The sequence below is a fragment of the Oryzias latipes genome, chromosome 19, assembly GCF_053564925.1.
Source record: "Oryzias latipes strain Hd-rR chromosome 19, Olatipes_Hd-rR_3.1".
Classification (NCBI taxonomy): Eukaryota; Metazoa; Chordata; class Actinopteri; order Beloniformes; family Adrianichthyidae; genus Oryzias; species Oryzias latipes.
In genome coordinates this window covers 20,221,810-20,462,810 of record NC_136255.1, presented here as the reverse complement: position 1 = coordinate 20,462,810, position 241,001 = coordinate 20,221,810, and the positions used below count along the sequence as shown (strand labels likewise).

At 40.3% G+C, this 241,001-nt stretch overlaps 14 protein-coding genes and 7 long non-coding RNA genes across 33 annotated transcripts; 9 read left to right on the top strand and 12 right to left on the bottom strand.

Moving 5' to 3' along the window:
- Positions 1–10,732: 10,732 nt before the first annotated feature.
- Positions 10,733–12,628, top strand: LOC144987847 (serine protease HTRA1A-like). Of its 3 annotated transcripts, XM_078937447.1 has the most exons (6): positions 10,733–10,908; positions 11,020–11,134; positions 11,228–11,317; positions 11,632–11,799; positions 11,874–11,905; positions 12,505–12,628. In XM_078937447.1, coding segments are annotated over exons 1-6 (447 nt in total). In that variant the 5' UTR covers positions 10,733–10,867; the 3' UTR covers positions 12,506–12,628. The 3 variants fall into 3 exon arrangements, 2 of the variants coding, with proteins under 2 accessions (XP_078793573.1, XP_078793572.1); XR_013651517.1 differs by having other exon boundaries at positions 11,632–11,905; XM_078937446.1 differs by lacking the exon at positions 12,505–12,628 and having other exon boundaries at positions 11,874–12,243.
- An 834-nt stretch (positions 12,629–13,462) lies between these two features.
- LOC105356541 (uncharacterized) lies at positions 13,463–18,211 on the top strand. The gene is made up of 11 exons (XM_078937444.1): positions 13,463–13,677; positions 13,752–13,783; positions 14,387–14,557; positions 14,643–14,675; positions 14,817–14,935; positions 15,458–15,569; positions 15,662–15,748; positions 16,495–16,527; positions 16,638–16,745; positions 16,926–17,096; positions 17,208–18,211. The coding sequence occupies exons 2-11, from the start codon at positions 13,781–13,783 to the stop codon at positions 17,268–17,270; spliced, it is 900 nt and encodes a 299-aa protein (XP_078793570.1). The 5' UTR covers positions 13,463–13,677; positions 13,752–13,780; the 3' UTR covers positions 17,271–18,211.
- Positions 18,212–18,435: 224 nt separating this feature from the next.
- LOC111946378 (uncharacterized) lies at positions 18,436–21,745 on the top strand. The gene is made up of 11 exons (XM_078937440.1): positions 18,436–18,510; positions 18,694–18,864; positions 18,950–18,982; positions 19,124–19,242; positions 19,765–19,876; positions 19,969–20,055; positions 20,802–20,834; positions 20,945–21,052; positions 21,233–21,403; positions 21,515–21,629; positions 21,723–21,745. The coding sequence occupies exons 1-10, from the start codon at positions 18,493–18,495 to the stop codon at positions 21,575–21,577; spliced, it is 915 nt and encodes a 304-aa protein (XP_078793566.1). The 5' UTR covers positions 18,436–18,492; the 3' UTR covers positions 21,578–21,629; positions 21,723–21,745.
- LOC144987853 (uncharacterized) lies at positions 19,049–19,864 on the bottom strand. The gene is made up of 2 exons (XR_013651525.1): positions 19,749–19,864; positions 19,049–19,319 (listed from the first exon to the last, which is right to left on the bottom strand). It is a non-coding gene; the product is annotated as an uncharacterized LOC144987853 (long non-coding RNA).
- Positions 21,746–22,374: 629 nt separating the features above from the next.
- LOC144981312 (uncharacterized) lies at positions 22,375–27,433 on the top strand. Of its 2 annotated transcripts, XR_013651516.1 has the most exons (11): positions 22,375–22,400; positions 23,002–23,172; positions 23,258–23,290; positions 23,432–23,550; positions 24,073–24,184; positions 24,277–24,363; positions 25,110–25,142; positions 25,253–25,360; positions 25,541–25,711; positions 25,823–26,708; positions 27,310–27,433. XR_013651516.1 is itself a non-coding variant. In XM_078937439.1 (10 exons), the coding sequence occupies exons 1-10, from the start codon at positions 22,801–22,803 to the stop codon at positions 25,883–25,885; spliced, it is 915 nt and encodes a 304-aa protein (XP_078793565.1). In that variant the 5' UTR covers positions 22,629–22,800; the 3' UTR covers positions 25,886–26,841. The 2 variants fall into 2 exon arrangements, 1 of the variants encoding a protein (XP_078793565.1); XM_078937439.1 differs by lacking the exons at positions 22,375–22,400; positions 27,310–27,433 and adding an exon at positions 22,629–22,818 and having other exon boundaries at positions 25,823–26,841.
- On the bottom strand, positions 23,357–57,547 carry LOC101156623 (uncharacterized). Of its 3 annotated transcripts, XM_078937443.1 has the most exons (11): positions 56,576–57,547; positions 54,099–54,317; positions 53,301–53,512; positions 50,435–51,178; positions 48,773–48,849; positions 46,815–46,948; positions 46,680–46,740; positions 46,450–46,573; positions 46,243–46,365; positions 45,918–46,140; positions 23,357–23,627 (listed from the first exon to the last, which is right to left on the bottom strand). In XM_078937443.1, exons 4-9 carry the CDS (start codon positions 50,577–50,579, stop codon positions 46,286–46,288), a joined length of 621 nt encoding a protein of 206 aa, XP_078793569.1. In that variant the 5' UTR covers positions 50,580–51,178; positions 53,301–53,512; positions 54,099–54,317; positions 56,576–57,547; the 3' UTR covers positions 23,357–23,627; positions 45,918–46,140; positions 46,243–46,285. The 3 variants fall into 3 exon arrangements, with proteins under 3 accessions (XP_078793569.1, XP_078793567.1, XP_078793568.1); XM_078937441.1 differs by lacking the exons at positions 53,301–53,512; positions 54,099–54,317; positions 56,576–57,547 and having other exon boundaries at positions 46,243–46,377; positions 50,435–51,147; XM_078937442.1 differs by lacking the exons at positions 23,357–23,627; positions 53,301–53,512; positions 54,099–54,317; positions 56,576–57,547 and adding an exon at positions 30,830–31,101 and having other exon boundaries at positions 46,243–46,377; positions 50,435–51,147.
- LOC144987848 (serine protease HTRA3-like) lies at positions 29,555–95,303 on the top strand. 3 transcript variants are annotated; one of them, XR_013651519.1, is made up of 7 exons: positions 29,555–29,772; positions 29,847–29,878; positions 30,476–30,646; positions 30,732–30,764; positions 30,906–31,024; positions 31,367–31,543; positions 45,188–45,565. XR_013651519.1 is itself a non-coding variant. In XM_078937448.1 (5 exons), the coding sequence occupies exons 1-5, from the start codon at positions 30,275–30,277 to the stop codon at positions 94,523–94,525; spliced, it is 393 nt and encodes a 130-aa protein (XP_078793574.1). In that variant the 5' UTR covers positions 30,171–30,274; the 3' UTR covers positions 94,526–95,303. The 3 variants fall into 3 exon arrangements, 1 of the variants encoding a protein (XP_078793574.1); XR_013651518.1 differs by lacking the exons at positions 29,555–29,772; positions 29,847–29,878 and adding an exon at positions 30,171–30,292; XM_078937448.1 differs by lacking the exons at positions 29,555–29,772; positions 29,847–29,878; positions 31,367–31,543; positions 45,188–45,565 and adding exons at positions 30,171–30,292; positions 94,474–95,303.
- On the bottom strand, positions 57,678–66,390 carry LOC110013779 (uncharacterized). The gene is made up of 12 exons (XR_013651782.1): positions 66,307–66,390; positions 63,850–64,125; positions 63,589–63,670; positions 62,208–62,286; positions 61,874–61,987; positions 61,240–61,351; positions 61,061–61,147; positions 60,308–60,340; positions 60,077–60,197; positions 59,771–59,936; positions 59,262–59,685; positions 57,678–58,941 (listed from the first exon to the last, which is right to left on the bottom strand). It is a non-coding gene; the product is annotated as an uncharacterized LOC110013779 (long non-coding RNA).
- LOC111946379 (uncharacterized) lies at positions 65,081–78,401 on the bottom strand. Its single transcript, XM_078937449.1, has 10 exons — positions 78,306–78,401; positions 76,904–76,980; positions 76,654–76,787; positions 76,526–76,579; positions 76,175–76,392; positions 66,590–66,740; positions 66,194–66,439; positions 65,952–66,111; positions 65,778–65,880; positions 65,081–65,695 (listed from the first exon to the last, which is right to left on the bottom strand). Exons 3-6 carry the CDS (start codon positions 76,722–76,724, stop codon positions 66,718–66,720), a joined length of 366 nt encoding a protein of 121 aa, XP_078793575.1. The 5' UTR covers positions 76,725–76,787; positions 76,904–76,980; positions 78,306–78,401; the 3' UTR covers positions 65,081–65,695; positions 65,778–65,880; positions 65,952–66,111; positions 66,194–66,439; positions 66,590–66,717.
- Positions 88,742–105,716, bottom strand: LOC105358267 (alpha-tectorin-like). Of its 3 annotated transcripts, XM_078937433.1 has the most exons (16): positions 105,648–105,716; positions 104,435–105,191; positions 104,075–104,153; positions 102,118–102,194; positions 101,882–102,001; positions 101,529–101,808; positions 101,196–101,426; positions 92,321–92,541; positions 91,964–92,235; positions 91,777–91,896; positions 90,792–90,976; positions 90,549–90,709; positions 90,120–90,371; positions 89,869–90,028; positions 89,695–89,797; positions 88,742–89,627 (listed from the first exon to the last, which is right to left on the bottom strand). In XM_078937433.1, exons 8-16 carry the CDS (start codon positions 92,467–92,469, stop codon positions 89,596–89,598), a joined length of 1,434 nt encoding a protein of 477 aa, XP_078793559.1. In that variant the 5' UTR covers positions 92,470–92,541; positions 101,196–101,426; positions 101,529–101,808; positions 101,882–102,001; positions 102,118–102,194; positions 104,075–104,153; positions 104,435–105,191; positions 105,648–105,716; the 3' UTR covers positions 88,742–89,595. The 3 variants fall into 3 exon arrangements, with proteins under 3 accessions (XP_078793559.1, XP_078793560.1, XP_023804981.1); XM_078937434.1 differs by lacking the exon at positions 104,075–104,153 and having other exon boundaries at positions 101,882–102,015; XM_023949213.2 differs by lacking the exon at positions 104,075–104,153.
- A 6,039-nt stretch (positions 105,717–111,755) lies between these two features.
- Positions 111,756–112,798, top strand: LOC144987850 (uncharacterized). Of its 2 annotated transcripts, none has more exons than XR_013651522.1 (4): positions 111,756–111,971; positions 112,088–112,207; positions 112,281–112,570; positions 112,655–112,798. It is a non-coding gene; the product is annotated as an uncharacterized LOC144987850 (long non-coding RNA). The 2 variants fall into 2 exon arrangements; XR_013651521.1 differs by having other exon boundaries at positions 111,762–111,971; positions 112,643–112,797.
- A 369-nt stretch (positions 112,799–113,167) lies between these two features.
- On the bottom strand, positions 113,168–119,975 carry LOC144987851 (uncharacterized). The gene is made up of 5 exons (XR_013651523.1): positions 119,863–119,975; positions 116,266–116,363; positions 114,991–115,682; positions 114,836–114,922; positions 113,168–113,602 (listed from the first exon to the last, which is right to left on the bottom strand). It is a non-coding gene; the product is annotated as an uncharacterized LOC144987851 (long non-coding RNA).
- Positions 119,976–124,844: 4,869 nt separating this feature from the next.
- On the top strand, positions 124,845–126,204 carry LOC144987852 (uncharacterized). Its single transcript, XR_013651524.1, has 2 exons — positions 124,845–125,363; positions 125,668–126,204. It is a non-coding gene; the product is annotated as an uncharacterized LOC144987852 (long non-coding RNA).
- Positions 126,193–128,838, bottom strand: LOC144987849 (uncharacterized). The gene is made up of 4 exons (XR_013651520.1): positions 127,588–128,838; positions 126,858–127,035; positions 126,634–126,728; positions 126,193–126,476 (listed from the first exon to the last, which is right to left on the bottom strand). It is a non-coding gene; the product is annotated as an uncharacterized LOC144987849 (long non-coding RNA).
- A 3,669-nt stretch (positions 128,839–132,507) lies between these two features.
- Positions 132,508–149,565, bottom strand: LOC105358102 (pancreatic secretory granule membrane major glycoprotein GP2-like). The gene is made up of 12 exons (XM_078937432.1): positions 149,473–149,565; positions 148,068–148,144; positions 147,818–147,951; positions 147,690–147,737; positions 147,339–147,556; positions 137,689–137,808; positions 134,533–134,717; positions 134,290–134,450; positions 133,861–134,112; positions 133,609–133,768; positions 133,435–133,537; positions 132,508–133,367 (listed from the first exon to the last, which is right to left on the bottom strand). The coding sequence occupies exons 2-12, from the start codon at positions 148,134–148,136 to the stop codon at positions 133,276–133,278; spliced, it is 1,542 nt and encodes a 513-aa protein (XP_078793558.1). The 5' UTR covers positions 148,137–148,144; positions 149,473–149,565; the 3' UTR covers positions 132,508–133,275.
- Positions 149,566–159,908: 10,343 nt separating this feature from the next.
- LOC101163142 (alpha-tectorin) lies at positions 159,909–177,587 on the bottom strand. The gene is made up of 14 exons (XM_023949212.2): positions 176,396–177,587; positions 174,079–174,155; positions 173,843–173,962; positions 173,490–173,769; positions 173,157–173,387; positions 163,488–163,708; positions 163,131–163,402; positions 162,944–163,063; positions 161,959–162,143; positions 161,716–161,876; positions 161,287–161,538; positions 161,036–161,195; positions 160,862–160,964; positions 159,909–160,794 (listed from the first exon to the last, which is right to left on the bottom strand). The coding sequence occupies exons 6-14, from the start codon at positions 163,634–163,636 to the stop codon at positions 160,703–160,705; spliced, it is 1,494 nt and encodes a 497-aa protein (XP_023804980.1). The 5' UTR covers positions 163,637–163,708; positions 173,157–173,387; positions 173,490–173,769; positions 173,843–173,962; positions 174,079–174,155; positions 176,396–177,587; the 3' UTR covers positions 159,909–160,702.
- A 4,463-nt stretch (positions 177,588–182,050) lies between these two features.
- Positions 182,051–186,221, top strand: LOC144987854 (uncharacterized). The gene is made up of 3 exons (XR_013651526.1): positions 182,051–182,366; positions 182,451–182,665; positions 186,000–186,221. It is a non-coding gene; the product is annotated as an uncharacterized LOC144987854 (long non-coding RNA).
- A 5,533-nt stretch (positions 186,222–191,754) lies between these two features.
- LOC105358720 (alpha-tectorin-like) lies at positions 191,755–214,058 on the bottom strand. 2 transcript variants are annotated; one of them, XM_078937431.1, is made up of 12 exons: positions 213,940–214,058; positions 212,532–212,608; positions 212,282–212,415; positions 212,154–212,201; positions 211,800–212,020; positions 196,997–197,116; positions 193,833–194,017; positions 193,590–193,750; positions 193,161–193,412; positions 192,910–193,069; positions 192,736–192,838; positions 191,755–192,668 (listed from the first exon to the last, which is right to left on the bottom strand). In XM_078937431.1, the coding sequence occupies exons 2-12, from the start codon at positions 212,598–212,600 to the stop codon at positions 192,577–192,579; spliced, it is 1,545 nt and encodes a 514-aa protein (XP_078793557.1). In that variant the 5' UTR covers positions 212,601–212,608; positions 213,940–214,058; the 3' UTR covers positions 191,755–192,576. The 2 variants fall into 2 exon arrangements, with proteins under 2 accessions (XP_078793557.1, XP_023804979.1); XM_023949211.2 differs by lacking the exons at positions 211,800–212,020; positions 212,154–212,201; positions 212,282–212,415; positions 212,532–212,608; positions 213,940–214,058 and adding exons at positions 197,184–197,455; positions 198,860–199,216.
- Positions 200,979–203,612, top strand: LOC105358820 (uncharacterized). 2 transcript variants are annotated; one of them, XM_078937438.1, is made up of 4 exons: positions 200,979–201,181; positions 201,939–202,130; positions 202,258–202,354; positions 202,524–203,612. In XM_078937438.1, the coding sequence occupies exons 1-4, from the start codon at positions 201,155–201,157 to the stop codon at positions 203,465–203,467; spliced, it is 1,260 nt and encodes a 419-aa protein (XP_078793564.1). In that variant the 5' UTR covers positions 200,979–201,154; the 3' UTR covers positions 203,468–203,612. The 2 variants fall into 2 exon arrangements, with proteins under 2 accessions (XP_078793564.1, XP_078793563.1); XM_078937437.1 differs by having other exon boundaries at positions 200,979–201,538.
- On the bottom strand, positions 203,601–206,781 carry LOC144987846 (uncharacterized). Its single transcript, XM_078937435.1, has 2 exons — positions 205,472–206,781; positions 203,601–204,768 (listed from the first exon to the last, which is right to left on the bottom strand). Exons 1-2 carry the CDS (start codon positions 205,887–205,889, stop codon positions 203,768–203,770), a joined length of 1,419 nt encoding a protein of 472 aa, XP_078793561.1. The 5' UTR covers positions 205,890–206,781; the 3' UTR covers positions 203,601–203,767.
- Positions 214,059–219,682: 5,624 nt separating the features above from the next.
- LOC105358719 (alpha-tectorin-like) lies at positions 219,683–234,134 on the bottom strand. The gene is made up of 25 exons (XM_023949218.2): positions 233,791–234,134; positions 233,637–233,709; positions 233,521–233,544; positions 232,725–232,840; positions 232,266–232,544; positions 232,034–232,129; positions 231,357–231,522; positions 230,010–230,410; positions 229,350–229,926; positions 228,677–229,260; positions 227,655–228,207; positions 226,983–227,575; positions 226,641–226,795; positions 225,920–226,320; positions 224,476–224,672; positions 223,673–224,068; positions 223,308–223,591; positions 222,951–223,222; positions 222,764–222,883; positions 221,781–221,965; positions 221,539–221,699; positions 221,110–221,361; positions 220,858–221,017; positions 220,684–220,786; positions 219,683–220,601 (listed from the first exon to the last, which is right to left on the bottom strand). The coding sequence occupies exons 2-25, from the start codon at positions 233,680–233,682 to the stop codon at positions 220,510–220,512; spliced, it is 6,213 nt and encodes a 2,070-aa protein (XP_023804986.1). The 5' UTR covers positions 233,683–233,709; positions 233,791–234,134; the 3' UTR covers positions 219,683–220,509.
- Positions 234,135–241,001: the final 6,867 nt, after the last annotated feature.

Sequence of the window (241,001 nt, the reverse complement as noted above, 5' to 3'; positions counted from 1 at the left end):
CGATATGACCTGTGACGTCACGAAAGGCATTGACTTTCGCAGTTCCGCTTCGGACAGCATGTAAACAAAACAGGTAGTCTTCGTTTCTCTCGTGTTTAAATCTGTTAATCATCAACATGCCAAGTCGTTGTGTGGCAGCTGGATGTAGCAATACATCTAGTGAAAGTGTATCTGTGTATAAATTCCCAAAACAAGAAACGCTGCTGAAAAGGGGAAAGTTCAAGAAGGTGGACGGCGAAGGATTTTTCCCTCCAGATCTGCAGGAGAGAAGTCTGCGTTTTCGAAGGGACAAAAACCGGGACACAAACGAAGAATTTTGAACGGAGAGTTGGGAGGAGGATCTTGGCTTCTGAGTCGAGGAAAGGCGGGTGAGCTGGAAGCGAGCGAGCCGTTTTCTGGGTCGGAGAGGACGGCGCTGGAGTCGGGAGCGGAGGCTGCTAAGCTAGTGTGCATCACGATGGATCACATTGAGGCGAAGTAGTCGTGTTTTCTGTTGTCCTTGGATCCAACTGGAGTATTTCAACGCACTCAATGTTTTGCAAGAGAAGCAACAGGCCTGCAACGTTTTTTTTTTTTTTTGCTTTTGAGGTGCCGGTACCGTGAGTAAACTGATCTGTGTGTGTGAGCGCGCGCGCACGAGAAAAGGTTTAAAACTGGTTCAAACAGGTAACACTGTTAATGTTCCACAGTTGTTAATGGTATACAGTGACTTTGTTAACTAAAGAGTAGTAATATCTGGGAAACTTTTATTTTGTGACATTTATTTTGTAAATTGGGTTGAAAACCAGTGTTTACCTTTGTTTAGATTAGGCCAAAAGGGGACATTTTGAGTATATTTTAGGGTAAGTGGAGTAATTTAATTTTATACATTTTTTACTTAATTGGAGTGGTTTATATTTTTTGTTGGGGTATCAATTTATATTTTATTTACCAAATTATAATTTATTAAACAAAGCTTTTGCAAAATTTGGCTAAATATTGAAAGATCTCTGGAGTCTCTTTATTTTCTTATTAGGAGACACGCTTTGATTTATCAGGTGCACCTTTTCTGGTATCCACCTGGACATTGTTCGAACCCAAGCACCCACCCCCCTACTCTAAACTAACAGGAGGGCTCCACGGGTGCTACATAAAATTGGCAACTAACCATGCCGTGTTCTGGAGTCTAGCCGAATCTTCATGCTGGCTATCGTCATCGGCATCACTAGACCTACTACTTTCTGCTATATCCTCCTCACTTTCGCAAAAGGGTTCGAATCGATACGGTTGCAAAAGTGACTCATCATCATGATAATCTCCGCAACTTTCCTCTTCATCTTTCTGTTCATCTGATGATAAATCGCTAATAGAGACGGTAGCATCACTCTGTCTGTGCTTCGCTATCGGCGCTAGCCATGTTGTCTGCCTTTCGTTACGTCACAAACATGGCGGCGCGAAGTCGGCGGAATGCGTGAAGCCGGCGGCCGTCCTCGTTGTTTATATCGCGTTTTTCGCTATTTATTCTTTTTCGAAAAATATTAAAAACAATCGCAACATGAAATAGAGACTATTTACTATATTTTGGCTTATTAAAATAGGCCATGTCACCCACACTTTAAGGGGAACACAACTGTCTTACACTGTCATTAAGACCTGTACAGCCATCTCCTGGGATGTTGTTGATTAATAGAATGTATGATTATTGTGTGTTTATGTAACCGGCAGGTCTGCCTGTCACAGGTGCATGCCTGCTTGATTGGGGATTTGGTTCAGCTGTGTCTGCCCCCATATAACTAACAGGGAGTGAGTGGATAGACAATGGCTGCCTGCCTGCATGGTGGTATGTTTGGCTGAAGCGCCTCTTGTTGGGAGGATGTAGAGCACCTTTTACTCATTTATATTCTGCTCTTTTAACTAGATGCTGTAAGCAGCTGGAGGTGTTGCAGATGTCATGAGCCAGTGCGTGTTCAGTACCCACCCTTTTTATACATTTTAATGTGTTTTTAGAGCACTGTTGTATTTATTGTGATGTTGACTCTGATTTCTTTTATTGATGTATAGGTCTGAGCCGGGCGCTGGTGCGTGCAGTGTCTGTGAAGGGGCCCCTGGTGGCAACGTCTTCCTCACTCCAGTTCCCTCACTGTATTTGTTTATTTCCCTTTTTAGTGTGTAGTGGAGGTTTCGTTGGCACGTTTTTCTCATTTGTGTGGGTTTATCTTATTTGTTTTTAGCACGGAGTGGAGTGAGGTGCGCTGCCTCGTACTGGCTTAGTCCACAGCCCCTCTCTTTCCCTTCCCTCCTGCAAGGGCGGTCGGCTCGGCCTTCTTTGTTTTTACTCCTGCATCTCCTTTGATTTTATCTGTGTACAGCAAATCAAAGTAAAACTTCAATGACAGAATTTAAATTGTTAATTAAATATAAAAAAATTTATAAGCTTTTATTGTCTCAGCCATTTTTTTTGGTGGGTCCACTCTGCACTGGCGGTACCTTGGTCACATATTGGACCTTAACTAACTCCCCACAAATGACGCATGCATGGTGTGGGGGTGATGCATTATTGCCTGTAGGATGCCCACAAAAACAATGATCGAGCTGCTGACCCTTCGATCATTGGCGGACCTGCTAAACCACCTGAGTCACTGTTGGCCCCTTTAGCTATGGGCTTGTCTACTCACGTGCAACCCAGCACGTCTCCTTTAAAAGAAATGTACTTTTTAACAAAGTCTCTCAAAACTGAAACTTTGTGGTCCAATGTACATCCTAGCACCATTGCAACAATCCATGTGTCCCCCGAGCTCCCCCACTGTCACAAGAACAGGCAAATGGCTGGATCCAAATGCAGGTTTATTAGTTCAGCTAAAAGTCCAAAAAGCTAAATCAGGGTGTGGCAGGCTGGAGTCGAAAACAGGCATAGGTTCATCAAGGAAAAGACAGGGTGGTCAATACAGGCGAGGGTCGGGGCAGGCGGGAGGCAAAAAAAAGACGATCAGGTCCAGATGTAACGTTCGGTTATGTAGCGGTAACCAGAGGGGAAGTTCTGAATTCTGACAGAGCCCCCCTCCTGCGAGCGTCTCCAGGAAGCGAGGGTCCCTCCAACGGCAAGGTCAACCCAGAGTTCGGAAGTCGCTGACCAGGGAGGGGTCAAGGATGTTATCAGCGGCAACCCAGGAGCATTCCTCTGGGCCGTACCCCTCCCAATCCACCTGATATTGAATCAAACCCCCCCACCAGGAATTTATGGGCCGCTTCGCCATCTACCATCAAGGGTTGCATGCTGACATCTGCGGGTTCATACTGCGACCTTCCATCTGGATGTCCACCAGCAGGCTTCAGCAGGGAGACTTGGAAGGTGGGCGAGATACGCTGTTCAGGTGGCAACTGCAAACGGTAGGACACAAGGGTGGATTATTATGAGTATTTTGAACGGCCCCACATACCTGGGACTGAGTTTCTAGCAGGAGAGCCATAGCCGGAGGTCTGTGGTGGACAGCCAGACTCACTAACCAGGAACCAGCTTGGGACCTTCCCGTCTGTGCTGGTCAGCCTTCTCTTGGGTCTGGTGGATATGAGCCGCCTCCCACGTCTCCTCATAGCGGCAGGGCCACTTATCCACTGCTGGTAGCTCTGTGGGTTCTACTTCTCAGGGAAAGAACAGAGGCTGAAACCCCAACACACATTGAACGGCGAAAGTCCAGTGGATGCCCTCTTCAGGGAGTTCTGGGCATATTCGGCCCAAACCAGGAATCGATTCCAATCCTCTTGGTGTCAGCCTCAGTAAGTTGGGAGGAACCAAGTGATCTCCTGGTTCAGATGCTCCATTTGGCCACTTCCCTGAGGCTGGTATCTGGAGGTGAGACTCCTGTTAATGCCCAGACCCTTGAACATCTTGTGCCACCCACACACGTGAGGTGAACGATGTCCTCCAGGAGACCATAGTGCCGGAAAACGTGGTCAATGAGTTGTTCTGCTGTTTCCAGTGCTGTGAGCAGCTTGGGCAAAGGAATCAGCCACCAAGATTTACAAAAACGATCATTAAAAGATAGGATGGTGTTACCTCTTGATTGGGGTAGATCCATAATAAAGTCCTCTGTGATGTGTGACCAGGAACGTCGTGGTAGAGACACAGATTCTCCCGGAAACGTCTTGCTCTCTCTCCTTGTGATCAGACCCAGCGGCCCCCTGGGAGAAACGGTGAGACGGGCATGACGCTCGCTGAGGCTGGATCACATGGGTGCCGGGTTCTCAGCAGGTTATCCAGTTTGATGGTGAGGGCTATGAGTTGATCCAAGGATACTCCCTCGTCGCAGCATGCCTGTTCTCACTGCAGCTCTGTGGTGAGTCCCTCACGAAAAGCCGTCATCGCCGAGCTGCTTGTCCAGTTTGTGCAAGCCGCAAGAATCCAGCGAAGAGGCGGCGGCAGTCTGTCGCCCCTGCTTGATCCCGTATAGCTGTTCACAGGGATCTTTGCTGTCCGCAGGGTGGTTAAACCTGAAGTTGCTCAGTGAGTGCAGCATATGAGTGGAAGGGTAACGCATCTCGAGTCCACTCTCATGCTTCTCCGGTCAGGAGTGAGCACACCAGCGACACTTTGGCATCTTCTGTGGAATAGAGGCTTGATTGTTGGTGCAGAAACAGATCACACTGCATGAGGAAGCCTAGGCATTGCCCAAGGTTCCCGTTGAATTTGTCTAGAATCACTATTCTCAGCTCAAAAGTGAGAACTGATCTGCTGAGCTGAGTCCCTTTAAGTCAGTCCAGTGCAGCAGAAAAACAAGTTTACTGCAAGAAAGATAAAGATTAAGCCTTAAAAGTCAGGAAGTTAGACTGAGCATTAAGGAATGCAAAAACAGTTCTAGTTTGCATGTTCTCCCTGTGCATGCGTAGTTTCTCTCCGGGATCTCCGGCTTCCTCCCACAGTCCAAAAACATGCTTCATAGGTTAATTGGCAACTCTAAATTATCCTTAGGTGTGAGTGTGAGAATGAATGGGTGTGTTATTTGTGGATATTCTACCCTGCGACAGGCTGGCGACCTGCCCAGCACATCCCTTGCCTTCCCCCACAAGTTGCCGCGTGACCCCGAAAAGGGACAAAACAGAATAGAAAATGAATGAATGACTATAAAAATTGAAATCTGAGTATTACATGCAAAAGTAACATGACCTGCATGAATTAGAATGTGCATCATTAGTAAGCAGAACTTGTTTCATGCGTTCATCAGTTTCCATTTTTAATTTAAAGACTGATTCTCTATGATTTGGGCAGAAGTAGTTAAATATCTATACTGGCTGTAAAAAATGTGAGTTATGGTAGACATCTGAAGTGCTGTTCTTAAGTATCTAACATCAACTTCACATGTGTAACTTGTGATTTTTCTCTACTGAAATGTCTTGGAAAACTGTTAAATTTGTACAAAAGACTTTAGATTAGATTTTATGTGAAAATTTAAAGTAGGCTGCACTCATGTTTCAGCAGGACTTCAAAATAATTGTAACGGTCCCCTGTTTGGGGTATATTTTCTTGTCTGCATAAATATAAATACACTGCTTTTTTATTTTTTATATGCAAAATTCTGTTGTATGTTTTAAAAAAAATACAATGGAGGGGAAACTGTTTTTGACTCTAGTTAAATAAATGTCAATAACAAATTGGAATAAAATGCAACATAGCGATAAAAAAAGGAAAAAAAATTCTCTGGAGGACATTTTTGACAATTTGACAAGCATGTGACATTAAGTATTCCTGTTGAACTGGATATAAATTAGACAAGAATGCATGACTGCATTTTGTTAGAAATGAAAGTACCAGTGACGTGCATCGTGATAAAATAGAAAAAAGTACATTAAGTAAATATTATTTTCCACTGATCCATGTTAAAGATACATGTTCAGTTGACATGTTTTCTACAGTTTCAAAGGTTAATCTCCATTGAGAGGGAGAGACTCATTAAACTATAAGAAAATAAGGAAGACTTTTACAACAGGGTCAAAGAGCTTTTTATGGAGAAGGATCGGTGCATGGACTCAAAAAGTATTGCCAAACATGGTTTTCAAGTTTTGTTTTTTAAAAATAACATGGGAGTAAGTGGGGGAAAAAGTAAGTATTTGAAAGCTAAATTATAGGCCTGAAAGATTTATTTTTAGGCTCATTTTCAAAGATAACATGTGATAACACTGTTATGTGAAATTGTTACTGAGAGTAAAAATTAAATGTGTGCTGAACACATATGTATACTTTAATTTATTTACAGTATATATGAATAATTTATACACAAGAAGAGTGTTCTATCCATGTCTAGAAAATAAATATTCTTTGAAGGACAAATATACTCTTGTGTGTATCTTATATGCTGTTACATGCTGTTTGATGAATGGTGAAATATTCAGTTCTTGCTATTGTAAATCTGACTCCAGAGGAGTCGGTGCCTCACCAACCATCAACATATACATGTCTTGAATTTGCACTTTCCTAGATCCTGAGAGGATGTTCCACCTATGAAGGTACAGAAACATATACTTTGGTTAAACCTAACACTATAATGGTCAAGGAATAGTTCAAATTCCATCCTCGCATAGAATTAGAAGCACTCTCTTTTTTACTAGATAAATAATCTGCCCCTAATCTGATAAGGACCAGATTATGGCAACTATGTAAAAATATATATTTAAAAAATATCAAAATAGGGGTGGGATTATATAAAATCGCTTCTTCCTGCTCCCTTTCAAGCAACAAATCAAGTTCTACTTGACTTTATTTGATAATCATTCTATGTTATCAATCTAATGTGGCATCTGTGTTCTGAATGCACTTACTGGAAAAAAAAGGTTTATCATTTTGTCCTTTTTTTCTTTATTTTCTAATCAAAGTATTAATTTGATTTCTAAAATTGGGTCTGTTATATCTTTTTTTGTGTTTTTTTTTCTGCAAAGTTCTATATTGTCAATGCTCTACACAAACCAATCAAATCCGACATAATTGTCAGAAGTTGGAGCTCTGTCTCCCCCTCTGGTCACAAGCAGGAACTGTCTCCAAAGACCTAACCACACCTGACTCATTCATCCATTAACCACAGTCTACTTAAGTTCTGCTCTGAGTTCAGCTCAGTGTGAAGTACCGTTTGTGTTACTCTGCCTTCATTACCGAGTGTTATATTTTAGACCTGTTCTGCTGTCTCCTGATCCTTTTTGCCTGCTGCCTGCCCAATTCTTGCCTGGATCCTGACTACCCCATCTCTCCTTTGATGATCTTATTCCTGTTATTGACCCCTGCCTGCCTGACCCTGATTTCACTTTATGGACTTTTAGCTGAGCTAATAAACCTGCTGCATTAGGAACCAGGCGTCTGCCTGTTCCTGTGACAGTAATATTTCATGACTTAAAACTTAATCAAGACGGTCAAACAGAATTTGCTAATTATAGGAAAGATTGTGAATCATGGCAACGAATCTCTTGGCGTATATCTCCGTCACAACTCCATTTTTTATTTACTTTGAATGATAAAATATGCTATATTTTATGTATTAGCATTTTTCTGTTTTTTTTTTTTGAATGTCAATATTTCTTAACTCTTTCAGAGCTTCAGTTTGTTCGAGTTCTTCATCAATTACTATGTAAATAACCGATGAAGCAGATGAACTGAATTTTTGTCGGTGGGCATATTTCGGGGAAAGAGCAGAGCTTGCTGATACAATGTTTGTATATATATATATATATATATATATATATATATATATATATATATATATATATATATTTCTTTTTTTTTTACTTATATTGTTTTATTCGCAGCTTTATTTATTTATTTATTTGACTTTTTTTATTCCACTGAAAAAAATTGCACTGTAATTTCTTTGTACATGTACAACATTGTTTCTAAACTTAACAGAAAAATATCGTCATTGTTTTGTAACGTGATTGTGTAAATCATGATGTAACAAACATAAAAGTTGTCATATGTCAGTCCAAAATAAACAAAAAATTTATTTTTAGGTACATTTTTGAAAAAAGTTTATTTCATTTCCGAGAATTTCTCCTTTTAAATCGCTGTCATCAGAACGGTACATGCACATTGCACAAGCTCCCTGATTTGCCCCATCCAGCGTGTACATCAGCTCAGGTGAGGAGGAATAGAAGATGGTACATTGCTGCTTTCAAGTGCGCCCAAGGCTGGATTTTATTGTTGGCGTCACGTATTTTAAATTAAACTTAAAGTTTAAGTCCCATTAGCCGCCACACACCTAGTTCTCCTAGTTTTCATGGGCTCACCTAAGTTTTTGTGTGTGTGTAATTCTGGTATACACATTTATTTAGCCATTCTACACATGTTTAAAAAAGTGTCTATTTGGAACCAAAAATATGTCACTTTAAATGTTTTCTTTATCGCTACAGATAAGCGTTTGAGAATAGAGACTGTCAGTCTGCGTCATTTATGCGCCCCCCCCCCGCCGCCCTTGTGTCAAACTCATGCAAGTTCCAGTGTGTAGAAAGGGGGATCAAGGGCGTGGCTTATCAGCTCAGCATCCATAACTATGGTCGTTAGAAATAATAGTTTGGGCGATACATCGCAATAGTTCATTTTGCAATATTTGCATTGATTCACAACGCTGTCAGGACGATATTTATGTAATTATGTATGAGCGTCCTTCAGTATCTGACTCGTTATCCAATTTAACCTACAACCGCTAGATGCCAGCATCGCCCACTGAGCCTCTTTGAGCAGCTCTAAACCACACAAGACCACTACAAGGTCTCAGCGAGAACCAGCTTGTTCTGTTGTAATGAGACATGAACTACTCAGTTTTTACTTGGGATTGTACCGAACCAAAACTCTGTGCCATGTTGCTGCCAGTTACATATAAAAACGCGGATTGCGGTGCTTCGCAGATAAAACGAGTGAAGCAGTGCAGCTGCACAGTGTCTAATCCACGTAGCATGCATTAGACACACATGCAAGTCTGCCAAAATGGAGACTTGCATGTAAACAAAACATCTTAGCTAGATTTAAGAAACTCTCCTGCTTCCTCTTATGCTACCTCATCATCACTTTATTGTTTCTGGAAAGAAATGTTTTCTCACCCTTTTTTTTTGAAGCACCATTCAGACTCCTGAACCGCTTAAAAGTACTGGAGAAGTTGGAGAAGTTACATTAAGCAATGTTGAAAATGAACAGCACTTTATTTCCCCAATCATACTTTTAGAACCTTATTGGTTGAGGCACATTCATTCCATTTTTTTCTTGTACTGAAATATATTTTGTTGTGGAAATCAGATAATGTTGACTGTTCCCTTTCTATGTTTTAACTTACCAAAATAAAAGCCCTATAAAATTGCTTGGGTAAAAGCAACTTAGAATGAGATTCTGTCGCATTGCTTAACATTGTGATCATTAAATAAACTGAATTTGACAATGTTATTAAAATTGAAGACATATTGAAATTCAGGTAGAGCTTTTTTCAAGTCATCTTTAAAAAAAGAAAATGAGTTCCGGTACAATATCGGTATACGCATCGTATTGCCAGACTTACCAATACACACCCCTAGTTTTTAATGTTTCTGCGTAAATCTAAAGTTAAAGTTTGGGAAAAGTCTGATCAGGATAAAACCGAGTGAAAAGTAGTATATACAAATAGTATAGTCACTAGGAGGTAGGTGAAGTGCTGCACAGGTTCAGGCCTTGTCATCTCAGATGATAGAGATGTGATTATCTGCACCCATGTTGTCAAGGGGAGCTGCAGAGTGCAGCTGAGTGACAGCAATGTTGTTTACTAAAATGTCAATTCGTCCTGACATGTTTGTCTCTGCTGATCATCTGGCCTTTACTGAGGGAGTGGGCGCTTTATATAAATCAAGGAGAGATCTTCTCTGATGTAGTAGATGGTGACAAGAATCTGCTCAAATCTGCGTCGTCTTCATCGCCATCTTGGTGAGGTCGTTGGCGCCCACATGACAATGATTTCTATAGCCTTTGGTGGCAACCAAGTAGCTTTTATTTTATCTATTTATATTTATACAGAGATATAATTATTAACATAATATATTATATATACATAATTTGTTGTTAAATAAGAGAAACAGTCAGACTTAAAAGCTTAAACTTTAATGAAAAATGCATAGTTGCAGGACTTCTTACAAATAAAGATGTTTTACAAAGAATATTTAAAAATAATGTATAAACATTTAGAAGTTTTAGATCTCTTTGACATGTAATTTAAATGATGTAGAAAAGCCCAACAATAGCTCAATAATAAGTCAATAATATTATTAATCACAAGTAAATCAACAGCAAGTGAACAATAATATATAACAACAAATACATAATATATCAATAATCATACATAATGATAATAATAAATCAATAATAAATAATAAAATCATAGATATTCATCCCCCCCAGTCAAGGTAGCTCCTTCCTCCTTTTTAGAAGTAGTGATATAATAGCACAGGATTCATAATCACGGATGACGGTGATATAATCAATAATGCTCTCATAGATTGTCATCCCCCCCGCCCCGTTAGCCCTTGATATGCTGGAACAAGGATGTTACAGACATTGTGGATGGCATAATGCCAGCAGTGGTGTTTGTACGTGTGTTCCAGAGGTTACTAGAATGTCAATTCGTCCTAACATGTTTGTCTCTGCTGATGTTCTGGCCTTTAATGAGGGAGTGGGAGCTGTAGATGTCAAGCAGAGATCTTCTCTGATGTAGTAGGTGGTGTCAAGAATCTGCTCAAATCTGCATTGTCTTCATCCCCCTCCCACAGATTCCCCTGCCCATCTTCCACTTTGGCAGCTCTGCTGCTGTGCGGCTAGGGGAGACTGTCCTGGCCTTCGGGAACCCTCCACCCTACATATGGACCAGAACAATGTGGATGGTGAGCGGGAGAAGATTGCATGGAAGCATCAGTGTCATCGTGCACAGCGCCTTCACTACCGTGAGCTCCCACTGTGGTTTGGTCAGGATCGTTCAGAACTTGCTCACTGCAGCTTGAAAATGCAGTGAGTAAATTGTTCTTAGGTCTGCTGTCCCGTGTGTCTCTCTTTAGATCTCTATTCTTAAGGAGGAAGGTGCTTTGGACAACAAGGACTGGGTTCATCATAACAGATGACGGTGATATAATCACCAATGCCCAAGTCGTCCAGGGGGGCTGCAGAGTGCAGGTGAGCGACAGCAACGTAGTTTTACTAAAACTTCCATTTGTCATAGTTTGAAGAACAGGAAATAGGTCTGATTGTGTCCTCACTGATTTCCAGGTGGAGCTGAAGAGTGGAGATAGATTTGATGCCACCATCAGACGTGTGGATGAGGAGGTCAACATCGCCCTAATCCACATTAATTCATCGGTGAGAATGTGTGCCCCTCCTGTTTGGAATGCAAGGGGAGGGGTCACGAAGTCCAGTTCTCTTATACAGTCATGGGCTAAGACCACTCTGGGGAAGAAAGCCGTCTCTTTATTCCTGTTTGAAAAGGATCTGTGTCGCCACCTAGAGGGCAGTAGAGGTGATGTCCTAGGTGGAAGTTGTCTCTTGTGATGTTCTGGCCTTTACTGAGGGAGTGGGAGCTGTAGATGTCAGGCAGAGATCTTCTCTGATGTAGTAGGTGGTGTAAAAAAAACTGCTCAAATCTGCACCGTCTTTGTCTTCATCATCTCCCACAGATGAAGCTGCCCATCCTGCGACTCTGCACCTCCACAGCTGTGCGGTCAGGCCAATCGGTCCTAGCTTTCGGCAACTCTCCCTCCATGAATGGGACCGTCACTATGGGGATAGTGAGTGGAAGACGGTCCCTAAGAGGAAACATGATACAGCACAGCGCCGTGATCACTGTGAGCCCCCACTGTGGTGTCCGTGAAGATCGTTCAGAACTTACTGACTGAAGCTTCTGCCTCTTTTCTTTTAGGGAGGATTCTTGGGGGGGCACTTGTTACTATGGTGAGTGATTCTCATCTGAACAGAAGCTGGATTCTGACATTCAGATTATAATAAGATAATATTAACTATAACAAATAAGTGTAGTAATAGATATCCATTTTGAACAACAGGAAAATGGATTTGTGTCCGATGCTCTCATAGATTATCTCACACCCCCCCCCCCAGTCAAGGGAGCTCCTTCCTCCTTTTTAGAAGTGGGAATATAATCCTAGATATCGTGGATGCCACAACACCAGCAGTGGTGTCCATATTTGGTTTCCGGAGGTAAATGCCTGAACAGCAACAGGAAAATGGATTTGTTTCCACTGCTCTCATAGATTGTCATCCCCCCCCCCCCCCCCCCCGTCAACCCTTGATATGCTGGAACAGGGATGTTACAGACATTGTGGATGGCATAATGCCAGCAGTGGTGTTTGTACGTGTGATCCAGAGGTTACTGAAAAAAATGTCAATTCGTCATGACATGTTTGTCTCTGCTGATGTTCTGGCCTTTAATGAGGGAGTGGGAGCTGTAGATGTCAAGCAGAGATCTTCTCTGATGTAGTAGGTGGTGTCAAGGATCTGCTCAAATCTGCATTGTCTTCATCGCCCTCCCACAGATTCCCCTGCCCATCCTGCGACTCTGCAGCTCCACAGCTGTGCGGCCAGGCCAGACGTTCATCGCTGTTGGCAATCCTCCAGCATTCAAATACACTGTTACACCGGGCATTGTAAGCCACAGAAGGCTGTATGGGGACTACGATATCATCGTCCACAGCGCCTTCACTACTGTGAGCTCCCACTGTGGTTTGGTCAGTGTGTCTGTGAGGATCGTTCAGAACTTACTGACTGCAGCTTCTCCCTCTTCTCTTCTAGGGAGGATTCTCGGGGGGCGGGGCGGCGCTTGTCAATATGGTTGTCATACATATGCAAAACTGCAGCTGTGAAAAATAACTAATTTTTTTATTTCAATATTTGTTCTTAGGTCTGCTGTCCCGTGTGTCTCTCTTGAGATCTCTATTCTTAAGGAGGAAGGTGCTTTGGACAACAAGGACTGGGTTCATCATAACAGATGATGGTGATATAATCACCAATGCCCAAGTCGTCCAGGGGAGCTGCAGAGTGCAGGTGAGCGACAGCAACGTAGTTTTACTAAAACTTCCATTTGTCATAGTTTGAAGAACAGGAAATAGGTCTGATTGTGTCCTCACTGATTTCCAGGTGGAGCTGAAAAGTGGAGATAGATTTGATGCCACCATCAGACGTGTGGATGAGGAGGTCAACATCGCCCTAATCCACATTAATTCATCGGTGAGAATGTGTGCCCCTCCTGTTTGGAATGCAAGGGGAGGGGTCACGAAGTCCAGTTCTCTTATACAGTCATGGGCTAAGACCACTCTGGGGAAGAAAGCCGTCTCTTTATTCCTGTTTGAAAAGGATCTGTGTCGCCACCTAGAGGGCAGTAGAGGTGATGTCCTAGGTGGAAGTTGTCTCTTGTGATGTTCTGGCCTTTACTGAGGGAGTGGGAGCTGTAGATGTCAGGCAGAGATCTTCTCTGATGTAGTAGGTGGTGTAAAAAAAACTGCTCAAATCTGCACCGTCTTTGTCTTCATCATCTCCCACAGATGAAGCTGCCCATCCTGCGACTCTGCACCTCCACAGCTGTGCGGTCAGGCCAATCGGTCCTAGCTTTCGGCAACTCTCCCTCCATGAATGGGACCGTCACTATGGGGATAGTGAGTGGAAGACGGTCCCTAAGAGGAAACATGATACAGCACAGCGCCGTGATCACTGTGAGCCCCCACTGTGGTGTCCGTGAAGATCGTTCAGAACTTACTGACTGAAGCTTCTGCCTCTTTTCTTTTAGGGAGGATTCTTGGGGGGGCACTTGTTACTATGGTGAGTGATTCTCATCTGAACAGAAGCTGGATTCTGACATTCAGATTATAATAAGATAATATTAACTATAACAAATAAGTGTAGTAATAGATATCCATTTTGAACAACAGGAAAATGGATTTGTGTCCATTGCTCTCATAGATTAACTCACCCCCCCCCCCCCCCCCCCCAGTCAAGGGAGCTCCTTCCTCCTTTTTAGAAGTGGGAATATAATCCTAGATATCGACGATGCCACAACACCAGCAGTGGTGTCCATATTTGGTTTCCGGAGGTAAATGCCTGAACAGCAACAGGAAAATGGATTTGTTTCCACTGCTCTCATAGATTGTCATCCCCCCCCCCCCCCCCCGTCAACCCTTGATATGCTGGAACAGGGATGTTACAGACATTGTGGATGGCATAATGCCAGCAGTGGTGTTTGTACGTGTGATCCAGAGGTTACTGAAAAAATGTCAATTCGTCATGACATGTTTGTCTCTGCTGATGTTCTGGCCTTTAATGAGGGAGTGGGAGCTGTAGATGTCAAGCAGAGATCTTCTCTGATGTAGTAGGTGGTGTCAAGGATCTGCTCAAATCTGCATTGTCTTCATCGCCCTCCCACAGATTCCCCTGCCCATCCTGCGACTCTGCAGCTCCACAGCTGTGCGGCCAGGCCAGACGTTCATCGCTGTTGGCAATCCTCCAGCATTCAAATACACTGTTACACTGGGCATTGTAAGCCACAGAAGGCTGTATGGGGACTACGATATCATCGTCCACAGCGCCTTCACTACTGTGAGCTCCCACTGTGGTTTGGTCAGTGTGTCTGTGAGGATCGTTCAGAACTTACTGACTGCAGCTTCTCCCTGTTTTCTTTTAGGAAGAATTCTCGGGGGGACCGCTGATAAATCTGGTGAGTGATGTTTATCTGAGCAGAAGCTGGATTCTGACATTCAGATTATAATAAGATAATATTAACTATAATAAATAAGTTTAATAATAGCTATCCATTATGAACAATAGGAAAATGGATTTGTGTCCTTTGCTCTCATAGATTATCATCCCCCCCACCAGTCAAGGGAGCTCCTTCCTCCTTTTTAGAAGTAGGAATATAATCCCAGATATCGTGGATGCCACAACACCAGCAGTGGTGTCCATATTATGTTTCTGGAAGTAAGTGCCTGAACCTCTGTTCACTGAGCTGAAGGCTGGCTGTAGTGATGGGATGTTGAAGCCTCAGCTGCGTTTACCTGGACAAAAGTAATCGCAATGAAGATCAGAATAAAAATGCGTCATGTAAACATTGATTTTAAATGATTGATCTTTATGCTAAGTCTCTGATGATGTGTTAACAGAAGTATACTAGTACTTTCAGAGACACAGATGAGCTCCTTATGGAGCCTTTATAATTTGAAATCAACTTTGAGTGTAACATCATGTTAATTCCTCTTCAAAAACAGCCCCAAGTCGGTATTTTGATCCATTCAAGCATTTCTGAGTATTCCTCTAAAACCTGTTCTCTGAGCGGATTGACACACATATGCAAAAATGGAGCTGCGGAAATAACTAACTTTTTATTTTCAAAATCGTTCTTTAGTGTAACAAAGGAAATATATTCTCATATATATGCATGTAGGCTTAAGAATTGCATGCTATATGCCCCTTAAATATGTTGTCACCTCTGTCTCTCTTTAGATCTCTATTCTTCAGGAGGGAGGCTTGGCTGACACGGACTGGGTTCATAGTCACGGATGATGGTGATATAATCACCAATGCCCACATTGTCTGGGAGAGCTGCAGAGTGCAGGTGAGCACAGCAACGTAGTTTTACTAGAACTTCAAGTCGTCATATTTTGAAGAACAGGAAATAGGTCTGATTGTGTCCTCACCGTTTTCCAGGTGGAGCTGAGAAGTGGAGATAGATTTGATGCCACCATCAAACCTATGGATGAGGCCGATATCGCCCTAATCCACATTAATTCATCGGTGAGAATGTGCTTCCTCTTTGTCCTCTTCCTCTCCTTCCTCATTCTCCAGTTTTCTTTCTTTTCCTCTTCCTCTCCCTTTTCCCCTTTCCTTCTTTTTAACCCACCACTTTATTTAGAGTCAGTTCACAGCTTTGGTTGTCTGAAGGCACTACCCAAAACACGAGAAAAATCAAATCAACTTTGCTCATTGCAGTTGTCATATTCAAAGTATTTAGTCAGCCCCCAAAAGTTCTCCCACTTCAAAGATGAGAGAGGCATGAGAACAAAATAAGGATCATAAAGAACATTATAGAACAAAAAAGACATCAGAGTAAGAATGGTTAGTTATTCAGACCAATAGAACAACTGAATAACAGCTGTTTATTTCCTTTTAAAAATCTATGGGGTTTTGGCTTGCTGTGACCAACAGGTACTTCCTGTTTGGAATGCAAAGGGAGGGGTCACTAAGTCCAATTCTCTCATACAGTCATGGGCTGAGTAGTGATCAGAAGAAAGTGGGTAAGAGCCAACGTCATTCAGCACAGCGCCTTGCAGCTGCTGCTGCACGGCCAGGGGAGTCGGTCCTGGCCGTTGGGAACCCTACGCGTTTAAAGGGAACTGTAACACATGGCATCGTTAATATTAAGACCGATGTGATACAGCACAGCGCCATCACTACTGTGAGCTCCCACTGTGGTTTGGTCAGCGTGTCTGTGAGGATCGTTCAGAACTTACTGACTGCAGCTTCTCCCTGTTTTCTTTTAGGGAGGATTCTCGGGGGAGCCGCTGATAAATCTGGTGAGTGATGTTCATCTGAGCAGAAGCTGGATTCTGACATTCAGAGTATAATTAGATAATATTAACTATAATAAATAAGTCTAATAATAGCTATCCATTTTGATCAACAGGGAAATGGATTTGTTTCCACTGCTCTCATAGATTGTCAACCCCCACCCCAATGTTGGAACAGGAATGTTACAGACATTGTGGATGTCATAATGCCAGCAGTGGTGTTTGTACGTGTGTTCCAGAGGTTACTAGAATGTCAATTCGTCCTAACATGTTTGTCTCTGCTGATGTTCTGGCCTTTAATGAGGGAGTGGGAGCTGTAGATGTCAAGCAGAGATCTTCTCTGATGTAGTAGGTGGTGTCAAGAATCTGCTCAAATCTGCATTGTCTTCATCCCCCTCCCACAGATTCCCCTGCCCATCTTCCACTTTGGCAGCTCTGCTGCTGTGCGGCTAGGGGAGACTGTCCTGGCCTTCGGGAACCCTCCACCCTACATATGGACCAGAACAATGTGGATGGTGAGCGGGAGAAGATTGCATGGAAGCATCAGTGTCATCGTGCACAGCGCCTTCACTACCGTGAGCTCCCACTGTGGTTTGGTCAGGATCGTTCAGAACTTGCTCACTGCAGCTTGAAAATGCAGTGAGTAAATTGTTCTTAGGTCTGCTGTCCCGTGTGTCTCTCTTTAGATCTCTATTCTTAAGGAGGAAGGTGCTTTGGACAACAAGGACTGGGTTCATCATAACAGATGACGGTGATATAATCACCAATGCCCAAGTCGTCCAGGGGGGCTGCAGAGTGCAGGTGAGCGACAGCAACGTAGTTTTACTAAAACTTCCATTTGTCATAGTTTGAAGAACAGGAAATAGGTCTGATTGTGTCCTCACTGATTTCCAGGTGGAGCTGAAGAGTGGAGATAGATTTGATGCCACCATCAGACGTGTGGATGAGGAGGTCAACATCGCCCTAATCCACATTAATTCATCGGTGAGAATGTGTGCCCCTCCTGTTTGGAATGCAAGGGGAGGGGTCACGAAGTCCAGTTCTCTTATACAGTCATGGGCTAAGACCACTCTGGGGAAGAAAGCCGTCTCTTTATTCCTGTTTGAAAAGGATCTGTGTCGCCACCTAGAGGGCAGTAGAGGTGATGTCCTAGGTGGAAGTTGTCTCTTGTGATGTTCTGGCCTTTACTGAGGGAGTGGGAGCTGTAGATGTCAGGCAGAGATCTTCTCTGATGTAGTAGGTGGTGTAAAAAAAACTGCTCAAATCTGCACCGTCTTTGTCTTCATCATCTCCCACAGATGAAGCTGCCCATCCTGCGACTCTGCACCTCCACAGCTGTGCGGTCAGGCCAATCGGTCCTAGCTTTCGGCAACTCTCCCTCCATGAATGGGACCGTCACTATGGGGATAGTGAGTGGAAGACGGTCCCTAAGAGGAAACATGATACAGCACAGCGCCGTGATCACTGTGAGCCCCCACTGTGGTGTCCGTGAAGATCGTTCAGAACTTACTGACTGAAGCTTCTGCCTCTTTTCTTTTAGGGAGGATTCTTGGGGGGGCACTTGTTACTATGGTGAGTGATTCTCATCTGAACAGAAGCTGGATTCTGACATTCAGATTATAATAAGATAATATTAACTATAACAAATAAGTGTAGTAATAGATATCCATTTTGAACAACAGGAAAATGGATTTGTGTCCATTGCTCTCATAGATTAACTCACCCCCCCCCCCCCCCCCCCAGTCAAGGGAGCTCCTTCCTCCTTTTTAGAAGTGGGAATATAATCCTAGATATCGACGATGCCACAACACCAGCAGTGGTGTCCATATTTGGTTTCCGGAGGTAAATGCCTGAACAGCAACAGGAAAATGGATTTGTTTCCACTGCTCTCATAGATTGTCATCCCCCCCCCCCCCCCGTCAACCCTTGATATGCTGGAACAGGGATGTTACAGACATTGTGGATGGCATAATGCCAGCAGTGGTGTTTGTACGTGTGATCCAGAGGTTACTGAAAAAATGTCAATTCGTCATGACATGTTTGTCTCTGCTGATGTTCTGGCCTTTAATGAGGGAGTGGGAGCTGTAGATGTCAAGCAGAGATCTTCTCTGATGTAGTAGGTGGTGTCAAGGATCTGCTCAAATCTGCATTGTCTTCATCGCCCTCCCACAGATTCCCCTGCCCATCCTGCGACTCTGCAGCTCCACAGCTGTGCGGCCAGGCCAGACGTTCATCGCTGTTGGCAATCCTCCAGCATTCAAATACACTGTTACACTGGGCATTGTAAGCCACAGAAGGCTGTATGGGGACTACGATATCATCGTCCACAGCGCCTTCACTACTGTGAGCTCCCACTGTGGTTTGGTCAGTGTGTCTGTGAGGATCGTTCAGAACTTACTGACTGCAGCTTCTCCCTGTTTTCTTTTAGGAAGAATTCTCGGGGGGACCGCTGATAAATCTGGTGAGTGATGTTTATCTGAGCAGAAGCTGGATTCTGACATTCAGATTATAATAAGATAATATTAACTATAATAAATAAGTTTAATAATAGCTATCCATTATGAACAATAGGAAAATGGATTTGTGTCCTTTGCTCTCATAGATTATCATCCCCCCCACCAGTCAAGGGAGCTCCTTCCTCCTTTTTAGAAGTAGGAATATAATCCCAGATATCGTGGATGCCACAACACCAGCAGTGGTGTCCATATTATGTTTCTGGAAGTAAGTGCCTGAACCTCTGTTCACTGAGCTGAAGGCTGGCTGTAGTGATGGGATGTTGAAGCCTCAGCTGCGTTTACCTGGACAAAAGTAATCGCAATGAAGATCAGAATAAAAATGCGTCATGTAAACATTGATTTTAAATGATTGATCTTTATGCTAAGTCTCTGATGATGTGTTAACAGAAGTATACTAGTACTTTCAGAGACACAGATGAGCTCCTTATGGAGCCTTTATAATTTGAAATCAACTTTGAGTGTAACATCATGTTAATTCCTCTTCAAAAACAGCCCCAAGTCGGTATTTTGATCCATTCAAGCATTTCTGAGTATTCCTCTAAAACCTGTTCTCTGAGCGGATTGACACACATATGCAAAAATGGAGCTGCGGAAATAACTAACTTTTTATTTTCAAAATCGTTCTTTAGTGTAACAAAGGAAATATATTCTCATATATATGCATGTAGGCTTAAGAATTGCATGCTATATGCCCCTTAAATATGTTGTCACCTCTGTCTCTCTTTAGATCTCTATTCTTCAGGAGGGAGGCTTGGCTGACACGGACTGGGTTCATAGTCACGGATGATGGTGATATAATCACCAATGCCCACATTGTCTGGGAGAGCTGCAGAGTGCAGGTGAGCACAGCAACGTAGTTTTACTAGAACTTCAAGTCGTCATATTTTGAAGAACAGGAAATAGGTCTGATTGTGTCCTCACCGTTTTCCAGGTGGAGCTGAGAAGTGGAGATAGATTTGATGCCACCATCAAACCTATGGATGAGGCCGATATCGCCCTAATCCACATTAATTCATCGGTGAGAATGTGCTTCCTCTTTGTCCTCTTCCTCTCCTTCCTCATTCTCCAGTTTTCTTTCTTTTCCTCTTCCTCTCCCTTTTCCCCTTTCCTTCTTTTTAACCCACCACTTTATTTAGAGTCAGTTCACAGCTTTGGTTGTCTGAAGGCACTACCCAAAACACGAGAAAAATCAAATCAACTTTGCTCATTGCAGTTGTCATATTCAAAGTATTTAGTCAGCCCCCAAAAGTTCTCCCACTTCAAAGATGAGAGAGGCATGAGAACAAAATAAGGATCATAAAGAACATTATAGAACAAAAAAGACATCAGAGTAAGAATGGTTAGTTATTCAGACCAATAGAACAACTGAATAACAGCTGTTTATTTCCTTTTAAAAATCTATGGGGTTTTGGCTTGCTGTGACCAACAGGTACTTCCTGTTTGGAATGCAAAGGGAGGGGTCACTAAGTCCAATTCTCTCATACAGTCATGGGCTGAGTAGTGATCAGAAGAAAGTGGGTAAGAGCCAACGTCATTCAGCACAGCGCCTTGCAGCTGCTGCTGCACGGCCAGGGGAGTCGGTCCTGGCCGTTGGGAACCCTACGCGTTTAAAGGGAACTGTAACACATGGCATCGTTAATATTAAGACCGATGTGATACAGCACAGCGCCATCACTACTGTGAGCTCCCACTGTGGTTTGGTCAGCGTGTCTGTGAGGATCGTTCAGAACTTACTGACTGCAGCTTCTCCCTGTTTTCTTTTAGGGAGGATTCTCGGGGGAGCCGCTGATAAATCTGGTGAGTGATGTTCATCTGAGCAGAAGCTGGATTCTGACATTCAGAGTATAATTAGATAATATTAACTATAATAAATAAGTCTAATAATAGCTATCCATTTTGATCAACAGGGAAATGGATTTGTTTCCACTGCTCTCATAGATTGTCAACCCCCACCCCAATGTTGGAACAGGAATGTTACAGACATTGTGGATGTCATAATGCCAGCAGTGGTGTTTGTACGTGTGTTCCAGAGGTTACTAGAATGTCAATTCGTCCTAACATGTTTGTCTCTGCTGATGTTCTGGCCTTTAATGAGGGAGTGGGAGCTGTAGATGTCAAGCAGAGATCTTCTCTGATGTAGTAGGTGGTGTCAAGAATCTGCTCAAATCTGCATTGTCTTCATCCCCCTCCCACAGATTCCCCTGCCCATCTTCCACTTTGGCAGCTCTGCTGCTGTGCGGCTAGGGGAGACTGTCCTGGCCTTCGGGAACCCTCCACCCTACATATGGACCAGAACAATGTGGATGGTGAGCGGGAGAAGATTGCATGGAAGCATCAGTGTCATCGTGCACAGCGCCTTCACTACCGTGAGCTCCCACTGTGGTTTGGTCAGGATCGTTCAGAACTTGCTCACTGCAGCTTGAAAATGCAGTGAGTAAATTGTTCTTAGGTCTGCTGTCCCGTGTGTCTCTCTTTAGATCTCTATTCTTAAGGAGGAAGGTGCTTTGGACAACAAGGACTGGGTTCATCATAACAGATGACGGTGATATAATCACCAATGCCCAAGTCGTCCAGGGGGGCTGCAGAGTGCAGGTGAGCGACAGCAACGTAGTTTTACTAAAACTTCCATTTGTCATAGTTTGAAGAACAGGAAATAGGTCTGATTGTGTCCTCACTGATTTCCAGGTGGAGCTGAAGAGTGGAGATAGATTTGATGCCACCATCAGACGTGTGGATGAGGAGGTCAACATCGCCCTAATCCACATTAATTCATCGGTGAGAATGTGTGCCCCTCCTGTTTGGAATGCAAGGGGAGGGGTCACGAAGTCCAGTTCTCTTATACAGTCATGGGCTAAGACCACTCTGGGGAAGAAAGCCGTCTCTTTATTCCTGTTTGAAAAGGATCTGTGTCGCCACCTAGAGGGCAGTAGAGGTGATGTCCTAGGTGGAAGTTGTCTCTTGTGATGTTCTGGCCTTTACTGAGGGAGTGGGAGCTGTAGATGTCAGGCAGAGATCTTCTCTGATGTAGTAGGTGGTGTAAAAAAAACTGCTCAAATCTGCACCGTCTTTGTCTTCATCATCTCCCACAGATGAAGCTGCCCATCCTGCGACTCTGCACCTCCACAGCTGTGCGGTCAGGCCAATCGGTCCTAGCTTTCGGCAACTCTCCCTCCATGAATGGGACCGTCACTATGGGGATAGTGAGTGGAAGACGGTCCCTAAGAGGAAACATGATACAGCACAGCGCCGTGATCACTGTGAGCCCCCACTGTGGTGTCCGTGAAGATCGTTCAGAACTTACTGACTGAAGCTTCTGCCTCTTTTCTTTTAGGGAGGATTCTTGGGGGGGCACTTGTTACTATGGTGAGTGATTCTCATCTGAACAGAAGCTGGATTCTGACATTCAGATTATAATAAGATAATATTAACTATAACAAATAAGTGTAGTAATAGATATCCATTTTGAACAACAGGAAAATGGATTTGTGTCCATTGCTCTCATAGATTAACTCACCCCCCCCCCCCCCCCCCCCCAGTCAAGGGAGCTCCTTCCTCCTTTTTAGAAGTGGGAATATAATCCTAGATATCGACGATGCCACAACACCAGCAGTGGTGTCCATATTTGGTTTCCGGAGGTAAATGCCTGAACAGCAACAGGAAAATGGATTTGTTTCCACTGCTCTCATAGATTGTCATCCCCCCCCCCCCCCGTCAACCCTTGATATGCTGGAACAGGGATGTTACAGACATTGTGGATGGCATAATGCCAGCAGTGGTGTTTGTACGTGTGATCCAGAGGTTACTGAAAAAATGTCAATTCGTCATGACATGTTTGTCTCTGCTGATGTTCTGGCCTTTAATGAGGGAGTGGGAGCTGTAGATGTCAAGCAGAGATCTTCTCTGATGTAGTAGGTGGTGTCAAGGATCTGCTCAAATCTGCATTGTCTTCATCGCCCTCCCACAGATTCCCCTGCCCATCCTGCGACTCTGCAGCTCCACAGCTGTGCGGCCAGGCCAGACGTTCATCGCTGTTGGCAATCCTCCAGCATTCAAATACACTGTTACACTGGGCATTGTAAGCCACAGAAGGCTGTATGGGGACTACGATATCATCGTCCACAGCGCCTTCACTACTGTGAGCTCCCACTGTGGTTTGGTCAGTGTGTCTGTGAGGATCGTTCAGAACTTACTGACTGCAGCTTCTCCCTGTTTTCTTTTAGGAAGAATTCTCGGGGGGACCGCTGATAAATCTGGTGAGTGATGTTTATCTGAGCAGAAGCTGGATTCTGACATTCAGATTATAATAAGATAATATTAACTATAATAAATAAGTTTAATAATAGCTATCCATTATGAACAATAGGAAAATGGATTTGTGTCCTTTGCTCTCATAGATTATCATCCCCCCCACCAGTCAAGGGAGCTCCTTCCTCCTTTTTAGAAGTAGGAATATAATCCCAGATATCGTGGATGCCACAACACCAGCAGTGGTGTCCATATTATGTTTCTGGAAGTAAGTGCCTGAACCTCTGTTCACTGAGCTGAAGGCTGGCTGTAGTGATGGGATGTTGAAGCCTCAGCTGCGTTTACCTGGACAAAAGTAATCGCAATGAAGATCAGAATAAAAATGCGTCATGTAAACATTGATTTTAAATGATTGATCTTTATGCTAAGTCTCTGATGATGTGTTAACAGAAGTATACTAGTACTTTCAGAGACACAGATGAGCTCCTTATGGAGCCTTTATAATTTGAAATCAACTTTGAGTGTAACATCATGTTAATTCCTCTTCAAAAACAGCCCCAAGTCGGTATTTTGATCCATTCAAGCATTTCTGAGTATTCCTCTAAAACCTGTTCTCTGAGCGGATTGACACACATATGCAAAAATGGAGCTGCGGAAATAACTAACTTTTTATTTTCAAAATCGTTCTTTAGTGTAACAAAAGAAATATATTCTCATATATATGCATGTAGGCTTAAGAATTGCATGCTATATGCCCCTTAAATATGTTGTCACCTCTGTCTCTCTTTAGATCTCTATTCTTCAGGAGGGAGGCTTGGCTGACACGGACTGGGTTCATAGTCACGGATGATGGTGATATAATCACCAATGCCCACATTGTCTGGGAGAGCTGCAGAGTGCAGGTGAGCACAGCAACGTAGTTTTACTAGAACTTCAAGTCGTCATATTTTGAAGAACAGGAAATAGGTCTGATTGTGTCCTCACCGTTTTCCAGGTGGAGCTGAGAAGTGGAGATAGATTTGATGCCACCATCAAACCTATGGATGAGGCCGATATCGCCCTAATCCACATTAATTCATCGGTGAGAATGTGCTTCCTCTTTGTCCTCTTCCTCTCCTTCCTCATTCTCCAGTTTTCTTTCTTTTCCTCTTCCTCTCCCTTTTCCCCTTTCCTTCTTTTTAACCCACCACTTTATTTAGAGTCAGTTCACAGCTTTGGTTGTCTGAAGGCACTACCCAAAACACGAGAAAAATCAAATCAACTTTGCTCATTGCAGTTGTCATATTCAAAGTATTTAGTCAGCCCCCAAAAGTTCTCCCACTTCAAAGATGAGAGAGGCATGAGAACAAAATAAGGATCATAAAGAACATTATAGAACAAAAAAGACATCAGAGTAAGAATGGTTAGTTATTCAGACCAATAGAACAACTGAATAACAGCTGTTTATTTCCTTTTAAAAATCTATGGGGTTTTGGCTTGCTGTGACCAACAGGTACTTCCTGTTTGGAATGCAAAGGGAGGGGTCACTAAGTCCAATTCTCTCATACAGTCATGGGCTGAGTAGTGATCAGAAGAAAGTGGGTAAGAGCCAACGTCATTCAGCACAGCGCCTTGCAGCTGCTGCTGCACGGCCAGGGGAGTCGGTCCTGGCCGTTGGGAACCCTACGCGTTTAAAGGGAACTGTAACACATGGCATCGTTAATATTAAGACCGATGTGATACAGCACAGCGCCATCACTACTGTGAGCTCCCACTGTGGTTTGGTCAGCGTGTCTGTGAGGATCGTTCAGAACTTACTGACTGCAGCTTCTCCCTGTTTTCTTTTAGGGAGGATTCTCGGGGGAGCCGCTGATAAATCTGGTGAGTGATGTTCATCTGAGCAGAAGCTGGATTCTGACATTCAGAGTATAATTAGATAATATTAACTATAATAAATAAGTCTAATAATAGCTATCCATTTTGATCAACAGGGAAATGGATTTGTTTCCACTGCTCTCATAGATTGTCAACCCCCACCCCAATGTTGGAACAGGAATGTTACAGACATTGTGGATGTCATAATGCCAGCAGTGGTGTTTGTACGTGTGTTCCAGAGGTTACTAGAATGTCAATTCGTCCTAACATGTTTGTCTCTGCTGATGTTCTGGCCTTTAATGAGGGAGTGGGAGCTGTAGATGTCAAGCAGAGATCTTCTCTGATGTAGTAGGTGGTGTCAAGAATCTGCTCAAATCTGCATTGTCTTCATCCCCCTCCCACAGATTCCCCTGCCCATCTTCCACTTTGGCAGCTCTGCTGCTGTGCGGCTAGGGGAGACTGTCCTGGCCTTCGGGAACCCTCCACCCTACATATGGACCAGAACAATGTGGATGGTGAGCGGGAGAAGATTGCATGGAAGCATCAGTGTCATCGTGCACAGCGCCTTCACTACCGTGAGCTCCCACTGTGGTTTGGTCAGGATCGTTCAGAACTTGCTCACTGCAGCTTGAAAATGCAGTGAGTAAATTGTTCTTAGGTCTGCTGTCCCGTGTGTCTCTCTTTAGATCTCTATTCTTAAGGAGGAAGGTGCTTTGGACAACAAGGACTGGGTTCATCATAACAGATGACGGTGATATAATCACCAATGCCCAAGTCGTCCAGGGGGGCTGCAGAGTGCAGGTGAGCGACAGCAACGTAGTTTTACTAAAACTTCCATTTGTCATAGTTTGAAGAACAGGAAATAGGTCTGATTGTGTCCTCACTGATTTCCAGGTGGAGCTGAAGAGTGGAGATAGATTTGATGCCACCATCAGACGTGTGGATGAGGAGGTCAACATCGCCCTAATCCACATTAATTCATCGGTGAGAATGTGTGCCCCTCCTGTTTGGAATGCAAGGGGAGGGGTCACGAAGTCCAGTTCTCTTATACAGTCATGGGCTAAGACCACTCTGGGGAAGAAAGCCGTCTCTTTATTCCTGTTTGAAAAGGATCTGTGTCGCCACCTAGAGGGCAGTAGAGGTGATGTCCTAGGTGGAAGTTGTCTCTTGTGATGTTCTGGCCTTTACTGAGGGAGTGGGAGCTGTAGATGTCAGGCAGAGATCTTCTCTGATGTAGTAGGTGGTGTAAAAAAAACTGCTCAAATCTGCACCGTCTTTGTCTTCATCATCTCCCACAGATGAAGCTGCCCATCCTGCGACTCTGCACCTCCACAGCTGTGCGGTCAGGCCAATCGGTCCTAGCTTTCGGCAACTCTCCCTCCATGAATGGGACCGTCACTATGGGGATAGTGAGTGGAAGACGGTCCCTAAGAGGAAACATGATACAGCACAGCGCCGTGATCACTGTGAGCCCCCACTGTGGTGTCCGTGAAGATCGTTCAGAACTTACTGACTGAAGCTTCTGCCTCTTTTCTTTTAGGGAGGATTCTTGGGGGGGCACTTGTTACTATGGTGAGTGATTCTCATCTGAACAGAAGCTGGATTCTGACATTCAGATTATAATAAGATAATATTAACTATAATAAATAAGTGTAGTAATAGATATCCATTTTGAACAACAGGAAAATGGATTTGTGTCCATTGCTCTCATAGATTATCTCACACACCCCCCCCCAGTCAAGGGAGCTCCTTCCTCCTTTTTAGAAGTGGGAATATAATCCTAGATGTCGTGGATGCCACAACACCAGCAGTGGTGTCCATATTTGGTTTCCGGAGGTAAATGCCTGAACAGCAACAGGAAAATGGATTTGTTTCCACTGCTCTCATAGATTGTCATCCCCCCCCCCCCCCCCCCCCCCGTCAACCCTTGATATGCTGGAACAGGGATGTTACAGACATTGTGGATGGCATAATGCCAGCAGTGGTGTTTGTACGTGTGATCCAGAGGTTACTGAAAAAATGTCCAATCGTCATGACATGTTTGTCTCTGCTGATGTTCTGGCCTTTAATGAGGAAGTGGGAGCTGTAGATGTCAAGCAGAGATCTTCTCTGATGTAGTAGGTGGTGTCAAGGATCTGCTCAAATCTGCATTGTCTTCATCGCCCTCCCACAGATTCCCCTGCCCATCCTGCGACTCTGCAGCTCCACAGCTGTGCGGCCAGGCCAGACGTTCATCGCTGTTGGCAATCCTCCAGCATTCAAATACACTGTTACACCGGGCATTGTAAGCCACAGAAGGCTGTATGGGGACTACGATATCATCGTCCACAGCGCCTTCACTACTGTGAGCTCCCACTGTGGTTTGGTCAGTGTGTCTGTGAGGATCGTTCAGAACTTACTGACTGCAGCTTCTCCCTCTTCTCTTCTAGGGAGGATTCTCGGGGGGCGGGGCGGCGCTTGTCAATATGGTTGTCATACATATGCAAAACTGCAGCTGTGAAAAATAACTAATTTTTTTATTTCAATATTTGTTCTTAGGTCTGCTGTCCCGTGTGTCTCTCTTGAGATCTCTATTCTTAAGGAGGAAGGTGCTTTGGACAACAAGGACTGGGTTCATCATAACAGATGATGGTGATATAATCACCAATGCCCAAGTCGTCCAGGGGAGCTGCAGAGTGCAGGTGAGCGACAGCAACGTAGTTTTACTAAAACTTCCATTTGTCATAGTTTGAAGAACAGGAAATAGGTCTGATTGTGTCTTCACTGATTTCCAGGTGGAGCTGAAAAGTGGAGATAGATTTGATGCCACCATCAGACGTGTGGATGAGGAGGTCAACATCGCCCTAATCCACATTAATTCATCGGTGAGAATGTGTGCCCCTCCTGTTTGGAATGCAAGGGGAGGGGTCACGAAGTCCAGTTCTCTTATACAGTCATGGGCTAAGACCACTCTGGGGAAGAAAGCCGTCTCTTTATTCCTGTTTGAAAAGGATCTGTGTCGCCACCTAGAGGGCAGTAGAGGTGATGTCCTAGGTGGAAGTTGTCTCTTGTGATGTTCTGGCCTTTACTGAGGGAGTGGGAGCTGTAGATGTCAGGCAGAGATCTTCTCTGCAGTGATGAAAGTCAGGCAAGGAAAAAATCCCTGAACTTTTCTTTGAGCGATATGGCGGGCACAGAGCGAAATTTTGGAAAAATACGTGGTCTTAGATGCATTCTGGTGCATTCTGGCAACTAGTTATTCACTTCTTTATCAAGAAACTAAGACTAATTGGAGCATCATGATTTGTCATTCAAACCCCTAGTTTGACTCTCCATTAAGGACTTGCTGGTACTAAAAAAGAATTTGGAAAATTGCTCAAAGTAACACAATCCTACAATCTACGCTTTTCCTTAAAGCTGCAAAACATACAATTGCTAAAATATAGTAACATCAAAGCCCCAAATGGCAAAAAGAACACCAGTAACTATGATATTCTATGAAAATACCTCAGTTATTTATACATTATTTCTGCTTTAGAAATGACTGATGTACAACATCCACTTGCACTGTTTTCTCAAAATATAATTACATCAAAATATGGGATCTGCTTTAAACTATAATTCTATAACATAATACATCAATTCTTTAACACCAATACTAAGTAATCTGGGAAATATCAAAACAAACATACAAACTAAACTAAACATTGTAAACATTATTTTTTAAGGGAGTGCGGGTCCAAACCATCAAATACTTATAATTAATGTCAACTATACTGAACTAAATCATGGTAATTAGGAAATACAAATAAATTAGATAAAGAAATGTATTCAAAATAAAAACTGAAACTCAAAACTAAAATTGAAATTATTTCAAAATGTGGTTTTGAGATTATTTTAAACAAAAAAGTATTTGACCTACACTACCTTAAAAATCTTTTTTTTCCAGCCAAGACCACTTCAATTTGTTTTTTATCGTCTTCTCACAACTGAGGTCGTGACCACGCTCAATAATGACGATGCCTGCCATTATTTTAACACAAATTTGATCGCAAACTCTTCAGATGTGTTTGTGAAAGTTTAGCGTGGGTCCGCCAGTTTTGGTCTCTAGGGAATCAAGTCACGCTGACCACGTGGTGCAGACAGAGCCAATCAGACCCGTCGACGCATCCGAAAGCAACTAAAACGTCCCGTCATTGGTCAATTAGGCCGGGAAGACGAGAGATGGCCACGACCATAGAGGAAGCGATCTGCGGAGAAATATAGAAAATAAAGCTAAAAGTAGCTGATTTCAGACCATTTTTTAATCCGGAAAGCGATTTGTCCGTAGAGATCAGGTCTTTATTTCCCGGAAAGTACGTTCGGTTTGCTCAAAAACCCGGATTTCCGGGAATTCCCGGAAGACTTTCATCACTGTCTCTGATGTAGTAGGTGGTGTAAAAAAAACTGCTCAAATCTGCACCGTCTTTGTCTTCATCATCTCCCACAGATGAAGCTGCCCATCCTGCGACTCTGCACCTCCACAGCTGTGCGGTCAGGCCAATCGGTCCTAGCTTTCGGCAACTCTCCCTCCATGAATGGGACCGTCACTATGGGGATAGTGAGTGGAAGACGGTCCCTAAGAGGAAACATGATACAGCACAGCGCCGTGATCACTGTGAGCCCCCACTGTGGTGTCCGTGAAGATCGTTCAGAACTTACTGACTGAAGCTTCTGCCTCTTTTCTTTTAGGGAGGATTCTTGGGGGGGCACTTGTTACTATGGTGAGTGATTCTCATCTGAACAGAAGCTGGATTCTGACATTCAGATTATAATAAGATAATATTAACTATAACAAATAAGTGTAGTAATAGATATCCATTTTGAACAACAGGAAAATGGATTTGTGTCCATTGCTCTCATAGATTAACTCACCCCCCCCCCCCCCCCCCCCAGTCAAGGGAGCTCCTTCCTCCTTTTTAGAAGTGGGAATATAATCCTAGATATCGTGGATGCCACAACACCAGCAGTGGTGTCCATATTTGGTTTCCGGAGGTAAATGCCTGAACAGCAACAGGAAAATGGATTTGTTTCCACTGCTCTCATAGATTGTCATCCCCCCCCCCCGTCAACCCTTGATATGCTGGAACAGGGATGTTACAGACATTGTGGATGGCATAATGCCAGCAGTGGTGTTTGTACGTGTGATCCAGAGGTTACTGAAAAAATGTCAATTCGTCATGACATGTTTGTCTCTGCTGATGTTCTGGCCTTTAATGAGGGAGTGGGAGCTGTAGATGTCAAGCAGAGATCTTCTCTGATGTAGTAGGTGGTGTCAAGGATCTGCTCAAATCTGCATTGTCTTCATCGCCCTCCCACAGATTCCCCTGCCCATCCTGCGACTCTGCAGCTCCACAGCTGTGCGGCCAGGCCAGACGTTCATCGCTGTTGGCAATCCTCCAGCATTCAAATACACTGTTACACTGGGCATTGTAAGCCACAGAAGGCTGTATGGGGACTACGATATCATCGTCCACAGCGCCTTCACTACTGTGAGCTCCCACTGTGGTTTGGTCAGTGTGTCTGTGAGGATCGTTCAGAACTTACTGACTGCAGCTTCTCCCTGTTTTCTTTTAGGAAGAATTCTCGGGGGGACCGCTGATAAATCTGGTGAGTGATGTTTATCTGAGCAGAAGCTGGATTCTGACATTCAGATTATAATAAGATAATATTAACTATAATAAATAAGTTTAATAATAGCTATCCATTATGAACAATAGGAAAATGGATTTGTGTCCTTTGCTCTCATAGATTATCATCCCCCCCACCAGTCAAGGGAGCTCCTTCCTCCTTTTTAGAAGTAGGAATATAATCCCAGATATCGTGGATGCCACAACACCAGCAGTGGTGTCCATATTATGTTTCTGGAGGTAAGTGCCTGAACCTCTGTTCACTGAGCTGAAGGCTGGCTGTAGTGATGGGATGTTGATGCCTCAGCTGCGTTTACCTGGACAAAAGTAATCGGAATGAAGATCAGAATAAAAATGCGTCATGTAAACATTCATGTTAAATTATTGATCTCTATGTTAAGTCTCTGATGATGTGTTAACAGAAGTATACTAGTGTTTTCATAGACACAGATGAGCTCCTTGTGGAGCCTTTATCATTTGAAATCAACTTTTTGAGTGTAACATCCTCCTGAGAATCGAGGAAAGAAAGTGTCTGAATTTCTGTTTTTGTGTGATTTTTCTCAATGAGTTCTATCACTATAGGAGACATCACTTGATTCCTCATGGGAGGAGGGCACCGCCATCTTGGTGAGGTCAAGTGACTGCTGCAGTGCATGCATGTGAACACATTTTTTGCAAAATGCCAGTCCATTGTGTGGGTTTCCACTGCCAAAATCAAAGAAATTAGTCCACGAAGGAGGCAGGCATAACATTTGACAAGTAAGTATTATTTTTTTCTTTTAATGCTGCAGGGGCTTCATTCGTTTCTACATGTTCACTTTTTAATAAAGATGATTCAAATCTTTATTGTGTTGAACAACAGTACCTGGCGCGACCGCTAGAGGTCTCTAAAAACATCCATTAACAGAAGATTTAAAACACATTCATAAAACACTATAACTTTCACTCATAACAGAACAGACTGACATGAGCTGAAAAAAAACTTTTTTCATGGGATTGATATGATATTATACATTTTTACAACAGTCTTTGTATTTTATATTCTTTAAGCAAAAATTATCAAAACCAAAGAAAAAAAACCCAATATATTTAAATCTGTGTAAAAATACTAGTTATAAAGATATTTTCAAGTTTTTAATATTTAAAGAGCCTTTTAAATTTCGATCATGAGGCAGTTGATATTAGATGTATAGAAGTACTGACATCTGAGTAGGTTTCGTTGCTGTTGAATATTGGTATCGAAGGACAACTAAATATTGGGGAGGACAACCAAGTTTACTTGCCCGGACAACCGTTTTTGTCTTCCTTATTTCTAACGCTCTATATATATATATATATATATATATATATATATATATATATATATATAATTAATTATATATATATGTATAATTCTTTTAATGGTTTATAAATGTTTTTATGGTCTTGGGCCTTCTTATTTAAATGATATTCTTTTAAAGTATGAGCCCTCGCGGACCTTGAGGTCCTCCGGTGCTGGCCTCTTAGTTGTTCCCAAGGTGAGGACCAAAACTTATGGTGAGGCTTCGTTCTGCCATTACGGTCCTCGCCTGTGGAACGGCCTGCCGGAGAGCCTCAGGGCCGCAGAGACTGTAGAGGTTTTTAAGAAGAGGCTCAAGACCCACCTTTTTAATTTAGCTTTTAGTTGATTTTAAAGTGTGGATGCCATGCTTTGAACAACTTTGTCAAATAAAAAAGCCTTTTAAACGCTGATTCTATTGATACCAATAGTTAGCGTCGAAAAAAATCCAAAGCATATGAATAATAGACATCTTTCGAAGGAATCAGAGATTTGAATTTTCCGCTAAGAGCGCAGGCTGGAAGTGACCTCGATATGAACTGTGACGTCACGAAAGGCATTGACTTACGCAGTTCCACTTCGGACAGCATGTAAACAAAACAGGTAGTCTTCGTTTCTCTCGTGTTTAAATCTGTTAATCATCAACATGCCAAGTCGTTGTGTGGCAGCTGGATGTAGCAATACATCTAGTGAAAGTGTATCTGTGTATAAATTCCCAAAACAAGAAACGCTGCTGAAACAATGGACAAAACAAGTGCAGCGAACCAGGGCGAATTGGGTGCCAACTGCTTCGTCAACTTTATGCAGCAAACATTTTGAGGCAGACTGTTTTGAAGAAACACCACAGCTCATGAAAGATATGGGAATGCATGTCAGATATAAAAAAGTATTGAAACCGAACGCAATCCCCACCATTTTCAAGAGATCGCTAGTGGGAACGTCCGAAACAGAAACGCCCAGTACCAGCACTGGCAGCAGCCAGTACAAAAAGAGAAAATCTGTGACCGAAAAGCTGGCACAAAAGAGAGTGAGTTTAACGTTTATTACAAAATTTATTTATTACAAAAGAGAGTGAGTTTAACATTTAATATATATACGGTATATATATTGATATAAAAATTTCCCTATGCTATATTATACATAGGCCTAGGCCCTAGAGTAACAGATCTTTATACTGAATAATCCTTCATTTTAATTAAATGTTGCCTGTACACATTTCACACAATTAATTATAAGCTGTTCATGCTCTTCATGCTGGCTATCGTCATCGGCATCACTAGACCTACTACTTTCTGCTATATCCTCCTCACTTTCGCAAAAGGGTTCGAATCGATACGGTTGCAAAAGTGACTCATCATCATGATAATCTCCGCAACTTTCCTCTTCATCTTTCTGTTCATCTGATGATAAATCGCTAATAGACGGTAGCATCACTCTGTGCTTCGCTATCGGTGCTAGCCATGTTGTCTGCCTTTCGTTACGTCACAAACATGGCGGCGCGAAGTCGGCGGAATGCGTGAAGCCGGCGGCCGTCCTCGTTGTTTATATCGCGTTTTTCGCTATTTATTCTTTTTCGAAAAATATTAAAAACAATCGCAACATGAAATAGAGACTATTTACTATATTTTGGCTTATTAAAATAGGCCATGTCACCCACACTTTAACTGCTAATTTATTCTATTAGTTTTAGTATAGGCTATTTTATGTATTTATTTTAATTTTATTCTCAATTTTATATATTTTTTTTCTTTTACATCTTATGTTGTTAATTTTAGCATCTTGTGATTTTAGCCCCAGTGTTTCTTGAGGGGATCTTTTCCTCCAGGGATTGCCGGCTTGGTCGGTGGTTCTTGCTGCAGTTGTTGCCCTTGCTGGGGCGGCTGGGGTCTAATTTTACAGCTTCATGGCTGTGAGGGGGAACCCGGTGTTGTCCCGGTCTGGGTGGGCGCTGTGGCGATGTTCCGGTGGCCAGGCTGGCTCCTGGTATGAAAGGATTCCCAGATACTGTTTCCTCACAGCAGAGCCAAGCCATACTTGTTTGTTTATTTATTTATTTTTTACAGTTACATAGTCATAATTCATTGTACGTGGGAGCCATGGGTCATGTGCTTTAATGGAGGGGAGTGGGAAGGGTGAAGGGTGGGTTGGGGTTTTTACTGTAACGTTGTGTGTTTACTGTTTTTATTGTTAAAGCGCTTCGAGCTGCACAAAATGCATGAGAAGCGCTATTTTATAAATAAAGTTTGATTTGATTATATATATATATATATATATATATATATATATATATATATATATATATATATATATATATATATATATATATATATATATATATTAGGGGTGTCACGATTCTCCAAATCCTCGATTCGATTGCATTTTCGATTCTAAGGTCGCGGTTCGATTCGATTCTCGATTTTTACATTTATTAATTTTAAAGCACAGATTGTCATTTTTCAAACTAGACTTTTATGCAATGTAATATCTGACCTCTGTAATGTACCACACTACATGGTCAAATTTAAAACTTATTAACAACATAATGTAACAATAACTTATATCTTTAGTCAATTGAAAGCTTAAAATAAACTGCCATCCAGTTTCTCCTTTGTAACTCTTCTTGACAAAAGATGACATTCAAGTTTACAACAAAACAAACAAAAACAATAAAACAGACATGTCCATAGTCTCTGAACAATTAAGTGTCTTAAACTATTTCCGAACAGATGAACATATACCACACTCATAACTACTTTGTATCCCCTTAGAATGATGACTATATTTTTTCATTCTTTCATCTTCTTCCTAAAAATGGATATGTTGTTTAGAGCTTTTCTTTGAGTTGTCAAAAACAGTAACATTATTTATAATAGAACACAAGACAACTGTAACAATTTTGCAGTTTTAAGTTCTTCTTAAAGAGGAATATGGAAGGAGAACTTCAATAACTGCACGGTGGCGCAGTGGTTAGCGCTCTTGCCTCACAGCAAGAAGTCCCGGCTGGGGGACCTGAAAAACGACATCAACGGGGGACCTTTCTGTGAGGAGTTTGCATGTTCTCCCCGTGCATGCGTGGGTTCTCTCCGGGGTCTCCGGATTCTTCCCACCATCCAAAAACATGCTTCATAGGTTAATTAGCAACTAGGTGTCCTTAGGTGTGAGTGTGAATAGGTGTGTGTTTGTGGACATTCTACCCTGCGACAGACTGGCGACCTGTCCAAGTTGTCCGCTACCTCCGCCCACAAGTGGCCGGGATAGGCTACGGCAGCCCCGTGACCCCGAAAGGGAAAAACGGTTAAGAAAATGAAAAAAAAAGATGAACTTCAATAACTTTCTCTTTTACATTATTGCACATGGAGGGAATCACCGTAGGTGTGAGATGCATTATACTTGGGATTTCGTTGCGTGGCTCTAGCACGCTAATTAAGTTTTCCACCACCGAATAAGGTCGCATGTCTGCGGCTATGAATACTCCTACACGCATAATTGCATTTGCACGAGTTGTGTTGCTTGGAAGTTTAATTCCAAATGAAGACGGAAGAGTGGTTTGTGTAGTTGTTGGTTTAACGCAGTGCTTCTCAATTATTTTTTGCAAGGCCCCCCCCTAGAAAAAGAAAAGGTTTCTCGCCCCCCTTACCTTACCCCCACCACCACACACGCACAAACACTCGCCGCGGAGACAATGTATTAGGTTAGAATCTATAAAAATTGTGTAAGTATAACTAAAATTGTATCTTTCAACAATAAAAAAAGAAAAAAATACTTTCAACAAATATTACATTTATTTTGCCACACAGAAAAGCTGTTCCAGTCTAAAACAGAAGAAAAGCTTAAAATTAAAAAATCTGTCAGTCCTTATTTAAACTAGAAACATTTTGACCAACTGAACCATTTGAAGCCGATTCAATCAATAAATAATATCAAATTTATCTGAAACATGAGTACAGCAGCACCAATATATTTAACGTTTTTCGTCTGAAGAAACAGATAAAAACATTGTGCTGAAGGCTTCCAGTGCGCAGCCGCAAAGATGGCAGCTTTGAGTCTTCTCTCCTCCGACAAGCGATATCCAAAGGGATTCTAAGAGATGGAAAAGGGCAAGATGTGGACGCAAGACAAGCAGGCTAAACTTAAGCCAGTGTTTTTCAACCTTTTTTGAGCCACGGCACACTTTAACCTTGAAAGAAATCCCGCGGCACACCAGCATCCAAAAAAAAAAAAAGGAAAAAGGAAAAGCTCATAGTCTGTATTGATATACAGTCCCTCCGCAATCTCACATGCATTTTTGTGATAATTGTGGCAGAAAAAGCTGCAAGCTGCAGCTGTTTTTTTTCTCTAAAAGATGTATAAAAGTTAAGTTAAAAGATTTAAAAACCGTTTGATTTGTGTTCGTTGAGCTTTCAAGACGTTAAGAGGAGAGACTCGTTGTGCGTCGATACGTTCACGCTGTCACTTTTAACCCAATGCATCATGGGAGATGTAGTTCATTAATCCGCCGAACGCAGACAGACTAGCGTCTCTGATCTTCATTGTTTTGTTCACTTGCTCCACGGTCTGACACCGGATTCTGTGGAAAGCTACACCACTAAAGACGAGCTTTAGCTGGTATTTTTGTTAGAACTGAACGACTTTATCAGCAGAATTCAGAACAAGGAAGTGAAGACTTTAACCACTTCTGGTTGGTCAGACTGATGACATGTGATTAAGAATCCAAGAATGATTGGTGGAGACAGTTAAAGGGGCGGGATTTTTCAGAAAGCGGTACAGTCATTCTTGTCAAAATGTCTTTAATAGAATCAAATAAACACAAAGAAAAAAGTATTTTACGATCTTTTTATATTCGTTACTACTCAGTGTTTCATCAGGGCCTATTTGGATGAACAAAGAGCTGAAATCCTTGAGATGGAAAATGTTTTTAGATCAGTTACTGAGGGCAATTTCTCACGGCACACTAGTGGCACACTGGTTGAAAAACACTGACTTAAGCCAAAGAAAACCACACAAACTGCTGATTTCCATGGAATCAACAGCCCGGAGTGCCCACGTACTGGTGTTAGCAGCGCATCACCGGCTAATGCTAAAGAAGACGAGCCAGATGAAGAAATCAACCCAACAACAATACTGACAGATATAAAAAGTTTCCGCCAAGACAACAAACAACAATTGAGAGAAATTAAGGAAGAGATTAGCAAGGCAAAGATAAGGCTCGACGAGGCGGAAGAGCGGATTGTGAACGCTGAGGAGAGGCTGCAATCAATGGAAGAAGTCATGGAGGAGCTGGTGAAACTTCAGTCACAGCTAGAAACTCAATCTGACCAGGAAGGAAGGGCCAGACGAAACAACATCAGGATCTACTCTGTGGCAGAGGGCTCCGAAAATAAATCCCCATCAATGATACAATTTGTGAAGAGCTGAATAAACAAAATCTGTCATTAGCGGAAGACAGAAACCTCCAAATCGAACGAGCACACCAAGACCTGGGTCCAGCACCGCGAGAAGGGGGGCAGCCGAGATCCATTGTAGTAACGTTCCAAAGTTACAGAATAAAAGAAGAGATTCTACGAACGGTGTGCCAGAAGAAAGGATTCATCTGGAAGGGCGGACAAGTAAATTTTGACGACTATGCACCGAGCGTGCTTAACAAAAGAATATGCAGAAGCAAAGAAGGTTCTGATAGAAAAAGGGATCCAATTTCAGACCCCCTTCCCTGGCAAACTTCGAGTTTTCTTCCCGGACGGAACTCGTGTATACAACTCAGCTGAAGAAGCGACGAGAGAGATGGTAGAAAAAGGATTACCCGTGACCGTGCTGACACCAGCAGAGACGCTGTTGGAGCAGATCAGGAGGCTGATCCGGACTGTCAGCGGAGGACGAGGACAGAGACGGCGACAAGGAGGATCATCATACAAGGACAAGCTTGAAAAGTTCAGACGGGTCCCGCCGCAGGAAGACATGAATAAAGACTAAAAAACAGCGACAACAGCAGCCCAGATTAGTGCACATATTTATTTATTTAATTTTTCTCTCTGGGCAAATGCCTCCTTTCTTGAATTCTATTTACTAAAAGTGAGACAGAAACTCTTTGGTTTACTTCTGAGTAATGATTTTTATTTGAATGTTTATTTTCATTATTATAAAAAGCCGTAATGAAGGTAACGATTAGTCGGAGGGCTGAACTTTGAGCTGTATACACACCATCAAAGACAAATAACTTTGTCAGAGGGCCCTGTCTTAAAAGAGAGATTTTTCCCTCGGGATGGCTGCTTTACAACAACAGGGTTCTCAGAGGAACCCCACCTATGGAAAATCTGAGGAAAATTGGTGTTACTTGAATAAGAGCATTTTTGTTAATAGTTATCTTGTTTATCGTTTGTTGGCTGCAGTTCAGAGCAGCCTGAAAGCCGTCTTTCGCTCATCCACTAAAATCCAGACACATCACAAAAATGATGGTGGATAAAACTATAAGAATAATTTCCTATAATGTAAATAGTATGCTGAATCCTATTAAGAGAAGTAAAATATTTTCAAAGCTAAAAAGGGAACAAGTTTCCTACAGGAAACCCACCTAACAGAGGCTGAACATGAAAAACTGAGGAGAGGGGGCTTTAAACACATTTTTTACACATCCTATAAGTCAGGACACAGAAGAGGATCAGCTATTCTAATATCAAATCAGGTCCAATATGAACACATTTCAGAGACCAAAGATAAAAAGGGTCGATATGTAATGATCATAGGAAGGATTGAAGGGTCTTTGGTAACATTACTTGGTATATATGCCCCCCCAGGAAGTGATTGGCAATTTTATAAAAAAGTATTCAATATTATGTCCACAGAATCTCGCGGGATACTTATAAGTGGAGGAGATATGAACATAAGATTAACAAAGATGGACTCATCTGGTTCTAGTTTATGCCACAAAAAACCTTTAGTTAACAAAATAAACTCAGTCATCAAAGAAATTGGTATAATAGATGTTTGGAGGGAACTGAACTCAACTAGCCGGGACTACACTTATTACTCAGCACCACAATCAACTTACTCCAGAATAGACTATTTCTTTATGTTCGGAAAAGATTGATATTGAATCCAGTCATGCGACATGGGAACAATAGATATATCTGACCACGCACCAGTAAAAATGGAAATAAATATCAATGACAAGCCCATATCTACAACGTGGAACTTGAACCTAAGTGTACTAAATAATGCAAAAATAAAAGAAGAATTGGGTAAAGACAGAAATGTATTTTGAAGATAATGATAATGGGGAAGTTTCCCCAACTACAGTGTGGGATGCGTATACAGTGATCCCTTGCTATAACGCAGTTTACTTTTCACGGTTTCGCTACTTCACGGATTTGCATGGTGCATTGTGTTCTGCATTCTGATTGGCTAAAAAGTCACTCCGCTTCTTCTCTACCTGCGCGTCAATAATGTTGCAGTTTAATATGTACACGTACGTAAAACAGCTCGCCAAATTTACAACACGTACGTGCAAATTCTCTTGCAATTTCGAGTTTCTCTAAAATCCATAGAAAAAAGAGCGACAACAACTGTCAATCACTATGTTCTTCTCCCGAACAAACACACCTGCGCCGCGGGCTTCAAAAGGAGAAAACACTGCAGAGCGAAGTCAGGATGCAGCGACTCAGTCTGTAGAGCAGTGAAATACACCTGAGTCACTATTTGTCCCACTGTACTTTGTATTTTTTCATAATCATTTTACATTTTCTCCTGTTTAATCCAATTACTCGGGTCGCGGTGGGCGGGGCTAATCTCCGTGATTTGAAGCCTTCTGTTCACATCGATGATTAAAATTATTTTTATTTGACAGTACAGTACAGAATCTATTTGTTAAAAAACGTTTCTAAAGTACTTTTATTTGTGAAACAAATGCTTAAGCCTGTAAAACGCTTTGTTCTTTCTGTTCAATGTATAATAATGTATTTAATTGTATATTAATTGTAAGAAAAAACAAAGGTTTCTTCTTCACGGATTTTGCCTATCACGGGTTCTTTTTGGAACGTAACCCTCGCGAAAAACAAGGGTTTACTGTAAAGCGGTTCTAAGAGGAAAAATAATTTCGCTCTCCTCATCGTTAAAGAAGCGTAAACAAGAGAAGCTTAATCAATTAACATGTCAACTTAAAGATTTGCAAAAACAACATAAAGGTGGAGCGAAACACGACAACGGAACAAAGATAAAAAAAACTACAAAATGAGATAGATGAGATATACTCAGAAGAAGTTAAAAAGAAATTGGCTTTTCTAAAACAGGGATATTACAAAGCAGGAAGTAAAGCAATGAAACTATTAGCATACAAATTGAGAAAACAACAAAAAGATAACACGATCACTAAAATAAGACACTCCCGAACAGAGGAAATACAATATAAACCAGATAATATCCAAAATTGTTTTGAAGAATACTACAAAAATTTATGCGCACAGCAAAAACTGGATAACATAAATGAAATAGGAACTTTTCTTGAATCCCTAGATTTACCTAAGGTCACACAGGAACAAAATAAAACCTTGGTGGCAGAAATAACGGAAAACGAGGTGAAGGCTGCAATATCCAGGCTTAAACCACAGAAGACTCCAGGTCTAGATGGCTTCCCAGCAGAGTGGTACAAATGTTTTAGGGCTCAACTAACTCCTAAACTTTGCAAAATATGTAACTGGGTACTACAAAAGGGAACAATCCCCTCCTCATGGAGGGACACTATAATTTCAGTGATACCAAAAGAAGGAAAAGATAAATTAGATTGCAAACAATACAGGCCAATATCAGTGTTAAACGGAGACTATCAAATATTCATGTCAATATTGGCCAGAAGAATTGAGAAGATCTTACCTTCACTTATTCACCTTGACCAGACAGGATTTAACCCCAGCAAGAATTAAAATTAATGGTAGTCTAACGAAACCCTTCACACTGGAGTCTTCCTGCAGACAGGCCTGCCCATGCTCACCACTTTTATTTGCTTTATTTATTGAACCCCTCAGTCAATTAATTTGACAAGCCAAAGAGATAACAGGAGTGAAAATACAGTGATGAAAGTCAGGCAAGGAAAAAATCCCTGAACTTTTCTTTGAGCGATATGGCGGGCACAGAGCGAAATTTTGGAAAAATACGTGGTCTTAGATGCATTCTGGTGCATTCTGGCAGCTAGTTATTCACTTCTTTATCAAGAAACTAAGACTAATTGGAGCATCATGATTTGTCATTCAAACCCCTAGTTTGACTCTCCATTAAGGACTTGCTGGTCCTAAAAAAGAATTTGGAAAATTGCTCAAAGTAACACAATCCTACAATCTACGCTTTTCCTTAAAGCTGCAAAACATACAATTGCTAAAATATAGTAACATCAAAGCCCCAAATGGCAAAAAGAACACCAGTAACTATATTCTATGAAAATACCTCAGTTATTTATACATTATTTCTGCTTTAGAAATGACTGATGTACAACATCCACTTGCACTGTTTTCTCAAACTATAACTACATCAAAATATGGGATCTGCTTTAAACTATAATTCTATAACATAATACATCAATTCTTTAACACCAATACTAAGTAATCTGGGAAATATCAAAACAAACATACAAACTAAACTAAACATTGTAAACATTATTTTTTAAGGGAGTGCGGGTCCAAACCATCAAATACTTATAATTAATGTCAACTATACTGAACTAAATCATGGTAATTAGGAAATACAAATAAATTAGATAGAGAAATGTATTCAAAATAAAAACTGAAACTCAAAACATAAAATTGAATTTTTTCAAAATGTGGCTTTGAGATTATTTTACACAAAAAAGTATTTGACCTACACTACCTTAAAAATCTTTTTTTTCCAGCCAAGACCACTTCAATTTGTTTTTTATCGTCTTCTCACAACTGAGGTCGTGACCACGCTCAATAATGACGATGCCTGCCATTATTTTAACACAAATTTGATCGCAAACTCTTCAGATGTGTTTGTGAAAGTTTAGCGTGGGTCCGCTAGTTTTGGTCTCTAGGGAAGCGAGTCACGCTGACCACGTGGTGCAGACAGAGCCAATCAGACCCGTCGACGCATCCGAAAGCAACTAAAACGTCCCGTCATTGGTCAATTAGGCCGGGAAGACGAGAGATGGCCACGACCATAGAGGAAGCGATCTGCGGAGAAATATAGAAAATAAAGCTAAAATTAGCTGATTTCAGACCATTTTTTAATCCGGAAAGCGATTTGTCCGTAGAGATCAGGTCTTTATTTCCCGGAAAGTACGTTCGGTTTGCTCAAAAACCCGGATTTCCGGGAATTCCCGGAAGACTTTCATCACTGAAAATAAGAGGACAAGAGCACAAATTATCATTATTTGCAGATGACGTATTAATCTATTTAACACAACCCCTGAAGTCTTTATCAATATTAATGTCATCCCTAAAAGAATTTGGACAATTATCAGGCTACAGATTAAATGTCCAAAAAAAACAGATTTTAACTCTCAATTTTAATCCACCAAAACAGCTTCTGAATAAATATGACCTGATATGTACTACAAATACAATGAAGTACCTAGGAATTAACCTCACCCAGGATATTACTAAATTATTTAATGCAAATTATGCCCCTCTAAACTTAAAAATAAAATCAGACATTTCCAGATGGACTCATCTACCATTCCTTAACTTATCTTCAAGGATAGACACAATTAAAATGGTTATCCTGCCTCGCTTAATGTATCTTTTCCAGATGCTACAGATTGAAATAAAAGATCAGCAATTCATTGAATGGGACAAGATGATTTCACGTTATATTTGGAAGGGTAAGAGACCCAGAATACGTTACAAAGCAATGCAACTGTCTAAGGACAAAGGGGGTATGGCACTACCAACCCTCAAGGATTATTATTATGCGGCTCAAATAAGACCACTTGTAGGTCTCTGCGATCCGAAATTTAGGGCAAGGTGGAAGGAAATAGAAGAGGGGGAACACACAGAACCTCCCATCCAAACCAAGATAGCACATAGTAAACTGACAAATAACTGACGAAAACCCATGGCTAAAAATATCATTGAAAATATGGCGGAAAATAGTTAAAAACGACGGGGAGCATACGACACAGATTTTATACCTAACAGGACAGACTCAAGATTCAAAATATGGAGAACAACAGGAGTCACAGCATACTGCAACCTAATAAAAAAGGGGGCAGTAAAGAGTTTTGAAATGTGTAAGAAAGAATACAGTTTGGAGAACAGGGATTTTTTTTAGGTACTTACAGATACGCCATAGACTGAATGGGATCTTGGCTGAGGGATCAGGAAAATTAGACAATGACATACTGAAAGTGTTTATAACAGCCTATACTTCTGGGAGCGAACGAAGAATAATATCCAAACTGTACAAGGGCCTACAGGATTCCAGACACACAAACACTCAATATGTTAAGTGTAAATGGGAACGTGAAGGAAGATTGCATATCACTGAGGAAGAATGGGAAAATATCTGTCAATCCCAATGGAGAACCACTCATTCACATAGTTGTAGGGAATTTGGATGGAAAAGCATCAACAGATTCTTCATCACCCCCACACAAAAGAGACATCAAGGTGTTGGTACAAGCTGTTGGAGGTTATGTGGCTCATCTGAAGCCAACCACTACCATATATTCTGGGATTGTCCTGTACTCACATCCTTTTGGCAAGAAATCCATAAATGTTTGGAGACAACATTTCAAGAAACCTTTCCCCTTTAATGCATTAGCTCTATACATGGGAACAGTAACAGAACACATGCAGTCTGCAGCAGACCAATATTTAATGAGAATATTGCTGGTGAGAGGGAAGAAGGCCTTGACAAGAAAGTGGTTACAGCCTGATGTTCCAACAGTAGATGATTGGCATGAAACAATACATGACATTTATGTTATGGAAAGACTGACTTTTGCAATAAAAATGCAAACAGATAAAGGTCTGAGATGGTGGGCAAAATGGGTCAAATATATTGGACCTCTTAGACCAGACCTTTAATTCTAACCAAAAAAAAATACTTCTCTATTACAAGATAACAGATACTGTGGGTTTATTTTATTGATTCATCTTCTTTGAATAAGAGTGTGATTGACAGCTGCTCTGTTTTTTTGTTTTGTTTGTTTTTGTTTTTTCTGTTCATATAAAAAAGAGGGGAAGATGCAAAATGATCAAAAACACACATTCTGATTTACTGACTGAAAATATATTTGATGTAAAATGTGTAACTTGGAAACAATGTAACAATGAAATAAAAGTTGATATTCCCTGTCAAAAATATATTAAAAAAAACATTGTGCTGATTTTTTCTCTCTAGATGATGGATTGTTTATTTATGATCTCATAAAGAGCAACTGCTATCCTGAATTACCTGCTGTCTTTATGTCCAATACTGACACAAATAAACTACAGGCAGACAAAGAATACATTGATGGAAAATAAAGACACATCATCAAAACGTCTACAATAGTTAATAAAGAATGGTATTATTAGCATGAGCCAAGTAATCTAAAGGCACGCGATAATCCTGATCTGGGCAACTCTCCGCATGCATGTTCCAACTCTCAGCTGGATCCCACCACCCCTCCCCTTTCATTCTCTCACACAGGCCAGCCGCGTGTGACAGGAGACGCTGCAGGGATGGCAGTTCACTGTTTCAGGCTGTTACAAACTCTCTGATAGAACAGATAATAAGAAAACAACAAGGGCGCGGATTCCATTTTTTAATTTGAAGTTCGAGACTGTGACTTAATTTCGATCGATTTTGATTTAAAGTCGAAATCGTGACACTCCTAATATATATATACATTATATGAAAGCTACTTAGATGCCACCAAAGGCTATAGAAATCACTGTCATGTGGGCGCCGTCGACCTTACCAAGATGGCGTCGCCCTCTGCCACCGTCTGCCAGGCTTCCCAGGTCTCCTCTAGCGATATAACTCATTGTCTCCTCCCATGAGGAATCATGTGATGTCTCCTCTAGTGATTGAAAATATTGATTTCTCTCTTCATACTTTGGTAGAAACTCCTCTGATCTGGACTTCTTCTGTCTCTGCAGAATTCTCCCCCAGCAGCTGCACCTCCACCCTGACCTGCCGCTCTTCTTCCCTTCAGCTTTCCATCCCTCCGCCCGTATGGTCACCGTGGGGAGCCGTGCCTTCAGCCACTCTGCTCCCAAACTCTGGAACTCTCTCCCCCCAGGCCTATGTGACATTGATTCCAATTTTTAAATCCAGACTATAAACCCATCTGTTTAAATCTGCTTTCCCTGATCACAATTTTTCATCTTGTATCTGATTTTATAAATGGTTTTAACTTGTTTATTGTTATCAACATGTTGTGATTTTATTGTGTTTTCTTTCAATCTGTACAGTGTCCTTGCGTGTTCTGAAAGGCGCTTTTAAATAAAATATATTATTATTAATGTTACAAAAAATGCTTTGACATATTTTTATGCAAGAAACGGATCATTTAAATAGTTTTGAACTTTATCTTGGTGGTTTATTATTCATTTTCAGTTTAAAGAAAATATAAACAAATTGGTGCTTTCTGTTAAATAATTTTTATTTTATACATATTTCATAAGGCATTGTTATTTTTTCGTTGTTTCAAAATTATGCTATGACATATTTTTATGCAAAAACTGATCATTTCAATCATTTTGAACATTATCTTGATGGTTTTTTTTATTAATTTTCAGTTATTTTATTTTCCACTAAATTGTCATATTTGTACCTGGTCCTGCCCATCCAGTGGTAACCATGACAACCCAAAAGCAGGTAACCTACCTGCTTCTTCCTTCTTCTGCCACATCAGTACTGGGGAGACAGGCTGCGTAAGTGTTTGGGTCAAAGGTCAGACAGTGACCCTTGGTGCTGGGCAGCTTCAGCAATATCAGGTCGTGACCGCCGCTCTGCCCCTTGAACTTCCTGTCAAGCACCAGCTGCTCGGGTGTCAGCGTTTGCTCCAACGCCCCGACTCACCACATGGATGGTGGGATCGCTGCCAAACCTGCAGGACGAGGTTAAGGTTAAAAAAATAAATAAATAAGGAGCTGAGTCTGAATGAGCAGCCTTGTCCCATAACTGATATAGAAGGAAGTGTGGGATTTACCCGCCGAGGCAAAACGCAGATGTCGGCGCCCAGCAGGGGCTGATCAGCATGCCGCTGCAGAGGGGCCCCTCGCCCTCCCTCTGAGACTGAAGCCCCGCTGACACCTGCCAAGACCACGTAGTCCTGGGGGAAGAGCTATTTAGACATTCTTCTTTGGCTTTGAAAGTTAAAGACTTTAAATATTAGAAAATATGCATAATTGATTACCAAAATGCCAGTTTTTGCGTATTTGATTGCAAATTGTGCTTTCCTCTTTATGGCTCCTCCTCTGGCCCTCCACCATCTTCCTTAACCCACAGCTCAGCTCCTCAGGCTTGGTCTTCACTGCCACCTTGTGGGGTTTAGCGTCACACTTCATCCCTGCGTCTGCAGCCCTGGATGTTCTGCCCCAGAGAGGGGCCCTCCCCCAGGAACTCCTCCTTCCCTGTGCACCTCACCTGGTCCAGGTGGAGGGGTCCTTTCCCCTGACCAAAACCTCCCGCTGCTGTCGCTCTGCCACTGAGGAGGAGGCGTGGGAGACACGAGTCATTCCTTGAAATGTTTTTCCCTGAGCTCTCCATGTTTGCACAAACCTGTGTCCCAGTTGTCTGCACATCACAGCCACGTTCATGTCGTTCCAACCCGAGTGCCTCCCAGTCTCCATGGAAATAAACCTCAACTCGCCCTTCTTTCCTGCTGCTGCCACCCACCAGCTGCACCAGGGGCCCTGTCAGAAATAAACCTAATTCATATTCATGTCTGATCTGGAGTTACTTTCAGGAAAACACAGTTTACATTCAAAAATCCCATTTTTTTAAAGGGTTTTAACTAGGCCTGCACAATATACCGCAAATTTATCGTTATCGCGACATTAAGCTGTGCAATATGCATACCGCAAAAGACGGCGAAAATCGCAATAAATGGTTACCTTTAAATGTGCTAAAACAATCTCATGGCAGCTTGAAATATTGAACAAATGAAATAAATCCCTTTATGCATTTAACCAATCGGAAGGACCCGTTTACGTGTTGATCAATCAGATGAGCCCTTTTATGTTTGATGTTTGCCTCCTACGTCGACGAGGGTCATTTGGAGTATAATTTTTAAACTGTTGCAGTGAAATGGAAATGATGTTTTTGGTTGTTTTGCTGTTTGTTTATATACACAGTGATGAAAGTCAGGCAAGGAAAAAATCCCTGAACTTTTCTTTGAGCGATATGGCGGGCACAGAGCGAAATTTTGGAAAAATACGTGGTCTTAGATGCATTCTGGTGCATTCTGGCAGCTAGTTATTCACTTCTTTATCAAGAAACTAAGACTAATTGGAGCATCATGATTTGTCATTCAAACCCCTAGTTTGACTCTCCATTAAGGACTTGCTGGTCCTAAAAAAGAATTTGGAAAATTGCTCAAAGTAACACAATCCTACAATCTACGCTTTTCCTTAAAGCTGCAAAACATACAATTGCTAAAATATAGTAACATCAAAGCCCCAAATGGCAAAAAGAACACCAGTAACTATGATATTCTATGAAAATACCTCAGTTATTTATACATTATTTCTGCTTTAGAAATGACTGATGTACAACATCCACTTGCACTGTTTTCTCAAACTATAACTACATCAAAATATGGGATCTGCTTTAAACTATAATTCTATAACATAATACATCAATTCTTTAACACCAATACTAAGTAATCTGGGAAATATCAAAACAAACATACAAACTAAACTAAACATTGTAAACATTATTTTTTAAGGGAGTGCGGGTCCAAACCATCAAATACTTATAATTAATGTCAACTATACTGAACTAAATCATGGTAATTAGGAAATACAAATAAATTAGATAGAGAAATGTATTCAAAATAAAAACTGAAACTCAAAACATAAAATTGAATTTTTTCAAAATGTGGTTTTGAGATTATTTTACACAAAAAAGTATTTGACCTACACTACCTTAAAAATCTTTTTTTTCCAGCCAAGACCACTTCAATTTGTTTTTTATCGTCTTCTCACAACTGAGGTCGTGACCACGCTCAATAATGACGATGCCTGCCATTGTTTTAACACAAATTTGATCGCAAACTCTTCAGATGTGTTTGTGAAAGTTTAGCGTGGGTCCGCTAGTTTTGGTCTCTAGGGAAGCGAGTCACGCTGACCACGTGGTGCAGACAGAGCCAATCAGACCCGTCGACGCATCCGAAAGCAACTAAAACGTCCCGTCATTGGTCAATTAGGCCGGGAAGACGAGAGATGGCCACGACCATAGAGGAAGCGATCTGCGGAGAAATATAGAAAATAAAGCTAAAATTAGCTGATTTCAGACCATTTTTTAATCCGGAAAGCGATTTGTCCGTAGAGATCAGGTCTTTATTTCCCGGAAAGTACGTTCGGTTTGCTCAAAAACCCGGATTTCCGGGAATTCCCGGAAGACTTTCATCACTGATACAGCGAATTTTATCGTTATCGCAATATTAATCACCAATATCGCATATCGCGTGTTTTCCTCATATCGTGCAGCCCTAGTTTTAATCCTGAAATACACACCTGTGGAAGGTGAAATGACCGACACCTCCTTGTTCTCCTGACTGGATCTCCATCTGCAGAGAACCCCATCATCTTCACTGTGGGAGCAGTCACAAAACACAATCCCACAAAACAAGATATTTTGAGGACTAATTTTTATTTTGCCAACATTTCTAGAAAGGAATACATCATTTACTTTTAAAATATGCATTCATTTTGGACATACAGTTTGTTTGTTTCGTTCAATTTTTTCTCCAAAAGGCTCTGATACGTTGTAGAATAAGGAAGGGTTAATGGCCGACAAATTATGCATTAACCGCTTCGTGTCGGTCTGTTCAGGCTTCCACGCCGTGCTTTAAAAAGTGATAATGCATACTTCGTCGACCATTAACCCTTACTTAACGCATACCCAGTAACTAATCAGAATCGAGTATTCACCTGGACCATGGTATAACATTAAATGAACATTTCTCTAAAAACCATTAAAACTTTCTAAATCAATTTTACCATGTCATGTTACAAATTGATGGTGTTTAAGGCACAGATAGGGAAGATGTGGTATTAAAAAACGAAAATCCTTGATGTGTCTAGCTGTGATTACCAAGTTTTCCCATTGTTTTCTAGCCGCAAAACAAGGCAATCAGATAGACGTAAAATATGAATAACTTGTTCAATTTTAATTCTATTGGGCTACTTTTTATTTTCTGTGTTTATAATTGGAAACTCTTATCATTTGTGACCACCAAAATCTATCTCTGGACCTTAGAAATTTGTAGCCTGTGGTTCCTAGACTTAAACAACTTCACTTTAGCACAGATTCATTCACACATTTTTTCCTCTAATTTCTTTAAATAACCAAGTAAACCCAATAAAACCCAATCGTATAAATAAAAAATGATCATCTTTTAACTTCGAGGCAGCAATGTGTATTTTAGGGTCTGTAATCATGTGGGATGACTCTAAGCCCCTCCCCTCTGGTGCTTTTTTTATGTTTCCTCATTTTTTTTTTTAAAATTTTTTTTAAATCAACTTTATTGCACACTGTGCCATTTTACAAGGATGTACTTTTAGGTATGCAATAAAAAAACCAACTGCAACCCTCTGCTGCTTTCCCTCTCATGGTCAGACACCTGTTCACGTCATCTGCAGCTGCAAGTTGGTCACCCCCCCCCCCCCCCCCCCCGCGTGCTTTCTTCCCGCGTTTTCTATACAGAGAGGGTGTAATACATGGAGTGATATTTCTGCCTCCACGTTGCACACAAAACGTTTTAAGTCACAAACAAAACGTTTTAAGTCGCACACAAGACTTTCTAAGTTTAAGTTGCAAGTGAAAATATTAAATATTTGCTTTTCAATAATATTTTATTCTGTTTTGATATTCGCTTTTCAGTTCTTTCCATACAATATATATATTTTTTTTTTGCTTTCAAAAACTTATTTTGCTTTTAAAAACTTTTTTTGCGCTTGCAAAAAATATGCGCTAGAGTGCTACCTGTCGTCGAGGGAGGGCTGCGGCCGGCAGGGGCAAATTTGGCAAACGTGGTGCGCATAGCCTTAACCTTGACTACGATAATACAAAAAAGTGAACTAAAACCCTCTTGAACGTGAAAATTAACAACATTTATCATAAATATGACGTCTCCCACTTCCCTTAATTAAGTTGTTAGAGTAAATTCAACTTACCTTTCACAAGTTCCTCCAGCCAGCAGGTGCTTGCAGCTTCTCCAAAATGGCTGACTGCAACGTTTCTCCTCCTGGAATGCTTCTCGAATAACGGGGTTTCCCAGTCCACAATTAAGGGGCAAAGGCCAAAACATAAATATTTCATTTTTTATCAACATTATTTAAATATATTACGACGGAGTTTTAGGGCCAGTTTACAAAAAATTATTCCTTTTTTCAAATTACGACTTATAAGTCGTAAATTTACTAAAGAAAGTCATAAATGTTATGAGATGTTAAGTCATAAATTTACGTGGATTAAAATTTCGTAAATATACGAGGAAAAAAAGTCATAGATTAACAAGGAAAAAAACAACGTTTTCCGTTTATCAGAGCCTAGCTTGAGGCAGAAATATGCGGAGCCTTTTGTGAAGCTTTATTTGACGACTCAAAATCAGATGAAAGTATCACGTTATTTTATTTTGTTTCACTCATGTAATGTTGTATTTATCTTATTTTTTGCTATTTCTTTTATTTTTGGACTGTTATTTTATTGCCATTTTTATTGTTGCTGCTTCTTTGCACTGTCATGCTAGTGAGAAACAACATCTTGTGTCACCTGTGTATTTCTCTGCAAATACTATGTGTGGAATGACAATAAACAGAATCTTGAATAAACATAAAGATCTTGTCTTTGGTGGAGGAAGGAAGGATTGAAGTGGAAAGCTGCAGGGACACCGATGGCTTCATCGGGATGAAGAGATCCTGCAAAACACCCATCAATACATAAAACAATAAATTATTGTAAATCAAACAAATTAACTTACAAACATTTGGAACGTTATCAATAAACATTAAGCTGACCTGGGGCCTGTTTCAGAAAGGAGGTTAAGTGTAAACTCTGAGTGCGTTAACCCTGAAATCAGGGAAACCCTGGGTTTTCTGTTTCAGAATGGGAGGTTTGTTAAACCAGAGAAAGCAGAGTAAGTCAAACCCGTTTCTGAAAGAGAGGTAACTTTTACTCGGAGTCAGTGTCCATGGTTACTTATGCTGTGAACCTAACCTGGTCGGGAGCAGGTTTTATTCTCTAAACTCAAAGTTTCTGCCGGTCCCCTCCCCTTTTTAAAGACGAAGCGGTATGTTTCGCTTTAACCTTCATTGCCCACATTTCCGTCACACAGAGACGGTCTAAGTTACAAGAATGGCTTGTTCTTTTTTGGAGGACCTAGTAGACGAGGAGGCTGCATTAATTCATAGAGAATTACATTTACGTCGTAAGAGGATTTTGAGAAGACTTGATTTTTTGTCATTTCCCCATACTTTTTTGTTTGAGCGTTACCGTTTTTCGTTGCAGTCAATTACATATACAAAATGAAAACAACATTAGGTCTTGCTATGTAGATGTTTCATATGTCAAATATTGTCAACAAAGCCTCCATGACATGCTCACATTTCACCTGATTGAATTATGTTTTTATACTTCATTTTTAGCTGCTGCCATGTTCTTTTAATTCCTGCAGGATTGCATCTACATGAAAATGAAATCAGGGACATTGAATTAGATTGATGTAACAATTACTTTTTGGAAACACAATTTGCTAGTACTGCTTACTTTCTTAACCCCATATAAACTTATACCACTCGATCAATACAAGGGTAGTGTTGCAGTGTGTGTGTGCTGAGCGGGGTGCGAGCCACGAGAGAGAAGGGGAGGGGCGAGTGCAGGTGCAGATGGGGGGGGGGGGGGTGAGCACGGAGCAGAGGTGTGTGCGTGGTATATATTGTGTGTTCGGAGGACGGAGCACTTAGTTAAATAAAGAGAAGGTGTCATTCCCAGAATAACTGTTTTGGAGTCGTTCTTAATCCGCTCTGGAGGTTGAGGGTTTCGACGGGAAGTGAACCCGGAAGGAGAATTCCCTTCGGCCCTGAAGGAAATCTCCCCTGCGCTTCTGACCACGGTCGGAAAGACGAGAGAAAAGAAAGGAGAAGTCTTCGCGCAGCGAAAGGTTCAACAGTAGACAAAAGTTCACTTTTAAAAACACAATTGCATGTATTAATATTAAACTGACCAACGTTTGCAAGAGGGGGAGGTTAACAAAAAAGTCCTCTAAACATTACCGACGTTAAAGGCATTTTCCCCCAGATTGGTTCTGTACACTATGCAGCATTTCATGCATTTACACCAGGAATAACACTTCAAAAACACCTAAATATCGCCATTTTTTATTTCACACCTTACTCTATTTAGAAAGTTATGCATATGCGTATGTCAGCTGGCGACAAATACGCAGACCTCTTTCTTTTTCACGGTTGCCATGGTGACTCGTGATATCTGCGCTCCATTGATAATGGCTTCCTATAGTGGCGGTGCGCACGCTCACCTCCGAATCAGTCCACTCAGAGTTGATTGATCTAACTCGGATCAGCTTCTCTGAAACAGAAAACTCAGAGTTGTTAATCTCCCGATTGACCAACTCAGAGTTCAAGTTCAACCTCAGAGTTGGTTGAACCTCCTTTCTGAAACAGGCCCCTGTTTAATTGAGTTTAGTCGTCTGCTCTGCTGCGTGGCGTTCACTTGCTGCTCTGTATGCTCACTTTCACTTTAATCTTGTAAAAGTTTGTTTTTTTTCTCGTAAATTTACGAGTTTTTTTCTCGTAAATGTAATCTAGAATCTCATAATTTGACTTTTTTTTTGGTGGCCCTAAAACATTGTCGTAATAAATAGATGTAATACTGCTAGAAATCAAGTGTGATCTATAAGATTGTAATATGTTTGGAAGGTAAACATAATTGGTTCATATTAAACAAACAACCTCACTTTTCAAGTTTTTTCAGTGTTTAGGATTAGATTAGTTCGTATTTGAGTTTTAATCCTGAAGTACACACCTGCAGAAGCTTAACACCTCTTTGTTCTACTGACTGGATCTCCCTCTGCAGCGAACACCATCGTCTTCACTGTGGGAGCAGTCGGTCCGTCCGGGATCCCGTGATGACATCCAGAGGGGGGGGTCTCTGATCCTTCACAGTGGACGTCGTCCAGGAAAATCAGCCCGGCGCCTTTGCCAAAGAACTCATCTGTGACGACCTCTGCATGACCCCTGGAAGTGCAGAACAACTTCAAGTCTGCTTAGATATTTGTACACAGGAAAAACTTGGTCATAAGAAAGTAAAGTAATCTTATCAAGGAAGTTTTTTTATTGGCTAGAATTTTCTTCTTAAAATTTAATTCTTGGAAAGACATTTTTTCTTACCAAGTTGTCAGATTATTTTGTGGCTTTTTTCATTTTTACTTGAATAATGTTTGACTTTTTGTTGCGTATGGTTTGAAATCAGCATTCGAGGCTCCAGAAAAGTTAGGATCAGGAAAAATCATTGAAAAAGAAGTATTTGTGTACTGTATATGTTGGCATTACATTTTTTTAATTATATTTAAGAACACTAAGTTTCAACGTTTTCAGGTATTTTATAGAGTTTATTTATAAGTTTAGTATTTAAAAATGTGGTGATATAAAGATCACTTTTCATATTTTTTTTACATCTACTTTTGATTTTATGTTTATGATCATAGTTTATAGACACAAAGCTGTTATTTTTACTATTGCATATCTACAAACAAAAACATGCAGCAACATGGGATGATTATTGATGCCCAAGAGATATATTTAGAGGTTTGTCTGTGCGTACCTGTGTAAGGGCTGCAGGAGACCGCGGCGTCCTCCATGTGGTCACCGTTGTGCTGCTCCCAGTCGCCATGGGAACACTGATCCAGAAGGATCTCATTGCCGGTACTCTTCACAGCATCCAGCAGGATCGGTACTGAACCTTGACCGACATGAGCCCACGACCAGGCCTTTGCTGTACCGCTACAAGACACAAAACCTGACAAACCTCCACCGCTTCTTCCTGTGTTCAGAGAAATGAAAAACGGTCCCAGGTCAAGAGAAAAAGATACTCATTCAACAAATATTTCATCCTTTATTTACCTCAGTATTGCATGAAACAACAATACAAGCAAATCAAATATGAAACGGTTTGTGTGTACTATAAAAATAGGTACAATTATCAACCTATTTCAATGAAAGATGCCTAAATGAGTCGGTTCTGAGTCTGAGATTCAAACATCACATGACCCTTCATCTCGTTGGGAAGACAGTTCTTGCTTTACTGCACAACAGGAATCAAAATTTGAACACAAGTTTTTTACTGAAGGTCACATTATCCTGTATCTGTGTGTTATAATGCCCTGCTTTATCATCTTTAATTCTAATTAAAACACTATTTTGTTATTAAAAAGAAATTCATTCATCTTCTATTTCGTTTTTCCCTTTCGGGGTCACGGGGCTGCTGGAGCCTATCCTGGCCACTTGTGGGTGAAGGTAGGGGACACCCTGGACAGGTCGCCAGTCTGTCACAGGGTAGATTGTCCACAATCACACACCCATGCACTCTCACATTCACACCCAGGGACAATTTAGGTTGACCAATGAACCTATGAAGCATGAAACGGGGGAGGAAGCCAGAGTCCCCAGAGAAAGCCCCCGCATGCACGGGGAGAACATGCAAACTCAACACAGAAAGGTTCCCCATTGATGTTTTTTGGTCCAGGACCCCCAGGGGTGACTTGAACTGGGGGCCTTCTTGCTGTGAGGCAAGAGCGCTAACCACTGCGCCACCACAAAGCCATAAAATAAATGTTAAGGACAAAATATTATTTCACAAATGATTTCTACTCAAAAAAAATATAGAATTTTGCCTTTCATCCCATTTGTAGGGATGTTGTCGTCTTGACCAGCGCTCACAAATCCTTCTTTAATCTGACAACAAGGACAGGAAATTACACAATTAGTCTCTGGGTGATCTCTTCCTCCTTCATTAACATTTCTGATCAGATCAATTCTATTCCTTTTAAAAATATATATACTGTAACACATTAGTTCCACCTTCATGTTTTATCTGTGTAGATCATCATAAAGCAGGAAGGACTTTTTCCTTCTGTATTTTATTTAGTTTTAAATCACTAAAATAACAAACTGTTACATAGAAAAGTTGTTCAATGTGTAGAAATTGGAAATCTCTCTTTATGTCAAAGTTTTTTAATAAAAACCTGCTCTGAAAAACCCTGACATACATTTTCAATTTCATTTGAGCTTTTTGTAAAAAAGTAGCGGAGAAAAAGCAAAGTTTGTCAGATATGACATTTTAGAGGAGTCTTAATTAAACACTTAAATTGGAGATTTTACAATAAAACAGCTTCTTTCATGGTGCCTATTGTTAAGATAATAACATTTTATTTAAAATTATTAAAGACTTTTTTCCAAAAATAAGTAGCTAATTTTACAACGCGTGGTGTATTTAAAACAAGTTTAGCTTTAGTGCACATAGAAACATATATTTATTACTTTAAATATGTTAATTAATGCTTACAATTTTATTTAAAAAAGATTTATTTGCAAGACAAGATTTGGAAAGATTTTATTAAAAAGTTAATGTTAAAAATTATGCTTAAAAATAAAATATGTGCCTTAATAAAGACATTACCAAGTCTTACCAAAAATTTTATTTTAAGAAGAAAATTCTAGTCAATAAGACCAACTTTTTTAATCTATTTATATACCCAGGCATTGTCCCACCAAAGTGGGGTAGCCTAGACAGGGCACACATTCTTAACTCCCTCCTTCTCTTCCCCACACCCTCCTCCTCCAGTGTGTGTGTGTGTGTGTGTGTGACTGGTCTAAGCCACACCACACTGTCAGCTGCACACTCCAGTGTGGGCACCTCCACAGCAGGGCCTCAGCCAAGGCTGGTTTCCCCTTGCCGCTTCATTAGACCAGACCTCTGCCACACCCATCCATTCATTCATACACAAACTCTCTCCATCCATCCCTGTCCTGAGCAGCCTCTCTCCCCTGCACCACAGTCATCCCTCTAGCATTTAGCGCTCTTTTTACACCCTCTGTCCATCCCATTCGCGGTCTTCCTCTCATTCTCACTCCACTCACATCAGATTTGTTTACCTTTTTCACCAATCGCTCCCTTTCCATTCTTTCAACATGTCCAAACCATCCCAGTGCAATCCAAATCTTTTTAAACGATTATTATTTTGGTCCTGAAAAACTTCCTTGATAAGATTACTTTATTATTTTAACGTTTTTCCCGCGTACAAATATCTAAGCAGACTTGAAGTTGTTCTGCACTTCCAGGGGTCATGCAGAGGTCGTCACAGATGAGTTATCTGGCAAAGGAAACAGGCTGATTCTCCTGGACGACATCCACTGTGAAGGATCAGAGACCCCCCCTCTGGATGTCGTCACGGGATCCCGGGACGGACCGACTGCTCCCACAGTGAAGACGTTGGGATTCGCTGCAGAGGGAGGGCCCCTCTCTGGGGCAGAACATCCAGGGCTGCAGACGCAGGGGTGAAGTGTGACGCTAAACCCCACAAGGTGGCAGTGAAGACCAAGCCTGAGGAGCTGAGCTGTGGGTTAAGGAAGATGGTGGAGGGCCAGAGGAGGAGCCATGAAGAGGAAAGCACGATTTGCAATCAAATACGGAAAAACTGGCAGTTTGGTAATCAATTATGCATATTTTCTAATATTTAAAGTCTTTAACTTTCAAAGCCAAACAAGAATGTCTAAATAGCTCTTCCCCCTGGACTACGTGGTCTTGACAGGTGTCAGCGGGGCTTCAGTCTCAGAGGGAGGGCGAGGGGCCCCTCTGCAGCGGCATGCTGATCAGCCCCTGCTGGGCGCTGACATCTGCGTTCTGCCTCGGCGGGTAAATCCCACACTTCCTTCTGTATCAGTTATGGGAAAAAGCTGCTCACTCAGACTCAGCTCCTTATTTATTTATTTTTAACCCTAACCTCGTCCTGCAGGTTTGGCAGCGATCCCACCATCCATGTGGTGAGTCGGGGTGTCGGAGCAAACGCTGACACCCGAGCAGCTGGTGCTTGACAGGAAGTTCAAGGGGCAGAGCGGCGATCACGACCTGATATTGCTGAAGCTGCCCAGCACCAAGGGTCTGACCTTTGACCCCAACACCAACGCAGCCTGTCTTCCCGGTACTGATGGGGCAGAAGGGAACCTACCTGCTTATTGTGTTGTCATGGTTACACTGGATGGGCAGGACCAGGTAAGAATATGAATATTTAGTGGAAAACAACAAATTCATTTTTATTTTCATTTTCTTTAAACTGATTATTAATTAAAAAAATCACCAAGATAAAGTTCAAAACTATTGAAATGAGTTTCTTGCAGAAAAATGTCAAAAAAATTGTTTTTAATAATAAAACATTTGTCTAAAAGCGCCTTGCAGAACACGCAAGGAGACTACAAATGGCAATAAAACAATGAAATCACAACATCTTAACAATAAATACGTTAAAACCATTAATAAAATCAGATAGAAGATGAAAAAATGTGATCAGGGAAAGATTTAAACAGAATTAAAATGAACCGATTTAAAATGAACCGATTTAAAATGAATGGCTCCACCATACGGAGCAGAGGGACGGGAAGAAGAAGAGCAGCAGGTCAGGGTGGAGGTGCAGCTGCTGGGGGAGAATTCTCCAGAGTCCAGATCAGAGGAGTTTCTACCAAAGTATGAAGAGAGAAATCAATGAGTTCTAGAGCTAGAGGAGACATCACATGATTGCTCATGGGAGGAGACAATGAGTTATATCACTACAGTAGACACGGCCGCTTTGGAAGCCTGGCCGATGGTGGCCGAGCGCGACCCCATCTTGGTGAGGTCGACGGCGCCCACATGACGATGATTTCTATAGACTTTGGTGGCATCTAAGTAGCTTTTGTATAATTTATATATATTTTTGTTTATATATATATATTTATACATTTATATATACATATATTTAATATAAATGTATATCATTTATATTTATATATATATATATACATCATTTGTTGTTGTTTAATAAGAGAAACAGGCAGCCTTAAAAGCTTAAACTTTAATGAAAAATGCATAGTTGCAGGACTTTTCACAAAAAAAATGTTATACAAAGAATTTTTTAAAATAAATTTTAAACATGTAGAAGTTTTAAACCTCTTTGACATGTAATTTAAATTATTTAGAAAAGCCCAACAATAAGTCAATAGGAAGTCAATAATAATAAATAACAACAATATATACATAATTCAATAATTATAATAACGAATAAATGACCAATAATAATAAATAGTATTTCAACAATAATAATAAATGATAAGTATAAATCAATAATTAAAAATAAAGTCAACAAGTCTAAAAGTCAATAACAAATTTACCCTTAAAAAAAATAAAATTAAGAAAAACAATAGATTTACTGGTTCATGTGAGTGATTAATTTGTGTAACACAGATGGGATGGTGTCGGGTTTCAAGCAGTCTGGCCTCTTATCAAAATCTGTTTCCATAAAATGTTTTGAACATAGTCAGACTGTGTTGCTAGTTGGTACCACAGTGATCCATCTGAGTTAGCTCTGTTGATAGCTAAGATCCACTTTGTCCTAAAGTCTGAGTCCATTGGAAACCTGCAAGAAAAGTTCAGTCACTGAGTTGACTCACTATTGATTTATTTGTTATTAATATTAGTATTGACTTATTATTGAGTTATTCTTGGGCTTTTCTACATAATTTAAATTACATGTCAAAGAGATCTAAGACTTCTAAATGTTTATAAATTATTTTTAAATATTCTTTGCATAACATTTTTTTCTAAGAAGTCCTGCAACTATGCATTTTTCATTAAAGTTTAAGCTTTTAAGTCTGACTGTTTCTCTTATTTAACAACAAAAACAAATTGTATGTGTATATAAAATATATTATGTAAGTAATTATATATAAAAGCTACCTAGATGCCACCAAAGGCTATAGAAATCATTGTCATGTGGACGCCGACGGCCTCACCAAGATGTCTTTGCGCTCGGCCAGGCTTCCCAAGCGGCGTGTCTCCTCTGTTGATAGAACTCATTGAGATAAATCCACAAAAACAGAAATTGTAAGACCCTTTTTTTCCTCGGTTCTCAGGAGGATGTTACACTCAAAAAGTTGATTTCAAATGATAAAGGCTCCATAAAGAGCTCATCTGTGACAGTTTGGATTGACCTTCACTGCACATACATACAGGAAGTGACACGTCTGCACCGACAGGGTTTCCTGTTTCCTTTACGATTCTTAATGACCAATCAGTGTCATACTCTGAATGTCAGAATCCAGCTTCTGCTCAGATGAACATCACTCACCAGATTTATCAGCGGCCCCCCCGAGAATTCTTCCTAAAAGAAAACAGGGAGAAGCTGCAGTCAGTAAGTTCTGAACGATCCTCACAGACACGCTGACCAAACCACAGTGGGAGCTCACAGTAGTGAAGGCGCTGTGGACGATGGCATTGTAGTCCCCATGCGGCCTTCTGTGGCTTACAATGCCCAGTGTAACACTGTATTTGAATGCTGGAGGATTGCAAACAGCGATGATGGTCTGGCCGCACAGCTGTGGAGCTGCAGAGTTGCAGGATGGGCAGGGGAATCTGTGGAAGACGATGAAGACAATGCAGATCTGAGCAGATCCTAGACACAGCTGCCACTCCCTCAGTAAAGCCCAGAACATCACCAGAGACAAACATGTTAGGACGAATTGACATTCTAGTAACCTCTGGAACACACGTACAAACACCACTGCTGGCATTATGACATCCACAATGTCTGTAACATCCCTGTTCCAGCAGATCAAGGGCTGACTGGGGTGGGGGTTGACAATCTATGAGAGCAGTGGAAACAAATCCATTTCCCTGTTGATCAAAATGGATAGCTATTATTAGACTTATTTATTATAGTTAATATTATCTTATTATACTCTGAATGTCAGAATCCAGCTTCTGCTCAGATGAACATCACTCACCAGATTTATCAGCGGCTCCCCCGAGAATCCTCCCTAAAAGAAAACAGGGAGAAGCTGCAGTCAGTAAGTTCTGAACGATCCTCACAGACACGCTGACCAAACCACAGTGGGAGCTCGCAGTAGTGATGGCGCTGTGCTGTATCACATCGGTCTTAATATTAACGATGCCATGTGTTACAGTTCCCTTTAAACGCGTAGGGTTCCCAACGGCCAGGACCGACTCCCCTGGCCGTGCAGCAGCAGCTGCAAGGCGCTGTGCTGAATGACGTTGGCTCTTACCCACTTTCTTCTGATCACTACTCAGCCCATGACTGTATGAGAGAATTGGACTTAGTGACCCCTCCCTTTGCATTCCAAACAGGAAGTACCTGTTGGTCACAGCAAGCCAAAACCCCATAGATTTTTAAAAGGAAATAAACAGCTGTTATTCAGTTGTTCTATTGGTCTGAATAACTAACCATTCTTACTCTGATGTCTTTTTTGTTCTATAATGTTCTTTATGATCCTTATTTTGTTCTCATGCCTCTCTCATCTTTGAAGTGGGAGAACTTTTGGGGGCTGACTAAATACTTTGAATATGACAACTGCAATGAGCAAAGTTGATTTGATTTTTCTCGTGTTTTGGGTAGTGCCTTCAGACAACCAAAGCTGTGAACTGACTCTAAATAAAGTGGTGGGTTAAAAAGAAGGAAAGGGGAAAAGGGAGAGGAAGAGGAAGGAGAGGAAGAGGACAAAGAGGAAGCACATTCTCACCGATGAATTAATGTGGATTAGGGCGATATCGGCCTCATCCATAGGTTTGATGGTGGCATCAAATCTATCTCCACTTCTCAGCTCCACCTGGAAAACGGTGAGGACACAATCAGACCTATTTCCTGTTCTTCAAAATATGACGACTTGAAGTTCTAGTAAAACTACGTTGCTGTGCTCACCTGCACTCTGCAGCTCTCCCAGACAATGTGGGCATTGGTGATTATATCACCATCATCCGTGACTATGAACCCAGTCCGTGTCAGCCAAGCCTCCCTCCTGAAGAATAGAGATCTAAAGAGAGACAGAGGTGACAACATATTTAAGGGGCATATAGCATGCAATTCTTAAGCCTACATGCATATATATGAGAATATATTTCCTTTGTTACACTAAAGAACGATTTTGAAAATAAAAAGTTAGTTATTTCCGCAGCTCCATTTTTGCATATGTGTGTCAATCCGCTCAGAGAACAGGTTTTAGAGGAATACTCAGAAATGCTTGAATGGATCAAAATACCGACTTGGGGCTGTTTTTGAAGAGGAATTAACATGATGTTACACTCAAAGTTGATTTCAAATTATAAAGGCTCCATAAGGAGCTCATCTGTGTCTCTGAAAGTACTAGTATACTTCTGTTAACACATCATCAGAGACTTAGCATAGAGATCAATCATTTAAAATCAATGTTTACATGACGCATTTTTATTCTGATCTTCATTGCGATTACTTTTGTCCAGGTAAACGCAGCTGAGGCTTCAACATCCCATCACTACAGCCAGCCTTCAGCTCAGTGAACAGAGGTTCAGGCACTTACCTCCAGAAACATAATATGGACACCACTGCTGGTGTTGTGGCATCCACGATATCTGGGATTACATCTATGCATGCATGCAGCTCTGCTGACTGGTGGGTTGGGGTGTTGGGCAATCTATGAGAGCAATGGAAAGACGTCCATTTTCCTATTGTTTATAATGTATAGCTATTATTACACTTGTTTTTTACACTTCATATTATCTTATTATACTCTGAATGTCAGAATCCAGCTTCTGCTCAGATGAGCATCATCATGAACCTTGTTGTGCTCACTATTCCCTGGGTAACGGTCCCTTTCAAGGCGGGAGGGTTCCCAAAGGCCAGGACCGACTCACCTGGCCCAACAGCTGCAGAGCTGCCAAAGTGCAGGATGGGCAGCTTCATCTGTGGGAGGACGATGAAGACGATGCAGATCTGAAGAAAGCAGACACACAGCAGCCATAAACACAACTTTGTTTCTTTTTGCATATAGGTTTAATGTTATTGTTCTTACAAAGTGAATGACCCTTTATTTAATTTTTCTAGTCTCTAGCATCAGGAATGTTTAAGATTTTAATATGGTATTAACGTTTAACATATTTAGCTTATTTTGTCACAGTTTTTCGCAGTGGGGGAGGGGGTTTGAACATTTTTCCTTCCCCAAATGGGGAGAACAAGAGAAAAATTTGGGAACTGGCGTAATATTTGGCAAATGCACGGTGGGGGGGCCCACCAGACTCATTGAAGACCAGAGCATGGACCCCACCATCAGGGAGGAGCAGTTAGTGTTTGATAAGCTCTGTAGGCAGGACAGAGATTTCTGAGTTTCTGTTCAATTTGAAATTAAAAACAATAACAAGTCCACAGCTGTGTTTCATCATTGTACTAACTAAACGGATTGCATTGTTTTGAAAACAATAGCTGGAAAAAACTATTCTAAAGAAATGAGACCAACTACATTTCTCCCCCCCCCCCCCCCATGATTCAAACCGCCCACTGAGAATCCCGCGAATTTGAAATGGAGACTGCAAACTAAGCTAGCAGATCGGGAGAAGCTAATCACCCCCCCCCCCCCCATATAGGGTGTTCCCTCATTTATCTCAAAATAGGTGAAATCTGTAAAGTAGGATTAGCACCGTTTTAAGACTGTAAAACTTTTTTACTACAAGCACTTTTTCCCCAAGACAGGACATGAATATTTTCTCTCTAACCTCTCAAAGTTAAAATCTCCACAGAAAAATAAGTTCAGCATTATATAGAATGAAAACACAGACATTCTTGAAATCGAAGATTTATGTAAACCTGACAAACCTAAGAAGCATTCTGTGCAGGAGACGCGGCACGGAGAATGATTGACAGCAGACTGAGACAGAGAAGTGTGCTGATCAAAGAATGCCGCCCTTTAAGCTAGGAACGGTATGGAAAAGCTAAATAATGTCAAGCTTTTCACATTTTCCTTCAATTTCGGTCTCCACACCGCGGAATTTATCTAGCAAAAAAGAAATCCACAAAGTGACGATGAATTCTCCCTGCAACGCGAATCATTGGAACTAACTGCGTTTACCGCTGAATCTGCTGCCTGCGGCCTCAAACACACCGGGCGCGCATAGACTTAACTTTGATGACCACGATAAAAGTGGACTAAAACGCTCTTCGCCGTGAAAACTAACAACATTTATAGTAAATATGACGTCTCCCACTTCCCTAAATTAAGTTCTTACAGTGAATTCAACCTACCTTTTAAAAGATCCTCCAGCCAGCAGGTGCTTGCAGCTTCTCCAAAATGGCTGACTGCAACGTTTCTCCTCCTGGAATGCTTCTAACGGGGTTTACCAGTCCAAAATTAAGGGGCAAAGGCCAAACCAGAATTGTTTCATGTTTAGTCAACATGATTTCAATTTATAAATCTAACACTGCTAGAAATTAAGTGTTATTTTCAAGATTGTAATATGTTTTGAAGGTAAACATAATTTGTTCATATTAAACAAACGTGCTTACTATTTGTAAATGAACAAGCCCACTTTTCCCATTGTTTTTAGGGCAGTCGCAGTACGTCCAGCCGATGGCACCTGAGCTCTGTTGGAAGAACCACCATGGGTTGGACTCCCGGTCCGGTTTTCTGCAGTAGCTGTGGTCCCCAGACTCTGACCCAGGTACTGCATGACGTAATGTGGAAACTCGGTCCACTTCAGACAAGGGGGTGCCTGAGTCCGTCTGAGACAGTGTGCCGTTAGTACCCCAACTCTGTGAAGCCCTCAGAGCAGGACAGGGGCACTACAGAGAGGTAGAGAAGGATGGATGGATGAATTTAGTCAGTGTGAACAGAGAAAACTGGAGTGGAACTAGTATTCCAATCGCATGATCTCCATCTTTGCTTTTAATCTGAATATAAAAACTGACAGGAGGGATTTCGATCCAACATCCAGCGGGACCCCGTCTGATGCTACAGTCCCACTCATCCACAGCCGGAATGACAGCCAACGGCTGCTAATGTAACTCTGTGGGGAGCAGATATGGAAGGTAATCTTCTCCACTGAAGGAAGAAAGTGAGGAAAGCTTACACTGACAGAGGGAAAATGCTGACATCAAAGTGTAGAAATAGGTTATAAACTGCAGGTTTAGCACAGGAGCTCTAATACAATTCAAATCAGTCATATTTTTACTTTTATTTGGCATTTAATGAACAGATTTTTAAGATGTTAAAATCACATCTATCAAAAAATATTTATCCTTTGTTGTCTTTACTCCTTTACAACTTCTAAAACCTTGTTTGGTTTGCACGAGAGTACACCAAAGCCAAATTCCTTGTATATCAATCAATCAATCAATCAATCAATCAATCAATCAATCAATCAATCAATCAATCAATCAATCAAACTTTATTTATAAAGCACTTTTCATATAAAAGTATAACACAAAGCGCTTTACATTAAAACAAAACAAAATAAATGATATAAAAACAAGCATGAAAATTAAAATAAACAAGCACTAAAATAAATAAATAACAATAAAAATAGAGCCCCCCTCCCTGTACCTACACAACCGCCCACTTCTTTCACATCTCCCACCCCCTAACTAATGGGGAAAGATAATGAGAAATGACAAATAAGAAATAGGCTGGGCACAAAAACAAGATGTCAGAAACCCTAATAATTGGAGCCTCCCCCTCTGTGAACAGCCGCATAACCAGCCAAATGCAGCATCACAGGCGGGGACCGCTCCACCACAGCTAAGCAGTGATGCAGGTCCCCATCCAGAGCTGCAGTGGCTGAACAGCAGCCGACCCAGAGGGAGAGGATCCAGCTGAGGAGGCATCGGAAAATAAAAAAATAAAATAAAAAAGGAGACTGAAAAGTAAACATTGAAAAACTGAAAATCAACAAATAAAGACAACTAATTTATATTTATTAAAGTAAAATTTTTTGATAATTAAGATAACCATAGGATGACTTCTTTGACTGACAGGCTTTTTGACTGACAGACACAGTAGTTATTGTAAATTTTCAATACATCAAAACAGTTTACACCCCACTAAAGCCATCGTATCCCATCAGCCCATTGCTTGAGTTTATTCATGAGTAGCTTCAAATTCACAGTAAGTTAATTATGACCCCAGTGTGTAGTACAAAGAGCCTACCTCCGTATGCAAGGCTATTACTACCACCTGATTGCTAACGCAAAACAAACCCAAATGAAAAACCTAAATGAACATTTAAAAAGGGAGCTGGTAAACACATCAGCTCTCTTTAAACTCATTGGATCAGAATTTTGACAGTCAGCAAAACAATGATCAGGGTGAAGACAGATGTCATCTATCCTGGAGCACTGCTGCTCTGGATCCTTCCTGTAAAAGGGAAACAGGACAACAAAGAAGTTTAGTCAAGCTCCTCCTTATCTACGATAGTAAGGTGATCAAGGTGTTCTACCTAAGCTACGTGGCTTCAGATGAAGTGGTCCAACTGAGATGGCTGAAGAGTCATGATAGGACAAGTCCCTCCTGAAACGCGTGGGGTGACCAGGATAACAATGCTGCAGGAAGAAAGTGTTTAGTTTCTCAGCAGCAGAATGCATACCGTCTCTCTTTGACAGGTTTTACTTACAGCTGTGCAGTTGTTGTGTCTCAACAGACACAAGTGGACATTACAGTGAATGAAAATGGATGAGAAGTTGGTAAACGTGAACATACTGAAGGAGAAACGAGCCACAGTGGAGATGCCATTCTGTACCAGCTCAACTGTACCGTCATCTGGATTAGGACATCTGTTAGATGAAACAGTTATAGAAGGGTCCAGAGCTATGAAGATTAGATGTTAGGAACTTGTGAACATAGAAGAGATCTTACTCATTAGTAATGAGATCCCAGCAGACAGAGTAGTCTCCAGTGTTGACTGGTGTCGCCCAACATGAGTCAAGAATGGTGGCAAGTTGGTGTTGATCCACCCCTTCAGTCTGCACCTCCACATAAAGCTTCTCATCTACTTCTATGTCTGTTTCACTTGTAAAGGGAAAGTGAAAGTCTGGATCCATATAGGAGGTCATCCTTATGTTATAAGAACTACTGCCAGCTGGAAGCTTCTTCTTCAATAGACTGTAAAAGAGACAATTAAGATCTTTGGAGTGATTAGGGAAACTCAATGGTCAAAAACATATTTCTTTTTTTAGGCAAGACATGCATTTTTATTACACATTTATAGGAAAACTGAGTGGTCCTCAATAGAATTAAAGTTCAAATTATTACAAAGCACAAAGAGAAAAACGGCTGTGGGTCAGAGTGCAGGTGACAGGCGCTGAATGGACCACTGGTGTTGGTGATGATGCTGCAGAGTTCAGAGTATTCTTGTGAAAAACGACAGTGTCCATCTTCATTTATTTCATCAGTGGATCCACATCTGGAGAAAAATTACAGATGTATAGTCTGATCCAGCACCAATAAAACACTGTATGATGGTATGATGCTTGTGCTCAGAAGCTCACCCTGGCTGACTGGTTGGTGACGTCCAGCTGTGTCCAAACTCAGTGTCATTTTGGGCGAGTGTGCCACTCGGTTTCACTTTATCATCTGAAGGATCTCCGTTGAAGTTCCCACACATCCCACTGACTTTGTTCTGATAGTGCTGACTCATTCTGACCAATAGAGTACTCTGGCCATCAAATTGGACAATAACCTCAGCTGGATTAAAGACTACAAAGCCTCCCTGTGTTGACACTTGAGCTATGGCTCCTACAGTTGTGAGAAGAGACACATCAGATCCATCTATCTGGAAGAGGAGAGTTCAACAGAGTTAAAGAAGATAAAACGAGTAAAGCAGTGCAGCTGCACAGTGGCTGAAGCGCGTAGCATCGGCCAAAATGCTCTCTGCAAAACGGGTCCAAGTTCTGCAGAACCTCACAGCAATAGATTCTGGTTAAGCGACCTGATGGACTAGACCAGGGGTCGGCAATCCAAAATGTTGAAAGAGCCAAATCGGACCAAAAAAACAAATATGTCTGGAGCCGCAAAATATTAAAAGCCCTATTTAAGCCTTATAATGAAGGCAACACATGCAATATCTAAATTAGCTATATTAGCCTACTATCAAAATGACTAAGTTGCTACAAATACATAATGAGCATTAATAATTAAATGTTTATTTGCCCTGCAGTGCATTCTGCGGAGAACGACGCGTCACGTGACTGCTTTACAAGTTTAACTTGATTACAATATTAATGAATTATGTTTCATTGCTTTGATAAAATTAACAAAAATGAAATAAAGAAATCCGATTTCTGATGTCATTTTTATTTTGAGGAACAAAAACAACAACAAAATGGAACGTGCATAACGTGCACCTCTCTGGGAACTAAACAAGAAAGTGCAATAAAATGCAGCCCGCGTTTAAGAAAAACACCAGCCTTTTGAAAAGGTAAAGTATAAAAAATCAAATTAATAAAGTTAAGTTTGATTTCTGTGCCAAGCAAGTCAGTGAAAAAACGCCAACGTTGTGGCGATGACCGTCACTAGTTTACTTCTGCGTGTGAGAGAGTGTGGCTGCAGCGGTGCAGTGAAGACTGTCATGTAAACAAAGAATCTTAGCCACATTAAAGAAACTCTCCTGCATCCTCTTATGCTACCTCATCATCACACTTTGTTTCTGGAAAGAAGGATTTTTGTTCTCTCGGCGTGGCGGGGGGGCTGCTCTCCTGGTTGGGCTGGGGCGGCGCTCTCTTTCCCTCCGTGCCTCCCTGCTCTCTGGCTCTGGGGGCCTTGCGGCGGCCCTGCTGGCCCTGGCCTGGGTGGCGGGCTTGGTCGCCCGGGCGGCGGTTGTTCCCTGCCGGTTCCCGTGTGGCGTTGGGGGGATTCCGGCTGCCGCTGCTGGTGCGGTGGGGGTCTTGGGGTGGGGATGGCTGGGCACTCTCCCTCCTTCTTTTCACGTTCCACCATCCATTTTAGAAGAACATAAACACTCACCTGAGCACAGGTGTTAGCTCACCTTTGCACTAACAGTTTGCATGACTGAATGACTGAAATATTTCACACTAGTTGGTTTTAAGGCATAAGTATGCGTGTGAACACTATCTGTTTTGTGTACATGTCGACAGGTGGACATTTTTGCAACTAGCAGGTGTGTTTATAACATTTGAGTGTGTGTGTGGACAGGCTCCGCCCGTTTTTTTTTTTTACATTTGAACCTTACCATAATGATTAACAACCAGTAAACTTACAAAAGGGGTTTATTCAGACATACCTTTGGTTTGTCTGAAGATTAATAACCCCTCTTGTTAAAGTAAAATATGTCCAACCCAAGAGGCCCTCAGCTCTCATCTGACTACCCAGCTGTTGGACAGGACAAGTTAAAAAAAAAAAAAGAAGGATTTTTTCCCCTTTATTTTTTAAGAACCATACAGACTCCAAAACCGTTTACAAGTATAGAAGTTGGAGAAGTTACATTAAGGTGAAAACAAAACAGCACTTTATTTCCCCAATCATACTTTTAGAACCTTATTGGTTGAGGCACATTCATTCCATTTTTTCTTGTACTGAAATATATAAATCAGACAATGTGGGCGGCTGTGGGGCAGCGGTAGGGCGGTCGACCCATGATCGTAAGATTGCAGGTTCGATTCCCGCCTTGTTAGGTAGAGCTTTTTTCAAGTCATCTTTAAAAAAAGAGAATGAGTTCTAGTACAATATCAGTATTCGCATCATATCGCCAGACTCTTACCAATACACACCCCTAGTTTTAAATGTTTCTGCGTGAATCTAAAGGTAAAGATGGGAAAAGTCTGATCAGAATAAAACCGAGTGAAAAGTAGTATATACAACTAGTATAGTGACTAGGAGGGAGGTGAAGTGCTGCACAGGTTCAGGCCTTGTCATCTCAGATGATAGAGATGTGATTATCTGCACCCACGTTGTCCAGGGGAGCTGCAGAGTGCAGCTGAGTGACAGCAACGTTTTTTTACAAAAATGTCAATTCGTCCTGACATGTTTGTCTCTGGTGATAATCTGGGATTTACTAAGGGAGCGGGCGCTGCATATAAATCAAACAGAGATCTTCTCTGATGTAGTAGGTGGTGTCAAGAATCTTCTCAAATCTGCATCGTCTTCATCGCCCTCCCACAGATTCCCCTGCCCATCTTGCAGTTCGGCAGCGCTGCTGCTGCACGGCCAGGGGAGTCGGTCCTGGCCTTCGGGAACCCTCCGCGTTTACCAGGAAGTGTAATCATGACCCCGCCCCAGTCCAGGGAGGTCCCTTCCCCTTTTTAGGAGGCGAGATGTGATCCAAACATTGAGGATGCCACAACACCAGTGGGGTGTCTGTAATGGGTTTCCAGAGGCAAGTGCCTGAACCTCTGAACATAATATATTATATATACAGTAAACCCTTGTTTTTCGCGGGGGTTACGTTCCAAAAAGAACCCGTGATAGGCAAAATCCGTGAAGTAGAAACGTCTGTTTTTTCTTACAATTAATATACATTTAAATACTCTATTATACATTGAACAGAAAGAACAAACCATTTTACAGGCTTAAGAATTTGTTTCACAAATAAAAGTACTTTAGCAACGTTTTTTTTTAACAAATAACTTCTGTACTGTACTGTCGAATAATAATAATTTTAATCATCGCTGTGAACAGAAGACTTCAAATCGCGGAGATTAGCCCCGCCCACCGCGACCAGAGTAACTGGATTAAACGGGAGAAAATTTAAAATGATTATGAAAAAATACAAAGTACAGTCGGACAAATAGTGATTCAGGTGTATTTCACTGCTCTTCAGACTGAGCCGCTGCATCCTGACTCCGCTCTGCAGTGTTTTCTTCTTTTGAAGCCAGCGGTGTAGGTGTGTTTGATCGGGAGAAGAACATAGTGATTGACAGTTGTCGCTCTTTTTCTATGGGTTTTTAGAGAAACTCGAAATTGCAAGATGATTTGCACGTACGTGTTGTAAATTTGGCGAGCTGATTTACGTACGTGTACATATTAAACTGCAGCGTTATTGACGCACAGGTAGAGAAGACGCGGAGTGACTTTTTAGCCAATCAGAATGCAGAACACAATGCACCATGCAAATCCGTGAAGTAGCGAAACCGTGAAAAGTAAACGGCGTTATAGCGAGGGATCACTGTACATCATTTGTTGTTGTTGTTAAGAGAAACAGTCAGACTTAAAAGCCCCAACTTTAATGAAAAATGCATAGTTGCAGGACAAAAAATGTTTTACAAAGAATTTTTTAAAATAATTTCTAAACAGAAGTTTTAGATCTGACATGTAATTTAAATTATGTAGAAAAGCCCAACAATAACTCAATATTAATAACAAGTAACATATCAATAGTAAGTCAACAATATTAATATATAATAATACATAATAAACCAATAATACATAATAATATTAATACATAATAATAATACACCAATAATAATACATGATGATAAAACATCAATAATAAGTCAATAATGAATAATAATAAAGCCAGCAGCAGAGTATTCATCCAGACCATGGTGTAATAAATACTAATTCAACAAAAAGTCCAAAGATTAAGAATAGATTTAACCTAAATAAAAAAAGATAAAAACAAAGAAAAACAATAGATTTACCCTACTGGTTCATGCGAGTGATGAATTTGGGGGGGGGGGCTTCATTTAATCACTTAGTGGATTTCTTTTTGCTAAATCCTGCGTTGTAGAGACCGAAATTGAAGGAAAATGTAAAAAGCTACTGTTATTGACATTATTTAGCTTTTACATACCTTTCCTAGCTTAAAGGGCGGCATTAATATTTGATCAGAAACTGCCATATGAATAGAAAAGACGGCAAAAAGAAACGATAATGCTGAGCCCTATTTTAATCAGGGGAGCGCATCCCACAATCCCCTGCTGCTAGCAGACCCAAAATGCACGTGACCGCAACTACAGGTGGTAATCCTACTTTACAGATTTAATCTATTTTGGTATAAATGAGGGAGCATCCTGTATGGGTGGGGTGGTTAGCTACTCCCGATCTGCTGGCTTAGTTTGCAGTCTCCATTTCAAAATTCGCGATGTTCTCAGAGGGCGGTTTGAATCCACTGCCGTCAAGCCAGCCGTCATTCAGATCTGAGGTGTCAAATGAGCCGCTCCTGAATTTTTAGTGCTCTGACATTCTCAGCTTTACGGGAACTAAGCGAACACGGCTGAAATCCCTTTCCAATTTTTCATAATAAATTCAATATAAATTTAATTTAAAAAGTCATGAGTGATTGAAAGATGAAAGGCATCCTATTCTTATATTAATGGGGGGGGGGTTAATGTAGTCGGTCTCTTAAATGCTCCTGAAGCACATCTAAAGTGAAGTGGACTTCCTTTTTTAACTAAAGCATTCGTATGCTCGGTTTGCTGATGTTCTCACCACAGATGTTTTCAATCAGCAGCAGGTTTTAGAAGTTCTACATGTTGAAGTTTGGTTCAGATGCTGTGATGCGTTCATGGTCATCGCTGGTGGTTCGGTTGAAGACCAAAGACCATTTACTGGTTTTTGTTTGGATATGCAGATTAAAATGTGTCTTGTACTTTTCCCACAACAATTGAAGATATTCAGTAAATCCAGACAGCCGTGGCTACAGTTATCTCTTCATATTTTGGTAGAAACTCCTCTGACCTGGACTTTGTCTGTCTCTGCAGAATTCTGCCTCAGCAGCTGCACCTCCACCATGACCTGATGTTCTATGACCACCGGCGTCAAGGCGGAGTTTGGAAAGCGGCGGCCAGTGTTGATTAATTTAAATTATTTTATATATATTTAATAAGACATTGTTTGAGCATTGAAACTGATCATTTTAAAAGGTGTTGAACTTTATCTTGGTGTTTTTTTTATCCATTTCATTACTGACTGAAGCTATTCCCTGCTTTCTTTCAGCACAGAAACTCGGGGGTGTCACTGGCAAAAATGCATCTCACATCTGAGCAGAAGCTGGATTCTGACATTCAGAGTATAATAAGATAATATTAACTATAATAAATAAGTGTAATAATAGCTATCCATTTTGAGCAACAGGAAAATGGATTTGTTTCCACTGCTCTCATAGATTGTCACCCCCCCACCCCAGTCAGCCCTTCTTCAGGGGGGAGGCGCTTTGGCTGACACGGACTGGATTCATCATAACGGAGGACGGTGATATTATCATCACTGCCCAAGTCGTCCGGGGGAGCTGCAGAGTGCAGGTGAGCGACAGCAACGTAGTTTTACTAAAACTTCAATTCGTCATAGTTTGAAGAACAGGAAATAGGTCTGATTGTGTCCTCACTGATTTCCAGGTGGAGCTTGAAAGTCAGCAGAAAATTGAAGCCACCATCAAACGTGTTGATGAGGAGGCAGACATCGCCCTCATTCACATTAATTCCTCCGTGAGAATGTGTGTTCTTCCTCTCCCTTTTCCCCTTTCCTTTCTTCTTTTCAACCCACTTTACTTTAGAGTCAGTTCACAGCTGTGGTTGTCTCAAGGCACTACCCAAAACGCGAGAAAAAGCAAATCAACGTTGCTCATTCCAGTTGTCATATTCAAAGTATTTAATCAGCCCCCAAAAGTTCTCCCACTTAAAAGATGAGAGAGGCATGAGAAAAAAATATGGACCACGTGGTTTGTATTTGAATAAAAACAAGAAGGTCCTCAAAGTTACGTTAGACGAGTCAAAATGGCGGCGGCAAGATAAAGTGATGCATCCTCATCGGCTTCAACAATAGGTTGGTAACCCAGTAAGATCTACAAAATTGATTCTAAAATATAAATATGCAACACTTAATTATGAGGTATCATTTCAGTGAAAAATTACGGCCCTATTTGAATGATTTTGTTCAAAGTGAAGATTTGGTAAAGTGCGCCTACTGCTAGCTTGCGAACAAACGGCTGTCTAAGGAACGTTAATGCTAATAATACATATTTTGAAGGCCATTAAACCGTTTTTATCATGGAAACGTACAAAAGAATGAAAATTTCAGCAAGTTTTAGTTCCTTTATTATTAATATTTTTGATCGCTTTTTTTCCACAAATAGCGGTTACGTAGTGGGCGCGTTACTGTGTTACCGTGACAACGCACAGCAGCCAGTTGCTGTTTTTGAGTAGAAAAAAAAGTTAAGAAACTACATCTTAAAGAACTGAAGCTTTTTTCCACCCCCTTTTGAAACCCCCTTATACCGTGATATTATGGGCTTTACTGAGGAAGTGAGAGCTGTATATAAATCAAGCAGAGATCTTCTCTGATGTAGTAAGTGGTGTCAAGAATCTGCTCAAATCTGCATTGTCTTCATCGCCCTCCCACAGCTTCCCCTGCCCATTCTGCAGTTCGGCAGCACTGCTGCTGCACGGCCAGGGGAGTCGGTCCTGGCCTTCGGGAACCCTCCACATTTACCAGGAAGTGTAATCATAGCCCCCCCTCCAGGGAGGTCCCTTCCCCTTTTTAGGGAGAGGGATATCATCCCTGACATTGTTGACGCATCAACACCAGCGGTGGTGACCATATACGGGTTCCGGAGGTAAGTGCCTGAACCTCTGTTCACTGAGCTGAAGGCTGGCTGTAGTGATGGGATGTTGAAGCCTCAGCTGCGTTTACCTGGACAAAAGTAATTGGAATGAAGATCAGAATTAAAATACGTCATGTAAACATTCATTTTAAATGATTGATCTTTATGCTAAGTCTCTGATGATGTGTTAACAGAAGTATACTAGTCTAGTATACTACGGCTAAAACATTCAGTACGGCTAATGGAAATCTGAGGAGGCGGAATTTACCTCATTTATTATTATTATTATTATCATAGTACTTTCAGAGACACAGATGAGCTCCTTAAGGAGCTTCTATCATGTAAATACACTTTGAGTGTAACATCCTCCTGAGAACCAAGAAAAAAAAGTGTCTTACAGTTTCTGTTTTTGTGGATTTATCTCAATGAGTTCTATCACCAGAGGAGACACGCCGCTTGGGAAGCCTGGCCGAGCGCAAAGCCATCTTGGTGAGGTCGTTGGCGTCCACATGACTGCTTTATAGCCTTCGGTGGCATCTAAGTAGCTTTTATTTAATTTGTATATATTTATACATAAACATAATTATTTACATAATATATTATATATACGCACATCATGTGTGTGGGTTTCGAGTGAACAGTCTGGACAGTCTTATCAAAATCTGTTTCCAGAAAATGTTTTAAACATAGTCAGACTTTATTGCTAGTTGCTACCACAGTGATCCATCTGAGTTAGCTCTGTTGATAGCAAAGGCCCACTTTTTCCATAAGTCTGAATCCATTGGAAACCTACAAGAAATGTACAGTCACTGAGTCAGAAATGTATAATTCTATATTACTATAATAGCCTAATCCTAGTATACTGTATTTAGGTTTAACAAAATAAAGTTTACATTTATGTCGACAGCAAATTATACGTACATCATGTATAATGCTAATAGCCCTGCAGCATCATGCATGTCAACATTCATTCATCTTCTTGACCGTTTATTCCCTTTCGGGGTCACGGGGTTGCCGGAGCCTATCCCGGCCACTTGGGCGTTGGCAAGGGATGCCCTGGACTGGTCGCCAGTCTGTCGCAGGGTAGAATATCTTCAAACACACACCCAATAACTCTCTCACACCTATGGACAATTTAGAGTTGCCAATTAACCTATGAAGCATGTTTTTGGACGGTGGGAGGAAGCCGAGATCCCGGAGAAAACCCACGCATGCACGGGGAGAACATGCAAACTCCACACAGAAAGGTCCCACATTGATGTTGTGTTTTTCATGTCCCCCAGCCGGGACTTGAACCGGGGCCTTCTTGCTGTGAGGCAAGAGCGCTAACCACTGGACCACATGTGTACTATTAATGAAGCATTAGAAGAAAAAAAATTGAGTACTTACCTGTCAAATGTTATGCCTTCCTCCTTCTTGAACTCATTTCTCCAATTTTGGCAGTTGAAACACGAACTATGAACTGGCATTTTGCTAAAAATGTGTTCACATGCATGCACTGCAGCAGTGACTTGACCTCACCAAGATGGCGTTGCTCTACTCCATGAGGAATCACGTGATGTCTCCTCTAACGATAGAACTCATTGGTAGAAACTCCTCTGATCTGGACTCTGCAGAATTCTCCCCCAGCAGCTGCACCTCCACCCTGACCTGCTGCTCTTCTTCCCCTCAGCTTTCCATCCCTCCGCCCGTATGGTCACCGTGGGGAGCCGTGCTTTCAGCCACTCGGCTCCCAAACTCTGGAACTCTCTCCCCCCAGACCTTTGTAACATCGACTCCAATTTTTAAATCCAGACTATAAACCCATCTGCTTAAATCCGCTTTCCCTGATTACAAATTTCAATCTGATATTATCAATGGTTTAAACTTATTATTTTCAACATGTTGTGATATTATTGTGTTATCTTCCATCTGTAGTGTCCTTGGGTGTCCTTTTAAATTAAATGTAATCTTATTAATCTTCAAAAAATTGCTTTGACATATTTTTATACAAGAAACGGATCATTTCAATAGTTTTGAACTTTATCTTTGTTTTTTTTAAATTCATTTTCAGTTTAAAGAAAGTGAAAATATAAACAAATCTGGGCTTTCTGTTCATTTATAATTTGTAGATATTTCATGAGGCATTCTTATTTTTTATGTTTCAAAAACATCCTATGACACTTATGCAAAAAAAAATTGATCATTTCAATAGCTTTGATCCTTATCTTGGTGTTTTTTTAAATTAATTTTCAGTTTAAAGAAAATAAGGGTTTGTGCTATTTTCCACTAAATTGTCATATTCACACCTGGTCCTACCCATCCAATAGTAACCATGACAACACAAGAAGCAGGTAACCTACCTTCTTCTTCTTCTTCTCCCCTATCAGTACTGGGGAGACAGGTTGTGTTAGTGTTGGGGTCAAAGGTCAGAAAGTGATCCTTGGTGCCTAGCAGCTTCAGCAAGTCGTGACCGCCGCTCAGTCCCCTGAACTTCCTGTCAAGCACCAGCCACTCAGGTGTCAGCGTTTGCTCCGACTCCTCGACAATCACCACATGGATGGTGGGATCGCTGCCAAACCTGCAGGACGAGGTTAGGGTTAAAAATAAATAAATAAGGAGCTGAGTGTGAGTGAGCAGCTTTTTCCCATAACTGATACAGAAGGAAGTGTGGGATTTACCTTCCGAGACTCCTCCTTCCCTGTGCACCTCACCTGGTCCAGGTGGAGGGGTCCTTTCCCCTGACCAAAGCTGCTGTCGCTCTGCCACTGAGGAGGAGGCGTGGGAGACACGAGTCATTCCATGAAATGTTTTTCCCTGAGCTCTCCATGTTTGCACAAACCTGTGTCCCAGTTGTCTGCACATCACAGCCACGTTCAGGTCGTTCCAACTCGAGTGCCTCCCAGTCTCCATGGAAATAAACCTCCACTCGCCCTTCTTTCCTGCTGCTGCCACCCACCAGCTGCACCAGGGGCCCTGGCAGAAATAAACCTAATTCATATTCATGTCTGATCTGGAATTCCTTTCAGGAAAACACAGTTTACATTCAAAAATCCCATTTTTTGATAGAGTTTTTATCCTGAAGTACACACCTGTGGAAGGTGAAATGACCGACACCTCCTTGTTCTCCTGAACGGATCTCCCTCTGCAGGGAACTCCAACGTCTTCACTGTGGGAGCAGTCACAAAACACAATCCCACAAAAAAAGATATTTTTAAGACTAATTTTTATTTTGGCAACATTTCTAGAAAGGAATACATCATTTACTTTTAAAATATGCATTCATTTTGGACATACAGTTTGTTTTTCTCCAAAAGGCTCTGATACGTTGTAGAATAAGTAAGGGTTAATGGCCGACAAAGTATGCATTAACCGGTTCAGGCGTCCACGCCGTGCGTTAAAAATTGATAATGCATACTTCGGCTATTAACCCTTCAGCCAATCAGAATCGAGTATTCACCTGGACCATGGTATAACATTAAATGAACATTTCTCTAAAAACCATTAAAACCTTCAGAATCACTTTACCATGTCATGTTACAAATTGATGGTGTTTAGAGCACAGATAGGGAAGATGTGGTATTAAAAGAGACAAAAATCCTTAATGTGTCTAGCTGTGATTACCAAGTTTTCCCATTATTTACTAGCCGCAAAACAAGGCGATCAGCTAGACGTAAACTATTAATAACTTGCTCAATTTTAAGTCTATTGGGCTACTTTTTTTGTTTCTGTGTTCATAATTGGAAACTTTTATCATTTGTGAAAACCAAAATGTATCTTTGGACCTTAGAAATTTGTAGCTCGTGGTTCCTAGACTTAAACAACTTCACTTTAGCACAGATTCGTTCCCATATTTTTTCCTCTAATTTCTTTAAATAACCAAGTAAACCCAATAAAACATGATCTTATAAATAAAAAACAATCATCTACTAACTTGGAGGCAGCAATGTGTATTTTAGGGTCTGTAGTCATGTGGGATGACTAAGCCCCGCCCCTCTGCTGCTTTCCCTCTCAGGGTCAGACACCTGTTCACGTCATCTGCAGCTGCAAGTTGGTCACCCCCCCCGCATACTTTCCTCCCGCGTTTTCTACACAGAGAGCGTGTAAAACATGGAGTGATATTTCTGCCACCATGTTGCACACAAAACTTTCTAAGTTGCAAGTGAAAATATTAAATATTTGCTTTTCAATAATATTTTATTCGGCTTTGACATGTAATTTTTTCTGCTTTCGAAAACTTTCTTTTTTTGCTTTCAAAAGCTTTTTTGCGTTTGCAAAAAAATATGCGCTAGGGTGCTACCTCTGTCGTCGAGGGGAGGGCTGCGGCCGGCAGGGGCAAATTTGGCGAAAGTGGTGCGCATAGCCTTAACCTTGATGACTACGATAATAAAGAAAAGTGAACTAAAACGCTCTTCCCCTTGAAAACTAACAACATTAATAAATATGACGTCTTCTACTTCCCTTACTTAAGTTGTTAGAGTCAATTCAACTTACCTTTCACAAGTTCCTCCAGCCAGCAGGTGCTTGCAGCTTCTCCAAAATGGCTGACTGCAACGTTTCTCCTCCTGGAATGCTTCTCGAATAACGGGGTTTACCAGTCCACAATTAAGGGGCAATCAATGAAAAAAAATTGTTTTTTTCAACAAACTTTAATGTACATTTTTCAATTTACAGACATTCACAGTCACTTGCACAATAAACAATTGTAAATATCAAACACACATATAAGACCGAAAAAAACAAAAACAGTAATATTTTTAACAATGTGTGTACCTCGTTGTTTTTTTATAGATATACAAACCAAGTTAGGGTGAACAAACGCTATAAATGCACATTTCGAAAAAAAAGAAATAATAGGCAAAGGCATGGCAAAAAACAATTCAAAATAATAATACTTTTGATATATTTTGATAAGTTACTAATTACTAAAATTACTAATTATTAATGACATCAGAATTTCCTGGATCCAAATTTTCCATATAGAAAAGAACATCACATAAGGAAAAAAAGGGAATATTTAAAATTTTGAGTGGCAACCTATTGTGTATATCAGACCAAAATATTTTAACCTTGTTGCAACTGTATGAAAGATGTTCTAATGTTTCAGTTTCAGATGAACAGAATATGCATGGTTCCGATTCAAATTTGAATCTTTTATGTAAAAAATCTCCAACAGGGTAAATTTTAAATATTATTTTAAAATGCGTTTCTTTCATTTTAGGTGGAAGTGGGTACTTTGTGTATAAAGAAAACGATTTGTTCATTTGGGTGGATGAAAAATAAAACTTAAGAAAGAAAAAAAAATTAAGGGGCAAAGACCAAAACATAAATATTTCATTTTTTGTCAACATGATTTAAATATATTACGACGGAGTTTTAGGGCCAATTTACAAAAAAATATTTATTTTTTCAAATTACGACTTTTAAGTTGTAAATTTACGAAAGAAAGTCATAAATGTTAATTTACGAGATATTTAGTCATAAATTTACGAGGTTTAAAATCTCATAAATTTACAAGAGAAAAAGTCATAGGTTAACAAGGAAAAAAAACAACAAAGTTTTCCGTTTATCAGAGCCTAGCTTGAGGCAGAAATATGTGGAGCCTTTTGTGAAGCTTTATTTGACGACTCAATATCAGATTATTTTCAGTGGAGCTGGCTTTCCGGGGTTCGGTGACAGTAAAGCAGAGTTTCATAAGATAAGGATCTCAGAAACACATTTGAATGTAGAGGGCCGCTGCAGCCTTTATTTTCCTTTTTTTTTTTACTTTATTGTATAAAACGGAAGTACAATACAAAATACAATTTTACAAAATAAACTTCAGATATGTCAGGGGAGCATCCATATTATAATCATCCTTTATTTTCCTTTTCATTCACATAACCTGAAGTTCATTTGTCTCATTACGTCATGAACCTGTCATCCGAACGCTAATGCGGAAGTAAACAGCATACGCCCCCTCCTCCAGAAGAAACGTCCCGTTTCAACATAAAACAATAAAGAGGAATGAAAATAGTCTGTGATTTTAGCAAAAGAACGTTGACAATGCCAGAAAGTGCCCCCCCCCAGACGGAAGCACCACAATATTTATTTTATTTTGTTTCACTCATGTAATGTTGTATTTATCTTATTTTTTTTCTATTTTTTTATTCTTGGACTGTTATTTTGTTGCTATTTTTATTATTGCTGCTTCTTTGCATTGTCATGCTAGTGAGAAACAACATCTCGTCTCACTTGTGTATTTCTCTCCAAATATTTTGTGTGGAATGACAAACAGAATCTTGAATAAACATGGAGATACCAAAAAAAAATACCGTAGGTAAAATTTTTAACCTATTTCAATAAAAGATTCCAAAAATAGTTGGATCTGAATCTGAGATTCAAACATCACATGACCCTTTATCTCATTGGGAAGACATTTCTTACTTCACTGCACAACAGGAATCAAAATTTGGAAAAAGAACACAAGTTTTTTTACTGAAGGTCACACTATCTTGTATCTGTGTGTTATAATGCCCTGCTTTACCATTTCTAATTCAAATTAAAACAGTTTTTTTTTATTAAAAAGAAATGTTAACAACAAAATGTTATTGCACAAATGATTTTTACTCATAAAAAATATAGAATTTTGCCTTTCATCCTATTTGTAGGGATGTTGTCGTCTTGACCAGCGCTCACAAATCCTTTAATCGGACAACAAGAACAGGAAATTACACAATTAGTCTCTGGGTGATCTCTTCCTCCTCCATTAACATTTCTGATCAGATCAATTCTATTCCTTTTAAAAATATATATACTGTAACACATTACTTCCACCTTCATGTTTTATCTCTGTAGATCATCATAAAGCAGGAAGGACTTTTTCCTTCTGTATTTTATTTAGTTTTAAATCACTAAAATAACAAACTGTTACATAGAAAGGTTGTTCAATGTGTAGAAATTGGAAATCTCTCTTTATGTCAATGTTTTTTAATAAAAACCTGCTCTGAAAAACCCTGACATACATTTTCAATTTCATTTGAGCTTTTTGTAAAAAAGTAGCGGAGAAAAAGCAAAGTTTGTCAGATATGACATTTTAGAGGAGTCTTAATTAAACACTTAAATTGGAGATTTTACAATAAAACAGCTTCCTTCACGGTGCTTATTGTTAAGATACAACCCCTTTATTCACAATATTTAAATAAAGACTTTTTTTTCCAAAAATAAGTAGCTAATTTTACAACGTGTGGTGTATTTAAAAAAGAAATTTCTGGCTGTCAATCCGTGCAGGAGGGCGTGACCTACAAGCTTATAGGACAAGAGATGAGCACAGGTTTGTTAACTTGAGTGCACAGAGAAACATATATTAATTTATATTTATTACTTTAAATATGTTGATTAATGCTTACAATTTTATTTAAATAATATTTTTTAAGACAAAATTTGGAAAGATTTTATTAAAAGTTAACAAATAAATATTTAAAAATAATGCTTAAAAATACAACATGTACCTTAAAAAAGACATGTAGTTTGATTATTGGTTTGCCTTTTTTCCAAAACTGCATAGTTCTCATAAAAATAAAGGTGTATTTTAATTCATATATTTTTGAAAGTTTCTCCTTTTTTTTCCTGTAAAATAATTCTGGAGCTTCACAGGAAGAAAGTTGAAATAAAAACAACAAAGAAAGGGAAAATTAGAGGCCACAATGAGGTAAAAATGTTTGGAAAGCTTGGAAGTTGCACAGATTTGTGTGTCTAATGTTTTAAGAAATTGCTAAATTTATGATAAAACTTTGAAAGTGACTTTGGTTTAATTCTAATCCAAACTCCAGCTGCCAAATTGTTAAATGATAAAAAAATTGTGTCTAACAATTAAATCCTCTGGTTAGTCTTTCTGTAATAAAATGAGTCAACTATGCTAAAGTGTTGTGATTTGAACTGCTGCTTTCCCCAGAACAGTGGAATTAGATTCCACTCTTCCTCTGAGAATCGATCTGCCTCGCAGGGTAAACCTAGATTCTGTCTCTGCTGCTTGGGGATGGGGATGTCATAACCTGCATCCACGTTTTCCAGGGGAGCTGCAGAGTGCAGGTGAGAGACAGCAACGTCGTCTTAGTAAAACGGTCTCATTGTGTCCTCACCGTTTTCCAGGTGGAGCTGAAGAGTGGAGATCGGTTTGATGCCACCATCAAAAATAAGGATGAGGAGGCCAACATCGCCCTCATCCACATAAATCCATTGGTATTTCTTTATAGAAATCAATGGGGTCTTGGCTTGCTGTGACCAGCAGGTACTTCCTGTTTGGAACGCAAAGGGGAGGGGTCACTAAGCCCAGTTCTCTTATTCCTATAGGAATTCTTAAAAATAAGAAAAGAAATGTAATGCCAACATATACAGAAGACAAATAGTTCTTTTTCAACCATTTTCCCTCATCCTAACTTTTCTGGAGCCTCCAATGCTGATTTCTAACCACACGCAATAAAAAGTCAAAAAATAATTCAAGTAAAAATGAAAAAAAATCTGACAACTTGGTAAGAAAAAAAGTCTTTCCAAGATTTTTATTTTAAGAAGAACATTCTAGCCAATAAGACAAATTTTATTGAACGATTATAATTTTGCTCCTGAAAAACTTCCTTGATAAGATTACTTCTCTTTCTTATGACCAAGTTATTCCTGCTAAATATCTAAGCAGACTTGAAGTTGTTCTGCACTTCCAGGGGTCATGCAGAGGTCGTCACAGATGAGTTATCTGGCAAAGGCGCCGGGCTGATTCTCCTGGACGACGTCCACTGAAGGATCAGAGACCTCCCCTCTGGATGTCATCACGAGATCCCGGGACGGACCGACTGCTCCCACAGTGAAGACGTTGGTGTTCGCTGCAGAGGGAGATCCAGTCAGGAGAACAAGGAGGTGTCGGTCATCTCACCTTCTGCAGGTGTGTACTTCAAAGAACAAAGAAAAGCTCACCAGTGTCCTGTCTGCTATGGCAGAGCTACATTATGCCTCCCCTGTTTTCAATGTGTTTTTGTGTCCAATGTAAACCATAAATAGACGATAGACAAATAAAAACAACAGTATAAATGATATGGAAAGTAATGAAATGTAATAAAAATGTGTACAATGAACATTTGTCACAAAGGGGGTTGATGAAGTACCCAAGCGCAGAGACGAGGAGGCAGGAGGTTCCAGGTATAACAGCATCTTTAAAAAACAAAAACTAAAAACCAAAAACCCCACTGCAGAGCAGGCACGCAAACTTGAAATACTAGGGAACATCAAAATAACATCAGACTATGGACCAGCACAGGAAGAAGGGAAAAACAGGACTTAAATACATAGTAAGTAAGTAAGTAAGTTTTATTTATATAGCGCCTTTCACAGATAAAATCACAAAGCGCTGAACAATAAACAATATACAACCCAGTAAAAGCAGAAAAACAATCAATTAAATATAATGTAAGCAAAACTAAATTGAAGAAAAATAAACATAGAATAAAAGTAACAATAAAACCAGTCAGCTAAAAGCATTTTTGAATAAAAGTGTCTTCAGTTGACTTTTAAAAGAATCGACGGTGTCGGCCACACGAAGGGACAGAGGGAGGGCATTCCAGAGTCTGGGGGCTATTCCCTGGAACGACCGGTCACCTCTGGTTTTGTACTTTGTCTTAAAAATCTTTAAAAGATTTTGATCTGAGGATCGGAGGGCACGGCTGGAAGCGTAGGGACAGAGCAAGTCTGATAAGTATTTTGGGGTCTGTCCATTTAAAGCTCTATAGGTTAAAACTAGAATTTTAAAATCAATACGCCACTTGATTGGGAGCCAGTGCAAGGAGGATAAAATGGGGGTAATATGTGCCCTTTTGTCGGATCCTGTTAAAAGCCTTGCAGCAGTGTTTTGAACTAACTGAAGACGGTTAAGAACAGATTTATTAAAACAAGTAAAAAGAGAATTACAATAATCTAAACGAGAAGAAATAAAAGCATGGATAACCATCTCTAAGACTGAGTTACATAAGAACGCCCGCAATTTTGCTATGTTACGTAAATGATAAAAACAGTTTCTAATTAAAAGGCTGGAATGATGGTCCAAAGACATTGACTGGTCAAACCATACACCAAGATTTCTGATACAGGGCTGTACAGAGGAGCTCAAAGAACCAAGATGCCGGGAAATTATTGGGATTTTGTTTTCTGGGGCAACTATTAGTGTTTCTGTCTTTTCTGAGTTTAGCTGAAGACTGTTACTCGTGAGCCAAGATTTAACACAAGCAAGGCAATCTAGTAGTTCTGTAAGTTTGTGGAGTTCTGTGTCATTGAAAGAGCAGTACAGCTGAATATCATCGGCATAGAAATGGTATGACACATTTTTAAAGTTATTCATAAGCTTTCCAAGAGGGTAGATGTACATTAAAAACAAAAGAGGTCCTAAAACAGATCCCTGGGGCACACCATGTAGGAGTGGAGCGGTATCAGAAAGCATGCCATTTATGTAGACAGAGAATGTTCTATTAGTCAGGTAGGAGGTAAACCACTTTAAAACAAACCCAGCAATACCAAACTCATTTTCTAATCTGCCCAACAGTATTTTATGATCAACAGTGTCAAATGCAGAGGATAAGTCCAAAAGAACCAAAACTGTATACTTTCCAGAGTCAGCAGCCATCTGTATATCATTTGAAACTTTAAGTAAAGTGGTCTCCGTGGAATGCATCTTTCTAAAACCAGATTGGTATTTATCGAAGAGTTCATAGTTGCTTAAAAAAGATGTTAACTGTTCTGCCACTATCTTCTCCAAGACTTTTGAGAGTATAGGTAATTTTGAAATTGGCCTATAATTGGAGGATTGTGATGGATCCAGGTTGGGCTTTTTTAAGATGAGACTTATCGCTGCCTGTTTAAGGAAGTTTGGGACAGTACCAGTGGAAAGAGACAGATTAATAATTTTAACAAGAAATGGGGCAATTAGGTCGATAACTTTAAAAAACATAGATGATGGCAATATATCTAGGGGACATGAGGATGGCTTCATCTTTTTTGATACGACCATGATATTGTCTATTGAGATGGCAGAAAAGTTAGTCCAGGAGTAGTTTAAAGAGGCTACAATAGTGGTATTCTCATTGCATGATTTTAGGTTTAATTTGAGCTCATTCACCTTATTTACAAAATATTGTAAAAATCTGTTGCAATCGTCAGTGGTGTAAACAGGTACAGGTGGAGCTGAGGGTGAAACAATGTTTTGAATGGTATCAAAGACAACTTTGGGATTTCTCTTGTTCATATGTACTAGGTCAGAAAAATACTTAGATCTGGCGAGCTTAATCATATTATTTAATGTCCCAGTCATCTCCTTTAAATGCAGTCTATGTACTTCCAGGTTAGTGGACTTCCACAAGCGATCTACCTGGCGACATGTTCTTCTGAAAGCAGCAATCTCTTCATTTAACCAGGGATGAGGAGAGTTGGAAGATGTTTTAGTTTTAAGCTTCATGGGTGTCACTATATCCAAAACAGTCAGGCAATGACCATTAAAATGATTGATAAGGATTTCTACATTGTCACAATAATCAATAAGATTAAGATGAAACAGTTTTGAAAACTGTTCAACAACAGTTTGATTTATAATACGCCTTTGAGATACCACTTTATGGGAGTTATTGGACACATGACTGGATATGTTAAAATAAACACAGAAATGGTCAGTCGCATGAACATCCACCACATTCAGAGACCGTATATCTAGGCCAATGGAAAAAACAAGATCTAAGGTGTGACCTTTGTTGTGTGTGGGACTAGAAACATGTTGCTTTAGGCTAAAAGAATCAGTGAGTGTTAAAAATTCAGAAGCTACTTTACAAGATGGGTCATCAACATGCAAATTAAAATCACCAAGAATTAAAACCTTTTCAAATTTGATAAGAATAGATAAAAATTCAGAAAATTCATTTAAAAATTCTCTAGCAGAACCAGGGGGACGATAGACTAAAATACAATAAAAGAAGTCTAAATTTCCAACCTTAGTCATTTGGAGCTCAAATGAGTTGAAATGATCCGGCTTCATTTGCCTGCAATGGAAGGAATTACGGTGGATGAGCGCAAGGCCTCCTCCACGCCGTTCAACCCGAGGTGTTCCAAAAACAGAGCAGTCAGGGGGACATAGTTCATTTAAATGGAAGTAGTCCTGCTCCTGCTGCCAAGTCTCTGTGATGGCCATGAAGTCAAGATTTTCAGATGTGAACAAGTCACCCAGATAATGAGCTTTGTTCGAGATTGATCGTGCATTCAAAAGAGCAAACCGTGTTTGTTCTTTGCAAGGGACTGAAGGTTTGTGCTGTTCAGTGGTGCCACATAGGGAATCCTGAGTACTATCCACAGTAATGGTTTGCAGGGGGAGGCTGATGAGGCAGGGAAGAGAGGATCCTCTGGAAATAGGCTGGTATTGAAAGCGAGGCCTGATGATGACAGGGATCTTTTTAGAAGGGGGGGAGCTGCTGACACATTTGGAAGGTGGAGTTGATTGTAGGACTGAACAGCATAAATTATGTTTGCTGTTAAAAATTTAGTTCCCAGATGGTTTATATGGAGACCATCACGTTGGTAGAAGGAACAGCGATCCCAAAAAAGAATTGTCAATAAAACCAAAATTGTAGCAGAGGGAAGAGTGTTTAAGCCAGTTGGTGAGCGCTAAAATCCTGCTAAACCTCTCTGCTCCATGGCCTAGTGTGGGGAGAGGGCTGGAAATAAAAACTGATTTCCCACAAGAGACTAAAAATGTAAACAAATCCAAAAAATCCAACTTTGTCAGCTCTGACTGACTGTGTGAAGTGTCATTGGTTCCTATATGGATGATAATTCTGGTTATTGTAGGAGGTGCAGTTTGTAAGAGTCCAGGAAGTTTATCCAGTAAGGTGGGCACTGTAGCACCAGGAAAGCAATGCGTGGTTGCATTAAAAAATCTACAATACCTAATAATTGAGTCTCCTACCAAGAGTGTTGTTGGGGCAAACAAAGGTTGTGGATAGAAAAATGGATGCTGCTGAGAGATAGGTGCAGGTGAGGCAAAAGATGGGGGAACACACTGGGCTGGGGCCGGGGCGGATGGATGATGGCTCAATGCCAAACTGGGAGAAGGAGAGCTATCAGCGGCCGAAACACCCACAACATGCAAGCTCCGCGCCGTGCAGGTGTCCGATGAACCTCCTGGGAAGGAGGAGCCAGCGCGATCACCACTGCCGCCAGATCTGGCCGCCGAAGTAAGCGGGCCCGTCGCCGCAGGAGGACAAGCGGGAGTTGGCGATACACCTGGTGGGCGAGGAGTAGCGGCCGCTGAGGCAGGTGAGACACCAGGAAGAGGAGAGGTGACGGTGGAGGCCGCGACACCTGTCGCAGGGGGGGACGCCGCCAACCCTGGACCCGACGCCCCGATCGCAACCGCAGATGAAGAGCCCGCATTATTTGGATCCCGAGGTGACATGGATTTCGTTCTGCCCGCGGCGGGTGTCAGGGCGTCGACTCACTGCGTCTCTCAGGAGCTGTCGGCGTTTAGCGGAAGATGGGCCTCCAGATGCCGGGTGGCCTTCTTTCTCAGTCCGAGAAGCGACCGGGCGAGGGTTTTTCCCGCGGAGTGGAGGAGCCGCTTTCAGGACGTCATCAGATGTTGGACCTGACAGGACGTTGAAACGGTTGGAAAGAACGAGGTCATCGCGGTCCAAGGCTTTCTTCCGGCGGCACACCACCTCAGTCCAAAGCGGTTTAGGTGTGGAGCTCAAGGAAGGCCGCGGCGAGATGTCAGGGTCCCAGTGAACTGTATCTTCCAGGGCCGTTTTCAGTGGGGCAATATGCATGGACTGTTGATGCGCTATGTCCAGCAAAGAGTTCAACAGATCATTTTTCGACCTCAACTCATCAGAGAGTTTCTGGATATCCTTTTTGAGGTAAGTGATCTGTGTATCAGTATTTTCTGAAGCTGTCAAGGGAGACACAGACACAGTGGCAGTAGTAGCAGCAGCCATCTTGGCGAGGATGACATAGAGACAAACGAGACACAGGGGACAACAAAAAGGGCAGATGGGGACCAAAGTAAAACTGGAAACAACAACAAAACAGCAAACCTTTCGAAATAAAACAGGAAACAAACTCAAAACATGACAGAATAAAAAGAGAACAAAACACACAAGCAACTAACGTAAATAAAGAATTAGATTATTAGCATACACAGAGTAAACCAAAGTCACACATTCAGCCCATTGACTGTTTAAAGAAAATGGACTGAGGAAGTGTGACAGAACTAAAATAGTTATTCTGACAAACACAATGGCTGAGTACCATAATAGCAGTAAGCTTCAGTAGAATTCTATGGGATTTTGGCTTCTTGGTGCCACTGGGTACTTCCTATTTAGAACTCGAAGGGGAGAGCTCCCTCAGTCCAGTTTACGCATACGGTCAATGATTCAACCCAGTTTGCACAGAATTTCACAATCTGCTGTGAGGCACTGCCTCTCATTGCAGCCTGTGTTGTAAACGAATGACAAGTTAAAGCAATTTTGAAGATAAAAATAATAAACTGTATTAGAATAAGGCAAATTACATTTATAACACATTATTTTTTAACATTAGTTTACTTTTTATGGTGGCAGGTGGGGATGATGACCTCACCTGTCTTCCCTTGCTGCATGTCCCTGTGGTCTACATGGTGTGGTGGGACAGACTGCAACACCATTCTGTACATAGTACAGTAGAAATATAAAATATTCCATCATTTTATAATTGAATCAATGTATCATTAAAATCTGCACAACAGTTACAATGGGAAAATGTCAAACATATAATGGAAATGTTTTGGAGAGCATAAAAACTCTTCTGCTCTCTATAGCAGGGTTCAGTTGAAGCTAGGTGTGAGTTTTCTTGTAAAGGTATGGATGTAATTTCAATAACAAAGGCCAATGCACAACTTTGTCTCTGAACAATGTTTTATTTTGGGAACTGTTAATATTGCATGTTTGAAAACATCATTTTCAAGAGTCTCTTGCAGATGAAGCTTTAATAAATATTACACTTCCATTTTTAATAAAACAGAGAAGGTGGTTATTCTTTTTTTCACAAATTATGTCTGTTTGGATGAACAAATGTATCAGGGCTTCAATGCAGATGTTGGACTTTTGTGCAGCATATTTATTATTATATTTTATATTGATTAACAATCCAAGTGTCATCCTCTTCCAGCCCACAATGAAAACAAAAGTCTAATAGAAGAATAGAAAAATAGTATCTTAAGCTTTAAGTATAGCTTCCAAGTTCAAAATCTGGACTAATATTATTGTAACAATACTGTTGTTATACTATTAATGATGCATTTTTATTAAACTGAAAATCTGAAAATAAAGACAAGTAATTTATATTTATTAAAGTAAAATACTTTGATAATTAAGATAACCATAGGATGATTTCTTTACTGACAGGCTTTTTGACTGACAGACACAGTAGTTATCGTAAATTTTCAATACACCAAAACAGTTTACACCCCACTAAAGCCATCGTATCCCATCAGCCCATTGCTTGAGTTTATTCATGAGTAGCTTCAAATTCACAGTAAGTTACTTATGACCCCAGTGTGTAGTACAAAGAGCCTACCTCCGTATGCAAGGCTATTACTAACACCTGATTGCTAACGCAAAACAAACCCAAATGAAAAACCTAAATGAACATTTAAGAAGGGAGCTGGTAAACACATCAGCTCTCTTTAAACTCATTGGATCAGAATTTTGACAGTCAGCAAAACAATGATCAGGGTGAAGACAGATGTCATCTATCCTGGAGCACTGCTGCTCTGGATCCTTCCTGTAAACAAAGAAGTTAAGTCAAGCTCCTCCTGATCTACAATAGGAAGGTGATCAAGGTGTTCTACCTAAGCTACGTGGGTTCAGATGAAGTGGTCCAACTGAGATGGCTGAAGAGTCATGATAGGACAAGTCCCTCCTGAAACGCGTGGGGTGACCAGGATAACAATGCTGCAGGAAGAAAGTGTTTAGTTTCTCAGCAGCAGAATGCATACTGTCTCTCTTTGACAGGTTTTACTTACAGCTGTGCAGTTGTTGTGTCTCAACAGACACAAGTGGACATTACAGTGAATGAAAATGGATGAGAAGTTGGTAAAGGTGAACATCTTGAAGGAGAAACGAGCCACTGTGGAGATGCCATTCTGTACCAGCTCAACTGTACCATCATCTGGATTGGGACACCTGTAATAAAAAAGATAGAAAAAGTAAACAAGATTGATACACAGACGAGATGTTTAAGATAGTTGGTGAAGATAAAAAAGTCATTCTTTACTCTTCAGCAATGAGATCCCAACGAACAGGGTATTTTGCAATGTTGACTGGTGTCGCCCAACATGAGTCCAGAACAGTGGAAATCTGTTGTTGATCCACACCTTCAGTCCGCACCTCAATGTAAAGCCTTTCATCTACCACCATTTCTATGTTTGTATTAGAGGTGAAGGGGAAGCGGAAGGCTGCGTCCTGATAGGGGGTCATCCTCATGTGATACACACCAACACCAACTGGAAGCTTCTTCCTCACTACACTGTAAAAGAGACGGCAAAAGAGAGCTTCAAATCAAATGACATCAAATGTTGTAGAGAATCTAAAAGTGTCTATCAAATGGCTCCAGCAACCCTGTGACCCCGAAATGGATTCAGCATGTTCTGATGATGGGTGAACAGTCTCTTAAATGGACATAAAAAGCAGACAGTACAATCACCTCTCCAGAGGGTTTATGCCCACATCCATAGACAGGGCCTGGGACAGAGGGTAAGAACAGCAGAAGAGCAAATGGACGTTCTTCTGACGGCTTATGATACTTCCATGAGTATCCACATCCCCCTGAATGGTGTTCTCATACATGAAATGGGTTCCATTGCTCTGGACATTAAAATGAAAAGGGAATTAATGAAGGCAATCCCATTTAGTCAGTTTTGATAACAGGTTAGCCAATAAGTTTTACCCTGAGAACGGTTCCACAAAGATGACCCTCATTGTCAAAGTGGAAAACAAGTCTTCCATTCTGAACAGTTCCATTGCAGGAGCTATCTTTAAGATGGAGAGCACTGGAGTGAAAGCCGGCCTCAAACAGCTGGCAGCGGGACACAGACATGGTCCCTGAGCTGTTTTCACAGGTGATGGACGAGTCTGTTTGACACCAAAAGACACAAAAAGAAATTGTTTTACCACTTCAATTTGCAAAGCCATATAGGGATTTCTGTGAGAGCATTTATTCCATGAGATCACTGAGGGCAAAAAAGAGTTTAATACAGCGTTACACATCACTGTTCCTGTGGCATTCCTGGGCAACTACAATAAAACAAAAACTCATTCCACTGTCCTGCCTCATTGGCTGAGGTGCGTTTAAACGTTTTCTTAAGTCATCGTTCCAAAGAAAACAGAGGCCGTTCAATTCTCAGAAGACAAAAACAAAGAATAAATAAAAAAATCCATTGATACATATGGATGCAGAGTTCATTGATACTGTATCTTTCTGTTTTTCATACTTTTAGATGTCTAGATCTTTTAGATCTTAATAAATCCCCTGTCACTACTCTGTTGACAATGCTCTGGCTGCACTTTTAAATTTCTATGTGCAATTATTTACTGAAAAAGAGCTGCTGAAAACAATTTTGTTGTGCACCGCATAATGATAATAAAATATTCTGATTCTGCACAGTCTGCAGGATTGCATTCTGTAGATACTGATGCTATAAAGTACCATAACTCTGAGATGTGTCATCTCTAGTATTCTTGTCATTATTTGGTGCAATCACCAGAAAAAGCTGCTCAGCATTAGATCAGGGACGCCACCTGCTGGCCTGTTAACAGTCAGAGCTGAACATTTTCATATCAGGTTTTCTGCTGTCAGATGACATTGATAGAACAATAGTGCTGGGCATTAAAGTTCAGTAAAAATTCTCCCCTGATCAACCCATTGACCTCACCGTAGCTCTCATTGTTTGGTCTATGATGGTGCTCATCGCAGAAGCAGCCGTACTCTCCATTTTTCTTCCCGCACCACTCATGTTCTGCACAGTTCAGCTGTTCACAGGGATCTGACAAGGCTGAGAAAATGATAGGTGTTATTGTCTGCATATGGTATAAGGACACATCATAATAGTAGAGCCATACCACAGTGTAAAGCAGGGCGCCACTCTGGGATGTTCAAGCCTAAAACAGTGCAAGTTTTCTCATAGGCTGAAACTGCAGAACACAGCATGCCATTGGCTGGAGAGTAGAGACAGAGATCATAGACGCAGGAAGAGAAAAATGGCTGTGGGTCAGAGTGCAGGTGACAGGCGCTGAATGGACCACTGGTGTTGGTGATGATGCTGCAGAGTTCAGAGTATTCTTGTGAAAAACGACAGTGTCCATCTTCATTTATTTCATCAGTGGATCCACATCTGGAGAAAAATTACAGATGTATAGTCTGATCCAGCACCAATAAAACACTGTATGATGGTATGATGCTTGTGTTCAGAAGCTCACCCTGGCTGACTGCTTGGTGACTTCCAGCTGTGTCCAAACTCAGTGTCATTTTGGGCGAGTGTGCCACTCGGTTTCACTTTATCATCTGAAGGATCTCCGTTGAAGTTCCCACACATCCCACTGACTTTGTTCTGATAGTGCTGACTCATTCTGACCAATAGAGTACTCTGGCCATCAAATTGGACAATAAGGTCAGCTGCATTAAAGACTACAAAGCCTCCCTGTAATAATAATAATAATAAATTTTATTTGTTAGGCGCCTTTCAAGGAACCCAAGGTCGCCGTACATAAAAGTGAAAATAAAAATAAAATAAAAGCAATCAAATGCACAATAAAATATACATATAAATAGGCCAGAAATAGGAAATCATCGGAGGGAATAGGCGAGTTGGAAAAGATGAGTTTTCAGTTTTTTGGCGAATTGTGAGATAGACCCGATGTTTCTGAGGTCCGGAGGCAGAGAGTTCCAGAGCCGGGGGTCAGAGCAGCTGAATGCTCTGCCCCCCATAGTGACAAGGCGAGCAGTGGGGACATCCAGATGAAGGGAGGAGGAGGATCTGAGGGTACGGGTGGGAATGGCCACATGAACAAGATCTGATAAATATGATGGAGCAAGGTTGTGGATGGATTTAAAAGTCAGAATAAGTATTTTGTATGTAATCCGGTGTGTGATTGGTAGCCAGTGGAGCTGCTGCAGAACAGGCGTGATGTGTTGGGAGGAAGGTGTTTGAGAGACAATTCTGGCAGCTGAGTTCTGAACATACTGTAGTTTTCGTAGAGTTTTTTGTGGTAAACCAAAAAGAAGGGAGTTTCAATAATCCAGACGGGAAGTGACAAGACTGTGCACCAGAACGGCTGTGGAATGCGGACTGAGGGAAGGGCGAAGACGACGGATGCTGCGAAGGTGGAAATAGGCAGACCGGGTGATGCTATTGATGTGAGAAGTGAAGGAGAGGGTGCTGTCCAGGAAGACACCCAGACTCTTAACCTGAGGGGAGGGGGAAATGGAGGAGGTTTCAAAGGGAATTGAGAAGTTCTGGATGCTGTTAATAACGGATTTGGTGCCGATCAGGAGAAGTTCAGTTTTATCGTTGTTTAGTTTTAAGAAATTAGTAGTGAACCAGGATTTTATTGCAAGAAGGCAGTCAGTGAGGGAAGTGGGAGGTAGAGAGGAATTTGGCTTGGTGGAGATGTAGAGCTGAGTATCGTCTGCATAACAATGGAAGTGAATCTTGTATTTACGGAGGATTTGACCAAGAGGGAGAAGGTAGATGATAAATAGCAGGGTTCCCAGGACGGAGCCCTGGGGAACACCTGTAGTGACAGGAACTGTATGGGAAGTGAACTGTTTTAATTGAATAAATTGGGTGCGACCAGAGAGGTAAGAGTGAAACCAGTTGAGAGGTATGTTTCTGATACCTATGGCGGACAGTCTGTCTAGGAGGATGGTATGGGAGATTGTATCGAAGGCTGAGCTTAAATCAAGTAGGAGAATGGAGAGTAGCCCAGAGTCAGCAGCAAGGAGGAGATCATTGGAGATTTTTAGGAGAGCCGTTTCTGTGCTGTGAAGGGGACGGAAGCCGGACTGGAATTGTTCATATAGGTTATTCTGTGATAGATGTATGCGGAGTTGTTCTGCAACAGTTTTTTCAAGTATTTTAGAGATGAATGGAAGATTAGAAATGGGGCGGAAATTGTTGTGGTTTGAGGGCTCTAATCCTGGTTTTTTGAGTATTGGGGTGAAAGGTGTTGGCATCCATTTACAAAGGATGATTAAGAATGCAAAATAAACACCTTTTATTTCTCATGCCTTACATAAGTTCAGTTTGTGTCAGAGATTTAGAACCAGATACTGGATATAGTTTCATTTTGCAAAGTTGTTAAAGTTTTGAAAACAGGAATATTTCTAAATTTGTTATTTTTTGTTACCAAATGGGATTTCTATTTACTAAATGATTGATCTTTATGTTAAGTCTCTGATGATGTGTTAACAGAAGTATACTAGTACTTTCAGAGACACAGATGAGCTCTTTATGGAGCCTTTATCATGTAAAATTAACTTTTTGTGTGTAACATCCTCCTGAGAACAGAGGAAAAAAAGTGTCTTACAATTTCTGTTTTTGTGGATTTATCTCAATGAGTTCTATCACCAGAGGAGACACGCCCGCTTGGGAAGCCTGGCCGAGAGCAAAGACATCTTGGTGAGGCCGTCGGCGTCCAAATGACAATGGTTTCTATAGCCTTTGGTGGCATCTAAGTAGCTTTTATATATATTTATACATAGATATAATTACTTAAATAATATATTATGTACACACAATTTGTTGTTGTTAAATAAGAGAAACAGTCAGACTTAAAAGCTTAAACTTTAATGAAAAATGCATAGTTGCAGGACTTCTTAAAAATAAAAATGTTATACAAAGAATTTTAAAAAATAATTTATAAACATTTAGAAGTCTTAGATCTCTTTGACATGTAATTTAAATGATGTAGCAAAGCCCAAGAATAACTCAATATGTCAATAATATTATTAATCACAAATAAATCAATAGCAAGTTAACAATAATATATAACAATAAATACATAATAAATCAATATTAATACATAATGATAATAATAAATAATAAGATCATAGATATTCATTCCCCCACCCACCCCAGTCAAGGGAGCTCCTTCCTCCTTTTTAGAAGTAGGGATATAATCGCACAGGATTCATAATCACGGATGACTGTGATATAATCAATAATGCTCTCATAGATTGTCCCCCCCACCCCAGTAAGCCCTTGATCTGCTGGAACAAGGATGTTACAGACATTGTGGATGGCATAATGCCAGCAGTGGTGTTTGTACGTGTGTTCCAGAGGTTACTAAAATGTCAATTCGTCCTGACATGTTTGTCTCTGGTGATGTTCTGGCCTTTACTGAGGGAGTGGGCGCTTTATATAAACCAAGCAGAGATCTTCTCTGATGTAGTAGGTGGTGTCAAGAATCTGCTCAAATCTGCGTTGTCTTCATCGCCCTCCCACAGATTCCCCTGCCCATCTTGCACTTTGGCAGCTCTGCTGCTGTGCGGCTAGGGGAGACGGTCCTGGCCTTCGGGAACCCTCCACCCTACATATGGACCGTAACAATGGGGATGGTGAGCGGGAGAAGATTGCATGGAAGCATCAGTGTCATCGTGCACAGCGCCTTCACTACCGTGAGCTCCCACTGTGGTTTGGTCAGGATCGTTCAGAACTTACTCACTGCAGCTTCTCCCTCTTCTCTTCTAGGGAGGATTCTCAGGGGGGCCGCTTGTCAATATGGTTGTCATACATATGCAAAACTGCAGCTGTGAAAAATAACTAATTCTTTATTTTCAAATATTGTTCTTAGGTCTGCTGTCCCCTTCGTCTCTCTTTAGACCTCTATTCTTCAGGAGGAAGGTGCTTTGGACCACAAGGACTGGGTTCATCATAACAGATGATGGTGATATTATCACCACTGCCCAAGTCGTCCGGGGGGGCTGCAGAGTGCAGGTGAGCGACAGCAACGTAGTTTTACTAAAACTTCAATTTGTCATAGTTTGAAGAGCAGGAAATAGGTCTGATTGTGTCCTCACTGATTTCCAGGTGGAGCTGAAAAGTGGATATAGATTTGATGCCACCATCAGACGTGTGGATGAGGAGGTCAACATCGCCCTAATCCACATTAATTCATCGGTGACAATGTGAGCTCTTCCTGTTTGGAACGCAAAGGGAGGGGTCACGAAGTCCAGTTCTCTCATACAGTCATGGGCTGAGACCACTCTGGGGAAGGAAAGCTGTCTCTTTGTTCTTGTTTGAAAAGGATCTGTGTCGCCACCTAGAGGGCAGTAGAGGTGATATCCGAGGTGGAAGCTGTCTCTGCTGATGTTCTGGGCTTTACTGAGGGAGTGGGAGCTGTGTCTAGGATCTGCTCAGATCTGCATTGTCTTCATCGTCTTCCACAGATGAAGCTGCCCATCCTGCAACTCTGCAGCTCCCCAGCTGTGCGGCCAGGCCAAGCAGTCCTGGCATTGGGCAATCCTCCCTGCATGCATGTCACTATGGGGATAGTGAGGGGGAGACGGTCCCTCAGACAAAACAGAATACAGCACAGCGCCTTCACTACCGTGAGCTCCCACTGTGGTTTGGTCAGTGTGTCTGTGAGGACCGTTCAGAACTTACTCACTGCAGCTTCTCCCTCTTTTCTTTTAGGAAGAATTCTCGGGGGGGCCGCTGGTAAATATGATGAGTGATGTTTATCTGAGCAGAAGCTGGATTCTGACATTCAGATTATAATAAGATAATATTAAATATATATAATAAATAAGTGTAGTAATAGCTATCAAAATTGAACAACAGGAAAATGGATTTGTGTCCATTGCTCTCATAGATTATCACCCCCCCCCCAGTCAAGGGTGCTTCTTCCTCCTTATTAGAAGTAGGAATATAATCCCAGATATTGAGGATGCCACAACACCAGCAGTGGTGTCCATATTATGTTTCTGGAGGTAAGTGCCTGACCCTCTGTTCACTGAGCTGAAGGCTGGCTGTGGTGATGGGATGTTGATGCCTCAGCTGCGTTTACCTGGACAAAAGTAATTGGAATGAAGATCAGAATAAAAATGCGTCATGTAAACATTCATTTTAAATTATTGATGTCTATGTTAAGTCTCTGATGATGTGTTAACAGGAGTATACTAGTGCTTTCAAAGACACAGATGTGCTCCTTAATGAGCCTTTATCATGTAAAATCAACTTTGTAAGTTGTAACATAAGAGTGTAACATCCTCCTGAGAACCGAGGAAAAAAAGGGTCTTACAATTTCTGTTTGTGTGATTTTTCTCAATGAGTTCTATCACTAGAGGAGACATCACATGGTTCCTCATGGGAGGAGGGCACCGCCATCTTGGTGAGGTCAAGTCACTGCCGCAGTGCATGCATGTGAACACATTTTTTGCAAAATGCCAGTCCATTGTGTGGGTTTCCACTGCCAAAAATCGAAGAAATTAGTCCACGAAGGAGGAAGGCATAAAATTTGACAAGTAATTATTATAATTTTTTCTTTTAATGCTGCAGGGGCTTCATTCGTTTCTACATGTTCACTTTTTAATAAAGATTATTCAAATCTTTATTGTGTTGATTAACAGTACCTGGCGCGACCGCTAGAGGTCTCCAAAAACGTCCATTAACAGAAGATTTAAAACACATTCATTAAACACTATAACTTTCACTCATAACAGAACAGACTGACATAAGCTGAAAAATTTTTTTTTTCCATGGGATTGATATGATATTTTACATTTTTATGACAGTCTTTGTATTTTATATTCTTTAAGCAAAAATTATCAAAACCAAAGAAAAAAAACCCCAATATATTTAAATCTGTGTAAAGATAGTAGTTATAAAGATAGCTTCAAGTTTAAAGAGTATTTTAAATTTCCATCATATGAGGCAGTTGATATTAGATGTTTAGAAGTACTGAGATCTGAGTAGGTTTCGTTGCTGTTGAATATTGGTATCGAAGGACATATATATATATATATTAGGGGTGTCACGATTCTCCAAATCCTCGATTCGATTGCATTTTCCATTCTAAGGTCGTGGTTCGATTCGATTCTCGATTTTTACATTTATTCGTTTTAAAGCCCAGATTGTCATTTTTCAAACTAGACTTTCATGCAATATAATATCTGACCTCTGTTTGCAATGTACCACACTACATGGTCAAATTTAAAACTTTTATTAACAACACAATGTAACAATAACTTATATCTTTAGTCAATTGAAAGCTTAAAATAAACTGCCATCTCTTTTAAAAGATCTCTTTTGTAAGTGCAGTCTTCTTCACAAAAGATGACATTCAAGTTTACAACAAAACAAACAAAAACAATAAAACAGACATGTCCATAGTCTCTCAACAATTAAGTGTCTTAAGCTATTTCCGAACAGATGAACATATACCACACTCATAACTACTTCTTATCCCCTGAGAATGATGACTGTATTTTTTCATTCTTTCATCTTCTTCCTAAAGATGGATATGTTGTTTAGAGCTTCTCTTTGAGTTGTCAAAAACATTAACATTTTTTATAATAAAACAACACAAGACAACTGTAACAATTTTGCAGTTTTAAGTTCTTCTTAAAGAGGAATATGGAAAGAGAACTTCAATAACTTTCTCTTTTACATTATTGCACATGGAGGGAATCACCGTAGCTGTGAGATGCGTTATACTTGGGATTTCGTTGCGTGGCTCTAGCACGCTAATTAAATGCCTAAAACCGGAGTTTTCCACCACCGAATAAGGTCGCATGTCCGCGGCTATGAATACTCCTACCGCACGCATAATTGCATTTGCACAGTTGAGTTGCTTGGAAGTTTAATTCCAAATGAAGACGGAAGAGTAGTTTGTGTAGTTGTTGGTTTAACACAGTGCTTCTCAATTATTTTTTGCAAGACCCCCCTAGGAAAAAGAAAAGGTTTCTCGCCCCCGCCCCCCCCCCCCCCCTTACCTCACCCCCACCACCACACACGCACGCCGAACACACTCGCCCGGAGACAATGTATTAGGTTAGTATCTATAAAAATTGTGTAAGTATAACTAAAATTGTATCTTTTAACAATAAAAAAAATACTTTCAACAAATATAACATTTATTTTGCCACACAGAAACCCTGTTCCAGTCTAAAACAGAAGAAAAGCTTAAAATAAAAAAATCTGTCAGTTCTTATTTAAACTAGAAACATTTTGACCAACTGAACCATTTGAAGCGGAGAAAAATATTTCAATCCATAAATAATATTAAATTTAAATTTATCTGAAACATTAACACAGTAGCACCAATATATTTAAAGTTTTTCATCTGAAGAAACAGATAAAAACATTGTGCTGATTTTTTTTCTCTAAATGATGGATTGCTTATTTATGATCTCATAAAGTGCAGCTGCTTTCCTGAATTACCTGCTGTCTTTATCTGAAATACTGACACCAAATAAACTACAGGCAGGCAAGGAATACATTGATGGAAAATAAAGACATCATCAAAATGTCTACAATAGTTAATAAAGAATGGTGTTATTAGCATGAGCCAAGTAATCTAAAGGCACGCGATGATCCTGATCTGGGCAACTCTCCGCATGCGCGTTCCAACTCTCAGCCGGATCTCACCACCCCTCCCCTTTCATTCTCTCACACAGGCCAGCCGCGTGTGACAGGAGACGCTGCAGGGACGGCAGTTCACTGTTTCAGGCTGTTACAAACTCTCTGATAGAACAGATAATAAGAAAACAACAGGGGCGCGGATTTTTTTCCAAGTCACCGCCGACCCCGTTAAATTTGCGCACCTGTGCCTTAAACCGCTGCTACTGCGCGCCCCCCCCTGGCATCGCATCTGGGCGCGCCCCACTATTTGAGAAGCACTGGTTTCACAGATAAATCTATCTTTTTGTGGTGCCTGCAGAGATGCCCTAACATGTTAGTCATGCTGCCAGTGAGATAATATGCTACACGCACATAGCACAGCTTGCAAACTGTTGGGTTTTTTTTTTCAACGCGAAAGTTTTCAACATAACTCACTGGAAATCCAAAATACTTCCACACCAGCGACTTCAGTGAAAGGGGACGTGATTCGAGTTCTGTCGATGGGTCTCCTGCATCTGCAGTTGCCATGCTATCTTTTGAGCGGCTGTTAGAGGAGGTTGACTCGCAGCACTTCAACACAAGTGTTTTTTTTTCTGCTTGGCAAGTAACCGGACGCAACATGGGGGCGCGGCAGTATCGACGATTCCATTTTTTAATTGGAAGTTCGAGACTGTGACTTCATTTCGATCGATTTTGATTTAAAGTCGAAATCGTGACACCCCTAATATATATATATATATTTTATATAAAAGCTACTTAGATGCCACCAAAGGCTATAGAAATCATCGTCATGTGGGCGCCGTCGACCTTACCAAGATGGCGTCGCCCTCCGCCACCGTCGGCCAGGCTTCCCAGGTCTCCTCTAGCGATATAACTCATTGTCTCCTCCCATGAGGAATCACGTGATGTCTCCTCTAGCGATAGAAATCATTGATTTTTCTCTTCATACTTTGGTAGAAACTCCTCTGATCTGGACTTTGTCTGTCTTTGCAGAATTCTCCCCCAGCAGTCCCACCTCCACCCTGACCTGCTGCTCTCCTTCCCTTCAGCTTTCCGCCCCTCCGCCCGTATGGTCACCGTGGGGAGCCGTGCCTTCAGCCACTCTGCTCCCAAACTCTGGAACTCTCTCCCCCTCAGACCTTTGTGACATCGACTCCAATTTTTAAATCCAGACTGAAATCTGCTTTCCCTGATCACAATTTTTCATCTTGTAACTGATTTTATAAATTGTTTTAACTTGTTTATTGTCTTCAACATGTTGTGATTTTATTGTGTTTTCTTTCAATCTGTACAGTGTCCTTGGGTGTTCTGAAAGGCGCTTTTAAATAAAATATATTATTATTAATCTTTAAAAAAATGCTTTGATATATTTATGCAAAAAACTGATCATTTCAATAGTTTTGAACTTTATCTTGGTGGTTTATTATTCATTTTCAGTTAAAAGAAAATATAAACGAATTGGTGCTTTCTGTTAATTAATTTATATTTTATACATATTTCATAAGGCATTGTTATTTTTTCTTTGTTTCAAACATATGCTATGACATATTTTTATGCAAAAACTGATCATTTCAATCATTTTGAACCTTATCTTGGTGGGGTTTGTTTAAATTAATTTTCAGTTTAAAGAAAAATAAGAGTTTGTGTTATTTTTCACTAAATTGTCATATTCTTACCTGGTCCTGCCCATCCAGTGGTAACCATGACAACACAAGAAACAGGTAACCTACCTGCTTCTTCCTTCTTCTGCCCCATCAGTACTGGGGAGACAGGCTGCGTTGGTGTTGGGGTCAAAGGTCAGACAGTGACCCTTGGTGCTAGGCAGCTTCAGCAAGTCGTGAAGCAGGTCGTGACCGCCGCTCTGTCCCCTGAACTTCCTGTCAAGCACCAGCCGCTCAGGTGTCAGCATTTGCTCCAAGGCCCTGACTCTCACCACATGGATGGTGGGATCGCTGCTAAACCTGCAGGACGAGGTTCGGGTTAAAAACATAAATTAATAAGGAGCTGAGTCTGAGTGAGCAGCTTTTTCCCATAACTGATACAGAAGGAAGCGTGGGATTTACCTCCTGAAGCAGAACGCAGATGTCAGCTTCCAGCAGGGGCTGATCAGTGTGCTGCTGCAGAGGGGCCCCTCGCCCTCCCTCTGAGACTGAAGCCCCACTGACACCTGCTAAGACCTCGTGGGGTTTAGCATCACACTTCACCCCTGCCTCTGCAGCCCTGGATGTTCCGCCCCAGAGAGGGGCACTCCCCCAGGAACTCCTCCTTCCCTGTGCACCTCAGCTGGTCCAGGTGGAGGGGTCCTTTCCCCTGACCAAAGCCTCCTGCTGTAGTCCTCTGCCACTGAGGAGGAGGCATGGGAGACACGAGTCATTCTTGAAATGTTTTTCCCTGAGCTCTCCATGTTTACACAAACCTGTGTCCCAGTTGTCTGCACATCACAGCCACGTTCAGGTCGTTCCAACCAGAGTGCCTCCCAGTCTCCATGGAAATAAACCTCAACTCGCCCTTCTTTCCTGCTGCTGCCACCCACCAGCTGCAGAAATAAACCTAATTCATATTCATGTCTGATCTGGAATTCTTTTCAGTAAAAACACAGTTTACCTTCAAGAATCCCATTTTTTGATAGAGTTTTAATCCTGAAGTACACACCTGTGGAAGGTGAAATGACCGACACCTCCTTGTTCTCCTGACTGGATCTCCCTCTGCAGCGAACCCCAACGTCTTCACTGTGGGAGCAGTCACAAAACACAATCCCACAAAACAAGATATTTTGAGGACTAATTTTTATTTTGGCAACATTTCTAGAAAGGAATACATCATTTACTTTTAAAATATGCATTCATTTTGGACATACAGTTTGTTTGTTTTGTTCAATGTTTACTCCAAAAGGCTCTGATACGTTGTAGAATAACTAAGGGTTAATGGCCGACAAAGTATGCATTAACCGCTTCGCGTCGGACGGTTCAGGCTTCCACGCCGTGCGTTAAAAAGTGATAATGCATACTTCGTCGGCCATTAACCCTTACTTAAAGCATACCCAGCAGCCAATCAGAATCGAGTATTCACCTGGACCATGGTATAACATTAAATGAACATTTCTCTAAAAACTATTAAAACCTTCAGAATCACTTTTACCATGTCGTGTTACAAATTGATGGTATTTAGAGCAGTGTTTTTCAACCTTTTTTGAGCCACGGCACACTTTAACCCTGACAAAAATCCCGCGGCACACCAGCATCCCAAAAAAAAAAAAAAGCAGAAATTCATGGTCTGTATTGATCGACAGCCCCCCCTCCCCCGCAATCTCACGTGGATTTTTGTGATAATTGTGGCAGAAAAAGCAGGAAGTTGCGGCTGTTTTTTTCTAAGAGATGAACCACCAGCTAAAGACGAGCTTTAGCTGGTATTTTTGTTAGAACTGAGCGACTTTATCAGCAGAATTAAGAACAAGGAAGTGAAGACTTTAACCACTTCTGATTGGTCAGACTGATGACATGTGATTAAGTCTTGAAGAATGATTGGCAGAGACAGTTAAAGGGGCGGGACTTACACAGTTATAGCTGCAGCTAAATCGCGGTACCGTGATTCTTATCAAAATGTCTTTAATAGAATTAAATAAACACAAAGAAAAAGTAATTTTAAGATCTTTTATATTCCTAACTACTCAGGGCTTATCAGGGCCTGTTTGGATGAACAAAGAGCTGATTTCCTGGAGATGGAAAATGTTTTTAGATCAGTGAATGAGGGCAATTTCTCCATGGCGCACTTGACCATCTCCCACGGCACACTAGTGTGCCGCAGCACACTGGTTGAAAAACACTGATTTAGAGCACAGAGAGGGAAGATGTGGTATTAAAAGAGACGAAAATCCTTGATGTGTCTAGCTGTGATTACCAAGTTTTCCCATTGTTTTCTAGCCGCAAAACAAGGCAATCAGCTTGACGTAAAATATTAATAACTTGCTCAATTTTAAGTCTATTGGGCTACTTTTTTGTTTCTGTGTTCATAATTGGAAACTCTTATCATTTGTGAAAACCAAAATGTATCTCTGGACCTTAGAAATTTGTAGCTTGTGGTCCCTAGACTTAAACAACTTCACTTTAGCACAGATTCGTTCCCATATTTTTTCCTCTTATTTCTTTAAATAACCAAGTAAACCCATTAAAACACAATCTTATAAATAAAAAACAATCATCTAACTTGGAGGCAGCAATGTGTATTTTAGGGTCTGTAGTCATGTGGGATGACTAAGCCCCGCCCCTCTGCTGCTTTCCCTCTCAGGGTCAGACACCTGTTCACGTCATCTGCAGCTGCAAGTTGGTCACCCCACCCCCGCGTGCTTTCTTCGCGCGTTTACTATACAGAGAGGGTGTAAAACATGGAGTGATATTTCTGCCACCACGTTGCACACAAAACGTTTTAAGTCGCACACATACTTTCTAAGTTAAAGTTGCAAGTGAAAATATTAAATATTTGCTTTTCAATAATATTTTATTCTGCTTTGATTTTATATATAGATATAGATCTATATATAGATATATATATATTTATTTATTGCTTTCAAAAACTTTTTTTGCGCTAGCAAAAAATATGCCTAGGGTGCTACCTGTTGTCGAGCGGAGGGCTGCGGACGGCAGGGGCAAATCTGGCAAAAGTGGTGCGCATACTAGCCTTAATCTTGATGACTACGACAGAAAAAAAAAGTGAACTAAAACGCTCTTCCCCGTGAAAACTTACAACATTTTTAATAAATATGACGTCTCCCACTTCCCTAAACTAGTCGTCGAGGGGAGGGCTGCGGCCGGCAGGGGCAAATATGGTAAAAGTGGTGCGCATGGCCTTAACCTTGATGACTACGATAAAAAAAAGTGAACTAAAACGCTTTTCCCCGTGAAAACTAACAACATTAAGAAATATGACGTCTACCACTTCCCTTAATTAAGTTGTTAGAGTAAATTCAACTTACCTTTCACAAGTTCCTCCAGCCAGCAGGTGCTTGCAGCTTCTCCAAAATGGCTGACTGCAACGTTTCTCCTCCTGGAATGCTTCTCCAATAACGGGGTTTACCAGTCCAAAATTAAGGGGCAAAGGCCAAAACGTAAATCATATGAATGAAATGAATCGTATTTCATTTTTTATCAACATGATTTAAATATATTACGACGGAGTTTTAGGGCCAGTTTACGACTCTTAAGTCGTAAATTTACTAAAGAAAGTCATAAATGTTAATTTACGAGATGTTAAGTCATACATTTACGAGGATTAAAATCTCGTAAACATACGAGAAAAAAGTCATAGATTAACAAGGAAAAAAACAACGTTTTCCGTTTATCAGAGCCTAGCTTGAGGCAGAAATATTCGGAGCCTTTTGTGAAGCTTTATTTGACGACTCAAAATCATATGGAAGTTTCACATTATTTTATTTTATTTTGTTTCACTCATGTAATGTTGTATTTATCTTATTTTTTGCTATTTCTTTTATTCTTGGACTGTTATTTTATTGCCATTTTTATTGTTGCTGCTTCTTTGCTCTGTCATGCTAGTGAGAAAAAACATCTCGTCTCACTTGTGTATTTCTCTGCAAATACTATGTGTGGAATGACAATAGATAGACAATAAACAGAATTTTGAATAAACATAAAGATCTTGTCTTTGGTGGAGGAAGAAAGGATTGAAGTGGAAAGCTGCAGGGACACCGATGGCTTCATCGGGATGAAGAGATCCTGCAAAACACCCATCAATACATAAAACAATAAATTATTGTAAATCAAACAAATGAGCTGCCAAACATTTGGAACGTTATCAATAAACATTCAGCTGACCTGTTTTATTGAGTTTAGTCGGTGTGCTCTGCTGCGTGGCGTTCACTTGCTGCTCTGTATGCTCACTTTCACTTTAATCTTGTAAAAGTTTGTTTTTTTTCTCGTAAATTTACGAGTTTTTTTCTTGTAAATCTAATCTAGAATCTCATAATATGACTTTTTTTTGGTGGCCCTAAAACTTTGTCGTAATAAAAAGATGTAATACTGCTAGAAATCAAGTGTGATCTTCAAGATTGTAACATGTTTCGAAGGTAAACATAATTTGTTCATATTAAACAAACAACCTCACTTTTCCAGTTTTTTCAGTGTTTAGGATTAGATTAGTTCGCATTAGAGTTTTAATCCTGAAGTTCACACCTGCAGAAACTGAAGACCTCCTTGTTCTCCTGACTGGATCTCCCTCTGCAGCGAACCCCAACGTCTTCACTGTGGGAGCAGTCGGTCCGTCCCGGGATCCCGTGACGACATCCAGAGGGGAGGTCTCTGATCCTTTACAGTGGACGTCGTCCAGGAGAATCAGCCTTTGCCAAATAACTCATCTGTGACGACCTCTGCATGACCCCTGGAAGTGCAGAACAACTTCAAGTCTGCTTAGATATTTGGTCATAAGAAAGAAGAGTAATCTTATCAAGGAAGTTTTTTTATTGGCTAGAATTTTCTTCTTAAAATTAAATTCTTGGAAAGACCTTTTTTCTTACCAAATTGTCAGATTTTTTTGTGGCTTTTTTTCATTTTTACTTGAATAATGTTTGACTTTTTGTTGCGTATGGTTTGAAATCAGCATTGGAGGCTCCAGAAAAGTTAGGATGAGGAAAAATCGTTGAAAAAGAAGTATTCGTGTACTGTATATGTTGGCATTACATTTTTTAAATTATATTTAAGAACACTAAGTTTCAATGTTTTGAGGTATTTTATAGAGTTTATTTATAAGTTTAGTATTTAAAAATGTGGTGATATAAAGATCACTTTTCATATTTTTTTTACATCTACTTTTGATTTTATGTTTATGATCATAGTTTATAGACACAATGCTGTTATTTTTACTATTGCATATCTACAAACAAAAACATGCAGCAACATGGGATGATTATTGATGCCCAACAGATATATTTAGAGGTTTGTCTGTGCGTACCCGTGTAAGGGCTGCAGGAGACCGCGGCGTCCTCCATGTGGTCACCGTTGTGCTGCTCCCAGTCGCCATGGGAACGCTGATCCAGAAGGATGTCATTGCCGGTACTCTTCACAGCATCCAGCAGGATCGGTACTGAACCTTGACCGACATGAGCCCACGACCAGGCCTTTGCTGTACCGCTACAAGACACAAAACCTGACAAACCTCCACCGCTTCTTCCTGTGTTCAGAGAAATGAAAAACGATCCCAGGTCAAGAGAAAAAGATACTCATTCAACAAATATTTCATCCTTTATTTACCTCAGTATTGCATGAAACAACAATACAAGCAAATCAAATATGAAACGGTTTGTGTTTACTATAAAAATAGGTACAATTATCAACCTATTTCAATGAAAGATGCCTAAATGAGTCGGTTCTGAGTCTGAGATTCAAATATCACATGAAGCTTCATCTCGTTGGAAAGACAGTTCTTGCTTTACTGCACAACAGGAATCAAAATTTGAACACAAGTTTTTTACTGAAGGTCACACTATCCTGTGTCTGTGTGTTATAATGCCCTGCTTTATCATCTTTAATTCTAATTAAAACACTATTTTGTTATTAAAAAGAAATTCATTCATCTTCTAATTCGTTTTTCCCTTTCGGGGTCACGGGGCTGCTGGAGCCTATCCTGGCCACTTGTGGATGAAGGTAGGGGACACCCTGGACAGGTCGCCAGTCTGTCGCAGGGTAGAGTGTCCACAATCACACACCCATGCACTCTCACATTCAACCTAAGGACAATTTATGTTGACCAATGAACCTATGAAGCAAGAAACAGGGGAGGAAGCCAGAGTCCCCAGAGAAAGCCCCCGCATGCACGGGGAGAACATGCAAACTCCACACAGAAAGGTTCCCCGTTGATGTTTTTTGGTCCAGGACCCCCAGGGGTGACTTGAACTGGGGGCCTTCTTGCTGTGAGGCAAGAGCTCTAACCACTGCGCCACCACAAAGCCATAAAATAAATGTTAAGGACAAAATATTATTTCACAAATGATTTCTACTCAAAAAAAATATAGAATTTTGCCTTTCATCCCATTTGTAGGGATGTGGTCGTCTTGACCAGCGCTCACAAATCCTTCTTTAATCTGACAACAAGGACAGAAAATTACACAATTAGTCTCTGGGTGATCTCTTCCTCCTTCATTAACATTTCTGATCAGATCAATTCTGTTCCTTTTGAAAATATATATACGGAAACACATTACTTCCACCTTCATGTTTTATCTGTGTAGATCAACATAAAGCAGGAAGGCCTTTTTCCTTCTGTTTTTTATTTAGTTTAAATCAATAAAATAACAAACTGTTACATAGAAAGGTTGTTCAATGTGTAGAAATTGGAAATCTTTCTTTTTATGTCAATGTTGTTTTTCAATAAAAACCTGCTCTGAAAAACCCTGACATACATTTTCAATTTCATTTGAGCTTTTTTTAAAAAGTGGTGGAGATAAAACAAATTTTGTCAGATATGACATTTTAGAGGAGTCTTAATTAAACACCTAAATTGGAGATTTTACAATAAAACAGCTTCCTTCACGGTGCTTATTGTTAAGCTACAAACATTTTATTTAAAATTATTAATTAAAGATTTTTTTCCAAAAATAAGTAGCTAATTTTACAACACGTGGTGTATTTAAAAAAGATAAATTCTGGCTGTCAATCCGTGCAGGAGGGCGTGACCTAAAAGCTTATAGGTCAAGAGATGAGCACAGGTTTGTTAACTTTAGTGCACATAGAAACATATATTTATTACTTTAAATATGTTGATTAATGCTTACAATTTTGTTTAAAAAAGATTTCTTTGCAAGACAAGATTTGGAAAGATTTTATTAAAAAGTTAATGAAGAAATGTTTAAAAATTATGCTTAAAAATAAAATATGTACCTTAATAAAGACACGTAGTTTGATTATTGGTTTGCCTTTTTTCCAAACTGCATGGTTCTCATAAAAATAAAGGTGTATTTTAATTCATATATTTTAGAAATTTTCTTCTTTTTTGTTTTATGTTAAATCATTCTGGAGCTTCATAGGAAGAAAGTTTAAGTAAAAACAACAAAGAAAGGGAAAATTAGAGGCCACAATGAGGTAAAAATGTTTGGAAAGCTTGGAAGTTGCACAGATTTGTGTGTCTAATGTTTTAAGAAATTGCACAAATTTATGATAAAACTTGGAAGGGGACTTTGGTTTAATTCTAAGCCAAACACCAGCTGCAAAAATGTTAAATGAGAAAAAAGTTGTCTCAAACAATTAAATCCTCTGGTTGGTGCCTCTGTAATAAAATGAGTCAACTGATGCTAAAGTGTTGTAGTTTGAACTGCTGCTTTCCTTAAAACAGTGGAATTAGATTCCACTCTTCTTCTGAGAATCGATGTCCCTCGCAGGGTAAACAAGATTCTGTCTCTGCTGCTTGGGGATGTCCTAACCTGCATCCACGTTGTCCAGGGGAGCTGCAGAGTGCAGGTGAGCACAGCAACGTTGTTTTACTAAAGTGTCAATTCGTCCAAGTTTGAAGAACAGGAAATAGGTCCGATTGTGTCCTCACCGTTTTCCAGGTGGAGCTGATGAGTGGAGATAGATTTGATGCCACCATAAGGAGGCCGACATCGCCCTCATCCACATAAATCCATTGGTATTTCTTTATAGAAATCTATGGGCTTTTGGCTTGCTGTGACCAGCAAGTACTTCCTGTTTAGAATGCAAAAGGGAGGGGTCACTAAGTCCAGTTCTCTTCTTCTACCAATGGAAATTCTTAGTGTTCTTAAATCTTCTTTCAGAATCAGAATCAGAATCACTTTATTTGCCAAGTACAGCGCATGTACAGGGAATTTGACTTCGGTTACTTGTGCTCTCGTGCAAACTAGCAAGGTAGAAGGATAAATAATAAAGGGATAAATAATATAAAAGAAGGTAAGTGTAAGGTAGCTGTATGAATAAATAAACATAACTGAATAAGGAAATAGATTGAAATAACAAGACAAAAAGATAAAAAATAAAAAATGAAAAATGCAGCAGCAGTAATTCCAGTTGGACAGTTTATGTGATTGTACAGTGTCCTTGAGTAGTCTGGAGTCAGGTGTTCATAAGAGTGACAGCTCGGGGGAAGAAGCTGTCTTTGTGGCGAGTGGTTTTGGTTCGCAGTGTCCTAAAGCGTCGCCCTGACGGGAGGAGGCTAAAAAGGCAGTGTCCAGGATGGGAGGGGTCTTTTACGATCCTGCCAGCCCGCTTCCTGGCACGGGATCGGTACAGGTCCTGAATGGGGAGAAGGCTGGTACCAATAATCCTCTCAGCAGATCTGATGATTCTCTGAAGTCTGTTTCTGTCGTGTCTGGTAGCTGAACCAAACCAGACCGTGATGGATGTGGTCAGGACAGACTGGATTATTGCCGTGTAGAAGATGGTCAGCAGCTCCTGAGGCAGGTTGAACTTCTTGAGTTGTCGCAGGAAGTACAACCTCTGCTGAGCCTTTTTCCGGAGTGAGTCAATGTGAGCGGTCCACTTAAGGTCCCGTGAGATGGTGGACCCCAGGAACCTGTGTGAGTCTGTTGAAGGGACAGTGCTGTTGAGAATTGTGAGTGGGGGGGGAGTGGAGGGGTTCCTCCTGAAGTCCACTGTCATCTCCACTGTTTTGAGTGGGTTCAGCTCCAGGTGGTTCTGGCTGCTCCAGAGGACTAGCCGCTCCACTTCTCCTCTATATGCAGTCTCATCACCGTCCCGGATGAGCCCAATGACTGTGGTGTCGTCTGCAAACTTCAAGAGTTTCACAGAGGGGGCTCCTGATCTGCAGTCATTGGTGTAGAGGGAGAAGAGCAGAGGGGAGAGAACACACCCCTGGGGGGCGCCAGTGTTCAGGATCCGGGTGCTGGATGTGAAGCGACCCAGTTTTACCTGCTGCCTCCTGTCGGTGAGGAAACTGATGATCCACTGACAGGTGGGGAGAGGCACGGCGAGCTGGGACAACTTCTGGTGGAGGAGCTCTGGGACGATGGTATTAAATGCAGAGCTATAGTCCACTTTTGGCTTTTCCCATCAGGGGTCGCCAGAGTGAAACAACCTCTCTTTTGAGGATGAGTTGCATGGTAACTTGGCAATGTTTTACACTGGATGTTTTACACCTTCCTGATGCAACCCTCTCAACTTGTCCAGGCTTGGGACCGGCACAGAAGCAGAGAAGGGAATAGGAAGCAGCCTGGATTTGAACACTGGTTTCACAGTTGGAAGGTGCTGCAAACCTGGCTCCCCTTTTTCCTCTTTCGGCTTCTCCCATCAGGGGTTGCCACAGTGAACGAGTTGCATGGTAAACTTGGCAATGTTTTTATGCCAGATGCCCTTGCTGACGCAACCTTCTCAAACTGGGCTTGGAACTGGCACGGAGGTAGAGAAGGGAACAGGGAGCAGCCTGGAGTTGAACCCTGGTTTCGCGGACGGAAGGCGCCACAAACCAGCATGAGCTAAACCGGCTCCCCTTAGTGTTGTTAAATACAAGAAGAAAATGTAATGCCAACATATACAGTACGCAAATACAGTTTTTTTTCCCAACGTTTTTTCCTCATCCCAACTTTTCTGGAGCCTCCAATGCTGATTTTAAACCATACACAATGAAAAATCAAAAATTATTCAATTAAAAATGATAAAAAGCCACAATAAAATCTGACATTTTGGTAAGAAAAAATTTATTTTAAGAAGAAAATTCTAGCCAACAAGACTAACTTTTTTAATCTATCTATATACCCAGGCATTGTCCCACCAAAGTGGGGTAGCCTAGACAGGGCACACATTCTTAACTCCCTCCTTCTCTTCCCCACACCCTCCTCCTTCAGTGTGTGTGTGTGACTGGTCTAAGGCCTGGTCTAAGCCACACCACACTGTCAGCTGCACAGCCCAGTGTGGGCACCTCCACAGCAGGGCCTCAGCCAAGGCTGGTTTCCCCTTGCCACTTCACAAGACCAGACCTCTGCCACACCCATCCATTCATTCATACACAAACTCTCTCCATCCATCCCTGTCCTGAGCAGCCTCTCTCCCCTGCACCACAGTCATCCCTCTGTCCATCCCATTCGTGGTCTTCCTCTCATTCTCACTCCACTCACATCAGATTTGTTTACCTTTTTCACCAATCGCTCCCTTTCCATTCTTCCAACATGTCCAAACCATCCCAGTGCAATCAAAAATTTTTTAAACGATTATTATTTTGCTCCTGAAAAACTTCCTTGATAAGATTACTTTCTTATTTTTTCGTTTTTACTGTGTACAAATATCTAAGCAGACTTGAAGTTGTTCTGCACTTCCAGGGGTCATGCAGAGGTCGTCACAGATGAGTTCTTTGGAAAAGGCGCCGGGCTGATTCTCCTGGACGACGTCCACTGTGAAGGATCAGAGACCTCCCCTCTGGATGTCGTCACGGGATCCCAGGACGGACCGACTGCTCCCACAGTGAAGACGTTGGGGTTCGCTGCAGAGGGAGATCCAGTCAGGAGAACAAGGAGGTGTCGGTCATTTCACCTTCCACAAGTGTGTACTTCAGGATTAAAACTCTATCAAAAAATGGGATTCTTGAAGGTAAACTGTGTTTTTACTGAAAAGAATTCCAGATCAGACATGAATATGAATTAAGTTTATTTCTGCAGCTGGTGGGTGGCAGCAGCAGGAAAGAAGGGCGAGTTGAGGTTTATTTCCATGGAGACTGGGAGGCACTCGAGTTGGAACGACCTGAACGTGGCTGTGATGTGCAGACAACTGGGACACAGGTTTGTGTAAACATGGAGAGCTCAGGGAAAAACATTTCAAGAATGACTCGTGTCTCCCACGCCTCCTCCTCAGTGGCAGAGGACTGCAGCAGGAGGCTTTGGTCAGGGGAAAGGACCCCTCCACCTGGACCAGGTGAGGTGCACAGGGAAGGAGGAGTTCCTGGGGGAGTGCCCCTCTCTGGGGCGGAACATCCAGGGCTGCAGAGGCAGGGGTGAAGTGTGATGCTAAACCCCACCAGGCGGCAGTGAAGACCAGGCCTGAGGAGCTGAGCTGTGGGTTAAGGAAGATGGTGGAGGGCCAGAGGAGGAGCCATGAAGAGGAAAGCACAATCTGCAATCAAATACGGAAAAACTGGCAGTTTGGTAATCAATTATGCAAATTTCTTAATATTTAAAGTATTTAACTCTCAAAGCCAAACAAGAATGTCTAAATAGCTCCTCCCCCAGGACTACGTGGTCTTAGCAGGTGTCAGTGGGGCTTCAGTCTCAGAGGGAGGGCGAGGGGCCCCTCTGCAGCAGCACACTGATCAGCCCCTGCTGGAAGCTGACATCTGCGTTCTGCCTCAGGAGGTAAATCCCACGCTTCCTTCTGTATCAGTTATGGGAAAAAGCTGCTCACTCAGACTCAGATCCTTATTAATTTATGTTTTTAACCCGAACCTCGTCCTGCAGGTTTAGCAGCGATCCCACCATCCATGTGGTGAGTCGGAGCAAATGCTGACATCCGAGCTGCTGGTGCTTGACAGGAAGTTCAGGGGACAGAGTGGCGGTCACAACCTGATATTGCTGAAGCTGCCCAGCACCAAGGGTCTGACCTTTGACCCCAACACCAACGCAGCCTGTCTTCCCAGTACTGATGGGGCAGAAGGGAACCTACCTGCTTCTGGTGTTGTCATGGTTACCACTGGATGGGCAGGACCAGGTAAGAATGACAATTTAGTGGAAAACAACACAAATTCATTTTTATTTTCATTTTCTTTAAACTTTATTAATTTAAAAAACACCAAGATAAAGTTCAAAACTATTGAAATGTTCAGTTTCTTGCATAAAAATAATAATTAATAATAATAATACATTTGTTTAAAAGCGCCTTGCAGAACACGCAAGGACACTGTACAAATGGAAAGAAAACAATGAAATCACAACATGTTAACAATAAACACGTTAAAACCATTAATAAAATCAGATTGAAGATGAAAAATTGTGATCAGGGAAAGATTTAAACAGAATTAAAATAAATGGATTTAAAATGAACAGATTTAAAATGAACAGATTTAAAATGAACAGATTTAAAATGAACAGATTTAAAATGAATGGCTCCACCATACAGATCAGAGGGACGGGAAGAAGAAGAGCAGCAGGTCAGGGTGGAGGTGCAGCTGCTGGGGCAGAATTCTGCAGAGACAAAGTCTAGATCAGAGGAGTTTCTACCAAAGAATGAAGAGATAACTGTAGCCACGGCTGTCTGGATTTACTGAACATCTTCAATCGTTGTGGGAAAAGTACAATAAGTTGTTGTGCTTTGTGTTCATGACACATTTTCAATCTGCATATCCACACAAAAACCAGTAAATGGTCTTTGGTCTTCAACCGAACTACCAGCGATGACCATGAACGCATCACAGCATCTAAACCAAACTTCAACATGTAGAACTTCTAAAACCTGCTGCTGATTGAAAACATCTGTGGTGAGAACATCAGCAAACCGAGCATACGAATGCTTTAGTTAAAAAAGGAACTCCACTTCACTTTAGATGTGCTTCAGGGGCATTTAGGCACAGAGGATGAAAAGATTCATTTTTGCTTCAAACCAATATTTGACAGGCATTTTACCTAATGGATTCAGTGTGACGTGTGTGTTTGTGTGTGTGTGTGTGTGTGTGCGCTGTATGCATAAATGTACATATGTCCATTTATGATTAGGAGTAGCTATAATGCACAGAAGAAAGCATTTGTTTCTTTTGAGTTCTTTATCTTTTGAATTAATTTGTGAATTTAAAATTTAAATTCACAAATTAATATTTAAAACAATATGAAAAATATATTTTAATAATTCCTCAATTGTTTATGTTTTCATTGTTTTTTCCTTTTGTTATTGCTGAAATGGTTTAAAAAAAGCAAATCAATCACTTATGAAAGTTGCATATTATTCTGTAAAGTACTGTGAGACCACAAGTGAGGATAAAGACCCAGTCCCATGAAAATGCTGTTTAACATGGTCTCGGGGCATTTTTCTGATGGAGGACATATTAAAAGAAAATTAAGATTCAAACTGTATTTCTGAGTATTTCTTTTTCAAATTGTTGTGAATCAGGAGTAGATGAAAAAATGCCTTTTAGAAAAGCTTGTAGGTGTGACGTAGCTGCTACAACCAACGGGCCGCAGTCTTCCTGCTCCGCCCCTTTTTGTTGCACCACTACTGTTAGGTTTGGGGTTTGAGGACCTGAAAGCTGGCAGGAGAAAATGTAAACAGACAGCTCTCGCTCTCACAATAATCATAACTAACCGATGGGAACACTTTGAAAATAGATTAGAATAGGAATGCATGATGAGGAAAACTCGCGATATTAGAGATAAACATTGCGATGACAAACTGAGAGAAGGCTGTGGCTGACTAGACAAACCTACCAAAAACTGAAGAACATCTTCAGCGCAGACCGCCAAGGAGATCCCGGCTTTTTAGTTCTCCTTGTTCACTCCAACCACCTCCCCGTCCTGCATAGCCATACGACAGAAAAAAGAATGTTATTAGGCAACAGAAGAAGGGTCTCTGTGGGCTTTACGTTCACACATCCGTGTGTGGTCAATCCCTGCCATCAGTGTGCATTTGAACGTGGCCATCAATCCATGACCATGGGTCGTTCACTGTGACCAAAATTCATTTTCATCAGGTACGATGTGCGCGCTAAAACAATCTGGTCTTTCAGTCCAGAACTACAGAAGGACATAAAAAAGCAATTTGGTTCTGAAAAAAAAAATGACCTGGACCCATTTAGTTAAACCAGTGAGTAAGTAGAACCCAGTCATCTTCATTGTACAGATGACAGTTTGGATTGACCTTCACTGCACATACATACAGGAAGTGACACGTCTGCACCGACAGGGTTTCCTGTTTCCTTTACGATTCTTAATGACTAATCAGTGTCATGCTCTGAATGTCAGAATCCAGCTTCTGCTCAGATAAACATCACTCATCATATTTACCAGCGGCCCCCCCGAGAATTCTTCCTAAAAGAAAAGAGGGAGAAGCTGCAGTGAGTAAGTTCTGAACGATCCTCACAGACACACTGACCAAACCACAGTGGGAGCTCACGGTAGTGAAGGCCCTGTGCTGTAATATGTTTTGTCTGAGGGACCGTCTCCCCCTCACTATCCCCATGGTGACATCAATGCAGGGAGGGTTGCCCAATGACAGGACTGCTTGGCCTGGCCGCACAGCTGGGGAGCTGCAGAGTTGCGGGATGGGCAGCTTCATCTGTGGAAGACGATGAAGACAATGCAGATTTGAGCAGATCCTAGACACAGCTCCCACTCCCTCAGTAAAGCCCAGAACATCAGCAGAGACAGCTTCCACCTCGGATATCACCTCTACTGGACCACCTCTAGGTGGCGACACGGATCATTTTCAAACTAGAACAAAGAGACTAAGAGAAAGCTTTCTTCCCCAGCCCATGACTGTATTAGAGAACTGGACTTTGCGTTCCAAACAGGAAGTACCTGTTGGTCACAGCAAGCCAAAACCCATAGATGTTTAAGAAAGAAATAAACAGCTGTTACTCAGTTGTTCTATTGGTCTGATAACTAACCATTCTTACTGGGATGTCTTTTTTGTCCTATAATGTTCTTTATGATCCTTATTTTTCTCTAATGCCTCTCTCATTGGGTGGCTGACTAAATACTTTGAATAAGACGACTGCAATGAGCAAAGTTGATTGGATTTTTCTCGTGTTTTGGGTAGTGCCTTGAGACAACCATAGCTGTGAACTGACTCTTTCTAAATAAAGTGAAGTGGGTTGAAAAGAAGGAAGGAAAGGGGAAAAGGGAGAGGAAGAGCTCACATTCTCACAGATGTTTTAATGTGGATGAGGGCGATGTTGGCCTCCTCATCCACACGTTTGATGGTGGCTTCAATTTTCTGCTGACTTTCAAGCTCCACCTGGAAATCAGTGAGAACACAATCAGACCTAGAACAGCATCTATTGCTCAACAAGGTTTAAAAACTGAAAACATTATTTTAACTGATTATCCGTCATTTGAGCATCATTCCTTCCTGTTCAGCAACCCACCTATTTTAGCAGTGACTGTTTACAGACCACCAAGTCCTCCCTCTGGTTTTTTACAAGATTTTTCTGAACTTTTATCTGTCATTCTTCTGAGGCACAATAGGATTTTAATAACTGGAGATTTTAACATTCATATTGACAACACGAATGATCCTTTTGCCTCTGAATTTTTAAATCTTTTAAATAGTATGGATTTTACCCAGCATGTGGCACAGCCGACTCACAATAGAGGACACACCCTGGACTTGGTCATCACCTACGGCCTGTCTGCTGGTGTGTCCTCTGTTGTTGACTTGGCTGTGTCAGATCATTATTGTGTGTTTTTTAAGGTGACTGGTTTTATCCAGCAAGAGGCCTCGGTGAGAACTGTGACGAAGCGATATATAACTCCTGAAGTGGCAGAAAATTTTATTGACATTTTAAAACAAACTCCTGCTCAGATTTTACCTTTTTCCTGCGATTCTCTGACTGATGATTTTAATGACAGACTTAAGTCTGCCATTGATTCAGCCGCTCCAATGAAAACAAAAATCTTGACACATAAACCGAAGATGCCTTGGAGAAACGGTGATATTTTAAATCTGAAGAGAATTTGTAGGAGAGCAGAGAGAAAATTTAGAAAAACTAATTTAACAGTCGATTATGACTTTTTTAAGGATCAGCTAAAAACCTACAACCACGCTGTTAAACAGGCAAGGACACTTTATTTTTCAAATCTCATCACAAACAATAAACACAACCCCCGGTTTCTTTTTAAGACTATTGATTTTTTACTAAACAAAGATTTTAATAAATCCATCATGCCTCACTCACAAACTGCATGTGAGGACTTTGCTGACCACTTCAGGAGTAAAGTCAATGCTATTAGATCAAACCTTCAACCGGTACATGACAGTAATCCTAGCAGGTCGGTGGCATTGTCTTTACCTGAGGAAACACTGGAGAGTTTTGTCCTGGTTGATGCAGAGATGCTTGGTCGAGTTTTTTCCCAAGCAAACACTACAACCTGCCTTTTAGACCCTATTCCCACTTCTCTTTTTAAAGCATTTTATAAATTCTTTGAGTCCGAGATTTTAAACATAGCTAACTGCTCTCTTCAGACTGGGGTCTTCCCCTCTGCCTGTAAGACGGCGGTGGTGAGGCCCCTTCTGAAGAAGAGTAACTTGGACCCAAAGATCATGGACAATTACAGACCTGTATCCAACTTACCATTTTTAGGAAAAATTATTGAAAAACTTGTTTTTATTCAATTACATGATTTTTTAAATGAACATAATGTTCTTGAAAAGTGTCAGTCTGGTTTTAGGACAAATCACAGTACTGAGACGGCCCTTTTAAAAATTTTAAATGATCTCAGACATAATTATGACTCTCAGAAACTTTCTGTTCTGGTGCTGCTGGATCTGAGTGCCGCCTTTGATACAGTAGATCACCAGATTTTAATTGACAGACTTAGGAGTCGGGTCGGCCTCTCAGGAACTGCTCTTAACTGGTTTCACTCCTATCTCACAGATAGACACTTTTTTTTTTTTTTTTTGTTAGTATGGATACTCGTTCCTCAGGAGTCCATGAAATAGGTTGTGGGGTTCCCCAGGGTTCAATCTTGGGTCCAATACTTTTTAACTTGTATATGTTGCCTCTTGGGGATGTCATCAGGAGACACGGCGTTGACTTTCACAGCTATGCTGATGATACACAGCTTTACATCGCCGTGTCTCCTGATGACCTTGAACCTGTCAACACTCTTTTAAACTGCATTTTAGATATAAAGCTGTGGATGGCAGAAAACTTCTTGCAGCTCAACCAGGACAAAACTGAAGTTTTAATCATTGGTCCTGAAGACAAGAGAGAGATGATTTTACCCAAACTTAGGAATTTTAAATCTTCTCAGTGTGTGAGAAACCTGGGCGTTCTTTTTGACTCTGAGCTGAATTTTATCCCTCACATCAGAAACATTGTGAAAATAGGATTTTATCATCTCAAAAACATTGCCAGAGTCCGCCCGTTCCTCTCTCTTGCCAGCACAGAGATGCTAATGCATGCTTTTATTTTTAGTCGTTTAGATTACTGTAATGCCCTGCTCTCTGGTTTACCCAAAAAGTCGATCTCAAATCTACAACTTCTACAGAACTCAGCGGCGCGAGTTCTGACGAGAACCAGAGAGCGGGAACATATTACACCGGTTTTAAGATCGCTGCATTGGCTCCCTGTGCGTTTCAGGATTGATTTTAAAGTTCTTTTAATGGTTTACAAATGTTTTTATGGTCTTGGGCCCTCTTATTTAAATGATATTATTTTAAAATACGAACCCTCGCGGACCCTGAGGTCCTCTGGCACTGGCCTCTTAGTTGTCCCTAAGGTAAGGACCAAGACACATGGTGAGGCTTCATTCTGCCATTATGGTCCTCGCCTGTGGAACGGCCTGCCGGAGAGCCTCAGGGCCGCAGAGACTGTAGAGGTTTTTAAGAAGAGGCTCAAGACCCACCTTTTTAGTCTGGCTTTTATATGACTTTGATCATTCCTTATGTCTTTTATTATTCATCTATTTATTAATTGAGGTATTTATTTACATATTTATTTGTTTATTTATTTATCTATTTATTTATTTATTTTCTTGTAAGGACTATTATTATCTTTGTTTCTAATATGCAAATCTTTTTATTGTTATTTTACCAATGATGCTTAGGTTATGTTTTAATCACTGACGTTTTTTATTTTTTAATTACTAACATTCTTATATCTTATTTTATTTTTTATCTTTTTCTATTTTTATTGTTGTTATTTTATGATCATTTTTATTTTTTATTCTGATGTTTTTTACTCCAGTGTTTCCTCTGGGGGATCCATCGTTCTTGGGCACCACCAGCTTGACCTGTAGGGCGTGCCGTTGCTGTGGTGCCCGTTCTGGTTGGGCGGGCTGGGGTCCCACTCTGTGGTCTAATAGCCATGGATGGGGCCCTGGGCTGCCCTGTGTTGGCCGGGCGCTGCGGTAATGGCCCCTGTGGTCGGGCTGGGCCTTGGAATGAATGGATCCCCATGATATCGTTTCCTCACAGCAGTACCAAGCCAGACCTTCTTCAACTGCAGTTATTTGTTTCTGTTCACTGTTCTACTGGGGTAACTGGGTGGGTGGGGATGGGGGCGGGGGGTGGTGAGGGAGGGGTACCTTCTTTGTGGGATTGTCCTTTGTTTTCTGTTTTGAACAACTTTCATTTTTTATGACTGTTTTATCTGTTTTTATGTTAAGCGCTTTGTGTTTTTAACCAAAATGAAAGGCGCTATATAAATAAATAAAGTTTGAGTTTGAGTATTTCCTGTTCTTCAAACTATGACAAATTGAAGTTTTGGTAAAACTACGTTGCTGTCGCTCACCTGCACTCTGCAGGTCCCCGGACGACTTGGGCATTGGTGATTACATCACCGTCATCACTGATTATAAATCCTGTGCCAAGTGCCTTCCTCCTGAAGAATAGAGGTCTAAAGAGAGACAAATGGGACAGCAGACCAAAGAACAGTTTTTGAAAATAAAAAGTCATTTTTCACAGCTGCATTTTTGCATATGTATGACAACGCGCTTGTTTTCATGAATTGGGGGGGCTGGTACCCAGAGAACAGGTTTTAGAGGAATACTTGTTTGAATGGATCAAAATACCAGCTGTTTTTGGAGAGGACTTAACATGTTACATTCAAAAAGTTGATTTGACATGATATAGACACCTTAAGGAAGGACCTCATCTGTGTCTCTGAAAGCACTAGTATACTTCTGTTTACCTTGTACCTGTAGAGCACTAAATATTCAGGAGCGGCTCATTTGACACCTCAGATCTGAACGACGGCTGGCTTGACGGCAGTGGGTGTTCAAACCGCCCACTGAGAACACCGCGAATTTTGAAATGGAGATTGCAAACTAAACCAGCAGATCGGAAGTAGCTAATCATCCCACCCATATGGGGTGTTCCCTCATTTATACCACAATAGATTAAATCTGTAAAGTAGGATTACCACCTGTAGTTGTGGTCAGGTGCATTTTGGGTCTGCTAGCAGCAGGGGATTGTGGGATGCGCTCCCCTGATCAAAATAGGGCTTAGCATGAGCGTTTCTTTTTGCCCTCGTTTCTATTCCTATGGCAGTTGCTGATCAAATATTAATGCCACCCTTTAAGCTAGGAACGGTATGTAAAAGCTAAATAATGAAGAGTAGCTTTTCACATTTTCCTTCAATATCGGTGTCTATAACGCAGGATTTAGCAAAAAGAAATCCACTAAGTGACAATGAACAACCCCCCCCCCACCCCCCCCAATTCATCCCTCACATAAACCAGTAGGGTAAATCTGTTGTTTTTGTTTTTTATTTAGGGTAAATCTATTCTTAACCTTTGGACTTTTTGTTAAGTTATTATTTATTATCATTATTATTTATTATACCATGGTCTGGGTGAATACTCTATTCTGATTGGCTGCTGGGTTTATTGTTTATTATTGACTTATTATTGATGTTTTATCATTATGTATTATTATTATCATTATGTATTAATATTATTATTGATTTATTATGTATACATTGTTATTATATATTAATATTGTTGACCTACTATTGATATATTATTTGTTATTAATATTGAGTTATTGTTGGGCTTTTCTACATAATTTAAATTACATGTCAGATCTAAAACTTCTGATGTTTAGAAATTATTTTAAAAAATTCTTTGTAAAACATTTTTTATCCTGCAACTATGCATTTTTCATTAAAGTTTGAGCTTTTAAGTCTGACTGTTTCTCTTAACAACAACAAATAATGTATATATAATATATTATGTTCAGAGGTTCAGGCACTCACCTCTGGAAACCAATTACAGACACCCCACTGGTGTTGTGGCGTCCTCAATGTGTGGATCACATCTCGCCTCCTAAAAAGGGGAAGGGACGTCCCTGGGCTGGGGCGGGGTCATGATTACACTTCCTGTTAAACGCGGAGGGTTCCCGAAGGCCAGGACCGACTCCCCTGGCCGTGCAGCAACAGGGCTGCCAAACTGCAAGATGGGCAGGGGAATCTGTGGGAGGGCGATGAAGACAACGCAGATTTGAGCAGATTCTTGACACCACCTACTACATCAGAGAAGATCTTTGCTTGATTTATGTAAAGCGCCCACTCCCTCAGTACATCCCAGATTATCACCAGGGACAAACATGTCAGGACGTATTGACATTTTAGTAAACAACATTGCTGTCTCTCAGCTGCACTCTGCAGCTCCCCTGGACAACGTGGGTGCAGATAATCACATCTGTATCATCTGAGGTGACAAGGCCTGAAGCTGTGCAGCACTTCACCTCCCTCCTAGTGACTATACTATTTATACTACTTTCACTCGGTTTTATTCTGATCAGACTTTTCCCATCTTTACCTTTAGATTCACGCAGAAACATTTAAAACTAGGGGTGTGTATTGGTAAGAGTCTGGCGATATGATGCGTATACCGATATTGTACCGGAATATTAATAATAATAAAGGACTAAAACTTGCTGAATATTTCCTTCTTCTGTAAGTTTCCATGACATAATCGGTTTAATGGCCTTCGAAATATGTATTATTAGCATTAACGTTCCTTAAACAGCCGTTTGTTCGCAAGCTAGCTTTTTACCAAATCTTCACTTTGAACAAAATCATTCAAATAGGGCCGTAATTTTTCACTGAAATGATACTTCACAATTAAGTGTTTTGCATATTTATATTTTAGAATCAATTTTGTATATCTTACTGGGTTACCAACCTATTGTTGAAGGTAATACTTTGGATGACGATGCATCGCTGTGTCTTGCCGCCGCCATTTTGACTCGTCTAACGTAACACACTTTTATTTCAGACTCAGATGTGGTCCATAGAAAAAAGATACAAATACAGTATACATAGTAAAAAGTAAAAAGATATAAATTAAAAAGAGTATAATCGCTGTACCCAGCGTTTCCTCAGGGCAGAAGTGTAGCGGCATGAGCTTCTTTTGGGATCAGTCAGAGACATGATAATTGAGTTCTTAGATTTGTCCAGGCGTTCCATAAGGCTGTATGTAAGCTTACACAGTAGTGCTTCACAGGTGGGGATGTGAGCATCCACAAACAGCTGACTGGCTCTATACCACCTGGGCACCTGTAGCAGAAGCCTAAAAGCATCATTATAGGCCACTAAGAATTTGCGGAACGTCCCACGTCCATAGTTCCACCAAAGAGGGGCCGTATACAGAGGAGTGCAGTAAGCTCTGAATAGCGAACACTTCACTTGAAGAGAACAAGTACGGAATTTTCTCATCAGCATGTTTGCCTGAGCATAGAGTTTACAGTACTGTCTCTGAATGTCTCTATCATCCCTCCAATCATCAGTAATGAAATGTCCAAGGTATTTGATAGATGAGGTTTTTTCCAGAGGCGTTCCACAAAGCTTAAAAACAGGAAAGTTTGCATTTCTGTCGTCTTTGGTCCTTACAATCATTACTTTGCTTTTGGAGGGATTGTAGTTTATATCAAAGTCTCTGCCATAGTCAGAACAAACTTTTAAAAGTGTTTTTAACCCAGCACTGTAGGGGCTAAAAATGACAAGGTCATCAGCATACATACGATGATTAAAGGTTTGACATCCAACAACACACCCAGTTTTGCACAGATTCAGATTAGTGGATAGATCATGAATATACACATTGAATAGAAATGGAGAGAGGATCCCCCCTGTTGTACACCATTGCTTACATAAAAAGTCTCTGATAAGACATTGCCCCATTTGACTATCATTGTTTGATTAGCGTACCAGAAAGCCAGGAATCGTACAAGGTATTTGGGCACTCCTCCATTAATTAGCTTCTGAAAAAGCTTGAGGTGGTTGACCCTGTCAAAGGCCTTGGTGGCATCAATAAAACACAAAAATACAGATGTATTCAGATGCAGGTATTTCCCAACTATTTCCTGTAACGCGTAGATACACATATCAGTGCCGAGACTTTTTTTAAAACCAAATTGATTCTCACTTGTTAAAAGATGCACTTCGAGTCTAGTCAATAAAACATATTCTAAAATTTTTGAAATGTTGCTAGAAAGGGCAATCGGTCTGTAATTCAACAGACTATTTAAACTTTGAGGACCTTTTGTTTTTATTCCAATACAAACCACGTGGGCCAGTTGAGATGGATAATGCACTGTAGGCAGGGGGGGGAGCCTTCTGCCCTGCATTAAAGATAATGTTCTGTGGCTGACCATCCAAAAAAGGAATACTTATGTAAACTCTTATGTACTCTTATATAAGGTTCTATGTTGCTAATAACCAAAAAAAGGAGAATGTCTTGATATGTTTATGATGTTTCTATGACTGACCCCCAAAAGGAATGTTTAATATAAAGTTTTATCCTGTTAAGGGAGGACTCTGTAGAGCATATCCTGACAAGGTTTAGAATTGTATCCTGTTACTGACCCGTAAAAGGAGTGCTCTGTAGAAGATAGTCTGACATGTTTATGATGGTATAGGATGAGTCTACTTGCAGGGTGAGCCTGCGGGAAGGGACCGGCCCTCCTTTTCCTCACGCTCATCAAAGAATATAAAAGATAAGGAAGCCCAACTTTATTCAGAGTCTGCTGTGGGTTACGTACGAACGCCCAGCCGGAGTTTTGTTTCAAGCCACTCTATCGGGACTGTTGGCTCTCCAGTCCGTGTGTCACGGTAGGGGCAGATGAAATGTTTTCTGTTGAAACTGCATGGCTTAAACTCCTGTGTTATGTTGTGTGACTGTTTTGAAGCGGGGAATAAAAAGACACATTTTATTCTAGCTTGCAGTCTTTGAGTCATTTGTTTCTGCTCAGTGCCTACCTCCCTCGAACCTGCAAAAAATTATTTCATAAAACACCAGTTTACAAACAAATTGTTAAATTCCAACTTTTAAGGTGTAAATTTACGAGACAAAAACATCATAACTGTTAAACTATCTAGCCGTAAATTTATGAGAAAGAATCTTGTAAAATTGGAAGTGTTTTTTAAATAAAGCTTTGTGAAGTTTTATTTCCGGATTTGTTTCAAAAAGAAAGACATTTTGAACCTTTTGGTGACTCAAAATCAGATTCTTGTCATTTACCGGCAAAGCGGAGTTTCATATTGCAAGGAGCTCAGAGGCGCATTTGTGTGTGGAGGACCCCTGCGTTACTTTCATTCACATAACCGGATGTCCATGTGTCTCATTATTCTAACTGTGGGGCGTACTGTGGGGCGTATGGAGTGACCCGCATGCGGGTCTTCCCTCCCTGTGCTGCGGCTCTCTGTGTTTTAGTAAAATAACTATGATGCTCTAAGATTGTCGTGGTGCCTTAACACCGTCAGATAGCGAATAGACCTTTTTCACACTTCCGCATTTTTCGACCGGAAATACGTCAATGACGTGTAAAACAACTTCCTGTTAGCGTAGCAGCAGATATGAAGAATGGCAGAGTCGAAGAGTTGCAGTCTCTGTTGCGTTCCAGGCTGTTCGTCTTCCAACCAAAAACAGCCTTACCTTTCATTTCATTATTTTCCTGTGGATCCAAACCTGAAACCCAAATGGATATAGGCGATCCGAAGAGATGAAGGGCATAGTTTTAATGTAAACACAGGTAGCACCCTCTGCTGCCGGCACTTACTAACTTCGCTCCGGGATTGTGGTGCGGCTGCGTCGTTCGTCGCCTGAAGAGTGGTGTTGCCCCGAGTATTTTCCCTTGGAACAACTTTACTGATCCTTTGAGAAGGGAGTCAGAATATGACAGAACCTCAAACGTCAGGCTATGCAGCTAAGCTGTGAAGATACTAGCGACATGGTGGCTAAGCTAAGACAGTAAAGATGGATCACGACTACGTGACACACCCACCTGCAGGTAAGGTTGTTCATAATGTGTTTGGTTAACGTTAGTCAACTATGTGTACCGTTATTGGATACATGCATTTCTACCTGAACAAATTAATATTTATAATAAAAGATGTTCATGCTCTCACCTATTTTAATTACATGTATTTAATCACTTTTGAGCATTTTGTCATTTTGTAATTTCCTTAACAAAAATAAATGAAATGTATTTGTAATTAAATACTTAACATACTTTTCAAAACATGATTACTGTGTTGTGTTGAAAGGTAGCATTAATATATTAAGACTGATTTTTAATTTCTTTATCTTCACAGGTGCTCTGGATGAGGCTTTGGATTACATCCATGACTTAGAAGCCAAGTTCCTTTGCTGGAGCCAGGAGACGATGTCATGGCGGACAAAAGTTCCTCGTTCAAGACCTCCTAACTGACATTGGATCTAAGATCATCATTCCACCTTTTAAGCTTTCAACTCAATTCAGCAAGGAGGAAACAGAACAAACCGCAGCCATGGCCCGCCTCAGAATTATGGTGGAAAGAGTGATCAGTAGGATAAAGTCCTTTCACATCAGGAACTCTCTGTGCCGCTCACACTGATGGGCAGTGTGAATCAGATCTGGCTTAACCGCCGTGTTTTGGCAAATTATCATGGACTTTTTTGTTTTGAAGAGTGAATTAATGTTTGGTATGTAAATAATGTATAATGTGCAAATAGTATGGAAAAATTTAGTGTTTCCACATATTCTTAAAATCTAATTAAATATAATTGTTATATTCGTAATGTTTTTCTGTTGAAATGTGACTGACTACACAAAAAAATTAGATGAACAAATAAAACAATTTTGGTCAAAATTGTGCCTCGTTTAATTTTTTGGTATGCAAATAACATCAAACATTTACAATAAAAAATAACATTACAGATCAACAGTAAGACAGAAGGCTGAACTGATTGTTAAAGACAAGATAAGTGTAATTTAAGGTATGCATTCATGCATTTGCCACAATATATATCCAAGTTCTCTTTCATTCCATCTCAGAAACCCATCCAACACAACCATGAGAGGTTGGGGCTGCACCTGGCATAATCTGCTTCCAGATGCCATCATATGGATCTGGCTGTGGTCCTACACAAGAGAAACACAACACACAAAAGTTAGACATAAGTGCATAACTACATTTCAATTTAATTCATTATATCTGCTGTAACCATAATTTGGTTAGTCATAAGATTAAAAAAAAAAAAAACTTAACTTGCTCACAAAGCAACAAAAAGTTAATCACCTGTATGCCTTTTACAGTGTGGACCTCTGACCGTCCCTGCCAACTGTTTTGGGTTTTTGCACCACCAGCTCACTAACCGGTTCAGGATGGATTCCCTTATAAGTAAAAGGCAGAAAGCAATTAAAGTCTGTAGTAACTACTTGGGGTGTTTTTATAATAATTTAGAGTTGTTATGGATACACATACGTTCTTAAAAAATAATGACAATATGATCACAAACCCACCTGTGCCATCTTTGCAAGCCACTCGTGCAGGCCAGGGGGGTGGAGCAGCCTGCAGACCCAGCTGTGAATAATGTGCGGTCTGGAACAGGATGGCAACTATGTGATTGCAAAATCCTTTAGCAGCCACACAACTGCAGACGAAAGCTTTCAGGTTGGCACTTTCTGCGTCCAGTGATATCTAGACACAATAAATTATATAGGTTAAAATTAGGACATACTTATGTTGCTACATCAATGTTCAGAATGACATGAAACTATAACTGTCAATAGGGTGACCAGATTTGAGTTTGTAAAAAAGAGGAGTGAAGTGAGTTTGTGAGATATTTCATCGAGAGTAATTGGTGTTCAGAGCTGCATACATGAAGCAAATATAATTACATTTCATCTATGTTCAATGTTATTTTATTATATAAGTATCAAAAGAGAGGACATGTCCAGGAAAAGAGGACTTCTGCTCACCATACTTTCAGAAAAATAATACTAGTAAGTGAAGAAAGTGCCGCAACCGCAGCAAAATGAACACGCATACGGGCAACTTAACATTTCTTATTTACAGCTTCACCAAATTTTTGGGTGTTATGTTAATCTCATGCCTTTTCACTTAAACATACACACAACATATTCACTGCGATGCCTTATATTACAAATTAATAACACCAGGATTTACAGTTGACGTAAACACACAGAGTTACCGGTGATGCGGCTATGGCTAAAGCTAGCTGAAGCTTACCTTGGTAATGGTGGATAAACTCTTCGTGGACGAATTTATATCCCATGTCCAATTTGTTTCCTTTAGTGGACGATTGCATCTTCACACTCTTCATCACATCGGTGCTGGTGAACTTCGGAACACAACTCAGGCTCTTCGAAAACACTCTAGGCTCTGCCATTCCTCCGCCAGCGAAGCACAAACCGGAACTAGGTTTACACGTTGATGACGTACTTCCGGTTTTTGCGAAAAAGGTCTATAGGCAGGAGGAAGACAGCAGCCTGAGCGCGCGGAGGGGGCGTGTCTGCAGCTGTGAACGCCGACCAGACTGGTCTGTAGTGTTGTGGGTTGGAACGTTTGTCTTGAAAGACATTCAGCGGCGATCTCGTAGGGCGCCCCAAGAGCGCCCCCCACCAGACTATAATTAAATTTGCGTTTTATCAGGAAATTCAGTTATCTGTGGCAGCTACAACAGCATTCAGAAATAACAGCAAAAAAATGGCATCTAAAATGACATTCATATTAAATAAATAAATAAATAATAGATAAATAGAGCTGCGAAAGTGTAAAGAACATGTGATCCACTGCAAACATGTGATCAACTGTAAAAAACATGTAAAAACTTTAATACAAAAATATGTCAGTAATAAAGTAAACACCAATCAAACAACCGTTCAGGAACGAAAACAATTGAAAACAGCAACAACTGCAACAAAAGTAAATGAATAAATGAGTGACAGAAAGAAATTAGGGCGCCCCTACTATCCTGTCACCTTGCTGCTTTAATGACCGTATGTTGCGCTGTAGAACACGCTGGGGAGGGGGGGTTGCACGCGGGGGAAAACAACGAACAGGGAGAGAGGCGGGGCTTAGACTCACTGCTTATGATTCCAGACCCGTAACAAACTAACAGCTGCTTCCTACTACAAAATAATTGTCATCCATAAAATTAATATAACTTATTGTGTTTACTGGATTTAAAGATTTCATTCATTCATCTTCTAATCCATTTTTCCCTTTCGGGGTCACGGGGCTGCTGGAGCCTATCCCGGCCACTTGTAGGCGGGGGCAGGGGATGCCCTGGACAGGTCGCCAGTCTGTCGCAGGGTAAAGGGTTAAAAGAATAAAGAAAGAAATAGAAACGAGTCTGCATCAAAGTGAATGTGTTTCCATCATCTCACTTATCTTAACTCTGGTGTTTGACAGATGGAAAAGTCTATTCAAGGTTGTGGAAAATGGCAATAAGTTCTATCGCTAGAGGAAAAATAACGTGATTTCTCATGGGAGGGGAGCACCGCCATCTTGGTGAGGTCAAGTCACTGCTGCAGTGCAGCGCGCGCCACGCACACACACACCTTACATCATTAACCTGTCATGCGCACAACACCAAAGTGGAAGGTAAACATTGTTCCCTCCTCAAGATGACACCTCCTGTTTCAACATATACCAAAGATGAAAGTAGTCTCTTATATTAGCATAGGAACGTTGAAATGCCAAAAAGTGAGCCTGGGGGGGGGGGCGTGGCTTGAGCAGCAACGTGAAGACATTTAGCCTCGCTGCTCCCCAGAAATACCCATTTTTTCAGTTAAATTCTTCAATGTGTGTGATAATATTTTGTTTTTATGTTTTTTTCCTGTAGTTCTTAATATATACAGTATACCTCATCCTTGAGTGGTTGTGCACGCTTTATGAGCAGCTGAAACCAAAGTAGATACAATCTCGTCAATTTACAAGTTTGTTTCTCTTAAATTTACAAGAAAAAAACGTGTAAATTTACGACTCAATAGATGCTATTAAAAAAATGTTTGTAAACTTAGACGTCTTGGAATAGGAGCAAGTAGTGCAGGCAGCCACATATTCGTGGACAACCTTCATCACGGAGGGCCAGAAAAACTTTCCGCCGGGCGGGGGGGGGGCGTGCCCGCGAGCGCCTACTGCCCACTCATGAAGTGCAAATTCCCACGGTGGAACTACTCACCACTCTTCCTTGCGATGTGAATCATTGGAACTCACTGCCATCACCGCTGAATCTGCCTGCGGCGTCAAAGTACATTACACTCGGCACACCTCCCCCTAACTGTCCTCGAGGGCTGCGGCCGGCAGGGCAAAAGTGGCGCGCGCAGCCTTAACTTTGATGACCAAGATAAAAGTGGACTAAAACGCTCTGCGCCGTGAAAACTAACAACATTAATAATAAATGTGACGTCTCCCACTTCCCTAAATTAAGTAAATTCAACCTACCTTTTAAAAGATCCTCCAGCCAGCAGGTGCTTGCAGCTTCTCCAAAATGGCTGACTGCAACGTTTCTCCTCCTGGAATGCTTCTCGAATAACGGGGTTTACCAGTCCAAAATTAAGGGGCAAAGGCCAAACCAAAACTGTTTCATGTTTTGTCAACATGATTTAAATATAAAAATCTAACACTGCTAGAAATCAAGTGTGATCTTCAAGATTGTAATATGTTTTGAAGGTAAACATGATTGGTTCATATTAAACAAACGTGCTTAGTATTTTTTAAATTGAACAAGCCCACTTTTCCCGTTTTTTACAGTGCAGTCTCAGTACGTCCAGCCGATGGCACCTGAGCCCTGTCGGAAGAACCACCATGGGTTGGACTCCCGGTCCAGGTTTCTGCAGCAGCTGTGGTTACTGCATGGCATAATGTGGAAACTCAGTCCACTTCAGACAAGGGGGCACCTGAGTCAGTCTGAGACAGTGTGCCGTTAGTACCCCAACTCTGTGAAGCCCTCAGAGCAGGACAGGGGCACTACAGAGAGGTAGAGAAGGATGGATGGATGAATTTAGTCAGTGTGAACAGAGAAAACTGGAGTGGAACTAGTCTTCCAATCACATGATCTCCATGTTTGCTTATAATCTGAATATAAAAACGGACACAAAGGATTTCAATCCGACGTCCAGCGGGACCCCGTCTGATGCCTACAGTCCCAGTCATTATTGGTTCCAGCCTTCCCTCCATTCAGGACCGGTTCAGGGTCCAGAAGCTGGCTGGCAGAATCGCTAAAGACCCCTCTTATCCTGGACATACCTTGTCAGGCTTCTCCCATCACGGCGGCGTTTTAGGACAATGTGCACCAAAACCACTCACCAAAGTCAGCTTCTTCCCCCGAGCTGTCACTCTGATGAACTCCTGACCACTCAGAGAGCACGGAACACAAACATGAACCGTCACAGCGGACCTACTGTTGCATTTTATTTAGTTATGTTTATTTATCCTTATAGCCATCTTCATATTACTTTTTTAAATTATTCCTCCTTTTTTGTTTTTACCCCTTTACACCTTACCATGCTTGGTTTGCACGAGAGTACTAGACACCAAAGCCAAATTCCTTGTATATGCACTGTACTTGGCCAATAAAGCAGATTGTGATTCTGGTGTCTGTTAATTTTACCAAATTTAATGTGAATTAAATAATGACTGGAGTGTGGTGGATTAATTTAACCTAAATCTTGAGCTTGACTCCCACTCTATAGAGATGACCATCTATGGATTATTCTACATGGAACCAGCCTGGATGAATCTTTTTTGGATAAAAAGAAAAATTAACTGTGTGCACTCACGCACGCGCTCACATTGGCTCAGACACCCGCCCAGTTTTTATCTCAACAACTGAAGAACAAAGAAAAGCTCACAAGTGTCCTGTCTGCTATGGCAGAGCTACATCGTGCCTCCTCTGTATTTCAATGTGCTTTTGTGTCCAATCTAAACCATAAATAGACGATAGACAAATAAAAACAACAGTATAAATGATATGGAAAGTAATGCAATGTAGTAAAAATGTAATACAAATTTGTCACAAAGGGGGTTGAGGAAGTACCCAAGCACGAGGGGGGGGGGGGGGGGGGGGCAGGAGGTCTAACAGGTGTATTAACAAAAACTAAAAACCAAAAACACCACTGCAGAGCAGGCACACAAACTCAAAATACTAAGAACTGCAGAAACATCCGAGTAACATCAGACTATGGACCAGCACAGGAAGAAGGGAAAGACAGGACTTAAATACATATAGACAAACGAGACACAGGGGACAACAAAAAGGGTAGATGGGGACCAAAGTAAAACTGGATACAACAAAACAGGAAACCTTTTGAAATAAACAGGACACAAACTCAAAACATGACAGAATAAAAAGAGAACAAAACACACAACCAACTAACATAAATGAAGAATTAGATTATTAGCATACACAGAGTAAACTAAAGTCACACATTCAGCCCATTGACTGTTTAAAGAAAATGGACTGAGGAAGTGTGACAGAGCTAAAATAGTTATTCTGACAAACATAATGGCTGAGTACCATAATAGCAGTAAATTTCAGTAGAAGTCTATGGGATTTTGGCTTCTTGGTGCCACTGGGTACTTCCTATTTAGAACTTGAGGGGGAGAGCTCAGTCCAGTTTACGCATACGGTCAATGATTCAACCCAGTTTGCACAGAATTTTGCAATCTGCTGTGAGGCACTGCCTCTCATTGCAGCCTGTGTTGTAAACGAATGAAAATTTACAGCAATTTTGAAGATAAAAATAATAAACTGCATTAGAATAAGGCAAATTGTATTTATAGCACATTAATTTTTAACATTAGTTTACTTTTTATGGTGGCAGGTGGGGATGATGACCTCACCTGTCTTCCCTTGCTGCATGTCCCTGTGGTCTACATGGTGTGGTGGGACAGACTGCAACACCATTCTGTACATAGTACAGTAGAAACATAAATATTCCATCATTTTATAATTGAATCAATGTATCATTAAAAACTGCACAACAGTTACAATGGGAAAATGTCAAACATATAATGGAAATGTTTTGGAGAGCATAAATAATGTTCTGCTCTCCAAAACAGGGTTCAGTTGAAGGTAGGAGTGAGTTTGTAAAGGCATGGATGTAATTTCAATAACAAATGCCAATGCACAACTTTGTCTCTGAACAATGTTTTATTTTGTGAACTGTTAATATTGCATGTTTTAAAACATCATTTTCAAGAGTCTCTTGCAGATGAAGTTATAATAAATATTTACATTTAAGTTTTTAACACAGAGATGGTGGTTATTCTTTTTTTCACAAATTATGTCTGTTTGGATGAACAAATGTATCAGGGCTTCAATGCAGATGTTGGACTTCTGTGCAGCATATTTATTATTATATTTTATATTGATTAACAATCCAAGTGTCATCCTCTTCCAGCCCACAATGAAAACAAAAGTCTAATAGAAGAATAGAAAAATAGTATCTTAAGCTTTAAGTATAGCTTCCAAGTTTAAAATCTGTACTAATATTAATGTAACAATACTGTTGTTATACTATAAATGATGCATTTTTATTAAACTGAAAATCTACAAATAAAGACAAGTAATTTATATTTATTAAAGTGAAATAATTTGATAATTAAGATAACCATAGGATGACTTCTTTGACTGACAGACACAGTAGTTATTGTAAATTTTCAATACATCAAAACAGTTTACACCCCACTAAAGCCATGGTATCCCATCAGCCCATTGCTTGAGTTTATTCATGAGTAGCTTCAAATTCACAGTAAGTTAATTATGACCCCAGTGTGTAGTAAAAAGATCCTACCTCCGTATGCAAGGCTATTACTACCACCTGATTGCTAACGCAAAACAAACCCAAATGAAAAACCTAAATGAACATTTAAGAAGGGAGCTGGTAAACACATCAGCTCTCTTTAAACTCATTGGATCAGAATTTTGACTGTCAGCAAAACAATGATCAGGGTGAAGACAGATGTCATCTGTCCTGGAGCACTGCTGCTCTGGATCCTTCCTGTAAACAAAGAAGTTTAGTCAAGCTCCTCCTTATCTACAATAGGAAGGTGATCAAGGTGTTCTACCTAAGCTACGTGGGTTCAGATGAAGTGGTCCAACTGAGATGGCTGAAGAGTCATGATAGGACAAGTCCCTCCTGAAACGCGTGGGGTGACCAGGATAACAATGCTGCAGGAAGAAAGTGTTTAGTTTCTCAGCAGCAGAATGCATACTGTCTCTCTTTGACAGGTTTTACTTACAGCTGTGCAGTTGTTGTGTCTCAAAAGACACAAGTGGACATTACAGTGAATGAAAATGGATGAGAAGTTGGTAAAGGTGAACATCTTGAAGGAGAAACGAGCCACTGTGGAGATGCCATTCTGTACCAGCTCAACTGTACCATCATCTGGATTGGGACATCTGTAATAAAAAAAGATAGAAAAAGTAAACAAGACTGATACACAGACGAGATGTTTAAGATAGTTGGTGAAGATAAAAAAGTCATTCTTTACTCTTCAGCAATGAGATCCCAACGAACAGGGTAGTTTGCAATGTTGACTGGTGTCGCCCAACATGAGTCCAGAACAGTGGAAATCTGTTGTTGATCCACACCTTCAGTCCGCACCTCAATGTAAAGCCTTTCATCTACCACCATTTCTATGTTTGTATTAGAGGTGAAGGGGAAGCGGAAGGCTGCGTCCTGATAGGGGGTCATCCTCATGTGATACACACCAACACCAGCTGGAAGCTTCTTCCTCACTACACTGTAAAAGAGACGGCAAAAGTGAGCTTCAAATCAAATGACATCAAATGTTTTAGAGAATCTATAAGTGTCCATCAAATGGCTCCAGCAACCCTGTGACCCCGAAATGGATTCAGCATGTTCTGATGATGGGTGAACAGTCTCTTAAATGGACATAAAAAGCAGACAGTACAATCACCTCTCCAGAGGGTTTATGCCCACATCCATAGACAGGGCCTGGGACAGAGGGTAAGAACAGCAGAAGAGCAAATGGACGTTCTTCTGACGGCTTATGATACTTCCATGAGTATCCACATTCCCCTGAATGGTGTTCTCATACATGAAATGGGTTCCATTGCTCTGGACATTAAAATGAAAAGGGAATTAATGAAGGCAATCCCATTTAGTCAGTTTTGATAACAGGTTAGCCATTAAGTTTTACCCTGAGAACGGTTCCACAAAGATGACCCTCATTGTCAAAGTGGAAAACAAGTCTTCCATTCGGAACAGTTCCATTGCAGGAGCTATCTTTAAGATGGAGAGCACTGGAGTGAAAGCCGGCCTCAAACAGCTGGCAGCGGGACACAGACATGGTCCCTGAGCTGTTTTCACAGGTGATGGACGAGTCTATTTGACACCAAAAGACACAAAAAGAAATTGTTTTACCACTTCAATCTGCAAAGCCATTTATTCCATGAGATCACTTAGGGCAAAAAAGAGTTTAATACAGCGTTACACATCACTGTTCCTGTGGCATTCCTGGGCAAATACAATAAAACAAAAACTCATTCCACTGTCCTGCCTCATTGGCTGAGATGCGTTTTAACGTTTTCTTAAGTCATCGTTCCAAAGAAATTCTCAGAAGACAAAAATAAACAGAATAAATTAAAAAATCCATTGATATATATGGATGCAGAGTTCATTGATACTGTATCTTTCTGTTTTTCATACTTTTAGATGTCTAGATCTTTTAGATCTTAATAAATCCCCTGTCACTACTCTGTTGACAATGCTCTGGCTGCACTTTTAAATTTCTATGTGCAATTATTTACTGAAAATACGACGGAGTATTAGGGCCACCAAAAAAAAAGAAAAAAAAAGTTCAAAAAAAAAAAAGAAAAGGGCCACCAAAAAAAAAAAAAGTTAAATTATGAGATTTTAAGTCGTAAATTTAGGAGATAAAAACTCGTAAATTTACGACTTTTTATCTCATAAATTTACGAGAAAAAAGTCGTAGATTAATGAAAAAACACTGAAGTTGTCCGTTTATCGGAACCTAGCTTGAAGATTAAGTATGTGGAGCCTTTTGTGAAGCTTTATTTCCGGATTATTATAGGTCTAAAACAAAGAGATTCTGAATCTTTTGGCAACTCAAAATCAGATTTTTTCCGTGTAGCAGTCTTTCCGGGGTTCAGTGTCAGTAAAGCGGAGTTTCATCAGTAAAATAAGGAGCTCAGAGACACGTTTGGGTGCAGATGATCGCTGCAGCCTTTATTCTCCTTTTCATTCACATATCCTGAAGTTCATCTGTCTCATTACGTCATGAAGCTGTCATCCGAACACCAATGCGGAAGTAAACAGTGTTACATACAATGAGTTATATCACTAGAGGAGACATCACGTGATTCCTCATGGGAGGAGGGCACCGCCATCTTGGTGAGGTCAAGTTACTGCTGCAGTGCATGCATGTGAACACATTTTTTGCATAATGCCAGTTCATTGTGCGGGTTTCAACTGCCAAAATCAGAAAAATGAGTCCATGAAGGAGGAAGGTATATCATTTCACAGGTAAGTATTTTAATTTTTTTTCTTTTAAGGCTGCAGGGGCTTCATTAATAGAACACATGTTGACATGCATGATGCTGCAGGGCTATTATCAACATGCTGCATGATGTACATTTATTTTGCTGTCAATATAAATGTACATTTTATTTTGCTAAACCTGTATACAGCATACTAGGCTATTTATACAGATTTATACATTTCTGACTCAGTGACTGAGTCAGGTTTCCAATGGACTCAGACTTCAGGAAAAAGTGGATCTTGGCTATCAAAAGAGTTAACTCAGATGGATCACTGTGGTACCAACTAGTAATACAGTCTGGATATGTTCAGAACATTTGTGGAAACAGATTTTGATAAGAGGCCAGATTGTTTTTTTAGGGTAAATCTATTGTTCACTTTTGGACTTCTTTTGATTATTATTATTATTATTATTACTATTACTATTATTATTATTACTATTAAAGCCGAAAGAAGAAGAAGACTATTACTATTATTACTATTATTATTATTGACTTATTGTTGGGTTTTTCTAAATAATTTAAATTGCATGTCAAAGAGGTCTAAAACTTCTAAATGTTTAGAAATGAATTTTAAAAATTCTTTCTAATCATTTTTTTATTTGTAAGAAGTCCTGCAACAATGCATTTTCATTCAAGTTTGAGCTTTTAAGGCTGACTGTTTCTCTTCTTTAACAACAAATTATGTATCTATATATACATTATATACATAAAATATAATATATTTGTATATATGTATAAATATATTTAAATCTAAAAATATATACAGTTTATAAAAGCTACTTAGACACCACTTAAATCAATGGAAATCAATGTCATGTGGGCGTCGTCGACCTCACCAAGATGGCGTCGCGCTCCGCCACCGTCGGCCAGGCTTCTAAAGCGGGCGTGTCTCCTCTAGTGATATAACTCATTGGTTACATACGCCCCCTCCTGCAGATGAAATGTCCCGTTTCAGCATAAAACAATAAAGAGGAATGAAAATTGTCTTTTATATTAGCTTTAGAACATTGAAAATGCCAAAAAAGTGCTCCTCCTTTTGTGTGACGGAAGCGTCACACAGACGTAGAGTTCTTGTCTTTGGTGGAGGAAGAAAGGATTCAACAAGCGGACAGCTGCGGGGAGACCCGATGGCTTCATCGGGCTGCAGAGATCCTGGAAACCAACCATCAATAAATACAACTTTAATGAATCGTAAATCAAACAAATGAGCTTCCAGACATTTGGAACGTTATCAATAAACATTCAGCTCACCTGTTCAACAAAGTTTAGTCGGTCTGATCTGCTGCTGCACGGCATTCACCTGCTGCTATGCATATATTCACTTCCACTGTAATCTCCTAAAATTACGAGTTTTTATCTCCTAAATTTACGAGATAAAATCTCGTAATTTTACTTTTTTTTTTTTTGGTGGCCGTAATTTTTTTTTTTTGGTGGCCCTAATACTCCGTCGTACTGAAAAAGAGCTGCTGAAAACAATTTTGTTGTGCACTGCATAATAATAATAAAATATTCTGATTCTGCACAGTCTGCAGGATTGCATTCTGTAGATACTGATGCTATAAAGTACCATGACACTGAGAAGTGTCATCTCTAGTATTCTTGTCATTATTTGGTGCAATCACCAGAAAAAGCTGCTCAGCATTAGATCACGGACGCCACCTGCTGGCCTGTTAACAGTCAGAGCTGAACATTTTCATATCAGGTTTTCTGATGTCAGATGACATTGATAGAACAATAGTGCTGGGCATTAAAGTACAGTAAAAATTCACCCCTGATCAAGCCATTGACCTCACCGTAGCTCTCATTGTTTGGTCTATGATGGTGCTCATCGCAGAAGCAGCCGTACTCTCCATTTTTCTTCCCGCACCACTCATGTTCTGCACAGTTCAGCTGTTCACAGGGATCTGACAAGGCTGAGAAAGTGATAGGTGTTATTGTCTGCATATGGTATAAGGACACATCATAATAGTAGAGCCATACCACAGTGTAAAGCAGGGCGCCATTCTGGGATGTTCAAGCCTAAAACAAGTTTTCTCATAAGCTGAAACTGCAGAACACAGCATGCCATTGGCTGGAGAGTAGAGACAGAGATCATAGACGCAGGAAGAGAAAAATGGCTGTGGGTCAGAGTGCAGGTGACAGGCGCTGAATGGACCACTGGTGTTGGTGATGATGCTGCAGAGTTCAGAGTATTCTTGTGAAAAACGACAGTGTCCATCTTCATTTATTTCATCAGTGGATCCACATCTGGAGAAAAATTACAGATGTATAGTCTGATACAGCACCAATAAAACACTGTGTTAGGAGTGATTAGAAACAGAATAGTTAGAAACTCCCTTTTACATTTATACTAACTTTTACCTTTTATCACATTAATGGCTTAAACTCGATTCACTATGTATTATCATCTCAAAATTATATTACAGTGATCCCTTGATTATCGCGGGGGTTACGTTCCAAATAGAACCCGTGATAAGCAAAACCCGTGAAGTAGAAACCTTTATTTTTTTTTACAATTATTATACAATGAAATACACTATTATACATTGAAAAGAAAGAACAAACCATTTAACAGGCTAAATCAATTGTTTTTTTAAAGAATAAAAGTACTTTAGAAACGTTTTTTCAACAAATAACTTCTGTAGTGTGCTGTCAAATAATAATTTCAATCATCGATAAGAACAGAAGGCTTTAAATTGCGGAGATTAGCCCCGCCCACTGCGACCCGAGTGGATTAAACGGAGGAAAATTTAAAATGATTATGAAAAAAATAAAAAAGTACAGTGGGACAGATAGTGACTCCGGTCTTCTTTTTCACTGCTCTTCATACTGAGCCGCTGCATCCTCTGCAGCGTTTTTTCCTTTTGAAGCCCGCGGTGCAGCTGCAGGTGTGTTTGTTCGGGAGAGGAACATAGTGATAGGCAGTTGTTGTCGCTCTTTTTTCTTCTTTGCTAAAGATCCTTATACACCGACATGCCCCCATCGATTATGTTGGAGAACTGTAATGAACGGCTCATCAAAGGGTCCCATTCTTGAGCTACTCGCTGAGTGACTTTTTAGCCAATCAGAATGCAGAACACAATGCACAATCCAAATCCGTGAAGTAGCGAAACCGTGAAAAGTAAACCGTGATATAGCAAGGGATCACTGTACACTCCAGACAGAGCACAACCAAGACTATTGTCTCGCAAACATTCCTTTAACATCCTCCCTTTTCATCTTTGTGTGTTCTGGTGTATGTTTTCTGGCAAATGTCTGTGATAACCTCAGAGAGGTCTGACACTTTAGGTGCTCTGACCTTCGAACATCTAGCCTGCAACAGTCGGTGGGTGGGTTTTTCACACCATGATCCATCGAATGAGGTTCTGAATATGCAAATGCAAGGTATATATGCCAAGCCTTTTTCTGAACTCCTTTGTTCGGACTTTTGAATGCACCATGTTTATCTGTCTGTAACCCTGCGTAAAAATCTGTGGTCTTTGTGCGGAGTAAACTCACAAAAGATAAGTAACTGTCTCTGAGTCGTTATTCATTTATTTCTGTGTGCAAGAAACTGACGGGGTTACGAACTAATACAATACAGTCCTTTCTAGACAATCCAGTTTCTTCACACACTGTATGATGGTATGATGCTTGTGCTCAGAAGCTCACCCTGGCTGACTGGTTGGTGACTTCCAGCTGTGTCCAAACTCAGTGTCATTTTGGGCGAGTGTGCCACTCGGTTTCACTTTATCATCTGAAGGATCTCCGTTGAAGTTCCCACACATCCCACTGACTTTATTCTGATAGTGCTGACTCATTCTGACCAATAGAGTACTCTGGCCATCAAATTGGACAATAAGGTCAGCTGCATTAAAGACTATAAAGCCTTCCTGTGTTGACACTTGAGCTATGCACTCTCTGCATCTTTAGAGAAATGTATGTCCACTGATGACACAAAGGACACATGGTCATTGCCACGGTGATTGTTGGTGGCTACAACCTCAAACTGGGTGTGATTGTTGCCATGACTCCCAGTCTCAGTAATGATATAAGAGCATGTTCCCTGGAAATGAGCCAGGGCGCCACCGGATGCAGCGGCACAGTGCACAACATCAGAGGCAAAACATTCACATCGCTCAGAGCAACCATCTTTCAAGATGGTTTCCATCTTTCCACATCATAATAATAAAGCCATACCACAGTGGAAAGCAGGAGACACAGGTGTGACCACAGTCTGTTCCACACAGCTCATAGTGACTGTTTGCTGGACAGTAAATGCCTTGAAGGGAAAACCGATCAAATGAAAAGCATAAACCTTTACATCTAAAAAACAATGTTATTTGATTTATAGTTTTAAGGTCCCCTCAGATGAAAATCAAGTTTTTTTTTGTTTTTGACATGTACCTGTGGCATTTTTCTTATGAAAGAAAACAAATGTAATAAAATAAAACCTTAATTATTTCATTTCTGAGAATTTCTCCTTTTAAATCGCTGTCAATCACAACGGTACATGCACATTGCACAAGCTCCCTGATTTGCCCCATCCAGCGTGTAGCACATCAGCTCAGGTGTGGAGGAATAGAAGAGGTCACATTGCTGCTTTCAAGTGCGCCCAAGGCTGGATTTTATTGTTGGCGTCACGTATTTAAAATTAAACTTAAAGTTTAAGTCCTATTAGCTGCCACACACCTAGTTTTCCTAGTTTTCATGGGCTCATCAAAGTTTGTGTGTGTGTAATTCTTAACAGCTGGGTCTGGTACACACATTTGTTTTGTCATTCTGCACATTTTTCAAAAAGTTTCAATTTGGAACCAAAAATAAGTCACTTTAAATGTTTTCTTTATCGCTACAGATAAGCGTTTTAACATTTATGCCCCCCCCCCCCCTTGTGTCAAACTCATGCAAGTTCGAGTGTAGAAAGAGGGATCAAGGGCGGGGCTTATCAGCTCAGCATCCATAACTATGGTCGTTAGAAATAATAGTTTGGGCGATACATCGCAATAGTTCATTTGGAAATATTTGCATTGATTCACAACACTATCAGGACGATATTTAAGTAATTATGTATGAGCGTCCTTCAGTATCTGACTCGTTATCCAATTTAACCTACAACTGCTAGATGCCAGCATCGCCCACTGAGCCTCTTTGAGCAGCTCTAAACCACGCAAGACCACTACAAGGTCTCAGCGAGAACCAGCTTGTTCTGTTGTAATGAGACATGAACTACTTAGTTTTAACTTGGGATAGTACCGAACCAAAAGTCTGTGCCATGTTGCTGCCAGTTACATATAAAAACGCGGATTGCGGTGCTTCGCAGATAAAACGAGTGAAGCAGTGCAGCTGCACCGTGGCTAAAGCGCGTAGCATCGGCCAAAATGCAGACTGGCATGTAAACAAAACATCTTAGCTAGATTAAAGAAACTCTCCTGCATCCTCTTATGCTACCTCATCATCCCTTTATTGTTTCTGGAAAGTAATGTTTTCTCACCCCTTTTTTTTTTCTTTTGAAGCACCATTCAGACTCCTGAACCGCTTAAAAGTACTGGAGAAGTTGGAGAAGTTACATTAAGCAATGTTGAAAATGAACAGCACTTTATTTCCCCAATTAAACTTTTAGAACCTTATTGGTTGAGGCACATTCATTCCATTTTTTTCTTGTACTGAAATATATTTTGTTGTGGAAATCAGATAATGTTGACTGTTCCCTTTCCATGTTTTAACTTACCAAAATAAAAGCCCTATAAAATTGTTTGGGTAAAAGCAACTTAGAAATGAGATTCAGTCGCAGTGCTTAACATTGTGATCATGAAATTCAGATAGAGCTTTTTTCAAGTCATCTTTAAAAAAAGAAAATGAGTTCCGGTACAATATCGGTTTACGCATCATATCACCAGACTCTTACCAATACACACCCCTAATTTTTAATGTTTCTGCGTGAATCTAAAGTTAAAGTTTGGGAAAAGTCTGATCAGAATAAAACCGAGTGAAAAGTAGTATATACAACTAGTATAGTCACTAGGAGGGAGGTGAAGCGCTGCACAGGTTGAGGACTTGTCATCTCAGATGATAGAGATGTGATTACCTGCACCCATGTTGTCCAGTGGAGCTGCAGAGTGCAGCTGAGTGACAGCAACGTTGTTTTACTAAAATGTCAATTCGTCCTGACATGTTTGTCTCTGGTGATGTTCTGGCCTTTACTGAGGGAGTGGGAGCTTTATATAAATCAAGCAGAGATCTTCTCTGATGTAGTAGGTGGTGTCAAGAATCTGCTCAAATCTGCGTTGTCTTCATCGCCATCTTGGTGAGGTCGTTGGCGCCCACATGACAATGATTTCTATAGCCTTTGGTGGCAACCAAGTAGCTGTTATTTTATCTATTTATATTTATACAGAGATATAATTATTAACATAATATATTATATATACATAATTTGTTGTTAAATAAGAGAAACAGTCAGACTTAAAAGCTTAAACTTTAATGAAAAATGCACAGTTGCAGGACAAAAAGTTTTACAAATAATTTTTTAAAAATAATTTCTAAACATTAGAAGTTTTAGATCTGACATGTAATTTAAATTATGTAGAAAAGCCCAACAATAACTCAATATTAATAATAATATACCAATAGTAAGTCAACAATATGAATATATAATACATAATAAACCAATAATACATAATATTAATACATAGTGATAATAATACACCAATAATAATACATGATGATAAAACATCAATAATGAATAATAATAAACCCAGCAGCCAATCGAAATTTAATTTAAAAAGTCATATGAGTGATTGAAAGATAAAAGACCTCCTATTCTTATATTAATAAGGGGGGGGGGGGGGGGAGTAATGTAGTTGGTCTCTTAAATGCTCCTGAAGCACATCTAAAGTGAAGTGGAGTTCCTTTTTTAACTAAAGCATTCGTATGCTCGGTTTGCTGATGTTCTCACCACAGATGTTTTCAATCAGCAGCAGCTTTTAGAAGTTCTACATGTTGAAGTTTGGTTTAGATGCTGTGATGCGTTCATGGTCATCGCTGGTGGTTCGGTTGAAGACCAAAGACCATTTACTGGTTTTGTGTAGATATGCAGATGAAAATGTGTCATGAACACAAAGCACAACAACTTCTTGTACTTTTCCCACAACAATTGAAGATGTTCAGTAAATCCAGACAGCCGTGGCTACAGTTATCTCTTCATTCTCTGGTAGAAACTCCTCTATCTGGACTTTGTCTGTCTCTGCAGAATTCTGCCTCAGCAGCTGCACCTCTACCCTGACCTGCTGCTCTATGACCACCGGCGTCAAGGCGGAGTTTGGAAAGCGGCGGCCAGTGTTGATTAATTTAAATTATTTTGTATATATATATTTAATAAGACATTGAGCATTGAAACTGATCATTTTAAAAGGTGTTGAACTTTATCTTGGTGTTTTTTTATTCATTTTCATTACTGACTGAAGCTATTCCCTGCTTTCTTTCAGCACAGAAACTCGGGGGTGTCACTGGCAAAAATGCATCTCACATCTGAGCAGAAGCTGGATTCTGACATTCAGAGTATAATAAGATAATATTAACTATAATAAATAAGTTTAATAGCTATCCATTTTGAGCAACAAGAAAATGGATTTGTTTCCACTGCTCTCATAGATTGTCATCCCCCCACCCCAGTCAGCCCTTCTTCAGGAGGGAGGCGCTTTGGCTGACACAGACTGGGTTCATCATAACGGATGACGGTGATATTATCACCACTGCCCAAGTCGTCCGGGGGAGCTGCAGAGTGCAGGTGAGTGACAGCAACGTAGTTTTACTAAAACTTCAATTCGTCATAGTTTGAAGAACAGAAAATAGGTCTGATTGTGTCCTCACTGATTTCCAGGTGGAGCTGAAGAGTGGAGATCGGTTTCATGCCACCATCAAACATGTGGATGAGGAGGCCAACATCGCCCTCATCCACATTAATTAATCTGTGAGAATGTGTGTTCTTCCTCTCCTTTTTCCCCTTTCCTTTCTTCTTTTCAACCCACTTTACTTTAGAGTCAGTTCACAGCTGTGGTTGTCTGAAGGCACTACCCAAAACACGAGAAAAAGCAAATCAACTTTGCTCATTCCAGTTGTCATATTCAAAGTATTTAATCAGCCCCCAAAAGTTCTCCCACTTAAGATGAGAGAGGCATTAGAAAAAAATATGGACCACGTGGTTTGTATTTGAATAAAAACAAAAGGTCCTCTAAGCTACGTTAGACGAGTCAAAATGGCGGCGGCAAGACAAAGTGATGCATCGTCATCGGCTTCAACAATAGGTTGGTAACCCAGTAAGATATAAAAAATTGATTCTAAAATATACAACACACTTAATTGTGAGGTATCATTTCAGTGAAAAATTACAGCCCTATTTGAATGATTTTGTTCAAAGTGAAGATTTGGTAAAGTGCGCCTACTGCTAGCTTGCGAACAAACGGTTGTTTAAGGAACGTTAATGCTAATAATACATATTTCTAAGGCCATTAAACCGTTTATATCATGGAAACGTACAAAAGAATGAAATTTTTAGCAAGTTTTAGTCCTTTATCATTAATATTTTTGATCGCTTTTTTTCCCACAAATAGCGGTTAAGTGGTGGGCGCGTTATTGTGTTACCGTGACAACGCACAGCAGCCAGTTGCTGTTTTTGAGTAGAAAAAAAAAAGTTAAGAAACTACATCTTAAAGAACTGAAGCTTTTTTCCTCCCCCTTTTTTAACTCCCTTATATGGTGATAATATGGGCTTTACTGAGGGAGTGAGAGCTGTATATAAATCAAGCAGAGATCTTCTCTGATGTAGTAGGTGGTGTCAAGAATCTGCATTGTCTTCATCGCCCTCCCACTGCTTCCCCTGCCCATTCTGCAGTTCGGCAGCACTGCTGCTGCACGGCCAGGGGAGTCGGTCCTGGCCTTCGGTAACCCTCCACATTTACCAGGAAGTGTAATCATAGCTTCCCCCCCCACCCCCACCCTACCCCACTCCAGGGAGGACCCTTCCCCTTTTTAGGGAGAGGGATATCATCCCTGACATTGTTGACGCATCAACACCAGCGGTGGTGACCATATACGGGTTCCGGAGGTAAGTGCCTGAACCTCTGTTCACTGAGCTGAAGGCTGGCTGTAGTGATGGGATGTTGAAGCCTCAGCTGTGTTTACCTGGACAAAAGTAATCGGAATGAAGGCCTGATCAGAATAAAAATGCGTCATGTAAACATTCATTTTAAATGATTGATCTTTATGCTAAGTCTCTGATGATGTGTTAACAGAAGTATACTAGTCTAGTGTACTACGGCTAAAACATTCAGTACGGCTAATGGAAATCTGAGGAGGCGGAATTTACCTCATTTATTATTATTATTATTATAGTACTTTCAGAGGCACAGATGAGCTCCTTAAGGAGCCTCTATCATGTAAATACACTTTTTGAGTGTAACATCCTCCTGAGAACCAAGAAAAAAAAGTGTCTTACAATTTCTGTTTTTGTGTGATTATCTCAATGAGTTCTATCACCAGAGGAGACACGCCGCTTGGGAAGCCTGGCCGAGCGCAAAGCCATCTTGGTGAGGTCGTTGGCGTCCACATGACTGCTTTATAGCCTTCGGTGGCATCTAAGTAGCTTTTATTTAATTTGTATATATTTATACATAAACATAATTATTTACATAATATATTATATATACGCACATCATGTGTGTGGGTTTCGAGTGAACAGTCTGGCCTCTTATCAAAATCTGTTTCCAGAAAATGTTTTAAACATAGCCAGACTGTATTGCTAGTTGATACCACAGTGATCCATCTGAGTTAGCTCTGTTGATAGCAAAGGCCCACTTTTTCCATAAGTCTGAATCCATTGGAAACCTACAAGAAATGTTCAGTCACTGAGTCAGAAATGTATAAATCTATATTACTATAATATACTAATCCTAGTATACTGTATTTAGGTTTAACAAAATAAAGTTTACATTTATGTCGACAGCAAATTATACGTACATCATGTATCATGCTAATAGCCCTGCAGCATCATGCATGTCAACATTCATTCATCTTCTTGACCGTTTATTCCCTTTCGGGGTCACGGGGTTGCCGGAGCCTATCCCGGCCACTTGGGCGTAGGCAAGGGATGCCCTGGACTGGTCGCCAGGGTAGAATATCTTCAACCACACACCCATTCACTCTCACACTCACACCTGTGGACAATTTAGAGTTGCCAATTAACCTATGAAGCATGTTTTTGGACAGTGGGAGGAAGCCGGAGATCCCGGAGAAAACCCACGCATGCACGGGGAGAACGTGCAAACTCCACACAGAAAGGTCCCCCATTGATGTTGTGTTTTTCATGTCCCCCAGCCGGGACTTGAACCGGGGCCTTCTTGCTGTGAGGCAAGAGCGCTAACCACTGCGCCACCACTGGACCACATGTGTACTATTAATGAAGCATTAAAAGAAAAAAAATTGAGTACTTACCTGTCAAATGTTATGCCTTCCTCCTTCTTGGACTCATTTCTCCAATTTTGGCAGTTGAAACACGCACTATGAACTGGCGTTTTGCTAGAAATGTGTTCACATGCATGCACTGCAGCAGTGACTTGACCTCACCAAGATGGCGGTGCTCTACTCCCATGAGGAATCACGTGATGTCTCCTCTAACGATAGAACTCATTGATTTCTCTCTTCATACTTTGATAGAAACTCCTCTGATCTGGACTCTGCAGAATTCTCCCCCAGCAGCTGCACCTCCACCCTGACCTGCTGCTCTTCTTCCCCTCAGCTTTCCCTCCCTCCGCCCGTATGGTCACCGTGGGGGGGAGCCGTGCCTTCAGCCACTCGGCTCCCAAACTCTGGAACTCTCTCCCCCCAGACCTTTGTGACATCGACTCCAATTTTTAAATCCAGACTATAAATCCATCTGTTTAAATCTGCTTTCCCTGATCACAAATTTCAATCTGATTTTATCAACGGTTTAAACTTATTATTTTCAACATGTTGTGATATTATTGTGTTATCTTCCATCTGTACAGTGTCCTTGGGTGTCCTTTTAAATAAAATGTAATCTTATTAATCTTCAAAAAATTGCTTTGACATATTTTTATACAAGAAACGGATCATTTCAATAGTTTTGAACTTTATCTTTGTTTTTTTTAAAATTCATTTTCAGTTTAAAGAAAATGAAAATATAAACAAATCTGGGCTTTCTGTTCATTTATAATTTGTAGATATTTCATGAGGCATTCTTATTTTTTATGTTTCAAAAACATCCTATGACACGCAAAAAAATTGATCATTTCAATAGCTTTGATCCTTACCTTGGTGTTTTTAAAAAAATTAATTTTCAGTTTAAAGAAAATTAGAGTTTGTGCTATTTTCCACTAAATTGTCATATTCACACCTGGTCCTACCCATCCAATAGTAACCATGACAACACAAGAAGCAGGTAACCTACCTTCTTCTTCTTCTTCTCCCCTATCAGTACTGGGGAGACAGGTTGTGTTAGTGTTGGGGTCAAAGGTCAGAAAGTGATCCTTGGTGCCTAGCAGCTTCAGCAAGTCGTGACCGCCGCTCTGTCCCCTGAACTTCCTGTCAAGCACCACCCACTCAAGTGTCAGCGTTTGCTCCGACTCCTCGACAATCACCACATGGATGGTGGGATCGCTGCCAAACCTGCAGGACGAGGTTAGGGTTAAAAATAAATAAATAAGGAGCTGAGTCTGAGTGAGCAGCTTTTTCCCATAACTGATACAGAAGGAAGTGTGGGATTTACCCTCCGAGACTCCTCCTTCCCTGTGCACCTCACCTGGTCCAGGTGGAGGGGTCCTTTCCCCTGACCAAAGCTGCTGTCGCTCTGCCAGTGAGGAGGAGGCGTGGGAGACACGAGTCATTCCATGAAATGTTTTTCCCTGAGCTCTCCATGTTTGCACAAACCTGTGTCCCAGTTGTCTGCACATCACAGCCACGTTCAGGTCGTTCCAACCCGAGTGCCTCCCAGTCTCCATGGAAATAAACCTCCACTCGCCCTTCTTTCCTGCTGCTGCTACCCACCAGCTGCACCAGGGGACCTGGCAGAAATAAACCTAATTCATATTCATGTCTGATCTGGAATTCCTTTCAGGAAAACACAGTTTACATTCAAAAATCCCATTTTTTGATACAGTTTTGATCCTGAAGTACACACCTGTGGAAGGTGAAATGACCGACACCTCCTTGTTCTCCTGAATGGATCTCCCTCTGCAGAGAACTCCATCGTCCTCACTGTGGGAGCAGTCACAAAACACAATCCCACAAAAAAAGATATTTTTAAGACTAATTTTTATTTTGGCAACATTTCTAGAAAGGAATACATCATTTACTTTTAAAATATGCATTCATTTTGGATGTACAGTTTGTTTTTCTCCAAAAGGCTCTGATACGTTGTAGAATAAGGAAGGGTTAATGGCCGACAAAGTATGCATTAACCGGTTCAGGCGTCCACGCCGTGCGTTAAAAATTGATAATGCATACTTCGGCTATTAACCCTTCAGCCAATCAGAATCGAGTATTCACCTGGACCATGGTATAACATTAAATGAACATTTCTCTAAAAACCATTAAAACCTTCAGAATCACTTTACCATGTCATGTTACAAATTGATGGTGTTTAGAGCACAGATAGGGAAGATGTGGTATTAAAAGAGACAAAAATCCTTAATGTGTCTAGCTGTGATTACCAAGTTTTCCCATTATTTACTAGCCGCAAAACAAGGCGATCAGCTAGACGTAAACTATTAATAACTTGCTCAATTTTAAGTCTATTGGGCTACTTTTTTTGTTTCTGTGTTCATAATTGGAAACTTTTATCATTTGTGACCACCAAAATGTATCTCTGGACCTTAGAAATTTGTAGCTTGTGGTTCCTAGACTTAAACAACTTCACTTTAGCACAGATTCGTTCACACATTTTTTCCTCTTATTTCTTTAAATAACCAAGTAGACCCAATAAAACATGATCTTATAAATAAAAATGATCATTTATTAACTTGGAGGCAGCAATGTGTATTTTAGGCTCTGTAATCATATGTGATGACTCTAAGCCCCGCCCCTCTGCTGCTTTCCCTCTCAGGGTCAGACACCTGTTCACGTCATCTGCAGCTGCAAGTTGGTCACCCCACCCCCCGCATACTTTCCTCCCGCGTTTTCTACACAGAGAGCGTGTAAAACATGGAGTGATATTTCTGCCACCATGTTGCACACAAAACTTTCTAAGTTGCAAGTGAAAATATTAAATATTTGCTTTTCAATAATATTTTATTCGGCTTTGACATGTAATTTTTTCTGCTTTCGAAAACTTTTTTTTTTTGCTTTCAAAAGCTTTTTTGCGTTTGCAAAAAATATGCGCTAGGGTGCTACCTCTGTCGTCGAGGGGAGGGCTGCGGCCGGCAGGGGCAAATTTGGCGAAAGTGGTGGGCATTGCCTTAACCTTGATGACTACGATAATAAAGAAAAGTGAACTAAAACGCTCTTCCCCTTGAAAACTAACAACATTAATAAATATGACGTCTTCTACTTCCCTTACTTAAGTTGTTAGAGTCAATTCAACTTACCTTTCACAAGTTCCTCCAGCCAGCAGGTGCTTGCAGCTTCTCCAAAATGGCTGACTGCAACGTTTCTCCTCCTGGAATGCTTCTCGAATAACGGGGTTTACCAGTCCACAATTAAGGGGCAATCAATGAAAAAAATGTGTTTTTTTCAACAAACTTTAATGTACATTTTTCAATTTACAGACATTCACAGTCACTTGCACAATAAACAATTGTAAATATCAAACACACATAAGACCGAAAAAAACAAAAACAGTAATATTTTTAACAATGTGTGTACCTCGTTGTTTTTTTATAGATATACAAACCAAGTTAGGGTGAACAGACGCTATAAATGCACATTTCGAAAAAAAAGAAATAATAGGCAAAGGCATGGCAAAAAACAATTCAAAATAATAATACTTTTGATATATTTTGATAAGTTACTAATTACTAAAATTACTAATTATTAATGACATCAGAATTTCCCGGATCCAAATTTTCCATATAGAAAAGAACATCACATAAGGAAAAAAAGGGAATATTTAAAATTTTGAGTGGCAACCTATTGTGTATATCAGACCAAAATATTTTAACCTTGTTGCAACTGTATGAAAGATGTTCTAATGTTTCAGTTTCAGATGAACAGAATATGCATGGTTCCGATTCAAATTTGAATCTTTTATGTAAAAAATCTCCAACAGGGTAAATTTTAAATATTATTTTAAAATGCGTTTCTTTCATTTTAGGTGGAAGTGGGTACTTTGTGTATAAAGAAAAAGATTTGTTCATTTGGGTGGATGAAAAATAAAACTTAAGAAAGAAAAAAAAATTAAGGGGCAAAGACCAAAACATAAATATTTCATTTTTTGTCAACATGATTTAAATATATTACGACGGAGTTTTAGGGCCAGTTTACAAAAAAATATTTCTTTTTTCAAATTACGACTTTTAAGTTGTAAATTTACTAAAGAAAGTCATAAATGTTAATTTACGAGATATTAAGTCATAAATTTACGAGGTTTAAAATCTCATAAATTTACAAGAGAAAAAGTCATAGGTTAACAAGGAAAAAAAAACAACAAAGTTTTCCGTTTATCAGAGCCTAGCTTGAGGCAGAAATATGTGGAGCCTTTTGTGAAGCTTTATTTGACGACTCAATATCAGATTATTTTCAGTGGAGCTGGCTTTCCGGGGTTCGGTGACAGTAAAGCAGAGTTTCATAAGATAAGGATCTCAGAAACACATTTGAATGTAGGGGGCAGCTGCAGCCTTTATTTTCCTTTTTTTTTAACTTTATTGTATAAAACGGAAGTACAATACAAAATACAATTTTACAAAATAAACTTCAGATATGTCAGGGGAGCATCCATATTATAATCATCCTTTATTTTCCTTTTCATTCACATAACCTGAAGTTCATTTGTCTCATTACGTCATGAACCTGTCATCCGAACGCTAATGCGGAAGTAAACAGCATACGCCCCCTCCTCCAGAAGAAACGTCCCGTTTCAACATAAAACAATAAAGAGGAATGAAAATAGTCTGTGATTTTAGCAAAAGAACGTTGACAATGCCAGAAAGTGCCCCCCCCCAGACGGAAGCACCACAATATTTATTTTATTTTGTTTCACTCATGTAATGTTGTATTTATCTTATTTTTTTTCTATTTTTTTATTCTTGGACTGTTATTTTGTTGCTATTTTTATTATTGCTGCTTCTTTGACCTGTCATGCTAGTGAGAAACAACATCTCGCCTCACTTGTGTATTTCTCTCCAAATATTTTGTGTGGAATGACAAACAGAATCTTGAATAAACATGGAGATACCAAAAAAAAATACCGTAGGTAAAATTTTTAACCTATTTCAATAAAAGATGCCTAAATGAGTTGGATCTGAATCTGAGATTCAAACATCACATGACCCTTTATCTCATTGGGAAGACATTTCTTACTTCACTGCACAACAGGAATCAAAATTTGGAAAAAGAACACAAGTTTTTTTACTGAAGGTCACACTATCCTGTATCTGTGTGTTATAATGCCCTGCTTTACCATTTCTAATTCAAATTAAAACAGTTTTTTTTTTATTAAAAAGAAATGTTAACAACAAAATGTTATTGCACAAATGATTATTACTCATAAAAAATATAGAATTTTGCCTTTCATCCTATTTGTAGGGATGTTGTCGTCTTGACCAGCGCTCACAAATCCTTTAATCGGACAACAAGAACAGGAAATTACACAATTAGTCTCTGGGTGATCTCTTCCTCCTCCATTAACATTTCTGATCAGATCAATTCTATTCCTTTTAAAAATATATATACTGTAACACATTACTTCCACCTTCATGTATTATCTGTGTAGATCATCATAAAGCAGGAAGGACTTTTTCCTTCTGTATTTTATTTAGTTTTAAATCAATAAAATAACAAACTGTTACATAGAAAAGTTGTTCAATGTGTAGAAATTGGAAATCTCTCTTTATGTCAATGTTTTTTAATAAAAACCTGCTCTGAAAAACCCTGACATACATTTTCAATTTCATTTGAGCTTTTTGTAAAAAAGTAGCGGAGAAAAAGCAAAGTTTGTCAGATATGACATTTTAGAGGAGTCTTAATTAAACACTTAAATTGGAGATTTTACAATAAAACAGCTTCCTTCACGGTGCTTATTGTTAAGATACAACCCTTTTATTCACAATATTTAAATAAAGACTTTTTTTTCCAAAAATAAGTAGCTAATTTTACAACGTGTGGTGTATTTAAAAAAGAAAATTCTGGCTGTCAATCCGTGCAGGAGGGCGTGACCTACAAGCTTATAGGTCAAGAGATGAGCACAGGTTTGTTAACTTGAGTGCACAGAGAAACATATATTTATTTATATTTATTACTTTAAATATGTTGATTAATGCTTACAATTTTATTTAAATAATATTTTTTTAAGACAAAATTTGGAAAGATTTTATTAAAAGTTAACAAATAAATATTTAAAAATAATGCTTAAAAATACAACATGTACCTTAAAAAAGACATGTAGTTCTATTATTGGTTTGCCTTTTTTCCAAAACTGCATAGTTCTCATAAAAATAAAGGTGTATTTTAATTCATATATTTTTGAAAGTTTCTCCTTTTTTTTCCTGTAAAATAATTCTGGAGCTTCACAGGAAGAAAGTTGAAATAAAAACAACAAAGAAAGGGAAAATTAGAGGCCACAATGAGGTAAAAATGTTTGGAAAGCTTGGAAGTTGCACAGATTTGTGTGTCTAATGTTTTAAGAAATTGCTAAATTTATGATAAAACTTTGAAAGTGACTTTGGTTTAATTCTAATCCAAACTCCAGCTGCCAAATTGTTAAATGATAAAAAAATTGTGTCTAACAATTAAATCCTCTGGTTAGTCTTTCTGTAATAGAATGAGTCAACTATGCTAAAGTGTTGTGATTTGAACTGCTGCTTTCCCCAGAACAGTGGAATTAGATTCCACTCTTCCTCTGAGAATCGATCTGCCTCGCAGGGTAAACATGGATTCTGTCTCTGCTGCTTGGGGATGGGGATGTCCTTACCTGCATCCACGTTTTCCAGGGGAGCTGCAGAGTGCAGGTGAGAGACAGCAACGTCGTCATGGTAAAACGGTCTGATTGTGTCCTCACCGTTTTCCAGGTGGAGCTGAAGAGTGGAGATCGGTTTGATGCCACCATCAAAAATAAGGATGAGGAGGCCAACATCGCCCTCATCCACATAAATCCATTGGTATTTCTTTATAGAAATCAATGGGGTCTTGGCTTGCTGTGACCAGCAGGTACTTCCTGTTTGGAACGCAAAGGGAAGGGGTCACCAAGCCCAGTTCTCTTATTCCTATAGGAATTCTTAAAAATAAGAAAAGAAATGTAATGCCAACATATACAGAAGACAAATAGTTCTTTTTCAACCATTTTCCCTCATCCTAACTTTTCTGGAGCCTCCAATGCTGATTTTTAACCACACGCAATAAAAAGTCAAAAAATAATTCAAGTAAAAATGAAAAAAAATCTGACAACTTGGTAAGAAAAAAAGTCTTTCCAAGATTTTTATTTTAAGAAGAACATTCTAGCCAATAAGACAAATTTTATTGAACGATTATAATTTTGCTCCTGAAAAACTTCCTTGATAAGATTACTTTTCTTTCTTATGACCAAGTTATTCCTGCTAAATATCTAAGCAGACTTGAAGTTGTTCTGCACTTCCAGGGGTCATGCAGAGGTCGTCACAGATGAGTTATCTGGCAAAGGCGCCGGGCTGATTCTCCTGGACGACGTCCACTGAAGGATCAGAGACCTCCCCTCTGGATGTCATCACGAGATCCCGGGATGGACCGACTGCTCCCACAGTGAAGACGTTGGTGTTCGCTGCAGAGGGAGATCCAGTCAGGAGAACAAGGAGGTGTCGGTCATCTCACCTTCTGCAGGTGTGTACTTCAAAGAACAAAGAAAAGCTCACCAGTGTCCTGTCTGCTATGGCAGAGCTACATTATGCCTCCCCTGTTTTCAATGTGTTTTTGTGTCCAATCTAAACCATAAATAGACGATAGACAAATAAAAACAACAGTATAAATGATATGGAAAGTAATGAAATGTAATAAAAATGTGTACAATGAACATTTGTCACAAAGGGGGTTGATGAAGTACCCAAGCGCAGAGACGAGGAGGCAGGAGGTTCCAGGTATAACAGCATCTTTAATAAACAAAAACTAAAAACCAAAAACCCCACTGCAGAGCAGGCACGCAAACTTGAAATACTAGGGAACATCAAAATAACATCAGACTATGGACCAGCACAGGAAGAAGGGAAAGACAGGACTTAAATACATAGTAAGTAAGTAAGTAAGTTTTATTTATATAGCGCCTTTCACAGATAAAATCACAAAGCGCTGAACAATAAACAATATACAACCCAGTAAAAGCAGAAAAACAATCAATTAAATATAATGTAAGCAAAACTAAATTGAAGAAAAATAAACATAGAATAAAAGTAACAATAAAACCAGTCAGCTAAAAGCATTTTTGAATAAAAGTGTCTTCAGTTGACTTTTAAAAGAATCGACGGTGTCGGCCACACGAAGGGACAGAGGGAGGGCATTCCAGAGTCTGGGGGCTATTCCCTGGAACGACCGGTCACCTCTGGTTTTGTACTTTGTCTTAAAAATCTTTAAAAGATTTTGATCTGAGGATCGGAGGGCACGGCTGGAAGCGTAGGGACAGAGCAAGTCTGATAAGTATTTTGGGGTCTGTCCATTTAAAGCTCTATAGGTTAAAACTAGAATTTTAAAATCAATACGCCACTTGATTGGGAGCCAGTGCAAGGAGGATAAAATGGGGGTAATATGTGCCCTTTTGTCGGATCCTGTTAAAAGCCTTGCAGCAGTGTTTTGAACTAACTGAAGACGGTTAAGAACAGATTTATTAAAACAAGTAAAAAGAGAATTACAATAATCTAAACGAGAAGAAATAAAAGCATGGATAACCATCTCTAAGACTGAGTTACATAAGAACGCCCGCAATTTTGCTATGTTACGTAAATGATAAAAACAGTTTCTAATTAAAAGGCTGGAATGATGGTCCAAAGACATTGACTGGTCAAACCATACACCAAGATTTCTGATACAGGGCTGTACAGAGGAGCTCAAAGAACCAAGATGCCGGGAAATTATTGGGATTTTGTTTTCTGGGGCAACTATTAGTGTTTCTGTCTTTTCTGAGTTTAGCTGAAGACTGTTACTCGTGAGCCAAGATTTAACACAAGCAAGGCAATCTAGTAGTTCTGTAAGTTTGTGGAGTTCTGTGTCATTGAAAGAGCAGTACAGCTGAATATCATCGGCATAGAAATGGTATGACACATTTTTAAAGTTATTCATAAGCTTTCCAAGAGGGTAGATGTACATTAAAAACAAAAGAGGTCCTAAAACAGATCCCTGGGGCACACCATGTAGGAGTGGAGCGGTATCAGAAAGCATGCCATTTATGTAGACAGAGAATGTTCTATTAGTCAGGTAGGAGGTAAACCACTTTAAAACAAACCCAGCAATACCAAACTCATTTTCTAATCTGCCCAACAGTATTTTATGATCAACAGTGTCAAATGCAGAGGATAAGTCCAAAAGAACCAAAACTGTATACTTTCCAGAGTCAGCAGCCATCTGTATATCATTTGAAACTTTAAGTAAAGTGGTCTCCGTGGAATGCATCTTTCTAAAACCAGATTGGTATTTATCGAAGAGTTCATAGTTGCTTAAAAAAGATGTTAACTGTTCTGCCACTATCTTCTCCAAGACTTTTGAGAGTATAGGTAATTTTGAAATTGGCCTATAATTGGAGGATTGTGATGGATCCAGGTTGGGCTTTTTTAAGATGAGACTTATCGCTGCCTGTTTAAGGAAGTTTGGGACAGTACCAGTGGAAAGAGACAGATTAATAATTTTAACAAGAAATGGGGCAATTAGGTCGATAACTTTAAAAAACATAGATGATGGCAATATATCTAGGGGACATGAGGATGGCTTCATCTTTTTTGATACGACCATGATATTGTCTATTGAGATGGCAGAAAAGTTAGTCCAGGAGTAGTTTAAAGAGGCTACAATAGTGGTATTCTCATTGCATGATTTTAGGTTTAATTTGAGCTCATTCACCTTATTTACAAAATATTGTAAAAATCTGTTGCAATCGTCAGTGGTGTAAACAGGTACAGGTGGAGCTGAGGGTGAAACAATGTTTTGAATGGTATCAAAGACAACTTTGGGATTTCTCTTGTTCATATGTACTAGGTCAGAAAAATACTTAGATCTGGCGAGCTTAATCATATTATTTAATGTCCCAGTCATCTCCTTTAAATGCAGTCTATGTACTTCCAGGTTAGTGGACTTCCACAAGCGATCTACCTGGCGACATGTTCTTCTGAAAGCAGCAATCTCTTCATTTAACCAGGGATGAGGAGAGTTGGAAGATGTTTTAGTTTTAAGCTTCATGGGTGTCACTATATCCAAAACAGTCAGGCAATGACCATTAAAATGATTGATAAGGATTTCTACATTGTCACAATAATCAATAAGATTAAGATGAAACAGTTTTGAAAACTGTTCAACAACAGTTTGATTTATAATACGCCTTTGAGATACCACTTTATGGGAGTTATTGGACACATGACTGGATATGTTAAAATAAACACAGAAATGGTCAGTCGCATGAACATCCACCACATTCAGAGACCGTATATCTAGGCCAATGGAAAAAACAAGATCTAAGGTGTGACCTTTGTTGTGTGTGGGACTAGAAACATGTTGCTTTAGGCTAAAAGAATCAGTGAGTGTTAAAAATTCAGAAGCTACTTTACAAGATGGGTCATCAACATGCAAATTAAAATCACCAAGAATTAAAACTTTTTCAAATTTGATAAGAATAGATAAAAATTCAGAAAATTCATTTAAAAATTCTCTAGCAGAACCAGGGGGACGATAGACTAAAATACAATAAAAGAAGTCTAAATTTCCAACCTTAGTCATTTGGAGCTCAAATGAGTTGAAATGATCCGGCTTCATTTGCCTGCAATGGAAGGAATTACGGTGGATGAGCGCAAGGCCTCCTCCACGCCGTTCAACCCGAGGTGTTCCAAAAACAGAGCAGTCAGGGGGACATAGTTCATTTAAATGGAAGTAGTCCTGCTCCTGCTGCCAAGTCTCTGTGATGGCCATGAAGTCAAGATTTTCAGATGTGAACAAGTCACCCAGATAATGAGCTTTGTTCGAGATTGATCGTGCATTCAAAAGAGCAAACCGTGTTTGTTCTTTGCAAGGGACTGAAGGTTTGTGCTGTTCAGTGGTGCCACATAGGGAATCCTGAGTACTATCCACAGTAATGGTTTGCAGGGGGAGGCTGATGAGGCAGGGAAGAGAGGATCCTCTGGAAATAGGCTGGTATTGAAAGCGAGGCCTGATGATGACAGGGATCTTTTTAGAAGGGGGGGAGCTGCTGACACATTTGGAAGGTGGAGTTGATTGTAGGACTGAACAGCATAAATTATGTTTGCTGTTAAAAATTTAGTTCCCAGATGGTTTATATGGAGACCATCACGTTGGTAGAAGGAACAGCGATCCCAAAAAAGAATTGTCAATAAAACCAAAATTGTAGCAGAGGGAAGAGTGTTTAAGCCAGTTGGTGAGCGCTAAAATCCTGCTAAACCTCTCTGCTCCATGGCCTAGTGTGGGGAGAGGGCTGGAAATAAAAACTGATTTCCCACAAGAGACTAAAAATGTAAACAAATCCAAAAAATCCAACTTTGTCAGCTCTGACTGACTGTGTGAAGTGTCATTGGTTCCTATATGGATGATAATTCTGGTTATTGTAGGAGGTGCAGTTTGTAAGAGTCCAGGAAGTTTATCCAGTAAGGTGGGCACTGTAGCACCAGGAAAGCAATGCGTGGTTGCATTAAAAAATCTACAATACCTAATAATTGAGTCTCCTACCAAGAGTGTTGTTGGGGCAAACAAAGGTTGTGGATAGAAAAATGGATGCTGCTGAGAGATAGGTGCAGGTGAGGCAAAAGATGGGGGAACACACTGGGCTGGGGCCGGGGCGGATGGATGATGGCTCAATGCCAAACTGGGAGAAGGAGAGCTATCAGCGGCCGAAACACCCACAACATGCAAGCTCCGCGCCGTGCAGGTGTCCGATGAACCTCCTGGGAAGGAGGAGCCAGCGCGATCACCACTGCCGCCAGATCTGGCCGCCGAAGTAAGCGGGCCCGTCGCCGCAGGAGGACAAGCGGGAGTTGGCGATACACCTGGTGGGCGAGGAGTAGCGGCCGCTGAGGCAGGTGAGACACCAGGAAGAGGAGAGGTGACGGTGGAGGCCGCGACACCTGTCGCAGGGGGGGACGCCGCCAACCCTGGACCCGACGCCCCGATCGCAACCGCAGATGAAGAGCCCGCATTATTTGGATCCCGAGGTGACATGGATTTCGTTCTGCCCGCGGCGGGTGTCAGGGCGTCGACTCACTGCGTCTCTCAGGAGCTGTCGGCGTTTAGCGGAAGATGGGCCTCCAGATGCCGGGTGGCCTTCTTTCTCAGTCCGAGAAGCGACCGGGCGAGGGTTTTTCCCGCGGAGTGGAGGAGCCGCTTTCAGGACGTCATCAGATGTTGGACCTGACAGGACGTTGAAACGGTTGGAAAGAACGAGGTCATCGCGGTCCAAGGCTTTCTTCCGGCGGCACACCACCTCAGTCCAAAGCGGTTTAGGTGTGGAGCTCAAGGAAGGCCGCGGCGAGATGTCAGGGTCCCAGTGAACTGTATCTTCCAGGGCCGTTTTCAGTGGGGCAATATGCATGGACTGTTGATGCGCTATGTCCAGCAAAGAGTTCAACAGATCATTTTTCGACCTCAACTCATCAGAGAGTTTCTGGATATCCTTTTTGAGGTAAGTGATCTGTGTATCAGTATTTTCTGAAGCTGTCAAGGGAGACACAGACACAGTGGCAGTAGTAGCAGCAGCCATCTTGGCGAGGATGACATAGAGACAAACGAGACACAGGGGACAACAAAAAGGGCAGATGGGGACCAAAGTAAAACTGGAAACAACAACAAAACAGCAAACCTTTCGAAATAAAACAGGAAACAAACTCAAAACATGACAGAATAAAAAGAGAACAAAACACACAAGCAACTAACGTAAATAAAGAATTAGATTATTAGCATACACAGAGTAAACCAAAGTCACACATTCCGCCCATTGACTGTTTAAAGAAAATGGACTGAGGAAGTGTGACAGAGCTAAAATAGTTATTCTGACAAACATAATGGCTGAGTACCATAATAGCAGTAAGCTTCAGTAGAATTCTATGGGATTTTGGCTTCTTGGTGCCACTGGGTACTTCCTATTTAGAACTCGAAGGGGAGAGCTCCCTCAGTCCAGTTTACGCATACGGTCAATGATTCAACCCAGTTTGCACAGAATTTCACAATCTGCTGTGAGGCACTGCCTCTCATTGCAGCCTGTGTTGTAAACGAATGACAAGTTAAAGCAATTTTGAAGATAAAAATAATAAACTGTATTAGAATAAGGCAAATTACATTTATAACACATTATTTTTTAACATTAGTTTACTTTTTATGGTGGCAGGTGGGGATGATGACCTCACCTGCCCTCCCTGGCTGCATGTCCCTGTGGTCTACATGGTGTGGTGGGACAGACTGCAACACCATTCTGTACATAGTACAGTAGAAATATAAAATATTCCATCATTTTATAATTGAATCAATGTATCATTAAAATCTGCACAACAGTTACAATGGGAAAATGTCAAACATATAATGGAAATGTTTTGGAGAGCATAAAAACTCTTCTGCTCTCTATAGCAGGGTTCAGTTGAAGCTAGGTGTGAGTTTTCTTGTAAAGGTATGGATGTAATTTCAATAACAAAGGCCAATGCACAACTTTGTCTCTGAACAATGTTTTATTTTGGGAACTGTTAATATTGCATGTTTGAAAACATCATTTTCAAGAGTCTCTTGCAGATGAAGCTTTAATAAATATTACACTTCCATTTTTAATAAAACAGAGAAGGTGGTTATTCTTTTTTTCACAAATTATGTCTGTTTGGATGAACAAATGTATCAGGGCTTCAATGCAGATGTTGGACTTTTGTGCAGCATATTTATTATTATATTTTATATTGATTAACAATCCAAGTGTCATCCTCTTCCAGCCCACAATGAAAACAAAAGTCTAATAGAAGAATAGAAAAATAGTATCTTAAGCTTTAAGTATAGCTTCCAAGTTCAAAATCTGGACTAATATTATTGTAACAATACTGTTGTTATACTATTAATGATGCATTTTTATTAAACTGAAAATCTGAAAATAAAGACAAGTAATTTATATTTATTAAAGTAAAATACTTTGATAATTAAGATAACCATAGGATGATTTCTTTACTGACAGGCTTTTTGACTGACAGACACAGTAGTTATCGTAAATTTTCAATACATCAAAACAGTTTACACCCCACTAAAGCCATCGTATCCCATCAGCCCATTGCTTGAGTTTATTCATGAGTAGCTTCAAATTCACAGTAAGTTACTTATGACCCCAGTGTGTAGTACAAAGAGCCTACCTCCGTATGCAAGGCTATTACTAACACCTGATTGCTAACGCAAAACAAACCCAAATGAAAAACCTAAATGAACATTTAAGAAGGGAGCTGGTAAACACATCAGCTCTCTTTAAACTCATTGGATCAGAATTTTGACAGTCAGCAAAACAATGATCAGGGTGAAGACAGATGTCATCTGTCCTGGAGCACTGCTGCTCTGGATCCTTCCTGTAAACAAAGAAGTTAAGTCAAGCTCCTCCTGATCTACAATAGGAAGGTGATCAAGGTGTTCTACCTAAGCTACGTGGGTTCAGATGAAGTGGTCCAACTGAGATGGCTGAAGAGTCATGATAGGACAAGTCCCTCCTGAAACGCGTGGGGTGACCAGGATAACAATGCTGCAGGAAGAAAGTGTTTAGTTTCTCAGCAGCAGAATGCATACTGTCTCTCTTTGACAGGTTTTACTTACAGCTGTGCAGTTGTTGTGTCTCAACAGACACAAGTGGACATTACAGTGAATGAAAATGGATGAGAAGTTGGTAAAGGTGAACATCTTGAAGGAGAAACGAGCCACTGTGGAGATGCCATTCTGTACCAGCTCAACTGTACCATCATCTGGATTGGGACACCTGTAATAAAAAAGATAGAAAAAGTAAACAAGATTGATACACAGACGAGATGTTTAAGATAGTTGGTGAAGATAAAAAAGTCATTCTTTACTCTTCAGCAATGAGATCCCAACGAACAGGGTATTTTGCAATGTTGACTGGTGTCGCCCAACATGAGTCCAGAACAGTGGAAATCTGTTGTTGATCCACACCTTCAGTCCGCACCTCAATGTAAAGCCTTTCATCTACCACCATTTCTATGTTTGTATTAGAGGTGAAGGGGAAGCGGAAGGCTGCGTCCTGATAGGGGGTCATCCTCATGTGATACACACCAACACCAGCTGGAAGCTTCTTCCTCACTACACTGTAAAAGAGACGGCAAAAGAGAGCTTCAAATCAAATGACATCAAATGTTGTAGAGAATCTAAAAGTGTCTATCAAATGGCTCCAGCAACCCTGTGACCCCGAAATGGATTCAGCATGTTCTGATGATGGGTGAACAGTCTCTTAAATGGACATAAAAAGAAGACAGTACAATCACCTCTCCAGAGGGTTTATGCCCACATCCATAGACAGGGCCTGGGACAGAGGGTAAGAACAGCAGAAGAGCAAATGGACGTTCTTCTGACGGCTTATGATACTTCCATGAGTATCCACATCCCCCTGAATGGTGTTCTCATACATGAAATGGGTTCCATTGCTCTGGACATTAAAATGAAAAGGGAATTAATGAAGGCAATCCCATTTAGTCAGTTTTGATAACAGGTTAGCCAATAAGTTTTACCCTGAGAACGGTTCCACAAAGATGACCCTCATTGTCAAAGTGGAAAACAAGTCTTCCATTCTGAACAGTTCCATTGCAGGAGCTATCTTTAAGATGGAGAGCACTGGAGTGAAAGCCGGCCTCAAACAGCTGGCAGCGGGACACAGACATGGTCCCTGAGCTGTTTTCACAGGTGATGGACGAGTCTATTTGACACCAAAAGACACAAAAAGAAATTGTTTTACCACTTCAATTTGCAAAGCCATATAGGGATTTCTGTGAGAGCATTTATTCCATGAGATCACTGAGGGCAAAAAAGAGTTTAATACAGCGTTACACATCACTGTTCCTGTGGCATTCCTGGGCAACTACAATAAAACAAAAACTCATTCCACTGTCCTGCCTCATTGGCTGAGGTGCGTTTAAACGTTTTCTTAAGTCATCGTTCCAAAGAAAACAGAGGCCGTTCAATTCTCAGAAGACAAAAACAAAGAATAAATAAAAAAATCCATTGATACATATGGATGCAGAGTTCATTGATACTGTATCTTTCTGTTTTTCATACTTTTAGATGTCTAGATCTTTTAGATCTTAATAAATCCCCTGTCACTACTCTGTTGACAATGCTCTGGCTGCACTTTTAAATTTCTATGTGCAATTATTTACTGAAAAAGAGCTGCTGAAAACAATTTTGTTGTGCACCGCATAATGATAATAAAATATTCTGATTCTGCACAGTCTGCAGGATTGCATTCTGTAGATACTGATGCTATAAAGTACCATAACTCTGAGATGTGTCATCTCTAGTATTCTTGTCATTATTTGGTGCAATCACCAGAAAAAGCTGCTCAGCATTAGATCAGGGACGCCACCTGCTGGCCTGTTAACAGTCAGAGCTGAACATTTTCATATCAGGTTTTCTGCTGTCAGATGACATTGATAGAACAATAGTGCTGGGCATTAAAGTTCAGTAAAAATTCTCCCCTGATCAACCCATTGACCTCACCGTAGCTCTCATTGTTTGGTCTATGATGGTGCTCATCGCAGAAGCAGCCGTACTCTCCATTTTTCTTCCCGCACCACTCATGTTCTGCACAGTTCAGCTGTTCACAGGGATCTGACAAGGCTGAGAAAATGATAGGTGTTATTGTCTGCATATGGTATAAGGACACATCATAATAGTAGAGCCATACCACAGTGTAAAGCAGGGCGCCACTCTGGGATGTTCAAGCCTAAAACAGTGCAAGTTTTCTCATAGGCTGAAACTGCAGAACACAGCATGCCATTGGCTGGAGAGTAGAGACAGAGATCATAGACGCAGGAAGAGAAAAATGGCTGTGGGTCAGAGTGCAGGTGACAGGCACTGAATGGACCACTGGTGTTGGTGATGATGCTGCAGAGTTTAGAGTATTCTTGTGAAAAACGACAGTGTCCATCTTCATTTATTTCATCAGTGGATCCACATCTGGAGAAAAATTACAGATGTATAGTCTGATCCAGCACCAATAAAACACTGTATGATGGTATGATGCTTGTGTTCAGAAGCTCACCCTGGCTGACTGCTTGGTGACTTCCAGCTGTGTCCAAACTCAGTGTCATTTTGGGCGAGTGTGCCACTCGGTTTCACTTTATCATCTGAAGGATCTCCGTTGAAGTTCCCACACATCCCACTGACTTTGTTCTGATAGTGCTGACTCATTCTGACCAATAGAGTACTCTGGCCATCAAATTGGACAATAAGGTCAGCTGCATTAAAGACTACAAAGCCTCCCTGTAATAATAATAATAATAAATTTTATTTGTTAGGCGCCTTTCAAGGAACCCAAGGTCGCCGTACATAAAAGTGAAAATAAAAATAAAATAAAAGCAATCAAATGCACAATAAAATATACATATAAATAGGCCAGAAATAGGAAATCATCGGAGGGAATAGGCGAGTTGGAAAAGATGAGTTTTCAGTTTTTTGGCGAATTGTGAGATAGACCCGATGTTTCTGAGGTCCGGAGGCAGAGAGTTCCAGAGCCGGGGGTCAGAGCAGCTGAATGCTCTGCCCCCCATAGTGACAAGGCGAGCAGTGGGGACATCCAGATGAAGGGAGGAGGAGGATCTGAGGGTACGGGTGGGAATGGCCACATGAACAAGATCTGATAAATATGATGGAGCAAGGTTGTGGATGGATTTAAAAGTCAGAATAAGTATTTTGTATGTAATCCGGTGTGTGATTGGTAGCCAGTGGAGCTGCTGCAGAACAGGCGTGATGTGTTGGGAGGAAGGTGTTTGAGAGACAATTCTGGCAGCTGAGTTCTGAACATACTGTAGTTTTCGTAGAGTTTTTTGTGGTAAACCAAAAAGAAGGGAGTTTCAATAATCCAGACGGGAAGTGACAAGACTGTGCACCAGAACGGCTGTGGAATGCGGACTGAGGGAAGGGCGAAGACGACGGATGCTGCGAAGGTGGAAATAGGCAGACCGGGTGATGCTATTGATGTGAGAAGTGAAGGAGAGGGTGCTGTCCAGGAAGACACCCAGACTCTTAACCTGAGGGGAGGGGGAAATGGAGGAGGTTTCAAAGGGAATTGAGAAGTTCTGGATGCTGTTAATAACGGATTTGGTGCCGATCAGGAGAAGTTCAGTTTTATCGTTGTTTAGTTTTAAGAAATTAGTAGTGAACCAGGATTTTATTGCAAGAAGGCAGTCAGTGAGGGAAGTGGGAGGTAGAGAGGAATTTGGCTTGGTGGAGATGTAGAGCTGAGTATCGTCTGCATAACAATGGAAGTGAATCTTGTATTTACGGAGGATTTGACCAAGAGGGAGAAGGTAGATGATAAATAGCAGGGTTCCCAGGACGGAGCCCTGGGGAACACCTGTAGTGACAGGAACTGTATGGGAAGTGAACTGTTTTAATTGAATAAATTGGGTGCGACCAGAGAGGTAAGAGTGAAACCAGTTGAGAGGTATGTTTCTGATACCTATGGCGGACAGTCTGTCTAGGAGGATGGTATGGGAGATTGTATCGAAGGCTGAGCTTAAATCAAGTAGGAGAATGGAGAGTAGCCCAGAGTCAGCAGCAAGGAGGAGATCATTGGAGATTTTTAGGAGAGCCGTTTCTGTGCTGTGAAGGGGACGGAAGCCGGACTGGAATTGTTCATATAGGTTATTCTGTGATAGATGTATGCGGAGTTGTTCTGCAACAGTTTTTTCAAGTATTTTAGAGATGAATGGAAGATTAGAAATGGGGCGGAAATTGTTGTGGTTTGAGGGCTCTAATCCTGGTTTTTTGAGTATTGGGGTGAAAGGTGTTGGCATCCATTTACAAAGGATGATTAAGAATGCAAAATAAACACCTTTTATTTCTCATGCCTTACATAAGTTCAGTTTGTGTCAGAGATTTAGAACCAGATACTGGATATAGTTTCATTTTGCAAAGTTGTTAAAGTTTTGAAAACAGGAATATTTCTAAATTTGTTATTTTTTGTTACCAAATGGGATTTCTATTTACTAAATGATTGATCTTTATGTTAAGTCTCTGATGATGTGTTAACAGAAGTATACTAGTACTTTCAGAGACACAGATGAGCTCTTTATGGAGCCTTTATCATGTAAAATTAACTTTTTGTGTGTAACATCCTCCTGAGAACAGAGGAAAAAAAGTGTCTTACAATTTCTGTTTTTGTGGATTTATCTCAATGAGTTCTATCACCAGAGGAGACACGCCCGCTTGGGAAGCCTGGCCGAGAGCAAAGACATCTTGGTGAGGCCGTCGGCGTCCAAATGACAATGGTTTCTATAGCCTTTGGTGGCATCTAAGTAGCTTTTATATATATTTATACATAGATATAATTACTTAAATAATATATTATGTACACACAATTTGTTGTTGTTAAATAAGAGAAACAGTCAGACTTAAAAGCTTAAACTTTAATGAAAAATGCATAGTTGCAGGACTTCTTAAAAATAAAAATGTTATACAAAGAATTTTAAAAAATAATTTATAAACATTTAGAAGTCTTAGATCTCTTTGACATGTAATTTAAATGATGTAGCAAAGCCCAAGAATAACTCAATATGTCAATAATATTATTAATCACAAATAAATCAATAGCAAGTTAACAATAATATATAACAATAAATACATAATAAATCAATATTAATACATAATGATAATAATAAATAATAAGATCATAGATATTCATTCCCCCACCCACCCCAGTCAAGGGAGCTCCTTCCTCCTTTTTAGAAGTAGGGATATAATCGCACAGGATTCATAATCACGGATGACTGTGATATAATCAATAATGCTCTCATAGATTGTCCCCCCCACCCCAGTAAGCCCTTGATCTGCTGGAACAAGGATGTTACAGACATTGTGGATGGCATAATGCCAGCAGTGGTGTTTGTACGTGTGTTCCAGAGGTTACTAAAATGTCAATTCGTCCTGACATGTTTGTCTCTGGTGATGTTCTGGCCTTTACTGAGGGAGTGGGCGCTTTATATAAACCAAGCAGAGATCTTCTCTGATGTAGTAGGTGGTGTCAAGAATCTGCTCAAATCTGCGTTGTCTTCATCGCCCTCCCACAGATTCCCCTGCCCATCTTGCACTTTGGCAGCTCTGCTGCTGTGCGGCTAGGGGAGACGGTCCTGGCCTTCGGGAACCCTCCACCCTACATATGGACCGTAACAATGGGGATGGTGAGCGGGAGAAGATTGCATGGAAGCATCAGTGTCATCGTGCACAGCGCCTTCACTACCGTGAGCTCCCACTGTGGTTTGGTCAGGATCGTTCAGAACTTACTCACTGCAGCTTCTCCCTCTTCTCTTCTAGGGAGGATTCTCAGGGGGGCCGCTTGTCAATATGGTTGTCATACATATGCAAAACTGCAGCTGTGAAAAATAACTAATTCTTTATTTTCAAATATTGTTCTTAGGTCTGCTGTCCCCTTCGTCTCTCTTTAGACCTCTATTCTTCAGGAGGAAGGTGCTTTGGACCACAAGGACTGGGTTCATCATAACAGATGATGGTGATATTATCACCACTGCCCAAGTCGTCCGGGGGGGCTGCAGAGTGCAGGTGAGCGACAGCAACGTAGTTTTACTAAAACTTCAATTTGTCATAGTTTGAAGAGCAGGAAATAGGTCTGATTGTGTCCTCACTGATTTCCAGGTGGAGCTGAAAAGTGGATATAGATTTGATGCCACCATCAGACGTGTGGATGAGGAGGTCAACATCGCCCTAATCCACATTAATTCATCGGTGACAATGTGAGCTCTTCCTGTTTGGAACGCAAAGGGAGGGGTCACGAAGTCCAGTTCTCTCATACAGTCATGGGCTGAGACCACTCTGGGGAAGGAAAGCTGTCTCTTTGTTCTTGTTTGAAAAGGATCTGTGTCGCCACCTAGAGGGCAGTAGAGGTGATATCCGAGGTGGAAGCTGTCTCTGCTGATGTTCTGGGCTTTACTGAGGGAGTGGGAGCTGTGTCTAGGATCTGCTCAGATCTGCATTGTCTTCATCGTCTTCCACAGATGAAGCTGCCCATCCTGCAACTCTGCAGCTCCCCAGCTGTGCGGCCAGGCCAAGCAGTCCTGGCATTGGGCAATCCTCCCTGCATGCATGTCACTATGGGGATAGTGAGTGGGAGACGGTCCCTCAGACAAAACAGAATACAGCACAGCGCCTTCACTACCGTGAGCTCCCACTGTGGTTTGGTCAGTGTGTCTGTGAGGACCGTTCAGAACTTACTCACTGCAGCTTCTCCCTCTTTTCTTTTAGGAAGAATTCTCGGGGGGGCCGCTGGTAACAGTGACGTGCGGTGAGGTTAATGGCTGGTGAGGCACTGACGTCATCAGATATACAAACATATGAACCATACTGAGTAACTTATTCACCATTTGATTGACAACAATTAACGTGTTTTGTTTAAAATATCATTTCAACATGTTTTTTTTTCATATACAAACTGCAGCATAGAAAAAAGCACAAACCTTATTATCGTCTTACCTTTACTTGTAAATAAAGTCCATACGCCGCTCCTTCTGAAGAAAATGACTTGCCGCTTGCTATCACTTCTTCTATTATTTTTTAGCGTCATAATCGCAGGGCTCACCGGCGCCCCCTAACATGAGGCACGAGAATGTCTGGCCTCACCCAGCGGCTTTTTTGCCGGCGTTTAGCGCTCAGCACAAGAAACACGTCCCTCACATACAGTTATTTATAAAAACAAACACTGTACATCATATACATCTGCTAAATTATGTAAATTCAGCTCATATAGTACAAGTGCTTGAACCGACATACAGAGAGACAGCAGTGCCGTCTGACTGCATAGGTATTGCGCAATCCAAGGTGAGGCTCAGCGGGCTGGTGCCTCATCGCACGTCACTTCTTAGTATCTGAACGGCAAATGCGGAAATTCAGCGATTTTGAAAAGAAAAAACACCCAAATATGGTACATTTAAATGGAAAATGACTGCAAAGCACAAATTACTGATTAAATATAATAATTGGATTATTCTTTTCTCTTTTCTTCCCATAATGACAGGTGAGGCACAGCCTCACCTGCCTCTCCTGACTGCACGTCACTGGCTGGTAAATATGATGAGTGATGTTTATCTGAGCAGAAGCTGGATTCTGACATTCAGATTATAATAAGATAATATTAAATATATATAATAAATAAGTGTAGTAATAGCTATCAAAATTGAACAACAGGAAAATGGATTTGTGTCCATTGCTCTCATAGATTATCACCCCCCCCCCAGTCAAGGGTGCTTCTTCCTCCTTATTAGAAGTAGGAATATAATCCCAGATATTGAGGATGCCACAACACCAGCAGTGGTGTCCATATTATGTTTCTGGAGGTAAGTGCCTGACCCTCTGTTCACTGAGCTGAAGGCTGGCTGTGGTGATGGGATGTTGATGCCTCAGCTGCGTTTACCTGGACAAAAGTAATTGGAATGAAGATCAGAATAAAAATGCGTCATGTAAACATTCATTTTAAATTATTGATGTCTATGTTAAGTCTCTGATGATGTGTTAACAGGAGTATACTAGTGCTTTCAAAGACACAGATGTGCTCCTTAATGAGCCTTTATCATGTAAAATCAACTTTGTAAGTTGTAACATAAGAGTGTAACATCCTCCTGAGAACCGAGGAAAAAAAGGGTCTTACAATTTCTGTTTGTGTGATTTTTCTCAATGAGTTCTATCACTAGAGGAGACATCACATGGTTCCTCATGGGAGGAGGGCACCGCCATCTTGGTGAGGTCAAGTCACTGCCGCAGTGCATGCATGTGAACACATTTTTTGCAAAATGCCAGTCCATTGTGTGGGTTTCCACTGCCAAAAATCGAAGAAATTAGTCCACGAAGGAGGAAGGCATAAAATTTGACAAGTAATTATTATAATTTTTTCTTTTAATGCTGCAGGGGCTTCATTCGTTTCTACATGTTCACTTTTTAATAAAGATTATTCAAATCTTTATTGTGTTGATTAACAGTACCTGGCGCGACCGCTAGAGGTCTCCAAAAACGTCCATTAACAGAAGATTTAAAACACATTCATTAAACACTATAACTTTCACTCATAACAGAACAGACTGACATAAGCTGAAAAATTTTTTTTTTCCATGGGATTGATATGATATTTTACATTTTTATGACAGTCTTTGTATTTTATATTCTTTAAGCAAAAATTATCAAAACCAAAGAAAAAAAACCCCAATATATTTAAATCTGTGTAAAGATAGTAGTTATAAAGATAGCTTCAAGTTTAAAGAGTATTTTAAATTTCCATCATATGAGGCAGTTGATATTAGATGTTTAGAAGTACTGAGATCTGAGTAGGTTTCGTTGCTGTTGAATATTGGTATCGAAGGACATATATATATATATATTAGGGGTGTCACGATTCTCCAAATCCTCGATTCGATTGCATTTTCCATTCTAAGGTCGTGGTTCGATTCGATTCTCGATTTTTACATTTATTCGTTTTAAAGCCCAGATTGTCATTTTTCAAACTAGACTTTCATGCAATATAATATCTGACCTCTGTTTGCAATGTACCACACTACATGGTCAAATTTAAAACTTTTATTAACAACACAATGTAACAATAACTTATATCTTTAGTCAATTGAAAGCTTAAAATAAACTGCCATCTCTTTTAAAAGATCTCTTTTGTAAGTGCAGTCTTCTTCACAAAAGATGACATTCAAGTTTACAACAAAACAAACAAAAACAATAAAACAGACATGTCCATAGTCTCTCAACAATTAAGTGTCTTAAGCTATTTCCGAACAGATGAACATATACCACACTCATAACTACTTCTTATCCCCTGAGAATGATGACTGTATTTTTTCATTCTTTCATCTTCTTCCTAAAGATGGATATGTTGTTTAGAGCTTCTCTTTGAGTTGTCAAAAACATTAACATTTTTTATAATAAAACAACACAAGACAACTGTAACAATTTTGCAGTTTTAAGTTCTTCTTAAAGAGGAATATGGAAAGAGAACTTCAATAACTTTCTCTTTTACATTATTGCACATGGAGGGAATCACCGTAGCTGTGAGATGCGTTATACTTGGGATTTCGTTGCGTGGCTCTAGCACGCTAATTAAATGCCTAAAACCGGAGTTTTCCACCACCGAATAAGGTCGCATGTCCGCGGCTATGAATACTCCTACCGCACGCATAATTGCATTTGCACAGTTGAGTTGCTTGGAAGTTTAATTCCAAATGAAGACGGAAGAGTAGTTTGTGTAGTTGTTGGTTTAACACAGTGCTTCTCAATTATTTTTTGCAAGACCCCCCTAGGAAAAAGAAAAGGTTTCTCGCCCCCGCCCCCCCCCCCCCCCCCCCCCTTACCTCACCCCCACCACCACACACGCACGCCGAACACACTCGCCCGGAGACAATGTATTAGGTTAGTATCTATAAAAATTGTGTAAGTATAACTAAAATTGTATCTTTTAACAATAAAAAAAATACTTTCAACAAATATAACATTTATTTTGCCACACAGAAACCCTGTTCCAGTCTAAAACAGAAGAAAAGCTTAAAATAAAAAAATCTGTCAGTTCTTATTTAAACTAGAAACATTTTGACCAACTGAACCATTTGAAGCGGAGAAAAATATTTCAATCCATAAATAATATTAAATTTAAATTTATCTGAAACATTAACACAGTAGCACCAATATATTTAAAGTTTTTCATCTGAAGAAACAGATAAAAACATTGTGCTGATTTTTTTTCTCTAAATGATGGATTGCTTATTTATGATCTCATAAAGTGCAGCTGCTTTCCTGAATTACCTGCTGTCTTTATCTGAAATACTGACACCAAATAAACTACAGGCAGGCAAGGAATACATTGATGGAAAATAAAGACATCATCAAAATGTCTACAATAGTTAATAAAGAATGGTGTTATTAGCATGAGCCAAGTAATCTAAAGGCACGCGATGATCCTGATCTGGGCAACTCTCCGCATGCGCGTTCCAACTCTCAGCCGGATCTCACCACCCCTCCCCTTTCATTCTCTCACACAGGCCAGCCGCGTGTGACAGGAGACGCTGCAGGGACGGCAGTTCACTGTTTCAGGCTGTTACAAACTCTCTGATAGAACAGATAATAAGAAAACAACAGGGGCGCGGATTTTTTTCCAAGTCACCGCCGACCCCGTTAAATTTGCGCACCTGTGCCTTAAACCGCTGCTACTGCGCGCCCCCCCCTGGCATCGCATCTGGGCGCGCCCCACTATTTGAGAAGCACTGGTTTCACAGATAAATCTATCTTTTTGTGGTGCCTGCAGAGATGCCCTAACATGTTAGTCATGCTGCCAGTGAGATAATATGCTACACGCACATAGCACAGCTTGCAAACTGTTGGGTTTTTTTTTTCAACGCGAAAGTTTTCAACATAACTCACTGGAAATCCAAAATACTTCCACACCAGCGACTTCAGTGAAAGGGGACGTGATTCGAGTTCTGTCGATGGGTCTCCTGCATCTGCAGTTGCCATGCTATCTTTTGAGCGGCTGTTAGAGGAGGTTGACTCGCAGCACTTCAACACAAGTGTTTTTTTTTCTGCTTGGCAAGTAACCGGACGCAACATGGGGGCGCGGCAGTATCGACGATTCCATTTTTTAATTGGAAGTTCGAGACTGTGACTTCATTTCGATCGATTTTGATTTAAAGTCGAAATCGTGACACCCCTAATATATATATATATATTTTATATAAAAGCTACTTAGATGCCACCAAAGGCTATAGAAATCATCGTCATGTGGGCGCCGTCGACCTTACCAAGATGGCGTCGCCCTCCGCCACCGTCGGCCAGGCTTCCCAGGTCTCCTCTAGCGATATAACTCATTGTCTCCTCCCATGAGGAATCACGTGATGTCTCCTCTAGCGATAGAAATCATTGATTTTTCTCTTCATACTTTGGTAGAAACTCCTCTGATCTGGACTTTGTCTGTCTTTGCAGAATTCTCCCCCAGCAGTCCCACCTCCACCCTGACCTGCTGCTCTCCTTCCCTTCAGCTTTCCGCCCCTCCGCCCGTATGGTCACCGTGGGGAGCCGTGCCTTCAGCCACTCTGCTCCCAAACTCTGGAACTCTCTCCCCCTCAGACCTTTGTGACATCGACTCCAATTTTTAAATCCAGACTGAAATCTGCTTTCCCTGATCACAATTTTTCATCTTGTAACTGATTTTATAAATTGTTTTAACTTGTTTATTGTCTTCAACATGTTGTGATTTTATTGTGTTTTCTTTCAATCTGTACAGTGTCCTTGGGTGTTCTGAAAGGCGCTTTTAAATAAAATATATTATTATTAATCTTTAAAAAAATGCTTTGATATATTTATGCAAAAAACTGATCATTTCAATAGTTTTGAACTTTATCTTGGTGGTTTATTATTCATTTTCAGTTAAAAGAAAATATAAACGAATTGGTGCTGTTAATTAATTTATATTTTATACATATTTCATAAGGCATTGTTATTTTTTCTTTGTTTCAAACATATGCTATGACATATTTTTATGCAAAAACTGATCATTTCAATCATTTTGAACCTTATCTTGGTGGGGTTTGTTTAAATTAATTTTCAGTTTAAAGAAAAATAAGAGTTTGTGTTATTTTTCACTAAATTGTCATATTCTTACCTGGTCCTGCCCATCCAGTGGTAACCATGACAACACAAGAAACAGGTAACCTACCTGCTTCTTCCTTCTTCTGCCCCATCAGTACTGGGGAGACAGGCTGCGTTGGTGTTGGGGTCAAAGGTCAGACAGTGACCCTTGGTGCTAGGCAGCTTCAGCAAGTCGTGAAGCAGGTCGTGACCGCCGCTCTGTCCCCTGAACTTCCTGTCAAGCACCAGCCGCTCAGGTGTCAGCATTTGCTCCAAGGCCCTGACTCTCACCACATGGATGGTGGGATCGCTGCTAAACCTGCAGGACGAGGTTCGGGTTAAAAACATAAATTAATAAGGAGCTGAGTCTGAGTGAGCAGCTTTTTCCCATAACTGATACAGAAGGAAGCGTGGGATTTACCTCCTGAAGCAGAACGCAGATGTCAGCTTCCAGCAGGGGCTGATCAGTGTGCTGCTGCAGAGGGGCCCCTCGCCCTCCCTCTGAGACTGAAGCCCCACTGACACCTGCTAAGACCTCGTGGGGTTTAGCATCACACTTCACCCCTGCCTCTGCAGCCCTGGATGTTCCGTCCCAGAGAGGGGCACTCCCCCAGGAACTCCTCCTTCCCTGTGCACCTCAGCTGGTCCAGGTGGAGGGGTCCTTTCCCCTGACCAAAGCCTCCTGCTGTAGTCCTCTGCCACTGAGGAGGAGGCATGGGAGACACGAGTCATTCTTGAAATGTTTTTCCCTGAGCTCTCCATGTTTACACAAACCTGTGTCCCAGTTGTCTGCACATCACAGCCACGTTCAGGTCGTTCCAACCAGAGTGCCTCCCAGTCTCCATGGAAATAAACCTCAACTCGCCCTTCTTTCCTGCTGCTGCCACCCACCAGCTGCAGAAATAAACCTAATTCATATTCATGTCTGATCTGGAATTCTTTTCAGTAAAAACACAGTTTACCTTCAAGAATCCCATTTTTTGATAGAGTTTTAATCCTGAAGTACACACCTGTGGAAGGTGAAATGACCGACACCTCCTTGTTCTCCTGACTGGATCTCCCTCTGCAGCGAACCCCAACGTCTTCACTGTGGGAGCAGTCACAAAACACAATCCCACAAAACAAGATATTTTGAGGACTAATTTTTATTTTGGCAACATTTCTAGAAAGGAATACATCATTTACTTTTAAAATATGCATTCATTTTGGACATACAGTTTGTTTGTTTTGTTCAATGTTTACTCCAAAAGGCTCTGATACGTTGTAGAATAACTAAGGGTTAATGGCCGACAAAGTATGCATTAACCGCTTCGCGTCGGACGGTTCAGGCTTCCACGCCGTGCGTTAAAAAGTGATAATGCATACTTCGTCGGCCATTAACCCTTACTTAAAGCATACCCAGCAGCCAATCAGAATCGAGTATTCACCTGGACCATGGTATAACATTAAATGAACATTTCTCTAAAAACTATTAAAACCTTCAGAATCACTTTTACCATGTCGTGTTACAAATTGATGGTATTTAGAGCAGTGTTTTTCAACCTTTTTTGAGCCACGGCACACTTTAACCCTGACAAAAATCCCGCGGCACACCAGCATCCCAAAAAAAAAAAAAAGCAGAAATTCATGGTCTGTATTGATCGACAGCCCCCCCTCCCCCGCAATCTCACGTGGATTTTTGTGATAATTGTGGCAGAAAAAGCAGGAAGTTGCGGCTGTTTTTTTCTAAGAGATGAACCACCAGCTAAAGACGAGCTTTAGCTGGTATTTTTGTTAGAACTGAGCGACTTTATCAGCAGAATTAAGAACAAGGAAGTGAAGACTTTAACCACTTCTGATTGGTCAGACTGATGACATGTGATTAAGTCTTGAAGAATGATTGGCAGAGACAGTTAAAGGGGCGGGACTTACACAGTTATAGCTGCAGCTAAATCGCGGTACCGTGATTCTTATCAAAATGTCTTTAATAGAATTAAATAAACACAAAGAAAAAGTAATTTTAAGATCTTTTATATTCCTAACTACTCAGGGCTTATCAGGGCCTGTTTGGATGAACAAAGAGCTGATTTCCTGGAGATGGAAAATGTTTTTAGATCAGTGAATGAGGGCAATTTCTCCATGGCGCACTTGACCATCTCCCACGGCACACTAGTGTGCCGCAGCACACTGGTTGAAAAACACTGATTTAGAGCACAGAGAGGGAAGATGTGGTATTAAAAGAGACGAAAATCCTTGATGTGTCTAGCTGTGATTACCAAGTTTTCCCATTGTTTTCTAGCCGCAAAACAAGGCAATCAGCTTGACGTAAAATATTAATAACTTGCTCAATTTTAAGTCTATTGGGCTACTTTTTTGTTTCTGTGTTCATAATTGGAAACTCTTATCATTTGTGAAAACCAAAATGTATCTCTGGACCTTAGAAATTTGTAGCTTGTGGTCCCTAGACTTAAACAACTTCACTTTAGCACAGATTCGTTCCCATATTTTTTCCTCTTATTTCTTTAAATAACCAAGTAAACCCATTAAAACACAATCTTATAAATAAAAAACAATCATCTAACTTGGAGGCAGCAATGTGTATTTTAGGGTCTGTAGTCATGTGGGATGACTAAGCCCCGCCCCTCTGCTGCTTTCCCTCTCAGGGTCAGACACCTGTTCACGTCATCTGCAGCTGCAAGTTGGTCACCCCACCCCCGCGTGCTTTCTTCGCGCGTTTACTATACAGAGAGGGTGTAAAACATGGAGTGATATTTCTGCCACCACGTTGCACACAAAACGTTTTAAGTCGCACACATACTTTCTAAGTTAAAGTTGCAAGTGAAAATATTAAATATTTGCTTTTCAATAATATTTTATTCTGCTTTGATTTTATATATAGATATAGATCTATATATAGATATATATATATTTATTTATTGCTTTCAAAAACTTTTTTTGCGCTAGCAAAAAATATGCCTAGGGTGCTACCTGTTGTCGAGCGGAGGGCTGCGGACGGCAGGGGCAAATCTGGCAAAAGTGGTGCGCATACTAGCCTTAATCTTGATGACTACGACAGAAAAAAAAAGTGAACTAAAACGCTCTTCCCCGTGAAAACTTACAACATTTTTAATAAATATGACGTCTCCCACTTCCCTAAACTAGTCGTCGAGGGGAGGGCTGCGGCCGGCAGGGGCAAATATGGTAAAAGTGGTGCGCATGGCCTTAACCTTGATGACTACGATAAAAAAAAGTGAACTAAAACGCTTTTCCCCGTGAAAACTAACAACATTAAGAAATATGACGTCTACCACTTCCCTTAATTAAGTTGTTAGAGTAAATTCAACTTACCTTTCACAAGTTCCTCCAGCCAGCAGGTGCTTGCAGCTTCTCCAAAATGGCTGACTGCAACGTTTCTCCTCCTGGAATGCTTCTCCAATAACGGGGTTTACCAGTCCAAAATTAAGGGGCAAAGGCCAAAACGTAAATCATATGAATGAAATGAATCGTATTTCATTTTTTATCAACATGATTTAAATATATTACGACGGAGTTTTAGGGCCAGTTTACGACTCTTAAGTCGTAAATTTACTAAAGAAAGTCATAAATGTTAATTTACGAGATGTTAAGTCATACATTTACGAGGATTAAAATCTCGTAAACATACGAGAAAAAAGTCATAGATTAACAAGGAAAAAAACAACGTTTTCCGTTTATCAGAGCCTAGCTTGAGGCAGAAATATTCGGAGCCTTTTGTGAAGCTTTATTTGACGACTCAAAATCATATGGAAGTTTCACATTATTTTATTTTATTTTGTTTCACTCATGTAATGTTGTATTTATCTTATTTTTTGCTATTTCTTTTATTCTTGGACTGTTATTTTATTGCCATTTTTATTGTTGCTGCTTCTTTGCTCTGTCATGCTAGTGAGAAAAAACATCTCGTCTCACTTGTGTATTTCTCTGCAAATACTATGTGTGGAATGACAATAGATAGACAATAAACAGAATTTTGAATAAACATAAAGATCTTGTCTTTGGTGGAGGAAGAAAGGATTGAAGTGGAAAGCTGCAGGGACACCGATGGCTTCATCGGGATGAAGAGATCCTGCAAAACACCCATCAATACATAAAACAATAAATTATTGTAAATCAAACAAATGAGCTGCCAAACATTTGGAACGTTATCAATAAACATTCAGCTGACCTGTTTTATTGAGTTTAGTCGGTGTGCTCTGCTGCGTGGCGTTCACTTGCTGCTCTGTATGCTCACTTTCACTTTAATCTTGTAAAAGTTTGTTTTTTTTCTCGTAAATTTACGAGTTTTTTTCTTGTAAATCTAATCTAGAATCTCATAATATGACTTTTTTTTGGTGGCCCTAAAACTTTGTCGTAATAAAAAGATGTAATACTGCTAGAAATCAAGTGTGATCTTCAAGATTGTAACATGTTTCGAAGGTAAACATAATTTGTTCATATTAAACAAACAACCTCACTTTTCCAGTTTTTTCAGTGTTTAGGATTAGATTAGTTCGCATTAGAGTTTTAATCCTGAAGTTCACACCTGCAGAAACTGAAGACCTCCTTGTTCTCCTGACTGGATCTCCCTCTGCAGCGAACCCCAACGTCTTCACTGTGGGAGCAGTCGGTCCGTCCCGGGATCCCGTGATGACATCCAGAGGGGAGGTCTCTGATCCTTTACAGTGGACGTCGTCCAGGAGAATCAGCCTTTGCCAAATAACTCATCTGTGACGACCTCTGCATGACCCCTGGAAGTGCAGAACAACTTCAAGTCTGCTTAGATATTTGGTCATAAGAAAGAAGAGTAATCTTATCAAGGAAGTTTTTTTATTGGCTAGAATTTTCTTCTTAAAATTAAATTCTTGGAAAGACCTTTTTTCTTACCAAATTGTCAGATTTTTTTGTGGCTTTTTTTCATTTTTACTTGAATAATGTTTGACTTTTTGTTGCGTATGGTTTGAAATCAGCATTGGAGGCTCCAGAAAAGTTAGGATGAGGAAAAATCGTTGAAAAAGAAGTATTCGTGTACTGTATATGTTGGCATTACATTTTTTAAATTATATTTAAGAACACTAAGTTTCAATGTTTTGAGGTATTTTATAGAGTTTATTTATAAGTTTAGTATTTAAAAATGTGGTGATATAAAGATCACTTTTCATATTTTTTTTACATCTACTTTTGATTTTATGTTTATGATCATAGTTTATAGACACAATGCTGTTATTTTTACTATTGCATATCTACAAACAAAAACATGCAGCAACATGGGATGATTATTGATGCCCAAGAGATATATTTAGAGGTTTGTCTGTGCGTACCCGTGTAAGGGCTGCAGGAGACCGCGGCGTCCTCCATGTGGTCACCGTTGTGCTGCTCCCAGTCGCCATCGGAACACTGATCCAGAAGGATCTCATTGCCGGTACTCTTCACAGCATCCAGCAGGATCGGTACTGAACCTTGACCGACATGAGCCCACGACCAGGCCTTTGCTGTACCGCTACAAGACACAAAACCTGACAAACCTCCACCGCTTCTTCCTGTGTTCAGAGAAATGAAAAACGATCCCAGGTCAAGAGAAAAAGATACTCATCCAACAAATATATCATCCTTTATTTACCTCAGTATTGCATGAAACAACAATACAAGCAAATCAAATATGAAACGGTTTGTGTGTGCTATAAAAATAGGTACAATTATCAATCTATTTCAATGAAAGTTGCCTAAATGAGTCGGTTCTGAGTCTGAGATTCAAACATCACATGACCCTTCATCTCGTTGGGAAGACAGTTCTTGCTTTACTGCACAACAGGAATCAAAATTTGAACACAAGTTTTTTACTGAAGGTCACACTATCCTGTGTCTGTGTGTTATAATGCCCTGCTTTATCATCTTTAATTCTAATTAAAACACTATTTTGTTATTAAAAAGAAATTCATTCATCTTCTAATTCGTTTTTCCCTTTCGGGGTCACGGGGCTGCTGGAGCCTATCCTGGCCACTTGTGGATGAAGGTAGGGGACACCCTGGACAGGTCGCCAGTCTGTCGCAGGGTAGAGTGTCCACAATCACACACCCATGCACTCTCACATTCACACCTAAGGACAATTTAGGTTGACCAATGAACCTATGAAGCATGAAACAGGGGAGGGAGCCAGAGTCCCCAGAGAAAGCCCCCGCATGCACGGGGAGAACATGCAAACTCCACACAGAAAGGTTCCCCGTTGATGTTTTTTGGTCCAGGACCCCCAGCGGTGACTTGAACTGGGGGCCTTCTTGCTGTGAGGCAAGAGCTCTAACCACTGCGCCACCACAAAGCTTTTTATGCTTAAAAATAAAATATGTACCTTAATAAAGACATGTAGTTTGATTATTGGTTTGCCTTTTTTCCAAACTGCATGGTTCTCATAAAAATAAAGGTGTATTTTAATTCATATATTTTAGAAATTTTCTTCTTTTTTGTTTTATGTTAAATCATTCTGGAGCTTCATAGGAAGAAAGTTTAAGTAAAAACAACAAAGAAAGGGAAAATTAGAGGCCACAATGAGGTAAAAATGTTTGGAAAGCTTGGAAGTTGCACAGAATTGTGTGTCTAATGTTTTAAGAAATTGCACAAATTTATGATAAAACTTGGAAGGGGACTTTGGTTTAATTCTAAGCCAAACACCAGCTGCAAAAATGTTAAATGAGAAAAAAGTTCTCAAACAATTAAATCCTCTGGTTGGTGTCTCTGTAATAAAATGAGTCAACTGATGTTAAAGTGTTGTAGTTTGAACTGCTGCTTTCCTTAGAATAGTGGAATTAGATTCCACTCTTCTTCTGAGAATCGATGTCCCTCGCAGGGTAAACAGATTCTGTCTCTGCTGCTTGGGGATGTCCTAACCTGCACCCACGTTGTCCAGGGGAGCTGCAGAGTGCAGGTGAGCACAGCAACGTCGTCTTACTAAAGTGTCAATTCGTCCAAGTTTGAAGAACAGGAAATAGGTCTGATTGTGTCCTCACCGTTTTCCAGGTGGAGCTGATGAGTGGAGATAGATTTGATGCCACCATAAGGAAGCTGACATCGCCCTCATCCACATAAATCCATTGGTATTTCTTTATAGAAATCTATGGGCTTTTGGCTTGCTGTGACCAGCAAGTACTTCCTGTTTAGAATGCAAAAGGGAGGGGTCACTAAGTCCAGTTCTCTTCTTCTACCAATGGAAATTCTTAGTGTTCTTAAATCTTCTTTCACTTTTGGCTTTTCCCATCAGGGGTTGCCACAGTGAAACAACCTCTCTTTTGAGGATGAGTTGCATGGTAACTTGGCAATGTTTTACACTGGATGCCCTTCCTGATGCAACCCTCTCAACTTGTCTGGGCTTGGGACCGGCACAGAAGCAGAGAAGGGAATAGGAAGCAGCCTGGATTTGAACACTGGTTTCACAGTTGGAAGGTGCTGCAAACCTGGCTCCCCTTCTCCCTCTTTCAGCTTCTCCCATCAGGGGTTGCCACAGTGAACGAGTCGCATGGTAAACTTGGCAATGTTTTTATGCCAGATGCCCTTGCTGACGCAACCTTCTCAAACTGGGCTTGGAACTGGCACGGAGGTAGAGAAGGGAACAGGGAGCAGCCTGGAGTTGAACCCTGGTTTCACGGACGGAAGGCGCCACAAACCAGCATGAGTTAAACCGGCTCCCCTTAGTGTTGTTAAATACAAGAAGAAAATGTAATGCCAACATATACAGTACGCAAATACAGTTTTTTTTCCCAACGTTTTTTCCTCATCCCAACTTTTCTGGAGCCTCCAATGCTGATTTTAAACCATACACAATGAAAAATCAAAAATTATTCAATTAAAAATGATAAAAAGCCACAATAAAATCTGACATTTTGGTAAGAAAAAATTTATTTTAAGAAGAAAATTCTAGCCAACAAGACTAACTTTTTTAATCTATCTATATACCCAGGCATTGTCCCACCAAAGTGGGGTAGCCTAGACAGGGCACACATTCTTAACTCCCTCCTTCTCTTCCCCACACCCTCCTCCTTCAGTGTGTGTGTGTGACTGGTCTAAGGCCTGGTCTAAGCCACACCACACTGTCAGCTGCAAAGCCCAGTGTGGGCACCTCCACAGCAGGGCCTCAGCCAAGGCTGGTTTCCCCTTGCCACTTCACAAGACCAGACCTCTGCCACACCCATCCATTCATTCATACACAAACTCTCTCCATCCATCCCTGTCCTGAGCAGCCTCTCTCCCCTGCACCACAGTCATCCCTCTGTCCATCCCATTCGTGGTCTTCCTCTCATTCTCACTCCACTCACATCAGATTTGTTTACTTTTTTCCCCAATTGCTCCCTTCCCATTCTTTCAACATGTCCAAACCATCCCAGTGCAATCCAAATTTTTTTAAACGATTATTATTTTGATCCTGAAAAACTTCCTTGATAAGATTACTTTTCTTTCTTATGACCAAATATCTAAGCAGACTTGAAGTTGTTCTGCACTTCCAGGGGTCATGCAGAGGTCGTCACAGATGAGTTATTTGGCAAAGGCTGATTCTCCTGGACGACGTCCACTGTAAAGGATCAGAGACCTCCCCTCTGGATGTCGTCACGGGATCCCGGGACGGACCGACTGCTCCCACAGTGAAGACGTTGGGGTTCGCTGCAGAGGGAGATCCAGTCAGGAGAACAAGGAGGTGTCGGTCATTTCACCTTCCACAAGTGTGTACTTCAGGATTAAAACTCTATCAAAAAATTAGATTTTTGAACGTAAACTGTGTTTTTACTGAAAAGAATTCCAGATCAGACATGAATATGAATTAGGTTTATTTCTGCGGCTGGTGGGTGGCAGCAGCAGGAAAGAAGGGCGAGTTGAGGTTTATTTCCATGGAGACTGGGGGCACTCTGGTTGGAACGACCTGAACGCGGCTGTGATGTGCAGACAACTGGGACACAGGTTTGTGTAAACATGGAGAGCTCAGGGAAAAATATTTCAAGAATGACTCGTGTCTCCCACGCCTCCTCCTCGGTGGCAGAGCGACAGCAGCAGGAGGCTTTGGTCAGGGGAAAGGACCCCTCCACCTGGACCAGCTGAGGTGCACAGGGAAGGAGGAGTTCCTGGGGGAGTGCCCCTCTCTGGGGCGGAACATCCAGGGCTGCAGACGCAGGGGTGAAGTGTGACTCTAAACCCCACGAGGCGGCAGTGAAGACCAGGCCTGAGGAGCTGAGCTGTGGGTTAAGGAAGATGGTGGAGGGCCAGAGGAGGAGCCATGAAGAGGAAAGCACAATTTGCAATCAAATACGCAAAAACTGGCATTTTGGTAATCAATTATGCAAATTTTCTAATATTTAAATTAATTAACTCTCAAAGCCAAACAAGAATGTCTAAATAGCTCCTCCCCCAGGACTACGTGGTCTTGGCAGGTGACAGGAAGTTCAGGGAAGTTCAGGGGACAGAGTGGCGGTCACAACCTGATATTGCTGAAGCTGCCCAGCACCAAGGGTCTGACCTTTGACCCCAAAACCAACGCAGCCTGTCTTCCCAGTACTGATGGGGCAGAAGAAGGGAACCTACCTGCTTCTGGTGTTGTCATGGTTACCACTGGATGGGCAGGACCAGGTAAGAATGACAATTTAGTGGAAAACAACACAAATTCATTTTTATTTTCATTTTCTTTAAACTTTATTAATTTAAAAAACACCAAGATAAAGTTCAAAACTATTGAAATGTTCAGTTATTGCATAAAAATAATAATTAATAGTAATAATACATTTGTTTAAAAGCGCCTTGCAGAACACGCAAGGACACTGTACAAATGGAAAGAAAGCAATGAAATCACAACATGTTAACAATAAACACGTTAAAACCATTAATAAAATCAGATTGAAGATGAAAAATTGTGATCAGGGAAAGATTCAAACAGAATTAAAATAAATGGATTTAAAATGAACAGATTTAAAATGAACAGATTTAAAATGAATGGCTCCACCATACAGATCAGAGGGACGGGAAGAAGAAGAGCAGCAGGTCAGGGTGGAGGTGCAGCTGCTGAGGCAGAATTCTGCAGAGACAGACAAAGTCCAGATCAGAGGAGTTTCTACCAAAGAATGAGGAGATAACTGTAGCCACGACTGTCTGGATTTACTGAACATCTTCAATCGTTGTGGGAAAAGTACAAGAAGTTGTTGTGCTTTGTGTTCATGACACATTTTCATCTGCATATCCACACAAAAACAGGAAATGGTCTTTGGTCTTCAACCGAACCACCAGCGATGACCATGAACGCATCACAGCATCTAAACTAAACTTCAACACGTAGAACTTCTAAAACCTGCTGCTGATTGAAAACATCTGTGGTGAGAACATCAGCAAAAAATATGGAGGACATATTAAAAGAAAGTTAAGATTCAAACGGCATTTCTGACTATTTCTTTTTCAAATTGTTGTGAATCAGGAGTAGATGAAAAAATGCCTTTTAGAAAAGCTTGTAGGTGTGACGTAGCTGCTACAACCAACGGGCCGCAGTCTTCCTGCTCCGCCCCTTTTTGTTGCACCACTACTGTTAGGTTTGGGGTTTGAAGGGCTGAAAGCTGGCGGGAGAAAATGTAAACAGAGAGCTCTCGCTCTCACAATAATCATAACTAACTGATGGGAACACTTTGAAAATAGATTAGAATAGGAATGCATGATGAGGAAAACTCGCGATATTAGAGATAAACATTGCGATGACGAACTGAGAGAAGGCTGTGGCTGACGAGACAAACCTACCAAAAACTGAAGAACATCTTCAGCGCAGACCGCCAAGGAGATCCCGGCTTTTTAGTTCTCCTTGTTCACTCCAATCACCTCCCCGTCCTGCATAGCCATACGACAGAAAAAAGAATGTTATTAGGCAACAGAAGAAGGGTCAGGAATAAGATCAGAGTCTCTGTGGGCTTTACGTTCACACATCCGTGTGTGGTCAATCCCTGCCATCAGTGTGCATTTGAACGTGGCCATCAATCCATGACCATGGGTTGTTCACTGTGACCAAAATTCATTTTCATCAGGTACGATGTGCGCGCTAAAACAATCTGGTCTTTCAGTCCAGAACTACAGAAGGACATAAAAAAGCAATTTGGTTCTGAAAAAAAAAATGACCTGGACCCATTTAGTTAAACCAGTGAGTGAGTAGAACCCAGTCATCTTCATTGTACAGATGACAGTTTGGATTGACCTTCACTGCACATACATACAGGAAGTGACACGTCTGCACCGACAGGGTTTCCTGTTTCCTTTACGATTCTTAATGACTAATCAGTGTCATGCTCTGAATGTCAGAATCCAGCTTCTGCTCAGATAAACATCACTCATCATATTTACCAGCGGCCCCCCCGAGAATTCTTCCTAAAAGAAAAGAGGGAGAAGCTGCAGTGAGTAAGTTCTGAACGATCCTCACAGACACACTGACCAAACCACAGTGGGAGCTCACGGTAGTGAAGGCCCTGTGCTGTAATATGTTTTGTCTGAGGGACCGTCTCCCCCTCACTATCCCCATGGTGACATCAATGCAGGGAGGGTTGCCCAATGACAGGACTGCTTGGCCTGGCCGCACAGCTGGGGAGCTGCAGAGTTGCGGGATGGGCAGCTTCATCTGTGGAAGACGATGAAGACATCGCAGATTTGAGCAGATCCTAGACACAGCTCCCACTCCCTCAGTAAAGCCCAGAACATCAGCAGAGACAGCTTCCACCTCTGATATCACCTCTACTGGACCACCTCTAGGTGGCGACACAGATCCTTTTCAAACAAGAACAAAGAGACTAAGAGAAAGCTTTCTTCCCCTGCCCATGACTGTATTAGAGAACTGGACTTAGTGACCCCTCCCCTTTGCGTTCCAAACAGGAAGTACCTGTTGGTCACAGCAAGCCAAAACCCATAGATGTTTAAGAAAGAAATAAACAGCTGTTACTCAGTTGTTCTATTGGTCTGATAACTAACCATTCTTACTGGGATGTCTTTTTTGTCCTATAATGTTCTTTATGATCCTTATTTTTCTCTAATGCCTCTCTCATTGGGTGGCTGATTAAATACTTTGAATAAGACAACTGCAATGAGCAAAGTTGATTGGATTTTTCTCGTGTTTTGGGTAGTGCCTTGAGACAACCATAGCTGTGAACTGACTCTTTCTAAATAAAGTGAAGTGGGTTGAAAAGAAGGAAGGAAAGGGGAAAAGGGAGAGGAAGAGCTCACATTCTCACAGATGTTTTAATGTGGATGAGGGCGATGTTGGCCTCCTCATCCACACGTTTGATGGTGGCTTCAAATTTCTGTTTACTTTCAAGCTCCACCTGGAAATCAGTGAGAACACAATCAGACCTATTTCCTGTTCTTCAAACTATGACAAATTGAAGTTTTGGTAAAACTACGTTGCTGTCGCTCACCTGCACTCTGCAGGTCCCCGGACGACTTGGGCATTGGTGATTACATCACCGTCATCACTGATTATAAATCCTGTGCCAAGCGTCTTCCTCCTGAAGAATAGAGGTCTAAAGAGAGACAAAGGGGACAGCAGACCTAAGAACAGTTTATTTATTTATTTTATTTTATTTTATTTATTTTTCACAGCTGCATTTTTGCATATGTATGACAACGCGCTTGTTTTCATGAATTGGGGGGGCTTGTTACCCAGAGAAGAGGTTTTAGAGGAATACGTAGAAATGTTTGAATGGATCAAAATACCAGCTGTTTTTGGAGAGGACTTAACTTGATGTTACATTCAAAAAGTGGATTTGACATGATATAGACACCTTAAGGAAGGAGCTCATCTGTGTCTCTGAAAGCACTAGTAAACTTCTGTTTACCTTGTACCACTACACCAGAGACTTAACATAAAGATCAATCATTTAAAATGAATGTTTACATGACGCATTTTTATTCTGATCAAGCCTTCATAACGATTACTTTTGTCCAGGTAAACGCAGCTGAGGCTTCAACATCCCATCACTACAGCCAGCCTTCAGCTCAGTGAACAGAGGTTCAGGCACTTACCTCCGGAAACCGGATACGGACACCACCGCTGGAGTAGTGGCGTCCACAATATCTGGGATATCTGGAAAAAAAAGGATAATTCATTTTATAAGAACAATAGCATTGAACCTATGTCCAAAAAGAAACAAAAAGTTGTGTTAATGACTGCTGTGTCTGCTTTGTCCTCCACATCTTTTCAAAATGAGGTTGCGGGTTTGTTCATTTCCCAGTTGGAACCCTTAGAGCGGGTTAAAAAAAGGGGGTGGAAAACAGCTTCAGTTCTTTAAGACAGTTTCTTTATTAACTTTTTTTTTTCACTCCGAAAACAGCGACTGATTGTCACGGTAACACAAAAACGCGCCCACCACGTAACCACTATTTGTGGAAAAAAAGCAATCAAGAATATTAATAATAATAAAGGACTAAAACTTGTTGAATTTTTCCTTCTTCAGTAAGTTTCCATGATATAATCGGTTTAATGGCCTTCGAAATATGTATTATTAGCATTAACGTTCCTTAAACAGCCGTTTGTTCGCAAGCTAGCTTTTTACCAAATCTTCACTTTGAACAAAATCATTCAAATAGGGCCGTAATTTTTCACTGAAATGATACGTCACAATTAAGTGTGTTGCATATTTATATTTTAGAATCAATTTTGTATATCTTACCGGGTTACCAACCTATTGTTGAAGGTAATACTTTGGATGACGATGCATCGCTGTGTCTTGCCGCCGCCATTTTGACTCGTCTAACGTAACACACTTTTATTTCAGACTCAGATGTGGTCCATAGAAAAAAGATACAAATACAGTATACATAATAAAAAGTAAAAAGATATAAATTAAAAAGAGTATAATCGCTGTATCCAGCGTTTCCTCAGGGCAGAAGTGTAGCAGCATGAGCTTCTTTTGGGATCAGTCAGAGACATGATAATTGAGTTCTTAGATTTGACCAGGCGTTCCATAAGGCTGTATGTAAGCTTACACAGTAGTGCTTCACAGGTGGGGATGTGAGCATCCACAAACAGCTGACTGGCTCTATACCACCTGGGCACCTGTAGCAGAAGCCTAAAAGCATCATTATAGGCCACTAAGAATTTGCGGAATGTCCCACGTCCATAGTTCCACCAAAGAGGGGCCGTATACAGAGGAGTGCAGTAAGCTCTGAATAGCGAACACTTCACTTGAAGAGAACAAGTACGGAATTTTCTCATCAGCATGTTTGCCTGAGCATAGAGTTTACAGTACTGTCTCTGAATGTCTCTATCATCCCTCCAATCATCAGTAATGAAATGTCCAAGGTATTTGATAGATGAGGTTTGTTCCAGAGGCGTTCCACAAAGCTTAAAAACAGGAAAGTTTACATTTCTGTCGTCTTTGGTCCTTACAATCATTACTTTGCTTTTGGAGGGATTGTAGTTTATATCAAAGTCTCTGCCATAGTCAGAACAAACTTTTAAAAGTGTTTGTAACCCAGCACTGTAGGGGCTAAAAATGACAAGGTCATCAGCATACATAAGATGATTAAAGGTTTGACATCCAACAACACACCCAGTTTTGCACAGATTCAGATTAGTGGATAGATCATGAATATACACATTGAATAGAAATGGAGAGAGGATCCCCCCTGTTGTACACCATTGCTTACATAAAAAGGCTCTGATAAGACATTGCCCCATTTGACTACCATTGTTTGATTAGCGTACCAGAAAGCCAGGAATCGTACAAGGTATTTGGGCACTCCTCGATTAATTAACTTCTGAAAAAGCTTGAGGTGGTTGACCCTGTCAAAGGCCTTGGTGGCATCAATAAAACACAAAAATACAGATGTATTCAGATGCAGGTATTTCCCAACTATCTCCTGTAACGCGTAGATACACATATCAGTGCAGAGACTTTTTTTAAAACCAAATTGATTCTCACTTGTTAAAAGATGCACTTCGAGTCTAGTCAATAAAACATATTCTAAAATTTTTGAAATGTTGCTGGAAAGGGCAATCGGTCTGTAATTCAACAGACTATTTAAACTTTGAGGACCTTTTGTTTTTATTCAAATACAAACCACGTGGGCCAGTTTACAAACAAATTGTTAAATTCCAACTTTTAAGGCGTAAATTTACAAGACAAAAACATCATAACTGTTAAACTATCTAGCCGTAAATTTATGAGAAAGAATCTTGTAAAATTGGGAGTGTTTTTTAAATAAAGCTTTGTGAAGCTTTATTTCCGGATATGTTTCAAAAACAAAGACATTTTGAACCTTTTGGTGACTCAAAATCAGATTCTTGTCATTTACCGGCAAAGCGGAGTTTCATATTGCAAGGAGCTCAGAGGCGCATTTGGGTGTGGAGGACCCCTGCGTTACTTTCATTCACATAACCGGATGTCCATGTGTCTCATTATTCTAACTGTGGGGCGTACTGTGGGGCGTATGGAGTGACCCGCATGCGGGTCTTCCCTCCCTGTGCTGCGGCTCTCTGTGTTTTAGTAAAATAACTATGATGCTCTAAGATTGTCGTGGTGCCTTAACACCGTCAGATAGCGAATAGGCAGGAGGAAGACAGCAGCCTGAGCGCGCGGAGGGGGCGTGTCTGCAGCTGTGAACGCCGACCAGACTGGTCTGTAGTGTTGTGGGTTGGAACGTTTGTCTTGAAAGACATTCAGCGGCGATCTCGTAGGGCGCCCCAAGAGCGCCCCCCACCAGACTATAATTAAATTTGCGTTTTATCAGGAAATTCAGTTATCTGTGGCAGCTACAACAGCATTCAGAAATAACAGCAAAAAAATGGCATCTAAAATGACATTCATATTAAATAAATAAATAAATAATAGATAAATAGAGCTGCGAAAGTGTAAAGAACATGTGATCCACTGCAAACATGTGATCAACTGTAAAAAACATGTAAAAACTTTAATACAAAAATATGTCAGTAATAAAGTAAACACCAATCAAACAACCGTTCAGGAACGAAAACAATTGAAAACAGCAACAACTGCAACAAAAGTAAATGAATAAATGAGTGAAAGAAAGAAATTAGGGCGCCCCTACTATCCTGTCACCTTGCTGCTTTAATGACCGTATGTTGCGCTGTAGAACACGCTGGGGAGGGGGGGGTTGCACGCGGGGGAAAACAACGAACAGGGAGAGAGGCGGGACTTAGACTCACTGCTTATGATTCCAGACCCGTAACAAACTAACAGCTGCTTCCTACTACAAAATAATTGTCATCCATAAAATTAATATAATTTATTGTGTTTACTGGATTTAAAGATTTCATTCATTCATCTTCTAATCCATTTTTCCCTTTGGGGATACAGGGCTGCTGGAGCCTATCCCGGCCACTTGTAGGCGGGGGCAGGGGATGCCCTGGACAGGTCGCCAGTCTGTCGCAGGGTAAAGGGTTAAAAGAATAAAGAAAGAAATAGAAACGAGTCTGCATCAAAGTGAATGTGTTTCCATCATCTCACTTATCTTAACTCTGGTGTTTGACAGATGGAAAAGTCTATTCAAGGTTGTGGAAAATGGCAATAAGTTCTATCGCTAGAGGAAACATCACGTGATTCCTCATGGGAGGGGAGCACCGCCATCTTGGTGAGGTCAAGTCACTGCTGCAGTGCAGCCGCACACACACACCTGCCGCCCCGACTCACCGAAATTGAATTTTCTGTCCTTTTCCATCATTTTGAGTTGGACAGCTGTTTCTGGTGTTGTATTGAAATAACTCAAGATGAACCAAAAGGTTATTTTCTGTTTTAATGGGTTCTTCCCAGAATGGACGTTTTTTTCAATCAAATTTGAAACTTTTGTTTTTATGTTTTTTTCCTGTAGTTCTTAATATATACAGTATACCTCATCCTTGAGTGGTTGTGCACGCTTTATGAGCAGCTGAAACAAAAGTAGATACAATCTCGTCAATTTACAAGTTTGTTTCTCTTAAATTTACAAGAAAAAAATTTGTAAATTTACGACTCAATAGATGTTATTAAAAAAAATGTTTTTAAACTTAGACGTCTTGGAATAGGAGCAAGTAGTGCAGGCAGCCACATATTCGTGGACAACCTTCATCACCTTACCATGCTTGGTTTGCACGAGAGTACTAGACACCGAAGCCAAATTCCTTGTATATGCACTGTACTTGGCCAATAAAGCAGATTGTGATTCTGGTGGCTGTTAATTTTACCAAATTTAATGTGAATTAAATAATGACTGGAGTGTGGTGGATTAATTTAACCTAAATCTTGAGCTTGACTCCCACTCTATAGAGATGACCATCTATGGATTATTCTACATGGAACCAGCCTGGATGAATCTTTTTTGGATAAAAAGAAAAATTAACTGTGTGCACTCACGCACGCGCTCACATTGGCTCAGACACCCGCCCAGTTTTTATCTCAACAACTGAAGAACAAAGAAAAGCTCACAAGTGTCCTGTCTGCTATGGCAGAGCTACATCGTGCCTCCTCTGTATTTCAATGTGCTTTTGTGTCCAATCTAAACCATAAATAGACGATAGACAAATAAAAACAACAGTATAAATGATATGGAAAGTAATGCAATGTAGTAAAAATGTAATACAAATTTGTCACAAAGGGGGTTGAGGAAGTACCCAAGCACGAGGGGGGGGGGGGGGGGCAGGAGGTCTAACAGGTGTATTAACAAAAACTAAAAACCAAAAACACCACTGCAGAGCAGGCACACAAACTCAAAATACTAAGAACTGCAGAAACATCCGAGTAACATTAGACTATGGACCAGCACAGGAAGAAGGGAAAGACAGGACTTAAATACATATAGACAAACGAGACACAGGGGACAACAAAAAGGGTAGATGGGGACCAAAGTAAAACTGGATACAACAAAACAGGAAACCTTTTGAAATAAACAGGACACAAACTCAAAACATGACAGAATAAAAAGAGAACAAAACACACAACCAACTAACATAAATGAAGTATTAGATTATTAGCATACACAGAGTAAACTAAAGTCACACATTCAGCCCATTGACTGTTTAAAGAAAATGGACTGAGGAAGTGTGACAGAGCTAAAATAGTTATTCTGACAAACACAATGGCTGAGTACCATAATAGCAGTAAATTTCAGTAGAAGTCTATGGGATTTTGGCTTCTTGGTGCCACTGGGTACTTCCTATTTAGAACTTGAGGGGGAGAGCTCAGTCCAGTTTACGAATACGGTCAACCCAGTTTGCACAGAATTTCGCAATCTGCTGTGAGGCACTGCCTCTCATTGCAGCCTGTGTTGTAAACGAATGAAAAGTTAAAGCAATTTTGAAGATAAAAATAATAAACTGTATTAGAATAAGGCAAATTGTATTTATAACACATTAATTTTTAACATTAGTTTACTTTTTATGGTGGCAGGTGGGGATGATGACCTCACCTGTCTTCCCTTGCTGCATGTCCCTGTGGTCTACATGGTGTGGTGGGACAGACTGCAACACCATTCTGTACATAGTACAGTAGAAACATAAATATTCCATCATTTTATAATTGAATCAATGTATCATTAAAATCTGCACAAAAGTTACAATGGGAAAATGTCAAACATATAATGGAAATGTTTTGGAGAGCATAAAAACTTTTCTGCTCTCTATAGCAGGGTTCAGTTGAAGCTAGGTGTGAGTTTTCTTGTAAAGGCATGGATGTAATTTCAATAAAAAAAGGCCAATGCACAACTTTGTCTCTGAACAATGTTTTATTTTGGGAATTGTTAATATTGCATGTTTGAAAACATCATTTTCAAGAGTCTCTTGCAGATGAAGCTATAATAAATATTACACTTCCATTTTTAATAACACAGAGAAGGTGGTTATTCTTTTTTCACAAATTATGTCTGTTTGGATGAACAAATGTATCAGGGCTTCAATGCAGAGGTTGGACTTCTGTCTAGCATTTTTATTTAAAAGAAAAACATCCCAAAGCACAAATTCCTTCCCAAGAAGGGTTGATCAACAATCCAAGTATCATCCTCTTCCAGCCCACAATGAAAACAAAAGTCTAATAGTAGGATAGAAAAGTCGTGTCTTAAGCTTTAAGTATAGCTTCCAAGTTTAAAATCTGGACTAATATTATTGTAACAATACTGTTGTTATACTATTTATGATGCATTTTTATTAAACTGAAAATCTACAAATAAAGACAAGTAATTTATATTTATTAAAGTGAAATAATTTGATAATTAAGATAACCATAGGATGACTTCTTTGACTGACAGGCTTTTTGACTGACAGACACAGTAGTTATTGTAAATTTTCAATACATCAAAACAGTTTACACCCCACTAAAGCCATCGTATCCCATCACCCCATTGCTTGAGTTTATTCATGAGTAGCTTCAAATTCACAGTAAGTTAATTATGACCCCAGTGTGTAGTACAAAGAGCCTACCTCCGTATGCAAGGCTATTACTACCACCTGATTGCTAACGCAAAACAAATCCAAATGAAAAACCTAAATGAACATTTAAGAAGGGAGCTGGTAAACACATCAGCTCTCTTTAAACTCATTGGATCAGAATTTTGACTGTCAGCAAAACAATGACCAGGGTGAAGACAGATGTCATCTGTCCTGGAGCACTGCTGCTCTGGATCCTTCCTGTAAACAAAGAAGTTTAGTCAAGCTCCTCCTTATCTACAATAGGAAGGTGATCAAGGTGTTCTACCTAAGCTACGTGGGTTCAGATGAAGTGGTCCAACTGAGATGGCTGAAGAGTCATGATAGGACAAGTCCCTCCTGAAACGCGTGGGGTGACCAGGATAACAATGCTGCAGGAAGAAAGTGTTTAGTTTCTCAGCAGCAGAATGCATACCGTCTCTCTTTGACAGGTTTTACTTACAGCTGTGCAGTTGTTGTGTCTCAACAGACACAAGTGGACATTACAGTGAATGAAAATGGATGAGAAGTTGGTAAAGGTGAACATCTTGAAGGAGAAACGAGCCACTGTGGAGATGCCATTCTGTACCAGCTCAACTGTACCATCATCTGGATTGGGACACCTGTTATAAAAAAGATAGAAAAAGTAAACAAGATTGATACACAGATGAGATGTTTAAGATAGTTGGTGAGGATAAAAAAGTCATTCTTTACTCTTCAGCAATGAGATCCCAACGAACAGGGTAGTTTGCAATGTTGACTGGTGTCGCCCAACATGAGTCCAGAACAGTGGAAATCTGTTGTTGATCCACACCTTCAGTCCGCACCTCAATGTAAAGCCTTTCATCTACCACCATTTCTATGTTTGTATTAGAGGTGAAGGGGAAGCGGAAGGCTGCGTCCTGATAGGGGGTCATCCTCATGTGATACACACCAACACCAACTGGAAGCTTCTTCCTCACTACACTGTAAAAGAGACGGCAAAAGAGAGCTTCAAATCAAATGACATCAAATGTTGTAGAGAATCTAAAAGTGTCTATCAAATGGCTCCAGCAACCCTGTGACCCCGAAATGGATTCAGCATGTTCTGATGATGGGTGAACAGTCTCTTAAATGGACATAAAAAGCAGACAGTACAATCACCTCTCCAGAGGGTTTATGCCCACATCCATAGACAGGGCCTGGGACAGAGGGTAAGAACAGCAGAAGAGCAAATGGACGTTCTTCTGACGGCTTATGATACTTCCATGAGTATCCACATCCCCCTGAATGGTGTTCTCATACATGAAATGGGTTCCATTGCTCTGGACATTAAAATGAAAAGGGAATTAATGAAGGCAATCCCATTTAGTCAGTTTTGATAACAGGTTAGCCATTAAGTTTTACCCTGAGAACGGTTCCACAAAGATGACCCTCATTGTCAAAGTGGAAAACAAGTCTTCCATTCTGAACAGTTCCATTGCAGGAGCTATCTTTAAGATGGAGAGCACTGGAGTGAAAGCCGGCCTCAAACAGCTGGCAGCGGGACACAGACATGGTCCCTGAGCTGTTTTCACAGGTGATGGACGAGTCTATTTGACACCAAAAGACACAAAAAGAAATTGTTTTACCACTTCAATCTGCAAAGCCATTTATTCCATGAGATCACTGAGGGCAAAAAAGAGTTTAATGCAGCGTTACACATCACTGTTCCTGTGGCATTCCTGGGCAAATACAATAAAACAAAAACTCATTCCACTGTCCTGCCTCATTGGCTGAGATGCGTTTTAACGTTTTCTTAAGTCATCGTTCCAAAGAAATTCTCAGAAGACAAAAATAAACAGAATAAATTAAAAAATCCATTGATATATATGGATGCAGAGTTCATTGATACTGTATCTTTCTGTTTTTCATACTTTTAGATGTCTAGATCTTTTAGATCTTAATAAATCCCCTGTCACTACTCTGTTGACAATGCTCTGCCTGCACTTTTAAATTTCTATGTGCAATTATTTACTGAAAATACGACGGAGTATTAGGGCCACCAAAAAAAAAGAAAAAAAAAAGTTCAAAAAAAAAAAAGAAAAGGGCCACCAAAAAAAAAAAAGTTAAATTATGAGATTTTAAGTCGTAAATTTAGGAGATAAAAACTCGTAAATTTACGACTTTTTATCTCATAAATTTACGAGAAAAAAGTCGTAGATTAATGAAAAAACACTGAAGTTGTCCGTTTATCGGAACCTAGCTTGAAGATTAAGTATGTGGAGCCTTTTGTGAAGCTTTATTTCCGGATTATTATAGGTCTAAAACAAAGAGATTCTGAATCTTTTGGCGACTCAAAATCAGATTTTTTCCGTGTAGCAGTCTTTCCGGGTTCAGTGTCAGTAAAGCGGAGTTTCATCAGTAAAATAAGGAGCTCAGAGACACGTTTGGGTGCAGATGATCGCTGCAGCCTTTATTCTCCTTTTCATTCACATATCCTGAAGTTCATTTGTCTCATTACGTCATGAAGCTGTCATCCGAACACCAATGCGGAAGTAAACAGTGTTACATACAATGAGTTATATCACTAGAGGAGACATCACGTGATTCCTCATGGGAGGAGAGCACCGCCATCTTGGTGAGGTCAAGTTACTGCTGCAGTGCATGCATGTGAACACATTTTTTGCATAATGCCAGTTCATTGTGCGGGTTTCAACTGCCAAAATCAGAAAAATGAGTCCATGAAGGAGGAAGGTATATCATTTCACAGGTAAGTATTTTAATTTTTTTTCTTTTAAGGCTGCAGGGGCTTCATTAATAGAACACATGTTGACATGCATGATGCTGCAGGGCTATTATCAACATGCTGCATGATGTACATTTATTTTGCTGTCAATATAAATGTACATTTTATTTTGCTAAACCTGTATACAGCATACTAGGCTATTTATACAGATTTATACATTTCTGACTCAGTGACTGAGTCAGGTTTCCAATGGACTCAGACTTCAGGAAAAAGTGGATCTTGGCTATCAAAAGAGTTAACTCAGATGGATCACTGTGGTACCAACTAGTAATACAGTCTGGATATGTTCAGAACATTTGTGGAAACAGATTTTGATAAGAGGCCAGATTGTTTTTTTAGGGTAAATCTATTGTTCACTTTTGGACTTCTTTTGATTATTATTATTATTATTATTATTACTATTACTATTATTATTATTACTATTAAAGCCGAAAGAAGAAGAAGACTATTACTATTATTACTATTATTATTATTATTATTATTGACTTATTGTTGGGTTTATAAATAATTTAAATTACATGTCAAAGAGGTCTAAAACTTCTAAATGTTTAGAAATGAATTTTAAAAATTCTTTCTAATCATTTTTTTATTTGTAAGAAGTCCTGCAACAATGCATTTTCATTCAAGTTTGAGCTTTTAAGGCTGACTGTTTCTCTTCTTTAACAACAAATTATGTATCTATATATACATTATATACATAAAATATAATATATTTGTATATATGTATAAATATATTTAAATCTAAAAATATATACAGTTTATAAAAGCTACTTAGACACCACTTAAATCAATGGAAATCAATGTCATGTGGGCGTCGTCGACCTCACCAAGATGGCGTCGCGCTCCGCCACCGTCGGCCAGGCTTCTAAAGCGGGCGTGTCTCCTCTAGTGATATAACTCATTGGTTACATACGCCCCCTCCTGCAGATGAAATGTCCCGTTTCAGCATAAAACAATAAAGAGGAATGAAAATTGTCTTTTATATTAGCTTTAGAACATTGAAAATGCCAAAAAAGTGCTCCTCCTTTTGTGTGACGGAAGCGTCACACAGACGTACAGTTCTTGTCTTTGGTGGAGGAAGAAAGGATTCAACAAGCGGACAGCTGCGGGGAGACCCGATGGCTTCATCGGGCTGCAGAGATCCTGGAAACCAACCATCAATAAATACAACTTTAATGAATCGTAAATCAAACAAATGAGCTTCCAGACATTTGGAACGTTATCAATAAACATTCAGCTCACCTGTTCAACAAAGTTTAGTCGGTCTGGTCTGCTGCTGCACGGCATTCACCTGCTGCTATGCATATATTCACTTCCACTGTAATCTCCTAAAATTACGAGTTTTTATCTCCTAAATTTACGAGATAAAATCTCGTAATTTTACTTTTTTTTTTTTGGTGGCCGTAATTTTTTTTTTTTGGTGGCCCTAATACTCCGTCGTACTGAAAAAGAGCTGCTGAAAACAATTTTGTTGTGCACTGCATAATAATAATAAAATATTCTGATTCTGCACAGTCTGCAGGATTGCATTCTGTAGATACTGATGCTATAAAGTACCATGACACTGAGATGTGTCATCTCTAGTATTCTTGTCATTATTTGGTGCAATCACCAGAAAAAGCTGCTCAGCATTAGATCACGGACGCCACCTGCTGGCCTGTTAACAGTCAGAGCTGAACATTTTCATATCAGGTTTTCTGATGTCAGATGACATTGATAGAACAATAGTGCTGGGCATTAAAGTACAGTAAAAATTCACCCCTGATCAAGCCATTGACCTCACCGTAGCTCTCATTGTTTGGTCTATGATGGTGCTCATCGCAGAAGCAGCCGTACTCTCCATTTTTCTTCCCGCACCACTCATGTTCTGCACAGTTCAGCTGTTCACAGGGATCTGACAAGGCTGAGAAAGTGATAGGTGTTATTGTCTGCATATGGTATAAGGACACATCATAATAGTAGAGCCATACCACAGTGTAAAGCAGGGCGCCATTCTGGGATGTTCAAGCCTAAAACAGTGCAAGTTTTCTCATAGGCTGAAACTGCAGAACACAGCATGCCATTGGCTGGAGAGTAGAGACAGAGATCATAGACGCAGGAAGAGAAAAATGGCTGTGGGTCAGAGTGCAGGTGACAGGCACTGAATGGACCACTGGTGTTGGTGATGATGCTGCAGAGTTCAGAGTATTCTTGTGAAAAACGACAGTGTCCATCTTCATTTATTTCATCAGTGGATCCACATCTGGAGAAAAATTACAGATGTATAGTCTGATCCAGCACCAATAAAACACTGTGTTAGGAGTGATTAGAAACAGAATAGTTAGAAACTCCCTTTTACATTTATACTAACTTTTACCTTTTATCACATTAATGGCTTAAACTCGATTCACTATGTATTATCATCTCAAAATTATATTACAGTGATCCCTTGATTATCGCGGGGGTTACGTTCCAAATAGAACCCGTGATAAGCAAAACCCGTGAAGTAGAAACCTTTATTTTTTTTACAATTATTATACAATGAAATACACTATTATACATTGAAAAGAAAGAACAAACCATTTAACAGGCTAAATCAATTGTTTTTTTAAAGAATAAAAGTACTTTAGAAACGTTTTTTCAACAAATAACTTCTGTAGTGTGCTGTCAAATAATAATTTCAATCATCGATAAGAACAGAAGGCTTTAAATTGCGGAGATTAGCCCCGCCCACTGCGACCCGAGTGGATTAAACGGAGGAAAATTTAAAATGATTATGAAAAAAATAAAAAAGTACAGTGGGACAGATAGTGACACCGGTCTTCTTTTTCACTGCTCTTCATACTGAGCCGCTGCATCCTCTGCAGCGTTTTTTCCTTTTGAAGCCCGCGGTGCAGCTGCAGGTGTGTTTGTTCGGGAGAGGAACATAGTGATAGGCAGTTGTTGTCGCTCTTTTTTCTTCTTTGCTATAAGATCCTTATACACCGACATGCCCCCATCGATTATGTTGGAGAACTGTAATGAACGGCTCATCAAAGGGTCCCATTCTTGAGCTACTCGCTGAGTGACTTTTTAGCCAATCAGAATGCAGAACACAATGCACAATCCAAATCCGTGAAGTAGCGAAACCGTGAAAAGTAAACCGTGATATAGCAAGGGATCACTGTACACTCCAGACAGAGCACAACCAAGACTATTGTCTCGCAAACATTCCTTTAACATCCTCCCTTTTCATCTTTGTGTGTTCTGGTGTATGTTTTCTGGCAAATGTCTGTGATAACCTCAGAGAGGTCTGACACTTTAGGTGCTCTGACCTTCGAACATCTAGCCTGCAACAGTCGGTGGGTGGGTTTTTCACACCATGATCCATCGAATGAGGTTCTGAATATGCAAATGCAAGGTATATATGCCAAGCCTTTTTCTGAACTCCTTTGTTCGGACTTTTGAATGCACCATGTTTATCTGTCTGTAACCCTGCGTACAAATCTGTGGTCTTTGTGCGGAGTAAACTCACAAAAGATAAGTAACTGTCTCTGAGTCGTTATTCATTTATTTCTGTGTGCAAGAAACTGACGGGGTTACGAACTAATACAATACAGTCCTTTCTAGACAATCCAGTTTCTTCACACACTGTATGATGGTATGATGCTTGTGCTCAGAAGCTCACCCTGGCTGACTGGTTGGTGACTTCCAGCTGTGTCCAAACTCAGTGTCATTTTGGGCGAGTGTGCCACTCGGTTTCACTTTATCATCTGAAGGATCTCCGTTGAAGTTCCCACACATCCCACTGACTTTATTCTGATAGTGCTGACTCATTCTGACCAATAGAGTACTCTGGCCATCAAATTGGACAATAAGGTCAGCTGCATTAAAGACTATAAAGCCTTCCTGTGTTGACACTTGAGCTATGCACTCTCTGCATCTTTAGAGAAATGTATGTCCACTGATGACACAAAGGACACATGGTCATTGCCACGGTGATTGTTGGTGGCTACAACCTCAAACTGGGTGTGATTGTTGCCATGACTCCCAGTCTCAGTAATGATATAAGAGCATGTTCCCTGGAAATGAGCCAGGGCGCCATCAAAGGTGATGTAATGTGGGTCTCCCCAGACAGTGCAGGTGGACATCCCATCATAACAGCCCAGCTGGCCATTCCTGACGGTGCACTGCTGTGCAGGAGTGCAGGATGCAGCGGCACAGTGCACAACATCAGAGGCAAAACATTCACATCGCTCAGAGCAACCATCTTTCAAGATGGTTTCCATCTTTCCATCTTTCCACATCATAATAATAAAGCCATACCACAGTGGAAAGCAGGAGACACAGGTGTGGCCACAGTCTGTTCCACACAGCTCATAGTGACTGTTTGCTGGACAGTAAATGCCTTGAAGGGAAAACCGATCAAATGAAAAGCATAAACCTTTACATCTAAAAAACAATGTTATTTGATTTATAGTTTTAAGGTCCCCTCAGATGAAAATCAAGTTTTTTTTTGTTTTTGACATGTACCTGTGGCATTTTTCTTATGAAAGAAAACAAATGTAATAAAATAAAACCTTAATTATTTCATTTCTGAGAATTTCTCCTTTTAAATCGCTGTCAATCACAACGGTACATGCACATTGCACAAGCTCCCTGATTTGCCCCATCCAGCGTGTAGCACATCAGCTCAGGTGTGGAGGAATAGAAGAGGTCACATTGCTGCTTTCAAGTGCGCCCAAGGCTGGATTTTATTGTTGGCGTCACGTATTTAAAATTAAACTTAAAGTTTAAGTCCTATTAGCTGCCACACACCTAGTTTTCCTAGTTTTCATGGGCTCATCAAAGTTTGTGTGTGTGTAATTCTTAACAGCTGGGTCTGGTACACACATTTGTTTTGTCATTCTGCACATTTTTCAAAAAGTTTCAATTTGGAACCAAAAATAAGTCACTTTAAATGTTTTCTTTATCGCTACAGATAAGCGTTTTAACATTTATGCCCCCCCCCCCCCCCCCCCCCCCCCCCCTTGTGTCAAACTCATGCAAGTTCCAGTGTGTAGAAAGGGGGATCAAGGGCGGGGCTTATCAGCTCAGCATCCATAACTATGGTCGTTAGAAATAATAGTTTGGGCGATACATCGCAATAGTTCATTTGGAAATATTTGCATTGATTCACAACACTATCAGGACGATATTTAAGTAATTATGTATGAGCGTCCTTCAGTATCTGACTCGTTATCCAATTTAACCTACAACTGCTAGATGCCAGCATCGCCCACTGAGCCTCTTTGAGCAGCTCTAAACCACGCAAGACCACTACAAGGTCTCAGCGAGAACCAGCTTGTTCTGTTGTAATGAGACATGAACTACTTAGTTTTAACTTGGGATAGTACCGAACCAAAAGTCTGTGCCATGTTGCTGCCAGTTACATATAAAAACGCGGATTGCGGTGCTTCGCAGATAAAACGAGTGAAGCAGTGCAGCTGCACCGTGGCTAAAGCGCGTAGCATCGGCAAAAATGCAGACTGGCATGTAAACAAAACATCTTAGCTAGATTAAAGAAACTCTCCTGCATCCTCTTATGCTACCTCATCATCACACTTTATTGTTTCTGGAAAGAATTGTTTTCTCACCCCTTTTTTTTTTCTTTTGAAGCACCATTCAGACTCCTGAACTGCTTAAAAGTACTGGAGAAGTTGGAGAAGTTACATTAAGCAATGTTGAAAATGAACAGCACTTTATTTCCCCAATTAAACTTTTAGAACCTTATAGACCTTTTTCGCAAAAACCGGAAATACGTCATCAACGTGTAAAACCAGTTCCGGTTTGTGCTTTGTTGGCGGAGAAATGGCAGCTAGACTAGTGTTTTCGACGAGCCTGAGTTGTCTTCCGAAGTTCACCAGCGCCGATGTGGTGAAGAGTGTGGAGATGCATTCGTCCACTAAAGGGAGCAAATTGGACAAGGGGTATAAATTGTTCCATGAAGAGTTTATCCACAATTACCAAGGTAAGCTTTAGCTAGCTTAGCCATAGCATAGCCGCATCATCACCGGTATAAATCTGTACATCAACTTTTAATCTTAGGTGTTGTGAATTTGTAATATAAGGTATAACACATGGCAGTGAATATTTTGTGTGTGTTTAAGTGCGAATGCATGAGATTAACATAACAACCAGTAATTTGGTGAAGCTGTACCATGTTAATATGAAATGTTACTGACATTATTGTAAAATTGTGTATTTTTCTATGTGAGATAACACGTAATGTTTTGTTGTAGTATCAAATATACTCCAGGGACAGGTGGTAGTGAGAGGTAGATGCTTCAGGTCAATGAGAAAGAGTGAGGAGCCTCACAAACTGGAGGTTTGACTATAAAAGACAGTATGCCGGTTGGCAAAAGTTGCCCGTTCTGGCGTGTTTGTTCTTGTTCTTGCTGCGGTTGCGGCACTTTCTTCACTTACTATTATTTTACTGAAATTAGGGTGACCAGATGTACTCTTTTCCTGGACATGTCCGCTTTTTTGATACTTATATAATAAAATAACATTGAACATAGATGAAATGTGAACACATTTGCTTTATGCATGCAGCTCTGCACACCAATTACTCTCGATGAAATATCTTACAAACTCACTTTACTCCTCTTTTTTACACACTCAAATCTGGTCACCCTACGGAAAGTTATAGTTTCATGTTATAATGAACATTGACATAGCAACATAAGAATAACTTAATTGTAACCTATTTAATTTATTGTGTCTAGATATCACTGAATGCAGAAAGTGCCAACCTGAAGGCTTTCTCCTGCAGTTGTGCGGCTGGTAAAGGATTCTGCAATCACCTAGTTGCCATCCTGTACCAGACCGCACATTATTCACAGCTGGGTCTGCAGGCAGTTCCACCCCCCCTGGCCTGCACGAGTGGCTTGCAAAGATGGCACAGACCAAGAACACAGGTAGGTTTGTGATCAAATTGTCATTATGATTCAAGAACTGATGTGTATCCATAACAACTGTAAATTATTATAAAAACACCCCCAGTAGTGACTACAGACTAATTGCTTTTTGCCTTTTACTTATAAGGGAATCCATCCTGAACCTGTTAGTGAGCTGGTGGTGCAAAAGCCCAAAACCGTTGGTCGGGAAGGTCTGAGGTCCACACTGTACAAGGCATATACAGGTGAATAATTTAACTTTTTGTTGCTTTGTGAGAGCAAGTTAAGTTTTTTTTAATGTAATGACTAACCAACTTGTGGTTACTGCAGGTATAATGAATAAAATTTAGTTGTAGTTATGCACTCATCTCTTTTCTTTTGTGTGACCAATAATCTTGTGTTTGTCTTGTGTAGGACCACTGCCAGATCCAGATATGATGGCATCTGGAAGCAAATTAAGCCAGGTGCAGCCCCAATCTCTCATGGCTGTTGTATTGGATGGGGTTTCTGAAATGGAGCTGTCGCCATCCATATTTGGGTCTGTCCCTCGTGGATCCCCCATGTCCTATCACTGTCCACCCAAGAAGTCGAGTGACCTCCTCCTACACCACATGGCTCCAGAATTTCCCTCCCTTCCTGTGATGCAGCACACTTTTCCCAGGTTGCATTTCGTCCCGACCTTGCATCAGTTAATGCATCTCCAGTCTCTAGAAGTGTCACCACAGCTGTCCTGCGAGATAGCAAAAGAAACTCAGCAGCAATCCAAATGTCCTGCGTGGACACAGCTACGGCGACCAAGGCTGACCGCTAGTCTATTTTGGGATGCTTGTTGTAGTCGGGCGTGTCGTGCAGAGCTGGAGTCTGCAGCTATTCGGATGATCAGAGGCTCCACAAAGCAAACAGCTGCAATGAAGCGTGGTCTCCTAGTGGAGTCTGAAGTGCTGGCAAACTATGCTGCACTTTTGAGAGTTAACGTTTTACCAGCAGGATTTTTCATTCACCCTGACGCACCACATCTCGGGGCCAGTCCAGACGGTCGTGTGTATGACCCTTCAGAGTCGCCTCCTTTTGGCTTGGTTGAGGTGAAGAGCAGCACAAAAAATGATCCATCACAGGTTGCTCACCTCAAGGTGCAGGAAGGCCACGCCAGTCTGAGGCGTTCACATAAGTACTATTGGCAGGTTCAGGGCCAGCTGGCAATCACAGGACTGACATGGTGTGATTTTGTTACAGATACCCTATCAACGATAACTGTGGAAAGAATTTGGCGTGATGACTCATTCATAGCAGAAATGAAAGAGAAATTGGATTTATATTATTATGGCACATACATGAATGCATACCTTGAATTACAATAATCTTGTATTTAACAATCAGTTCAGCCTTCTGTCTTACTGTTGATGATCTGTAATGTTATTTTTATTGTAAATGTTTGTTATTTAGCTTTTATTAATCAGTTGATGTCATAGCAAAAAATTAAATGAGGCACAATTTTGAACAAAATTGTTTTATTTGTTCAATTTTTTTGTGAAGTCAAAGTCACATTTCAACATAAAAAATATTAAGATAACAATTTAATTAGATTTTTAAGAACATGTGGGAACACTAAATTATTTACATACTATTTACACATTATACATAATTTACATATCAAACATTCAATCTTCAAAACAAAAAGGTCCTTGATAATTTGCCAAAACACAGCAGTTTAGCCAGATCTGATTCACGCTGCCAATCAGTGTGAGCGGCACGGGAGAGTCCCAGATGTGAAAGGATTTTATTCTACCGATCACTCTTTCCACTATAATCCTGAGGCGGGCAATGGCTTGTGTTTGTTCCGTTTCCTCCTTGCTGAATTGAGCGGAACGCTTGAAAGGTGGAATGACGAGCTTACATCCAATGTCAGTAAGGAGGTCTTGAATGAGGAACCCTTTGTCTGCCATGACATCATCTCCTGGCTCCAGCAAGGGAAGGACTCCACTGATCCTGGTGATCTCCTTATCTGAGATGCACCCAGTGTACAGGGGTGAGATGAATGTCACCAAACCATTGGGAGCAACTCCAATTAGCCCTTTCAATGTCGTCCTGTTTTTGTAAGATGAAAATGTTTCTGACTGTAAAGTCAGGGATGAGGCTGTCTCCAGGGCAATTTCTGTGCAGTCTAGTATCACTCTAACATTGGGACAGTACCTCTGGAATTTAAGGGGCATAATTGACTTAACCTTTTCCCTGCTTATCCAGATGGGAAGTGAGCTGAGCATCATAAAGAGATAATTGGCCCAGGTGATGGTAACCCTGCTAACCCTGGCAACGCTCACATTAAACATGTCAGCAATGAGCTGCTCCTTCATGCCAACAGCAACCCGCATAGAGTACATCAAGAACTCATCTATTAATGGCATGATGCGTGGTGGGCTGGGCTCTTCGCAGCATTCCTCACCCGCCCTCTGTGCTTTGGTCCAGTACACCAGTCTATGTGCAGATGGTGCAATCGACTCCCAAAAAATAGTAAAAACACTCTCGGATGGAAATTTGGTGTAGAAACGTATTTGGTCGTCTGATGCACAGTACCGGCTGAAGAGAGTAGGGGGTGGTAGACCAGTGTTTTGCAACTTGGCTTCTAAATCGTGGATGTAATCCAAAGCCTCGTCCAGAGCACCTGTAAAGATAAAGAAATTAAAAACCAGTCTTAACATATTTATGCTACCTTTCAACACAACACAATTATGTTTCAAAAAGTATTTTAAGTATTTATTACAAATTACATTTCATTTATCTTTGTTAAGGAAAATACAAATCACAAAATACTCAAAAGTAATCAAATACATGTAATTAAAATAGGGGAGAGCAGGACATAACCTAACACAGGGCCAGTTGTAACACTTGTTTTAAATACTTCCACACATGCATGTATAGCATGATGAAACTTAATGTGTTTACTAGCTACCACATCAATAAATTGTTTAAGTTTTTTTAAAATTGCGTTATTTTATATTAACACTTATATTTTAAGATTTCTTGTATATTTTTTATTACATCATACTACATTTTAAACTGTAATATGGTCATATTACAAATTAATTTTGGGGAAAAATAAATACTCTAAACCCAAAGTAGGTTTACAAAAATAGAAACAGTTAAAAAGCGTTAGGTTGTGCCCCACTCTCCCCTACTGCTCATCTCTGGCTCCTTACAGCTAGCTAGACAGCATGAGACTATGTTACAGATGTAGTAGGCTAACGTTAGTTGAATTTTGTGAACAGCTTATATTATAAACATTAATTTGATCAAACGCATTTATCCAATAACGGTACACATAGTTGACTAGCGTTAACTAAACAAATCATTATGAACAACCTTACCTGCAGGTGGGTGTGACACGTAGTCGTGATCCATCTTTACTGCCTTAGCTTCAATGTCGCTATCTGCACAGCATAGCTGCATAGACTGCCGTTTGGAAGTTCTGTCATACACTGACTCCCTTCTCAAAGGAGCAGTAAAGTTGTTCCAAGGGAATAGGCTCGGGACAACACCACTCTTCAGGCGACGAACGACGCAGCCACCAATGTAATCTTCCGGAGCGAAGTGCCGGCTGCAGACAAAGGTGCTACCTGTTTTTACAGTAAAACTATGCCCTTCATCTCTTCGAATCGACTGTATCCATTTCGTTTTCAGGTTTGGATCCACAGGAAAAGAATGAAATGAAAGGTAGGGTTGTTTTTGGTTGGATGACGAACAGCCAGGAACACAACAGAAACTCCGATTCTTTGACTCTGCCATTTTTCGTATCTGCCGCTATGCTAACAGGAAGTTCTTTTACACGTCATTGACGTATTTCCGGTCGAAAAATGCGGAAGTGTGAAAAAGGTCTATTGGTTGAGGCACATTCATTCCATTTTTTTCTTGTACTGAAATATATTTTGTTGTGGAAATCAGATAATGTTGACTGTTCCCTTTCCATGTTTTAACTTACCAAAATAAAAGCCCTATAAAATTGTTTGGGTAAAAGCAACTTAGAAATGAGATTCAGTCGCAGTGCTTAACATTGTGATCATGAAATTCAGATAGAGCTTTTTTCAAGTCATCTTTAAAAAAAGAAAATGAGTTCCGGTACAATATCGGTTTACGCATCATATCACCAGACTCTTACCAATACACACCCCTAATTTTTAATGTTTCTGCGTGAATCTAAAGTTAAAGTTTGGGAAAAGTCTGATCAGAATAAAACCGAGTGAAAAGTAGTATATACAACTAGTATAGTCACTAGGAGGGAGGTGAAGCGCTGCACAGGTTGAGGACTTGTCATCTCAGATGATAGAGATGTGATTACCTGCACCCATGTTGTCCAGTGGAGCTGCAGAGTGCAGCTGAGTGACAGCAACGTTGTTTTACTAAAATGTCAATTCGTCCTGACATGTTTGTCTCTGGTGATGTTCTGGCCTTTACTGAGGGAGTGGGAGCTTTATATAAATCAAGCAGAGATCTTCTCTGATGTAGTAGGTGGTGTCAAGAATCTGCTCAAATCTGCGTTGTCTTCATCGCCATCTTGGTGAGGTCGTTGGCGCCCACATGACAATGATTTCTATAGCCTTTGGTGGCAACCAAGTAGCTGTTATTTTATCTATTTATATTTATACAGAGATATAATTATTAACATAATATATTATATATACATAATTTGTTGTTAAATAAGAGAAACAGACTTAAAAGCTTAAACTTTAATGAAAAATGCACAGTTGCAGGACAAAAAGTTTTACAAAGAATTTTTTAAAAATAATTTCTAAACATTAGAAGTTTTAGATCTGACATGTAATTTAAATTATGTAGAAAAGCCCAACAATAACTCAATATTAATAATAATATACCAATAGTAAGTCAACAATATGAATATATAATACATAATAAACCAATAATACATAATATTAATACATAGTGATAATAATACACCAATAATAATACATGATGATAAAACATCAATAATGAATAATAATAAACCCAGCAGCCAATCGAAATTTAATTTAAAAAGTCATATGAGTGATTGAAAGATAAAAGACCTCCTATTCTTATATTAATAGGGGGGGGGGGGGGGGTAATGTAGTTGGTCTCTTAAATGCTCCTGAAGCACATCTAAAGTGACGTGGAGTTCCTTTTTTAACTAAAGCATTCGTATGCTCGGTTTGCTGATGTTCTCACCACAGATGTTTTCAATCAGCAGCAGGTTTTAGAAGTTCTACATGTTGAAGTTTGGTTTAGATGCTGTGATGCGTTCATGGTCATCGCTGGTGGTTCGGTTGAAGACCAAATACCATTTACTGGTTTTGTGTAGATATGCAGATGAAAATGTGTCATGAACACAAAGCAAAACAACTTCTTGTACTTTTCCCACAACAATTGAAGATGTTCAGTAAATCCAGACAGCCGTGGCTACAGTTATCTCTTCATTCTCTGGTAGAAACTCCTCTATCTGGACTTTGTCTGTCTCTGCAGAATTCTGCCTCAGCAGCTGCACCTCTACCCTGACCTGCTGCTCTATGACCACCGGCGTCAAGGCGGAGTTTGGAAAGCGGCGGCCAGTGTTGATTAATTTAAATTATTTTGTATATATATATTTAATAAGACATTGAGCATTGAAACTGATCATTTTAAAAGGTGTTGAACTTTATCTTGGTGTTTTTTTATTCATTTTCATTACTGACTGAAGCTATTCCCTGCTTTCTTTCAGCACAGAAACTCGGGCGTGTCACTGGCAAAAATGCATCTCACATCTGAGCAGAAGCTGGATTCTGACATTCAGAGTATAATAAGATAATATTAACTATAATAAATAAGTTTAATAGCTATCCATTTTGAGCAACAAGAAAATGGATTTGTTTCCACTGCTCTCATAGATTGTCATCCCCCCACCCCAGTCAGCCCTTCTTCAGGAGGGAGGCGCTTTGGCTGACACAGACTGGGTTCATCATAACGGATGACGGTGATATTATCACCACTGCCCAAGTCGTCCGGGGGAGCTGCAGAGTGCAGGTGAGTGACAGCAACGTAGTTTTACTAAAACTTCAATTCGTCATAGTTTGAAGAACAGAAAATAGGTCTGATTGTGTCCTCACTGATTTCCAGGTGGAGCTGAAGAGTGGAGATCGGTTTCATGCCACCATCAAACATGTGGATGAGGAGGCCAACATCGCCCTCATCCACATTAATTAATCTGTGAGAATGTGTGTTCTTCCTCTCCTTTTTCCCCTTTCCTTTCTTCTTTTCAACCCACTTTACTTTAGAGTCAGTTCACAGCTGTGGTTGTCTGAAGGCACTACCCAAAACACGAGAAAAAGCAAATCAACTTTGCTCATTCCAGTTGTCATATTCAAAGTATTTAATCAGCCCCCAAAAGTTCTCCCACTTAAGATGAGAGAGGCATTAGAAAAAAATATGGACCACGTGGTTTGTATTTGAATAAAAACAAAAGGTCCTCAAAGCTACGTTAGACGAGTCAAAATGGCGGCGGCAAGACAAAGTGATGCATCGTCATCGGCTTCAACAATAGGTTGGTAACCCAGTAAGATATAAAAAATTGATTCTAAAATATACAACACACTTAATTGTGAGGTATCATTTCAGCGAAAAATTACAGCCCTATTTGAATGATTTTGTTCAAAGTGAAGATTTGGTAAAGTGCGCCTACTGCTAGCTTGCGAACAAACGGTTGTTTAAGGAACGTTAATGCTAATAATACATATTTCTAAGGCCATTAAACCGTTTATATCATGGAAACGTACAAAAGAATGAAATTTTTAGCAAGTTTTAGTCCTTTATCATTAATATTTTTGATCGCTTTTTTTCCCACAAATAGCGGTTAAGTGGTGGGCGCGTTATTGTGTTACCGTGACAACGCACAGCAGCCAGTTGCTGTTTTTGAGTAGAAAAAAAAAGTTAAGAAACTACATCTTAAAGAACTGAAGCTTTTTTCCTCCCCCTTTTTTAACTCCCTTATATGGTGATAATATGGGCTTTACTGAGGGAGTGAGAGCTGTATATAAATCAAGCAGAGATCTTCTCTGATGTAGTAGGTGGTGTCAAGAATCTGCATTGTCTTCATCGCCCTCCCACTGCTTCCCCTGCCCATTCTGCAGTTCGGCAGCACTGCTGCTGCACGGCCAGGGGAGTCGGTCCTGGCCTTCGGTAACCCTCCACATTTACCAGGAAGTGTAATCATAGCTTCCCCCCCCACCCCCACCCTACCCCACTCCAGGGAGGACCCTTCCCCTTTTTAGGGAGAGGGATATCATCCCTGACATTGTTGACGCATCAACACCAGCGGTGGTGACCATATACGGGTTCCGGAGGTAAGTGCCTGAACCTCTGTTCACTGAGCTGAAGGCTGGCTGTAGTGATGGGATGTTGAAGCCTCAGCTGTGTTTACCTGGACAAAAGTAATCGGAATGAAGGCCTGATCAGAATAAAAATGCGTCATGTAAACATTCATTTTAAATGATTGATCTTTATGCTAAGTCTCTGATGATGTGTTAACAGAAGTATACTAGTCTAGTGTACTACGGCTAAAACATTCAGTACGGCTAATGGAAATCTGAGGAGGCGGAATTTACCTCATTTATTATTATTATTATTATAGTACTTTCAGAGGCACAGATGAGCTCCTTAAGGAGCCTCTATCATGTAAATACACTTTGAGTGTAACATCCTCCTGAGAACCAAGAAAAAAAAGTGTCTTACAATTTCTGTTTTTGTGTGATTATCTCAATGAGTTCTATCACCAGAGGAGACACGCCGCTTGGGAAGCCTGGCCGAGCGCAAAGCCATCTTGGTGAGGTCGTTGGCGTCCACATGACTGCTTTATAGCCTTCGGTGGCATCTAAGTAGCTTTTATTTAATTTGTATATATTTATACATAAACATAATTATTTACATAATATATTATATATACGCACATCATGTGTGTGGGTTTCGAGTGAACAGTCTGGCCTCTTATCAAAATCTGTTTCCAGAAAATGTTTTAAACATAGCCAGACTGTATTGCTAGTTGATACCACAGTGATCCATCTGAGTTAGCTCTGTTGATAGCAAAGGCCCACTTTTTCCATAAGTCTGAATCCATTGGAAACCTACAAGAAATGTTCAGTCACTGAGTCAGAAATGTATAAATCTATATTACTATAATATACTAATCCTAGTATACTGTATTTAGGTTTAACAAGTTTACATTTATGTCGACAGCAAATTATACGTACATCATGTATCATGCTAATAGCCCTGCAGCATCATGCATGTCAACATTCATTCATCTTCTTCTTGACCGTTTATTCCCTTTCGGGGTCACGGGGTTGCCGGAGCCTATCCCGGCCACTTGGGCGTAGGCAAGGGATGCCCTGGACTGGTCGCCAGGGTAGAATATCTTCAACCACACACCCATTCACTCTCACACTCACACCTGTGGACAATTTAGAGTTGCCAATTAACCTATGAAGCATGTTTTTGGACAGTGGGAGGAAGCCGGAGATCCCGGAGAAAACCCACGCATGCACGGGGAGAACGTGCAAACTCCACACAGAAAGGTCCCCCATTGATGTTGTGTTTTTCATGTCCCCCAGCCGGGACTTGAACCGGGGCCTTCTTGCTGTGAGGCAAGAGCGCTAACCACTGCGCCACCACTGGACCACATGTGTACTATTAATGAAGCATTAAAAGAAAAAAAATTGAGTACTTACCTGTCAAATGTTATGCCTTCCTCCTTCTTGGACTCATTTCTCCAATTTTGGCAGTTGAAACACGCACTATGAACTGGCGTTTTGCTAGAAATGTGTTCACATGCATGCACTGCAGCAGTGACTTGACCTCACCAAGATGGCGGTGCTCTACTCCCATGAGGAATCACGTGATGTCTCCTCTAACGATAGAACTCATTGATTTCTCTCTTCATACTTTGATAGAAACTCCTCTGATCTGGACTCTGCAGAATTCTCCCCCAGCAGCTGCACCTCCACCCTGACCTGCTGCTCTTCTTCCCCTCAGCTTTCCCTCCCGCCGCCCGTATGGTCACCGTGGGGAGCCGTGCCTTCAGCCACTCGGCTCCCAAACTCTGGAACTCTCTCCCCCCAGACCTTTGTGACATCGACTCCAATTTTTAAATCCAGACTATAAATCCATCTGTTTAAATCTGCTTTCCCTGATCACAAATTTCAATCTGATTTTATCAACGGTTTAAACTTATTTTCAACATGTTGTGATATTATTGTGTTATCTTCCATCTGTACAGTGTCCTTGGGTGTCCTTTTAAATAAAATGTAATCTTATTAATCTTCAAAAAATTGCTTTGACATATTTTTATACAAGAAACGGATCATTTCAATAGTTTTGAACTTTATCTTTGTTTTTTTTAAAATTCATTTTCAGTTTAAAGAAAATGAAAATATCAACAAATCTGGGCTTTCTGTTCATTTATAATTTGTAGATATTTCATGAGGCATTCTTATTTTTTATGTTTCAAAAACATCCTATGACACGCAAAAAAATTGATCATTTCAATAGCTTTGATCCTTACCTTGGTGTTTTAAAAAAAATTAATTTTCAGTTTAAAGAAAATAAGAGTTTGTGCTATTTTCCACTAAATTGTCATATTCACACCTGGTCCTACCCATCCAATAGTAACCATGACAACACAAGAAGCAGGTAACCTACCTTCTTCTTCTTCTTCTTCTCCCCTATCAGTACTGGGGAGACAGGTTGTGTTAGTGTTGGGGTCAAAGGTCAGAAAGTGATCCTTGGTGCCTAGCAGCTTCAGCAAGTCGTGACCGCCGCTCTGTCCCCTGAACTTCCTGTCAAGCACCACCCACTCAAGTGTCAGCGTTTGCTCCGACTCCTCGACAATCACCACATGGATGGTGGGATCGCTGCCAAACCTGCAGGACGAGGTTAGGGTTAAAAATAAATAAATAAGGAGCTGAGTCTGAGTGAGCAGCTTTTTCCCATAACTGATACAGAAGGAAGTGTGGGATTTACCCTCCGAGACTCCTCCTTCCCTGTGCACCTCACCTGGTCCAGGTGGAGGGGTCCTTTCCCCTGACCAAAGCTGCTGTCGCTCTGCCAGTGAGGAGGAGGCGTGGGAGACACGAGTCATTCCATGAAATGTTTTTCCCTGAGCTCTCCATGTTTGCACAAACCTGTGTCCCAGTTGTCTGCACATCACAGCCACGTTCAGGTCGTTCCAACCCGAGTGCCTCCCAGTCTCCATGGAAATAAACCTCCACTCGCCCTTCTTTCCTGCTGCTGCTACCCACCAGCTGCACCAGGGGACCTGGCAGAAATAAACCTAATTCATATTCATGTCTGATCTGGAATTCCTTTCAGGAAAACACAGTTTACATTCAAAAATCCCATTTTTTGATACAGTTTTGATCCTGAAGTACACACCTGTGGAAGGTGAAATGACCGACACCTCCTTGTTCTCCTGAATGGATCTCCCTCTGCAGAGAACTCCATCGTCCTCACTGTGGGAGCAGTCACAAAACACAATCCCACAAAAAAAGATATTTTTAAGACTAATTTTTATTTTGGCAACATTTCTAGAAAGGAATACATCATTTACTTTTAAAATATGCATTCATTTTGGATGTACAGTTTGTTTTTCTCCAAAAGGCTCTGATACGTTGTAGAATAAGGAAGGGTTAATGGCCGACAAAGTATGCATTAACCGGTTCAGGCGTCCACGCCGTGCGTTAAAAATTGATAATGCATACTTCGGCTATTAACCCTTCAGCCAATCAGAATCGAGTATTCACCTGGACCATGGTATAACATTAAATGAACATTTCTCTAAAAACCATTAAAACCTTCAGAATCACTTTACCATGTCATGTTACAAATTGATGGTGTTTAGAGCACAGATAGGGAAGATGTGGTATTAAAAGAGACAAAAATCCTTAATGTGTCTAGCTGTGATTACCAAGTTTTCCCATTATTTACTAGCCGCAAAACAAGGCGATCAGCTAGACGTAAACTATTAATAACTTGCTCAATTTTAAGTCTATTGGGCTACTTTTTTTGTTTCTGTGTTCATAATTGGAAACTTTTATCATTTGTGACCACCAAAATGTATCTCTGGACCTTAGAAATTTGTAGCTTGTGGTTCCTAGACTTAAACAACTTCACTTTAGCACAGATTCGTTCACACATTTTTTCCTCTTATTTCTTTAAATAACCAAGTAGACCCAATAAAACATGATCTTATAAATAAAAATGATCATCTATTAACTTGGAGGCAGCAATGTGTATTTTAGGCTCTGTAATCATATGTGATGACTCTAAGCCCCGCCCCTCTGCTGCTTTCCCTCTCAGGGTCAGACACCTGTTCACGTCATCTGCAGCTGCAAGTTGGTCACCCCACCCCCCGCATACTTTCCTCCCGCGTTTTCTACACAGAGAGCGTGTAAAACATGGAGTGATATTTCTGCCACCATGTTGCACACAAAACTTTCTAAGTTGCAAGTGAAAATATTAAATATTTGCTTTTCAATAATATTTTATTCGGCTTTGACATGTAATTTTTTCTGCTTTCGAAAACTTTTTTTTTTTGCTTTCAAAAGCTTTTTTGCGTTTGCAAAAAATATGCGCTAGGGTGCTACCTCTGTCTGTCGTCGAGGGGAGGGCTGCGGCCGGCAGGGGCAAATTGGCGAAAGTGGTGCGCATAGCCTTAACCTTGATGACTACGATAATAAAAAAAAGTGAACTAAAACGCTCTTCCCCTTGAAAACTAACAACATTAATAAATATGACGTCTTCTACTTCCCTTACTTAAGTTGTTAGAGTCAATTCAACTTACCTTTCACAAGTTCCTCCAGCCAGCAGGTGCTTGCAGCTTCTCCAAAATGGCTGACTGCAACGTTTCTCCTCCTGGAATGCTTCTCCAATAACGGGGTTTACCAGTCCACAATTAAGGGGCAATCAATGAAAAAAATGTGTTTTTTTCAACAAACTTTAATGTACATTTTTCAATTTACAGACATTCACAGTCACTTGCACAATAAACAATTGTAAATATCAAACACACATAAGACCGAAAAAAACAAAAACAGTAATATTTTTAACAATGTGTGTACCTCGTTGTTTTTTTATAGATATACAAACCAAGTTAGGGTGAACAGACGCTATAAATGCACATTTCGAAAAAAAAGAAATAATAGGCAAAGGCATGGCAAAAAACAATTCAAAATAATAATACTTTTGATATATTTTGATAAGTTACTAATTACTAAAATTACTAATTATTAATGACATCAGAATTTCCTGGATCCAAATTTTCCATATAGAAAAGAACATCACATAAGGAAAAAAAGGGAATATTTAAAATTTTGAGTGGCAACCTATTGTGTATATCAGACCAAAATATTTTAACCTTGTTGCAACTGTATGAAAGATGTTCTAATGTTTCAGTTTCAGATGAACAGAATATGCATGGTTCCGATTCAAATTTGAATCTTTTATGTATAAAATCTCCAACAGGGTAAATTTTAAATATTATTTTAAAATGCGTTTCTTTCATTTTAGGTGGAAGTGGGTACTTTGTGTATAAAGAAAAAGATTTGTTCATTTGGGTGGATGAAAAATAAAACTTAAGAAAGAAAAAAAAATTAAGGGGCAAAGACCAAAACATAAATATTTCATTTTTTGTCAACATGATTTAAATATATTACGACGGAGTTTTAGGGCCAGTTTACAAAAAAATATTTCTTTTTTCAAATTACGACTTTTAAGTTGTAAATTTACTAAAGAAAGTCATAAATGTTAATTTACGAGATATTAAGTCATAAATTTACGAGGTTTAAAATCTCATAAATTTACAAGAGAAAAAGTCATAGGTTAACAAGGAAAAAAAACAACAAAGTTTTCCGTTTATCAGAGCCTAGCTTGAGGCAGAAATATGTGGAGCCTTTTGTGAAGCTTTATTTGACGACTCAATATCAGATTATTTTCAGTGGAGCTGGCTTTCCGGGGTTCGGTGACAGTAAAGCAGAGTTTCATAAGATAAGGATCTCAGAAACACATTTGAATGTAGAGGGCCGCTGCAGCCTTTATTTTCCTTTTTTTTTTAACTTTATTGTATAAAACGGAAGTACAATACAAAATACAATTTTACAAAATAAACTTCAGATATGTCAGGGGAGCATCCATATTATAATCAACCTTTATTTTCCTTTTCATTCACATAACCTGAAGTTCATTTGTCTCATTACGTCATGAACCTGTCATCCGAACGCTAATGCGGAAGTAAACAGCATACGCCCCCTCCTCCAGAAGAAACGTCCCGTTTCAACATAAAACAATAAAGAGGAATGAAAATAGTCTGTGATTTTAGCAAAAGAACGTTGACAATGCCAGAAAGTGCCCCCCCCCAGACGGAAGCACCACAATATTTATTTTATTTTGTTTCACTCATGTAATGTTGTATTTATCTTATTTTTTCTATTTTTTTATTCTTGGACTGTTATTTTGTTGCTATTTTTATTATTGCTGCTTCTTTGCATTGTCATGCTAGTGAGAAACAACATCTCGTCTCACTTGTGTATTTCTCTCCAAATATTTTGTGTGGAATGACAAACAGAATCTTGAATAAACATGGAGACACCAAAAAAAAAAACCGTAGGTAAAATTTTTAACCTATTTCAATAAAAGATGCCTAAATGAGTTGGATCTGAATCTGAGATTCAAACATCACATGACCCTTTATCTCATTGGGAAGACATTTCTTACTTCACTGCACAACAGGAATCAAAATTTGGAAAAAGAACACAAGTTTTTTTACTGAAGGTCACACTATCCTGTATCTGTGTGTTATAATGCCCTGCTTTACCATTTCTAATTCAAATTAAAACAGTTTTTTTTTATTAAAAAGAAATGTTAACAACAAAATGTTATTGCACAAATGATTTTTACTCATAAAAAATATAGAATTTTGCCTTTCATCCTATTTGTAGGGATGTTGTCGTCTTGACCAGCGCTCACAAATCCTTTAATCGGACAACAAGAACAGGAAATTACACAATTAGTCTCTGGGTGATCTCTTCCTCCTTCATTAACATTTCTGATCAGATCAATTCTGTTCCTTTTAAAAATATATATACTGTAACACATTACTTCCACCTTCATGTTTTATCTCTGTAGATCATCATAAAGCAGGAAGGACTTTTTCCTTCTGTATTTTATTTAGTTTTAAATCACTAAAGTAACAAACTGTTACATAGAAAAGTTGTTCAATGTGTAGAAATTGGAAATCTCTCTTTATGTCAATGTTTTTTAATAAAAACCTGCTCTGAAAAACCCTGACATACATTTTCAATTTCATTTGAGCTTTTTGTAAAAAAGTAGCGGAGAAAAAGCAAAGTTTGTCAGATATGACATTTTAGAGGAGTCTTAATTAAACACTTAAATTGGAGATTTTACAATAAAACAGCTTCCTTCACGGTGCTTATTGTTAAGATACAACCCCTTTATTCACAATATTTAAATAAAGACTTTTTTTTTCCAAAAATAAGTAGCTAATTTTACAACGCGTGGTGTATTTAAAGAAGAAAATTTCTGGCTGTCAATCTGTGCAGGAGGGCGTGACCTACAAGCTTATAGGTCAAGAGATGAGCACAGGTTTGTTAACTTTAGTGCACATAGAAACATATATTAATTTATATTTATTACTTTAAATATGTTGATTAATGCTTACAATTTTATTTAAATAATATTTTTTTAAGACAAAATTTGGAAAGATTTTATTAAAAGTTAACAAATAAATATTTAAAAATAATGCTTAAAAATACAACATGTACCTTAAAAAAGACATGTAGTTTGATTATTTTTGCCTTTTTTCCAAAACTGCATAGTTCTCATAAAAATAAAGGTGTATTTTAATTCATATATTTTTGAAAGTTTCTCCTTTTTTTTCCTGTAAAATAATTCTGGAGCTTCACAGGAAGAAAGTTGAAATAATAACAACAAAGAAAGGGAAAATTAGAGGCCACAATGAGGTAAAAATGTTTGGAAAGCTTGGAAGTTGCACAGATTTGTGTGTCTAATGTTTTAAGAAATTGCATAATTATTGATAAAAACTTTGAAGGGGACTTTGGTTTAATTCTAATCCAAACTCCAGCTGCCAAATTGTTAAATGATAAAAAAATTGTCTCTAACAATTAAATCCTCTGGTTAGTCTTTCTGTAATAAAATGAGTCAACTGATGCTAAAGAGTTGTGATTTGAACTGCTGCTTTCCCCAGAACAGTGGAATTAGATTCCACTCTTCCTCTGAGAATCGATCTGCCTCGCAGGGTAAACCTAGATTCTGTCTCTGCTGCTTGGGGATGGGGATGTCATAACCTGCATCCACGTTTTCCAGGGGAGCTGCAGAGTGCAGGTGAGAGACAGCAACGTCGTCTTAGTAAAACGGTCTCATTGTGTCCTCACCGTTTTCCAGGTGGAGCTGAAGAGTGGAGATCGGTTTGATGCCACCATCAAAAATAAGGATGAGGAGGCCAACATCGCCCTCATCCACATAAATCCATTGGTATTTCTTTATAGAAATCAATGGGGTCTTGGCTTGCTGTGACCAGCAAGTACTTCCTGTTTGGAACACAAAGGGAAGGGGTCACTAAGCCCAGTTCTCTTATTCCTATAGGAATTCTTAAAAGAAAAAGAAATGTAATGCCAACATATACAGAAGACAAATAGTTCTTTTTCAACCATTTTCCCTCATCCTAACTTTTCTGGAGCCTCCAATGCTGATTTCTAACCACACGCAATAAAAAGTCAAAAAATAATTCAAGTAAAAATGAAAAAAGCCACAAAAATCTGACAACTTGGTAAGAAAAAAAGTCTTTCCAAGATTTTTATTTTAAGAAGAACATTCTAGCCAATAAGACAAATTTTATTGAACGATTATAATTTTGCTCCTGAAAAACTTCCTTGATAAGATTACTTTTCTTTCTTATGACCAAGTTATTCCTGCTAAATATCTAAGCAGACTTGAAGTTGTTCTGCACTTCCAGGGGTCATGCAGAGGTCGTCACAGATGAGTTATTTGGCAAAGGCTGATTCTCCTGGACGACGTCCACTGTAAAGGATCAGAGACCTCCCCTCTGGATGTCATCACGAGATCCAGGGATGGACCGACTGCTCCCAGAGTGAAGACGTTGGTGTTCGCTGCAGAGGGAGATCCAGTCAGGAGAACAAGGAGGTGTCGGTCATTTCACCTTCTGCAGGTGTGTACTTCAAAGAACAAAGAAAAGCTCACCAGTGTCCTGTCTGCTATGGCAGAGCTACATTATGCCTCCCCTGTTTTCAATGTGTTTTTGTGTCCAATCTAAACCATAAATAGACGATAGACAAATAAAAACAACAGTATAAATGATATGGAAAGTAATGAAATGTAATAAAAATGTGTACAATGTACATTTGTCACAAAGGGGGTTGATGAAGTACCCAAGCGCAGAGACGAGGAGGCAGGAGGTTCCAGGTATAACAGCATCTTTAATAAACAAAAAGTAAAAACCAAAAACCCCACTGCAGAGCAGGCACGCAAACTTGAAATACTAGGGAACATCAAAATAACATCAGACTATGGACCAGCACAGGAAGAAGGGAAAAACAGGACTTAAATACATAGAGACAAACGAGACACAGGGGACAACAAAAAGGGTAGATGGGGACCAAAGTAAAACTGGAAACAACAACAAAACAGCAAACCTTTCGAAATAAAACAGGAAACAAACTCAAAACATGACAGAATAAAAAGAGAACAAAACACACAAGCAACTAACGTAAATAAAGAATTAGATTATTAGCATACACAGAGTAAACCAAAGTCACACATTCCGCCCATTGACTGTTTAAAGAAAATGGACTGAGGAAGTGTGACAGAACTAAAATAGTTATTCTGACAAACATAATGGCTGAGTACCATAATAGCAGTAAGCTTCAGTAGAATTCTATGGGATTTTGGCTTCTTGGTGCCACTGGGTACTTCCTATTTAGAACTCGAAGGGGAGAGCTCCCTCAGTCCAGTTTACGCATACGGTCAATGATTCAACCCAGTTTGCACAGAATTTCACAATCTGCTGTGAGGCACTGCCTCTCATTGCAGCCTGTGTTGTAAACGAATGAAAAGTTAAAGCAATTTTGAAGATAAAAATAATAAACTGTATTAGAATAAGGCAAATTGTATTTATAACACATTAATTTTTAACATTAGTTTACTTTTTATGGTGGCAGGTGGGGATGATGACCTCACCTGTCTTCCCTTGCTGCATGTCCCTGTGGTCTACATGGTGTGGTGGGACAGACTGCAACACCATTCTGTACATAGTACAGTAGAAACATAAATATTCCATCATTTTATAATTGAATCAATGTATCATTAAAATCTGCACAAAAGTTACAATGGGAAAAGGTCAAACATATAATGGAAATGTTTTGGAGAGCATAAAAACTTTTCTGCTCTCTATAGCAGGGTTCAGTTGAAGCTAGGTGTGAGTTTTCTTGTAAAGGTATGGATGTAATTTCAATAAAAAAAGGCCAATGCACAACTTTGTCTCTGAACAATGTTTTATTTTGGGAACTGTTAATCTTGCATGTTTGAAAACATCATTTTCAAGAGTCTCTTGCAGATGAAGCTATAATAAATATTACACTTCCGTTTTTAATAACACAGAGAAGGTGGTTATTCTTTTTTTCACAAATTATGTCTGTTTGGATGAACAAATGTATCAGGGCTTCAATGCAGAGGTTGGACTTTTGTCTAGCATTTTTATTAAAAAAAAAAAACATCCCAAAGCACAAATTCCTTCCCAAGAAGGGTTGATTAACAATCCAAGTGTCATCCTCTTCCAGCCCACAATGAAAACAAAAGTCTAATAGAAGAATAGAAAAATAGTATCTTAAGCATTAAGTATAGCTTCCAAGTTCAAAATCTGGACTAATATTATTGTAACAATACTGTTGTTATACTATTTATGATGCATTTTTATTAAACTGAAAATCTACAAATAAAGACAAGTAATTTATATTTATTAAAGTAAAATACTTTGATAATTAAGATAACCATAGGATGACTTCTTTGACTGACAGGCTTTTTGACTGACAGACACAGTAGTTATTGTAAATTTTCAATACATCAAAACAGTTTACACCCCACTAAAGCCATGGTATCCCATCAGCCCATTGCTTGAGTTTATTCATGAGTAGCTTCAAATTCACAGTAAGTTAATTATGACCCCAGTGTGTAGTACAAAGAGCCTACCTCCGTATGCAAGGCTATTACTACCACCTGATTGCTAACGCAAAACAAACCCAAATGAAAAACCTAAATGAACATTTAAGAAGGGAGCTGGTAAACACATCAGCTCTCTTTAAACTCATTGGATCAGAATTTTGACAGTCAGCAAAACAATTATCAGGGTGAAGACAGATGTCATCTGTCCTGGAGCACTGCTGCTCTGGATCCTTCCTGTAAAAGGGAAACAGGACAACAAAGAAGTTAAGTCAAGCTCCTCCTTATCTACAATAGGAAGGTGATCAAGGTGTTCTACCTAAGCTACGTGGGTTCAGATGAAGTGGTCCAACTGAGATGGCTGAAGAGTCATGATAGGACAAGTCCCTCCTGAAACGCGTGGGGTGACCAGGATAACAATGCTGCAGGAAGAAAGTGTTTAGTTTCTCAGCAGCAGAATTCATACTGTCTCTCTTTGACAGGTTTTACTTACAGCTGTGCAGTTGTTGTGTCTCAACAGACACAAGTGGACATTACAGTGAATGAAAATGGATGAGAAGTTGGTAAACGTGAACATCTTGAAGGAGAAACGAGCCACAGTGGAGATGCCATTCTGTACCAGCTCAACTGTACCATCATCTGGATTGGGACATCTGTAATAAAAAAAGATAGAAAAAGTAAACAAGACTGATACACAGACGAGATGTTTAAGATAGTTGGTGAAGATAAAAAAGTCATTCTTTACTCTTCAGCAATGAGATCCCAACGAACAGGGTAGTTTGCAATGTTGACTGGTGTCGCCCAACATGAGTCCAGAACAGTGGAAATCTGTTGTTGATCCACACCTTCAGTCCGCACCTCAATGTAAAGCCTTTCATCTACCACCATTTCTATGTTTGTATTAGAGGTGAAGGGGAAGCGGAAGGCTGCGTCCTGATAGGGGGTCATCCTCATGTGATACACACCAACACCAACTGGAAGCTTCTTCCTCACTACACTGTAAAAGAGACGGCAAAAGAGAGCTTCAAATCAAATGACATCAAATGTTTTAGAGAATCTAAAAGTGTCTATCAAATGGCTCCAGCAACCCTGTGACCCCGAAATGGATTCAGCATGTTCTGATGATGGGTGAACAGTCTCTTAAATGGACATAAAAAGCAGACAGTACAATCACCTCTCCAGAGGGTTTATGCCCACATCCATAGACAGGGCCTGGGACAGAGGGTAAGAACAGCAGAAGAGCAAATGGACGTTCTTCTGACGGCTTATGATACTTCCATGAGTATCCACATCCCCCTGAATGGTGTTCTCATACATGAAATGGGTTCCATTGCTCTGGACATTAAAATGAAAAGGGAATTAATGAAGGCAATCCCATTTAGTCAGTTTTGATAACAGGTTAGCCAATAAGTTTACCCTGAGAACGGTTCCACAAAGATGACCCTCATTGTCAAAGTGGAAAACAAGTCTTCCATTCTGAACAGTTCCATTGCAGGAGCTATCTTTAAGATGGAGAGCACTGGAGTGAAAGCCGGCCTCAAACAGCTGGCAGCGGGACACAGACATGGTCCCTGAGCTGTTTTCACAGGTGATGGACGAGTCTGTTTGACACCAAAAGACACAAAAAGAAATTGTTTTACCACTTCAATCTGCAAAGCCATATAGGGATTTCTGTGAGAGCATTTATTCCATGAGATCACTGAGGGCAAAAAAAGAGTTTAATACAGCGTTACACATCACTGTTCCTGTGGCATTCCTGGGCAACTACAATAAAACAAAAACTCATTCCACTGTCCTGCCTCATTGGCTGAGATGCGTTTAAACGTTTTCTGAAGTCATCGTTCCAAAGAAAACAGAGGCCGTTCAATTCTCAGAAGACAAAAACAAAGAATAAATAAAAAAATCCATTGATACATATGGATGCAGAGTTCATTGATACTGTATATTTCTGTTTTTCATACTTTTAGATGTCTAGATCTTTTAGATCTTAATAAATCCCCTGTCACTACTCTGTTGACAATGCTCTGGCTGCACTTTTAAATTTCTATGTGGAATTATTTACTGAAAAAGAGCTGCTGAAAACAATTTTGTTGTGCACTGCATAATGATAATAAAATATTCTGATTCTGCACAGTCTGCAGGATTGCATTCTGTAGATACTGATGCTATAAAGTACCATAACTCTGAGATGTGTCATCTCTAGTATTCTTGTCATTATTTGGTGCAATCACCAGAAAAAGCTGCTCAGCATTAGATCAGGGACCCCACCTGCTGGCCTGTTCACAGTAAGAGCTGAACATTTTATCAGGTTTTCTGCTGTCAGATGAAATTGATAGAACAATAGTGCTGGGCATTAAAGTACAGTAAAAATTCTCTCCTGATCAAGCCATTGACCTCACCGTAGCTCTCATTGTTTGGTCTATGATGGTGCTCATCGCAGAAGCAGCCGTACTCTCCATTTTTCTTCCCGCACCACTCATGTTCTGCACAGTTCAGCTGTTCACAGGGATCTGACAAGGCTGAGAAAATGATAGGTGTTATTGTCTGCATATGGTATAAGGACACATCATAATAGTAGAGCCGTACCACAGTGTAAAGCAGGGCGCCATTCTGGGATGTTCAAGCCTAAAACAGTGCAAGTTTTCTCATAAGCTGAAACTGCAGAACACAGCATGCCATTGGCTGGAGAGTAGAGACAGAGATCATAGACGCAGGAAGAGAAAAATGGCTGTGGGTCAGAGTGCAGGTGACAGGCGCTGAATGGACCACTGGTGTTGGTGATGATGCTGCAGAGTTCAGAGTATTCTTGTGAAAAACGACAGTGTCCATCTTCATTTATTTCATCAGTGGATCCACATCTGGAGAAAAATTACAGATGTATAGTCTGATCCAGCACCAATAAAACACTGTATGATGGTATGATGCTTGTGCTCAGAAGCTCACCCTGGCTGACTGCTTGGTGACTTCCAGCTGTGTCCAAACTCAGTGTCATTTTGGGCGAGTGTGCCACTCGGTTTCACTTTATCATCTGAAGGATCTCCGTTGAAGTTCCCACACATCCCACTGACTTTGTTCTGATAGTGCTGACTCATTCTGACCAATAGAGTACTCTGGCCATCAAATTGGACAATAAGGTCAGCTGCATTAAAGACTACAAAGCCTCCCTGTGTTGACACTTGAGCTATGCCTCCTACAGTCGTGGGAAGAGACACATCAGATCCATCTACCTGGAAGAGGAGAGTTCAACAGAGTTAAAGAAGACGTGAGAACAGAAGAACAAAGCAGTTTGTTCTGAGAGTTGAGTTTACCTTCACTCTTCTGTTTGGTCCAATCCTTACACGCACACTCTCTGCATCTTTAGAGAAATGTATGTCCACTGATGACACAAAGGACACATGGTTGTTGCCACGGTGATTGTTGGTGGCTACAACCTCAAACTGGGTGTGATTGTTGCCATGACTCCCAGTCTCAGTAATGATATAAGAGCATGTTCCCTGGAAATGAGCCAGGGCACCATCAAAGGTGATGTAATGCGGGTCTCCCCAGACAGTGCAGGTGGACATCCCATCATAACAGCCCAGCTGGCCATTCCTGACGGTGCACTGCTGTGCAGGAGTGCAGGATGCAGCGGCACAGTGCACAACATCAGAGGCCAAACATTCACATCGCTCAGAGCAACCATCTTTCCAGAAAGACTCTCCAACCTGCAGAACAGGTTTAAGAAAAGGTGTTGGCATCCATTTACAAAGGATGATTAAGAATGCAAAATAAACACCTTTTATTTCTCATGCCTTACAGAACAAGTTCAGTTTGTGTCAGAGATTTGGAACCAGATACTGGATATAGTTTCATTTTGCAAAGTTGTTAAAGTTGTGACAACGGCATTATATTTAAATTTGTTATTTTTTATCACCAAATGGGATTTTTTCCAGCAAAGAAAAAATGGAAATCAATCATTAAAATTTAAAAACATTAAAAGAAACATTCATAAAGGTCTTTTAAAAAACTGCATGAAACATCTCTTTTTGCAAAAGAGAAAAAGAAGTTTGTATGAAAAACCATTTGATGGTAAAAACAGATAATGATTCAATTGGTTTAACAAGTGACTTACATTATAGTAGAAGCCGCCATATTGACACCCACAGCTCTCCTCAGGAACACAGGTTGTACCACTTCTGACGAATCCCTCATCACAGAAACATCCCTCTGAGCAAGCATGCTCACAGGTAGCATTGGTGCTGGAGACACAGGTGTGGCCACAGTCTGTTCCACACAGCTCATAATGGCTGTTTGCTGGACAGTTGATGCCTTGAAGGGAAAATCGACCAAATTAAAAGCATATACTTTTACATCTTTAAAAACGTTATTTGATTTATAGTTTAAAGTCCCCCTCAGATGAAAATCAAGGTTTTTTTTTAGTTTTTGACATGTACCTCTGGCATTTTTCTTATGAAAGAAAACAACTGTACTAAAATATCCTTCGACATTTTAATTTTTCAGTATTTCTCCTTTTAAATCAGTGTCAATCAAACTGTCGCAAAGATGCTTGGTTTGAATTAATTAGTTTTTGTTATGTCACAACTGCACATGCACATTGCACAAGTTCCCTGATTTGCCCAGTTCAGCGTGCACATCAGGTCAGGTGCGGAGGAATAGAATATTGCTGCTTTCCATGCATGCATTTTAAGTGCGTCCAAGGCTGGATTTTGTTGTTGGCCGGACACGTTTAAAACTAAACTTAAAGTTTAAGTCCCATTAGCTGCCAGACCCTTGCGCTGCGCCCGTCACTCAAATAGCGCCGCAGGACCTCAGATTGCATCTGTAACATTGACTTAACACTGAAACTGGCCACCTCTGCCGCTCGAATCGTGTTTGGTGAGAACCCAGCTTAACCCGTAATCCAAAACTTAACCCTTCATTTGGGTCCGTGCATCCAAGAAAGGTTTTGAACTGGCCGCATGTACTGTATTTGGAAAACTACGTGTGAATAGTAATGTTTTTCATTCATTCATTCATCTTCTTAACCGTTTATTCCCTTTCGGGGTCACGGGGTTGCCGGAGCCTATCCCCTGAATGAATGAATGAAAGATGAATGAATAGTAATGTTGCCAAAATAGGCTTATCAACGTATTTTGTGTGTGTAATTCACGTGTAACTGCAGGGCCCGGTACACATCTGTTTTGTCACTCCGCACATTTTTCAAAAAGTGTCAATTTGGAACCAAAAATAAGTCACTTTAAAAGTTTTCTTCATTGCTTAAGATAAACCTTTGAGAATAGAGACTGTCAGTCTGTGTCATTTATGCCCCCCACTCCCCACCCCCTTGTGTCAAACTGCAACGTGTGGAAAGGGGGGGGATCAAGGGCGGGGCTAATCAGCTCAGCATCCATAACCACACCCATGTAGAGGAGACCTTGGAAACAGAGGCTTTTTAAGATATTTAGGTTTTGGGACTTGGGTTAAAAACTTTATAATCATAACTAAAACACCACTGGGAAAATTTTTAGAAAAGAAAATGACATGGGGGACTCTAAGGAAACAAGTCAGTGACTCACTGCAGGTGGTGTTTTGTCTCCAAGGATAGATCCGGGCATTAGCAGACTGACATGCGCTCACATATGTCTCAATGGCCCTGCACAGAAGATCGTTTCGAGCATTTCCACCCACGCAAACGTCAAACACGCAGTCACTGAAAAACGGGGCTGGATCCACGTGTTCATGACAGAAGCTGAGGGGGCCGTCAGCTGCCTGAATCACCTCACACTGAACTCTGGCAGCTTGATCGTTAGTGCACCGTGGACAGGAGGAGCCACAGCCATCACTGCAGCTGTAGTTGCCTGGAACTTTCCAGGCTGCCCCAAAAGCATCAGGTGTGGTGACTGCGGCACCATCTGGGCTATGGAAGTCATCATTTGGATTGTCGTTGAAATTTCCGCAAAGTCCACACATGTTTCTTCTGATAATAAAGAGAAAATAGGAGTATTTCAATCCTTCACATCCTTAAAACATGGGATTGGTATAAGAGCTGCAACCACTGATCTTATGCAATAAGATCCAAATATTAAAGGTCGAGTTAAAACTGAAGTTTGATTTTGTTTCCACAGTGCTCTCTTTGGCCTTGCACACTTCCCCCACATGTTACTGTTAGTGTAGTGTAAATTGACGATTTAATGAATAAAAAAAACAATGTCACTTGTAGTCTTCAAGGGAATTCCTACATACTTTGCGTCACTAAATCATGTCACACATGAGAAAACTTAGTAAATTAGTAAATACCTGTAATCTGGAGGTACAGAGATAGACACCGTGCTCCATCCATCATACATGACGCTTAGACCAAAACTTGTACGGACAAATGTTTGATATCCACTTGCAAATACAGATATGTTCCCATTCAAGACGAATGGTAGGTTTCTCGTTATTCCATCAACCTACATCAAAGTAAATAGAAAATGTGTTTTTTCTTTTATTGCAGTTGAATGATATTATTGTTTTCTCTGATTACAATTGTACTCAACATTTGTTTGAAGTTGAAACATGTGTAGGGTAAGATAAGTCCTACAAATCGATTAGCTGATATAAAATTATAAGCAGTGTTTTGTTTAAACAGATACTTACCTCTACTCTGTTATTGCTAAACATCCACACTTTGTAGCCCCACACAGTAACAGCAACTTCAGCTGTGATGGACACGGGCAGCCCATTCCATGGCATATTCTTTGCCTCCACAGAAAACTGATGGAGCCCACTGGATGAATGGCAAACCTCTGCTAGAACATAGCGACATGTTCCTTGGAAATCGTAGGTCTTTCCATCAAACGTCAAGTAGTGGGGGTCTCCAGAGGCAGAGCAGGTACCACGAGGGTTGGGATGGCAACCAAACTCGCCATCTACCACTCGACACGCCTCATCGGGACCACAAGAGTGTGGCACACAACTGACCACACCAGTCACACCGTTACAGCTGCACAAACTCTGACACTCTTCTCCATCCCAAAACTGTTGACCACTTTGCCAATAGCGCCCTTGATGGTAGCATCCACAGGATGTTGGTGGCACACACCGGTTTCCATTGAGGACAAAGCCATCATTACACTGACATCCATCCTGACATGGAGTGTCACAGCTGAAGGGGAAGGAGAGACTGGGGCAGGTGGAGGGACAGGATGTCCCACAGACTTCTGAATGGCTGTTTGAAGGGCAGGTTGCCGCTGCAGGCAGGAAAAGAAAACAGATTTAAAAATAATCCAATTAAAGGTTACCTCCAGAAATTATGGGTATTGTTCTTACCACATCCAGTTGTATTCCTCCACTCTCCCAGAGAAACCCCCTTTTGTTGGCACATTAGGACATAATCTCGTAGAACCTGACACAGTGTTGATTCAGGATCTTCAGATCTACGGAGGATGTCCACACACACGTCCACTTGCTGTGATGGGTTCACCACAGGCCAGCAAGGTGTAAATGGACCATGTGGTGAACTCAGGATGCCACAGTAGTCACTGGAATTGAAATTGGTCATTATGTTGCGATTTGTGTTTTCCACACAGTGAGATGCCAGGGAGCCTTCTCTCCAGCTGTCCCCAAACACCTGAACACTATGGACCAGGGTTCCATCTGGTGTTTGAAAGTCATCATTGGGCTCATTGTTGTAGTTTCCACAGAGTCCACCAAGTGAGCTGGTGTAGACAACAGGTGCAGTGACACGAACAAAGTGAGGCCAGACGGTTTGCACAGTCAAACCAAAAGATGTGCGAAGGATGATGCTGTGAGTGTTGCTATGGAAGATGTGGAATTGGTTGGATGCAGAACTGAAGGGCAGTCTACTCAGCTGACCATCAACCTAGAAAACATTAAAACACTTTGAGGTATTCAAAAATTAGAATATTTACAATATTTGCTTTTTGAACCAAGGTTCCGTATGGCTGTAAATATTTCAAAATAAGAAAATCTTGTTTTTACCCAAGAAAATTACAAATGAAGAAAATGTTCTGAAAACTTTGCTTCGTTTATAGGATATATACTACAAAACATTTGTCCAATTTAATCATTGTTTCATGATCATAATTTTTGGCCAAAAAAGTTAACTGCCTACACAGCTTTGTTACTGTACAGTTCAGTTCCAAATTACATAATTATAAAACACATTCACCTACGACTGCAATTTGCATTAGTATCCGAGCAATATAGCAGACCATTGGCAGGCTTGTTAATTGGCAGCTGATTTTGACATCTTTTTCACAGCATGCGACACATTTTAAACCATGATTACAATCAGGTTTTGGATGTTGAAATATATTATAGTCACTTACCCAGACTCTGTTGCTGCTGTCCATTCCAATAGTGACTTTTGCTCCCTGAGCCTCAATGTTTAAATAATTGGAAAAACTCTCCTGGCCTTGTGGCACTTTTTCTGTTGACACATTGAAGTGTGGGTGATCAGATGATCCAATTACTTTGGCGACAATCAGTTTACATGCTCCAGGATACTGATATGTCAGTCCATCAAAGGTTTGATAGGACCCTGGCCCCCTTATCAAACATGTGGCGTAACCATTAGGTCTGCATCCTCTTTCTCCAGCATCTACACTGCAGGATTCATGTGGGCCACAGCCATGGGGGCTGCATGTCATTGAGCCAGCGGTGCAGCTACAGCGCCTCCCACAGTCTTCATCCAGTATAACAGTCTGTCCTGATTGATAATAGCGACCCTCAAAGCTGCAGCCACATTGAGCATAAGGAACACACTGTCCAGCACTGAGGACGTAGCCGGTATCACAGACACAGCTCTCCTGAACAGGAAGGGGGCAGTTTTGGGTGGAGTTAGGATTAACACAGGTGGATGGACATCCAGTTGCTTGAGACTCAAAATGGCTATTGGCTGGACAGGGGATTTCTGGGTGAAAAAATGTAAAAATACAATGCTTCAGCCATTTGATTAGTAATAGTATATTCGAACAAATGCTTAACAACTAGAAAACATACCACAGAAGCCAGGTCTTCTCCAGCTTGCAGGCTGGATCCCATTTTGTTGACACTGACTTGCATATACACCTAAAGATTGGCACAGAATGGGTTGGTATCCTCCACCGATGCACAGATCATAAACACAACTCTGCACAAAGTTTTGTGGGGGAAGTGTTTGGTGGCATGCTGCAAAAGGTCCAGAGCTGTTCTGAAGGATGCCACAGTGGTCATTGTTGTTGTATAATGCAGTCTGAGCTGCATTGCAGCCAGCACATTCCAGACCCCGACACTGTGCTTCACAACCAGGATCCTCATCACCAGATGCTCGCCAGCTGTTAGCAAAATCTACATCAGAGCTGACTACCTCGCCATTGCGAGTTTGGAAGTCATCTCCAGGCTGATTGTTGAAGTTTCCACATAGACCACATGTTGCATTCTGGTACGTGTAGGGTAGACTGATTCCGACATGTGAATATGTGTCATAAGATACAGTTAAGCCAAAGTCAGTGCTGACAACCACACTAAAACCTGACTGATAGACCTGGACACGGCCCTGGTTGAGGGTAAAAGGAGTTGCTGTAAAGGTTCCATTAACCTGTGAGGTCAGAAAAAAAAAACAGTTTAATAGCTATTCATAAAACAAGGACAAAAAAACAAGAAACAAACAACCTCACCGACCTTTGCCCTTCCTGGGTTTCCTTTCACCAGCTCAATGGTTTCATTGTAGACAAAAACCTTGACCAGGCGTGTCCAGGAAACATGAGTGCTGCCTCTGTGCTCGTTTTTGCCCTCTATTCTGTAATAAGGAAGCCCATACTGACATTGTTCTGAGAGAACATAGGTGCAGGTGCCTTGAAAGTGAAACACTGTATCATCAAAGGTGTAGTAATGTGGATCGCCACTGATAGTGCAAGTGCGTCTCTGCACCGTTTGGCAGGAGAACTGAAAGGAATATGGCATGCAAACTTGAGAAAAGGAGCAGGGCTGGTTAGAGCACTGCAGGCCTGTCGAGGTGCACGTGCACTTCTGTGCACAGCTGGAGTCGCTCCAAAATGAGTCACCCAGCTGCACAGGTTCACCTGGAATACAAATAAAGGAATAGGTGTAATCATAGAGCAGTTGAAGAGACCAGGCATTGTACATGGCAGTAAAACATTTACTTTGATCACATACATTTACATTAAATTAAACTGTTGGTGAATTGATGGTGATTAAAAACTTGTATGCAAAATGGTAAGAAATTTATGGCCAACACTGACACCCTTTAGAGCAAATATTCCATCAATGGGCTTATGAGGCCAACCTGTGACTGCACTAGGTTTGTTTTATTGGTGGCAACCCCTGCAGTCCTTTGGTAGATGGTTCGTTTGGTGTCCAGTGATGAACTGTCACCCAGGAAATAGTCCCAGGGGATGGAGAATTGGGCCCCTACCAAGAAATTGTTGTGGAATTTGGGCCAAACTAAAATGAGCACGAATAACAGCTGACCTACATTTGGAATGACTGGTCTGCATCGGGGAATTCTGTTTGGGTGTAGTTGAGGAAGTGGCCACCAGGGGGAGTCGCAAAGTAGCATCACAGCAAAGCTGCCATGGCCTCTCTCAATCATCACAGATTTTTCAGAGGTTCCAGAAAATACACCTGATCACCTGCTGCTGCTCTACACACCTTATTGAGCAATAGGAAAAGCAGCTCTAGAGTTCACTGTTGGAATTTGGGGATATTTATGCAGAGGAAGAGGTAAGATGAGAATTTAGTCCTGGCCTCGTTCAATAACAAAGCTCAATGGTTAGAGTAGTCCAAAGGGCATACAGTGGACTTCCAACAGCTAAAGCTTAATGTTGGACACACACCAATAAAGAGAGCAGCAAGGAGACACTGGAAAAGGGATGGCAGCCTACTATATAGCCACACACAGTCCCACTTGGTCCAAGAGAAACTACTGTGTCACTTGACTCAATTATTCGTTATTTGTTCTCTAACATCAATGGTAAAAAATAAAAAAACATTTACAAATATATTTACCATTATACTGGCAGCCTCTTGTTCTACTGTTGATGTTAAAGGCCCAGCGACCCGTTACATTGACATTGCTGCTGATACTAAAGGTAGAGTTGTCTCCTGTTGCAGAACTTGAAAAAGATCCAGGAATGGTCAAATGATGAACAGAGTGTGTGGTGTCATAGCCAGCCTGCAAATATGATGATATATGTTAGATACCCTTCATATTTACCCTTTTACACCAGAGGTGTAGCTCCAGTGTTAACATTCTTTCAACTACCTTAACTCTTCTACCTTAACTGTTAACGCAATTAAAGTAATTCCAGCTGCTTCTGAAATGGAGAAAAACAGTCACGCACTAACATGCAACACTTTTTAGAAGTGAAGTGCTGAGCTAATTTACTCAAATCAGAGGATTCTGTTTTGGAGACAGCGACTTTTTGGGTGACAAGCAACACTTAATGTTCGTAAAGTTGGCGCAAAGCCAACTTGACAAGCAACTTTTCTGTGCCTCAGAATAAGCGGTTTCACTGTCATCGAGTAAACGTTCAAAGAGTTATGGTATGTGAAAGATAAAGATTGTATTTAGATGTCGCCGACAAAACCTTGTGTGTTAAAGGGTTAAGAGGATCCATGGGTTATGCATACAACATTGATGCTAAGCCACACCAAAAAGATGTCAATGTAGTAATGAATCAAACCTGAACAGCCCGAGTAGTTAAAGCGATAACTCCGTAGTTCATGAGCAGAAATGAGTGCTGGCCACCAGAGATCAACACAGCTTGAACAGTTGTTCTCTGAAAATGTGTCAAATAAATATACATTATATATGTGCATACGTGCGTGTTAAAATATTTTTGTGTTTTCTGAAGCAGTAGGATTGATTTTATTATCATGTTATGTATTGGCTTTATAAGTACTCTTCTGACTTACTGTGCCTGTCATTGGAAAGTAGGCCACTTCATACCATGTTGCCACAAAGACCCACTCTGCGTTGAAGTTTATGCTTGGAAAGTAGCTATTAATGTCCTGTGTAGCTTGTTGGAGGACAATGCCGTTGGTGTATTGGTTGTAGTAGACAAAACCATTTCCTCTGTTGTCCAAATCTGTCCAGAATGGAGCAATTATGTCTAGGGATCCATGCATTGGGAATGCTTGAGGAGTCCATGAGGAATATGGGACAGTAAATGTCAAGTGTCCGTTGTGATTGACCTGAGAAAAGATAAGCAGTAAGATGTTTGAATAAATAAACAATACAGTAAGACTGTACTGGAAAGGAGATGTCCAAAGAAGGCTCTTACTTAATAAAAATGCATATAAACTATAAACTATTTTTTATTCTGTCCCTTATAATCATATGTGGTAGTGTCATTCATTCAGAATGTTACATACATAAATGCTGTTGTATCTTTGACCGAAGTAGACAAAAGGTCTTTGCAGAACAATCTGTGGAGAACTTCCATCATCTGATTGGGAGCTTGCTGTTCCATTGATTGGATAAAGAGGACCTAGGAAGAAAAATTAGAAAGATGCCAGTGCTGCTGATCAAATCAGGATCAAACTATCAAAAATGCATGTCTTTCCTTGTTTGTATGATCCGCTCCTACGCTCGCCAGGAACTTGTAAACACCACTTCTTATTTATGAAAAATTCCTTTTTATATTTTAAAATTTTAATTTAGTTTCTCTTTTACAGTTAAAATATGAGAATAAGAAATAAAATAATTGAGCAAGCACTTTCTCTTTCCCATCCTAAAGTAAGTAAATGTATGTTGCTCTTCTTAATTTTAAACTCTTGTTTCCTTCTTTTTTCTCTAGGTTCAGGTTGTGTTTGTTATTTTGTGAAGTTGAAGAAATTCCTCATATAAAGTTTCCATAAATAAATGGTAAATGCTGCTGTTCTTAAAATATTTTTGGCAAAATTGAGATGTTCTCCAAAGCACAGAAACTTAATGATAAACTTATTATTTCCCAAAAAAAAGAAAAGAAAAAGGAATAGAAATGAATTTCCCCTGAGCTTTAGGTATATCTATCTGGTAAAACTCTTGCCATGATGACCAAAAATATTGATAGTGATCTTCCTTGTCATAAGTTAAGTAGCATAATACTCAAGGATGCTTTAATTTTGTGTTTTTGTGGCAACATTACAGTCACAAGTTTATAAAAATATAGTAAAAGTCAAATCTTACCTTCATTTTGGGCAGCCACTTTACCTGCAAATAAAACATGTCAGTCAGTAACGTACCAAAAAGATCACATTTAAAGTAAACACATAAGTTAGGTAGGGTACAAATTCCATACTTACACAGCCCTGACATGAGCAGGAGCAGCACTAAGACCTTACCCACCATTTTCTCAAAGCTTAAGAATCAGCACACCTAGTGTGAAATTAAATAAAAAAAATTGTAAAAAAAAAAAGAAAACAACACACACGAGAAAATGTTTTTAAGGATATTTACCTCATGTGCAAACAAATGAAGGATGCAACAATGTGAGTTTGCAAAACTAGAAAACTAAGTAGATTTCAACAAGAAAGCCTTTCCATGCAAGCATCTCCTGTGCATCAGATGAAACTAGAGAAGCAGCAGTGAGGATTTAAAGGCTGAAAGTTGGCCAAGTTCCAAAGCTTTTGAGTTCCAGTAAGATGAGGGATGGATTAGGTTCTTTTTGTTTCCGTGTGTCAATCAGTCATCTCACTGTGACGTACCGCTATTTAACTGATAATAAAAGTGAAGTAAAAACAATAAAAAGCTACAAACAACTTGAAACCTTTTGATTTTAGTGTTTTTTTTGTGCAAAACTGTTTTTATTGCTTTTACTGCTTTTTATTTTTTGACTAAAATACACTTCAATCATTCAAGTGTCTAGGCATTTGTTTCAAAGAAATATTTTCTTCAATATTTGTGACTGAAAAGGTCAGCATTGAACTTCATTTTTTATCTGAAATTAGAAATGAAATTCTATGCAGCAAAGTTGCTTTATTACTTGATAGCAAACCAAAAACTGTTCTATTGGTATTGGTATGCATGCTGCAGAAGCAGAAAGTTATAGCATTCTGAAAAGGAGATTGCGTGTCTTTGTTTGGTAATTTGTACTGTGTTAGGAACTGCTTTAGAAACTGTGTGAGAACTTCAGAAGTAACAATTATCAGCTCCTGTCTGCAACTTGATCACTTCCCCAAGTCTAAATTGTGTTTTACGTTACAAATAAACAACTAACAGGCACAACAGTATAAGTTTGAACACAAAGGGAAAGTAAAAATCTTAGATTAATGCAAGACTTGCTAAAAGGCGTAACACGAAAAGCCTTTAGATGCCATGATAAAGAAAAATACCTACTAAACAATGTTGACAGAAATAATGTCCTGTGTTTTTAGTGCTGGTGTCAGATTAATTCAATTTATTCGTATTTAGATTGACACATTTCTATTATAACTGTCTTTAGAAAAATAAATTGCTGCTATCAAAGATTAACTTGTTGAGCTCCAATTTTGACAATTGTTACAGAAAAAGAGGCATGAAAAACCTTTTTTGTTGTTTTAGTTGCTCATCCACTGACATCATTGCAAAAGCGTGAAAAATGTAGGTGTGGGACTCTTTCTTGTAATTCTTTCTTGTAATTCTCTGAGAAAAAAAAGGTATTTCCCTGAGAAGGAACACCCACATGGAGTGATTTCACGTGATCCATCACAAACAATGTTCAACCTGTATTGCTTTATGTTCTTTGTTATAATTTTTTACATAGATTTTAATTTTAAATAAAAACTTTTGTTTAAAAAAAACAACAACAACACAGCCAGCAACTACAAGGCACTGATATTTAAACGCTCCAGCAGCTGCATTTTGTTGCAGAATTTGACAATGTGAAGCAGATGAAGTCCAAAGTACAGAAGTTTCAGTTTAAAATTACTCAAAAAGCTAAAACTAGACATTTTGTTGAAAATGAGCATTACATAGATGGTCCAACAACAACAATCTTTACTGACCAGAAGCGGAGCTACGGGGTGAACAATGAGGGGCAGCTGCCCACCCCCACCATAAAGCTTTGCCCGAATTTTAAGTCAATCTTAGTATCAGTAATGACAAAGATTAGGAAATCATCAATGCAAGATTATTTAAATACCGCAAAGAAATAACACAAGTGATATTTTTTTAGCAGATGCCTTGAGAACCTCAAATAATGTATTTTGTTGTTTACCTTTTTTTTATCCTTTGAATCGTAAAGGCCTTCCACTTTGCTGTTCTGGTGTGCCACCCTCCCAAAGTCTTCTGCCCCCTCCTGCCCCATATAAAATGCTCCAGCCCCGGCCACTTGTGCAGACTCAGATGGATTCTTGTTTTAAAAACCTTGCGTTCCACATAATGCTTTCTGTCTCAGAACTCAGAGTGCAGAGTATTCTTTAGGAACAATAAAACATGTATTGGTTCCTAAGCCTTCATCCTAAAAACATCAAAGTAAAAATGTTTTTTTCTTGCATAGATTATCTACTAAACTCTAACCAGCAATGTGAAAACGTGCAGTTGCATCAATTATGAGGAAATGCACTCAGCTGTAGATATTTTTATCTTTACTTGTGTTACAGGTTGACACCTTTACTGAAATTATGTGGATGTTTATAAAGAAACTCATCAGCCCGTGTTGGAAAATATGAAAACACGGGCCTTGCTACTATCTGCCATTATGTAATATGTAATTTTTAATTACATCTTTATTTTAATTAAATTTCATTGATACTGGTGTTTGCTCGGTGACAAATTTTGTTGTTGTTTTGCATCAATAGTGTATGAATAAAAATGTGCATCTTTAGTAAACAGAACTTGTTTTATGTGTTTATCAGTTTCCATATTTGATTTAAAGACTGATTCTATATGAAATGGGCAGAAGTAGTTCAATTATACTAGTTGTAAATAATGAAAGTTATGGTAGACATCTGAAGTGCTGTTCTTCAGTATCTAACATCAACTTCACATGTGTAGAGCTTGTGATTTTAATTGACTTGGAAAACTATTAAATATAAACAATAAATTGGATTTTATGTGAAAATGACAAGTAGGCTGAACTTCAAAATAGTCGTAACAGCCCCCTTGTTATGCAAAAAAAAGAAAAAAAGGAGTTTGGGTTATATTTTATTAGTCTGCATATTTATAAAGACACTGTTTTTTTAATTATGTTTTATATACAAATTTCTGCTGTATGTTTTAAAAAAAAATCTAAGGGAGGGAAAAGGGTGTTTTCAACTTTAATTCAAATTTTTTTTATGAATAAAATGTTCTTATTGTAATAAAATTAAAAATATTGATAAAAAGAAAGAAAAATATTTATCTGGAGGACATTTTTGACGATTAGTCATGCATGTGACGTCAAGTATTCCTGTTGAACTGGATACATTTGACAACAATGTATGATAGCATTTTGTTAGAACTGAAACTACATTTCTTAACTTTGCACCTTCCCACAGCCAGAGAGGTTGTTCCACCTATGAAGGTATACAGAAGCATATACTTTGAGTAAACCTACACTATGAAGGTCAAGGAATAGGTCAAAATGCAACCTTGCATAAAATTATTTGTTTTCTTTGAAATCAGGAAAAAATTTCCCCATGATTTTATTAAATCAAGTATTCGAAATCTCAGAAATATTTTATAAAATGATCAACATTGTGGCTGAACACATTTGATTTTTTTTTTCTTGAAACTGTAATAATTTAACAACGTTAGATCACTATTATGTGATTTATATTACAAGAGCCACCTTTTGTGCTGTGGAAAAGCCCTCAAAGATGCATTTATTTTCATGAGCAAAGAAATTATGATAATTGCATGAGCAAACCAAGAGCCATTCTTTCATCAAAGAATGCACTACAACCTATCCACGACGTACTCAAAGACTAATGACAAGAGTCCCTGTTACCCCCCTCCCCTCCCCCCTTAAGCCTAGCCCTGACCTGATCCCTAAGCTAAACCCTTACCAGAAGTTGGGGAAAGTATGGTGAACTGGGGTTCTAACCTTTACTCTCATCTACTTCTCCTCTCCTTCATAATTTGTTAATCATTTATTTCTCTGTCCCTCTGTTTGTGGCAGTGCGATTCATGTACTGTCCCTCTTTCCCTCTCCCCTCTGGGTGAGTGGGAGTGCTCCCAGATTCTAGTTGGCTCGTCCGTGCTCCTGTACCTGGTCGTGTACCTCGTCTCTACTGCTGCTCCTAAACTTGGCTGTGGATCCTGCCTCTGGCTCGCCCCCAGCAGTCCCCGGATTCCTTTGGATGAAGCTCATCTGTTGGACTTCAGATGTGTAGTTGTAAAGTTAGACAAGTTAATTCTTCTCTACAAGTTCTGGCATTACATGTCTGTCCTGGGGGAGGATCCCTCCTTCATGTGGGAACCCTAATGTTTCGTTTTTTCAGGAATCCGTTTCTTTTTTTTTTAGGAGTTTTTCCTCACCGTGTAGGAGGGTCAAAGGGCAGGGATGTCCAGTTTAATTTAGTGCAGTTTATAATTTTTTCATTGAGTTGTTTGTATCCATGATCCTTTTTATTTTCTGTTTTACCCTACATTTATCCACACAAAACCCTTTGAGACGACTGTTGCTGTGATTTTGGGCTATACATATAAAATTGAATTGAATTGAATAGAATCAATAAAAAGTCAATGGTCTAGAAAAGGAAGAAAGGATGAAGAGGAAAGGTTTCTTTAAAACTAGAAATTGTTACATACAAATTAAAAGCATGACCTTAATATTTGTTTGGAAAAGCATGGCTAAAGGAGCTAACATCTGAGGCTTTAACAATAATAGCTGCAGATTGCTTATGTTTTCATAGTACAGACATGTATTATTGTTGGACCAATCAATAACTATTGTTGCAAGACACAAAAGGTTCATTCAGGTGTGAAATCGTGACCCATTTTCTCCTCACTGAAGGTTTAAAAACAAAGTAAATGATAGCTGCATCTAGAAAAAGTTATTTCCTGCAACTAAGATTTCACATTCACAGTAGTACATTAAAAATCAAAACAAAAAAACAAAAAAAAAAAAGCAAATTAGACTTGGTTTTATATTAAATAAAGTAATAATTTTGTCTACTTCTCTTTTGGAATCTGTCTGGATGACTAAGAATCTGCAAATATTTCACATTCAAGTTTAATCTGGGTTAAAATAGTTTTGTTGACAAAGTGTGACACAGGTAGATTCTAGTGGATCAGATTCTGTGTAAGGAGCAGAACAACCAGATACAAGTTTTCAAAAGGTTTAATGTCCAATTGTGTCCAGCTTCCGGCAGTCCAAATGCTCCAGGATGATTAGAGGAGCATGCAGTCCAAACCCCATCTGATAAATTGAAAGAAAAAAACAAACACACACAGAACCAAATAAAACCCAGTATAAAACAGTAAAAACTCATGCAATAAAATCTATTTGAAGGGGGTTCAGAAAACATCTAGTCTTGGGCTGACTTTGATTTGCACTGAGAGGGTAAATTACTTATTTGAAAGAGGGGTGGGTCGCGACCACACCCCTCTGCCGTTGTTCGTCGTCGTGTCCCCTCTCCCCTTTCCGGTTCCATTGTCCACTGGTTCCACTGGGCTGGCATGCTTCAAGCACCACTACCACCGCTGCTGCTGCTGCTGCTCCAAAACACCCCGCTTGCAGCCTCCGTCTCTGGTGCTCCACAACACCACACGTGTGATTCCCATCGCTGGTGCTCCAATACCGCTTATGCAGCTCTTGTGGTGTGCCTCCTTTTTCCCAGTCCAAGTCCAGCTGTTTCCTTTTGATCCTTTTTAAAGGATGAAAACTCCAATCTACCTTGATCACATACACCTGCGACTCATCAACAGATTTGCCACGAGTCATTCAAGGGCCCTTGGAGTTTATTGCGGCTGGGTAGCTCGGTTGGTAAAGTGAGAGGCTACCATGCAGGAATCCAGCAATGAACATCACCCAGTGAGGGCCCTTGGGCAAGGCCCTTGATGCTACTGCCTCCCGAGTGCGGTTCAGCTGCAGCTCACCGCTCCCCCAGGGGATGAGTCAAAATGCGGAGAAGAATTTCCCCATTGTGGGATAAATAAAGTATCAATTATCATTATTAGGTTGCACAACCAGGATCAATAAAAAAGATTAAAAAGGTAGGAAAATCACCGTCACAAAATCAAAGAGTTTCAGATCAAACACGTGTTGCACGTATTTGTGTTGTGACAATGTTTTGTTAGTTCAGCTGTGCACTCCTGAGAAACAATAGAAATACCAATGTGGCACCACAGGAAAATTCTTTACAGGTGATCCGGGCAGAGTGAGTCTTTAATCCTTGTCAGTTTCTGTAACTGCCTGGCACGGCTAAATAGGATTCTCAAGAAGAATCTGTCTAAAATATGAGTCACACATAGAGTGCCTTGCAAAAGTATTCGGCCCAATTGAACTTTTCAACCTTTTACCACATTTAAGGCTGCAAACATAGAGATATAAAACTGTAATTTTTTGTGAAGAATCGACAACAAGTGCGACACAATCATGAAGTGGAACAAAATGTATTGGATGTCTTAAACTTGTTTAACAAATAAAAAAACTGAAAAATTGGGCAAAAATTATTCAGCCCCCTTCAGTTAATACTTTGTAGTGCCACCTTTTGCTGTGATTACAGCTGGAAGTAAGACAAATCTCCATCCCATCTCAGGTTTTTTGCAGACTCCATCAGGTTTTCCTCCAGAATGGTCCTGTACTTGGCTCCATCCATCATTCCCATCAATTCTAACCATCCTGACTGCCCCTGCTGAAGAAAAGCAGGCCCAAACCATGATGCTGCCACCACCATGTTTGACAGTGGGGATGGTGTGTTCAGGGTGATGAGCTGTGTTGCTTTTACGCCAAACATAACGTTTTGCATTGTTGCCAAAATTTCAATTTTGGTTTCTTTTGACCAGAGCACCGTCGTCCACATGTCTGCCGTGTCCCCCGGGTGGCTTGTGGCAAACTTTAAATGACAACTTTTATGGATATCTTTAAGAAATGTCTTTCTTCTTGCCACTCTTCCTTAAAGGCCAGATTTGTGCAATATATGACTGATCGTTGTCCTATGAACAGACTCTTCCACCTCAGCTGTGGATCTCTGCAGTTCATTCAAAGTGATCTCTGCATCTCTGATCAGTCTTCTCCTTGTTTGAGCTGAAAGTTTAGACGGACGGTCGGATCTTGTTAGGTTTGCAGTGGTCTGATACTCCTTCCATTTCAATATAATCGCTTGCAAAGTGCTCCTTGGAATGTTTAAAGCTGGAGAAATCTTTTTGTATCTAAATCCGACTTTAAACGTCTCCACAACAGTATCTCAGACCTGCCTGGTGTGTTCCTTGTTCTTCTTGATGTTCTCTGTGCTTTAAACGGACCTCTGAGAAGATCACAGAGCTCCAGTTATTTACAAAAGTAAATTAGTAAAAAATGTTAATTGATAACTATAATACTATTATAATGTAATTATTGTACATATTCAAAACCTACATTTTTTAAATGAATGGTGACATAAATATAAGTGAGACCTCGTGGCTGTAGCTGGGTCACTGGAGTCTCTCTCTTTTTTCTTTTCTTTCTTTTAACTTGTTCTGTCCAACAACTGAGCAAACAGATGAGAGCTGAAGGCCTTTTGTGTTGGATAGGTCTTCTTATAGCCAAGGTGTATATTTGTATA

Excerpts from the sequence above, each read along its gene's own strand:
- LOC144987846 (XM_078937435.1), bottom strand. The coding sequence starts at position 205,889 with ATGGCAGAGTCAAAGAATCGGAGTTTCTGTTGTGTTCCTGGCTGTTCG. Across the intron at positions 204,769-205,471 it reads CGTGTCACACCCACCTGCAG|GTGCTCTGGACGAGGCTTTG; the intron begins GTAAGGTTGTTC and ends TTATCTTTACAG.
- LOC111946379 (XM_078937449.1), bottom strand. The coding sequence starts at position 76,724 with ATGGAGACTGGGAGGCACTCGAGTTGGAACGACCTGAACGTGGCTGTG. Across the intron at positions 76,580-76,653 it reads TGCAGACAACTGGGACACAG|TGGCAGAGCGACAGCAGCTT; the intron begins GTTTGTGCAAAC and ends CCTCCTCCTCAG. Across the intron at positions 66,741-76,174 it reads GGGAGAAGAAGAAGAAGAAG|ATGTGGATCCACTGATGAAA; the intron begins GTAGGTTACCTG and ends ATTTTTCTCCAG.
- LOC105358719 (XM_023949218.2), bottom strand. The coding sequence starts at position 233,682 with ATGGTGGGTAAGGTCTTAGTGCTGCTCCTGCTCATGTCAGGGCTGT. Across the intron at positions 231,523-232,033 it reads TAACTACTCGGGCTGTTCAG|GCTGGCTATGACACCACACA; the intron begins GTTTGATTCATT and ends TCATATTTGCAG. Across the intron at positions 224,069-224,475 it reads ATGGCGGCTTCTACTATAAT|GTTGGAGAGTCTTTCTGGAA; the intron begins GTAAGTCACTTG and ends CCTGTTCTGCAG.
- LOC105358267 (XM_078937433.1), bottom strand. The coding sequence starts at position 92,469 with ATGAGTCAGCACTATCAGAACAAAGTCAGTGGGATGTGTGGGAACTTC. Across the intron at positions 90,372-90,548 it reads GGCATAAACCCTCTGGAGAG|TGTAGTGAGGAAGAAGCTTC; the intron begins GTGATTGTACTG and ends TCTCTTTTACAG. Across the intron at positions 89,798-89,868 it reads GACACAACAACTGCACAGCT|CATTGTTATCCTGGTCACCC; the intron begins GTAAGTAAAACC and ends TTCTTCCTGCAG.
- LOC101163142 (XM_023949212.2), bottom strand. The coding sequence starts at position 163,636 with ATGAGTCAGCACTATCAGAACAAAGTCAGTGGGATGTGTGGGAACTTC. Across the intron at positions 163,064-163,130 it reads GCGCCCTGCTTTACACTGTG|CCTTGTCAGATCCCTGTGAA; the intron begins GTATGGCTCTAC and ends TCATTTTCTCAG. Across the intron at positions 160,965-161,035 it reads GACACAACAACTGCACAGCT|CATTGTTATCCTGGTCACCC; the intron begins GTAAGTAAAACC and ends TTCTTCCTGCAG.
- LOC105358102 (XM_078937432.1), bottom strand. The coding sequence starts at position 148,136 with ATGGAGTTCTCTGCAGAGGGAGATCCATTCAGGAGAACAAGGAGGTGT. Across the intron at positions 147,952-148,067 it reads GGTCATTTCACCTTCCACAG|GTCCCCTGGTGCAGCTGGTG; the intron begins GTGTGTACTTCA and ends TATTTCTGCCAG. Across the intron at positions 133,368-133,434 it reads TCTGAACCCACGTAGCTTAG|GAAGGATCCAGAGCAGCAGT; the intron begins GTAGAACACCTT and ends CTTTGTTTACAG.
- LOC144987847 (XM_078937446.1), top strand. The coding sequence starts at position 10,868 with ATGGAAGCATCAGTGTCATCGTGCACAGCGCCTTCACTACC. Across the intron at positions 11,318-11,631 it reads TAATCCACATTAATTCATCG|ATGAAGCTGCCCATCCTGCG; the intron begins GTGAGAATGTGT and ends CATCTCCCACAG. Across the intron at positions 11,800-11,873 it reads AGCACAGCGCCGTGATCACT|GGAGGATTCTTGGGGGGGCA; the intron begins GTGAGCCCCCAC and ends CTTTTCTTTTAG.
- LOC105356541 (XM_078937444.1), top strand. Across the intron at positions 14,676-14,816 it reads GGGGACCGCTGATAAATCTG|ATTATCATCCCCCCCACCAG; the intron begins GTGAGTGATGTT and ends TTGCTCTCATAG. Across the intron at positions 15,570-15,661 it reads GGGAGAGCTGCAGAGTGCAG|GTGGAGCTGAGAAGTGGAGA; the intron begins GTGAGCACAGCA and ends ACCGTTTTCCAG.
- LOC144987848 (XM_078937448.1), top strand. Across the intron at positions 30,647-30,731 it reads TCCACAGCGCCTTCACTACT|GAAGAATTCTCGGGGGGACC; the intron begins GTGAGCTCCCAC and ends GTTTTCTTTTAG. Across the intron at positions 30,765-30,905 it reads GGGGACCGCTGATAAATCTG|ATTATCATCCCCCCCACCAG; the intron begins GTGAGTGATGTT and ends TTGCTCTCATAG.
- LOC101156623 (XM_078937441.1), bottom strand. The coding sequence starts at position 50,579 with ATGAAATATTTATGTTTTGGCCTTTGCCCCTTAATTGTGGACTGGGAA. Across the intron at positions 46,949-48,772 it reads GGTCATTTCACCTTCCACAG|GGCCCCTGGTGCAGCTGGTG; the intron begins GTGTGTATTTCA and ends TATTTCTGACAG. Across the intron at positions 46,574-46,679 it reads GACCCCTCCACCTGGACCAG|GTGGCAGTGAAGACCAAGCC; the intron begins GTGAGGTGCACA and ends AAACCCCACAAG.
- LOC111946378 (XM_078937440.1), top strand. Across the intron at positions 18,983-19,123 it reads GGGGACCGCTGATAAATCTG|ATTATCATCCCCCCCACCAG; the intron begins GTGAGTGATGTT and ends TTGCTCTCATAG. Across the intron at positions 20,835-20,944 it reads GGGAGCCGCTGATAAATCTG|GGAAATGGATTTGTTTCCAC; the intron begins GTGAGTGATGTT and ends TTTGATCAACAG.
- LOC105358720 (XM_078937431.1), bottom strand. The coding sequence starts at position 212,600 with ATGGAGTTCTCTGCAGAGGGAGATCCATTCAGGAGAACAAGGAGGTGT. Across the intron at positions 193,751-193,832 it reads TTTGTGGAACCGTTCTCAGG|AGCAATGGAACCCATTTCAT; the intron begins GTAAAACTTAAT and ends TTTAATGTCCAG. Across the intron at positions 193,413-193,589 it reads GGCATAAACCCTCTGGAGAG|TGTAGTGAGGAAGAAGCTTC; the intron begins GTGATTGTACTG and ends TCTCTTTTACAG.
- LOC105358820 (XM_078937437.1), top strand. The coding sequence starts at position 201,506 with ATGAGAAAGAGTGAGGAGCCTCACAAACTGGAG. Across the intron at positions 201,539-201,938 it reads AGGAGCCTCACAAACTGGAG|ATATCACTGAATGCAGAAAG; the intron begins GTTTGACTATAA and ends TATTGTGTCTAG. Across the intron at positions 202,355-202,523 it reads ACTGTACAAGGCATATACAG|GACCACTGCCAGATCCAGAT; the intron begins GTGAATAATTTA and ends TGTCTTGTGTAG.
- LOC144981312 (XM_078937439.1), top strand. Across the intron at positions 23,291-23,431 it reads GGGGACCGCTGATAAATCTG|ATTATCATCCCCCCCACCAG; the intron begins GTGAGTGATGTT and ends TTGCTCTCATAG. Across the intron at positions 25,712-25,822 it reads TGCACAGCGCCTTCACTACC|ATCTCTATTCTTAAGGAGGA; the intron begins GTGAGCTCCCAC and ends GTCTCTCTTTAG.